This window comes from Capra hircus, chromosome 22 (assembly GCF_001704415.2).
Source record: "Capra hircus breed San Clemente chromosome 22, ASM170441v1, whole genome shotgun sequence".
Taxonomy (NCBI): Eukaryota; Metazoa; Chordata; class Mammalia; order Artiodactyla; family Bovidae; genus Capra; species Capra hircus.
The window spans coordinates 53510100-53713659 of NC_030829.1; the positions used below are offsets into that span (position 1 = coordinate 53510100).

At 48.4% G+C, this 203560-nt stretch overlaps 3 protein-coding genes, 1 non-coding gene and 1 pseudogene across 7 annotated transcripts; 2 read left to right on the forward strand and 3 right to left on the reverse strand.

Moving 5' to 3' along the window:
• SLC6A20 (solute carrier family 6 member 20) lies at window positions 13711-64657 on the forward strand. Of its 2 annotated transcripts, none has more exons than XM_018038324.1 (11): window positions 13711-14011; window positions 27921-28061; window positions 29656-29747; window positions 33459-33686; window positions 38221-38331; window positions 39220-39461; window positions 40621-40783; window positions 55878-56082; window positions 57934-58093; window positions 58697-58862; window positions 61300-64657. In XM_018038324.1, the coding sequence occupies exons 1-11, from the start codon at window positions 13891-13893 to the stop codon at window positions 61447-61449; spliced, it is 1779 nt and encodes a 592-aa protein (XP_017893813.1). In that variant the 5' UTR covers window positions 13711-13890; the 3' UTR covers window positions 61450-64657. The 2 variants fall into 2 exon arrangements, with proteins under 2 accessions (XP_017893813.1, XP_017893814.1); XM_018038325.1 differs by lacking the exon at window positions 13711-14011 and adding an exon at window positions 18768-20917.
• Window positions 42738-44025, reverse strand: LOC108633224 (annotated as a pseudogene). Its single transcript, XR_001917020.1, has one exon. The product of XR_001917020.1 is annotated as a TP53-regulating kinase pseudogene (transcript).
• SACM1L (SAC1 suppressor of actin mutations 1-like (yeast)) lies at window positions 69101-122599 on the reverse strand. 2 transcript variants are annotated; one of them, XM_018038269.1, is made up of 20 exons: window positions 122369-122599; window positions 107348-107445; window positions 104599-104673; window positions 103195-103322; window positions 98196-98345; window positions 97149-97208; window positions 96251-96284; window positions 91465-91566; window positions 89323-89408; window positions 88468-88554; window positions 87908-87976; window positions 85179-85258; window positions 82190-82288; window positions 78379-78517; window positions 76299-76368; window positions 76108-76180; window positions 75300-75393; window positions 75100-75192; window positions 73642-73699; window positions 69101-70962 (listed from the first exon to the last, which is right to left on the reverse strand). In XM_018038269.1, the coding sequence occupies exons 1-20, from the start codon at window positions 122398-122400 to the stop codon at window positions 70826-70828; spliced, it is 1764 nt and encodes a 587-aa protein (XP_017893758.1). In that variant the 5' UTR covers window positions 122401-122599; the 3' UTR covers window positions 69101-70825. The 2 variants fall into 2 exon arrangements, with proteins under 2 accessions (XP_017893758.1, XP_017893759.1); XM_018038270.1 differs by lacking the exons at window positions 103195-103322; window positions 122369-122599 and having other exon boundaries at window positions 107348-107422.
• On the forward strand, window positions 122822-122894 carry TRNAR-ACG. The gene has a single exon. It is a non-coding gene; the product is annotated as a tRNA-Arg (tRNA).
• On the reverse strand, window positions 130011-199376 carry LIMD1 (LIM domains containing 1). The gene is made up of 8 exons (XM_018038296.1): window positions 197243-199376; window positions 166825-166926; window positions 143555-143622; window positions 140353-140415; window positions 134110-134240; window positions 133488-133539; window positions 132460-132528; window positions 130011-130655 (listed from the first exon to the last, which is right to left on the reverse strand). Exons 1-8 carry the CDS (start codon window positions 198633-198635, stop codon window positions 130518-130520), a joined length of 2016 nt encoding a protein of 671 aa, XP_017893785.1. The 5' UTR covers window positions 198636-199376; the 3' UTR covers window positions 130011-130517.

The following is a 203560-nucleotide window of genomic DNA, read 5'->3' on the forward strand; positions in this document are numbered from 1 at the left end:
TTGAGCTATTTCAAATCCTAAAAGATGATGCTGTGAAAGTGCTGGACTCAATATGCCAGCAAATTTGGAAGACTCAGCAGTGGCCACAGGACTGAAAAAATTCAGTTTTCATTCCCATCCCAAAGAAAGGCAATGCCAAAGAATGCTCAAACTGCCACACAGTTGCACTCATCTCACACGCTAGTAAAGTAATGCTCAAAATTCTCCAAGCCAGGGTTCAACAGTATGTGAACCGTGAATTTCCATATGTTCAAGCTGGTTTTAGAAAAGGCAGAGGAACCAGAGATCAAATGTGCCAACATCCGCTGGATCATTGAAAAAGCAAGAGAGTTCAGAAAAACATCGATTTCTGCTTTATTGATTACGCCAGAGCCTTTGACTGTGTGGATCACAACAAACTGGAAAATTCTGAAAGAGATGGGAATACCAGACCACCTGACCTGCCTCTTGAGAAATCTGTATGCAGGTCAGGAAGCAACAGTTAGAACTGGACATGGAACAACAGACTGGTTCCAAATAGGAAAAGGAGTACGTCAAGACTGTATATTGTCACCTTGTTTATTTAACTTATATGCAGAGTACATCATGAGAAATGCTGGGCTGGAGGAAGCACAAGCTGGAATCAAGATTGCCGGGAGAAATATCAATAACCTCAGATATGCAGATGACACCACCCTTATGGCAGAAAGTGAAGAACTAAAGAGCCTCTTGATGAAAGTGAAAGAGAGTGAAAAAGTTGACTTAAAGCTCAACATTCAGAAAACTAAGATCAAGGCATCTGGTCCCATCACTTCATGGCAAATAGATGGGGAAACAGTGACAGACTTTATTTTGGGGGGCTCCAAAATTACTGCAGATGGTGACTGCAACCATGAAGTTAAAAGACGCTTACTCCTTGGAAGGAAGGTTATGACCAACCTCAGTTCAGTTCAGTTCAGTTACTCAGCTGTGTCCGACTCTTTACAGCCCAATGAAACGCAGCATGCCAGGCCTCCCTGTCCATCACCATCTCCCGGAGTTCACTCAGACTTACGTCCATCGAGTCAGTGATGCCATCCAGCCATCTCATCCTCGGTCGTCCCCTTCTTCTCCTGCCCCCAATCCCTCCCAGCATCACAGTCATTTCCAATGAGTCAGCTCTTTTCATGAGGTGGCCAAAGTACTGGAACTTCAGCTTTAGCATCATTCCTTCCAAAGAAATCCCAGAGTTGATCTCCTTCAGAATGGACTGGTTGGATCTCCTTGCAGTCCAAGGGACTCTCAAGAGCCTTCTCCAACACCACAGTTCAAAAGCATCGATTCTTCAGTACTCAGCCTTCTTCACAGTCCAACTGTCACATCCATACATGACCACAGGAAAAACCATAGCCTTGACTAGACATAGATAGCATATTTAAAAGCAGAGACATTACTTTGTCAAGAAAGGTCCGTCTAGTCGAGGCTATCGGTTTTCCAGGAGTCATGTATGGATGTGAGAGTCGGACTGTGAAGAAAGCTGAGTGCTGAAGAATTGATGCTTTTGAACTGTGTTTTTGGAGGAGACTCTTGAGAGTCCCTTGGACTGTAAGGAGATCCAACTAGTCCTGAATATTCATTGGAGGGGCTGATGTTGAAGCTGAAACTCCAATACTTTGGCCACCTGATGCAAAGAACTAACTCATTTGAAAAGACCCTGATGCTGGGAAAGAGTGAAGACAGGAGAAGGGGACGACAGAAGTGAGATGGTTGGATGGCATCACCGACTCGATGGACATGAATTTGAGTAAACTGGAGTTGGTGATGGACAGGGAGGCCTGGCGTGCTGCAGTCCATGGGCTCGCAAAGAGTCAGACAGGACTGAGCGACTGAACTGAACTGAGGAAGTAAGAGAGCCTGGCTCTCTCCAGGCAGCATAGCACCTTGATTAAGTAAGCACGGAAAATATTTCGAGCTCCTCCGGTCCAGGAGGAGACATTTTTGTTGTATATACAACAAAATTATCTTCAGATGTCTTTTTGTTTACTCAGTGTATTTTAGAGAGGAAATTGAAAAGGTGGGAAAAAGCAGGTAGAAGGGGACCATTTACAAGGGGCCCTGGGGACATGGGAAGTGGAAAATGGAATGGAATTTTGAGGGGAGGAGATGTGCAGCCGTGAATAAAATGAGTGTGGAGTGGTAGCAGTAAGGCTCCTCCTTCTACTGGAAAAGGTAGCCGGAGCCAGCTCCCACGTGACTTCTAAAGGGAACATTCACTGGGATCCTGCGTGTGTGCTTTAAAGCTGCATAGAGGATCCTGCTGTGAAACCAGGTTGAAGAATGCAGCAGTGCTCCTGAAACCTTGACAGAGCCCATGGGGGTCTTGCTGAAACATAGGTTGTGACTCGGGAGGCCTGGAGCGGGCCCCAGGAGTCTGCATTCCTCACAGTCTGCCCAGGGGTGCTCCTTCTGGGCCGGTGACCACATTTTGAATATACACAGGCACAAGAAATCCAGTATAACTTGAAATGTTGAGCTTGTGAAACGAAGCATGTGTGTTTTTTGGCAGAGTGAGATTCACAGGGCTTCTCCTGTTATGAAATGAGAGAGCAGGCACAGAACAGCGCAGCAGGACATGGTGAAGCCCCTTAGGGGCCACTAATTGAGGCTGTCGGTGTGCTCTGACCCTGGGAAATATTTTCACAGAGTTCTGTTTGTTTTTCTCCACCAGATTATGCCTTCTAGTGGGTCCTGATTGCTTGTTCCTGGCAAAAAATATTTGAGGTGACGAAATAAGTTTAGCCAAGACCAACACAAAGCACGGAAGGGTTCTTTGCGGCTCTCGGGCTGCTGTTTTCATAGCACTTGGCTGGATCTTCCTCAGGCAGGTGATCAGCTGAGTGGTCGTGGGGAGAAACTGTGCTGTTTCCCAGATAAGCTTGTTTCTCCATCTGTTCCCTCTGACCTGAAAAAGCCTCTTTGTTCCGTCCAGGCCCTTCTAAACAATGCCCACTTGGTGCGCTTTACACACATGAGTTCCTGCAGACAGCGAAGGATCAATGTACAGAAAAGCGTTGCAGGTTATTCAGTTGAAACAGTTGTCCTTTGGAAGTGAGCCTGTGGACAAAAGGACACAGCATATTGATGTGTTATTTTCTCTAACCTTACTCTGGGTCTCACAAAGCCCTGAGTTTGGACCTGAATTAATAGTGAAGTCGCTGGTGTTCAGTCGCTCCATCATGTCCGACTCTGCCACCCCGTGGACTGCAGCGTGCCAGACTTGCCTGTCCTTCACTGTCTCCTGGAACTTGCTCAGACTCCCGTGCATTGAGTTGCTGATGCCATCCAACCATCTCATCCTCTGTCATCCGCTTCCCTTCCTGCCTTCAGCCTTTCCCAGCATCAGGGTCTTTAGTACACACAGAGTAAATTATACAAATTGAGACATTTATATTATGACTTCCCTATCATTTTAGATTAAGTCTTTGCATTCAAGCCTCAGACTTCTCATTCTCTTTTATCTTAAACTGCCATTGAAGTCGTCTGTGTCCCATTAGTTTTTCCCATCTCACAGCAGAAACAACACTGGAAACAGAGCCACAGCCTGCAGCTGCCACCCCAGGCCCAGCTCTGTGCAGTCACCGGACTTCGGTTCTAGCCAGCAGTTCTTCAACATCCTAGGGGCTCTTGGCTTCAGTGTCATATGCCAAATAGTCTCAATTTAGTGGAGAACTTCAGTTCAGTTGCTCAGTCATGTCCGACTCTTTGCGACTCCAGGGACTGCAGCACACCAGGCTTCCGTCTCCATTGCCAACTCCTGGAGCTTGCTCAAACTCATGCCCACTGAGTCAGTGATGCCGTCCAACCATCCCATCCTTTGTTGCCCGTTTCTCCTCCTGGCAGCAGTCTTTTGCAGCATCAGGGTTTTTTCCAGTGAGTCAGTTCTTCACGTCAGGTGGAGATACGTCAAAGTAGTGGAGCTTCAGCCTCAGTCCTTCCAATGAACACCCAAGACTGATATCCTTTAGGATGGACTGGTTGGATCTCCTTGCAGTCCAAGGGACTTCCGGGAGTCTGCTCTAACACCACAGTTGAAAAGCATCAATTCTTCGGCTCTCAGCTTTCTTTATAGTCCAACTCTCACATCCATACATGACTCCTGGAAAAACCATAGCTTTGACTAGATGGACCTTTGTTGGCAAGTCATGTCTGCTTTATAATATGCTGTCTAGGTTGGTCATAGCTTTTCTTCCAAGGAGCAAGTGTCTTTTAATTTCATGTCTGCAATCACCATCTACAGTGATTTTTGAAGCCCAGGAAAATAAAGTCTGTCACTGTTGCCATTGTTTCCCCATCTATTTGCCATGAAGTGATGGGACCAGGTGCTATAATCTTAGTTGCTTGAATGTTGAGTTTTAATCCAGCTTTCTTCACTCTCCTCTTTCACTTTCATCAAGAAGCTCTTGAGTGCCTCTTCACTTTCTGCCATAAGGGTGGTATCATCTGCATATCTGAGGTTACTGATATTTCTCCCAGCCATCTTGATTCCAGCTGTGCTTCATCCAGTCCAGCATTTTGCATGATGTACTCTGCATGTAAGTTGAATAAGCAGAGTGACAATATACAGCCTTGACATACAGATTTCTCAGGAGGCAGGTCAGGTGGTCTGGTATTCCCATCTTTTGAAGAATTTTCCACAGTTTATTGTAATTCACATAGTCAAGGCTTTGGTGTAGTCAGTAAAGCAGAAGTAGTTGTTTTTCTGGAGTTCTGTTGCTGTTTCTATGATCCAGTGGATTTCGGCAATTTTATTTCTGGTTCCTCTACCTTTTCTAAACCCACCTTGGACATCTGGTACAGTCTCCCATTTTACAAATGTAAAATGGAAACGCAGGTTATACACTCATTTTTTCCCAAAGTCTGGCGATAGCAAAAATATAAAAACGCCTAAGTGTATTTACAGTGCTATAATATATATTATGCTTCCCTGGTGGTGCAGAGGTTAAAGCATCTGCCTGCAATGTGGGAGACCTGGGTTCGATCCCTGGGTCGGGAAGATCCCGTGGAGAAGGAAATGGCAACCCACTCCAATATTCTTGCCTGGAGAATCACATGGACGGAGGAGCTTGGTGGGCTACAGTCCTGCCATATAAAAACTAAATTAAACACATTTTCTGCAAGTTATAGGGAGAAAAAAAGGTGTTAAATAACCCCCAACGAAACAGTCGGGCAGATCCTGAATGTAAAACATTCTGCAATTTAACCAGTCAGTTTCGTCTCTTCAGAAAGTCAATGTCATGAAATTTAAAAGTTGGGAAAACTGTCCTAAAATCAACTCTGTTCTTACCAGCTGCATGCAGTCTGTGACCCTAATTAGATCCTGGGGAGCTATGGAAATCATCTGGGCCGAGCCCCTGAAACGTTCACTGTGCATACCATCTCAGGGTCTAAAGTTACTCACCTCTGTAGAACATTCGAATTCTTGGGCTATGCTGTGCTCAGTCACTCAGGTGGGTCCGACTCTGCGACCCCGTGGGCTGTAGCCTTCCAGGCTCCTCTCTCCATGGGATTCTCGAGGCAAGAACACTGGAGTGGGTTGGCATTTCCCTCTCCAGGGGATCTTCCTGACCCAGGGATTGTGTCTTCTGGGTCTCCTGCATTGCAGGCAGATTCTTTACCACTTCACCCACTCTTCTAAATTACATGCTATTCTACTTTTTCAGACCTAAGTTCCATTTTCTAGTTTTTCAAAACCCCCCCAAATTGAACAGTCCTCTGCAGCAAGACCTTTGTCATGGATTAAGGGCTCACCATGATGTTCTGGAGCTTCATCATGAGCCATCCTGATTTATATTTCATTTTTTTTTAATCCTGCATAAGATTGACTGGACTAAATGAATCCATAGTGGAAAGTGCTGAGCTCCTACTACTTCTGTGTCTGGGTCTGTCTCAGTTTCTTTTCTCATTCTAGACTTATAAATAAGCGTATACTACTTTGTTGCCCTGTGTATCTTATCTGTGTGTCTTCTCGTATATTTTTTACCTGTTTCTGTGCAATCTTCCAGAAAATTTCTGACATATCTTTGAGTTCATCAAATCTCTTCAGCTGTGTCTAATCCACTTTTAAACCCATTCACTGGGTTTCTGATTTCACTTATTTTTCATTTCTAAAAGTTCCATTTGGCTCTTAGTTTAATAATCTGTGTCATTTTTCATTCCTTATTCTTTACTTTTTATTTTCTGCTTTATCAGTAATGGAGAGAGGAGTATGGAGATCGCCATCATGACGTGTCCATTTCTCCTTGTTGTTCAGTCTCTCAGTCGTGGCTGACTCTTTGCAGCCCCATGGACTGCAGCACTAGGCGTCCCTGTCCTTCACGCTTTCCCGGAGCTTGCTCAAACCCATGTCCATCGAGTTGGTGATGCCATCCAACCATCTCATCCTCTGTCATCCCCTTCTCCTCCTGCCTTCAGTCTTTCCCAGCATCAGGGTCTTTCCCAGTGAGTCGACTCTTCTCATCACACGGCCAAAGTATTGGAGCTTCAGCTTCAGCATCAGTCCTTTCCATGAATATTCAAGGTTGATTTCCTTTGCTTCTCAGCTGTGGAAGCTATATCTTCCTGGCGATAGATGTTATTTCTATCATTAATAATACTCTTTAAAGTCTATTTTGTCTGGCATGATATAGCTCTCCTTAGCTTTCTTTTAGACAGTGTTTTCCTGCTCTTTTCATCATTTCACTGTCAGTCTTTCCGTGATCTATTTGATTTTCCTCTTGTATATGGCATGTAATGTATGTGTGAATGTTTAAATTCTGGTCTTATAAGTCTCTGTCACCATATACATTACTGATGACATCAGTCATGTCCCCACCAAGTAATCCAACAAGCCTACAATAACTGTAATACCAGAGAGTAATTTAGTATTGAATATTTCCCAGATCATGTGAATCTGAAATTCATTTTAATCCGTTTCCTTTGTATTTCCAAGAATTTATGTAAGCACTAGTTTCATTGCAGCACATGTACTCTTAATTGCAGCACGTAGAATTTAGTTCCCTGACCAGGGCTCGAACCCTGGGCCCTCTGCATTGGGAACCACAGAGTCTTAGCACTGGACCACCAGGGAAGTCCTTCCTGCTTGAATTTAAAAGGACTCCCACCACCCCGTTCTTTTTAGTCTCAGGAATTGGAGAGGGTCAGGAAAGATCAGTTGAGAGTCCTGGTAAAACGCTTACATCTCGAAGGCACAGGGAAAAAGGAATGGGTTCCTCTTCCAAGACCAGCTTCTTCCAGCTGCGAACGCAAAAACCCGCTTGGGAATATCAGCAGAGCCCCATCTTGGCCATTTCATGCTGGTATACTTCAGTTCTCAAATAGCCAGTTCAGTTTAGACAAATCACAGTAATATTTAGTAACACATGTCATTCACTCACCTTCACACTTCCAGACAAACTTACCTGTTCTGAATCAGGCTCAAGACCACATTTAAACTGTCAGTTTCTAAGAGTGTCTCAACCACATTTTCAAGTTACCAAGGACTCTCTAAATGGTCAAAACCAGGGATAGAAAACTTGAACGTGTGTGTCAAGACACTCATGCACACACACACAAGATTAAAACCAAACCAATTCCAAAAGACTTATGTTGGTGCAATGGGATAAAAGCCCACACGCAAGCAATGTCATCCCAGTTTCTTTCCCTTTTACAAAGCGGTTCTAATGGAGAGACGGTGTTACAGTCTAAAGAGCATTGAGGGGTGGTGGTTCTCGAGATCCCAAGGAGTACTGAGGCTAAGCAGTATTACAGTAAAGTACCATTTTCTTCTTTTATGAGAACATAACTGAAGATCTCCCAGTATTGAAAAATACACCCTAGAAAACTCCAAAATGGAATAGAGTTACTGTTTCCCATTATTCTTTCACACGGCTCGTATTAGTAGAAACAGGCAGATCAGTACCCGATGCCTCTCAGAGTCACGGTTCCCTAGCACAGGAATGGAAGATTTCCCAGATGGGGCTGCAGACAAGCCTTGGTCTAACAGTGAGTTTCCCTCTTACCACTCAGGCAATACCTGATGGCCCAAGGACTCCTTGACCCAGAATGGAAAACCCAGTAAAAGCAGTGCTCCACTCAAAACCAGATGACCGAGTCCCATGCCTTCCCCTCCCCAGAAAGGGAAGCTCTAATCAGGGCAACCCAGCAGAGAGGGATAGCCTGGTGTCAGCACTCAGAGGTTGGGCCCCTTGCCAGAGAAATGGTACGCGCCAGGGTCAAAGCCTTGCTCCCATCCCCATGACTCCAGAGCACCTGGGTTAGCAGCGAGTTTGGGGGGTTTGTCCATGAGACAGGGGCACTCAGGCAGCTGCCAGACAGGAGCTACCTGCCACCACCAGCCAGGGGTCAGTGTGCCATAGGCAAGATGCCCACTTGGGACAGCTGTCCTTTCGTGGTTGCCAATATTTTAAGTGAACTTGAGTTCTGCACAACAGCAGGTTGTGGTGAAGGAAAGTATAGCATTTATTTGCAGACCATCAAGCAAGGAAAACAGGGAGCTTAGGCTCAAAAGACCTTAACTCTCTGCATCTTTCAAGAAGGGGTTTCTACAGGCAGCATTTGGGGTGAGGCTGCAAGGTGGAAGACTCCCTTTAGATTGGTTGGGTAAGGTAACTGGTGTTTCAGGAGCCTTAATTATTAGCCTCCTGATTCCAGTCTGAAGTCTGCATGCTTGGAGTCAGCAGAGTCATTGCCCTCCACCTGGGTGGGGGTCTTAGTTTCTGCCTAAAAACTCAGAGATATGCATCACATTGCTACATGTGTCCCCTGAGGGGAGCTAGGGCTGTGTTTTATCACTGGAGTGATTGGTTTTCCTGCTGAACCGTTTGCTTTTCCTTTGTGTGTTCCTTCACTTCCCTAATTAGTAACAGGCTTGAGTCTGCTGTTTGGAATTCAGGGAAAGCCTAGGAGACTAATGCCTTTTTCTCCAGACACGAAGCAGGGGACATGGAGAAACTTCTGTACCCAGGAAGGCCTCACAGGACCCTGCTCGGTTTCACTGTCTCCTCTGCATCACACACACGTCGATGCACACACAAATACACATTTATATACATGTGTACATGCACTCACAAGCATGTATGCAGGCACACATACAAGCACACAAATACACATACATGTGCACAGTTGCCCACACACACACACAGAAGCATGTGTGTGTGCAGCCACACATGCACACCTGCGGGCACACAAATACCTGCACATGCGTGTGTGCACACTCAGCCCTGGGGCAGGGCCTCCCCCAGACTCTTTGGAAGGCCCTCCACCACCTGGGCTGGACCAGTGACCCCAGCAGCTTCAGCATTTCTTCTGCAGGACCTCCTCCTGGTGGCTGCCACATGCCTGTGCATACCGTGTGTGTGTGTGTGCCCCACAGGAGAACCGTGTGTGTGGGGGTGTGTGCCCCACAGGAGAATGAGCAGGCGCCTCAGACAACAGGGGAGGGAGGACCATCAGTTGTGCAGAGGTTTTACCTCAAGTCCCCAAGCCGGCTCCAGGCACACAGTAGCAGGTGGGCAAGAAAGACTTGAATGTCTGCAGAACCTGCAGCATGGGCGACTCGGGGTCTTGGCTGGAATTTACACTGAAGTGCTCGGAGCCCGCAGCAGGCTTCTCATGCACCCACAACCTCACGGAGACTCCGCCGTGCGCCTGGCACTGGGGAGTAAAGGGTGACTGTAAGAACTTCCAGCCACAGCCCAGAGAGGACGTGTATGTATCTTGCAGTTTTCCTGCCGAGGCAGCACAGAAACTGTTAGAAACCAGATATGCACCCGGTCCTGAGGGCAGGGGAGAAGAAGGAATAGATTCTGCCTGGGGATAGAGCTGCTGGTGCTTCTGGAAAAGGGTAATATTCCATCTGGGTCAAGAACAACCGACTGGCTTTTCCCGGGTCAAGAAAGGAGAGCCTTTTCCTGATTGAGGGAGCTGCCCTGAAGTATAAAACCGCACAGCTGTTTCCAGGAGGTGAAAAGTCTAGGCTCTCCTGGAACCTAGGTGAGCAAGGGTCAAATTCCTCAGGGCCCAATTAAAGAGAAAAAAATTCCCAGAGCCTCACAGACCAGGCTGAGGAGTTTGGACTTTTATCTTGTGGGGAACCGAGAGCCACTGATGGGATTAAGTAACAGTGGGGTCACTAGGGTGAGTGCATTACTGAAAGCTGCGTGGCTGTAACTTGTGGGGTAAGAATCTGGAATCCTGGCACGGGGCTGTGACCCACACCCACACAGCTGAGTCAGGGCCACCCTCCCTGGTTCCACCCTCGTCCAGAAATCAGATAAGGCGCACAGGCTGGCTTCTTCGGGGAGTGTGTCCCGCGTGACGTGGCCCAGTGAGACCGGACAGGCCGGTCCATGGGAAGGCTTCTCCCACACTGCCCGTCGCGGCCCCCCAGGAGCATTCAGGGTGGGGCTTAGCTGAGCCGAAAACCCTGCTGCCCGTGGGCCCTGGCCCCTGAGAGCTGAACTGCCCCTGTCGTCCCGCCACACAAGTTGCTTCCCCAGCCCCGGGTCCTTATAGAGAGCTGGGCCAGGGCCTGCGGGCTGGTGAGCACCACCAGGTACATATTCAGGAATTGTGTGTGGGAGCTAATTGCTAAACACAGTCATTATTAAAAACTGAGTGTTAGAAACCAGGTAAGCACCCAGTCTTGAGGGCGAGGGAGAAGAAGGAATAGATTCTAGCGGGGGATAGAGCTGCTGGGGTTTCTGGGTAGCAGTCCATCTGGGTTGAGGAGAATGGACCAGCTAACAGTTTAAATCAAAAGTAGTAAACCCTCAAAGGCCGCTACTTCCTGAATGATTTCCTACACTATTAGCTCTGCTCTCACTGAGGTTGCTTTGTCACTGCGTTTGTGCGGTGGGCATTCAGTTTAATGGTGAGCTCCTGTACTTCTCTCCAAACTCCTCGTTCGGTGACACCACGTTGGTAGCTTGGAATCAGCTGTAGTGGAGACATCTACACCATAGAAATGGTTAGCTGATGTATCAGCGCTCCTCCCGCAGGGAGCTGGTTGTTAAACGCCTGCCAGCCCGCCGCTGCTCTGCTGGCCCCCCATGGAAGCACACCCCACTTCCCAGGCCTGTTCTGTCCTCTCCGAGCGGCCACAGCAGCGCGGTGGGTCTTGTCAGCTTACAGTCTTGTCAGATGGGGTTCAGGAAGGTGTGGGGACCTTACCAGGACTCCTGAGGATTTACTTCGTCCTGTTATGGGGGGTGTCTCCGTGCGCTTCCCACGCCCCGCCCAGGGCCTCACGCCGTGAACAGGCCCCCACGGTGTCGGGCAGTGTGACTGGACGGAGGTGCTGGCTTGATCCCCGGGGTAGGGAATTGAAGAGGGGCCTGGCCTGTGTCAAACCAACAAGTGCCAAGCAGCCTCCTGTTTCAGGTCGTAGGCTGGGCATCTCCCAAAGGTGTCCTGTTCCTGAGCCACCGTATAGCCAGCTTCCCTCTGGGAAAACTCATTTATGAGAATAAGAAAGTGCCAAGTGAATGGCTGGAGACAGCAACTTGCCTTCTTTACCATTCAACAGCAATAAAAGGCCGCCCAATCTGTGTGTCGCCGAGGCTTATTTTGCCACAGATTTTAAGTATCTCATTATGACCCTGGAGTTGAGAGATTTATAAAAATTGAAAAAGAAAAACCAAAGGGGAACATTGAAATTAGCCATTGGTAAATTAGGACTTTATTAAAATTAAGTATCTATTCATTGGTGAGAGAAGAAATCTGTAATAGACAAAACTGACAAAGGGCTGCTTTCCAGAATGTATAAAGAACCATACCCACAAGCCATTTAAAAGTTGGCAGTAGACTTAGCCCTTCAGGAAAGGATATACAAATGACCCCATCAGCCTATGGCAAGGTATGCAATACGGAGCTTAAAAGCCACCGTTAAGGATCACTGCGCACCCACAAGGTGGGGTAGACCTTGGAAAACAGCGTCAAGTGTCAGAGGCACAACCACCGTGTCAACTGGCGCAACCTCTGCAAAGGGTTTGGCAGCGTCTGCTAGAGGTGCCCGTGTGCCCACCTTACAGCCCCGAGTTCACGCGATGAGTGGGTTCACGCACCCAAGGCCTCGTGCTAGATGTCGTTAACACTTGATTCCTCACAGTCACAAGCTGGAAACAACACAGACCCCATCAGCCGTGGTAGACGCACATTCACACCTCGGAATACTAGGTGGCGGGGGTAAAGGACATTGTCCACTGCACGCTGGAATGTGAGTGGGTCCCACTGAGGAAGCCAGGCAGCTCAGCGCATATTGCAGAAGTTCAGTTTTGTAAAGATCGAAGCAGCTGAAACTGAACCACGGGATAGAAACCAGCGGGTGGGTTCCTTGGGCAAGGAGGGCCAGGGGTTAAAAAAAAACAAAACCCCGCTATCTAGAAGATGAAGTCTAGAAGTCAAAATCGTCTCCCTGTTGCGTTGAGAATTTGTTCTGCTTTGGTTTTTGGAGGTCGGAAGGTTGAGGACAGGTAATATGTCTAAGGAGCCCCTACCTTCCTCACGACACCCCGCTTTCTTTTCTGCCACCAGCCGGGGCAAGTCTACCCAGAGACAGGCGCAATGGTGATTTCCCTTTGGCATCACATAAGATTTCCACTAGCAACACTGCTTTTCGTCTCTTTAATTTTACTTATCAAGTATTTTCTTAACTGTAACTATATACCAAGTGGACTGTTCAAAGTATGTAATTATTACTTAGTGTATTACCCATTCATTTATTCAGCCTATAATAATGGCTTCTTTACTGAGCACTTAGTATGTGCCAGATAATAAGCTAAATTGTTAATTCTCACATGAACCCATGGAAAGGGGAATATATTTGTTCACACTATAGATAAGGAAACAGAGGCTCAGAGAGGTTAAATGCCTTGTTCAAGGTCACAGCCAAGTCAGAGGCTTTGAATCAGAACCGAGATTCAAAGCCAGATGGTGCATTATTCCAAAGCACCCCACTTAGTCGTTGCTAGGAACCTCCTTAAACCCAGTCACCTTGAGAGACTAATAGAAACAGGAGGCTTCTTAGGTCCAGACCTCAGGCTAGTGAATCGGAATCTCTGGCCCCAGGAGTAGAATATCCCACAGCGGTTGTCTGGAAGCCTGGCCCGGCCCCATCTCTCCCTACCGAGCCATACTCCTGGCCCTGCACACAGTAGGCACACACAACCTGCCTGTAGACGGAAGCAGATGGCTGCGTGCCTCACTCCCGGTCCGCTGGGGAAGTGGGGGAGCCCCTCACTTTTTCCTGGTCTCTGAACAAATGTAAGCCCCCTCCTCTGGGAAGCCCTCCTTGACCACCCCAGCCTACCCCCCGTAACTGCTGACCCCTTTGCTTTGCCTTAGTTGCCCTCCTTGTGTCTCTCTGTCTTAAATACGGAGTAAGATAAACCACATGGAGTTATCTTTTCTGGGGGTAAAAACTGGTGGAAAATGGGCTCTTTCGTCCAGTCCATTGAAGCAATTCCCTTTACCAGAGTGTCAGCTCCAGGAGGGCTGGGGGATATCTGTCGTTCACAGCCCCATCCCCAGACCAAGAGTAGCACACAGGTGGCCACACTGTAAATGACCCCACCCCCACCCCCGCGGAGCTCGCAGCCGACACACCAGCCCCCACGTGGAACCGGAGGGGCCGCGGCGCCTCCCTGGACGGCGCAATCTCGGGCGCCTTCCCGGCCGCGGCGGCCCGGCGGCGGGGTGGGGCTCGCCGTCACCCATTTACTAGCCTCGCCCCTCCGACGGGCGCGCCGTTAATGAGATTAGAAATTAAAAAGCGGGCGAGAGGCAGAGGCGTGGGGCCATCCCCTGGCCGAGCCGGGCGGTACGGCGCTCCTGGCGGCCGCGCACCCGCCGCGCCGCGCGCCGAGCCCGGGAGCCATGGAGAAAACGCGGCCGCTGTGGGCCACGCCGCTGCAGTTCGTGTTCGCCTGCATCTCGTACGCCGTGGGCCTGGGCAACGTGTGGCGTTTCCCCTACCTGTGCCAGATGCACGGCGGAGGTGAGTGCCGGCGCCCGGGCTGCGCCCCCCCCCCCCCCCGCCAGACCGGCGCGCGCCCCTTCCCAGCCGGGGGCCCGGGGCGCGCTGGGCTTGGTCCCGTGTTGCGTGCCGGGAAACTGAGGCTCAGAGAGCGAAGCGATTTGCCTAGAATCACGGAGCCCGGAACTGGACCTAGGACATCCCAGTCCACAGCTGGAGCCCTTTTCCAGAGCGCCCTCCCGAGCCCTCTGGGGCGGCCAAGCGCCCCCCAGCACCCCCTGCCACCCCGGTCGGCCAGGCTGCGGCGCTTGGAGCAGCAGGAGCCGTCAGGGACACTCTTTTCCTCCCTCCGGAGAAGTGGCGATGATCTGACTGCTAGTGTGTAAACCTTACGTTTAAGTGTAAAAAGTGAGCAGGAAATTGTGTTGTTTAACAGAAACTCGTTATACAACTTTCAGATCCGAAGCATATTCCTGGCAGCATGACTTGAAACTCAGGATAAAATGATCTTGAGCTAGTTGTTTTTGTTTTTTTTTTTTTAACTTTTTAATCACAAGATTAATTTGGGTTTGGAACCGCAGTAGGCAGGAAGGCTAATCACTCTATTTCAGTTTAGTTCGTTTTCTGCCAAATTGTCCTCACATCGCAGGGCACCCAGTGCTTGCACTAGACAGGAGCGCACCCACACAGCCTTCCCCCGCCTTGCAGGGAGCTGGAGACACCTTCTAGGGCCCGCCAAGGGACCTCGGAGGAGGCAAGGTGGCAATAGGGGTTGAAGTCTCAGCACCAAAAAAGTTTGTGAATTATCCCATTTCCAGAACTTTACCTAAGTAAAATAGTTCTGAGAGAAGGCAGACCCCAGAAGGATGGCCTCCGTCTTTAAATAAGAGCAAGACGGAGACTTCCTAAGCCCTCAATTACAGGGGACTGCTTCCCTGAGTTATGGGACCTGCACGCCACGCACGGTGCTCTTGGAAGGCATTAAGATGGTGTTTTCAAAAAAAGTATTTGAGTAGTTTTTCACGTCATGCATTAAACAGAGGGAGGGAAGTCAGATTCGAATCTGTATAAAATAGGTGCTCTTAATTGTGTTTGAAACAATGCAGAAAAAAGGGAATGAGCAAAAACCAGCCAAGAGAAGAAAACGATAGATATCTCCGGGTGGTTTTTGCTGACTTTGTACTGTGTGTGCGTGTGTGGTGTCTTCTATAATCAGCATGAGCTGTTTTTGTTTTTGTTTTTGGTTTTTTTTCACAATAAAGGACAATGAAAGATGTTAGGTCAAAGTATTTACCAAATTTAAGCCATTTAAGAAGAATAAGGCTAAAACACTGCTCCGTCACTCTCACCCCCAACTCCCAGCTCAAAAAAAAGAAAAAAAAACTTGACGAAATGTTGTACAGGTTTTTTAAAATAGTGCATTCTTCATCCTCTGACTCCTTTTACATTTGAAAGGCATATATATTATGTATCGTAATTATGTGAGGTACATGTGTTCTCATATGCTGTAACAGCTTGAGAATTGACTTTTGAAAGAACTGTCAGCATGAGATTCCCACATCATTCTGTATTCAGCGCACCTACCCGCAATACCTTTATCCTGGCTACACGTTTCCCAAACATCAGGTCAGGTGAGCCTTACTGCCGCAGGGCTATTCAATCCCTTGTTTCTAACAACACCATCACCTGAATAGTCTGCAGGTTGACAGCGGTAGGGAGGGGTAGTTCTCAGGTAGAATATAATTAACCCTGGAACAACATGGGGGTGAAGGCACCCATCCTCCGTGCTGTGGAAAATCCCGATATAACTTACAGCTGGCTCTTTGTATCCATATTTCCTCTAGATCCACGGTTCAGCCAAATGGGGATTATATAGTATTATTGGATTTACTATTGAAAAAAAGTGTGCGTATAAGTGGATTCATGCCGTTAAATCAGGGTTGTTTAAGGGTCAACAGTACATATAAGTTGCTGGGGAGATGGTAAGACCTTCAAGACCCAGGAAAAGAAGGAAGAGATCTTGTACCTGGTACAGAGTCCACTTAAGCTGATAGGTGGACAGGTAGATGGATGGCTGATGGTTGAGCAGAGAATGGATACTGGAGAGAGGATGGATTAGGGGGTGGGCGAGTGGACAGATGAATGGATGGATCTAGGGTGGACAGCTGTACTTAGGTGGGTGGCATCCTCTCAGTCATGTGTCTGCAGATCAAGGACTAACTAAAGAGTTTATCCTGTCTCACTGAGCATGTGGCCACCCAACACCTACCCCTGTTCTCACCTCATCTTCCAGCAAACCCTCCAGGTTCTGGAGGGGGCTCTTTGTTTACTGAACACTCACTCTGCCTGCACACCTTGCTCAAGCTACTCGTCCACCTGGACGCTAGCCTGGGCACTCCCAGCACTGGGTCTGAAGGACTGCACTCTGTTCTAGAGTTTCTGTCCCGTCTCTGTGAAGTGGTGGGGTCAAAGGAGGCGCCCAGTGAATGTCTGTTGAATGAAGAAGGCTGATCTGTGAGGAAAAGCTGCCAAGTTTGGGAGGCGGGGGAGTGGGGGGCTTTCGCGAGCCTCTCACTGCCCAGTGATGTCACCTACAGTCAGTGACGTGTGTTTACACTCCCATCCTGTACCTGACCGCTAACCAACCACATCATGAAAAGAGTGGGGTGTCTAACTTCCCTCCGCACAGAGCCCTGGCTTCCACCACCCCTACCCCTCACCCTCCAGCCAACAAAGAGCTTGTTTATAAACCGCAGAGCCAGGCCATGCCCAAACACTCCCCGGAATAAAAAGGATTAGGGTCCCGCTCCTCTCCGTCAGGCTCTGCCCGTGGCCAGGGAGGCTGGTTTCCTGCCTGCTCTGCGGGCCGGGCGGCACGAGGAATGTTAATTCTGAAGATTACAGGCCAGGTGCTTACAGAGCCCGGGCCCAGAGCAGAGGAAAGGCAGCGGAAGGGACTGCTCGCAGTCTGCGCTCGGCGAGGCCAGCAGGCCTTGGCAGCTGTGCCAAAGTCTAAGGCCGTGGTGTTCGGGAAGAAGTCAGGATACAAACGTGTTGCATCCTAATGTGTGGAAAATGAGTGCACCCACGGTTGACTTTTATATAAATTTTCTCTTCCTCGACGGCTCAGCGGGTAAAGAATCTGCCTGCAGAACAGGAGACACAGGATCCACGGGCTCAATCCCTCGGTGGGGAAGACCCCCTGGAGGAGGGCATGGCAAGTCCACTGCAGGACTCTTGCCTGGAGCCCATGGACAGAGGAGCCTGGCGGGCTACAGTCCCTGGGCTCGCAGGGTCGGACGCGACTGCGCGTGCTCAGATCATGGAGGACTAGCCAGTTATGTGGCTGATGGAAAGGCGGCTTATTTTTTCCCCTATATTTTCCCTATATGATATTTACCCCTTACAAGGGGGCAGTTAGGGGACACCTGACTTGGCAGTAGGAGAATGGGACTTTTCCTCAAAGCCCCTCCTGCTCCTCCCTGGTACTTAGACCTTTGCGTCTCAGACTTGCCCACCGAAGCGTCTTGATGAACTACTGGCCCCACCCCTAGAGATTCTGCTATGGAGGCCTGGGGGAGAGGGCAAACTGCTTTTCTGACAAGCTCCTAGGTGATGCTGATGGATGCTGCTGGTCTGTGGACCACACTTTAGAGGAATCCCACCCCACCAGGGCACTAGCTGCTGGGAGCCAGGAGAGGGGCTCCATTCATGCGGTGCTGGCTTTGGAGGGACGAGCAGGACTTAATTCATAGTGTTTGCTGGTGTGCGATGTAAACACACTTGCACGATGGCAGCGTCAGATGGCAAGTGTGGTGTCCAGTGTAGTGTGGGGTTTGAGGAGACATGCAACTCTCGACAGCTGGTGTGAGCGGGCCCCGGCACGCCTGGAGCCACGGCCCTCTGGGCAGCACCCAGCCTGGGACTGAGCCACAGCGGGTCAGTCCATGGATGGACAGGCGGACAGCACGACCACTGCTCCCCTGTCCTGTGGGTGCGTGTGTGTGCGTGTGTGTGTGCGCGTGCGTGTGTGCTCAGCCTCTGGCTCTTGATGTTTCTGCAGTGCTCCTGGATGGAGCAGAATCCTGAGTTTCAGAGGCTGTAAAGTGTCAAGCACAATTTGGCAAGTAAGCTTGAGATGCTGGGTCCCAGGCATCAGGAAATGTGGCCGGGTGGTCCCTTGAGAGAACACATCTGTGGCTCATCCTGGGGATTCTGGATTCAGTCCCAGTAGCAACCAAGCTCTTGGGCTCCTAACACGTGCTGGGCACCTGGAGGGTGGACACAGGGGACTGCACAGAGATGCCAGCAGAGTTAGCTTGGAGTTAGGCTGGGCCCCAAATAGGGAAGAACCTTTGTATTCCAGCACATGTTAATCACTAAAGGGATGTTGCCTTAAGCTTGAATTATACATAATGAGCCATTTCTGGGAACCCTGGCTCCCAGGGTAAGAAGCATCAAGCTAAAATAGCTTTGTTTAGCTCACAGGAAGGACTGTCCAGGTGGCTCAGTGGTAAAAAATCCACCTGCCAATGCAAATCGAGACCCAGGAGACGTGGGTTCGATCCCTGGGTCAGGAAGATCCCCTGGAGGAGGAAATGGCAACCCACTCCAGTAGTCCTGCCTGGAACATCCCCTGGACAGAGGAGCCTGGCGGGCTATGATCCGTGGAGTCGCAAAGAGTCGGGTACAACCTAGCGTCTGAGCACTCACAGCTCAGAAACATCCTGATCAGGCCCACAAGTGAATTGGCTGCATTGCTCTTGCTGCCCCGCCCCGCAACCAGGCTGACCGGAAGCAGGAAATGCTTGGCTTTACTCCCTCCCCCTTACTATGAAAGAGCCTGATTTACTCTGGGCTTTGAGTCCGCTATCTTCTCAGTCCACTAGCTTTCCAACCAGAATCGCTATTCCTTGCCCCCGCAACTCATGTTTCCATTAATTGGCCCGTCATGCAGTCAGCAGTGCAAACTTGGAGTGAGTAACAGAGTTTGCGTGGGGGAGTGTCTGAGTAAGGCCCTAGCAGCCCTCGGGACCGCTTGTCCTGTGCACCTGGGCTTCAGAATTCTTCAAAGCAGTACTGGCTTCTCCAGCGCTTGGCGTTTGGAGCTAGGAATTGATATTTGGGATCCGATGGACTTCATATAGTAAGGTAAATCACTCTGGTGTGTATTTCCTTTGGGTGTGGGGCTTTTCCTTCAAAATAAGGCAAGTTGTCATGTATTCGTAATGGGCTGCCCTGTTGGAGAGAGGAAAGAGCTGCTGGACTTCTGCCTGGCTCGTTCGCCTCTTTGCTTTCTGTTCTTTTGTGCAGATTGATTTTCGGCTACGGTGCATCCTCGTTGCGAGCCTGGGCTCTAGGGCACGTGGGCTCTCCTTGGACCAGGGATGGAACCCGTGTCCCCTGCATCGGCAGGCGGGTTCTTTACCCCAGGACCACCTGCTTCCTTGGATGTTAGCATTTGGATGGGTCGTCTGTATTTTGTCTTGAATTGCGGTCTTTAAAAATGGGAAATGTTTCAACTATCCCTAAAGAAAGCCCTCTGAGCATGTTTTGGATGAGTGATCTGGTTACAGCTGTGAGTGGAAGGTGAGGCCAGTTTACTGTACCCCCGAGTGGCCACGGTACCTGTTAGGATCTCCTCCTCAAGGGGCTCAGGTTGGGGGACCCGGGGGCCCTGTGCGCCAGGTACTGCCACCCTTGCTGTGTCAGTGACGTTGCTTGTGGCCTCATGTGTTGTTGGCATATGTAAAACCCCGAGACCAAACTGGAGGGTTTATTTAGGATTTTCTGATTGTCTTTGGGGTTTTTTGTTTCATTTTGTTTGGTCCTGTTCCTCCACTTACAGCCAAATCAAATTGATGATATTTAAAACACTTAATGATGTCACATGGAGGAGAGTAATAGAAAAGAAAAAAACAAAAACCTCCTCTTATCCCAGGGATAAGAGAAAGGTTCCGCTTGGTTCCTAAAATCACCAAACGGCCCAGCCCAGCATTCAGCCTGGTTGTTTGATACCAAGGCAAAGGCACCCTTTTGTAGTTAGAGACAGTCCACTGCTACGTATGGTCTTAGGGTGGCTCTTCTGTGAGGAATGGGAGGAAATGATGATATTCTCTACATGCAGGCATCTGTGCTATTACATCAGAGAAAATAAGAAAAAGAAGGTAAGGAGAGTGAGGACAGGTCGCTCCAAACCTTAACTCCTCCAGCTGAGCCCAGGACAGCCCCTCCTTCAAGGGATCAACCAGAAAACCCCATGTGAGCACTGGGGCACCGCGGGACCCGGTCTGGTATCACCGTCTAAGACCCGACAGGGCGCCAGTTGGGGCCAGAAGCCACTCCTGGGACAGGGCAGCTTGCCTTACCCCGTCACCTCCTGGGGGCCTCAGTGTCAACCACCTGCTGGCTAGGTTTCTCGGACGAGTTTATTTGGAAGGATCGTGACCCCCTTACAAGGAGGCTCTCCTACACCTGAGCCCACTTGGCAGTATCACAGCTGAACCAAATTGGGTCTCAACGAGGGAGGCCTGCTCTTATTCAAATATCACTTATCAGTACGTCCTAGCCGGGCTTTGAAAAGCGGACCCAAAGCAAAAGAGTCAGAACAAAATTCAAGCAATTCAGCAAAAACCATGTGAAGGCCCTTCTGAATTTTTGGAAAAGATTTATCAGGCCTACAGACACTATACCAATACAGATCCCGAGGCCCCTGAAAATATAAGAACGGTAAACTTGACCTTTTTTTGGCGGGTGTTAGGGAATACCTTACAGCAGGAGAAAGTTGCAAAAATTAGTGCGTTTGTAATGAACCCTTCTCAGTTGGTAGATGCTGCTTCCTAAAAGGGTTCAACAGGGAACAACAGAAGAAAGAAAAGGCAAAATGAAATACCGCTTTTTTGGAAGTGGCACTGGATTCCGTCAAAGGTGAGTAACTCAGAGTTCAAAAGCCTGGGCGCTATACTACGCTCTCCACAAGTTTGCCTCCAGCAGCTCTGCCTGTCCAGTGAAGTAAATGGTCATTTCATTGTAACTGGAGACGTGTCAACCTGTTTGTTTAATTTTGTCTGAGTAAAAAGTCACAGCTAACACGATTTGCCTCACACTTCTGTCGGTGGCTGGGCACTTCTCTACCTCTCATCCGGCCTGGCTCACACGGCTGTATTTGCTGGTTGATCAGCTGGGCTGGAAGGCCCCCCACGTGTTGGCAGCTAGACCCCTTGGCTGTTCTCCGTGTGGCCCCTCATCCCCAGGTGGCCTGTGCATGGTGGCCTCAGGGCTGGGCTCCAAAATGATGAGGCTGGAGCTGGAAGGCATCTTGAGGTCTGGAGGCTCTGCGACCATCATGGTGCCCCCTTCCCCACATTCTAGTGGACAAGCTGAGTCCCAGGGCCCGCCCAGACCCACGAGCGGAAATAGACTCTGCGTCTCTGCAGGAGCGGCCAAGAGCGCGCACGTGTGTGGGGAGGTTAGTCTCCCCCACTTTTGCCCCATTGACATGCAGGGGAGCACGCTGTCCAGTCTCAGGCCTCTGTCAGCCTCTCTCTGATGCCAGGCTTTCCTCATACAGAGCCTGAGTCAGAATTCTTATATAAAAGGAGTTTGAGGAATAGTCCAGTTGGAAGAGGGTTTGGTGAGTGGCCTTGTTCTCAAACTGATCACAAAACAAAATTCTTTTATTGAGATTTTTTTGCATGCAGAAAAATTAGCATATTTTGGTGTACAGTTACATGAATTTCGACCAAAGCAGGCAGCTGTGTTACCAGCACCACAATCATGCCCCGTGTAGTCAGCCCCTCCTCACTCCAGCCAACCCCCGAAGCCACAGCTCTCTTTCCCTATAGTTTTGCCTGTTTCAGAATGTCGTATGAATGGAATCGCACAGTATGTTGCGTCTTTTGAATCTGGTATCTTTCACTTAGCATAATGCTTTTGAGATTCTCCCATGTTGCTGCTTGGGAGAGCTTTTTTTTTTTTAATTTGCTGAGTACCATTTCCTTATGTAGATATACCAGGGTTTATTTATCCATGCACTCACTGAAGGACAGTTAGATTGTTTCTAGTTTATGACAGCTGTGGATACAGACACTGTAAATGTCAGTGTGTAGGTTTTTGTGTGAATGTAAGTCTTTCATTTCTCTGGAGTCAATACCCAGGAGTGGGATTTCTGGGTCATATAGTTCACGTGTGCTGAACTTCAGAAGCAACTGCCAAGCTGCTTTCTAGAGTGGCTGGACCATCTTACAATCCCACTAGTGATGTATGCAATGGCACCCCACTCCAGTACCCTTGCCTGGAAAATCCCATGGGCGAAGGAGCCTGGTGGGCTGCAGTCCATGGGGTCGCTAAGAGTCAGACACGACTGAGCGATGTCACTTTCACTTTTCACTTTGAGGCATTGGAGAATGAAATGGCAACCCACTCCAGTGTTCTTGCCTGGAGAATCCCAGGGACAGGGGAGCCTGGTGGGCTGCCGTCTGTGGGGTCGCACAGAGTCGGACACGACTGAAGCGACTTAGCAGCAGCAGCAGTGATGTATGGGAATTTGCACATCCTCCTCAGCACTTGGTGTCGTCAGCATTTTCTGTTGTAGGCATTCTGTTAAGTGTATGCTGTCATCTCGTGGAAGGTCAGATAATGCATTCTCCTAATGGACACCATTTATGGGTTTTCTTCAGTGAAATGTCTGTTCATTTTTGTACATTTTCGAATGTGGTATTTTCTCATTTCTGAGTTTTTATTAATATCTATTCTGGATATAAAGAAACGTGGATGTCTTTGTCAGATGTGTTTCCCTGATGCTTTCTCCCAGTTCCTAGCTGGTCTGTCTGGTTTCCAGACTTCTTTCATGAAGTGCAGTTTTAAAATGGAGTGCCGGGGTCCAGCCCCGGTGGATCCAGGGTGATTCGAAGGTGGGGACGGAGTCGGCGTCTTTGGAAAAATACATATTTAATCACAGATATAGAGAGATTGGAAATGGATAGTGCAGTAGGAAGATTAGTGGAGAAAAAGAGGCTGAATAACTTGGATTACATGGAATAGCATCCATGCTCCAGATGGGAATTCAGCCAGAAAAACAGGAGCAAGAAAGAAGCGACATGGGGAAATCAGTCTTTCCGGAAACTGATCCGATGTCTTTATTTTGGGGTTAGCTTATATACCTTTTGTTACACATAGGGATGAATACAGAGTCATGCAGGGGTCAGCAGTCCTGACCTTTATCAAAATCAGGTGCTTCACATAAATTTTTTAAAAAAAGGTCTTAGGGATATTACATCATCTTCTGGCCATGAGTGAGACCTGCTGACATTTTATGATCCTTTCTTTCTGATAACCAAAAAACTTATTTTTTCCAAGGGTGTTTTTTCTTAAACCAAGCACCGCCCTCCAAATAAAGTTACATTCCTATAGGGTGAGGGTGCAGTGAGTTACAATCAAGAAAGAAATTTATTTAACCCAAGGTTAACATGATTAGTCTTAAAGGTTAATACTTATTTCTCCTATATGCTTAAAGGTTAATACTTATTTCTCCTATATGTTAGTTATATTCATTATAAGGGTAGGGAACATGGAGATTTAGCAGCAAACATCAGCCCAACAAATGAAAATCCTTTCACCAATGCTCCCCTTAAGATCTATTTAGTCTTAAGATATGATAAAGTTACATTCTTACATAGCAAGGACACAGTGATTTATAACAAAGTACAGTGATCTATTACAAAAGAGAAAATCCATTAGCTCAAAAAGTCTAGTATTGCTAACATCAAAAACTACTGTATTTCCTTTTCTATATTCCAGATACATTGATTAATATATTCCCAAATGCCTAAGGATATGGAGGCCTGGCGGCAATCATTGACTCAACAAGAAGAAAAAGCCCTATGCTAATTAAGACTCTCCAAATACTCCAAAACTCTCTGTGCTGTTTATGGTTTAGAGGTAGTAAACAATCATGTGGCAGGAGTATGGATAATCCTGTCACACAAGCTAGTCTGTCAGCAGAGAGGTTTGACCTGAGACATCCTTGTCCCACCCAGAGCAGGGAATTAGCAGCAATTATTGACACAACAAATGAAAAACCCTTCAGCAATATAATTCCTAACCAACCTACTATACTAATAATTTCTTTTTTTTTTTTATTTATCTTAATAATTTTTTTTTTTATTTTTTTTTTTTTTTTTTTTTTTTTACATGCATTCCAACATGAATCCCCTCCTCCCACAACATCTCTCTGGTCATCCATGACCTGCCCAAGCTGCCCTACGTCAGACATGGACTGCGATTCATTCTTACATGACAGTATACAATTAGAATTCCATTCTCCAATCATCCACCCTCTCCCTCTCTGAGTCAAAGTCCGTTATACAATCTGTGTCTTTTTCCTGTCTTGCATACAGGTCGTCATTGCATTTCCTAAATTCCATATATATATTCTATACTGTAATTCTCTGTATATTCCCCCATCCACAACATGAATATTTGGTCCCTTTTAGTAACAGTTTCCTATAACTAAAACATCTCGTGCCTCTCAGGTTGGGAGGCTGTAAACAATCACATGTGGCCGGACGAACCTGTACAGGTGGGCTAGATAACCTTCAGAGGAGTCCGTAAGCTGAAACACTCCTGTCACGCCCAGGAATTTTTATTGCCTTGGAGCTGCACGTTTACTCCTTCTCTGAGAGAAACGGTTATGGGGGAGAGCCCCCCGTAAAGTCAGAGGTGTAGGTGAGAGCATAAAACAGACTCTGGTTTTGGGGTTAGATGCTCGGGAACAGGGGGTTTCCTGAGGCTTGATCACGCCTTTGCGTATGCCAAGCCTCCTTCCTCATGACTCCCTTTGCCATGGGCGGAGTTCCTCACGCTGGCAGCCCAATATCTTATCAACATTTATCAATATTTTCTTTCACAAAAAGCTTTTCTGATGTTGTATCTAAGAAATCTAGGCCTAACCCAAGGTCAGAAAGACTTTCTCTTGTGTTTATTCTGGAAGTTTTATAGTTTTAGGTTGTCCCTCTGGTCAGTGATCCATCTCAAGGGCCTTTTTTTGGGGGGGTGAGCGGTATATAAACTGTGAGATATGGGTTGAGGTTCACTTTTTCTGCATATGGATGTTCAATTGTTCCAGCATCATTTGTTGAGAAAGTGATTGTAGACCAGATCCACTGGGATTGTGTGTCTGTTGGATGGTTGGGTGGTGGGAGGGGGTAGTAAAACCCACTGAAGGGCAGGGCTGAAGAGCCCTCATATCCCCATCTGGGCACCAGGCCTTGAATTTCCAACCTTCCCACAGGCAGTGGACCATCAGACAGGCCCTGTGAAAGAGAACAACGTTCTGTGGACCTTGCCAGGCCTCCCGTGGTTACTGTTTAACATCTTGGATGAAATGAAGCTTTTCTTACAACCACTGAAGGCTGCTCCAGGCAGGCTGTATCAGCTCAGCCTGTAAGGATGGTGTCTGTTGGGCAGGAGCCCCCCATGGCCTCTCAGACTCCTTGCTGTCGAGAGGAGCCGGGTGAGATGCTGAAGCCAGGCGAGGGCCTGGCAAAGTCCAGGAACAAGGCGGGGGATTCGCTGTCGCCCTGATGTGAGCAGGGAGTTCGGAGCTGGGTATGCAGAGCCCTGCTGGTGTGGGGCCTGCTCTGGTGAGCACACGCTTGCACCTTTCCGAGGTGAGAGGGTCAGGCAGGGGTGGGCGGGGGCTCTGCGTGGCCTTGGTGCCAGCCACCTCCTTCTGGGATTTCTATCCCGAGGAGATAAACGCACGGACCAGGCTTTGCTTGCGATGGCAGAAGACCGGCAGCAGCCTAAGTGCCCAGGGACCGATGAGGAATTGTGGGCATGCTCTTCTAGTGGAATGTCCACGGTGCGGTCTGGAGAGTGCTCATGAGACCTTATCGGGGGAGACACGAGGGCTACAGGACAGCACGTGCATACAGTGGAGGCTTTAAAAAGAAATCTATTTGGCTGTGTTGGGCCTTGGTTGCTGCACGTGGCATCTTGTGTTGCGGGATGCAGAATCTTTTTCTTGTGGCCCACAGGCTTAGTTGCCCTGCGGCATGTGGGAATCCTAGTTTCCTGACCAGGGAGTGAACCCGAGGACTCTGCATTGGAAGGCAGGTTCTTAACCACTGAACCACCAGGCCAGTCCCCAAGGGAGCATTTTTGTGAATATTAGATGTGTCGATGAACATATGGATTCTGTTTATCTTAATCCTTCCAGAGCCAGTTCCTTCTGTAAGCAGCCCTTAATCCCTGCAGCTGTAGGGTCAGGGTTTTCTTTTAATCAGAAGTTCTGCCCTCCTCTCCCAGTGAACGTTTCTTCAGGTCCACTGCCAAGGAGCCAGGAGCTGGGGGAGAGGTGTCTGAGGGCGTGTGGATGAGGAGGAGACGGGACCAACAGCAGAAACAGTGGGGCAGCTGGGCTGGGTGCCCCCAGCAGGCCGCCAGCCTCTTCCCATGTGTCTGCGGGTGGGGGTCCTTTCTTGGCTCTGTTCACTCACCCTGCTCCCCACCATCACCAGGGGTCCTTGTCTGCAGATGGCTTCTTGGGAACCTGTGGTTCACATCACTCTAGTCATAGTGGCAGGCTGCAGTCGCTTAGTCCAGTCTGACTCTGTGTGACCCTGTGGACTGTAGCCCACCGGGCTCCTCTGTCCATGGGATTTCCCAGGCAAGAATTCTAGGGTGGGTTGCCATTTCCTTCTCCAGGGGATCCCCGACCCAGGGATAGAACCTGCATCTCCTGCACTGCAGACGATTCTTTACCGCTGAGCCGCTTGGTAACCTGTTATTAAAGTGAAAATGTAGGCTGAGGGCCACTGTATAAAACAGACATACATACAACAAAAGTGCTCCTTCGAGGGAGGCGGCGGCCTGGGTTCTGTCTATTGGGGAGCCCTTGTCTCCATGCATGCCTATCAAGCCCCGGCCGCGTCTCTGAAGGCATAGGCCCTGCGGAGTACCTGTGGCTCTCGACAAGCATGAGGCCACTGAAATTCTTCTGCTCGGGTGACCGCTCGTGGGCAGGAAGCGGGGCTGCTATTCCCGCATCCTCCACACACTCGGCTCGGGGCCTGGCCCAGAGGAAGTGTTCAGTGAGACACCTGTTTAGGGTGACACCTGCTGTGGGGCACCATGCGGGCCCGTGACAAGCCCACGGGGAGTACGTGGAAGTGGGTGGCTGGCTGGCCGGCCGGATCGAGGGGCGATGTGCAGAACAGTCAACCACTGAGCGGCCCGGGCTCTGACCAGCCATTAGCTGCTTTAGTAGAGACGGACCAGGGGTTTCTGGCAGAGGGGCGGGGGCAGCCGAGGCACTGAAGGCACTCCAGGGTCTTGGGACAGGGGCAGTTTACCACGCAGGATGGAAGTATTTAGAAGCGTTAAGGACTGATGTGGCTGCATGTGGCCCATGGGTGGAACGGTGAGTCAAAAGGATAGAAGGATGGGTGGATGGAAGGACGGATGAGTGCACAGGTGGGAGGGTGGATTCCGGGGAAAAGGGGAAATACAGGAATGGATGGATGGGGCTTCCCTGCCGGGTCTCTGGTAAAGAATCCAATGCAGGAGACGCGGGTTCGATCCCGGGTCCAGGAACATCCCACATGCCACAGGGCAACTAAGCTCCTGTGCCGTGAGTGCTGAACCTGAGCTCTAGAGCCCTGGGAGCCACAGCTATGAAGCCCGCTCACTGCAGCTGCAGAGTAGCCCCCACTCGCTGCAACCAGAGACAGCCCGCACGCAGCGACGAAGACCCAGCACAGCCAGAAGCAAACAGAATGCATTTTAAAACTGTGTTTAAGCATGGATGGATGAACGGAAAGTTAGGAGAAGGAAGCGGCGAGTAGAATGGGGGGGGAGAGGGAGGGTGTGTGTGGGAGCCCCGGGGGGAGCCTCGGGTGACGCCGGCTCCGTCTCTGCCCCCCCGCAGGGAGCTTCCTGGTGCCCTACGTCGTCATGCTGGTCGTGGAGGGCATGCCGCTGCTGTACCTGGAGCTGGCGGTGGGGCAGCGCACGCGCCAGGGCAGCATCGGGGCCTGGAGGGCCGTCAGCCCCTACCTCAGCGGCGTCGGTAAGTGGGCACCCCTCCGTCCCCTCTGGAACAGGGACGTAGGGCTTCCCGGTGACTCCCCAGTGAAGAGTCTGCCTGCCAGCTCAGGAGACGCGGGTTCCATCCCTGGGTGGAAAATACCCGCTGGAGGAGAAAGTGGCAGCCCGCTCGGGTATTCGCCAAGACTCGGACACCACTGAGCGATTTAACTCACGCTACTTGTGGCTTGCCAGTGTTCTTGCCTGAAAAGTCACATGGACAGAGGAGCCTGGCCGGCTACCGTCCAGAGGGTCTCAGAGTCAGGCGTGACTGAACGGCTGCACACACACGAGAAAGAGCTGCCCAAGACAAGAGCTGTGACCCCGTGTCTGGGCCCTTCCACCAGCCGTTGCGGGACCATACAGCGGCTCCTGCTAAGTACTGACGTCTCCCCCCAATCAGCGGGCACCTGCTCCCTGCTAGGCGCTGGCCTGTGTGGGTGTGAGCTCACTAATCATCATCACACCAGAGGGCTTGTGGGGTGCTGTTAATATCTCCGGTGCATGGAAGTAGGGGCCCAGTGAGTAGCAAGAGGGGCCCTGCCTTCCCTCCTGCCTCCTGAGTTACTTTGAGCCGGTGTCTGGGGCGCCCTCGTGGGATCTTCGCCCGCCCAGCGCGGCCCTCGTGTGCCAGGCTCCCCTGGGAGCAGGACGAACTTTGGCCAGCAGTGGCCACGGTCTGTTCTGCTCACCTCTCCCACACCCACACCCACACACACACAGGCAGAAAGGGGAACAGGAAAACACGGGAAAGTTTCAGGAACAGGACGCGTGTGAACTGGCACGTAACTTCATCTCAGGTGCAGAAGTGTGTCCAGAGGCCTCACACATCCAAGTGGAACTGCCCCCTCGTCTTGAACGGCTGTTAATTTTTAACACAGAGGTGTGTGGTTTTACGATCGGCCCGAGCCGTCAATCACAGAGGGCTTCTCCAAGGCAGCGTTTGCGGCCTAATAGGAAAAACACCAGCTGTGGCTGCCAGCCGGGGATGCTGGTGAATGTTTACCAGCCAGCTCTGCCAGGCGGGGTGGGGTACGGGAGACCCGAGGAGAGGTCGCGGAGCGGGGCCCGGGCCCAGAGGAGCGCACTGGCTCTCCAGGCCCCCACGCTCTGCTCCGGGTCCCCCGGCAGCCCGGCTGGTTCCCCGCAGGCCCGGCCGGCGCAGGGCAGCCCCCGTCCCCTCCGCGCCTGACACCGCTCCCAGGCCGGCCCCGCCACCACCGAGCAGGGTGCGGCGCCGGTGACCCCGCTGTAGGCAGGCCGAGGAGCGGGCAGCTGTGGCGTCTGGCGTCGGTGACGCGAGGCCCGAATCCCAGCTCCACCGCTTGGTAGCGGCGGCCTCGGACGGGCGCTGTGTGTTGGCTCCCCGTCTGCGAAGTGGGCCTGAGGTCGCGCTGCACAACGCAGCTGTAGCGCCGCCGGCTTCACGGCCGAGGAGGCGGGGAGGGCAGCAGAGGGCTGACCGACCCTTAGCGCTCGCGGTGCCAGGCCCCACGGCGGCCCTGCCAGGCAGAGCGGGCCCTGCGGCGGGTCCTGGCTCCGCATGCTTCTCAGGGCCCCGCGTCCTGTCTCTGCAGGCGTGGCCAGCGTGGTGGTGTCCTTCTTCCTCTGCACGTACTACAACGTCATCAACGCCTGGGCCTTCTGGTACCTCTTCCACTCCTTCCAGGTGAGCGGCCGCGGGCTGCAGCAGGAGCGGGGGGAGGGGCGCCGGCCTCAAGGGCGCCAGGCACCCGCACCGAGCGGAGGGCTTCTGAGCCGGGGATCCATGCACCCCTGCTGTTGTGTCTGATGTGTGCATACAGTTTCGAGGAGCAGGCCCCCAGATCTCATTGGGCGCTCTCTGGAGCATGTGACCCCCTCCAAAATATTAAGAACCACTTCCTGCTGGGCCCAGGGGAAACTGTGGGGACAGATGGGGATGGGCCCCCCACTGAGTGTGACCACATGGCCCCCCTTCTGCCTCCTGCCTCTCACCACACGTCCTCCTGGGTTTCTGACCCTTGCCACGTCCCTTCTCGTCTCTGCAAAAGTTCTAGAAGAACCACCGTCAACCTATAACACAAAGATGCACATTTGAAACCTGCCTTTCTGATCATAGCCCTAGCTGATGCTCACTGTAGAAAATGAGGAAGGGACTGGGGCTTGTGGCGAAGAGAGGACCCTAATTCCACACCGAGAGGGGGTCTTAGTGTCCAAAGCTTCCCCTCATGGCCTGTGTCCACACCTTTTCCTCACAGTCTGTCCGTCCGCTTCCGGGGCCCCTCCTCATGCAGCCTCCTGCACTTCAGCCTCTTCCCAGACGGGGAAAGATGGGGAGACGGGAGCCTGCTGGGGGGATGCCTGCCCCTTCGCCACTGAGCCAGGCCTTCACGAGCCAGACCCTGTCTCCAAGGTCAGAAGCTATGTGGCCTGGTCGTGGAGTCTGAACTGACCCCAGCTTGCGAGGCCAGTCTCTGGAGCATTTGAGCACACCCTTGAATCTTCAGAGCCCCGAGAGTGAGGGGCTGGCATCTCTTCTCAGAAGGTGCTATGCCCACCTCCAGCGGTAGCTTTCCACTCTGCCACAGCCAGGCCATCTGGCTGGAAAATGCCCTGACAGGACGGACTCTGCCCTGAGCTGACCTGTGCCGCTTCCTCTCCTGGCTCAACCTCGAGTTCCGTGAGGACTGATCGCAGCTGGGCCTGCCCTCCACCTTCTGGGTGGCAGCGGGGCAGCTCCTCTGCTCTCCCGCCTGGGGACCGTTCCCTCCCTCCGTGCTGGGCTGCCACGTGTGGCTGGGCAGGCGGTGCGCCGCGCAATGCCATTCCAACTTCGGCGTTGCCATGCGTGCCGCAGGCATTATATTAGGCATGCTGAAGGCCGCTTTCCCAAAGTGGAAGCACTGTGTGTTCTTGTAACAAATCAAGATGATTTGACCATTTTCCAAAGGCAAAAATTAAGTATATAAAGTAAGGGGGTACCATTTTATAACCCTCAGAAGTGTAAAAGTCAGGGACTCTGGAATCACTCGGCCGTTCATTCCAGCCGTCACAGGTCCCCTCCCATACCCCTCTGCCAGGAGGCCGCCTCCATGGTCCCATAGGAATGACGGTGCCTCCAGCTGCAGACGCTCACTCACACTTGCTCCGGGCCAGCTAGCCCCTTGTGTAATCACGACCACACCCTGTAGTGCTGATGCCCCGGGTTCCAGAGGGGCCTTGCGAAGCTGGAAGGCTGGGCGCAGCAGCCTGGCCATGGGGTCTTTGCTCTGGTCCAACCAAGTCGGGCTTTCCAGCTTTTCCCCGTGGGAGCTCCAGGCTAATAAGCATGTGAATGCAGGGATCTCAGCCTCCTCACCTAGTGATTCAGAGGGGGAGAGGCTGGGTTCTGAGACGTGATCAGTCTAAGTCCTTCCATACTTTAAAGCTTCTCCATGCTGGCTGCGTGCTGGAATCACCTGGGGGAGCTTTTGAAACTCTGAGACCCAGGCCCCACCCAGACCAGTGAAATCTGAGTCACTGCCGATACAGCCTGGGCATCAGAGTTTTTAAAGCCTCCCTTCCTCTCAAACACATACGTGATTAAGTCATGTACGTGTAGCCAGGGTTGGCGACCAGGCTGTGCTGAACAGCAATGAATGGACGCAGTCAGTCTCCCGTAGGCCAGGCGGACCCAAGGGGGCTGTGGTCTGGGCTTCAGGTCCACAGGGACCCCCCCCCACCTGATGGGAGCACAGTCCTGGCTGTCATTCCACCTCGGTTTATTCCACGCGGCCTTTCTCTCCACGAGTCCTCCTGGCTCAGCAGCCCAGCCCGAGGGTCTGTGCAGGGTGCTGGCCCAGAGAATGAAAGTAAAAGCTGCAAGGCCTTCTGAACTGGCCAGGAGATCACACGGCTTCACTCAGTGCCTCCTGTTGGTCAGACCTGGACACAGGTCAGCCCGGGTCACGGGCAGGAGCAGAGGGCGCCACCTCTCAAGGGGAGTTGCTGGTGGTCACCTTTGGAGGCATTTTAGGTCAGCGCTAGAAACCGGCTTGGAGGGATCGTTTTCTGCCAGGGGTCCCAGCAGCACAGGGCCTAAGCACTTTCCAGGTGACAGATGTGGGCTCCAGCTCCTTACCAGCGGAGTGGCCCTGGCCCATCAGGTAATGCTGTTGGGGCTCATTCCTGTTTCTTGTGAAATATAGGGGTTGAACCCGTTGGGGTTAGACTTGCTTCTGTCAGCGGGGAGTTTTTATCTAATGAAATCTGATCCACGTTGGGCTGGTTTTTGGCAGAGCAGAGGTGGGACCCTAGCCCCCCTCCCTCCCCCACCCAGTTCAGCACTTCTCTTTAGCTCTTGGCCTTGGGTTGTGTTCATCATACCGGCACCATTTCAGTTCAGTTCAGTCTCTCAGTCGTGTCCGACTCTTTGCGACCCCGTGAACCGCAGCACTCCAGGCCTCCCTGTCCATCACCAACTCCTGGAGTTCACCCAAACCGCTGCACCATTTAGGCGCTCTGGTTTCTAAGGGAGAGAGAACCCAGCTGGAACTGGCTGATGCAGAAGAATCCCTTACTGGCTCTACCTGCAAAGTCCAGGAGTGGAACTGCTTCGGATGTAGCTTGACTCAGGCTTAACAGGAGTCATCAGTACCTGCTCGTCTGTCTTAGATACAGAAGAAGGCTGTGGTGGGGACAAACCGCAGCCCCCTCGAACACACAATGACTGTTAGGAAATGCCTGTCTCCACCCAGGTAGCGAGGGCAGGACCCAAGTCTTATTCCTGCTGGGACTTGCTAGGGGCTTGCGGAAATAAAGACCACCCAGATGAGAGCAAGCAGAGGCTGTTTATCCAGAGCTTGCTACAACGAGGGAGTCCCATCGCTTGCATTTGACAGAGACTCCAGGGCAGGCAGAGGACTGGGGATTGTGCTGGGTGTGTGATTGGTTAGGGGAGGGTCTCTGGCTTTTTCCTCTTGGTCCTGAGTTGGAGGGAACACAGGTTCAGAAAGCTGCAGTCAGTGACCAAGTCCTGACTGTTCCGAGCTGATGACTGCAGGCGCTGCAGTTTGGGATCCTGGGCTGGAGGCTATAGAGGTTGTGGGTCAGAGTTCATTGGTCATAGACGGTCTGGCCATTGTCCCTTTGATTTGGTCTCTCCCACCCACCGTAGAGCTGAGATATTTTCAGCAAACACCCACGGGATGGCTGGGAGTGTGGGGCCTCTGCCAGAGCCCCACCTGTGCCCGGGGTGGGGGAGAGCCTTTGGCTCCTGGTCTGCCTTCAGGAGCTCCTGCCCTCTGGGGACCAGCGACCTCCTCCAAGAGCCTCCCCTCAGGGCCGCCTCCCGTCCTCCCACCCCAACCTTTGGCCTCCACCCGCACCTCTGAGTGTAGGGTCTCTTCTGACCCCACAGGACCCCCTGCCGTGGTCCGTGTGCCCTCTGAATGGCAACCGCACGGGCTACATCGAGGAGTGTGAGAAGGCCTCGTCCACGCAGTACTTCTGGTACCGGAAGACCCTCAACATCTCGCCGTCCATCCAGGAGAGCGGGGCGGTGCAGTGGGAGCCGGCGCTGTGCCTCGTCCTGGCCTGGCTGGTGGTGTATCTGTGCATCCTGAGGGGCACCGAGTCCACCGGCAAGGTAGGGCTTGGGGGGTGAGTGCCCCGGGCAGCGGCGAGGCCGCCGGCGCTGGGGAGACGGGGTCCTGGAAGTCACAGCCCTGAATCTCAAAATGAGGACTTCCCCATTCCTGGCAAGATGCGCATGTCTGTCCCGGTACCCCGCCCGTACCAGCCAGGGCAGCCAGGCAGCTCGACCTAGTTTTCCTCTCTCTGAAAGCTTGTCACGTCGACATCATCCCCGACACGCGCTGCACTCAGCTGCAGCCGCGCCGCCGGGAGAGCTCCTAGACCTCGGGCCGACCCTCAGAGCTGCCGAGATGGTCTGTGTGGGGTTCCCCTGAGCACTGGGGCTTTCAAAGCTCTCCAGCTGACCTGAGTGAGCAGCTGAGTCTCAGAACCTTTGGTCCATGCTGCGTTCCATGACCTAGAGAGCTGTCAGGCCTGGTTAGAAACCTTGTCTCTTCGGTGTGTCCCTAAGTTTGTGGTCCTGCCGGAGCGGGGATGTTTCTTTGACCCGCTCCGTGTGGAACGTTTTCCTGGAGGGGTTCCCTCACCTCCCGTCTCTCTGCAGCTGCAGCAGATGCTCTGGACGCGCGTGTGCCCCCCTCACGCTCAGTCACGCCTCGCAGTCCCTCCGTCGTGGGTGGGACACGCCCGTTGTTTCAGTCTTCAGTCCTTCCCAGTAGGTCTCGCTGTCCACTCACCTGAGGCTTTCAGAGGTGAAGTCCTGCCCAGGGGCGCCGAGTAGAGAGGGCAGAGCCAGGCAGACCCCGCTTTGCCCCAGAAACTCCCCATCGTTTTTGATCGCACACCTCCTGCTGGCCCATACTTTTCAGGACTTAATCAAGCCCAGCTTTTCCCTTGTGAAGGTCGTACGAGTCCACCTGGCCCCTTGCTCCGGGCCAGCCCGGTTGCCTTCTCCAGCCCCGCCTTGTGTCTCTAACACTGGTTGGTCTGTTTACAGCTGTGTTAGTCTTAGCGTGGCGCAGTCCTCGCTGTAGCCTGTGGCATCTTTCGATGCGGCGTGCGCGCCTCTCTCTGGCTGTGGCCTGCGGTCTCAGGAGGTGTGGTGTGCCGGTTTAGTTGCCCCGCAGCACGTGGGATCCTAGTTCTCCAACCAGGGATCAAACCCCTGCCCCAGAAGGCAGATTCGTGACCACCAGACCACCAGGCTAGTCCCCCCACTGTGTGTTTCTTGAGGCATCAGGACCAGAACTACCCACAGTATTTTAGGTGTCCGGTGACACCCCAGGACCATGTCTAGTAGGTTATCTTTAGGTTTCAGGGCCCTGTGATGGTCAGCATCTTAGTCCCAATAACCCCCATCTCACCACCAAAAAGTTGAGATTCTACAGCAGCTCACTCTGTCCCATCTTGAAGTTTGGAGGGTATTTTATGCTCAGAATAAAGGTTTCACCACTGGCCTCTGCCAAATTATCACCAACATGATCCAGAAGATCCAAGGGCAGTATCTGCAAATGTGGAGACTCAGTGTTCAGTTCAGTCGCTCAGTCGTGTCTGACTTTGCGACCCCATGAACAGCAGCACGCCAGGCCTCCCTGTCCATCACCAACTCCCGGAGTTCACCCAAACCCATGTCCATTGAGTCGGTGATGCCATCCAACCCTCTCATCCTCTGTCGTCCCCTTCTCCTGCCCTCAATCTTTCCCAACATCAGGGTCTTTTCAAATGAGTCAGCTCTTTGCATCAGGTGGCCAAAGTATTGGAGCTTCAGCAATGAGGCCATCCCTTTTCCAGATCACTGAGAAAGTTGCTAAATGAGGACATGTCATGACATGAAAACTTACTGTCTGTTTCCTCGGCTTAAGCCATGCCCCTCTCCATGAAAAAAGTACCCCAACAGCTGTTAGTTTGTGGCGTACAGCAGTGATTCAGTTATGGACATTCTTTTCATATTCTCTTCCATTATGGTTTATTACAGGATATTTAACGCATCCTGGGCTAGACAATAGGACCTTGTTGTTTATCCATTATATATGTATATATCTTATAGTTTGCATCAGCTAATCCCAGACTCCCAGTCCAGCCTTCCCCACCCTCCTTTTTCCTTAGCAACCGCAACTCTGTTCTCTGTTTTATAGACAGGCTCATTTGCATCGTATTTTAGATTCCAGGGATAAGTGATATCACATGGTATTTGCCATTCTGACTTACTTCAGTTAGTATAACTTCTGGGTCCATCCGTGTCGCTGCAAATGGCATGATTTCATTCTCTTTATGGCTGAGTCATAGGCCATTGCTTCCATATATCACGTCGTCTTTATCTCTTCATCTGTTGATGGACATTCAGGCCATTCCCACCTCTTGTCTGTCATGAATGGCGCTGCCGTGAACGTAAGGGTGCATGTATCTTTTTTAATTTTAGTTTTGTCTGAATATATGCCCAGGAGTGGGACTGCTGGGTCATATGGCAACTCCATTTTTAGTTTTCGGAGGCACCTCCATATTGCTTTCTCTAGTGGCTGTACCATCTTACATTCTCAGCAACAGTGTGGGAGGGCTCCCTTTTCTCCACACCCTCTCCAGCATTTGTTATGTGTAGACTTTTTAATGATGGCCATTCTGACCGGTGTGAGGTGACGCCTCATTGTAGTTTTGATTTGTCTAGGACCAGAGACGTTGAACATCTTTTCATGTGCCCATTGTCCATCTGAGTGTCTTGGAAAATGTCTCTTTAGGGCTTCTGCGCATCTTTGGATTGGGTTGTGTTTTTTTGCTGTAGTTGTTACTGAGTCATAGGAGCTCCAATAGCTCTGTTTATGGGGGTGAATTTTGTTAAAGTCTGTGTGCTGTGTGTTGGCCTGCTTTGTTGGACTCTGCTTTCTTCCCTTCCAAGGTTTGTTTTTAGATTATTCACAAATGGTTTTCCCAAGTAGTTTAGGCTGGATCACACATCCAGCAATCCTTCTAGCTTCCCTGACTGGGGAGAGGTGAGCCAGCCTGGCCTCGACCTAAGAGAGCTGCCCAGGAAGCGTGCTGACCTCCAGGGGCAGGTGGGGGCTACCAAGGCCTGGCTCCGTGTGTCCTCTGAGCGTTCCCTGGTTACAGACACTGGTCAACCCTCCCCTGTTGTCTCTTGATTTCCTTCAGCTCACTGGCCAGATGCCCTCTCTTTCCACTTTCCCGTTCCCATCTTGAACCTGGTTTATCTTCATGTAATCTCATGTGGGTGCATTACTCATCTCAAGTTACAATATCCTCACTTAAGAAGCAACATAGAAGACACACCCGACGTCTGCCTGCCATCCCCAGGGTGACAGGGCAGAGTGCCACTCAGGTGTCCTTGGAAATTCATGGGAAGATAGTGCCACACCTCAGTGGGAATGGAGGGCCAGGTGCAGCTGGGCTTGGGTCACCGGCTCTGATTCTCACAGGGGGACCAAACATGAAGGGAACTGGTTTTACTTTAAAAAAAAAAAAAAGAAAGAAAGAAAGAAACAAACCCCAAACAATCCCCTCCTCCAGAGAAAATAACCAAGCAGACAAAAAAACATGCAGAGTGTTTGCAAAGGGGCTGTGGTGCACATACGAGCCGATCTGCAGGAAAGCAAACTCCAGCCCCGTGTGGGCGTCCGTGCACTTGAAGGTCTCTACTGTAAGACTGTGGAAAAGCTGCCCAGCGTTGAGAGGCTTCTTCCAAAGCTACCATGAAAATCAAAGATAAAACATCAGTGAACCCATGACATACATCAGCAGGGAAAGAACTGGTTGACAAAAAAAATCCCCGATAGGCGCCTTTAAAGCCCATGGAAGGCCTCTCTCACCTTCTGAGGTGGCCCACACTCTGTATGTGGGGTGTGCTTCCCTCTAAATAAATCCACTTCGTACCTTAAAAAGAAGAAGCCCATGGAGGCGAGGCCTTTCATAAAAACCACTGCATTGCTATTGTATTTTTCACAGGCACACCAAATGACACTGCTTTCCTTTATACACTCATGGCCAAGCTTGTCTCAGGCCCCAGTCCTGGGGGTACCTGACCTCCCTCCAAGCTCCTGTGTGTGTGTGTTTTTTTTTCCTTTTAGAGGTGATATAAATCCTGTGTGACTGCTTCCTGCTATGCTTGGGCCATGAGGGAAGCTCAGAGATCAGTCTGGCTCAGAATCTGGGTAGCACCTCACCTCTTCTGTGAGCCTCCTTTTCCTCAGGGCGCATCTTCCTGGATTGCCTACATTTTCTTTTTACACAGATATCTCATGATATTCCTATGGGCAGCCTTAAGTCCTTTCTGGAATAAGGTTGAGTTGAAGGGAGGCTGGAGGACAGAGGTTTCCAGGACCTGTTCCCTCTTCTCCACTGAACAGGAGATTTCCTGGGGGTCCCACTCGTGGGCATCCATGTCCACCATCCAGTTCCCCAAACTCAGAACCCGTGTCTGACCAAGAACCACAATACCTTCCCAGCTGTTGGTTGCCCAAACAGCCAAGATGGTGCCATGGCGTTCCGTGGGGATGGCGGGTCTGCCTTCGTTGGGCCTAAGGGCCCTGTAGTCCCTGCTTCTCCAAGGAGCTGACTCTGTACTCTGGTGCCCACAGGTGGTATACTTCACTGCATTGCTGCCCTACTGTGTGCTTATCATCTACCTGGTCAGGGGCCTCACACTCCATGGAGCCACCAATGGCCTGGTGTACATGTTCACTCCCAAGGTATGGGCTGGAGGGGAGGGGCCCCAAGGGTACCCCCATTCATCCCCCCACCTTGCAGGATGGGTGGAAGGGGGAGACCAAGCGGGAGTGGAGCAGTCGTGAACTCAGGGAAGTGGATGTGAGCCTGCCAGGCAGTGAGGGTCGTGGCTTCCATGTCCTCAGCCAGGGAGCCCCCACGCCTGTGGATGCTGGGGCGTGACTCTGTGCTCCACCTTCACGCTCATCCTCACTGCCCCCAACCTCTGCTGCCCCAGTCTCACTCCAAAGCCTCCGCTCCAGCTGCGGACCAAGTTGTTCCCCAGGGGCATCCCTGCAGTCAGCTCACCCTCCTGCTCGCACTTCTAGGCACCCCTTTCCCTATGGGGGTGAATCCACACGGCAGGGCCCCCATGATCCTGTCCCAGGCACCCCACAGCTGATGCTCATTAAGAGGGCCGCTGTTGCCGTTGGGACAGGGCAGTCGTTTAGCAAGTCTGGTCCCTGGGGACAGTGTGGCTGTAGCAGCATTGCCCCTAACGTCAGGCTGGGGCACAAGTCAGCCCCAGGCACCAGTACCTGCATCCCTGGAGGCCCAGACCCGTGCAGTGCCTGGGTCATGGACCAGGGCTTCAATTCCTTTGAGAACTATTTTATCCGATACTGTCTCCTCTGGGTAAGAGGCGGGGGTGGGGGGGTGTGACGTGAGGATGTATTTTATCCTCTGAGAACCTGGCAAGGCCAGGAGTACTGGGTTCGAGCCTCAGGCCTGCCCTGGCTGGCTGTGTGCCGCAGGCCAGTTCCTTCCCCTCTCTGCGCCCCCGTCCCCTGCTGGTCTGAGAGCCTGGGGTTCCCATCTGGGGTTCCCCCACCCTGTCCCCACTGGCTTAACCCCCCAACTGCTCCCCACAGATGGAGCAGCTGGCCAACCCCAAGGCCTGGATCAACGCAGCCACCCAGATCTTCTTCTCGCTCGGCCTGGGGTTCGGCAGCCTCATCGCCTTTGCCAGCTACAACGAACCCTCCAACAACTGCCAGAAGCACGCCATCATCGTGTCCATCATCAACAGCTCCACCTCCATCTTTGCCAGCATCGTCACCTTCTCCATCTATGGCTTCAAGGCCACCTTCAACTACGAGAGCTGCTTGAACAAGTAAGCCTGGGCCACCCGCTGGGCCCCAGCCTCAAGGAGGCCAGTGAGCCTGCAAAGGCCTGAGCTGAAGGGCCTCTGTGAAGAGGCAGAGACCAGAAACCAAGGGGTAGTGTCTTTGCTGACCTCAATCCAGGCTTCAAATCAGAACCACTGCCGTCTGCCTGAGGGGATGAGGGCAGTTTTGCTCACTTAGCACCAATAGGGCATTCAACACGTGAGAAACCAGCATCTTCTGCCCCATCTGCCCCGCCTCAGAAGTAACCAAGAGCTCCCCAGCTGAGCCGTGGAGCTTGCAGAATCTTTCTGGTGCCCCCTTACCCAAAACATAAACACCATCCAGAAGGTATGCTGTCCAGCACAGCAATCCCTAGCCACAAGAGGCTATTTACAAAATTTAAATGTAAATTGAATGAACAGTAGCTAAAATTTTGTTTTGTTGTTGTTGTTCAGTGGCTAAGTCATGTCTGACTTTGCCACCCCATGGCCTGCAGCACACCAGGCTTCCCTGTCCTTCACTGTCTCCCAGAGTTTGCTCAAACTCATGTCCATTGAGTCAGTGATGCCATCCAAACATCTCATCCTCTGTCACCCCCTTCTCCTGCCTTCAATCTTGCCCAGCATCAGGGTCTTTTCTGGTGAGTCAGCTCTTTGCATCAGATGGCCAGAGTATTGGAGCTTCAGCATCAGTCCTTCCAATGAATATTTGGGGTTGATGTCCTTTTAGGATTGACTGGTTTAATCTTTTGCTGTCCAAGGCACTCTCAAGAACCTTCTCCAGCACCACAGTTCAAAAGCATCCATTCTTGATTTAAGATTGGTCTCCATCTCGGTATAAGGTAGTTGAAATCAGCCTCTCAGTGGCTCTAGCCTGATTCAAGTACTCAGTGGCCACACATGACGAATGGGTACGAGATTGGAGAGCACTGATGTAGAACTTGCCCATCATCGCTGGAGGTTCTGACAATGCTGGTCCAGAGGGTAAAACAGCCCACCCAGCAGTGTGGGTCTGGTTCCTTTGATTATCACTGTTTCTGTCTGAGGCTCCTTCAAAGTCATTTACAATCACCCTGTCCTTTAAAAGCTCACCAGTCAGCACATTCCCTAAGTGGGAGAGGGTTTGGCGACAGTGATCTTTGTAATCAGCTGCTGTGCTCTGCAGGGTGATTCTGCTGCTGACCAATTCTTTTGACCTTGAAGATGGCTTTTTGACAGCCAACAACCTGGAGCAAGTGAAAGATTACCTGGCATCTGCCTACCCCAGCAAGTACAGCGAGGTGTTCCCACAAATTAAAAACTGCAGCTTGGAGTCGGAGCTGGAGACGGTAAGCTGCTGGCAAAATCTTGACTTGCTTCACCCACACGCTTCACAGGGGCCTTTACCCCTGCCCATGAGAAAGGGCAAATTGAGGGGTATACACACCCCATGAATATCAGGGAAAACTCTGAATTTTCTTCCCTGCGCCTCTTAGAGGACGAGCGCCGTGCCCACCATTCTCCCGGGTGCTGCACGGGCATCCCAGTCACCACACAGTTCCTTTGGGACCCCTGTGTCCTTTGTTTCTTTAACTTGGCTCTTTTTAAAATTTAAAAATAGAAGAAAGGATGAAGAGTAATTAAACACCCACTTGTCCACCTCTCAGAATGAAAAATTTAAACATTTTGTCAATTTAGGGCTCAGATTTTCTTTTTTATGTAAAAGGAAAGAACATTTTAGGGACAAAGGTAGAATTCTCTGTTACTCTCCCGAGCCCAGAACCTTCGTTTTGACGACTTTATTACCCATATATATCATGAGTAATGTTGTTGTTTTTCTTGGCAGTTTTTAAGTGGAAATAAGTGGTCCTAAGAGAGATCTTTCTCATTCAGCAGTTTATTTGAGATTGCTCTATGGGGATACATATGGACTTCCATTCATTCAGTGTAAGAGTGACATTTTGTTCTATCATAAATATCCCACACTTGATTGAACCTGAGCCACCAGCACTGGAAGCCTAGAGTCCCCACCTGGACCTCCAGAGAATTCTCTATGAACTTCCCTACTGATTTATTTAGGTTTTTCAAAAAACTTCTGCTACAAAAATCACTCTTATATACATTTTACAGAATTAAATGGCTATGCTGGGACCTCTATTTTTAAAAATGTTAAAAAAAATTGAACTCTGCTTGATTTCAAATCTGTTATTATAAACATCACAGTGATTCAGTTACACATTAATTTTTTTATATACTTTTGCGCTTTTATTATAGATTATTGAATACAGTTCCTTGTGCTATAAGTATTACCTTGTTTATCTAATATATCAATAGGTGTGTGTGTGTGTGTATGTATGTATAAGTTTTCCTCTCCAGGTTCTAACTCCCAATTCAACCTTCTTCAGAATCCCCCGCCCAGGCAATCACAAGAATATTCTCAATGTTTGTGGCTTTCTTCTTTCATAGAAAACTTCCTTTTAGTCATATTATTTTGTAAATTATTATTAATATTTTATTTTATAATGAGTAGAGTTGATTTATGCTATTGTGTTTGTTTTGGGTATCCATCAACGTCAAACAGTTATACATAAAAGTATATCTGTTGTTTTTCAGATTCTTTTCCTAATCCATCTTGAGTTTATTTTTGTGTGTGGTGTTAGAAAGTGTTCTAGTTTCATTCTTTTACAAGTGGTTGACCAGTTTTCCCAGTACCACTTGTTAAAGAGATTGTCTTTTCTCCACTGTATATTCTTGCCTCCTTTGTCAAAGATAAGGTGTCCATACGTGCGTGGATTTATCTCTGGGCTTTCTATTTTGTTCCATTGATCTATATTTTTGTCTTTGTGCCAGTACCATACTGTCTTGACGACTGTGGCTTTGTAGAAGAGCCTGAAGTCAGGCAGGTTGATTCCTCCAATTCCATTCTTCTTTCTCAAGATTGCTTTGGCTATTAGATGTTTTTTGTATTTCCATACAAATTGTGAAATTATTTATTCTAGCTCTGTGAAAAATACTGTTGGTAGCTTGATAGGGATTGCATTGAATCTATAGATTGCTTTGGGTAGTATACTCATTTTCACTGTATTGATTCTTCCAATCCATGAACATGGTATATTTCTCCATCTATTAGTGTCCCCTTTGATTTCTTTCACCAGTGTTTTATAGTTTTTTATATATAGGTCTTTAGTTTCTGTTTCTTTTTTTTTTTTTTACCATACTCTCAAAAAGAACTGTATTTTACACCAAAACCTACTATGTACTGTTGTCTATATACACATTTGAAACAAGTTTCATAAAACAATATTAACAATACTACAGATAATGCACTTTATTATTTTCTAATCTCTGATTCCATTTCTTTTTTTAATATGCTGGTTGCATCCCACTGTACTGGTTTCAAAAGGAGTATGTCATGAACACAACAATAAAAAAGGCTGGGTTACAGAGCTGATAAAGATACACTGACACCAACTGAAACGTTGTCCTTGTCTCACCAGAAGCACTGAAATGTGGTTCAGTGTGGTTCACTGGTTCAGTATGTGGTTGAGCGTTTCGTAACGTCAGGCCCTTCAACCTGAGGTGTACACCTTACAACTGCAGAGAAAGCCTGAGATTTATTCTGAATGCCCAGTTCTGCCAGACATATACAGAGTAGGTGAGAATAGCCAATGGCAGGTGATAATGCCTTTCAAGCATGATCACAGCTCTTAAAATTACCCGACCATCTTTATTTAGGTAGAACCTCATACTCATAGCCTTCCTTCAAACGTACTGTGAACAGTTTCCTGCCTGTGGTTGTCGCACGGAGAATTCTTCTAGCCCACCATGGATCTCTTTCTCCCTCTGAGGCGCACCTCATCTAATTTTTTTAACACTGGTTTGGACTTTCTGGAGGAGGTGGAGTAGCTCTTCAGAAAGGCTTCAAACACAGTCTCGGTGTTGGGATGGGTACTGAGGAAGGCCTTCTCCAGCACGTACAGGTCAACTCCCTTGTCTTCCAGAAGTGCTGAAACGAAGCTCAGCCCAAAGTCTATAAGCACAATGTTCAGCTGCTCCAGAGGGGGTTTTAGGAGCATGTTGGATGTGGTGAGATCACCATGAATGAGGTCTTCGTCGTGCATTCGAGCCAAAACCTGCCCGATGGTCCTGGCTAAGCCCAGGAGACTTTGGGAAGATTTTTCAGTCTCCAGAGTGGATTCAATATAATCTCGAACAGTCACTGAGCCTTCGATTTCTTCCATAAATAAGCAGTTGGAAGCATAGTCCACAAAAAAGACAACTGGGGCACATATTCCTGCGCGGCGACAGCGGAGCAACGCCCGGGGCTCCTGCACCGTCCGCCGCCGGCTGAGCCGCGCTTCCAGCGTCGGTCGCCGGTAGCCTTTGGGGAAGCGGTGCTTCACCACGGCCGCGCGACCCTGGAAGCGGCCGCGGAACACGCGCGCCTCCGCGCCCTGCTTCACCAGCTCCAGGCCGCTCAGGAAGCGGCTGCTCTGCTCCCGGGCTGCGGCCAGCGCTTCGGCCGCGGGCGCCAGCTCCTCGTTCAGCTTAGCGGTAGCAGCGCCGGCTGCCGCCATGTTCGCGTTTCCGCGTCGCCGCCCATATATAGGTCTTTAGTTTCTTTAGGTAGATATATTCCTAAGTACTTTATTCTTTGCATTGCAATGGTGAATGGAATTGTTTCCTTAATTTCTCTATTTTCTCATTGTTAGTGTATAGGATGCAAGGGATTTCTGTGTGTTGATTTTATATCCTGCAACTTTACTATATTCGTTGATAAGCTCTCGTAATTTTCTGGTGGAGTCTTTAGGGTTTTCTATGTAGAGGATCATGTCATCTGCAAACAGAGTTTTACTTCTTCTTTTCCAATTTGGATTCCTTTTATTTCTTTTTCTGCTCTGATTGCTGTGGCCAAAACTTCCAGAACTATGTTGAATAGTAGCGGTGAAAGTGGGCACCCTTGTCTTGTTCCTGACTTTAGGGGAAATGCTTTCAATTTTTCACCATTGAGGATAATGTTTGCTGTGGGTTTGTCATATATAGCTTTTATTATGTTGAGGTATGTTCCTTCTATTCCTGCTTTCTGGAGAGTTTTTATCATAAATGGATGTTGAATTTTGTCAAAGGCTTTCTCTGCATCTATTGAGATAATCATATGGCTTTTATTTTTCAATTTGTTAATGTGGCATATTACATTGATTGATTTGTGGATATTGAAGAATCCTTGCATCCCTGGGATAAAGCCCACTTGGTCATGGTGTATGATCTTTTTAATGTGTTGTTGGATTATGATTGTTAGAATTTTGTTAAGGATTTTTGCATCTATGTTCATCAGTGGTATTGGGTTATAGTTTTCTTTTTTTTGTGTGGCATCTTTGTCAGGTTTTGGCATTAGGGTGATGGTGGCCTCACAGAATGAGTTTGGAAGTTTACCTTCCTCTGCAATTTTCTGGAAGAGTTTGAGTAGGATAGGTGTTAGCTCTTCTCTAAATTTTTGGTAGATTTCAGCTGTGAAGCCATCTGGACCTGGGCTTTTGTTTGCTGGAAAATTTCTGATTACAGTTTCAATTTCTGTGCTTGTGATGGGTCTGTTAAGATTTTCTGTTTCTTCCTGGTTCAGTTTTGGAAAGTTGTACTTTTCTAAGAATTTGTCCATTTCTTCCACGTTGTGCATTTTATTGGCATATAGTTGCTGATAGTAATCTCTTATGATCCTTTGTATTTCTGTGTTGTCTGTTGTGATCTCTCCATTTTCATTTCTAATTTTATTGATTTGATTTTTCTCCCTTTGTTTCTTGATGAGTCTGGCTAATGGTTTATCAATTTTATTTATCCTTTCAAAGAACCAGCTTTTGGCTTTGTTGACTTTTGCTATGGTCTCTTTTGTTTCTTTTGCATTTATTTCTGCCCTAATTTTTAAGATTTCTTTCCTTCTACTAACCCTGAGGTTCTCCATTTCTTCCTTTTCTAGTTGCTGTAGGTGTAGAGTTAGGTTATTTATTTGACTTTTTTCTTGTTTCTTGAGGTATGCCTGTATTGCTATGAACTTTCCCCTTAGCACTGCTTTTACAGTGTCCTGCAGGTTTTGGGTTGTTTTGTTTTCATTTTCATTTGTTTCTATGCATATTTTAATTTCTTTTTGATTTCTTCTGTGATTTGTTGGTTATTCAGCAGTGTGTTGTTCAGCCTCTGTATGTTGGAATTTTTAATAGTTTTTCTCCTGTAAATGACATCTAATCTTACTGCATTGTGGTCAGAAAAGATGCTTGGAATGACTTCAGTTTTTTTGAATTTACCAAGGCTAGATTTATGGCCCAGGATGTGATCTGTCCTGGAGAAGGTTCCGTGTGCACTTGAGAAAAAGGTGAAATTCACTGTTTTGGGGTGAAATGTCCTATAGATAGCAATTAGGTCTAACTGGTCTATTGTATCATTTAAAGTTTGTGTTTCCTTGTTAATTTTCTTTTTAGTTGATCTGTCCATAGGTGTGAGTGGGGTATTAAAGTCTCCCACTATTATTGTGTTATTGTTAATTTCCCCTTTTCATACTTGTTCGCATTTATCTTACATATTGCAGTGCTCCTATGTTGGGTGCATATATAATTGTTCTATCTTCTTCTTGGATTGATCCTTTGATCATTATGTAGTGTCCTTTTTGTCTCTTTTCACAGCCTTTATTTTAAAGTCTATTTTATTTGACATGAGTATTGCTACTCCTGCTTTCTTTTGGTCTCCATTTGTGTGGAATATCTTTTTCCAGCCCTTCACTTTCAGTCTGTATGTTTCCCTTGTTTTGAGGTGGGTCTCTTGTACAACATATATAGGGGTCTTGTTTTGCTATCCATTCATCCAGTGTTTGTCTTTTGGTTGGGGCATTCAACCCATTTACATTTAAGGTAATTATTGATAAGTATGATCCCCTTGTCATTTACTTTGTTGTTTTGGGTTCAAGTTTATACACCCTTTCTGTGTTTCCTGTCTAGAGAAGATCCTTAAGCATTTGTTGGAGAGCTGGTTTGGTGGTGCTGAATTCTCTCAGCTTTTGCTTGTCTCTGAAGCTTTTGATTTCTCCTTCATATTTGAATGAGCTCCTTGCTGGGTACAGTAATCTGGGCTGTAGGTTATTTTCTTTCATCACTTTTTAAAGTATGTCTTGCCATTCCCTTCTGGCCTGAAGAGTTTCTGTTGAAAGATCAGCTGTTATCCTTATGGGAATCCCCTTGTGTGGTATTTGTTGTTTTTCCCTTGCTGTTTTTAATATTTGTTCTTTGTGTTAGATCTTCGTTGATTTGATTAATATGTGTCTTGGGTGTTTCATCTTGGGTTTATCCTGTTTGGGAGTTTCTGGGTTTCTTGGACTTGGGCAACTATTTCCTTCCCCATTTTAGGGAAGTTTTCAACTACTATCTCCTCAAGTATTACCTTCTTTTTGTCTTCTTCTTCTGGGACTCCTGTGATTCAAATGTTGGGGCTTTTACCATTGTCCCAGAGGTCTCTGTGGTTGTCCTCATTTCTTTTCATTCGTTTTTCTTTTTTCCTCTCTGCTTCACTTATTTCTACCATTCTATCTTCTACCTCACTAATCCTATCTTCTGCCTCTGTTATTCTACTGTTGGTTCCCTCCAGAGTGTTTTTGATCTCATTTATTGCATTATTCATTATATACTGACTTTTAAAATTTCTTCTAGGTCCTTGTTAAACCTTTCTTGCACCTTCTCAATCCTTGTCTCCAGGCTGTTTATCTGTAACTCCATTTTGTTTTCAAGACTTTGGATCATTTTCACTATCATTATTCTGAATTCTTTACGAGGTAGGTTCCCTATCTCTTCATCTTTTGTTTGGTTTGGTGGGCATTTATCCTGTTCCTTTACCTGCTGAATATTTCTCTGCCTTTTCATCTTGTTTAGATTGCTGTGTTTGGGGTGGCCTTTCTGTATTCTGGCAGTTTGCAGTTCCTCTTTATTGTGGAGGTTCCTCACTGTGGGTGGGGTTGTAAGGGTGGCTTGTCAAGGTTTCCTGGTTAGGGAAGCTTGTGTCGGTGTTCTGGTGGCTAGAGCTGGGTTTCTTCTCTCTGGAGTGCAATGAAGTATCCAGTAGTGAGTTTTGAGATGTCAGTGGGTTTGCTGTGACTTTGGGCAGCCTGTATATTGAAGCTCGGGGATACGTTCCTGTGTTGCTGGAGAATTTGCATGGTATGTCTTACTCTGGAACTTGCTGGCTCTTGAGTGGTGCTTGGTTTCCGTGTAGGTATGGAGGGTTTTGGATGAGCTCTTATCAATTAATGTTCCGTGGAGTCAGGAGTTTTCTGGTATTCTCAGGATTTGGACTTAAGCCTCCTGCCTCTCGATTTGTCTTATTCTTACAGTAACCTCAAGACTTCTCCATCTATACAGCACCGATGATAAAACATCTAGGTTAATGATAAAAAGTTTCTCCACAGTGAGGGACATCCGGAGAGGTTCACAGAGTTACAGGGAGAAGAGAAGAGGGAGGAGGGAGATAGAGGTGACCAGGAGGAGAACAGGTGGAATCAGAAAGGGAGAGAGCAAGTTAGCCAGTAATCAATTCCCTAAGTGTTCTCCACAGCCTGGAACATACAAAGAGCTTCACAGAGTTGGGTAGAGAAGGGGGAGGGAGGAGATAGAGGCAACCTGGTGGAGAAAAAGGAGAGTCAAAAGAGGGAGAGAGCAATCAAGCCAGTAATCACACTCCCAAGTAAAAATGGGTACTGAAGATTGGGTTCTTAAAGGTCAAAAGTGATAACAAATACCAAAAAGCAAAGATTAAAAATCTAGAGGTTAGACTCAAAAATACAATATTAAAAAAACAAAACAAAGTCACAGAAATTATATATATGAAGTTTGCTTTAAAAATAGGGTCTTTTTTTTGACAAGATAATAGATTATAAAAATGAAAATTGAAGGAGTAATAGAGGACTTAAAAATAAAAAAAATTTTAATTTAAGAAATGATAATAGTAAAAATATATCTAAGAATTTCTCTGGAGCTGTTGCGGACAGTGTGGGGTCAGTTCAGTTTCAGGTAGTTCCTTGATCCGGCTTACACTTCTCGAGATCTCTAGGCCCCTTGCAGTGTAGTTGGTGCTAAGTGCAGGGTTTTAAGCTGTTGCACCTGCCCCTTCCAAAGCGGTTCCCTCTGTTTATTTTAGCTTCTCCTGTTTGCTGGTCTCTTCAGTGTTTGATTTCCGCCCTGACACAAGGGGGAGAAGGTGGTCACTTATTTAGGCTCACTTGTTCAGTCGTGCTGTGGGGAGGGAGGAACACTGGGAACAAATATCACTGGCGCATGGGGAGTGCGCGCACTGTCAGCCGCTCTGGGTTTGTCCTGCTCACGGCGTGGGTGCTTTCATGGTCTACACTGCTCAGGCTCTGGGTTGCTCTGCCGGGAACTGTCTGAGGCGGGCCCTGGGTTGCCTGCACTTTCCAGGTCTAAGCCGCTCAGGTTCAGGTTCTCGGGTACTCCACAAAGGCGCAGACTCAGCTGGGCCTGCGTTTTGTGCCCTTCCCAGGTCCGAGCAGCTCAGGTGACCAGGTGCTTGGGGAGCGCAGTCGCCCCCAGGTGGGGGCGGGGGTGTCTTATCGCCTCCCCCACCCCAGCCGCTCAGTTTTCTGGGTGTACAATGGGTGCACCTTCTCAGGTGTGCTGTGTCTCCTGGGGAGCTGACCTCTGCTGCAACCCTACAGGCAGAGGTCAACCATCCAGAATCCCAAGAACTCTCGGTTAGCAGCAGAGCCTGCTTGCAGTTTGGTAGAGGATGCCTCTCTGGGGCCAGGATTGCCCCTTTCCAGCTCTGGATGCTCCCCGCCCTCCGCTTGTCTCCCGCTGAGGATGGGCCGGTCTGCAGCCCGCTAGCTCTCCTCTGGTATTCGCTCAGTCCATTGTTCTGTGAGCGAGCCTGGCAGTGCCTCAGGTTAGGGCTTTTCACAGGACAATTCTTTCTCTCTTTCTGGCTATCCCACAGTTTGGGTTGCTATCTCAAGTTAGTTCCCTCAGATTGCCCTCAGGGCATTCGCAATGCAGCCCACCCTCCCTGTTCAGCCCCCGCTTGCTGGTGGCGGCTGTGAGTTGCTGTTAGGCACGTAATCTGTGGGGTTTAATTATTTATTTTTCCTTCTAGTTATGTTGCATTCTGGGATTCCAAGATTCCCCACAGACCCGCCGGTGAGTGTTTCCTGGTGTTAGGAAACTTCTCCTCTTTTAAGACTCCCTTCCCGGGACAGATCTCCGTCCCTACCTCTTTTGTCTCTCTTTTTATCTTTTATATTTTGTCCTGAAGGACAGATCTCCATCCCTACCTCTTTTGTCTTTTTATCTATTTTGTCCTACCTCTGTTCGAAGACAATGGGCTGCCTTTCTGGGTGCCTGATGTCCTCTGCCAGCGTTCAAATGTTCTTTCGATGAATTTGTCGGGGAGAAAGCGGTCTCCTGGTCCTATTCCTCTGCCGTGTTAGGACCGCCCCCAACCCCCGTATCCATTTTAAAGTTACAACTATAAATGGTGTCATATAATACTTGCAATTATCTGGCAAACTTGACTAGTATGGTCACCTCTGGTCCATCCATGTTGCTGTAGGTAGAGATCTCATTCTTTGACCCAACAGTCCGTCATGTGGGTGGTGCATGTCTTCTTTTGTGTGTATTCTGAAGGTGGACAGATGGGGGGTTCACATGCCTGTTGCAGGTAGATGGGAAAAGGCCAGTGGACTCCGTGTGTGACTTGTCAATGGTTTTCTCTTTGGACAGACAAGCAGGAGGGGCATTGCCGGACCTTCGGGGAGCTGCACCTTTCCTTTCCTAAGGACCTTCTCTACTTCTCTCCATACTGGCTGTGAGAAATTTACCTTTCCACGCATACATTGCACAGGGTCCCTTCTCTCCAGGCCCCCTCCATCATATATTCTGTGTAGTCTCTCTAATGACTGGTGCCAGGGGATACCTCCTTGTAGATTTCATTTTGCATTTCTCTCAGCACTAGAGATGCCTCCCCCGCCACCCAGGGGTTTTAAAAAGCAAAACACAGGTTGAGTGAACTTTCCCCTTTTGAACTTGGTTTGTCGCAGGTTGGTCCATTTTTGAATTTGTCTTTGATTACCTCATGCAGTTTCTTGAGAGCTATGGTGTTTCACAGCCCCTGAAGCCTTTTTGCATGTTAAATACCCAGAAGCACAGGGTTTAAGGCTGTTGCTCCTAGAAACGGCCACAAGGCGGCAGCACTTCTGCGTCAGCTCTCTGGTAACCTAAGTAACCAGAGTCTGGAGAATGTCTTGTTTCTTGCCTGTCAATCAGGTGGAAAGTGCCCTAACAGACACCCAAGGGCTTGTGTCTCATTTCTCCTGGCTCCATGAACTTCTAGACAGATCCCAACACCTGCGCCGGTGGTATGCAACTGAGGGACTGTAAGGAAGGAGGCTAGAGGTACCTATTCACCAGAAGCCATGAAGACTGGGGGGCTTGCTCTCCTTGCCCAGGGAGTCCACCACCCTTTAGCTGTGTGAGACTTGGTTTACCTGTAGGATGGCTCATGGTTTACCTGCAGAATGGCTCGACTGCATTTAGAGATCAGGGTCCCATCCAGAGGAGACCAGGTACTTCAGGTCCAAGGTGGCTTGTATGCTGGCTGCCCCATTCTCCCCTGGTCACTGGGGCCCATGGCTGTCAAAGCAGGGATCCAAGCCCCCTCTGCACTCCAGGAGATGAGCCCAACCAGAATCATTAGGCCTGAGTGAAACAGAGGAGGTGTTTTTACACTGCATTTTTATCTTCTCCTGGAATATGGTCAGTAGGAACTGGATTCACGTTCACATTAACAAGGACCGATTTTTCTTTTGATTCTTTTGTGACGGTGTTTTTAGACTGAGTAGAGTTGTCTGTGCTGCGCAGTAGGGCCTCATTAACTGTCTATTTACATTTGTTTGTATGTAAGCGTGTACCAGTTCAGGCGAACCTCGTGATTTTTCTCTCCAACCTCGCCATCATGCTCCACCGGAAACTCTAAATGTTTTGTCTGAGGGTGGGTGTTTACATTTCCCTGTCAATTAGTTCAGTTCGGTTCATTTCCAGTTTCCACCTAGAAGTGATATCATCAGCTTGGTCTTTCTCTGACTCATCCGAGTTAGTGAGGCCTTCTCCAGGTCCAGGCATACTGTTGTCAATGGTGTGTTGTAGTTTGGTTTTCTGAGTAATAGCCTGTTGTATACATGGGGTCGTCTTTGTATAAGATGTATGTGTACGTCGTCTTTGTTCTACTATCGCTGGACAATAGTTTGCATGCTGTGCCCGTTGTAGGTAGGTGGGAAAAGGCCAAGGGAGGGAGTGTGTGGTCCTCACTGTGGATCTTCTCTTTGAACAGGAAAGTAGGAGTGCTTGGCCAGATGTGCGGAGCTGTAGCTCTCCTTTCTTAACGAGCTTCTTTCCTTCTCTCTATACTGGCTCTGAGCAATTTACCTTTCCACAAACACCTTGCTCAGGGTACCTGTTCTCCAGGCCCTCTCCATCATGTATTGTTTGTAGGATTTTTGATGATTTGTGTCAGAGGTACCTTGTTGTAGATTTCATTTGCATTTCTCTAAGCAATGGAAATGCTGAGCACCTTCTCAGGTGCTTTAAAAAGAAAAACACAGGTTGAGTGAACTTTCTCCCTTTGAAACTGGCATGTGGCAAGCAGACTCTTATGAATTTTTCTTCCATTACCTCCTACAGAACTTCATGAGAGCCGTGGTCTTTCACACCCTCCAAGCTTTTTGCTTATTAAGTACCCAGAAACATAGGTTTTACCTTAGGGTCACAAAGAGTCAGACATAACTGAGTGACTTCACTTTCAACATAGGTTTTAAAGTTGTTGATCCTAGAAACAGCCACTGTCAAACTTGGGATCCAAGCTACCTCAGGGCTCCAAGATATGACCCCAGACCAGACCAGTTAGGCCTGAATGGAAAAGAGGGGGCATTTCTAAAGTGGATTCAAGTTCTGAGTTGAATGGGAACTGGACTCAGATTCAAACGTACATGGAATGACTGTTGTTTGGATTCTTTGGGACATAGTTATTTGCAGAGTGAAGAGAGTTATCTGTGTTCCACTGCAGGGTCTCCTAAATCATCTATGTTAAACATATATACAAATGCATGCATCAGTGTGCAGCTGTGAACTCCGAGCTCGTAATTCCCCTCTCCACCCTCCCCATCTTGCCCCTTTGAACAGTTTGTTTTTCTGAAATTGGCTGTTTCCATCTCCCGGTGTGTTATCTTGTCCGGGTCCATCCAGACACTCGTCAGGCCTGTGCTGTTGGGTTATCTGAGCAGCAGTCCGTTGTTTATATGAGGCCCATCTTCTTTATCCTTTCTTCTGTCGCTGGGCATTCTGGTAGTTTCCATGCCTTGCCTGCTGCAGGCAGATGGGCAAAGGCCAGGGGAGAGCGTGCGTGTGTGTTTTCGAACGATGGTCTCCTCTCCCCACATGCAAGCAGGAGTGGGGCTGCCGGAGCTTTAGGGAGCTGCACCCTCCTTCCCTAAGGGCTTCGTCACTTCTCTGCATACTGTGAGCCACTCAGCTTTCCACAAACACCTTCCTCAGAGTCACTTTTCTCCACACCCTCTCCATCAGATATTCTGTGTCGTCTCTGATGACAGGTGCCAGGAGATACTGGGCATCTTTTCAGGGACCTAAAAAAAAATAACGCAAGTTCACTCTACTTCATCCTTTGACGCTGGCTTGTTGCCAGTTTGTCCCAGTTGACTTTTTATGGGCTCACCTCCTGCAGTAGATTTCTTGGGAGCTGTGGTCACGCACAGCCCCTGGAGCCTTGTGCATATAAAGTAACCAGAAGCATAGCGCTGCAGGCAGCCGTTCATACAGGCGGCCACAAGGCGGCAGCACTTTTTCATCCCCACTCTGGTCTCCCAGGTAACAGAGTCTGGGAGAAAAAGCCTTGTTCCCGAGATGTCAATCAAAAGTCAAGAGTGACGAATAGGCACCCAAGGTGGGTCTCGTTTCTCCTTGCCCCTTGGGAATTCAAGACTGATTCCAAGGCCTGCACCAGTGGCATGCAGTTCAGGAGCTCTAAGAAGCACCTCTGCTCCAGGAGCTCTAAGAAGCAGGGCAAAGCACCTCTGCCCCAGGAGCCATGAAGGCTGGGTGACTTTTCACTCTGCCCTGGGATACACCATCCTTTAGCCATAGGAGGTTTGCTGTACCTGCAGGAAGGCTCATCTGATTGGGTCTCATCCAGGGCTTACCAGGCACTTAAGGTCTGCTGTGGCCTCCATGGAAGGCTGTCACTTTCTCCCCATTTAGGGGAAATCGTGACTTTCTTGAGGAGTCATGGCCACTTCCGGTTCCAGGATATGACCCCATTTCAGACTGTGTATTCCTGAATGGAAAAGAGGAAGTATTTCTAAAGTAATTCACTTTTCCTCATCTCCTAGAGTACGATCAGTTAACAGTGCCCTGCTGAGATCATTAGTAACTGGACTCAGTATCACATATACAAGGACCATATTATCTCTGGATTTTGGGAGACAGTCATTTGTGAGTGAGTACAGTTATCCCTGCACTACAGTAGGCCCTCGTTTACTGTCTATTTAAGATACAGATACATGCATAACATATATATACCCCCCCGCCAAGTACCCGTGAATCCCACCTCCTGCTTTCCCTCTCCACCCTCCACATTAGCCGTGTTAGAAACACTCAGTTTCTTTCCTGAAACTGACTGTTTCCAGCTCCTCGGTGTGTTAGCTCCATTCTGTTAGTGTCCACCTGTAGGTGGTATCGTATGTGCTTGCTCTTTCTCTGTCTGGCCTCTAGCTATGAGATCCTGTCCGGGTCCATCCAGACTCTCGTCAGGCCTGTGCTGTTGGGTTATCTGAGCAGCAGTCCGTTGTTTATATGAGGCCCATCTTCTTTGTCCTTTCTTCTGTCGCTGGGCATTCCGGTAGTTTCCACGCCTTGCCTGCTGCAGGTAGATGGGCAAAGGCCAGTGGAGCGCGTGCATGTGTTTCCAAACGACGGTCTCCTCTCCCTAATGCAAGCAGGAGTGGGGCTGCCGGAGCTTTAGGGAGCTGCACCTTCCTTTCCTAAGGGCCTCGTCACTTCTCTGCATACTGTGAGCCACTCAGCTTTCCACAAACACCTTCCTCAGTCACTTTTCTCCACACCCTCCCCATCAGATACTCTGTGTCGTCTCTCTGATGACAGGTGCCAGGAGATACTCTTGTAGATCTCACCTTCCTTTCTCTAAGCACTGGAGATACTGGGCATCTTTCCAGGGATTTTAAAAAGGAAAGCACAGTTCACTCTTCTTCATGCTTTGGCACAGCCTTGTCGCCAGTTGGCCCTAGTTGATGTTTTCGTCCCTCACGTCCTGCAGTAATTTCTTGGGAGCCTGGTCACTCACAGCCCCTCAAGCCTTGTGCACATTAGGTACGCACAAGGATAGCGTTTCAGGCTGCTGTTCAAGGAGACGGCCACAAGGAGGCAGCACCTCCCCCCAACTCCTCTCACCAGGGCAACCAGAGTCGGGGAGAAAGCCTTGTTCCTGGGATGTCAATTAGGTCGCGAGCTCCCGGATAGACATCGAAGGTGGGCCCCATTTTCTTCTCCCCATGAAGCTCTAGACCAATTCCAAGCCCTGCACCAGTGTTGTGGTTCGCCAGTTCTAAGGAGGAGGGCAAAGCTACCTCTGCTCCAGGAGCCATGAAGACAGGCGGGCTTTCCCGCTCACTCTGCCCCGGGACACAGCATCCTCTGGCTGTGGGAGGCTTGGTGTACCTGCAGGAAGGCTCGTTTGGAAATAGATTGGGTTCCCATCTAGGGGATACTAGGAACTACAGGTCCGCAGTGGCCTCCTTGGAAGGCTGTCACTTCCTGCCTTCCTCAGGTCGGGGTGGGGGGGGGGCGACTCATGACTTTCCACTGAGGAATCCCAGGCACCTCAGGTGCCAGGATATACCCCAGGCTTAATCAGTTAAGCCTGATTTCAAACAGGATGCATTCTTAACCTCTCAGAGGAACTGGACCCACCTTTCAGTATGCCTGCAGTGATTTTCCTCCACCTACTTCCCTATGCTTCTGTGTCCTTAGCTGTGCCTTCACCATCTCAACTCCTAGGTCACCTCCTCAGTCCTGATTAGGAAGCAACAATTATTCCAAGCTGTGAATACTTTATTAGTAGAGAATGATGTAAGTTCTGGCAGAAAAAGCACACTCAGTGTTTGAAGCAGTTAAGAGTCAGGTATGAGGTCTCGACAGGTGACAATTCTCTCTAGCCTGGGTCAAGCTTGGGTGCTGCTGTGTAGATGGAAGATCCAACCTCAAGATGTGGCTTCTCCTTGCCGATTTCAAGGTGCCCCAAGTACCTTAGCAGCAGGGGTCTTGAGGGAGTCCTAACTTCCCTGGGTGTGTACCTGTGTGTTCCTGCCTCGCACAGGCTGTCCAAGGCACTGGCCTGGCTTTCATCGTCTACACGGAGGCCATCAAGAACATGAAGGTGTCGCAGCTGTGGTCCGTGCTCTACTTCTTCATGCTGCTGCTGCTGGGCATTGGGAGCATGCTGGGCAACACGGCCGCCATCCTCACCCCTCTCACGGATAGCAAGGTCATCTCCAGCTACCTGCCCAAGGAGGCCATCTCCGGTGAGTGGGCCAGGCACCCAGGCGGTGGGGCTCGGGGGGCTGAGCAGAGGCGCAGTCCTCAGGATGCACCTGCTCCGGGAGTCCTGCCGCAGCTGTCAGGCGCTCTGGGAATGTAATTCACCCCACGTCTGGTCCTCCACATCATGGGCAAGTCAAGTGGTCACCCCAACCTGCAGCAAAGGCCAGGCTCCCCACCATGGCCCTCCAAGCTCTCCAGGCATTCAGAGAACCTGCTTTTGTCTGTGCTGACCTAAGAATAACAATGACAATTTGTACATTTCTTAAGCACACTCTCATGACCCACCACCGAGTCAAGGTACAGAGCCTTTCTCTCCTGAGCGCCCCTTCCCGCTGGGTCCAGGCGGCACGCCCCGCCCCAGCAGCCGCCTCTGCTCTGAACGCTGCCATGTGAGGTTGCCCCTGCTCTCACACTGCACTTACCCTTTCTGTCTCTTGTCGTCATTCAGACTCAGTCTGTGAAACCCACTCTGGTTCAGTTCAGTTCAGTCGACTCTGCGACCCCATGGACTGCAGCACACCAGGCCTCCCTGTCCATCACCAACTCCTGGAGTTTACTCAAACTCATCTCCATTGAGTCGGTGATGCCATCCAACCATCGAATCCTCTGTCATCCCCTTCTTCCACCTTCAATCTTTCCCAGCATCTGGGTCTTTTCCAATGAATCAGTTCTTCGCATCAGGTGGCCAAAGTATTGGAGTTTCAGCTTCAGTCCTTCCAATAAATATTCAGGACTGATTTCCTTTAAGATGGATTGCTTCAATCTCCTTGCAGTCCAAGGGACTCTCAAAAGTCTTCTCCAATACCACAGTCCAAAAGCATCAATTTTTTGGCACTCAGCTTTCTTTATAGTCCACCTCTCACATCCATACACTCTGTGGCAAGTAGTAATCATCTATCTCTTTTCTATGAAAAGAGCGAACAGCCCACACACGACAACTTATCTGCCCACTCTGCTCTTGGTGGACAAGCATGCCTCTCCACTCCACTCCACCACCCCTGTGCTCCTCTCCAACCCACCGTGTCTGGAGGACCCTGGAACCCCCAAGCCCTGCCTCTGACACCATTCCAGCACATCCACAAGGGCCCTCCAGCCCCAAGCCAACTCTGCTCCTGTCCGCGCCCACTGGCCTCTCTCAGGAGCCAGCACTGTGTGGCTGCAGCTCCCTGCCAGCTCACAGCCCGTTCTCCCCTCAGGACAGCGGGGGAAGGGGGGGGGCTCACGGCGGGTGACAGTGGAGGGGTGAGCGTTAGGATCTGATACTTTTTTTGGGGTGGGGGGAGGGTGTCTGAATTCCATCACCGCTTCTTTCTGTGCTGTGTGATGTTGGGAAAGTTACCCGACATCTCTGAGCTTTGGCTCACCCCACCCTATAAAAGGGGGCTCAACTCCTGCTACCTGACTCATAGCCTTCAGGAGCCGACAGGGGACAAATGCCTAAGGCGCCGTGGGATCTCAGTCAGCGTTTATTTCTCCTCTTCCCCTCTCTTCCGGTCAGATGTCAGTTCTCCACTGGGAGTCCTGCAGCTCAACTCTCCTCCCCTCTAATTCACCTCCCCCAAGCTCGGAGGTTGAGTCGCTGGGATAAACAACATAAGCAGGCCCACAGCCCAGATGAGACCACTTAGACAACAGTGCGCCCAGTTTTACCTTTTACACTGGGTCGGGCGTCCTCTGCCAGAACCCGCCCCCCCCCACCCCCACCCCGCGCCCCTCGCTGTGAACGAGCGTCAGGAAGTCCTGTTGACCAGCCTCCCGCCGCCTTGGCCCCCTGGGAAGCTGGGTGCGCAGGCGCGGCTGCAGGCGGGTAAGCAGGGGTGTTGTGGCCCCAGGTCTGGTGTGCCTCGCCAACTGTGCCATCGGCATGCTGTTCACCATGGAGGCCGGCAGCTACTGGTTCGACATCTTCAACGACTACGCTGCCACCCTGTCCCTGCTGCTCATCGTCCTGGTGGAGACGGTCGCCGTGTGCTACCTGTACGGGCTGAGCAGGTACAGCTGCGCGGGAAATGCACGCACGAAGGCCATGACTCCCAGCACTTTCTCCGTGTGTAGTTTCAACAATCCCGGAGAAGCCTCTCCAGTCTGCTGTAGGACAGACACTGTCAGGCTAGTTTTGAATTCAGGCAAGGGTCAAGTTATGAGAAACAAAGAGAGGGCCCGCAGACACGATGGACATCACAGTGGTGGGCTGCAGGCGCTACGGCTGCTGATAGGCAGGAGGGACGGGGCAGGGCTGCCCTCAGGGCCCCCCGGGGCTGAGGACGGCTTCACGGGCGTCTCACCAGGCCCTCTGTGCCCGCTGGCGCCAGGCGCTGCCCTCCTGTCCACAGCAGTGGCCTCTACCTGGAGGCTGGCACCAGGGGCGTGTCCTCTGATGGCCACTCACCTGTGGGCGGTCGCTTTGCCCCCTTGGTGGCAGCCTGTGCCCTTCTCCCCTCCCCCAGGACCCCTGTCCCTAGGAGAGAGGGCCCCCATGGTCATGTTCAAGCACCAGTGCCCAGCACAGAAGCTTCCTAAGCACAGAGGGCTCCGTGGCCTGGACCGCCTGCCTCCAACAGCACTCCAGACTTTCTCTCCCCGCTCTCCAAACAGATTTGAAAGCGACCTCAAGGCCATGACTGGACACGCCCTGAACTGGTACTGGAAGGCCATGTGGGGCGGTGTGAGCCCGCTGCTCATCATCAGCCTCTTCATCTTCTACCTGAGCGACTACATCATCACGGGGACCCTGCAGTACCAGGCCTGGGACGCCGCCCAGGTAACTGCCACCTCGGGGGTCTCGCTTTCTGAAACCAAGTGCCTCTCCAGAACAGGGGTGGTTATTTGTCACAACGGGGAATCATCATCCAGGTCCTTGCTTTCCTCAGTTTTTGTTGGAGCGTGGTTGCTTGACGATGTTGCATTAGTTTCTGCTGCAGGACAAAGTGAATCAGTCACACACAGATCCTTTTTTTTTGCACTTTCTTCCCATTTAGGTCGCCAGAGCTCTGAGTAGAGCTCCTTTTGCTAAGAGCAGGTTATCATTAGTTATCTATTTATACACCGTATTATATATGTCAATTCCAACCTCCCAATTCATCCCACCCTGCTCTCCTGCTGATACCTCACTGTCGTTCTCATTTCTCTCGTAACTTGTGAAATCAGAGTCTTTGGTGTTTCCGAGTGTGGAATATTTTGTTCTGATTCTGTGAAAATTTCCTCGGTAGACTGACAGCGACTGCAGTGAATCTGTGGACTGCTTGGGGTAGTATAGTCATTTTCACAGTAGAGAGTCTTTCAGTCCAAGAACACGGGAGATCTCTGTTTGTGTCATCTTTGATTTCTTTCATCACGGTTTTAGTTTTCTGAGTATAAGTCTTTTGCCTCCTCAGGCAGGTTTATTCCTAGGTATTCTATTCCTTCTGTTGTGATGGTGAATGGAATTCTTTGTTTCTCTTTCCAGTCTTTTGTTAGTGTACAGGGATGCAAGAGATTTCTGTGCATTAACTTTGTATCCTGCAACTTTAACAAAGTCGCTGATTAGCACCAGTAGTTTTCTGGTGGCTCTTTAGGACTTGCAGATGACATACTATACACAGAGAACAGTGATCGTTTACCTTCTTTTCCAGTTTGTATTTTTTTCCTCTCTGATCACTGTGGCTAGGGCTTCCCAAACTGTACTGAATACACCTACTACAGCACAGCGCAGGGAACTCTGTTCCCTGTTATGTGGCGGCCTGGGTGGGAGGGGAGTCTGGAGAGAATGGATACCTATGTATGTACGGCTGAGCCCCTTTGCTCTCCACCTGAAACTATCACAACACTGTTAACCAGCTTTACTCCAACACAAAAAGTTAAACGTAAGTGTCTCAGAAAAAGTCACAGAGGTATGGATATGAAGGTTCCCACTACTGTTGTAGCAGACACTGTCCTGCTCTCGGCATCAGGGAGTCCATCCCGTCTGTGTGGACGTGGAAGTGGTTCGTGAACTCAGAGCCGAAGTGCTCGCTTTCTGTTCCGTTAGATGTACAAGCTGTTCGGCTAGAACTCTGCAAGCTTATTACCAGTCTTGGACATTTTCTTAATTTCTAATTCCTAACAGAGGGAATTAAAAGTGGGGAACAAAGTCATTAAGGGGGTGTACGCACCGATTTCAGAAGAACAGACTGAACATATACAATATACCCTTTCCCCTGATTATGAGAGAAAGAGGCTGTTATTAAGTCATAGAAATAGTAATTTGAGAGGGCAATTTATTCTGTTTACATGGAGAAGCGAACACTAGTATCTCCATCTACAAATACAAAGCAGGTCTACAAAACAGCACTTCACATGAAGCCCCCAAAACAGGTAATGGGAGGAAACTGGAATAAGCGTGGTGGGAGTGGCCATCCTTGGCCTGCTCCTGATCTTGGCGGAAATGCTTTCAGGGTTTCACCGAGAATGATGTTTGCTGTGGGTTTGTCGTTTATTGCCTTTATGATGTCGGGGAAGGTTCCCTCTTTGACTGCTCTCTGGAGCGTTTTTACTGTGAGTGAGTGCTGAGCTTTGTCAAAGCTTTTTTTTTGCATCTGAGACAGAGAACGTAAAGAGCAACAGAAGCCTGTGGGCTGCTTCCCACAGCCACACTCGGCGTGGTGTTTTGGTTTACACACCGTACGTACTTTGGTTGACAGCAGGCTCCCTCGACTCGAGTGTCCTCTGGTTCCTTGGTGGGAAGGCAGCATTTGTTGGCTTTGGGGCCTCAACTGGTTTGTTATCAATTTCGTATTTAGGGAAACATCACAAATCCTACCGACTAAGTCCATCAACCCTTCTCTTGAGACGAGAGCTGTGTCACTGGACTTAGTAGCTAACAATCCACATGGGGGTGGGTTGAACTCCATAATATTAAATGAAATTGAAAATCCAGCCCTCTGTCATCTCTGGCCACATTTCCAGGGGCCACTTGTGTCTGGGGCGGGGGGGGGGGCGGGGGCGGGCAATCCTACGGGACAGCACTGGGCAAGGGGAGCCCCTGCCCTTCGGTGCCTCTCTTGCTGCCTTTAAACACAAGCCTTTATCATTCCCATGGTCGCTCTTCACAGGGAGCCCCAAACAGCAAGCACGCTGCTTGTGTTCACCGAGGGACACGAGGGCTGGGTCTGCCCCGGGGGTAAGGACACGCGCCTCCTCCCACCGGGGGGCATCTCCTGACACTCGGGCTCTCTCCTCAGGGTCAGCTGGTGACCAAGGACTACCCGCCCCACGCCCTGGCCGTCATCGGGCTGCTCGTCGCCTCCTCCACCATGTGCATCCCGCTCGTGGCCCTGGGCACGCTCATCACACGCCGCCTCAGGCGGGGAGACCCAGCCCCTGTGGCCTGAGAGCCGGGCGCCCCGGGACCGATGCCGGCTGCTCTGTTCCAGCCCCTCACCCAAAGGTGGGCGCATCGGCTGCTGCCAGAAATTCTGACTCTGGACGCTCTCGGCCCGCGGTCTTCTCGCCGATCAGGAAGGTGAGGAGGTGACTCCCTGAGGAGGAGCCCCATCCCGCCCACCAGGCGGCCCTGTGTCCCCGCCGCCTCCCTGCCACCAGAGGCAGGATTCCCATGGCGAGTCTGGAAGGTGGCTGCTTGACGGCAGCAAAGTCCAACAAGCAGGGCGCACTGTGAACTGAAATTTTTATGAAATAAAATTTTAGCAGTTTTTTTTTCTGAAGAAATCTCAGAATGTTAGAGGGCATTCATTTGTAGAGAAGTTGGGAGAAGGAGTTTTCAGTGCCTAAGATGACAGATTTCAATGTCGTCAGTGCAAAGTGAGTTCTATTCTCAGTCACGGTGAGCCTGCAATCAACTGTGTTCCTCCCTGAGAGGACAGGCTGCCCATCAAGAAAGAGGGGCTTTGCTCAGGGCTCACACAGGCGCTCATGATTCCCTCACCTGCGGCCTCTCCACGAACAACCCCAAGCCCCAGTGTCTCAGAGCCCTCACCAGCTGCCAGAGCCACTGCAAGGATGAAAGTGAAGCCAACTTTCCCACAGGTCTAAGGTAATATTTGGACATAACGACCAGCTCTTTATAGGAAAGACGATGATCACAACTTAGTCAGTGTTAATTTACCTGTATGTAAGTCTTCTAAAATGTATAGGAAGACTGGTCTCAAACAGAGCCTCCCTTAAGTGAAGACACCGTATTTATGACACGGCATTAGTCCAGCATGCAAACATCTGCTTTTCACCTGTAACAGTAAGTAGGTCAAGGTCATCCTGACTTGAGAGGGTCCCGTCCTGTCGTAACATTCCTGAATCCCATGATCTCAGTGAAGCACAGGGAGGGTCTCTGGGTCCACTGTACAGACATCTTTAAAGACACTGAAACACTCACCTGGGACATCGGCTGGAGATGGCTTTTCTTTTAAACCTTTATTTCCATGCTGTAAGCTTCCAGTTTCACCTGATGCCCAGTTACAAAAAGACCATTTGGTGGTGTGGGGTAAGCTGGAGAGTCACATGTAAATCAATGAAGTTAGGAGAGACCCTCACCCCATACACAAAAATAAACCCCAAATGACCTAAAGACTTAATATAAGACATGATACCATAAGACTCATAGAAGAGAACATAGGCAAAACATCCTCTTGACATAAACCATACCAATATTTTCTTAGGTTAGTTTCCCAAGCCAATAGAGATAAAAGCAAAAATAAAATAGGGCCTAATCAAACGTATAAGCTGTTGCACAGCAAAAGGAAACCATAAACAACCTATGGACTGGGAGAAAATATTTCCAAATGATGTTACTAACAAGGGCTTAATTTCCAAAATTTACAGATAGCTCACACAACTCAACAATAATAAAGCAACCTAACCCCAAAATGGGCAGAAGACCCAAAGACAACGTACAGATAGCCAATATGCACATGGAAAGATGCTCAACATCAGAAATGATTAGAGAAATGCAAATCAAAACTACAAATTAAAACATCACACTGGTGAGAATGACCATCATTGACAAGTCTACAAACAGCAAATGCTGGAGAGGGTGCAGCAGAAAGGGACCCTCCTACACTCTTGGTGGGAACGCACACTGTTGCAACCACCGTGGGGACCAGTATGGAGGTCCCTCACAAAACCAGAGTTGCCATATCACCCAGCAATCCCACTCCCAGGCCTATGTCCAGACAAAACTAGAATTCACAAGGGCACACGCACCTGTATGTTCTTGGCAGCACTATTCACAACAGCCAAGACCCGGTAACAACCTAAATGTCCATCAGCAGATGAATGGAGAAAGATGTGGTGCGTATATGCAGCGGAAGGTCACGGAGCCATAAAAAAGCACCTAACAATGCCGTTTACGGCAGCAGGGACGGACCGAGAGATGATCATGCTGTGCAAGCCAGAAAGAGAAAGGCAGCTATCGTGCTGCCACTCCTAAGTGGAAGCTAAACCTCGATGCAGATGAACTCATCTACGAAACAGAGACAGACCCAGAGAACCGACTTGTGGTTGCCGAGGGGGAGGGATGGTGGCCAAAGGATGACCTGGGAGTCTGGGAACACTATACAGGATGGACAAACCGCATGGTCCTACCGAAGGGCATGGGAACTGAGTTCTACATCCTGTGATAAACCATAACAGGAAAAAAACACTTGGCTTTAAAATGTATGCATTTACAAACCACATCCTGTCAGTCCTGTGAGTTCTTATCAGAGGGTTCTGCAGTGTCCAGACCCCTCAGCTGTCAGGGCTTGAAGAGTGGACATGCTCGAGAGTAGATACACAACACAGTCTGTTCCCACCACCTGACAGCTCGGCCCCCACCTCAGTCCTCAGTCACGATCCCTACAACAGAGGCCACCCCTCCTGGCGTTGTTGGTCAGCTGGGCGTCTCAGCCCCAAATGCCAGGGTCCTTAGGAGCGTGGACAAACTCTGTCCTCGAGCAGCACCGCACTCACCGCACTTGGACCTCAGGGGTCCCTGCCAGCCCGCCGGGCGCATGTGAGACTCCTGGCGCGCAGCCCACGCCGTGGACCCTGCCACCCTGAGGACCGGTGCCCCAGTGAAGAGAGATGCGGAATGGGCCAGACGCTCAGGCATGTGGACATCAAAAGTGACCTGTACAAGTCTAAGAGCACGTTTGAGCATGCAAAAGTCACTTCTCCGAAATAATTTCTGCTCACAAAAGTCAAATACAGAAGAACCATTCTTCTAGACTAATGTGCTCCAGATGAAAATGTCTCCAGTTTCAGTCAGTTTTATCCTGGTTTCTAAGAACTGCATGAAGAGCAGAACATTTCACAGTCATCCTCTTAAACCATTAGTCCTGTTTCAAAAAAGCCTTTCCTGGCTGTTTTCTAGGGACTGCACCCAAGTAGTCATCTTGGCATCCGTCCACCCTCCTCCAAGAAGCTGGAGAAAGAAGGCATATTCCATCCCTGCACCCTTAGCGGCACCATGACATCAGCACCAGGCAGGGGCTCCGGAGAGCTTTCCACTTAAACTAAGAACACAGCAACTCCTAGTGCTAAAAAAATCAGGTAGGGAGGTATTTGTGTTTTTAGCCACCGTCATAATAAAACCCTAAACAAGTATCTCTCTCGATCTTTTTGGTCATTTATGGGATGAAATCTCTAAACACAAGTTTTTCCCCTCATTATGTAAACATACTACCTAATTTTGGGAAAAAAAGGAAAATAAAGGAACAGAGAACCTGTCTAATCTCTTACGTTTGCTTCCTGACATGCACTGAAGCCACACCAGCGCAGCAGTGTGTGAAGGTCATCACCTGAGAACAGGGTCAGATGGTAACAGGAAGGGCAGCTTCCCAGAGAAAAATCAGGGAAAAAATTCTAATTTGCTGGATTTAAGCAGAATGTGAGCTTTTCTGAATTGCTGCAGAATCTTTCCAATAATTCTGAGAGAGAGGTCCTGGGCAATCTGCCCACCTCAGGATCCCTTGTTGGTTAAGGCCACAAGAACCCACTCAATAGGCCTGGGTGTGACCTCGGAACTGTCCTGAGGGGGAAAAGGTGTGTTACCTACTGTGTTAGATTTTGTTATTAGTTATTGTACATAAAAAATTAATTTATGGCTATTGCATTTTATAGACAGAAAAGCTGGGGAAAAGAACTCACCCAACATTTTCTACCGAACATTCAGGGAAAGAAAGAAAAAGAAAAAGAAAAAGAGTGGTTTAAAAAATCCTTTTGCAAGGCAAAAAGTGCACCTACAAATATGAAATTCTCAGCCAGAACTCTCTGACCAGCCTCTCCATGTCAGCCTCGTGTCCTCTGGCCACTGCCCACCTGTGCAGGGTCCACCTTTCACGGAGCCTGTGAAAACCAGCCCTGAGGAGGTTCTAGGGATAGTTCTGGTCCCTGGACTTGATCGCTGTCAGATTGTAGGAGAGAGAACAATACCAGATAATAAATGATACGATTACAGACTGCAGTCTTTTCTAAAAAGGAAACAAACGAGCCTGGTGATGGTGTGAGCGGGACAGTGCATAATATCCAGTGGCTGAGGAGGAGAAGCGGGGCCTGAATTTTGGAGAATGGACTGTAGTTCCTGGAATTGCTGAAAGGTCCATCCAGGCAGAAGCAATAGCAGTGCACGGGCCCGCACGGAGGAGGAGCAGAAAGGAGGCCTGCAGCTGGCCGAGGAGGACAGTGATGGTGGGTGGGCTTAGGGAGCAGAGGGACCAGGCCAGACGAGGCCTGGTAGCCATGACAATGAGGTCGCGTTTTCTTCAGAGAGCAGCAAAGTCTCACCCGAGGGCCTTACCGTGGGGCCCTGGGTCACCCAGCTGACACTGGAAGATGGCCAGCAGCTGTGGAGAAGGGACCAGAGGGGCTATAGATGGGCTTAGGGGTCCACGTGAGACGCGGTTGGGGTGGACACTGACATGAGGAACTGGTGGGTCTGAGGTGTATTCGGGAGGGGAGAGTTGCCAAGACTTGCTTATGGACAGGGTGCATAGTTGAAGAGAGGGATATAGTGTCACACTTACTGGGTGGATGTTGGTGGCATTTTCTGAGATGGAGAAAGCTGGGCATGGAACCAACCAGTCTACAGAGTATAAACCAAGAGCCCTGGGGAAAAAAAAACCAAAACTGTGCTAGACTGCATTAAGTTTGAGGTGACTGTGCATCGGGGGGAGGAGATGGTAGACAGCTGAACATTAGAATCTAAGCTTTGGGAAGGATCCAATCTAGAGGCGTATTTTTGGGAATCACAGTATGAAGATGCTATTCAACCACGGTTTCTCAAGGGCATCACCGGGGGCAAGTGTGTACGTGGAGAAGAGGGCTTAGGGCAGAAGGCTACAAAAACCCCCGTGTTACAGACACAGCCATGGCTTCCTTTCCATCCTTCTCACAGAAGAGGGGGTCTGTGTGCCTCCCCGAGCATCTGAATGGGCTTCTGAGTGCTCCGACCAGGGAATCTGGTGGAAGGGACGCCCTCTGATGTCAGAGGCTCGACCACACAAGCTTCCACCTGGATTACTGGACCCCTCACTCAGGCCGCCCCAAGGCTGCAGAGCCATGCGGGAGGTGCTGAGCTAACAGAACCAGTGGCACTCACCTTCTGGCCTCCTTTGTGTAGCGCCAGACCAACCTGGACCAGGGAGACCAGCTCCTCTGTCAGCTGAGAGACCCGAGTCAGCGCCCCCTGGGTCACAGGAATCACCCAGCTGAGCTCACACCCAGCTGTGACTCCTGACTCACAACACTGGGAGACTACCTTCCAGCAACAGGAAACCAGAACACAGAGAAAGTATCAATGGGTGAGAGCGTGGAGTAAAGAACCCAGGAGGAGGTGTGCTCCCAAAAGCTCAGACAGAAGGACATCTCCAGGTCTCCTAGACACGACTGACAACCTGTACTTTCTACTTCTCACCTCAGAATCTACACTTAAACCCGACTGTAACAGGAGATCAATTTAGGACATGAAATGTAAGACGATATTTTAACGGATACGGTAGCTCCGCACAGCTAGAAAAATAAATACACAAAAGGCATGCATCATTGAAAATGGTGAGTGAAGAAAGAGGAACGCCTGGGCCTTGGGCTAAAACAAAAAGGAAAGACAAAGTCATGTTCAGAATAATCAGTTAAAGGAAGTGCTAAGAACAAGCAGGCCATCTAACCAGTTCAGCCAGGGCCCGGGCAGTCGTGGCGATAATTACACGTCACAAAACTCGTTACCTGTTCCGCTCCCCGCAGTGAAACCCCATTCATGGCGCCTCTGTATGACATCCAACCCAGAGGATGGGAGCTGGACCTCCAGGAAGACCTTCCGCCTGTAGATTACCTGGGATTCTCAGCAGGTGTGTGTGTGCGTCTGCGTGGTGATCTTAGTGAACTGCCGTGTGGATGAGAATCAAGAAGTGTGAACAGACCAAGTTCAACACTCGAGTGAGGCCCAAATACAAATCTGACGCCACGTTTTTCAACTCCAAGGCCACTGCTCTCATGTGCGCCTTATCCAAAAGCAATTTCACAGGATGCTCTGTAAATAAAAATATCCCACAAACCAACAATTCTGGTGCTGCTGTGTTACACACACCCCTCTCTAAGAGTCAGTTTTCAAACCTCTGACAAGCCCAAGAGTTGAGACAACTGTGACTTTAATCTGATGTCTGCAAATGGCTCTCACCCCAGATCCCTACTGTCAAAAAAAACAAAAACAGCTATGAGTACGTAAGACTCGGGTTACTGCAAAACACCCTCCAGAGAACCCTCTGGCCCACAGACTGAGGAACCGGGGCCCCGAGCTCAGGGCAGAGCCAGGCCACCCTGCAAGAGGCGTCAGAGTGAGGACGCGTTCTCGGCCGTGGAGAAGCCCGACGCCCCTGGCGGTGGAAGGAGCCTGCGGTCCGACAGAGGCAGTGCTGTACCACAGGGTGGGGGAGTCGGCAGGCTCTCTGCTGACTCTCCCAGGAACCAGGCGGGACAAGAAAACTGGACCGCGTGTCAGATCACAGCACACAGTCCCTCCCGGGCTGTGCTCCTCCATCCGGCACCTCAGGTTTGGCCACACGACCTGCTCTGACCAATGAAATGGGAGCAGAAGGGGCTGTCACCTTCAAGCGGAAATGTCTCCCTTTCCTTCCTGCCAGGACAACTGGTCAAGTTCCCATGTGAAGCTGTCCCATCACTGGGCCCCAGAATGCAGACGGCACGTCGCAGAGCTCCAGCAGACCCTTCAAGGATACACAGAAGCAGTGGGAAATAAGCCTTTGTTTTTTTAATGCCCTTGAGATCTGTGGCTCATTTGTTACGTTACCATAACCTGATCTACCTGGACGGACACAGACCCTTTCCTTATTTTACAGGGAGGAAAAAAGACCTAAAAGGTGAAAAGATCAAAATTATGTCAGAAGGACCCCTCCACCCCCACCTTGGAGTTGAGCCATGTGGCCTTACCCAGGCACAAGCAGTGGGAGGAAATGTTTGGTAAATTCAGTACCACTGATATTGCACACTTCACCAAAAGTAACAAGAAAATGAAACGAGAAGTCACAGACTGGAAGATACATATAGTACACATAACCAGCAGAGAATTCCTCTACAAACAAGGATTCCAACAAATCTTTGAGGACAAGCAATCTTACAGAAAATGGTCAGAAGACCCAAAGGCACAGCACAGGAAACACCCGATTCTCACCAGCTCTGAATCACGACCTTGGATTGCTCCCCTCCTTCCAGGCTACGCGACCAGACCTGCAGAGAGGCCCTGCCCTGTACTCGCACCCCGCGTGGTCCCCTCCCGAGTGCGCCGACCCAGTGACTTGTTTCTAGTGCAGAGACTATGGCACATGTGAGATGAGAGGACACTTTGGAGATGAGGTGGAAGAAGACTGTGACTTACGGGCTTTGACGAACCAAACTGCCAAGATGGAGAGGCCTATGTGGCAAAGAACGTAATGTTTTAAAGATAAAAATGACCGTGCACTGCTTTGCATGATTCTTAAAATTCTGAAATAAAAAAGAATATCCCTTTGAAGACAAGGTGCAGGAAGGACACCGACATTAGTAAGAAAAGAATACGCCATTTTATTTTCACTTACAGATGAGACAGTACATGAATTTAGGGATAAAATCTCTGCAGGTTTCTGAAATATTGACACCTCAAGGTCTAACACACCAACATTAGCCCATTCACTGCAAAACAGCCACATTAGCAGTTCAGATTTGGTCTTTGTCATGGTTGTTGAAATAAGTTCTTAATGTGAAATGCCCAGTAGCATCTGACGATACATCACAGTAGACATGAGCCGAGTTTTGATATTTCCTCTTTGGAACAAATGATGCTTATTTACAAGTTAAGAGTAGGCAGTTCTAATTACTTACCCTATTGTGAGTGTTAACGACTGACTTTAAGCTACAGAGGGTTTTCCAGCTATTATTTCCTTTAGAGTTTCTAAAAGCAACAACTCTTATTAATGTTTATAAACGATAATGTTGGAAAAAAAGGTGATATTAAAATCAAGGCGCTTTTTAGAGATATTTAAGGACAACAAAAGGTATTACCATTGGAAAAAAAACTGTACATATTTTCAAGCACAACACAAATATTGCAGCAAGATTTAATTGAACTATTTTAAAATAGTGGCGACTGCACTACCTTAGATACTTTCTAGTTTTTAAACCTCATAATTACAATTTCAATATACAGTTTTCCGACTTATTAATTAGAATTATGCACAGCTTCTAAAGCATATTTTTCAGGTTTATTTATGCACATAAATTAAAGCTGTAAGTTGGTCCTTGATCTGGAGAGCGATAACTACCTGGAAGCACTAAATTTCAGACACACTTATTGATGCCAACAAAAATAATTACAGAATGAAAAGCGCCAACACTGCCGTGCGTGGACAAGCAGCTGCTGCCTCCAAGGGCAACACGGAATTCGGCATGAGACTCGCTCAGGGACCTGCATGTCTCGAAGAAAGACGCTAGGAAAGCACAAGGGCCAGGAGGGAGGAGCTGACCAACCGAGGGTGTTTCCCACGCTGGGGCAATCCCGAAGACCAAGGAGGCTTTGGACCTCTAGCATGAGGAAGACACTTTACATTCGCTGATTTCATCTATACCTTCTAAAAAAGATAGACTATATCTGAACTTCTTTCATCACACTTAAACTGCACAGCTCAAGCTGACTGAACTCGTAAGGCAGCCCAACTAGAACTCGAGAGGAACACCAGACCCTGGTCTCCTCTTTCCTACTATGTAGTCATGGACAGTTTCGTCCACTATCTGATCTATTAGGAGATTTACATGTTATGAACAGACTAGATAGCTTATCATTAAGCTGTTAAGAAAAGTCCAAAGGTATATGGAAAAGTAAGCCTGCTAATTGCAACTGCTTTTACAGTGACAATAAACTGAGCTAGAAAAATAATTTCACTGTTTCAAATGAGGGAAGAAGCTAGATTTTTTAAATATATTACTCATTCTGCAATGGCTGATTAAACTGACGATGTATAGGTTCCTTCCATTCGTGAGCTGAATTCAGGTTACATTTTAATTATAGACTAGCTTCAAATTATAAATATAACTATCCCAATAGTAAAGAGATCATCAAGGCAGTAACACCAGATCAACCCTAAGTCAACACCCCCACACCAAGCACAAGATGTGCTCCTGGATAAACGATTTACAAAGACCTCGGCTGCCGTGGAAAGCGGGTCAGTAAAGACTCCAGTTCTGCATGATGGAATCTTCCAGGCCAAGCCGCTTTCCACAGACACAAATTCAGTCTATCTTTTCTTTTTGGACCAATCTGGGAGCATCAACAAAGTCTTTGCCATTGTAAAGAATAATAAAAAATGTTCCGATGCTTGCGACTCCCCAGAAGAGCACATAGGCCAGTGTTTCTGTCCAGGTGTCACCTGTTGATTTTAAGAAACAAAAAACTGATAAATAACAAGCCATTTTATTGACACCAGTTCCAGCTTTCAGCTGTTTAGCACATCTTGACAGCATTCAAGTTTACAAACACATCCAAAGGAAAAACTTAAGAACCTCTCAGTTAAGGTTTGAACCAGTGGTTCTCTGACTCTGGCTGGCTCGAGAATCTTCTTCAGGGCTGGAAACAGTGTCAGCTGCAAGGCTCATCCCCAGCCTGTGTGCTTTGGCAGGGTTGGAGCAGGGCCCCCGAAGCTGCATTTCTCACAAGTTCCCACATTATGCTGATGCTGCTGGTCAAGGGACCACGTTTGAGAACCACTTGACTACACTTCCCTGGTGACTCAGACATTAAAGAATCCACCTGCAGTGCAGGAGAGCCGGGTTCGATCCCTGGGTCGGGAAGATCCCCCAGAGAAGGGAATGGCAATGCACTCCAGGATTCTTGGGCTTCCCTTGTGGCTCAGCTGGTAAAGAATCTGCCTGCAATGTGGGAGACCTGGGTTCGATTCCTGGGTCAGGAAGATCCTTTGGAGACAGGCAAGGCTACCCAATTCAGTATTCTGGACTGGAGAATTCCATGCACTGTCTAGTCCATGGGGTTGCAAAGAGCTGGACATGACAGAGACTTTCACTAAAAACCAAAGTAGGGGCTAGAAATCAAACACTGTCATATCTGACACCACAAAGATCATTATGTCGCAAGTAACTGACGTCAGAGATTACTATCCACAGCATCCAGTCCGTCTTCACTTGTGCAACAGGCACATTTCTACAGCTGCTCATTCTGACAGCTCTGGGTTTTAAAGCTCTCTCTGGATAAAGAGAAAGGCGGCTCCTCAAAAGTCCACCCTGGGTCGCTCCCCAAAGGGATGGTCCATTTGTCCGGCTGAGTCTCGGTCCTGACATCCCTGTTTTTGCAGATGTTCTACAGGGAAATGTGCGTATATAAAAAGACCAAGATAACTCAACAGTGGAGTAGCTCCCAGAAAAGGCATCCCCTGGGCAGTGTGTTAAACAAAGAAATCAGAGGACCAAGGGCGTGGACTGAGCCATGAGCACCACAGTCCACTGGTCCCTCCTTTTCCTTCCTGCCCCGAATGTGACACAGGCCCCCGTCCTGGCACACAGCGATGCTGCACTCGAGATGCCCTGGCCTGTTTCATACTGTGAGAGTTCTTACATTTTCAAACAGCTGCAAAAACAGTATGCAAGAGAGACCACACGTAGCTTGCAGAATCTAAAATACGTATTGTCTGGCTCTTTCCAGAAAACATACGCTAACCTGTGCCCTAGAGTAACAGGAGGGCAGCTCCTTCCCATGTTGTGACCACCTTCACTGCTGAACACTCAGGGATTACAGAGACGAACAGGTTCCGAGCCGCCCCTGGAGAAGCTGGCAGAATTAGTGTGCGGGGTGAACAGGAGGCCTTAATTCAGGAAACTTTTGCTGAGGGCTTCCTGTATCCAGTATTCTTGCATGGGAAATCCCATGGACAGAGGAGTCTGGTAGGCTACAGTCCATGGGGTCACAAAGAGTTGGGCATGGCTGAGGCAACTTAGCACGCATGCCCTGTATCCTAGGCACAGGAGGTAAGATAGTAAGTAAGACAGGTCTTTGCCTTCAAAAAGCTGCTGATGCGCTCAGAAAGATGAGCAAGTATGCAAAGCATTCCCACTCTGCCAAACTAGAAACACATGCTGGGTGCCGGGACACCATGGAGCAGAGCGCCTCCGAAGATGAAATCCCTCAGTGCTGAGGCTCATAGGAGAGGAGTGCTCTCGAGGGAGCAACACGCCGTGCTGTGGAACCCAGAAAAGGGGAGCTGAGGTCTGTGCAGGGGAGCGCAAAGGGACACTCGATGAGAGGGGAGCCTGTCAGCCCAGCGATTTCAGGACAGAGGCTGAGCCCAGCGGTGCCCTTCAGAGAGGCTGAGGCTGCACCTCCAGGCAAACACCAGCATCACCGACTCATTCTCAGAGCGCTGAATATTACTAAATAAGCAGTTAAGTAACTTAACCCCATTAGTTTAGTGACACAGGAAAACACTAAGAGGAAAAAGAAAAGCAGCAACACTCCTGTTTGTTGGCTCAGGTCCCTAGGCAATGTTTCTGTTTAAATTTAGTAAGTAATGTATTAATCTCTAATAATATTGACTTGCCCAACAATAGGTGGTTTGTTACATAAACTATACATCCATCAACGGAATACTTTGCAGCCATTCAAAATAAAAGACATGGGGAAATATTTATACTACTCAGTGAAAAAAACATTACAAAAAAGTTTATAGGATCTGCCTTTTGAAAAAAAAATACACATCTATAAAGATTAAAACATCAAAATGTTAAAGAGTAATTAGCTGATCTCTGACAGGCAAGGTGAAAACATTTTCTTTTTTGTCTAACTGTATTTTCTGTAATTACTATGTATTACTTTGGTAACGAGAAAAAAAAAGTAAAGAGCTTAAGTGGAAAAAAACACACCATCAAGCTACTGAGTATGCATTTTCCTTCCTGTCACATCTAAGGACGCACCTCACCCGCTCCCTTTGCTCGTCCAGTTTAACAGGGACACACCACGTACTGAGCAGGTGCAAACTGAAGATGCTGTACAGGAAAGTTCAACATTCTAAAAGATGAATGTGAAATCAGTGCAGACTTACCAGCCATCAGCAAACAGATAATGCACATGGAAAAGGCAACAACCATGATAATAGGCAACTGGAAAAGGAAAGAGAGAGAGAAACCATCACGTAAGATGCTAATCAATGGTTGCAAAATCAGCTTCCCTGAAAGACAACAGAACCCGTCTGCTCTAATATACAAACTACCTTTCAGCAAAACATAATTAGAGTTTTGATCATAACTGTCCAAATCTTCAAACAGATTAAAAGAAAGTGGAAGGAGGTCACCCAGATGTGTACTCAGACTCTAGGCCCCCGACTCCAGGACACCCTGCCCGCTGGCGTGAAACCCCAAAGAGGCTCTTGCAAAGTCTGGTGAACGAGTCAAAAACGAGAGACGTGTCAAACACATACATTGATTTCTACATCGCAAGTTTGCCTCCAGCAACCCTTGAACCTCGGGGGGAGCAGAGTCTCCTTGAAACAAGAGAGCCCCACACCTGTTCCGCATCTGTGTTCTCACTTAAACAGCATCTGCAGCTGGACGTCTAGGCGCTTCTGCGTCTAGGCTATGGTAAACGGCGCTGCGATGGATGCCGGGGTGCGTGTCTTTTACAACTGTGGTTTCTCAGGGCATATGCCCAACAGCGGGGCTGCTGGGTCACACGGTGGATGCATTCCTAGTTTTTAAGGACGGCATGCTTTTCTCCATAATGGCTGCAGCTAACATTCCTGCCAACAGTGAAGGAGGGCTCCCTTTCCTCCACATCCTCTCCAGCATTTACTGTTTATAGATTTTTCAAAATGTGGTACATATATACAACGGAGTATTACTCAGCCATAAAAAAAAGAACAAACCTGAGTCAGTTTTAGTGAGGTGGATGAACCCAGAGACTGTTCTACAGAGTGAAGTCAGAAAGAGAAAAACAAATACTATGTATTAACCCATATATGTGGAATCTAGAAAATGGTACTGATGAACCTATCTGCAGGGCAGGAAATACAGGTGGAGAGGAGAGGCATGTGGGTGCCGTCAGGGAGGGAGAGGCTGTGACGAGTGCAGAAGTAGCACCGACGTGCACACATGATCGTGTGCAAAATGGGAGCTGGTGGTGAGCCGCTGGGAGCCACAGGGAGCCCACGGCCCTCTGCGCTGACCTGCAGGCGGCCGGATGCCAGGAGGGGAGGGAGGCACAGCAGAGACGGGCTGTGTGTATAATTATGGCTGCTGCACACTGCTGTACAGCAGAAACCAAGACAACACTGTAAAAATTAACAAAACAACAAAATAAAGGAGCTGCCAAAGACAGTCAAGTTTGAGAGAGGACAACATTCCAAAGTTACCTCATTCTTCTCCCTGACCTGCTCCTTGGGGCAACATAAGTATTTATATTCCATTTAGAACAACACATAATGTTTTATGTCAAGGGGAGTTGGACCATCTGTACCTTCAGTCACAACTCTATTAACAACTTAAAAAACATAAAGGTTTCTTACAGCCAGGAATTTCAGATCTCTTGGAACACTTAAAGGACTATGAGATTCTAATTCATCCACTGAATAGTTCCCAAGAAATAAGTCTATGGAATCCTAGAAGAGAAAAAAAGGAAAATAATAACTCCCAAATTAGGTATGGGGAACAGTACAAAAACACAGCCACCAAATAACCACAAATTAGCATGAGAAAACAAACTTACTTGTCTAAATCCATCAGAAAAGTTGTTCTTGTAATACCGTATTAATGAGTTCCAGCCATCCATTATAAGTCCCAACTGAGTTCTCTTCCCAGTTCTAGTTAAATAAGAGGTTAAGTTTTGAGTTACAGATTTGCATATTAAATTCTCACACTGTTTATAGCCAATAACTACGTGGTAAGGAGATAAGTAAATTATAAAGATTTCTTTTTTAAAATCCTTGAATATATAAAGGAGACATCTCACAAAAGAAACTGTACTGAGTCCAAGAAATCTGCATCCTCTTTCTAAAGCATTATCACAGTAGACACAAAGGAAACATGCTCAGTTCCCCTTGCAAAGATAAGAAACAAGATGAGAAACACACAGCCCAGGCTAAGTGGTATAAAGTGAATAGACTAGAAATCTTATCCTGCTCCCAGGGAATCCATACAGCAGAAAAAGACCCAACCACATCTGTAACAAATTTAAAACGTTCCAACCTCTCACTACCCAGTGTGGTCGTTGAAACCAGCTCCAGCATCACGCAAGCACACAGTCTCAGGCCCCTCCCAGACCTGCTGAATGGGCGTGGGGTGAGTCAGGTGCAAAGTAGGTGGCTGAGAGGAGCTGAGGTGCCCTGGTGCTCAACCCCACTGTGCGCCAGAATCACCCAGGGACGCTAAGAAGCCACCGCTGCCTGGGCCTCATCTCCCCCGAGTCCCAGCTTGACGGCCTGGAGCGAGGCCCGGGCACCAGCGGGCGCTCTTGGGTGAAAGCTGCGCGAGCGATCTGCCATGCACCGGAGCGTGCGGTCCAGCGCGCGGCTTACCTGGTAAAGTCCGTCTTCAAGGCACCGGTTCCCGCGTACTGTTTGGCACAAGCATTTGCATTGTCAGCCCAGGCTGTGGAGGGGCAAAAAGAGGAAAAATCAGTTAATAACCATTAACAACCAATGCTTTAAATCCAAAATGTTTATTTCAACATTTGAATGACCTTGCCTCTGTTCAAGAAATGACCTACCATTTTTGTAAATCTTCTCAAATTCATCTTGTTCTTCAAGCTTTTGTCCCACATGCAAAACTCCTAGTCTCTGGAATAAGAATCATACCCATGTTTACATGTTAACAGATTTCAGCATAGTCTCCACAGAGTCTCATGTGCTTGCGTTTTCCCTGTAACACAGCCCTCTGCTGCTCAGCCCGGCTGCAAAGCCTCTCTCTGGGCTCCCATCCGCCCACAGCCCCTCTCTCCCCTGAGCCCCAGCCCACAGCACCCGCAGCAGGACTGTGTAAACCCAGAGACAGGGGCAGAGGTAAAGGCGGGGAGTATGCAGTCAGCGCTCCCTCCTTCCCTGCCCCCGCCCCCAACCTCCCATCACCTGGACCCTCTGCCCGCCTCACAATGCACCACCCAGACTGCTGACCTCCGCACTTACCCCTAGCCAGGGGCCCTTTGAGAACTAGAGGAATGCTACCCCCTCCCTCCCCACAAACTGCACAGAAGCACAGCCCTCTGCATATCATCTCACAGGACTCCGGGCAGCCCGAGTCTCTCTGCGGACTCCCCTGTGGAGTTCACTGACCACAGACTGGACTCCTACCTTGGCCTTTGTTTCGGACCCGCAACCCTCTTAGAGCCACTGTCCTCACTGCTCGCCTCCGATGGCCTCTCCCTCACTCCCCCAGCACAGGGCCTGCCCACCCCAGTGACTATCCTCACTGCTCGCCTCCGATGGCCTCTCCCTCACTCCCCCAGCACAGGGTGTGCCCACCCCAGTGACCGGCCCTCTCTGGAAGGGGACAGGCACAGCTGGAGGCCCCACGTCAGCGGACCCTGAGGCTGGAGAGGCTCCTGCCCCAAGGCTCTCTGCAGGCTGCTGAGCTTTCATAGGACTGTTTTTAGCATGTAAATTAGTTAAATACAGATTACAGTCCAATAGATTTCTGTTAGCCAGCCTTGGAAGCAACCAGTCTCAATATGGTTTCTGTTGAAAAATATCCTCTGAAGTAAATCCATCAGACTGATGAGGACACATATCACACAAGCTAGAGTACTCAAAGGCGGTGCCCACGCCTTCAGCATGGCCACGCGAGGGCTCGGGGAGGCATTTTACTCCACAATTCTTCCCCGAGTTCCACAGAACTGCCATAAACAAAGATGAATGCTTACAAATTATTTAGGCAGGAAATCATCTTGGATGCATTTTGTTTGCTCCCTACAACAAACACCACTGCGGTCTGGAAATCTAGGCTGTATGTATTTTTAACTCCATATATAAACAAAAGAAAACTATTTATACCTACTCTTTCTCAACAACACAGTCACACTGGTGAAGCAAAGCTGTGTCACCAAGTATTTTCCTGGGTGTTAACATCCCTTGCCAACAGTAAAAGAGATGCAGACAAAACGACCTAGAGGCCCTACTCTGTGCCGCTAGAAAGGAAACCTTCCTAAATAAAAGTAACGCTAGCAAGACTCTTTTATTGTTGCTGGTAAGTATTAGGGGTACACTGGTGCAACCCTCTTGGAAAGCATGCATGCACGCAAAGTCGCTTCAGGCGAGTCAAACTCTTTGCAACCCTATGGACTTCGGCCCGCCAGGCTCCTCTCTCCATGGGATTCTCCAGGCAAGGATACTGGAGTGGGGTGCCATGCTCTCCTCCAGGGGACCTTCCAGACCCAGGGATCAGACCCACGTCTCTTATGTCTCCTGCACTGGCGGGCAGTGCCACCTGGGAAGCCCCTGGGAAAGTGCGGATTCTCTTTAGCCCAGCAGGAGCTAACTCAAAGGAAATAACCCAGGCTAATAATATTATACACAAGTATACGCTCTACAATCTTATTTATAAGCCAAAAATGTAGCAACCGAAATGGCTTAGTGAATTACAGCACAACGGTACAACTCTTAAAAAACTATAATGCTAGAGCAAAACAGCGAACTTTAAAACTGTATACACACACTGACCGTGGTCATGCACAAACTACACCCGTGGACGCCAGGACACAAAACCACAAAGAGCCGTGTTAGGGCACATGGATGTGCTTTATTCCTGGTTTTCAAAAATTGCTTACTTAATAAAAGAAAAAACAGCGCGTGCACCTGAAGCTGGGCCTGAAGTGAACGGCGAGCCAGCAGGCTCTGGATCACGTTGGTTCTGTCCAGACAGTCCATGCAGTTGCTGCGGAACACGCCCTCCTGGTTACTCAGCACCGCGCCGGCTGGGTCTACTAGAAAATAACTAAAACATATTTGTATAAACATTCTCATACCAAAGCCAGCCAAGCGATCTTCCCAACCCAGGGATCGAACCCAGGTCTCCCGCGCTGCAGGCAGATTCTTTCCCAGCTGAGCCACAAGGGAAGCCCAAGAATACTGGGGTGGGTAGCCTACCCCTTCTCCAGGGGATCTTCCCCACCCAGTAATCGAACCAGGGTCTCCTGCATTGCAGGCGGATTCTTCTCTGGGCTATCAGAGAAGCCCTCCCACTAAGGACAGTCCTCCTATAACACAGGTCTATGTCAGAAACATTATTAAAGCCGGTACATTAGCGGACAGACAGGAAATGTACAGTTCAGGTATATTTGATCACCAAAGACCAAGAGGAAGTGTGAACAGAACAGGCAAGACAGACCATCTCAAAACCACCACAGCATCCAGGTCACTTCACCCGACAGACGTGAGGAAGGAGTCGGGAGTACTGCAGCAGATGCCTCGGGCCACACCATGTCTCCCCAAGGCCACAAGGGGGCTTCCTTTGACCTAGCGCAACTATGACCCATTCCTCCGTCCCCTGTGCTGGGTCAGAACTCCCTGAGTTGTTCATCAGAAATGAACATGCTTGACCTTCATTTTTAACCAACAACTCAGAAATAAACTGAATAAGAATCTCTGAAGAAAGGGTTGGATATTGTGCATTAAAAACATTTTAAAACCCCTTCTCCAAATGGCTAATATATGCAAATAGTACACAGTTTATAGGGTATACTAGGGTATTATTTGAAACATCTGTTTTACTTTCCCCCTGAACCACCCAGATGTCTGCACTGGAGCCAAACAGTTACCAGCTCCTGTGGTTCCGTCACTGTTAACAGTATGTTCAGATAATTCTAGGAACCCCCAAATCTGACAACAAATAGTGTAGCAGTGAGGAGCGTAGACTTTGCCAGCAAAGTCTGCTAGCCGTAGTTCCTAGGCAAGTTACTAGCTGTGTAATTTTAAGTAAATAACCTAATTTCTCAGAACCTATATGTTTTCATCCACAAAGTGGAGACAGCAGCACCACCAAGAGGCTGCTCTACAGTTAAATGAGATCATGTATAATGCATATCAAGCGCCTGGCAGAGTGTATGGGACAGAAAATACAATGAATACTAAACAGCATTAAATTAACCACCATTATTCCCTAATATCATAAAGTGAAGGGGAAATACAATAGATTCACCACAGGCTAAAAATCATGACCTTAAAAAACATGGGCTTAAGGGATTTCCCTGGCAGTCCAGTGGTTGACTCCACGTTTCCAATGCAGGGGACACGAGTGAGGTCCCTGGTCAGGGAACTAAGATACCATATGTCAGGACACCAAAAAAAAAAAAAAAAAAGGCTTAAAAGAATGTGTTTAGACTAAAGATATACAAGAGGTTCATTCCAAACCAGTGAGGTTCAATTAGAGTATGTATATAGAGAGTGCATGTGAGTGTTGGCATCCCATTCAGTTCAGTTGCGTCCGACTCTTTGCGACTCCATGAACTGCAGCACGCCAGGCCTCCCTGTCCATCACCAACTCCCGGAGTCCACCCAAACCCATGTCCATCGAGTAGATGATGCCATCCAACCATCTCATCCTCTGTCGTCCCCTTCTCCTCCAGCCCTCAATCTTTCCCAGCATCAGGGTCTTTTCAAATGAGTCAGCTCTTTGCATCAAGTGGCCAAAGTATTGGAGTTTCAGCCTCAACATCAGTCCTTCCAATGAACACCCAGGACTGATCTCCTTTAGGATTGAATTGGATCTCCTTTAGGACTGGATTTCCTTGCAGTCCAAAGAACCCTGAAGAGTCTTCTCCAACACCACAGTTCAAAAGCATCAATTCTTTCACGCTCAGCTTTCTTTATAGTCCAACTCTCACATCCATACATGACCACTGGAAAAACCATAGCCTTGACTAGACAGACCTTTGCTGACAAAGTAATGTCTCTAGTACTTATAAAATAAATACTACATATTTTATAAATATTGCTTCTTAAACTACAGAACATGTCTAAGAGATAAGTATTATTATCTCCACTTTCCAGATGGAGAAATCAAGGCTTAAAGATAACTAACTTGCTCCTGTTCACACGGCTAATAAGAGGCAACCTGAGATTTCAAATACTCTGGGTAGGGTCCCAAAGCCCAGATTCTTTCCACTTTCCCCCAAATCCCTGAGAACAAATGTGCAGAGAGGTCTGAATGTCACAGTTTCGTGAAAGGGGTCTACTATCCCTGTGGAACATGGTGACTGCAACGGACACAGATTTTGGCGTCAATCTCTCCTCCTTTCTTAATGTTTGTGGGGCTGCAATTAATAGGGGAACTCAAGGAAATACTCCCCGACAATGTTTCTCTACACCCCAGTAATGATATAGGTCATCCCCTCTACACTAGCTATGCTCAAAACAAAACCTCATGGGGAAGGGATGGGGGTGGGGGAAAAAAGCAGATTAAACTAACTATAGCTGGGATTACTGGAGAAGGAGATGACAACCCACTCCAGTATTGGCCCAACCCACTCCCATTCCAGTACTCTTGCCTGGAAAATCCCATGGTCGGAGAAGCCTGGTAGACTACAGTTCATGGGGTCACAGAGAGTCAGACTTCACTTTTCTTTCATTACCAATACAGAGACTCTCAAAGATTTTAAAAAACATGAAACAAAAGGTTGTAATTAAAGAGCAGGCAGAGGCAATTCTTGGAGAAGGAAATGGCAACCCACTCCACTATTCTTGCCTGGAGAATCCACTGGACAGAGGAGCCTGGTGGGCCACAGGCCATGAGGCTGCACCGAGCTGGACATGACTGAGTGATTTAACAGCAGCAGCAGGCATTACTTAATATGTATACAGATATTTTTTTCTTAAAGCTGACCAAATGACTATAGGAGAAGCTTTACTATGTTACCATGAAACTAAAATTAACACAGTACATTTGGTTTGCCAGGATTAGAACTACAAAGGCGAAAACAAAACGAGACTAGTTTCCAGATTCCTACTTCTGGCTCTAAAACAGGTAAAAACTGACATGCATAGAGTACAGTCCGTCTATGAAGCCACACAGTAATTAACACCTTAACATAAGTACCATAAAGGTATTTAGACCCTTCAGTCCATTATCCTCCCCTGAAGACTTTAAGAAACAATTTAACAGAAGTAAAGATGTCTTTATACCCAGTGATTCACTAAAGCACCATCTTTCAGGGATGGAAGAGAAAAGGAAATGAACCAGATGCCCAGTGTAAAGAAGAGCATTTAGCTAACTGTGCTGTGGCACAAGGGAACACAGCGAAGCCACTGAATGCTCACATTACAGAGTCTTGGTGGGCCAATGACAGACAGTAATGAAATAGGGAAAAGAACTGAACATAAAACAGCAGCCAACTATCTTTAATTGCGTAAAAGTTTATAAATGTGTAGAAGATAATACATAAAAATATGAAAATACCTAGACTTGGGTCATTTTTGAGAATTTTAAAATACTTAAAAATCACCAAGCCTAATCTTTCAGGAAAAAAAAACAGACTGAAAATGAGAACAGAGCAGTGCTATGAAGCTAATGAACTCTATGCGTAGGTCTGCTAGCTAGCGCATGACATCTGTGATTAACGCATGCATCTATCTCACCCCTCAGTTTCCACAGAGAAACAGCAGAACTTACCTTAATTCATCTTGCATTTCTGCTACCTGATCCAATAAAATACTCAGCCGATCCCACCTCATATTTTTACATTCCTTATGGAAGTCAAAGGCAATGTACCTAACAAAACAAAAGATATTCAGAAAGTGACTAAAAATTAATCATTTTTTCTTTAATACTACCTTCATAAGCTGATCCTACTCTCTAAATACATTTCACCTAGGAACATACATTTACTCTGGGTTTACCACTATACACACACACACACAGAGGCATGCACAGATACGCTGACCTTCTCATGCGCATATCTAGTGAAGGAAAAAAAATACACACTTGTATCTTTACATGTTTTTCTACAGGCCCTAAGATAGGCGTCAACAAGCCCAGCAAAAGGCTAGAGACGTGAGCTCAGGCACAGCAATGAGGCATGTTAATATAAAGTAGCCTTGTCCAACTGAGTTATCTACTGTGTATTTATTCTCTGCCCCAGGTGCCAAGAATAGGGCCCCTTTCTGATTTTCCAATCAATTAAGATATTCCAAATGGTCAAACTCGATTCAGGCCAAGGAGGGCTGGACTGTGTTGGGTACTTGAGGCTGTGAGAAGAACAGAAACAGGATGGCCCCTACTCCAGTTGTTACTTGTTCATCCTGCCAAAATATTCACTTTATCAATATCCACATATCACACACGCAAGTGGTAGAGAAAACTTTCTGGTCTGTCAATCAGTAATGGGTTGTTTTCAGTTATCTGATATTTAAGAGGCATAAATCTCAAAGCTGGAACACATCTATCAGTGAGGGTGTCCTCCTAGGAACTTGAAAATGCTGCCCCTTGAGAGGGAGGAGAAAATCATTAACCAACTCCCAAAAGTCAAGAGAGGAAGAAGAATGCAAAGCACCTGGGCACCAGGGTACCTGAAGATTCTCACACAAGCCACCTTCACCCAACTTCCTATTCCAGCATCAAGTCAAGTCATGGAGGAGAAGGACCAGAAGGACACTACACTCTCCCCAACAGAGCAAAATTCAGACTAGGCGCCTGCTCTCGTGTGACCTCCTGGCTCCAACGGCTGAAGGGACAGCAAACACCAATATAGGATGTGCTTCCAGCAGGTCAAGAGAGAGGTTCTATCACCTTAGCGGTTATCTCAGGGCATAAGAGGGGCCTTAGCCACTAGCATAAAAACAGGTTAGCCAACTGTGGGGCCTCGTCGTTGCTGAGTCACACCAGACTCTTTTGCGACCCCATGGACTGCAGCCCGCCAGGCTTCTCTGTCCATAGGATTCTCCAGACTAGAGTGGGCTACCGTTTCCTTCTACAGAGGGACCTTCCACATTAGCGTAAAAGCAGAAGCTAGCCAACTGGGAGCTAACCTCTGTTAGATGCCAAAGCAGACTTCGGGCAGACTCAGAGTGGGGGAAGCACTTTCAAAGGCAGCTGCGTTAAAACTGGTGGCATCGTATTTATTTTTGGAGAGCTCTGATCATGGCCATAGACTCGTCTGAAGAATTTAAGTGGCTCATTAGCACCTAAATGCATTTGGATTCTTTGGCTTACATCATTCTAAAATTATGTTTGTGTCTCAGAATATGTCTCACATCATTTCGGTAACAATAGCTTTAGGGTTTCACTTCTTGGCAGGAGCCTTCCGAGTGCACTGGAACACCAAGGGCACAACTTTAGACTGACATATGCCTCAAGTTCTCAAAGTTAGCTTCTGCTGCAAACTCACCTACAGAAACCCTCAGAAACACAGAAAAGGTCTTAACCAGGGGTGTAACCCAGCAACCAGGAGATAAACTTTTGCTAGAATATATGATACATGCTGGACTTTAAACCCAGAGATTCTGATTTTTCAGGTCTTAGATATATTCTGAGTAATTCCTCTGAAAATTTAAGGCACATCTTGGATAGGAATCACTTCTCTGATTCACTCAAAGTGTGTTTGGGCAGGTTCCACTGTGAGAAGGCAGAAATGTGCATGGAGCAAGGGTCTGAAGAATTTGCTAGAGTTTTTGAGTTGGATAAAACAAACTTAATTTCTTCCCCAAAGGTTCATTAGGTCCTAATTTTGTTTCTTTTAAAATTTTCTATAGCTTAAAAGAAATGGTCCCCAAATAACCCAGTACCATTTCTTTGAAAGTCTTCCCCAATGCCTGTGACCACTTCTTACCAGAGTACACCTTCATCTCCTGGCCCAGATTCTGGATGCAGGACGCTCCAAATGGGCTGACTTTTCACCCTGCACATGTCCACAGGGCAACTACTACTGTTTTAGGATCCCTCTCTTTTCTGACAGAGCTTCAGAGAATTTCTAACCATTGTCTGGTGACTGACAGGAGAGACAAGCTGCTGCTCCAGACGAGGCCACCACACAAGAGTAAGCTGCTCCAGTTTGTGTGGGGTCAGGACCAGGCAGAGGCGAGTAACTTAAAGACCCAATGGCTGTGGCAACACAAAGCCTCAAGGTGAGGATTTTAACCAAAATTCAAATGTAAACTCAACTGTTAAATTATTCTGTACAAATGAGCTTATTTAGAAGTAGGGTCATGGATGTAGAAAACAAACTTAGGGCCACCAGGGATGTGGGCTGCAGGGGATAAACTGGTAGACCAGGACTGATATACACACACTGCAATACATAAAGAGACGGAACTAACAAGAAACCGCTGTGTAGCACAGGGAACCAAGGAACTCTATTCAGGATTCTGTAATGGCCTATATGGGAAAAGAATCTTAAAAAAAAAAAAAAAGAGTGGATATATGTATATTTCACCCTGCCATATACCTGACACTAACACAACACTGTAAATCAACTATACTCCCAGTAAAAATTAAAAAAGAAGTTATCCTGCAACATGAATTAAGTCTGAGAAAATTTCAAGCAAACAAAATCACGCTTTAGAAACAACAAAGTGAAATAAGTCTAGAGAGATCCATGTACTTGCATGCACATGAAGTGCACACCTAACCTGAAAAGCCCAACAGCAGATTTCTAGTGAGGTACCTGATCATCCCGTTCCCCAAGGAAGACACCATCGTTGCAAACGCCTGTTCAAGTGGCTTCTCTGAGCCCTTCTGATTCACCTGTAAAAAATTAAAACCACCATAGCTTTAAGTTTAATTAAAAGGAGACAGTGACATCAGCAAAATGGCAGACTGTTAAGCTTTAAGCTCTTGTACCCTCACAGAAACATCGGAGAAAAGAGATGCTGTCTAAACCAAATTTGTAGGAACTCTGGAAAACAATCAAAGGTTTTTAGCAACCAAGGAGAGGTCCAATCAAGATAAAGCCATCTTCAAACCTGGAGGACAATTTTGTAGCATTCTTCTTGCCCTTGCCTTAGCCTTTCTCCAGTGCAGTGACAATCTTAGCTTAAGCAGCAGCCACAGTTCTCAGTCCCTCTCCTCTAACTGGAGGGAGCAGACGAGAACTTATTTGCAAACTATTGCGTATGTTCTGTTCGGATCTGAAGGAGTGACTCCGCGGTCTCTGTCCTGCATAAATGTGAACAGAGGCAGGGAAAGTGGTAAACGCTGCTCATTTAAGCTGCAAGAGGACTACAGACCAACAGATGCCTAGGGCAAGACAGTTCAGGTGGTGACAGTGAAAAGACCATCCAAAGCCTGCAGAAGCAGCTGGGGTGTTAATGATAACTCTTTGGGAAATTAGGATATTAAACAGCCACATTCACGGAGGGTTTTAGAAAGCCATGTGCATACCCAAGCAAGACGCACACTCTGAGAAATCCTACAAAGACCTTAAGGCTTCACCTCAAGCTAATCTCTAGGTTCAGAGCAAGCCTAACTACATACGTGAAGGACTGCTCCACCAAAGAACCAGTCAGCAGAAATCGGGAGATGGGTTTGTTCTCTTTTTTGGTTTTTCCTTTGTCTACTTCAGGTCCTGATACTCAAGGAAATTTCTATCACACTGTTAAGCTGAACACAAGCAAGCTCAAAGAATAGAGACTTTAGTGAGCATACACAAGGAACAGTCTGTAAAAATAGTTTGGAAAAGTCTCAAAACAGATGGATTACTATAGCATTCAACAATCAAAACAAAAACAAAACAGGAAACCCCAAGGAAAGAAGAATCTGACTTCCTGAGTTACGGTATTATGTACATCCAATGCCCTGTTTTCAGCAACAAAATCATAAGGTATACAAAAAAAAAAAGGAAGACAAGGCTTAATGAAAAAGGGTAAACTGATAGAAATCATCTCTATAGAAGCCTTATTTATAAAGAACTTTCAAAATAACTGTCCTAAATATGCTCAGAGCTAAATGAAAGCACGGACAAAGAAGTAAAGGAAATCAGGGAAACAGTATATGAAAAAAAACAGAGAATATCAAAGAAACAGAAATTATTCTAAGGAACCACACAGTAAGCCTGGAGTTGAGAAAGCACAAGAGGGAGACTAAAAATTCACTAAAGGAGTTCAACAGCACCTTTGAGCAGGAAGAAAAAAGAATCAGGAAACTTGAAGACAGAACAAATGAAATAATCAAGTTGAAGACAAAAGAATCAGAAAACTGAACAGAGTCTAGGGGACTTGGGACACCACCGAGCACAAAATATATTCACTATAGGAGTCCTGGAATAAGGAGAGAAAAGGCCAGAGAGGTTATAAAGAGAAAATGGCAAAACAACTTCCCGAATTTGATGAAATATAGAGATCTTCAAATTCAAGAGGTATCCAATCTCCAGATAGAAAGAAATTCACATCAGACATTATAATCGAACTACTTAAAGACAAAGAGAGATCTTGAAAGCAGTAAGAGAAAGGACTTGTCACATACAGTGATTCTGAGTAGAATTATATGCCAATTTCTCTTCAGAAACCTTAGAGGCCAGACGGCCACGAGATGGCATATTTATAGGAAAAAAAGGACTGTCAACCAAGAATTCTATGTCTGGCAAAACTGTAATTCAAAAATGAGAAATTAATAAGATATTCTTAGTTTTAAAAAAGCTGAACGAATTGGTAGCTCAGCTGGTAAAGATTCTGCCTGCAATGAAGAAAACCCTGGTTTGACTCCTGGGTCAGGAAGATCCCCTGGAGAAAGGACCGGCTATCCACTCCAGTATTCTTGGGCTTCCTTGGTGGCTCAGACAGTAAAGAATCAGCCTGCAATGCGGGAGACCTGGGTTCGATCCCTGGGTTGGGAAGATCCCCTGGAAGAAGGCACAGCAACCCACTCTAGTAATCTTGCTAGGAGAATCCCCCACGAACAGAGAAGCCTGGCGGGCTACAGTCCATGGGGTCGCAAAGAGCTGGACATGACTGAGCAACAAAGCACAGCACGGCACAGATCTGCCCTAACAGAAACACTACAGAGTCCTCAGCTTAAAACGGAAAGACACTACAAAGTAAGTCAGAGCCAGGTAAAGAAAAACAGCCTGCTCAAGACAAGCAAGACACAAAGGGATAAACACTGCACAGCGTGACTTAGACGAGGCACTTAGAACAGGCACGAGACAGAGACAGAAGCAGAACAGAGTTACCAGGGATTGAGGTGAGAGGGATAACAGAAGGTGACTATTTAAGGGAGACTGAGTTTTTGTCTGGCACGATGAAAACTTCCGGAAATGGAGAGTGGTGATGGTTGTGCAACACTAACTTAAGGCCACTGAACTGCACACTTAAAAATAATTACCAAGGTTAAACTTTGTCATGTTAAAAAAAATATGCTAAGGTTTTGTGCCCCAAGAAATGGAAGAAAGACACATACCAGATTGATTATGACTTGTTTTCCATAAATAATTATTTGTGAATCAAAATGCCTTTGGAAACCGTCCATCTAGAAAGAGGGGGAAAAATAGTTACACTTTACCAGATTACAAGACTATTTCCAGGATGTTTAAAAGGATCTCCTTAAACGTCCTATCTCTATATTCAAGAAAATGACATTAAGCTGTCTTCTAGATATTCTAAATACCATTTAGTAAGTAGTAATTATAGGCCATTCTACTCTGAGCTATAATATTACTATTTTATTTCTGAGCTTAATCTCAAATAGAATACACTAAATATTTTAAACAGCATAAGGTTGCAAATTTTACTGAGATCTCTAAAATCAAAATTTACTGTAACATTCAATTTGTTTTTCCACATTTTAATATGCCATCTATACAGTCTCTTGGTTTAGAGGTCCACTCTGTGCCAGAACCAAGGAGAAAGGCCTCAAAGACATTGAAGCCTGACTTATGAGGAATACATGCTCTATATGCAAATTATAATTCCAATAAGCTTCTATTCATAGTCAATGAAAATAGCATGGAAGATACACACATGATTTGCTACTTTGTTGATCAGTGGCAATGGTTTGTACTTGAGGTTTGGTCTTTGAGACCAGTAAAGTGGTATTGATCCTCGAGTCTACAAAAAAAGAGAAGATATGTAAAAAGAAACATATACACACACACACTTGTTTTTCTCAGCTTTCTGCCAGGCGTATGTAAGTATCAATGACTGAAAAATAGAAAAATAAACATATGACCTGCTAACTATGAAATAAATTCATGCTTACCTGCTCCTAAATTCGTATTTTGTGGGGAAACATTTAGAAAGGACTTTTTCTGATTTTACATACATGTACTTGTGGACAGTTGGGCTTCTCCTAAATTCTAAAATAAATCAATTTATCTGCAAGTAAAAATTACCAAGTTATGTCTGCTATATAATTTGGCATTATAATAAAATGAAAAAATAGCTTTATTCATTCTCAAAAGAATATCTTTATCAACTTAAAAATATTTTTAGCCATTAATGCTCTCGACCAACAAGTGACCCATTGCTCAGGTACTATGTCACAATGACGCGCACGGCAGGTCGGGTCAGGCACAAGCCAGTTGCTTGTCCTATCGTTACGGCCCTGTAGCAGTCTGGCGGGTTAAGCACACCCCGGCACCGCCTAACCTATCCTCTTCTGCAGGGATTTAATTCAAGGGCCGGAAACAGAGGAAGCTGAGTGCCGGCCAGCTTAACGGAATATCCTTATTCTGGGTGAACTCTGTCCACATCATAGACTGCGATATTACTTTAAAAAGGAGAGAAAAGGAGAAAAACGTCAACAATATAACGGGAAATCACAATCCAAGCTGAAAAGCCTGACTGGCTGGCTGCCTCACAGACACGGTCACTTGCCTGCACAAATGAAGCCTTGCTCCCATTGTAGTGCACAATCTGCTCTGTCTCTACAAAGTTAGCTGCATGGCCTTCGGAATCAATACCTGAATTGAAAAAAATAACTATATTTATTACGTAAGAAAACACACGAAACTCGCTAATTCACTCTTAACTTGAAGAGAATTAAGTCAGTTCAAATTAGTGGAAAAGTACTTTCAAAACTAAATTTCAAACAAATGCAGAGTACGCCATCAGAAAGCTAACAGATGCTTGCTCATTTACATGGGCTTAAAGGCAGTATTAAGGACCTATTAATAAATAAATGATGTTGACTGCTATTTACTATATCAATTATTTATATATACACAATTTCTCCAAAACAGTGTTTCTCGAACTTTGTACATCTTTTAAAGAAAAAACAAGTTCTTAAAAACCTCTGAGAGTATATTATGACATAGATTCCAGTTTGAAAAACACCATTTTGGAAGTTAAACCATTAAACACAGTATTAAATGCAAATGTGGGCCATTTTGTTAATAGTTTTTGTTATAATGATGCAAGTAGCCCAGGAGATGCTGATAACTTTAACCATCAAAATGAAAGCACAAAAAACTGTATATAATCCTACAATTTCTAGAACTCCATGCATATACTAAAAAAAACTAATTTGAAAAGCACTGCTCTTATTTAGCCTTGATTTAGTTAGTTCTTTCACATGTTTGAAGCATTACCTTACTGTCTTGTTTATATTATCTATTTTAACTAAGGAAAGTTAGCTAAAAATAAGCAAAGGCAACTTTCAATTAGTGCCCAACTCAAATTATCAGGAAAAAAAAAAAAAGTAGATTTTTACCCATCTCAAATATTTAAGATCCTTTCTATCTGACATATGTCTAAAACACTTAACACTGAGGTGTAACATATAATATCACTGTTTTTGTTAACATATTTACCAGAAGGGGAAAAAAATTATGAGTCAAATCAACAATAAAATGCCTTTTCAACACCTTCTAAAACCACTTGTTGAAGCATGGGCTATACTTGGTCCTGCCTAGAATTTTCATTAAGGATAATATGTAGTTATTTTAAAAACTGAGACTAAGAGTTAAGAGTGTGTAAGAGAAAGTTAAGAGTTATGTGTGAGAGAGAGGATCTTTAAGATGGGATTTGCAATATATATTTAGTTTAAAAATACCCAAGGTACAAGAAAATGTACACAGTATACAACCACTGCCTACAAAAGGAGAACACACCTGCAATAACATAGAAATTATCTGGAAGATAAGAAACTAACAACAGATCAGCTGGTCAGGGGTAAGATGCAGCAGATACAGTCAGAAAGGCGAAATACTTTTTAATTGCCTATCTTTTTATATTTCTTGACTGCATTGCAAATTTAAAGCTTTTAAGTAAAAAATATGACTCCATCCAAGACAATCCAGATATAAAGGCATTGCTAACTTTAATCCTGATTCTATAACCGTGGTCAGTTAACTCACTAAATGTCTTTCTTCCTCTGCTATGCTAAAGATTAATGAAATGACTTTTACAACCTCCTAGCCCAAAACTTTCATGATTTACCATAGAGTAAATCCACAGTTTTATTCTGATATATTTTGGCTTAAAAAAATAGATTGAAGGAAACTTCTCTCATAATGACAGTAACTTTTAACACAGATTTTAATACCCTGGTTTAAGCAAATTAGCATGTTGCTAGAACAAAGTCTAGAGAATCAATGCTCGAATGTAAATCTTAAAAGGCTGAAGGCACAAAGTCAAATGTCTAGCTTTATACATGCAAAGAAACCAAGAGCAATAAAAGAAAAATACTTTCCGATATGGGTTTAGGTTACTGAAAAGTATAGTGATTTCAGTTATGCTTTCAGACATTCAGCAAATTACACGATCGGCTCATCTTAAAGTATTAAGCAGCAGTCGACAGTGTCTATGAACAATGCAATGAATGTCACCGCAGTAGCTGGAGCAAAGCACAGAAGACCTACCTAATTATCATAATGGAGCAGGAGATAAACATTAGCGAGGCTATCAAATGATAACGAAAACAAATGCAAAAGGTTACACTCAGGTCACCATGAGCCAAACGCTAATTAGAGACAGATATAACCCAGTACCAAATCACACTGACAAAATTCATCTCACCTCTCACATAATAGCGCACACCAGCTCTGAAACAACTCCTCCTCGAGATGAGAATCCAATCAAAGTATTTTCCATTAATAGAACATGAGTGCATGGTAATAACTCAACTACATTAAGAAAAATACAACATGTGGAGAAATCATATGTATTATTTTCAGATGAAATTTGAATCTCTCTACCCTAGTTAGAATGACTCTGTCTCTAAAAGGGAAAAAAAGCAGAGAATATGCAAATCTTTGTTTCTTCATGAATATTCACAAGCCTTTACTTCTGATTGTGAAGTTCTGTCAAGTCAGTAACCCTATGATGACGTACAGTCAGTGTGTTTCAGTGGTTCATCAGAATGTCTCTATTTACATAATATGACCTCCATTCCCTGACAGTCTCAACCACTTTGTGAAAGTAAAGAATACTAACCACATCACAAAAAAATCATCTTTGAGTCAAAAACATATACATTTAAAAATAGATTAACCTTCAAATAAGAAATGGAAAAAAGACTAGGCTACTGAAGTTCATATTATATATATTATATACATAATTACAAATAACAGTTGGTACGCATATGAAGATTTACAGGTCAAATTGTAAATTAAAGATTATTCAGAAGCAGATGATAATTAAAAATTATCTCCTCCTTCCTCTGTGTTTGGCCATGGTTATTTTACATATATATAACATTTTTCTTAATATAGTTTGATTCATCCATTATAAAGCATAGTATTATAATAAAGTATCTATAAACCTACTTTCAACTTCCAAACAGTATCAAAACCCTGAATCTAACCATGTGCTCCTCGATCCCATCCAACTGTCTACTTGCCCACAAGGCTTGTGGAGACCAGTCTTCTGCCTTTTAAGTGTAGTCCCTGATAGCTCATTTGGTAAAGAATCTGCCTGCAATGCAGGAGACCCCGGTTCAATTCCTGGGTCGGGATGATCCGCTGGACAAGGAAGAGGCTACCCACTCCAGCATTCTTGGGCCTCCCCTGTGGCTCAGCTGGTAGAGAATCCACCCGCAATGTAGGAGACCTGGGTTGGATCCCTGGGTTGGGAAGATGCCCCAGAGAAGGGAAAGGCCACCCACTCCAGTATTCTGGCCTGGAGAATTCCATGGGCTGCGTATAGTCCACAGGGTCCCAAAGAGTCAGACACGACTGAGTGCCTTTCACTTTTTCATACGGAACCGTGACTTAAAAACACACAGCTTGCTTCATAAGAACAGCACAACATTCTTAATGTACCCCCAAGTCCTTGTTTATCCCCCAGTAAGTACCTAACAGTCATCATTACTGCCTGAAGCAGCAGCTCGGTCCTCTTCGGTGTCGTGTGAAATCTGAAAGGACCGTATCACAAAAGCCCTAATTGCGCAGATGGAACCTGCAGCTCCGAGTGGGTTCTAACACTGATGCTGCGGACATTCTTGAAAAACCTCCTGGTATAAACATGTTGGGTATCCAGAGGGGAAGGCCTAGTCAATTCATAAGGAAATGCTAAATAATTTTCAAAACAGCAGTACTGAATGACATGAGCAATATTAACTTTTTTCTTAGCAATATGAATTTCTAATGATTCATCCTTCTCCATCACCTGGTATCATCAGCTTTAATGACTCATCTTGAGCTCCCAATTCACAATCCTTTAAAAGCACAGTGCTAAAGAAGACTTCAAAGCAGTATTTACGCATTCATTTGCTCAAGTTATCTCTTTGGAGCAGGGCAGAAAGATGAATCAGACAGGAGCCTCCCTGACAGAACTGAGTAAAGCATGGAATATGTCTGACTTTTATGAATCATTTTCTTCTGATTACAAGATGAATATCCTTCCAGAAAGCACTGGAAGGAACAAGAGAAAAATAAAAAGTCACGCAGAAGCCCATCATCACGACACAGCTTTTAAAATGTCGATGTGTTTACTTCTCATCTTGTATCAGTTAGTGACTCCCAGGGCCATGCGCTCCCACGTGGGATGCCCACCTCACATGTTGTCCTCAGCTTCTGACCACTGCTCACAGCTAACAGCACTGCTTTCATTTCACTGTGAAAGTAGCCACCACCACATGCTCCCACCACATCTACGCGCCCACCGGCCTCCACGCCCACCCAGCTGCTTCCTTGCTACCACGGCGGCTGAGCTGGACAGTCTAGCGGACGAGCTGTCCTTGCCAGGCCTGTGACCTGTGCACGGGGCCCCAGCCCCTCACACACTCAAGGACACTACGCCAGCAGCGACGCTGTTCTCGCCTTCTCCACAACCTGGCTTCCGGGATTTGGTGAGAGCCCCCACTGGGGAGGGGAGTGAGGGAGCAGGAGCGAACCTCCCTCCCTAATGGTCATTTTAAACGACCAGCAGCATGTCAGCTGATCCAGCCCTCTGCTTGGACACCTGGTACGCCTCTGCTTTGGGACACAGCTCTCACTTGGCTGGTTCTCCTCTTCCTTAGTGGCCTTTGCTGGTTGGTCTTCATTTCCCCAACTTTAAATCTTAGAGCCACTCTGTGCGACTCATCCTTCCATCAGCCACTCCGACGCCCCGCTTCAAAGACCCTCCGTCCTCAGCGGGGCTAACAGTCTGCGGCTCTAGCACGGACTATCTAGAATCCCCTTAAGTCAGGCTTCTCTCCTTCTTCACACCTTTTCCTTTCCTATTGCCTTTCTCCCCCTGATGCTCTCACCCATAGCTTTGAATGCCATCTGCACCCTGAGGTCTCTCAAACATATGTCTCCAGTGTGGACTTCCCGCCTAAATTCCACTTCCACTAACCCATGTTTTCTTGCCACCTCTACTTTGATATCCACAGACATTGCAAGCTTAATGTGTCCAAAGAAAGGCCTGAATGCTCTCGCCTCCCTCCCACCTCAGCTCTGACCCCTCAGTACATGGCTTCCTTCCACTTACTCTGGCCAAAAACCTTAAGATGCATACTAAACCCTCTGCCCTTCCCCGTGTAATACAATTTGTCAGAAACTCCTTTTAGCTCTATCTTCAAAACTTATCTGGAACCCGACCACTGCTGATCACCATCACCTCCCACCCGGGTTACGACAACTGCTCCTAACTCTGCCTTGCATCCCCCTGGTCCCCTTGGGCTTATTCTCTGCACCAGGGTCCGAGTGGCCCTGTCCGACCATGCCAATTCTCTGCCCAGATCCCGAGCGCTCCTCCTGACAGTTAGGCCAAGCTGCTGAGGGCCTGCAGGATGTGGGCCCAGATGCATCTTGGAACCCAGCTCCTGCCTGCCCTGTCCACTCTCTGCCCCAGTCATGCTCCCGCCACGGGCCCTCTGTCCTTGCTGGTCTCTAAGTACACAGAACGTCTGACGACAGTTCTCAAAAGTCAACAGTAAACAAAGAACAATGTAGGGACCCCTGGCGGCTCAGGGGTAAAGACTCCCCCGGCCAATGCACAAGACACAGGTCTGACTCCTGGCCTGGGAAGATCCCACATGCAGTGGAGTAACTGAGCCTGTGTGCCACAAGTACTGAGCCCGTGCTCCAGAGTCCAGGAGCCGTGACTACTGAAGCCCGCACGCCCTACAGCCTGCGCTCTGCAGAGAGAGAAGCCAACGTGATGAGAAGCCCAGGCACCGCAGCGAGGAGCAGCCCCCACGCGCTACAAGCAGAGAAGAGCCTGCACGCAGCAAGGAGACCACCACAGCCAGAAACAACGAGCTACATTCAAACATGTTTAAAAAGCCAATGTTAAGCTTCAGATTTAAAGCTAAATGGATAATCTGTTTATATAATCTCATTTACCATTATTTGCCCATTTACAATCTCATTTTGGAATTAAAAAACAGACAGACAAACAAGTGGCCCAGATCCTTCAAGTGCTACTGAAATAGAACATTTGCTACTACTTTACCCTTAGGAGAACTTGAGAGAGCTTCAGGGAAAAAGCAAAACAAAACCAGAATAAACAAGTGCTTTTATCCTGACATTTCCTGATTTCTATTTCCTCACAACTGTACAAAATCTTTTCCTGCATTACTATTTTCTGCTTTTAAGTATAATAGGCATGATAATTTAAGGAAATCATATTAACACAATGAACAAATAAATCACAGACTGCTGTGTTAGCTCACAAGCTTCTTTGGCAGTACCTGAGAGACCCCCTCAGTTTCTAGCAGAGCCCTGGTCTCAGGTGCTCAGCAGCACGCTGTGCGGACCCTTTAACAGCTAGCTCAGTCTGTTCCCCTATTTTTATTAATACAGTGATGTCTCTGATAAAGATGTTTTTGAAAATGAACTTACGATTAGATAACCATTACTCACTCTGTACTAGTACCGTACCTTCTCCGCAAGCATCACTCTTTGTAAAAACATCTATGTTTCATTTTTTCTGGGGCTATTTCAAATGACAAATATAAGTTTCAACTGTAATTCTCCTCTCCAAGTTGCTGGTCACCCTAGTTCCTGAGTCTTTCTTAATTACTAAGAAAAATGTTCACGAGTCAGGCTAAAATTATTCTTGTTGAATTGAGAAAGTCTTAAAAAGCCAAAACACAGTGGACATATTTCTTCTTTTAACCCACTAGCCCCAGAATTCTGGGAGAGAGAGAACATGATTCAGTCTAAAGAGTTCATTCTATTTGGAAAAAAAAAAAAAAAAAGGTCATTTACAACCAGTATTCTCAGATTTTGTCAATAGGTTTGATTTTATCAAAAGCAGTATCTACTAATTCTAAAATACTCTCATGTAACAGTTGAGACTGTCTTTAAATCTGCCTTATAGTAATATTTAAACAAAGACTGCCACAAAACTGAAGAGTAATACGTAAGGATACAGCCATGTAATACCGGAAGTGCAAACCGATGGACCTGAAATGAAGATAATGTTTAGGAATAAATATACTTTAATAATAAAAAGAAGCACTATATAAAAAATATTTAAAGATGGGGAGGTAATACAGGAACACAGCAAAGCAGCAAACTTCTGGGCAACGTAATTTTAATGACAGTTTTCTACTGTCACACTGCCTTTGCAATTTAAAGAGTTTACGTATTTGCTGGAATCATTTGGGCTTGAGCATTCACAGATATTGGAACACTAACAAGACTGCACAAAGGGCCAGAGTGTTTATCGCTCTTTGTCAGTCTTGGCCTACAACAACTGCACTCCTCCAGGGAGTTCAATCTACTTTTCCCATAAAAGCAAAGCAAACGTCAAAAAATGAAGCCCTCAGGCAAATCTATTTACCTAGATTCCATACATTACGCTTCTGGAGTGGGCCTCCTTGTCTATACCTCATTTGTGTAAACCAGGAACAGAGGGAGGTGACATCTATGCATGTCTATCCTGGGTGACTGAAGGGAGTCAGGGTCCCTTACAGACGCAAATGCAGAGCTTCCCACTTGCCTGGGGAATTAGCTATGGCCCGATTTCAACACTGTTCATTTTCCAAGACGTATTCTCTCTCTCTTCCTTATGGAAAGCAATGTTATTTTTACTCAGATATTTTTTCCTTATTTAAGGCTTCCACAGAAGAGCAAAGTAAAATAACTAGGCTTCTTCGACCTAGAATGATGTGAGAGGGTAGATCTAATCGAAGTCCACAAGTTTATAAACAGCTAAATCAGATTTCTTTGCCAAAATCCTTAGTGATTAACTAGCCGTTATGTAACATGTATTCAATTACAACCTGCATGGTGACAAATAAGCTGGTTTAATTTAGTGTACATTACCTCTGGCTGAGCAGAAAGTTCTCGGAGAAGATGACCATTCCATACAAACCGCTGATCTGCCTGAGAGAGAAGTTTTAAAATCAGCGTGGGCTCAGCCATGTCCCATTCTTTGCAACCTCATGAACTGCAGTATGCCTCTGTCCTCCTGCAGACTCCTCTGTCCTCCACTGTCTCCTGGAATTTGCTCAAATTCACATCCACTGAGTTAGTGATGCTATCTAACCATCTCATCCTTTGTTGCCTCCTTCTCCTTATACCTAAGACTACATACAATTTTACCAGAGTAGACTATTATAGTCTTTAGTAAGTTAGTCAACTAAAATATTGATTCAGGTTGAACTGTATAAAATTATCACTTTTATGGGTCAAAAATGGTCAATCAGTGGCAATTTCATATAGTCTAAGCCAATAGATAACTGACTGCAACTTTATAAATGCTATCTGCCCCCCTAAACATATCTATTTTTGTTAACAACAACAAAAAAATCAAGGCAGTAATTATCTAGGTTCTTGAACAGCAGAAATTTCATGTTAAGATCATCTGAGGTCTAGTTTTAAAGATATGCTTAATTAAAAAAGAGAAGGTGGGGGAGGGGGAAATCACAAAAAAATCCACACTAAACAAAAGCATATTTTCCAAGTTAACAATACTTTTCTTGTTGTAAAAGCTATAAATGACACCACTACAAAAAGAAGTTCATCTCTTAGAATATTAATTTTACAAGCACAATGGTGTTGCTAATGTTCTGTTATACCACAGACCACTGAGAGCTAGGAAATGACCAACATGTGTGTTCAAGTTAGATTTCTGAAAATGCACAGATGCAGTTCCCAATCGTGTCTGTGAAACATACAGATTCTGGGATCTTGAATCTGGAAGTGTGATGTCTACTTGAAACATGGTATGTTTTCAAAGCCCCATACATGATCCTGATACAGCCAGGACTGAGAAAAATCAGTATATATTTTTTGGATAAAATAGAGGCATGCTCCTAAAAATTAAAAAAATAAATCAAAATTTAAAAAAAAACAGAAGATTAAGCTTACCCTTTCCAAGAGACTCATTTCCTGGAATTCTGGACTAGTGTTGGAGAGCCGCTGCAAAGTATGGGTCAAATCATATGTTGTTGAAAAGTAAAACCCATCCATACTCAACACATGGTTCATCATTGCTAGGAAAGTCTTATTATCTTGTAACTGCAAAGAAAGCAGAGAACACAGTCTATCTTATCCCTGAAAAGGAATCAGTATGATCACAGGGTCAAAGTAAAAACCTTTAAGTCAAGCCCTGTTAACTGCCATCAGCACAAAGACTGGACGAGGGGGATGCTCACTTCCCTCGGACCTGGGACAGTTCCTGTCACATGGACAGCGCTCAGGAGCACAGGGTATTACAGAAACTGGGAGGCAGACCTCCTTGCCATTAGCATCCTTCACAATTTTTGCTCTAAAGGGCAGAAGAGGTAGTTTAATCAAACACCACCACCTTAAGTTATGACCTACTGAGTCTCAGATACTTTATACAGATTCTCTTGTCATGTTCTCAGAAACTCCTTGCGAGGTTAGCATAATTATCCTCATTTGACAGAAGAAAAAAATTCTTTTAAAAAAATAAAGCAAAAATGGAAAAGTCTAGGAGAGAATACAGTGGTCAAGGTGGTAATGAAGGAAGACCCTGAACTCACCTCCTCCCACAGGCACCAAAATTACAACAATCCACACAGCAACTGTCTATGAAAGCAAGCTGAAGCCTGGTAGGACAGGTTTTTCACAGCTAAAGATATTAAGACAGAACCATGAGATGGGTAAGAGAGGTGAAGACCTGGTATAGTCAAGACCCACACCCTCAAGCAAGTGATTCACAAATGGGAGGATTATCACGACTACTGAGGTTTTTCCCAGTGAGCAAGGGGTCTGAGCCCTACGTCAGCTCTTGAGGTCAACGATCTTGTACCAGCAAGACAAGCTCCCAGAAATGTCTGGATTTGAAGGCCAGAGGCCAGCAGGGCTTGTGTACAGGAGAGCAGGACCGCTGCAGGCAACAGACTCCCCTCCTAAAGGCCTGCAGAGACTCTCACGCGCTCCAAGGCCTAGCATGGGGGCACCTGAAAGGAGCCAGGGCCAGACCCACTTAGTGATCTCAGCAGGCCTCCTGGACAGGCAGAAGGCAGCTGGGACTGCCACTGTGGATGGAGACACTGGCAGCAACCACCTTAGGGAGCTCGTTCTACCAGAAGGACAGTAGCGCTAGCAAGGGCCATTCTGGACCTCCTTAACGCCTGTTAGTGCGGGTGGCCGGGGGGGGGGGGGGGGCGGCTTCTGCGCCCACCAGCTGGCTGGCAACAGCACCCGGACACCCCAGGGCAGACAAGAGAAAGGAACAATGAAACCAAGACCTGATCCTTTGAAAGGGAAAACAAAATTGACGAATCAAGGGGAAAAGGGAGAGGACCTAACTAAAGTCAGAAGCGAAAGAGGACAAATTACAGCGGACACCGCAGAGACACAAAGCACAGAAGAGCTTACTACAAGCAACCGCCCGCCAGCGAAACAGACAACCGAGGAGACGGACACACTTCTAGGAACGACCTCCCAAGACGAGCCAGGGAGAAATAGAAAATGTGAACAGATTTATTACCAGCAATGACACTGAATCAGTAATTTAAAAACCACCAAAGTCCAGGATCAGACAACTTCACCGGTGAATTAAACCAGTGAACGCCTCTCTGAAACTATTTCAAAAAACTGAAGAGGAAGGAATGCCGAACTCATGCCAAAAGGCCAAACTCATGCCAAAAGGCCAGTATCACCCTGATACTCACATCAGATCAAGTTATCACACAAACTCACAATCATAGGCTAGCATCACTGATGAACACAAGGCAAAATCCTCAACAAAATACTAGCAAACCAAATTCAGCAATACATTAAAAAGATCTCATGCCATGATCAAATGGTACTGAGCCCAAGGATGGGAGGACAGTTCAATACCCACCAATCAAACAATATACTACATTAACTGAAGAATAAAAATCGTATGATCATCAACAGGTGCAGAAAAGGCATTGTACAAAATCTATTATGCATCTGTGATAAGACCTCTCGACAAAGCACGTGTGCTGCGCTTGGCCGCTCAGTCGTGTCCGACTCTTTGCGACCCCAGGGACTGTAGCCACCAGGCTCCTCTGGCCGTGGGATTCTCCAGGCAAGAATACTGGAGAGGGTTGCCAAGCCCTCCTCCAGGGGATCTTCCCAACCCAGAGATCAAACCCAGGTGTCCTGCATTGCAGGTGGATTCTTTCCCATCTGAGCCACCAAGGAAGCTCATGAATACTGGAGTGGGTAGCCTACCCCTTCTCCAGAGGATCTTCCCAACCCAGGAATCAAATCAGGGTCTCTCAGATTGCAGACAGATTCTCTACCAGCTGAGCTACCAGGGAAGCCCATGAAGGGAGCATACCTTATTAATGAAGACCATATATGATAAACCTATAGCCAGTATCAAGTTCAACTGGGAAAATCTGAAAGCATTTCTTCTAAGTTAAGGAACAAGACAAGGATGCCTATTCTTACCACCTTTACTCAACATATCAGATGTCCTAGCCAACTTGGTGGACATGAGTTTGAGCAAGCTCCGGGAGTTGGTGATGGACAGGGTAGCCTGGCATGCTGCAGTCCATGGGGTTGCAAAGAGTTGGACACGACTGAGAGACTGAACTGAACTGAGCTATAGCAATTAGACGAAAGAAATCAAAGAAATTTAACCTGAAAAGGAAGAACTAAAATTGTTACTGCTTGCAAATGACATGATACTACGCATAGAAAACCCTAAAGGAAAGATGCCACCAAAAAAACTAGTAAAAGTCGGGATATAAAATTAATATATTGAAGTCCATCGCATTTTGATACAGTAACAATGAACTAACTGGGAATAGACATTAAAGAGAAAATCCCATGTACATCTGCATGAAAAGAATAAAATACCCAGGAAAAAAATTTAACCAAGATGGGAAGAAAACGTGTCACTGGAAAACTATAAGACAACGATGAAAGAAATTAAAGATGACACAGACTCACAGAGAACAAACTGATGGTTACCAGTGAGGAGTGCAGGTAAGAAGGATGAGCCAAGTAGGGAAGGGAGACTAAGAGATACAAACTCCCAACTATAAAATAAGCAAGTCATGGGGATAAACTGTACAGTATAGAGAGTACAGTCAATGATACTTTGTATGGTGACAGATGGTAAGGAGATTTATTGTGGTGATCATTTTATAATGCATAAAAATACTGAATTACCATGTTGTATACTTGAAACAAATACTGGAAACCAACTATACTTCAATAGGAAAGAAAGGAAGATTCAGTAAAAGTAATATTTCTACTTATTTTCTGATAATCATTTTAGCTGGCTTTCACAATGAATACTGAGACTGACATTTGTTTTTATCCTTGTTCTAAAAAGTAATTTTTAATGTCTGGTAATACTTAATGTTTAACAAATGATTAACATTTAATCTACACATTACAAATCTACAGACTACGAAATGTTTATTTTGGCCTCAACATTGTTTTGAAAAATGGAAGATACAAATACGCAATTAGTTACACAGCCTGACAACAAACTAGAGCAATCAAGAAGAAACTGTTCACTATTATGGGGCTATTAAATGTAAACATCTTCACTGCCTTAAACGATCATGTCTCACAGAGGATGATATATTAATATACTGACTGATATACAAGTAGGAGAAAAAATAGATTTTAAGTTTAAATAAATTTTTAATTTTAACTTGCTATTGTGTTCAACTCTTTTGCAACCCTATGGACTATAGCCTGCCAGGATCCTCTGTCCGTGGGATTTTGCAGACAAGAATACTGCAGTGGGCCGCCATTTCCTTCTCCAGGGCATCTTCCTGACCAAGGGATCGAACCCATGTCTCCTGCGTTGGCAGGTGGATTCTTTACCAGTGAGCCAACAGGGAAGGCCATTCTACAGCTTTACTTAGTCAATAAGACAATAGTGTTAGGACTAATTTTTTAAAATGTCTATTACAGGTTAAGATACACGTTTCAGAATAGTTAGCTTTCTTTTAAAAACAAACTTTTTGTAATTCTGGGAATAAAAATACAATGTAAAAATTTTTTAAAGCAAATACTATAATGTACATTTAGAAAACAAATACTCCATAGATATAAATCTCTAGACATAATGTTGATTTAACGTAGTTTTCAAAAAATAGAAGAGTTAATACCATTCAACTAAGTTTTTAAAAATACTTCAAGCAAAAATAGGTTTGTTTGAATAAAAATACAGGCAGTCTTTGTTTTGCACAATAGGGCTGGACCATGCAAATGACCAGGCTATCCTTCTCAATAATCTTAACCTATGTTAATAATCAATAGGAAAAATTACAACTGTTGCATGACAGATTTTTAAAAACTCAAAAACATTAAAATACTCTCCTACTGTATTATAAATAGAAAAATGAAAACATAGTAAAACTAACATTATTTAGTACACTATAATTTAAAACATCAAGAATTTGAAGTATTTTATTTCTTGTCAAAACTGTATCAAGAGTAGCCTGAACAGTGCCTGTGCCGCTCCCACCATGCAACTTATGAGCCATCTGCTCTGTGCCCCGGTGGACTATCACACAGCTAGGCTGGAACCAGTTTCTAACTCTTAAATACGGACTTAAATCTATGTGTTGAGTACATGGGCATTTTCAGTTTGTTCTTTTCTCTTTTATGAAATTTCATATTTTAAGAATTGAGTCAGTTAAAAAAAAAAAGCAACAACCCAAGAGCAATAAAATATACGAAGGGCTATATAATCTCTCCCTGATCAGGGAACTGGATCCCACATGCCGCCACTAAGAATATGCCTGCCGCAACTAGAGATCCCTCACACTTCAACTAAGATAGCCAGATAAATACATTGTTTTAACTCCACCAAACATTCTGTGTTCCACCTCCCTTCCCTACCCATGCCGCGGGACTTCTTTGGGTTTTGCAATTAGTAAGCGCTTCCAGTCCTTACCTGAATATCAGTTAAGTGCAACATCGTCTTCTTATAAGAAAGGACATCAAAATCTGTTGCTTTCCAGATTACATGATTGAAAAATTCACCTATTTTTTTCTTCTTGGTAATGACAATTAGATAATTACCTGCAAAAAGCAAAGCCAAACTTAGGTAAATAGAAACAAGGCAACCAGAAAGCCAGGAGTGGCAGTCCTTTAAACTCCAGAGGGGGGAGCGTGCTAAATAAAGGACAAGTACGTTTTTAAGGCAATCTTATAATTTATGAATAGAGAGACAAGCATATTATTTAAAAGTATTTTTTTGAAAGGTCAAATTTTTTCTCAAAAAGGTAAAAGCAAAAGCTTTTGGTAACCAGAGTCGTGATCCTAGCAGATAGAAAATAAGAGACAGAAAACACCTCTCTCTCTTTCCCCGCTAAGTGTGCCCTAAGCATACACACCTCTGCTCACGCATTTCCCAATGTGTGGCTTAAAGCATGACAGGTCATGAGATCTGGCCAATGCAGGACAGTGTCCCATCTACATCCCCCACGTCGGCCCGTTATTCCACATGGTAGAGAGACGTGCTTGGTAGCATAACTAACTGGTTACCGTGATGCTCCAAAGACGAGCGGTCAGGAAGCAAGAAGCCATCAAAGCACCATGTATAACACACCGACCCTGATCTTGGCCACCTCCTCTCCCTCCCACAAATAAGCCAGGGAACGCCTTTACCACCACATTTATTCTTCAGATCTGTTTGGGGCTCTAACCAAAAGTGCCCTCTCTGGAAGTTTTCCTAGGTATAGCTCTCTACTAGAACTTGTCACACTGTACTATAGTAACTTACCATTTAAATGCCTCTCTCACTTGACTGTAAACTGCAGGACAAAAGGGACCTGCATCTTTTATAACAGCATTCAGCATTTTATAGATATAACAGCATTCAGTTACATTCAGCATATAACTGTATGCCTGAAACAATAGGAACTTTTTAAAAGTATGAAATAAAATTTAAATTCGAAAAATCACTCTTCTAATAACTAGAACCAGGTAACATTCTCTAACATGCTCTATGTCATAATCAACCCCAGTAAGGAGCTGAAGGTATAGAATACTCTGGTTCATCAATGCATTAAAATTTTTGTGTAAATACTCTTAAAATTTATGAAAAATCTCTAGCAGACTAGAGATTTCAACTCCAGTTGAATAAAACCAAAATCAAAACTTTAAAAAAAAAGAACCTCAGCCTTATAAATGTAACCACTTACTACTAGGGGTATATTACTTTTAGAAATTAAGTACCAATACCTAAACTACAGATTCACTGCTTCAAGTAAGATATAAAGTGTGCCTTCATCTTTATACTCTGATAGGGTCGATTTAATTACCGTTTGCCCCCACTTTAGCTCATTTTTCTTACCTGCCACCAGATGGATTGTGCCCAGTATACCAAATATTGGTCTCGTGACTGCTGAAGGAGGAATATCTTTCTTGACTTTAAAGAAAAAAGTAAAGGAAAAAAGAAAATTCATTGACAAAAAGCTCAGCAACAGAAAGAGAAATTTAGTTTCATTTCAATGGTTACTTCAACTAAATCAATGGGCAGGCTTTGTTCTAAGAAAGCGATATTCCTTCATTAACGCTAGACCTCCATTTTGGCAGAATATACAACAAAGATGTCCATGTCACATCACAAAGGTCTCTGCCTGGTCTAGAATATGGTGCCAAAAGTAGCATGCTTCAGCAACCTCACTATGTAAAGTATGGATTATTTCCAACGGCAATTTTCAAATAACTTATTCAGCCTCTTGTCAGAAACCGAATCTATCCCTTTAAGAGAATTAGAAAGTAAATGGAGGTTGAGACGAGATTTTAATTTCAACATGCAACAAATGGAATGTAAAACAGGACTCCGGTGTTCCTGTCTAAGAATGTGGGAAGTGGGGGCAAAGAGCCAAGAGGGGAAGGAGGGAGGAGAAGCCTCCTCTTGGTGCCTAAGAGCTGACGCAAGCACCCAGGGAGGCCACATCATCAGCTGGGATTTATCAGCAATGCCCTCATGAACGAACAGAACCTTAGATGCAAGGTTCGTTTCACAACTGTTAAACTTTAAGCCAGTGAGCTACACAAAACATATTTTGTAGAACTCTCGTTTAGGGAATAATGGCAGAAAGGAGGGAAAGTAGGGTCTCCCAGTCAAAGAAGAGTGTTTCGCTACATCCATAGTAACTCTGCTTCCTGAGTCACAATGCACAGTGGGAGAGTAGAGGCTCTGAGAAGGCCTACGTGAGAAAAGCTGCTCCATGGTTTCACTCAAAGTTTCCCAAGTTTACATGGCTATAAACTGTTTCTTTCAGTCACATTGCAATTAGCATCCATTCTGAAACACTGCTGTCTTGTTTCTTTACGGCACTCCTGTAATTCTAAACTTTACTTTTCTCTCAATAATTCAATTTACTTAGTAATGCTATGCCATAACTAACCACCATGAAAAATGGGAACACCAGTGCAGTAAAAAGCTCAGAGGACACTCCGAACACGTTGAGATAATGATAAACCTAAACGCACTACTGATAGAGCTGTTCAGCCATAATAACCAGGGTGCGGCAGCAAGGGGAGTAAAAGCGTCAGGCACTCAGTCAAGTCCGACTCTCTGCGGCCCCACAGACTACAGCCCACGCTCCTCCGTCCGTGGAATCCTCCAAGCAAGAATACTAGGGTGGGTAGTCATTCCCTTCTCCAGGGGAATCTTCCTGACCTAAGGATTGAACCCAGGTCTCCTGCACGGCAGGCAAATGCTTTACCATCTGAGCCACCGGGGTGATAATTCCTAGGACCATGATAATTTTTCATGGAAGAAAAAAGAAAAAAAACCTCCTCTTTCTGTGGCAATGGTCTGCATTCCCAGTGGTAAAAGGAAACTGGCAGAGAAACTGGGATCAACAGGCTCTCATCATCACTGGCTTAAGGTCAGCATCTCTTCATGTGTCTACCGATGACCACTAACATCTTTACATCCACACTGTCCAAGACCTTTAGCTTTGTCCACTCAAATGGGTCAGCAATCTCTGCTTACAAATAAAACGTCACTGACAGGTCAAAAGAGTAATTGAAAATACATCTACACTGAAGCTTTTATAAGACACTAGGTTGTATCAATGTGGTATAAAGAAGTTTGGGGGCTAAAGTTTAGAAGTAAACTAACAGTGTGATAAAAGCAGTCAGCCATTCTGAGAGAGCAGCCACCAAGCAAGTCACAGGAAAGGCCACATCACCAAACTAAAACAGCCGTCACTCCATTTGGTCAAACGAAGTTATATACAGTACTTAACGAGAACAAGCAGATACTCAAGAAAACAGACTTAGTCCTAACTTTCTTACACTTTCGTATCCTATGCAAAATATCTTCATGTTTCACTTTATCCATTCCGAGGATAGTTACTATTTACTGAATGCCTACCCTATGGTCACCCAAATACTGTGCTTCAGAAAAAAATAAGAGAGTTCTGTCTAGAGGTGAATTTTTAAATAAGTGACATACGACCTTCTAAATGTGATTCTCACATGGCACATTGATTTGTCACTGAAATTATTTCACATTAATCTAGTCAGAAATCAGTGTTCCACACAATTTAACAACAAGTTGTTTTTCACACCCCAGAGAAGCAAAACCAAAATACAGATAGATTAGATAAAGGTTAGGAAAACCATTCTGCCTAAAACATAAGTTTTAGTGATATATATATAATTTTTCATTTATTAAATTATCCTCATAGTCATGAATATTTTCCAGATCAAAGTGGTTGTTAAAATTCCACACTTTATGCTAAAACAACTTTCTCACATTCTAATACTTTAAATAGTTAGAGTTATAGTTAATAGTTAGAGTTAGAGAGGAACATTAACATCAACAAAATCAATCCTGTTCTAGTACCGTTGAGAAAACAAATAAATAAATAAGTTTAAAAATCCTTATGAACAGTAAAATGCTAAAAATTTCAAGAAAAAGCATAAAATCAAGGCACAAAAATCAAATGAGGTAGTAAGAATTAAATTTTTTCTAAGGCGCTCAGAGATCCACACACCAACACAGACCTCGTCAGTTTAACTGCTACTCCAACTGAGATGTAACGTCTTTCAGGACGCTTATAACCCTGGCCGTGACGTACCTGAGAGCGTAACTTCTGTGGACACGCGGTCAATGATAAGTACATCATCTGCTCCGTCATCACAAGCTTCCACATAAAATTTTTCAGGGGTGATGTGCCTAAGAAGAAGTTCAAAACCATAAACAACTGAAGGAAATAACATGAACACTTCCCCAAAACCTACTGCAACAATGTAGTTCAACTTGGCATCATTTCCCCAGCCTTTGAACAGATAAAGCTGTTATGCGGTTCGTATGTGTTCACTGCCACTCTTCTGACTTACTTTAAGGCTGATACGGTTCTAATCTGCTCTGGCAGCGCTGTGACTCACAGAAGACAATCACACCAGAATCTAACTCGAGTCAGCAGCCGCAGAGGGAATGCCGCACAGCAGTCAGGAGCACGGCCTGCGGGACCAGACTCACTGGTGCTGTGTGAACCTGGGCACGCTCCTTATGCTCTCTGTTCTTCAGTTCCCTTTCCACAAAATAAGGTACCACCAGACTCGTGAAATAGCACTGCTGTGAGGATGCAAAGAGCTAACCATTGAGAGACTCTCAGAACACTTGATACACAGTAACCAAGACGTGTTAGCCAAAAATACTAAGAAATGCATTTCTAGGAAATCGCTTAAAATAAACTTTAACATTTTGGCATTTTGTTAGAATGCCACCTATAATGTTCTTGGGAGGAAGAAAGACACTCTGCAAAATAAAAAATAGGGTAAAATCAGGGTTGGGAAAGAGTACTCAAAATGTATGCAACTTTTTAATATGAATTCAACAAAAATGAAGTTGGATCTTCAAGAGAGAAACTGGGTAACTTCAGCAAGCAACTGAGCATGGTTCAGGAAATAACCATCAACAAAAAACAACAGTGAAAATCAAGATTTGCATGCACTAAAACAATGGAGATTGAGGCTGTCGTTAAGGTGGTGTGTGTATTAATCACGTCCGACTCTTTGCGACCCCATGGACTGTAGCCTGCCAGCCTCCTTTGCCCATGGGATCTTCAAGCAAGAATACTGGAGTGGGTTGCCATTTCCTTCTCCATGGGATTTTCCCAATCCAGGGATTGAACCTGTATCTCTTGTGTCTCCTGCACTGGCACCTGGGAAGCCCACTGGGTTTATTATAATATTATTAAGACAGATAATAATAAACTATGGCCTCAAAAAGTTGGGAGTATAAAATGAAGAAGGGCAAAGGTTAACAGAGTTTTGCCAAGAAAACACATTGGTCATAGCAAACACCCTTTTCCAACAACACAAGAGAAGACTACATACACATGGACATCACCAGATGTAATTAGCCCCAACTTTGCTCATTACTCTTGAGAGTCCCTTGGACTGCAAGGAGATCCAGCCAGTCCAATCTAAAGGAGATCAGTCCTGGGTGTTCTTTGGAAGGAATGATGCTAAAGCTGAAACTCCAGGACTTTGGCCACCTCATGCAAAGAGTTGACTCACTGGAAAAGACTGATGCTGGGAGGGACTGGGGGCAGGAGAAGGGGACGACAGAGGATGAGATGGCTGGATGGCGTCACCGACTTGATGGACATTATTTTGGGTGAACTCCAGGAGTTGGTGATGGACAGGGAGGCCTGGCGTGATGCAATTCATGGGGTCGCAAAGAGTCGGACACGACTGAGCGGCTGAACTGAATTGTGTAATGTGGGCCAAGTTAGGAGTGTTACCTCATGCCAGGCCTTGTTAGGTACTAGAGGTACAAAGTCTCCGGATCACAGAGCTTACATGGCAACGGGAAAGACAATACACATGCAAGTGATTCCGTGATTTCAGATGGTGATCTGAACTACAAGGAAAATAAAGGGGCCTCCAGTGCAAGAAGGTAGAGTAGAGGGACACGCGTTCATCTCATCCTGCGAGAACACCAAAATTACAACCATCTGTGAACAATCATCAACAGAAGGATGCTGGAACCTATCAAAAATGATACTCCATGACCAAAGACAGAGGAAAAACCACAGCAAGACAGCAGGAGGGGCACAATCACGATAAAGTCAAATCCCATACCCGCTGGGTGGGCGACCTACAAACTGGAGAACAATACCAAAGAAGTTTCCCCACTGCTGTGAAGGCTCAGAACCCCATGTCAGGCTTTCCGGCCTGGGGAACCAACGGAGGGACTGGGAGTCCCCGGGGAATGCGACCTTGAGGCCAGCAGGATTTGATTACAAGACTTCCCAAGACTGGGAAGGACTTCACACAGGACTTCCATGCTGCTGCTGCTGCTAAGTCACTTCAGCCATGTCCGACTCTGTGACCCCAGAGACGGCAGCCCACCAGGCTCCCCCGTCCCTGGGATTCTCCAGGCAGGAACACTGGAGTGGGTTGCCATTTCCTTCTCCAATGCTTGAAAGTGAAAAGTGAAAGTGAGGTCGCTCAGTCACGTCCAACTCTTAGCAACCCCATGGACTGTGGACTGCAGCCTTCCAGGCTCCTCCATCCATGGGAATTTTCCAGGCAAGAGTACTGGAGTGGGGTGCCATCACCTTTTCCTCAGGAGGATGCTCGAACCCACCAAAAAACAGATATCCCACGTCCAAAGACAAAGAAGCAGCTGCAGCAAAGACGGGAGGAGGGGCGCAATCACAATCAAATCAAATCCCATACCCATCACGTGGGTGACCCAAAACTGGAGAAGAAGACCAAAGAAGTTCTCCCACTGCTGTGAGGGTTCGGAATCCGCAGGGCTTCCCAGTCCGGAGATCTGACAAAGGGACTAGGAATCCCCAGGGGATCTGGCCGTGAAGGTCAGCGGGACCTGATCACAGGACTTCCACAGGACGGGGGGAAACAGAGCCTCCAGCCTTGCAGGCACAAACAAAACCCTGGGCACACCAAGACCCAGAGCAAAGGAGCGGTGTGCCCACAGGAGTCTGAACTGAGGCCACCTGCTAGTGTTGGAGGGTCTCCTGTGGGGGCGGGTCCGCAGGGGATCCCCACAGGACGGGGCACAGCAGCAGCAGGCCCGGAAGGGCCCCTTGGTGTAAGCCCTCTTGGAGGTCACCATCAACCCTGCCACAGAGCCTGCAGAAGCCAGGGCTGGGTCACCTCAGGCCAAACAACTACCAGGGAGGGAGTGCGACTCCACCCCTCAGCAGACAACTGGATGAAAGCTTTACTGCGCAAGGCCCTGCCCTCCAGAGCAAGACCCAGTGTTTCCCACGACCAGTCCCTCCCATCTGGAATCTTACACAAGCCTCTTAGCTTCCTCCATCAGGGGGCAAACAGAAGAAGCAAGAAGTGGCTTCTTGCCACAGTGGCTGAAAGAAAAACCGTATTACATAAAGTTAATCAGGATGAAAAGCAAAGTTATGTCCCTGAGGAAGGGACAATATAAAACCCCCAAAAAACAACTAAATGAAGTAAAGATAGGAAACCTTTCAGAAAAAGATTTCAGAGTAAGGATAGGGAAGATGATCCAGGATCTAGGAAAAACAATGAAGAAGTTTCAAGAAATGTTTACCAAAGACATACAAGAACTAAAGAACAAGCAAACAGAGGTGAATAATAAATACACTGGACGGAGTCAATAGCAGAAGACTTGAGGCAGAAGGACAGATAAATGGCCTGGAGGCCAGAATGGTGGAAATCACTGCCACAGAAGAGAATACAGAGAAAGGAAAGAAAAGAAATGAAGACAGCCTCAGAGACCTCTAGAACAAGATCAAACGCACCAACATTAGCACTACAGCGGTCCCAGAAGGAGAAGAAAGAGAGAAAGGATCTGAGCAGAGAGAGTCCCAGACAGGATAAACCCAAGGAGGAACACACTGAGACACATAGTAATGAAACTGAGAAAGATTAAAGACAGAGATAAAATATTAAAAGCAACAAGGGGAAAATAACATATGGCACCATATGTTTAAAGTGATGAAAGGAAGGACTCTACAACCAAGAATACTCTACCCAGCAAGACTCTCCTTCAGAGTGGACGGAGAAATGAAAAGCTTTCCAGACAAGCCAAAGTGAAGAGAATCCAGCACCACCAATCCAGCTTCACAACAAATGCTATAGGAACTTCTCTAGGCAGGAAATAGAAGAGAAGGAAAAGACCTAAAGAAAACAAACCCCAAACAATTAAAAAATGGTAATAAGATCTTACACATCGATAATCACCTTAAATGTAAATGTATTAAATGCACCAACCAAAAGACTGACTGGGTGGATTAAAACATGCACGTACGCACTTTCACTTACCACACTCTGCTCGACCCTCCAATAGTATATAATTATTTTATATTGTTTAATTATGTTACCATTATGGCTCGCAACCGTAATTAACTTTTGTTTTTTTTTGTCTGGCTATTGACTGTGAACACTGACATACATCTTTCACTACTGGGATTATGTAACTATTACTCACTTAATACCACTGCAGCATGACTGGTCAACAGAAAAATAACAACTCTGTATCACCAAAACTACAACTTAATAGAAAACACTGTAGTCACTTTTCAAAATCCAGGTGCGTATCAGAATTATCTTGAAATGTTTTGAAGAATACAAATGCCCAGGTATTTACACTTGTTTGACTTACTATGAACAGAATGCTAGATTTCCAATTTAAAAAACAGATACATAACAAGCAACAAAAGTTGACATACAGCACAGGGAACTATAGTTGATATCTTGTTACAACCTATACTGGAAAATGATTTCAAAAATAGTCTGTGTGTAACTGACTCACTTTGCTGCACAATGGCAACACTGTAAGCCAACGATACTTCAATGGAATATATATATTAAGGAAAAAAAAGAGCTGCAGAATAGGAGAGCACAGAAAGGAAGAACGGGGAGAGGAAGAAAGAGAGGGGTACAGTCCAGGACCCTCGACACCCGCTGAGCGGGAACTTCAGGACAGCAGGCAAGAAAAAAAGAAACCTATCAAAGAAATAATGCACAAAGAAACCTCAAACCAAAGGACAAGTTTCCAGATGTGAAAGGGCCACCAAATAAACATGCACAGCGCACACGTGCACACACACACACACACACACGGGCACATTCAGGGTAAAATTTCAAAATACCGTACAGACACAACCCTAAAGTTTCCAGGGGAAAAAAAAACAGCCGAGAAAGTAAGAGAAAGAAGTACTGAAATATTCAACAGTCAAACTACTGGATTACTCAACAGCAACATATTCTGGACTATTTAACAGCAAGGTCTTCAATTCTAAAGGATAATAAAGTCCTAGCTGAGAATTCCATACTTAGCCACAGTATCATATAAATGTACCTGAGGACAAAATGGAAACATTTGCAGAGGTGCAACATCTGAAAAGATACTTCTCTTTCACTCTTTCTGAGAAAGAAGGAAAAGCTCTTTCATCAAAATGGAGTAAATCGACAGTCAGAATCCAGAGCAGGAGAGAGGTAAAAGACATTGTCGTGATGATGGTGAAGTGACGGTCCAGGACAACAGCTTACACAACAGGCCTAAGGAACAGCCAGTCAGATTAAAGCAGAGAGGACAGGGCTCCCAAGGCGAGACTCAGAGCAGGAAACGAATCGACAGCTACCTGACTTATCTGAGAAGTTTTATCACTGTCCCAGAGACTGAAGATTTATTAGCAATAAGAACACACAGAAAAGCCAAGCAAATAAAATACAAGCAGTTTTTTAAAAAAACTTATTTTGCACTGGGGTCTAGCCCATTAACAACCAACGTTGCGGTGGTTTCAGGTGAACAGCCGTACACAGACTTGTATCCACTCTGCCCCAAACCCCTCTCCCATCCAGGATGCCACATCACATCGAGCAGAGTTCCACGAGCCGTGCAGTGCGTCTGTTAGTCATCCATTTTAAACACAGCAGTGTGTACATGCCCATCAAAAAAGGCACTTTCTAATTTAAGGAAAAACAAAGCTCTTTTATAAGCAAATATAATAACATACTGTTGATGTCCTCTGAGTCAATCATATGCAACCATAATAATGTGAGCACTGCGTCTCTTAAAATTACCACATTGAGAGGAGTGAAAGAGAGGTACAAAAACTAAATTCCCATTTTTTGAAGCAGAAAGTCATCATGTGACTAAAACTGAAAAAAAATCAGGAAATGGCACTGCAAGCGTGTCGTTCACAGGCGCAGAGCAAAGCACCGGAGGAAACTGCCTACAAACGTGAAAGCAGGTCTCTGGGACAGCGGGGCTTGGGAGTGCGAAGAGTGCTCTTTACAATAGCGTTGTTCGTTTCAAACCGCTCCCTTGTATTAGATGACAGTGAGAATTAACTTTTAAAAGGTATTAAAAGAACAAAAACAAACATAAGAGTAACTGTGGATCAAGCTAAGAAAAGAGTTCCATCTAGCCCAAGGGCTCTCTGGGAGCTTTGCTGAATCTAAGTTACTACTGGGCTGCCAGCAGGCTGCGCTGATCGATGTTATTGAAAACAGTTTATAAATTGGAAAAATGAAGATACGAACAGTGACTGCTACCTAATCAACATTTCTAAGAAGAGTAATTACAAGTAACAGCCCAGAAGCCAACTAATCTTAACAGCAAGTATCATTCCAACTCGTTTCTTGTTTAGCCCCGCGGTCCTGTCAGACTCTTTTCGATCCCATGGACTATAAGCCGCCAGGCTCCTCTGTCCACGGGATTTCCCGGGCAAGAATACTGGAGTGGGCTGCCACTGCCTGCTCCAGGGGATCTTCCCGACCCAGCGATGGAACCCACTTCTCTCATGTCTCCTGCACTGGAAGGCGGGCTCTTTCCCACTAGCGCTACCTGGGGAGCTCTGCGGCAGTTACAGGGTACCCAGTAAGAGGAGAGAGAGGAACTGGGTTTTCTCTGATTAGAAGCTCTACAAACCATCACTAAAGCCAAGTTCTGCCTGGAGTTTTTCCAAAATCAACCAGTCAACACGCTACACCAAGTTCTCAACGGATTAAGTACACAGAAACTAAGAACACTCAATGAAGAACAAATATAGGCAAGGGACTTCCCTTGTGGTCCAGTGGTGAAGACTCCCTGTTCCCAATGCAGGGGCATGGATTCCAGCCCTGGTTTGAGGAACTTAAGATCTCACATGAGCCTCTCTGTGGCCAAAAAAACAAAAAAAATCCTAAGATAAAAATAAAGATTGATTCTCTGGTTTGCACATGTGTATGTGTATGTGTGTGTGTGTGTGTGGGTGTGTGTGTGTATAGGCAAAATTTTCTTCCTGTTGCAAAAGGAAAAGCATGTGTGTGTGTGTGTATAGGCAAAATTTTCTTCCTGTTGCAAAAGGAAAAGTATGTGTGTGTGTGTGTGTAGGCAAAATTTTCTTCCTGTTGCAAAAGGAAAAGTATGTGTGTGTGTGTGTGTGTGTATAGGCAAAATTTTCTTCCTGTTGCAAAAGGAAAAGTGTGTGTGTGTGTGTGTGTGTGTATAGGCAAAATCTTCTTCCTGTTGCAAAAGGAAACATAATGGCCTTCAACTGATGTGATGTTTTTTTCAAATTACTTATCTTACAAGATAGATTTCAGAAGTTAAAGAAATTCCCTGTGAGAAGATTATTTGATCATTAACTAAGCTGCTGATATCAAATCTCTAAGTTCAGAGTAATATCACATACTAAAATAAACTGGTGAAGTCATAAGAATCCACGAGGTGTTAACAGTTCTAACTCAACAGGAATACTACCTGCTGTCTTTCAAGACAGCGGACTTGACATCAACCCAGAGTTCTGGCCTCTGTTAAGATGACACTTAGTTTTTGGAAGACACATCAAAGTAGGCCCAAGCTTGAACTCTCTCTTCTTGATCCCAGAGACCATGGACTTCAAAGCCCATTAGGTTTTAAAAATAAAGGGCTGTTAGGTCCATGGAGATATGTAGCCAAGATGGCAAAAGTAGGAAGATCGTGAGCTCGCCTCCTCCCACAGGTACACCCACGTCACATTTACAGAGCGACTACCGATGAGGCAAAGGGAAAGACCAGCAGGAGAGATCCTCTGTAACTACAGACACAGAGAAGGAACCACAACAAGACCGGCAGGAGGGAGGAGACGCAGGGTAGGCAAGATCCATACCCCCGGGCAGGTGCCCCCCCAAAAGGGAGGATACCTCAACTGCAGAGGCTCTCCCCAAGGCGCGAGGGCCCCAGCCCCACGTGGAGTGGGCGCTCCAGCTGGGTGCTCCTCCACTGAGAAGACCAGTCCCTACAGCGTTTCACTTCGAAGGCCAGTGGGCCTTACTTTCAGGAGAGCCAGAGGGCTGTGGGAAACAGATTCCACTCTTAAAGGGCGCACACAGACTCTCCCATGCTCCAGGACAGAAGCAATCATTTGAAAGGAGCCTGGGTCAGACTCACCTGCTGACCCCAGAGGGAGAAGGATGGTGGCAGACATCTCTCCCTCTATCACAAGGTCGCTGGCACTGGCACCTGCCACTCTGGAATCCTCTTAGCTTATCAGCACAAGGACCTCGCCCCACTAGCTGCCTAGCCTGGCCTGACTCCACAAGCGTCAGTACTGGGACACCTCAGGCCAAGCAACTGGCCAGGCAGAGACACAGCCCACCTACCCACCAGCAGACATGCTGTCTTAAGACCCGAGTCCACAGCTGCCCCACGACCCAGCCCTGTACACCAAAGGGCACAGGATCAGCCCTAGACACCAGGGTCCCGGGACTAGCCCCAGGATCCCCAGGACCCTGCAGCCAGAGGCCCTGGGACCCAGCTCCACCCACCAGTGGCTGGCACCACCCCTGGGGGCCCCTAGGTCCCAGCCCCACAGTCCAGTGGGCAGACAACAGCCCCCGGACCACTGCAGCCCTACAGCCTGCCATATCAGAACCCAGCAGCACATTCTGAGATCAAGCTCTGCCCACCAGCAGGGCAACTCCGGCTCTGGGCCACCGTGCGCTCTGCAGCCAGTGGACACGGCCAGGAAAATCACCTGCATCCACGAGTAGTTAAGGGATACGCAAAACAAAAAGATACAAAGCATGATGTCAAATGAGTAAACACGTGGGGCTGGGGGCGGGGAGGAGAGCAGTGAAAGCGCAGGGTGGTTACAGTGCTTTTCACTTAAGAGAGCAGCAGCTTAAAATAATGATAGAGACTTCTATATATAAACCTTGCAGTAACCACAAACCAAAATTCTATAACAGATACACACGTGCGTGCGCGCACGCACACAGACACACACAGGACTTCTTCCAAGTGCACAGGGAACATTCTCCAGGACAGTGTGTTGGGAAAACTGTGGACAGCTACGTGTAAAAGCACTAAAGCGTTCCCTCACACCGTGCACAAGGGTGAATTCAAAGCGGATTAGAGATTTCAATGCAAGCTCTGAAGACATAAATTTCTAGAAGAAAACATAGGCACAATGCTTTCTGACATCCATCTCAGTAATTTTTTTTTTGATATGTCTCCGCAGGCAAAGGAAACAAAATCAAAAATAACAAATGTAACTACATCAAATTAAAAAGCTTTCGCACAGTGAAGGGAACAATGAACAAGAGGCAGCCTCCTGAATGGGAGAAGTTATATGCAAATGATATATATGACATACAGAACTCTAACAGCGCAAGAGGAAAAAGACGAGCGACCTGGTTAAAGAACGGGCAGAGGATCTGAACAGACATCCTTCCAAGCAGACATTCAGATGGCCAACATTCACATGAAGAGGCGCCCCGCATCACTACTCACGAAGGAAATGCCAATCAAAACCACAAGGAGACGCCGTCTCTCACTTGGCAGCTGGCTGTTATCAAACAGACAACAAAGAACAAGTATTGGCAAGAATGTGGAGAAAATGGAACCCTTGTGCCCTGGTGATAAATCAGCGCTGCTGCTGCTGCTGCTAAGTCACTTCAGTCGTGTCCGACTCTGTGCAACCCCATAGATGGCAGCCCACCAGGCTCCCCCGTCCCTGGGATTCTCCAGGCAAGAACACTGGAGTGAGTGGCCATTTCCTTCTCCAATGGGTGACAGTGAAAACTGAAAGTGAAGTGGCTCAGTCGTGTCTGACTCAGCGGCCCCAAGGACTGCAGCCCACCAGGCTCCTCCGCCCATGGGATTCTCCAGGCAAGAGTACTGGAGTGGGGTGCCATTGCCTTCTCCGATAAATTAGTGCAGTCACTATGAAAAAGAGAAGGGAGCTTCCTCAAAAAATTAAAAACAGAACTACCATATGATCCAGCAATTCCATTCCTGGGTATTTAACTGAAGAAAACAAAAACGGTAACTAGAAAAAATAAATGCATTCCTACATTCAATGCAACATTATTTACAAAAGCCAAGATATGGAAACAATCCAAGTGCTCGTCAATAGAGAAATGGATAAAGATGATGTGTTTTTTATATAAATATACACACACACACACACACACACACTGGAATATTACTCAGCCGTAACAAAACAATGAAATCTTGCCATTGTTAACAACCAATGAACTAAAAGGGTATCACGGTGAGTGAAATGAGTCAGAACGAGAAAAGCAAAATCTGTATGACTTCAACTGTATGTAGACTCTAAAAGACAAAGCAAAGGCACAAACCTAAAGGAACAGAAGCGGAATCACAGATGCAGAGACCGGGGTGCTGGGGCGGTGGGGGACGTGCAAGATTGGAGGGAGGGAGAGGGAGGAAAGGAATACATGAGGGAGATTAACAGGTACAAACTTCTAGTTAGAAAATAAATGAGTCAAGGGTATGAAGTGTACCATGCGGGAAATACAGTCAATAGTTATTAATATCTTTGTATGATGAAATAGCACAACCAGATTTATACTCTATGAAAAGCACAAAAATACCAAATCATTATGTTGCGTACCAGAAACTAACATAGTGTTGTAGGTCAATTATACTTCAGAAACAAACTCATAAAAAAGAGATCAGATTTGTGGTCATCGGAGGCCAGGCAGGGGGAGGCAGAAGTGGATGCAGGCAGTCAGGAAGAGAGGTGTAAGATCTGAATGCTCACTGTGCTGGACAGACTTCGGACACCGTCATCACACTAGCCCAGCCTACGTCTGTTCTCAGGGCTCCAGCGCCTCTGCCCTGGTTGACCTCACAGCTATGACAATTTTTTGAAAAAGAAAGGCCACTTCTTAACTGAGGACACAGCGTTTCTCTAGATATAAGCTGCAGCCTGATTCACTTTCCAGGTTTCCTGCCTTACACATTTTTCACCTGACACTGCAAACGGAAGAAACACCTTTCAGTGTTTCCAATAATGGACTTCTGTTGTCAACTGTCTTGTAATTTCAAATTTGTCACTGTTTGACATCAAGCTTACATAAATGATTTAAATGAAACAGGATACTCAGAACTGCCTGGATGTTAGTTATATAAATTTCAGATTCCAAACAAATCAATATTGTTCTCTACATGTTCAAATTAAAATTGAACATGCCCGTTATTTTCAATCGTAAGTGACTCATCTCCATACCACCCCAGGACTAAGATGAGAGCAAACTGATGGTAAGAGAAGATAAGGTCGTGTGTAGTGAGCAGCGCCATCGGAATGGAAAGGTCGGTGGGCTCTGCGCCTGCTGCGCCCCACGGCCAGTGCTGCCACCGCCGGGCTGCGTGACCCACCTGCGGGGCCAAGGGCAGTGACCTCCCTGTCTGCCACACTCACAGAGAACACACATCAGCCTAGCTTCACAGAGGCACTGGAAAGATGGCACCATGCAAGGAGTGCCTGAAGGTGCTGCTGCTACACCATACACTCCAGATTACCCCGCACTGGGATCTTTCTCAAGTGCTACTGCTACTTTCTACACTAGACAGTTCTTTTCATTTCCGCAGGTGCTCCACTGAGGACCTGCCACGCACCAGGCTTTGTGCTGGGTACTGAGGAGGACTAGGGAAGAAATCAACACTAAGATGTTTCTATTACGTTCTACATCCTCGTAACCCGGCTGGAGAAACAAAGTATACATGATGATTTCATCGTTTCCAGACGGGGAGAGAGCGCTACAAACAGCGCTATGATCCGGCACTCTAACTTTCAGCCTCCTGTCCAGGGGATCCTAAGCACACTGTTAATGAATCCTAAGAGACAGAACGGGCAAACCCATATGGACATCTGGGCTCTAGTGCCTGTGAGTAAACTGTTACAGGAGCTCAGTGAAGAGACAGATATGGGCGGAAAGCTTCACAGAGGAGAGGAGTTATCTGTCACGCATGCTGGTTTTGTCTCCATTCTGTCAATCCTTGTAATAATGATACTGTGAAGTAGAAGCCTCCCCGTTTTACAGATTAAATCCCATCTCAGAGAGAGTAAGGGTCAGGACACAAAGCGGCAAGGGAGTATTAAGTCTGCTGTGACTAAAACAGCTTGCACTCTCTCAGCTCTACCACAAATGTGATCAGCATGTAAAGAAGGGAGAGAGGAAGAAGCCCTTCTGGATACGAACATCTAAAAAAGACCCACCTGGAAGTAACAAGAGGGTGGCCAAGTCTGGCGAAATGAGAAACAAAAGGCATCGAGCAGTTATGGGAAGTAAGGTTACGGGACAGACTGTGAACAGGCAAGAATACAGGCAGCTAAGAAATGTGGACTTAATCCTATGGGTCAGTAAAATGGAACTGGAGACTGAGCAGGAGAGGACGAAATGCAGGCATTAGGAAGGTGAACGTCATATGACAGAGATGGGCTGGAAAAAATGTACGGCATAACAAAGGACAAATTTTTAAAATCCCAAGCACTTCACTACTTAAACAGAGGCACCCCACTCCAGTACTCTTGCCTGGAAAATCCCATGGGCAGAGGAGCCTGGTGGGCTGCAGTCCATGGGGTTGCAGAGAGTCGGACACGACTGAGCAACTCCTTTCACTTTTCATTTTCATGCACTGGAGAAGGAGATGGCAACCCACTCCAGTGTTCTTGCCTGGAGAATCCCAGGGACGGGGGAGCCTGGTGGGCTGCCATCTACGGGGTCGCACAGAGTCGGACACGACTGAAGTAACTTAGTAGCAGTCACTATTTAAATAAAGCCAGTAACAACACTTCCATTATAAAATAATCATACCATCTCTTGCACAAATCTCTTAAAACACATCTCTAGGCACTTTAGAAAATGACCATTGCATCCCACTAATTCTTATGTGGGTCAGAAATTGCTTCTACCTCCAGTGCATCAACAAAACACAACAACAACACAACCCCTCCGGTCACAGAGGCCTCAGAGCACAAGGGCAAAACAGAAGAGATAAGAGCAGGCTCCAACACACACGCTCCTTGACAAAGAAAAACGAAGTTGTAGAAAAGCTGTATCTTTCCAAACAATAGTTGTATCTTCATTCACAGAAGCACTCAGAACTATTTTTTCAGGCAGAAAAAGTTAACTGACAAACTGGAGCATGACTTTCATATAACTCCAGATTTGCTTTTTCACCCAAGCAAATTTCTAGTTTCCACTTCTCACGAAAATCAACACAAAAGCATCAGGCTCACCCTGTAAGTGCCCATTTTCCTTTCTCTTCTATGTACACGGTTCGCCCTGCCCCACCTTTTTAAGCGGGGACTGCATTCAGTGCCTCCTAGGCAGTTATCACTCTTAACTCTCAAGTTCTACATCCCATTCAACCTTGGCCACAGGAAAATTCGACCGCGTTTCATAACCTAATGCTGAGCTGCATTCAAGCCAAGGCTCCAAACTGCTTCAACACAATTGACACCTAGTGCAGGATCCCATTAAACCCTTCAGTGACTGTCAGGTAGACAACAGCAACCTAATTAGCCAGGAAGGCCCACGTGACACGAGTCTGGCCAGTACCACAGTCAAAGACAGCTCCCTTGACTCATTTAACCAACAAGGATCACCTTGCAAAGGAGAACCAGGAGAGAAGGCGCACAGCTGGGGGTTTCCAAGGGAATTAGAGTCAAGAGATGTGGCAAGGTGGGGGGCCGGGAGCGGCTGAGGAAAATGTAATTGTCTTTTACGCAAAACGTGGACATGACCTCACTTTCAATTCTGCAGCCTTAACCTTTATCTTAAGCTTCCAGAAAGTTAAGTGCACTTGAGATTCTGTGAGCATAAGAAGTGTCCAAACCACATCTTGCTGTCCTCCTTTCCCTGTAGAGGAAATGTGATATCTCTGCCTAAGTCCCAAGATATTTTAACTTATTTAAGGACATATAAGCTTCTCGAAAATTACATCTGCTTCTGCTGCCCAAGACATTCTGAGGTACCAATCACTGGATTTTCAGTCTAGAGGTAAAACATTAAAACACAAAGTGGGTAGAACAAAGTTATTCACAGACAAGCAAAGTGCAAGGGCTGATGGTAACCCTAAGGTAAGTACACATTACTGCTTTTTAATCCAGGACAAACCTCAAACCCTACAAACACCTAATTCACAACTCTTAACAACCAGAGCCTATTTTCTCAAAGCCTCGAGAGCTTGGCTTTACCGACAACTCGATCTGCAGAGCCAAAAATTCTCGACAGAAGCCCCTGGCTGTCAACATGGACTTAGGAATCTGCTTTATGCTTGGGCGACGTAACATTTAGAGCCAAGAAGACTTTTTTAGGACCTTGAGAGTACTGACTTGTACTTTTAAAATTTTCCTGCAGCCTAAAGACTGGTCGGTAAGACTTCAACGGCCAGCTAGACCAGGTTTATCCACTTGTGTGTGTGCCTTTAAAATGCTGCCACGGGCCCATGAAACAAGAAAAAAAACTTTTTCTCTACTAAGCAATAAGGATAAATATAGACGCCACCTCTGCAAAAAAAAAAATTAAATGGGAAGGAGGGCGCCCGGAGGGCTGCATGCTAACGCCAAGCCCGGCGAGCAGCTCTGCGCCCCCGCCGCGGGCGCTGAGGCGGAGTCCAGCGGAGAGAGGCTGGTGGGACTGTGGCTCCCGGGCCTGTGGCGACTCCGACAGGGCCCCAGGGGCGGCCGCGCCCGGCCAGGAAGGCGGGCAGCGCGCGGGGGTCCCACACCCGGCCCGCCGCCCCGGGCGGGGACTCAGGAAGCCTCCCCGCGGCCGGCGGCCGACACCTGCCCCCCACCGCACCCCGCTGCCCTGCAGGCCCCCTCGGGCAACGGCCCCGGGCCCGCGGAACTCACAGCTTCAGCCGCTCGTAGGTCGTGGCCGCCATCCTGCACCACAGCCTCCCTCCTCGGTTTCCGACCGCGCCGCCCCGCGCCGCCACCTCGGCTCCGGCGATACCGGTCACCCTCCTCCAGCGGCCGCAGGTCCCAGCCTCTTCCCACCGCCCCGCCCCGCCAGGCTGAGAGAGGAAACGGGACGCGGCGGCGGACAAACTTAGTGCGCGGGCACCGAGCGCCACGGGCGCACATTCCGACGCGATGCCGTGGGAGGGCGAGGAAGAGCGCGGTGACGTAGCGGCTGAGGATTGGCTGAGCGCGTGGGCTGGGGAGAGGCGGAGCCTTGGGAGCTTGCAGACCCGAGCCACGCAGCGCCCGGCGCAGCGGCGGAAATGCCGCGCTAGTGTCGTATAGCCTGTCGTTAGGTGCGTAAGGCGTGATCTGCCCTCCAATGCAGGTCTAATTTGTACAGGGCCAGTGGCGCAATGGATAACGCGTCTGACTACGGATCAGAAGATTCTAGGTTCGACTCCTGGCTGGCTCGAGGTGTACTTTTTGTCGTGTCTGGGCTTGATGTTAACAGGGTGTCCGTAGCAAGGACTCTGGTGAGAAGGGTAAATGTCTCGAATCTTAAGGCTTGTTGTGTTGCTGTTCATTCGCTAAATCTTGTCCGACTCTTGACGACCCTATGGACTGTAGCAGGCCGGTCTCCCTTGTCCTCCGCTATCTCCTGGAGTTTGTTCAAATTTATCTCCATCGAGTCAGTGATGCTATCTCATCACTGCCCCCTTGTCCTTTTGCCTTCAGTCTTTCCCAACATCAGAGTCTTTTCCATTGAGGCGGCTATTCGCATCAGGTGGCCAGAGTATTGCAACTCCACCATCAGTCCTTCCAGTGGATATTCGGGGTTGATTTCCTTAAGCCTGTCCGAAATGTCATCTGTTGAGCTGGGTTTGGAACCCGGAGTTGTCTCAGGTGGTTTGTAAATTGCAAAGTGCCCTAATTAATGATGCGCAAGAGGAGACTCTGTAAACGGGGTACATTTAAGAAAACACAACTAGGATGGTGGTAGTTGGGGGTTGGGAGTGTGCTGTGGTCGGAGGTTAGCTAGCGGATGCCACAACTGCGCACTTAAGGCAGGGGTTCTGGCCCTATTTCCAGTGGAGCAGAAACCCCCGCGGCGTCGCGAAGAGCCGCGCAGTCCGTTTCCCGGGATCCGGCGAGCTCTAAACTGCAGCGGAGGCGGGAACGCTGCAGTGCGACTGTGCGCGGACTGGGGGTCCGCAAAGTGCTCGGGGTCTGCAGCTCTGTTCTTTCAGAGGGTGTTTTTACATTACCAAGACCCCAAAGAATCTAATATATTACAGCTCCTTTTATTCGTGCCTGAGTGGAAGACCTAAGAAGGACCGTAGGTCTGTGTTGGAAAGGAGAGTGAAACCTGAAACGTAACATCTGACACCGTCTATTCACTAATCATTCAATCGATCAGTTAAACTCTCCATTACGTTTTTTCCTCCTGAAGAAATTACAAGACATTTGTAAAATACAAAAAAGTACTGGGAATTAAAAAAAAATCCAAATTCCCATCACGAGATCATTACTATTAACGTCACAATTCCTCATTACAATCAGCGTCATAATTTTTTCTTATGGACTTCTTCCATACTTTTTAATATAAATAAACCTATACACATATTTTTTCCAAATCTTCAATTGAAGGATAATTGCTTTACAGAATTTTGTTGTTTTCTGTCAAACCTCAAGTATTTTTTCCAAATTAGAGACTGACAAATGTCTTTGTGTTCTCATTTTGTTCCCTTAGCTTTCGTCTGAGATTTATGGTCATTAAATATTCCTTGAAGATAGCCCGTGAAAAAACTATATATTTCAAATATTAACCTCTTTGTTGGGAATTTGAATCATCAGTTTAATACTTAAAAAAATAATGCTGTGTTGAATTATTTCTGATATGTATTAAAAATTTTTAGATGTTGAACGATCAGACAGACATTTTTAAGGTCCATTTCATGGATGTTTTTAATAATTTGGTACATATTTTCACATTGCATGCCAAAAAACTAGATACACATTTCCATCAACAGCATCAGTTTCCTTGAATGCTAATGAGTATTATAAATTTCATTATTTTTTGCAATTTTCATAATTGACAACTGGAACTTCCTTTTGCTTATATTTATTACTTGATGTATATATTTTATCTTGATATAGGTACTAATTTTCTTAATAGATTTTTGAACTTTTAAATATATTAAGGACTTTAATTCTTTAGCTGTCAAACACATTGCAACGTTTTTAGTTTTTTTACATTTCCTTTTCCTTATATTTTTGAACCTCCAGTAATTTTCACTTTTATATACTCAATAATTACCTTATGAGTTTTTCTTTTCAAATTGTTTTGTTTGTATTGCTTTTTCCCATGTACTTTGATCCATTTGTAATTTATTTTGTTGATTGTCCCCATGGAAAGATCTAGTAAGTCTTCAAACCTGTAACTTGAGCAGCAGTGGCTTCCCTGGTAGCTCAGACGGTGAAGAATTCGCCTGCAATTCGAGAGATCTGGGTTCAGTCCCTCGGTTGGGAAGATCCCCTGGAGAAGGAACAGCTACCCACTCCAATATTCTTGCCTGGAGAATTCCACGGACAGAGGAGACTGGAAGGCTACTTTCACTTTCTTTCAAGAGCTCTGTCTGCTACTTGAACTGTGTGTATGTATGTGTGCTGTGCTCAGTCGTGTTTGACTCTTTGTGACCCCCTGGAATGTAGCCCACCAGGCTCCTCTGTCCATGGAATATTCCAGGCAAGAATACTGGAGTGGGTAGCCATTTCCTCCTCTGGGGGATCTTCCTGACCCAGGGATCGAACCTGGCAGGCAGGTTCCTTACCACTGAGCCACCCAGGAAAGCCCTTACTTGCACTAATTCAGTCAATTTCACAATAGTCCTATAAGTTAAGTTCCGTTGTTGTAGCCATTTTTACAGATGAGGGAACAAAATTTGATTACATTCATTGAGCAATTAGGTGGTGGAGCCTGAATTAGATCTTGAATCCAGGCTTTTGATCCCAAAGGTGCTCTGCCCAAGGGCTTCCTGTGCACCAGAGGGTTGGCCACAGGAAGAGACTCAGGGTCATTCCCTCTCTGGTCATGGATGGCCATCACATGTGCTCCTCTCCCCTTCTTCCATGCTAGAGCATCCAGGAGACCTCATCTCTAGTCCTGGGCACACCCCAGCCCAGACGTCTTCCCCAGCTCCATCTTCATCCCTTGTAGCCTCAGCTGCAGAAAAACAGTAGCCTACGTCTGAAAAGTCAGAATAGCCGCTCTCGTTGCTTGCCCCTTCCTCTTGCCAAGACCTACCTCCCTGCACATGGCTGCCTTAAATCTACAGGGTCACTCACCTCTGGGATTCACTATCCTGTGATAAACCATAATGCCAAAGAAAAAAAAATCCAGAGCTCTGAAAGACCAAATCCTGTTACCAAAAAGCACCATCTACTTATTACTCCGCACACAGAAAAGAAGATCCAAGACACATCATTATGGTGGAGATCACTTTAATAGTCTACAAATTAAGGCAGTTTTATCATGAGATTTTGAATAGTTTTACCGTAACAGTAAACATTTTGAATAATTTTATCATAATCTTGAATAATTTTATAGTAACAATATTCTGAATAATTTTATAGTAACAGTAAAATTATGAATAAATTTTACAGTAACAATATTTTGAATCAAAGTAAAAAAAGAGACACAGGGAGGGGACAGTGATTTCTCTGCCAAGTGAACTCTTCATCCGCCCGATGGAAATTTCCCACATCTGTCCAGTTCTGGCTCAGAGCAAATGACAGCTGACACATCTTCCTCATCTTTTTCCTATAGCTTTTAAAAGCTGTTAGTACTTCAGATAGTAACTGGGAAATCAGGACTCATTCCTGGCACAAAGGAGAAGACAAAGCACGTGGTTTCCTGGCCGACAGTTTGAATAGGTGCAGCAGACAGCAGCAGTTTGGGGTCAAGTCTCGCACACATTCTTTGCAAGAGCACCAGCAGCCATCATAGCCCTCATAAACTCCCACACTTGTAGGAAAACGGCACACAAACATGGCCTGCAAAGAAGTGTGAATTCCAGATCATTCTCTCAAATTCTAACATTATTCTTTTTCATCGTGGGTGACTCGAGCCCAGGGAACCAAGCCAATGGCAGGACCTGAAAGCGATCGGAACTCCTTGATGACATCAGTGGCCGCCCAGGACTCAGAAGAACTTCAGTGGACTCGGGCTGAAAGCGGTTTTCACTCGAGCGCTATAACCACGGAGACACAGTCCTGCCGCCACATGCAGACAATGACCCAACAGGACTCAATGCCCTTCCTTATAAAAAATGAACAAATCACTTCCTACGGAGCCACGGATGGGAGGATAACAGCAGAGAGAATCCTGATACTACAGGCCCAACTGGCTTTGCTCAGGGCACCCAGGCAGTCTTTGAAGGATCCTAGCTGGGGTGGAAAAATTGACAAGAAAAACCTAAGGGGGAAAGTGAAGCAAGGGAGAAGGTTGGAGGCTGGCTCTGGGGTGTGGAATCAGCCATAATTCTTGTTTTATCTAAAGTCCAAGCGCAAAATAGGGCTGTTTGCTCCACCTTTTAAAACAAACTCATTCATCCTGGTCTAGGAAGCGCTTGTGTGTTCTGTGTGTGTGCACGCTAAGTTGCTTCAGTTGTGTCACTGCAATACTACAGACTGTCGCCCACCAGGCTCTTCTGTCCATAGGATTCTCCAGGTAAGAATGCTGGAGTGGGTTGCCATGTCCTCCTCCAGGGGATCTTCCCGACCCAGGGATGGAACCCGGGTCTCCTGTGGCTCCTGCATTTGGCAGGCGGATGCTGCACCACGAGCGCCACCGGGAAAGCCCATGTTCTTTCTACACACCTCTAAATAACCACCCGTTACCACTTGATTTGGTTAATAATTTATAGAAAGTTTAAACTGCCTCGTAAGTGTGCATGTATTCATGGCTTTTGTGCAAGGGCCTGAGGAGGAGACTGAACTGGCACAAGATTCCTACCCAGTACCCTCTCCAGGAGAACCTGATAATAAGAGAAGCTGCTGCTCAGATTTCTAGAATGTCTAGAAATTCTGTCATTGTTCTTCTTCAATTTGTATGAAATATTTGCTGAGATACTGAAATTGCCTCAATCAAGGCCACTTTAAAAATTTCATTTAAAAAATCAATCACCGGTTTTTAAACTATAGTTGATCTTCGAGAAGCCCTAGGGTTAATCCTCATATAACTTACAGTCAGCCATCTGTAACCATGGTCCCTCTGCACTGTGGATTCAACCAACCACAGATTGTGGAGTACCAACTGCAGTATTTGACTACTGAAAAATAGCCACATATCAGTGGACACAGGCAGTTCAAACCTGTGTTGTTCAAAGGTCAACTGTTACCCAATTTGCAAACCAATCCTCTGCTTCTGACGTGGCTCTAAGGCAGTTTTCTTGCCTCTGCTTGACTTGAAAGTGGAAAGGCGTGTCACCAAGGCCAGAAGTCAACCTAGGTTGGCCGAGAACGGTTAAGACACACTGACTGGCTCCATCTGTCCACCAGCCTCACCGAGGCTGAGCTGGATGATATACTGGGAAGGGAGGGGTGAGCCCAGGGTTCACTTCCCCAGCCCCCCTATACTCACAGGATTTTAAGAGGCTCGGCCTGTGAAAAGGAACCAATGGAAGCAAACGTCACAGCCTGGACTGAAGTGACATCTGGCCAAAGTATCCAACAGAAATGGAAAAGACAAGCCACGGTGCCAATTCTGTGCTGCTCACAGGCAACTGCCACCGAATGAGCCAAAACATGGCTTAGAAGTAGAGCAGGGCCAGTGAATAGCCTATGAGTCCCTTGTGCCTTTGGGGTCCACGGACACCCTCCGAGGTCCCAGCCACCAAGTCCCTGACTCTGGGTGTGAGGAGGCAGAGAGCAGACGGCGGCCGCTGTGTTCCCGGCCGGGCTGGCAGCAGTGAGACGGCCCCCGCCTTCCTGCAGCAAGGCCCAGGGCTCCTCCCCGTGGGCTGAGAGGGTGAGTGCCAGCCAACCTTTTACTTCCTCTTTTTTCTCACTGAAATACCAGAGGGTACTGACCTCTGGCCTTGGGCGTGTGGCACACGGGGCAGGCTTTGGCCTTGAGATCCTGCCACCTTGGGGGAACCAGGAGGATGAAATGAATGCAGCAATCGCACCCAGTATCAATCAGATCTGTTCCCAGCCGACCTTTAGTTACAATTTCAGTGTACTGACCCACTGGGCTGACCTGGGCAAAGCCAGAGATTCCTAACATACACCAGCTAAGCCAGTGTGATGGACAAGTCCTTCCTTAACCTGAAGCTCTCTTCTGTGAGGTATTTTTGTGTGTGTGTGGGAGACTGAAAGTAGAGGGAAACAACTTTTTGAAAAAGAAGAAAAAAAAAAAAAAACAGACAAAAGCAGTGTACCTTATACTGGTTTCTTCAGATGTAATGCCTGGACCAAGAACTAGGCAAGAGAGAAACCTGTGAACTGAATATAATAACTTATGCTGATTCTCTCTCCCAGGCTGGCTTTGAGATCTCACACACACAAAGTCTCCTCGTTTATAAGGGGCTAGGTCTCAGTACATGTGGACACCCTCTCCCAAAGCCCATGTTGAATAAGCAAAACACAAGAGGATCCCCGCAGAAGATCCTGAGACCTGCCTTTGCAAGAGCAACTCTGAAGTTCCCGACTCTCGAGAGCTCCAGAGGGAAAAAGGGCAAACAGGGGGGCAAAAGAGGCCTGGCGCCCGCGCTGCGTTCTCACCCCAAAGCCCACTTCTTCCACAGAACAGGGTCAACCTCCGCCAGGGCCCCCGGCTGCCTTTAAAGGCATGAGGATCTACGGGGCACCACAATGCTATCTGGGTACGAGGAGGAAATTCCGTCTCATTTCAAATCTTGCTTCTGTTTTAACCAAGTGAATGCCTCCTAAGATGCAGAGCACATGTGAGAACTTCCCTTTTGCAAGGATGCAATTAAGATTTGCAGCCATTCTACAGAAGTGAAGCTCTGGAGTGGAGGGAAGTCTTAAATTACGGGTGTGGGGGTGTGTGTGTGTGTGTGTGTGTGTGTGTGTGTGTGTGTGTGTGTGTGTGTGTGTGTGTGTGTGTGTGTGTGTGTGTGGTGTGTGTGTGTGTGTGTGTGTGTGTGTGTGTGTGTGTGTGTGTGTGTGTGTGTGTGTGTGTGTGTGTGTGTGTGTGTGTAGGGGTGTTTGTGGGGGGAGGGGTGTGTGTGTGTAGGGGTGTTTGTGGGGGGAGGGGTGTGTGTGTGTGTAGGGGTGTTTGTGGGGGGGAGGGGTGTGTGTGTGTAGGGGTGTTTGTGGGGGGGAGGGGTGTGTGTGTGTGTGTGTAGGGGTGTTTGTGGGGGGGAGGGGTGTGTGTGTGTGGTTGGGAGGGGGTGTTTGTTGGGGGAGGGGGTGTTTGTGGGGAGGAGGGTTATGTGTGTGTGTTTGGGGGTGTGTGTGTGTTTGGAGGGGTGTGTTTGTGTTTGGGAGGGGGTGTGTGTCTATGTGTGTTTCGGAGGGGGGTGTGTCTGTGTGTTTGGGAGGTGTTGTGTGTGTATGGGGGGGGTTGTATGTCTGTGTGTGTTGGGGGGGTGTCTGTGTGTTTGGGAGGGGGTGTGTGTCTGTGTGTGTGTGTTTGGGAGGCGGTGTTTGGGTGCAGGTATTTCCCAAAGTGGAGGGAAAGGGCTGAACACACTGGCAGCTGAACTCTCTTCAGAGCATACGCTGAGTACAAGTCTTTCCCTCTGAAGCATGAGCTCCTCCCAGAAGGACAGGAGGGTTCATTCAGTCACCTTAATGAGATCTGTCACATGCCACGCGCTTGCTGAGGCGTCTTCCTGAGTTGGCTGATGAGGGTGCGGCAGCAGAGAAAGGCACTTGGAAAATACACAGCCCCAGCCCGGCAGGGATCCCCTCCCTGGTTAAAGGAAAGGAGCCCCCTGCACGCACTCAAGAAATCCCCTGCCTCCCCCAGCCCCAATCCCACCCCGGGTGTGACTGGAATGAACTGGCGGACTTCTCAGGGTGCAGCCCCGGCTCCTCGTCTGGCCGTGAGGTCTGCAGGAGGCTCTAGCTAGAAGTGGTGCTGGCGAAGGGCTGTGGGCGAGGGGCCCTTCTCCAGCCTCTTGACGTGGCAGGAGTGGCAGAACAGGTGGTCCTCCAGGGGGTAGCATCGGTGACCGTCTTCATCATTGAGCTCCAGGCCGCAGTCCTGGAGTGAGGCAAAAACACGCAGTGGTGGAAAAACAAAAAGCAGACTGTGAGAGGTCCTGTATGGCTTCTGATTTCAGTACCTTTGGGCCGTGAAAGTCTGGCACCTTATCTTACGACCCTGGATGTGTTCCAGTGTCTCCTGGTTTATAGTCTGTGGGAACTTGAATTTGAATCCTGCTGTTGTGTGAAAATTGTATAAACCTTATGTTGAATTGGGTCATAGTGCTTTTCAGATCTACTCTATTTTTCTACTTTTCTGTCTATTCATTGTTAATTTTTGAGCGTTTGATACTGAAATTCCAACTAAAAATTCTTGATTTATCTACTTAAAAGTTGTAATATATAGTGGAACTATATGTAACTTTGATCTATATTTTCCATGTCTCCTGCAAATGTCTTGTCATACTTTCATAATTAAAATAAATAAACAGGACTTCCCTGGTGGCTCAGATGGTAAAGTGTCTGTCTACAGTGTGAGAGACCCGGGTTCAATCCCTGGGTTGGGAAGATCCCCTGGAGAAGGAAATGGCAATCCACTCCAGTATACTGCCTGGAAAATCCCATGGACAGAGGAGCCTGGAGGGCTACAGTCCATGGGGTCGCAAAGAGTCGGACACGACTGAGCGACTTCACTTCACAGATTGCAGGAGTGACAGGAAGGCGACACACAGACCCCGACACCAGCAGAGGGCGCTGCCTCACTCTGGGCAGAAAACGCCAGCGCAGAGACGCAGCTCCAGCCTGCCCAGGGAGGGCCTGCAGTGTGCTGCTCAACACCTGAACCACTGGCTGCAGGAAGCTCCCCAGCAGTTGCAACGGTGCTGCTCGGAAATGAGATGTCATGGTAGTGCCAACACGCACCAGATTTCCAAAACTTAGGACGGGAAAAGGATACATAATAGCTCAGGAAGAATCCTTTATCTAGACTGCGCTTCCATCAGTCACACGTTGGATGTATCAGTTCAGTTCAGTCGCTCAGTTGTGTCCGACTCTTTGAGACTTGAATAAAGGCACAGTCCAGCCAGTATCTCAACGTTTTTCTCCAGCACCTGGGGTACCACTGACAGTGACTCCCACCTATTTCTTCATTGCTGGCAGCGGAGTCAAGCTGTATGACCCCCACACTTGGTGTTCTCCCTACCCACAGCATCACAAAATAAATCACCCCTTCTGTGGGTGAGTCCACTTAATTCTGGCTGAAACTCCATGGGCACTTTCATCATTTGAGTCCTTCACAACCCCCGGCTCCCCTGACAGTGACAGGGCACCGGTGACTCCTTCAGCCTGGGGAGTGGCAGCAGAGAAGGGACCAACTGGGTTCGCCTGGCCTCACACCAACCAGGGACATGCCTGTTTCCACGTGTGGGATGGCAGCAGGGTGGGGAGGGCTTCTTCATGATTTTCAGGGCTCAGTTGAAGAAAGGGGCTCCTGGCAGACGGAACAGCCCACAAGCTGAAGGAAGGGAGTCTTCCCCCAAATGACACACCTGCCTGACAATCTGGCCCCCCAAAAGGATCTGAAACCCACACTTCCCACCACCCTCTCCCTCAACTCTGCAGCTTCAGGACTCAGTGGTTACAAAGGTGGAGAAAATAGTAAAAAGACTGTTATACCCAAACATCTGCATCTTTTGCAACCTCCGCCCCCCACTACCACCAAATCAGGCTTTACCCCGCTTCTTCCATCAGCTCTGGGACACAGTTCCTGGCCCGCATCTTGCCCTCGTCAACCCAGGATGCTTCCTTCTCAGACTTCTACGATGCATTCTGAGGGCCTTCTAGGGCAGGAAGGGGCTGCCTACCTCACAGTGGTAACACTCCACGTGGTAGTCTCTGTCCATGGATACGACGCGGATGGTCTCATCTGAACCCTAGACCGAAAGAGAGCAAGAGCCTGAGGCTAGCTGGGGCCATCGGGCTCTGCTGCCGGGGGCTGGGGGAGTGGCCTTAGGAGAAGAGCAGGAATCAGCCGTGGATACTAACGGCGGCAGGAAAAAGGACACAATTAGGCGATGAGGGGAAGTGAGAGGGATGTAGGTCTACCATCTGGAATGCTGGAGTCAACAGTGAAAAGACCACCTATGTGGTTTTGTTCATCTCTCACCGTCTAACCTGGGAGCTAGTATCGAGTCAAAGAATACTTTGCAGGGACTTCCCCACACGTCCACTGCAGGGGACATGGGTTCGATCCCTGGTTGGGGAACGAAGATCTCACATGCTGTGTGGTACGGCAAAAAAAAAGGATAAAAATTTTTTTAAAGCAATTGACCCAATTATAGGGACAGGTAGGGTATAAGAAGGGCACCAGGCTCGGGAAGGCAGCTAATGAGAAAGAGGCTTCTCGGTGTGGACACCACTGTCTCAGAGCTGAGATTTTAGAAGAATTTTTAAACAGGTGTAAGAACAGGGCTTCCCGGGTAGCTCAGCTGAGAAAGAAACCACCTGCAATGCGGGAGACCCTGGCTCGATTCCTGGGTCAGGAAGTTCCCATGGAGAAGAGACAGGCTACCCGCTCCAGCATTCTTGGTGGACCCACATCAGCTTCCCTGGCGGCTCAAGCGGTAAAGAACCTGCCTGCAATGCCGGAGATCTGGGTTCGATCCCTGGGTTGGAAAGATCCCCTGGGGAAGGGCATGGCAACCCAATCCAGTATTCTGGCCTGGAGAAACCCCATGGGCAGAGGAGCCTGGCGGGATACAGCCCATGGGGTTTCGAAGAGTTGGACGCGACGAAGCACAGCATAGCATAAGAACGAGACGCAGATCTTGTAAATGACCCAGGGAGATATGCCTTGGAAAACGCCAGGAGCAGAGCTGAGAAAGCATCTTACCTCAGGAGGAAGGATGGGAAGGCCGCAGGCTGCACACTTGGGGGCCAATACCCTGTGGGGAGAAGCAGAGGGCAGCTGGCTCTCCCCACCTCCCGCCCGTCACCCGTCACATGAACCCCTTTATGAAGACGGGCCTGTCACACTCTTGGGACTATTGCTTTGGGCTTGTTCCCCAGTGGTAATAAGCGCATGTGGCCCCCTCACTCCACTGGGGGTGGAGACTGAACTGTCTGTTTAGCCCCCTCACGGTGCCTGGTGAAGCCTCAGGCAAACTGGGGCTGTGGAGGCCAGCCCTGAATCAGTGCCTGTTGAAGTCTGGTAAGGCTGGAGCCACAGAGCTTGGCAGACTCCTCTAGCGGCCTAGCCAGGAATCCAATTATAGGTTTTTTTGGCCCTGTTTTCCCTATAAACATAACTCTTTAACCAGTTCCTGTCCGCATCAGCATCCACTGATCCAGAGACCCGGTCTGCACCCCTCCAAACCACTGCACGCTGGCTGCACTGTGGACAGCGGTGCAAACAGCCTGCAGACACGCCTCCTCGGGTTCCCCACCCTGCACTCTGCAGGGCTGCAGCCAGCGTGGCTGGCACGAGCGGCTCTTCCCACGCCGTCCCTCCTTACTTGTGGTAATCCCGGACACAGTAGATCTTGTTCTCTGAGTCCACGGTGAAGGGCACCCCGTCCAAACACTCATTACAGATGACACAGCGGAAGCAGCCGGGGTGGTAGGACTTCCCCAGGGCCTGCAGGATCTGGGGGTGCAAAAGCAAGAGGCCAGGACTCAGCAGGGATGATAGGGAAGGAAGGGAGAGACACATCAGACCAAGGGACCATATGGGAAACTGTCACCCTCAAACCAGTCCATCCTAAAGGAAATCAACCCTGAATACTCATTAGAAGGACTGATGCTGAAGCCGAAGCTCCAATACTTTGGCCACCTGATGGGAAGCACTGACTCACTGGAAAAGACCCTGATGCTGGGAAAGATAGAAGGCAAAAGGAGAAGGTGGTGGCAAAGGACGAGATGGTTAGATAGCATCCCCGATTCAATGGACATAAATTTAAGCAAACACCAGGAGACAGAGGAGGACAGAGGAGGCTGGTGTGCTGCAGTCCATGGGGTTGAAAAGAGTAGGATACGACTTAGCAGCTGAACAACACTCTCATCCCAGTTTCACTTGGACCGAATCGAAAGATAATGACAGACTTCCCTGGCAGTCCAGTGGTTAAGACTTCACTTTCCAATGCAAGGGGTGTGGGTTCAATCCCTGGCTGGGGAGCTAGGATCCCACATGCCTTCAGGCCAGAAAACCAAAACACAAAACATAAAATGGAAGCCATATTGCAACAAATTGCATAAAGACTTAAAAATGGTCCACATCAAAACAATTCTTAAAAAAAAAAAAAAAAAGATGATGAGGCAGGAAAGGCTAACCGAGTTACAGGCATAAACAGGAAAAAACCAAACAGGATCCTTCGCCAGCACTTATAAATCTCCAGGAGGGAGGGTTCTCTATCAAAAATCATGATTCTCTGTACGAAATGATGCAAAGCAAGGCCATGAAAAGACCCACCCCAGATTTGGAAAGCAGCAAATACACGGAAACTCGAAAGTTAACTCTATAAGGAAACAGCAGAGCTCAGAAAAAAACCTCTTAACTTCTCCTTCCCGGGTGTCCCTTCTAAGCAGCTTAGTCTCTGCAGCCGTTATAATCCAGAAGCCGTGACTCTTATCTCAAATCCAAGTGTAAGTAAAGTGAAAGTGAAGTCGTGTCCGACTCTTTGCGACCCCATGGACTGTAGCCTACTAGGCTCCTCTGTCCATGGGATTCTCCAGGCAAGAACACTGGAGTGGGTTGCCATTTCCTTCTCCAGGGGATCTTCCTGACCCAGGGATCGAACCCAGGTCTCCCGCATTGCAGGCAGATGCTTTACCATCTGAACCACCAGAGAAGACTAAGTATAAGTAAAGCCTCTCTGTTACTGCTGCTTTTAAATACAGCCAGGAGAAAGCCCCAGGCACCTTCTTCCTCTAAGCATCATTTGATCTGGATGTGGTTGATACCTGGAACTGTTAAGAGTCCATCCTGAAACCAGGACAGAGCCTAGACGCGGAAGGTGGGAGAGAAATGAACATCCTCAGTGATGGAGGTGAGTCACCAAATTAACTCTCCACCAAACTGCCTACCCACCCGGCCCCCAGCCTCTTACGTGAGATAAAACATTTTTCCTATTAAGTTCAGTGGTTCTCAAAGTTTTGCTCTGGACCTGCAACATCAGCATCTTTTGGGAACTTAATTAAAATGCACTTTCTTGGGCCCTGCCCCAGCAATGGGTGTTTTAATATAGTGGTTCTGACACAGGTGAAAGTTTGGTAACCACCAGCTTCTCAAACTTGAGCTGAGTTTCTGTGATTTGCAGCTTCAAGCACCTCCAATAATTCAGCAGCAGATTCGTCTCTGGGATTACCTGCACCATGACACTCCAACACAACCACGGAATCAGCGCCCGCGAGCTGGAACCAAAATGCCCGCTGGCGAGGAACCTACAAAGTAGTCATGCGCAGTCCCAAGTAGGACCACACAGAAAGCCTCCCACCAGGCAGAAGAAGGGGACTTGGAACTAAACAGAACCTCGGCAGAGGGTCATGAGTTCCGTGGGAAAGCTGTGCTGCGTCCTGGCTCCTTCCAGTGCCCGACGCTGGCTGCAGAGGCCAACGCCAGGCCTCGCAGCTTGCAGTCCAAGGGGCACCAGGAGGACATAGTGCTAGTCCAGCTCTCCTCGAAAAGCTCAGCTTTCAAGCTTCCTCATTCCCTCTGGGATTTCATTAGCCTCCCAGGCTCCTTAAACTGCCAAAGTAGGAAGAACAAGCAGTCAGGCTTCAAAGACTCCTTGGCAATCTGGACCTTGGAACGCATTTTGTCCCAGACTAACGCTGTTGTGGCAGAAACAGACCCTTAAATTAATTTAACCCACACTGTGCCAGAAGGCAATGGCACCCTACTCCAATACTCTTGCCTGGAAAATCCCATGGATGGAGAAGCCTGGTAGGCTGCAGTCCATGGGGTCGCTAAGAGTCGGACATGACTGAGCACCTTCACTTTCACTTTTCACTTTCATGCATTGGAGAAGGAAATGGCAACCCACTCCAGTGCTCTTGCCTGGAGAATCCCAGGGACGGGGGAGCCTGGTGGGCTGCCGTCTGTGGGGTCGCACAGAGTCGGACACGACTGAAGCGACTTAGCAGCAGTGCCAGAAGTACGGTAGGGTAATGATACCACTTTGCTGCACTCTGACCAGCTATAATAATTTTTTTTTTCAGGTGGAAAATGCCCATTTCCAACCTCCAAGCCCAGAGTATTTCCCTCAATGAACAAAGATAAAGCAGAGACAGACAATTTACATCACGAGCTGGACAACTGAAGTGTAACTGAAGGAATCTTTCTCTATATTGTTGTGATTCTTAGTGGCAGTTATGAGTTCTGTTGTCAAAACTAAGTGTCACTATCAGACAGACATTGGCTGGAAGCTTTCAGGTCTGAGAGCAGACCTGTAAGAATCCAGGGGTGACTTGGCTTTATCCCACGAGGTAGAGAAGGTCTCCAAACTCAGTCCCTTCCCTTCCTGTACGCACAGGCTGCTCCTTATGCCTTTCAGCCGGCAGTGGCTTTGTGACTTTCTTTGATCAACAGAATGAGGAAGGCGGACTTCCCTGGCAGTTCAGTGGTTAAGACTCCAAGCTATCAATTCCGGGGGCACGAGTTTGATCCCTGGTCAAGGAACTAAGATCCCATGTGTCCCTCAGCATAGCCAAAAAAAAAAGAATGAGAAAGAAATGATATTCTGAGTTTTTTTTTTAATTTATTTATTCTGAGATTTTTTTAAGTCAATGATGAAAGAAAACTGGTAGCTTCCACTTCCTCTCTCTTGTTGAAAGGAAGTCCAGGCTAGACTACTGGGTAAGATTAGTGGCCACAGGGAGAGAAGCCTGGAGGGTGAGAGGTCACCTTGTGTACCAGCTGAACACAGCTGAGTAAGTGACCCCATTCATTGCCACATGGAGCAGAAAAACTGCCCTGTTGAGCTCTGACCTAATTCCTCACCCATGGAATCATGATCAATAATGATCATGCAGCAATAGCTAAGGGCTTCCCAGGAGGCTCGGTGGTAAAGAATCTACCTGCCAATGCAGGGGATGTGGGTTCGATCCCCTGGGTGGGAAGATCCCCTGCAGTTGGAAATGGCTACCCACTCCAGCATCCTAGCCTGGAAAATCCCATGGACAGAGGAACCTGGCGGCCTACAGCCCACGGGGTGGCAGAGAGTCAGACATAACTTAGCAACACAGCGCACACACAGCTATAGGTAAATGAAACACCCTGAGACCCAGAGAACGCTTGGTGTATTGACAGATAAGAACAGGGCACAGGCACGTCATAAGTTTGGACACCGTTGGCCTCATGTATGGTAGGTTTGTCGGAAGGGCTCTGAAGTCAAGGGCAAAATCTGCTAGAGAAAAGGAGCCCTGTGGAGTCGGGCAGGGACCTGGGGAAGGTGGGACTGGGGCAGGCTCCACCTGCCTCCTCCAGGGGGGGTGGCTGGAGGGCCGTGTTCCCAGGGAGGCCTCAGCCGCTTACGGGGACACTGCTCACGGGGCCACGCTGTGCTGTGCTGCGTCAGAGCCCGGAGTGCAGCGGGCTCTCCTCCGCTCTGGTTCTGTTTTCTACATGTCAGCATAAAACCAGCTTATGTCCATCAGAGACATGCCCACGAGCGTTCATGGCAGCTCAGGCATAAATGGCCCCGAACTGGAAACACCCACATCCCCATCTGCAGGGGAATAGATAAATAAACGGTGCTCTATCCACACAGTGAAATTCTACTTAGCGATGAGAAGAAATGAACTTACAACACGCGGAACAACATGGATGAATCCCCAAAACATTTTCTAAGTGAGAAAAGGCAGATCAGAGGAGTCTGTACTGTAAGATTCCACAGTATGGAGTTCCAGGACCAGTGAAACAAGTCTGGGCCACAGGGGTCAGAACGGTGGGTGTCTTCACGGGAGAGGATCCTTCTGGACATGGGGAATGTTCTAGATCTTGATCTGTGTGGTGTTGACACATGGGTATAGTGGTAAAGAACCGGCCTGACAGCGCAGAAGATGCAGGAGACGGGGGTTATTAGATCCCTGGGTGGGGAAGATCCCCTGGAGAGAGAAACGGCACCCGACTCCAGTATTCTTGCCTGGGAAAGCCCGTGGACAGAGGAGCCTGGTGGGCTACAGTCCATGGGGTTGCAAAGACACAAATGAGCGAGTAAGCACACAGACACACACACATTCATTCAGCTGTGCACATAAGGCGTGCGCCCTCTGGGTTGTTTCTCAATAAAAAAATTGGTTCAGTTCAGTTCAGTTCAGTCGCTCAGTCATGTCCGACTCTTTGCAACCCCATGAATCACAGCACGCCAGGCCTCCCTATCCATCACCAACTCCCAGAGTTCACCCAAACTCACATCCATCGAGTTGGTGATGCCATCCAGCCATCTCATCCTCTGTCGTCCCCTTCTCCTCCTGCCCCCAATCCCTCTCAGCATCAGAGTCTTTTCCAATGAGTCAACTCTTCGCATTAGGTGGTCAAAGTATTGGAGTTTCAGCTTTAGCATCAGTCCTTCCAATGACACCCAGGACTGTTCTTTAGAATGGACTGGTTGGATCTCCTTGCAGTCCAAGGGACTCTCAAGAGTCTTCTCCAACACCACAGTTCAAAAGCATCAATTCTTCGGTGCTCAGCTTAAGAAAAAAAAATACAACTAGCAATTCCCTTTGCCAGAATAGAATTAATGGCTCAGCTTAGAGAGGGATTTAACTCTTGCAATGAAAAGAATGGGATATAATGATTCTCTCTGACCAACATATGAAAGAAATCTGACAGGGCCGATGTCCGTGCTGGACAATTTGATCCCTAGACAGAATAAGAACGCTGTATTCATAAACCTCACAACCTGAGGAGGCCAGGAAGGAAGACCTGTCCCCACTAAGGACAAGCTCAGAGAGCCATGCCTGAGCAAGGAATGGAGTGGATAAAACCCGCTCCCTGTTCTGCTATCTCAGAACTAACAATGGGGCCCCAACCCTCGTCTTAGGAACTGATTAAGCTGGGAAGAACATGGGGGGAAAGCAACTGTTTATCTCACTTTCTGTAGCCGATTCCAAAGTGGCTAAGATTTCTCCATGAAAACACTATCCGTTTGACATCTCACCTGGGATGCCGCAAAGATCAGAGAAAATCAGAGAAAGGCCAGCATGACATGAACAGCCCAGAGGAGGAGAGCACCCTCAGAAATGACCCTGTATGGAAGGCATGGTGAAGGATGCTAATTCCAGTAAAAGCCAAATGTGGGGCTACCACAGCAAGCAAGCTGCATGGGGTCTTCTTCAAATAAAACCAGCCATAGGGTTTGGACCTGGTGGTCCAATAGGTAAGACCTGCCTCCCAGTGCAGGGGACACGGGTTCGGTCCCTGGTCTGGGGAAGACTCCACGTGTTACGGGACACCTAAGCCCAGAAGCCGCAGCTACTGAAGGCCGTGTACCCAGAACCCTGCTCTGAAACAAAAGAAGCCACTGCGGTGAGAAGGCCACTCACCGCAACCAGACAGAGGCCCCACTTGCCGCAGCCAGAGAGAAGCCCGCACAGAGATGGAGACCCAGCAGAGCCGTGAATAGATGCAGAGAAACCCAGCCATGATCACAAAGCAAGGTAGGAAACACTGCTTCCAATTATTAATTTATTTTTTTCTGCCAATGCCTTCCCCGCCCACCACATGATCAATATTACCTTGTTCACCTGACCCTACTCACCATGTCCATGATCAGATGTCCACAGAGAAAGCACCTGTCAGCGGACTGCTGGAAACCAGAGTACTGCAGAGAGAAGAGAAAAGAAAGTTCAGCCCAGGCAGGGCAGAGGGATCTAGCTACTTCCCCGCCAGCCTCGAGGACCACGAAGAACGTCTTAGAGAGACGTGTCACTCTATGCAGGAATCTCTCACGTCTCTGTGGACAACAGTGTGGTGAATTACAGAATACCCTCCGCCACAAGAGCCATTACAAACACTGATACCGCTCATCTCTCAACAGCTGCACCCGGGCATCCATGACCGGCCAGGCTCTGCATAAGAGGCTGTGCAGAGAGCTAGCAGCCTCTAACCCAGCAGTCCTCAAGACTCATTCCCTGGCATCACCTGAGAACTTGTCAGAGTGCAAATTCTTAGGCTCCATCCCTAACCTACTGAATTGGACAATTGGAAACTAGGGGCAGGGGATGAGGGGCAGTGCCAATCTGGGTTTTTGCAAGCCCTCCAGGGAATTCTGATGCATGCTCAAGTTTGCCCTAAATTTGCAAAACAATTCTGCAAGGTATATATTACACTGTTTCTCAAATGGAGACAAAGCAAAGCTCAGAGAGGTAAAGTTACTTTCTCACGGTCACATAGCCTATCGGGGGTGAGGATGGGATTCAAATTCAAGTCTGGGTCTGGTTAAAAAGCCAGCGCCTTGATGGAAGCATACGTACTACCACAGGTAAAATAGATAGCCAATGGAAATTTGCTGTATGACTCAGGGAACTCAAACTGGGGTTCTGTAACAACTTAGAGGGGTGGGAAAGGGTGGGAGGTGGGAGCGAGGTTCAAGAGAGAGGGGACATATGTACACCTATAACTAATTCATGTCGACGTATGGCAGAGATCAAACCAATATTGTAAAGCAATTATCCATCAATTAAAAATAAATAATTTTTTTAAAAAGCCAATGCCTTTTACAATCAGCTTCAAAGAAACTGGATAAATATGATTTACCTTATCTTACCAAAACACATATACACACACACACAGAGCTGGAATCTGGAAAGAAATGAGGAACTCACCTCAAAAAACAGACTAAATACTACACTCTGGAGGATACTAGAAGCTTAGATATTGCAAACACAATTTAACAAGGGACAGGTAATAGAAAGGAAAGTGGGAAAGCAAAGGGAAATTTTCTGGAGCCCGACACCACATAGTGCAGGGGTTTGCTGCCCGGCACTTCCTGATTCTAGGGGTAACAGTTCTCTATTTCTTAACTTTATTTATTTCTACTTTTGGCTGTGCTGGGTCTTCCTTTCCGCGTGTGGGCTTTCTCTCGCTGCAGCAAGCGGGGGCTCCTCTCTAGTTGTGCTGCATGGGCTTCTCATTGCGGTGACTTCTCTTGCTGTGAAGCATGGGCTCTAGGCACATGGGCATCAGCAGTTGAGGCGCACGGGCTTAGCAGTTGTAGCTCCCAGGCCCCAGAGCACTGGCTTGGCTGTGGTGCACAGGCTGATCTGCCCTGGGGCATGTGGGATCCTCCCGGACCAGAGAAGGTCTTTATTTCTGCTTGAGATCCAGCCTTGCTTTGCCACTGGTGGTCCCATGGTTTCTGTGGGGCTGGCCCCCCACGCTAGGTTCCGAGGCGCGGACCTGGTCAGTCAGAGCCTTGCATGCCTCCAGCACCCATCACTTTGCCCAGGCATGGGCAGATGACCCACCCAGAGCCCATGAGACTCTAGGAGCAGGACAGGCACTCAGCCCAGCAGATTTGAAGCTGGGAGACAGTCAGCTCTGGTATGGCACCACCATCTGACTATCACATACACAGCACCAGCGACTAAAGTGAACACGTGGGAGGAAATGACCCCCCCCGAGGGCATGCAGGAATCAGCTTCCTTGGGTTTGCCTGCCCGTTACTGGCAAACATGAGTCATCATGAGTCAACCCACACGTCCATGAAGAAGCCGGTCATCCTACTGACCAGGCTTGGCTCCTTGCCTGGCGCTGTGTTAGGGTCTAAAGATGAGAAGGTGAAACACCGTGTTCCTCCCTCCCTAGGAACTTTCAGTCAGGTCAGGGGAGACTTGTAAATGGACAGGCAGTGTGCTAACCGCTGGCCAGAAAAGGCCAAGGGCAGCAGTACAGAGGAGGAGACCCACTTTGAGGCCAGGGAACATGCAGGCTGTCAGAGGATCTGGGCAAACAAAGAGGGAAGGCATTCCGGGCAGCGGACACAACGCGGGCTCCAGCACACAGGGTGGGACATGGGCCGCAGAGAACCCCAAGCCCCACAGTGAGTGGGACGAAAGGCTGCGAGGGAGGCTGCCCGGAGCGCAGGGAGCCTCCGCGCATGAGCCGAGCCCTGGCGCCCAGCCTGGGCGACGAGGCCGCGCAGCAGGGTGCAGGCGGTGGGGCCACAGGGGCCCGAGGGCGACGCGGTGGCACTGATGCCTGGCCGCGCTCTAGGAGGGAGAGGAAGGAGGCGGGGTGCAGGAGGAACATAGGGCCCTGGTCTCAGAGACGAGGTCCCAGGCAAGGCGGTTTTTTGGCTTCAAGTGACTCTCAAGGGAGTGGGAGGGCTGGGGGGCCAACCCTGGGCCTGCCCGGTGGGCAGGGAGACCGTGAGCAGCTGGCCTCAGAGGTGCCCACAGGGCTGGAGTTCAGCTCTGGGACAAACTGGCGCATGGATGGACTTTTCAGCGATGGGAGAGGCAGAATGAGACATAAGGGGGGCGTGGACCCCAGAGAGAGAGCTGGGTGCAGGGGCTTCCCAGGGAGCTTGGTGGTAAGGAGCCTCCTTGTCCATGTAGGAGGTGCGGATTCCATCCCTGATCCAGGAAGACCCCACATGCTGCGGGGCAGCTAAGCCTGGGGGCCACAACTACTGAAGCCCGCATTCCGAGAGCCTGTGCTCCTCAACAAGAGAAGCCAGCGCAATGAGAAGCAGGAAGACCCAGTGCAGCCATAAATAAATAAAATTTATAAAAAAAAAGAGCTGGGTGAGATGGGCAAGGCACAGGAAGTCAGGCTGAGTGACCGTGAAGTCCCTGAAAAGCACAGGCTTGTCATTTGCCTGGAAACGTGGGCCACTCGCCTGCTGCTGCAAAAGAAATGACTGGACCCCTTTTTCCAGCGACACGGCCTCCGGGGGCGCTGGGGGCGCCACAGAGTTAAACCACCTTCTGCCAGGCCTGCTTGGGTGACAGACTCACCAGGAAGTCTTCCTCGCAGAATACTTTGCCGTTGACGAAATAAAAGGCTTTTCCTCTCAGCTTCCGGCCTAAGGAGAAAGCACAAAGGCAGGGTGAGAAGAAAATATTCACAGGCGCTGGAAAAGGAGACAAGAAGGGCGAAATCTTGTAAAGCAGAAATAACCAAGCAGAGAACAATGCCAACTGTTAGCAACAGTTTCTGGTTTCTGGAAGGTGACGTGGCCCTCGGTAACAGGCAGACTCGGGCCAGAAGACAGGGCCTCTGTTACGGTGCCACCTGGCAGGCTGACTGGGGAATCCTCCTGTACCTACTCCTGCTACCTCCTCTCTGCTGAGAAAGAAGCCACTGAGACTCTGGGTGAGAAGACGCAGCGGCACCCACATGTAGGGGGAGCAGGCTGCAGTCTCCTGTGACGCTGCTGTTTCCCACAGGACTGGGGACCCTCACCTCTGAGATGTTCTCCAGGGCATGCTGGAGACAACCGGTCAGGAAAGTCCTATAAACTGGTCAGCTCTTATTTTGCTTACTTTCACATCTTTTCTCATCTGAACGACAGAAAACACACGCTGAAAAGATGACGAATGTTCCTGTTTTCTCTTGATCTCAATGGGGTGGGCGGGAGTGGGAAAAATTCAAGACACCCTGACTGCTCAGATGTAACTTTAGTTTCCAGAGAGCTAGGATGCTGACAAGAAGTGTACTATTTATCAACTCCTTAGATCCCTTTTGGAAAAAAAAAAACCAAAAACACCTGTTCAAGGTAAGTGGGAACATCTTGGTGGGGGACCTTGAAGCAGCAACCCCAGGTCTAAGAATATTTCCAGGGCCACGCACAGAACATACCCGACAGACTCCATGGAAGCTTCAGAAACTGAATAATTTCTAAACACTAGTGGAATCAAGACCCTTAGGCCTAGTTCACCTGAAAGCAAAATCACCAATGCCAAAAACACTAACAGTGCTCGAGACACCCAGAGATCCCCCCGTACACAATGGGTGTCCTCGCCTGTGACATCCCAGAGCAGGCAAACAGTACAAGGTAACTGGGGAGACGGTGCTAATGAGGACAGTGCTAATGAGCTCAGAGAGGACTCTGAAACATCAACGCAGGGGAATCACCACAAAAGGGGAAATAAATCCAACTACAAAAGCAAACCTCCAGACACACTAAAGACCTCAGACTTTCTGTGAAACACAAAAGCTACTGTGTTAGAAAATACAGGCGACTGTCTTTGACTTTGGCGAGGTAAGGATTTCCATCCAGTGACCTTCCACTAGTAATGGGCTTCCCTAGTAGCTCAGTTGGTAAAGAATCTGCTCGGTTCGATTCCTGGCTTGGGAAGATCCCCTGAAGAAGGGATAGGCTACCCACTCCGATGTTCTTGGGCTTTTCTGCTGGCTCAGCTGGTAAAGAATCCACCTGCAATGTGGGAGACCTGGGTTTGATCCCTGGGTTGGGAAGATCCCCTGGAGAAGGGAACGGCTACTCCACTCCAGTATTCTGGCCTGGAGAATCCCATGGACTGTATACTCCATGGGGTCGCAGAGAGTCGGACACAACTGAACGACTTTCACTTTCATAGTCAGCTCCTCAGGAAGGCCCTGACCCTCTCCTGGCCTCATCAGACCCTTTGTGTGCTGTTAGCTGCTGACAGATTCGCTGTTATCTCACTGTTGCCCAAACCCTCTGATTGGTTCCTGTAGAACAGTTTAATGCTCGGAGCATGTGCTACATTCCCTCAGGATATAACTGTAATTTTAACTCAGCCTTGGGTTAAGCGGGCTCGGTAATCATCTCAGTTCAGTTCAGTTCAGTCGCTCAGTCGTGTTCGACTCTTTTCAACCCCATGGATTGCAGCACACCAGGCCTCCCTGTCCAACACCAACTCCCAGAGTCCACCCAAACCCATGTCCATTGAGTCGGTGATGCATCCAACCATCTCATCCTCTGTCGTCCCCTTCTCCTCTGGCCCTCAATCTTTCCCAGCATCAGGGTCTTTTCAAATGAGTCAGCTCTTCGCATCAAGTGGCCAAGGTATTGGAGTTTCAGCTTCAACATCAGTCTCTCCAATGAACCCCCAGGACTGATCTCCTTCAGGATGGACTGGGTGGACCTCCTTGCAGTCCAAGGGACTCTCAAGAGTCTTCAACACCACAGTTCAAAAGCATCAATTATTCAGGGCTCAGCTTTCTTTATAGTCCAACTCCCACATCCATACATGACCACTGGAAAAACCGTAGCCTTGACTAGACGGACCTTTGTTGGCAAAGTAATGTCTCTGCTTTTTAATAGGCTGTCTAAGTTGACCATAACTTTCCTTCCAAGGAGCAAGCATCTTTTAATTTCATGGCTGCAATCACCATCTACAGTGATTTTGGAGCCCAGAAAGATAGTCAGCCAATGTGTCCACTGTTTCCCCATCTATTTGCCATGAAGTGATGGGACTGGATGCTATGATCTTAGTTTTCTGAATGTTGAACTTTAAGCCAACTTTTTCACTCTCCTCTTGCACTTTCATCAAGAGGCTCTTTAGCTCTTCACTTTCCGCCATAAGGGTGGTATCATCTGCATATCTGAGGTTATTGATATTTCTCCTGGCAATCTTGATTTGTGCTTCTTCCAGCCCAGCGTTTCTCAGGATGTACTCTGCATAAAAGTTAAATAAGCAGGGTGACAATATACAGCCTTGATGTACTCCTTTTCCTATTTGGAACCAGTCTGTTGTTCCATGTCCAGTTCTAACTGTTGCTTCCTGACCTGCATATAGGTTTCTCAAGAGGCAGGTCAGGTGGTCTGGTATTCCCATCTCTCTCAGAATTTTCCACAGTTTATTGTGATCCACACAGTCAAAGGCTTTGGTGTAGTCAAGAAAGCAGAAATACATGTTTTTCTGGAACTCTCTTGCTTTTTCGATGATCCAGAGGATGTTGGCAATTTGATCTCTAGTTCCTCTGCCTTTTCTAAAACCAGCTTGAACATCTGGAAGTTCACAGTTCACGTATTGCTGAAGCCTGGCTTGGAGAATTTTGAGCACTACTTTACTAGCGTGTGAATGAGTGCAATTGTGCGGTAGTTTGAGTATTCTTTGGCATTGCCTTTCTTTGGGATTGGAATGAAAACTAACCTTTTCCAGTTCTGTGGTAATCATCTAACCGAGGGCAATAAGTTGAATAGAAGGAAAGCAAGTCAGGGATGAGAAGATGGCTACAACGCAGCATTAGTATCTAAAACGCATAAAGAACATCAATAATCCTTAGAAAAAGGCAAGTATGTGTGTGTTTGTATACCTAGATAGGGATAAACATGCAAAAATAAATGTATGCTCATACATACATGTAAACCGAATGTCAACCGTCACCTCTGAGTAAAGGCAATGGTGATTTTTGTTAGTTTTCTCCCCTCCTGTAATCACTGCGTATATCACTTTTATTGCCTGAACAACAAACTTTAATGGACTGAGAGAGCGTGAAGGGCAATAGAGCGTATGTTAGAAGTCCTTAGCTCTCCAAACTTTCCTTCTGTCCTCCCCTCCGAGTTGTTCTAGGAGGTTCTCATTATAGAACCTTCACAAGCACTTCCCAACTAAGTGAAGTCGCTCACTCGTGTCTGACTCTTTGCGACCCCATGGACTGTAGCCTTCCAGGCTCCTCTGTCCATGGGATTTTCCAGGCAATATACTGGAGTGGAAGGCCATTTCCTTCTCCAGGGGATCTTCCCAACCCAGGGACTGACCAGGTCTCTCACACTGCAGACAGACACTTTACCATCTGAGCCACCAGGGAAGTCCTTCCCAACAAAACTAGACTAAAAGAACAAGTACCCACAGCTCAATGATGTCAGGGTCCCTGTAACAGAACCCTCTGACATCCCTAGAAGTTTAATTTAATAATGCTACTGACTTACTATTCTTCCCCTCCATGAAAAGATTCCGGAGGACTCAGAGTTTCAGAAAGGAAAGTGAGAACTAACAAGAGTATCTTTTCCACCTTGTGCCCCGTCCAGGCTCAGGGTGAGCACTAATGCGCTGCTTCCCTACAGCCAAGGCGACAAGCACACAAAGAGCCCACCGTTAAGAGGAGCTGCCCAGACATTCAGGAGAACAGTCCCCCGCCACACACACCATCTGGCTGCAAGTCTGCGGCGCGCCCTTGCTCTGCTCTGGGGTGTCCCAACCAGGACGAACCGGTGCGGACGACAGCCAAGGAAGCGAGGCTGCAGCTGCTAAGGAGCCACTAGAGGGAGCCAGGAGGTGGCCTGGAAACGCACAGGACTTCCCAGAGAGGGAGAAAGCTTCTGAGCCAAGGTGTGGCGAACACCCAGCTCTTCTCTTGGAATGGGATCCGGGACGTTCTAAGGAATCTAGGCAGGAATTAGCTTTTTTATTTAATAGAGGGGGCAGATCACCTCTCTTCCAAAAATCACAGAAGAAAAGGATCACACACGCCAAACTCAAACCCTGTAGCATTCTAAGAAAGATAAATGAAAGCTTTTTCACATATGATAACAAAGATTTTTTAAAACAATCACATTTGTTTGTGATGGCTGTCACTGCGTATTTCCGTAAGCTACAGAGAAGACTGGTAATATGATAAGCTCACCCTGGAGAGGAAACTCTTGAATTATTTATCTCTGACTCAGTGGGGCTGTCTGGGACTTAGCTTAGGGAATGAATCAGAAATATGAATAAATGTTTACTTGGATCCAAACTGGCAGCCTTAGAGGAAATGATCACATAAAGCAGAGTACATTTAAATGTAACATGTAGCCATTTAAAATACCCTTCAAATAAGTGTTTCAGTGGTATGAGAAAATGCTTTACTAGAGGAGAATACTCAAATTACGTTAGTAAGGGAAAAACGCAAGCTAGATTGCCCATGCATTTACGGCACAATTCCATTTTGGTAACCTATGCCCACACACACACCATTGATGCTAAAGAAAAAGAAAAAGGAAGACTGCATACTGAAACGAATAGGTTTTAGCACTGGTTGATAGTACTACAGGAAAATTTCACTTTCTATTTTATATTTTTCTTTCCAAAACTTATCTAATGTTATATAGCACTGACAGGCTTATTCAAAGGAAATTTCACTTACCACTTTATGCTTTTCAATAGTTACAAAATTTTTCTATTATTAAATACAGTAGAAGATGGTCTGAGAAATTTCACCTTCTGCTTCACACATTTTAAATTTTTCTAGAATCATGTATTCATAATCTGAGAAACAATACTGTCTTCTTAATTTTCAAATAAAACTCATGTAATAATGTGAAAAGTTAAAAAAAAAAAAGGAAGATTCAATTACGTAATGAAGAAATCTAAAGAAAAAAGACTGGAAAGGAAAGCTGTCCAAGAATGATAGTGTCTCTCGGTAGACATACATGGTATCTGAATGACTGTGGAGGGTGAGGCAGGAGGTCACTAGTGGTTTGCTTCTTTATACCCTCCTAAACCTCCCAAAACTTAATAATAAGCAGGTGTCAGTTTGATGATCATTCTAAAAAGTGCCCAGCTGGCCAGACAAATCCTCTCCCTGCCAGGTCCCAGAGCTGAGGAGTCCCATGTCCAGACGCCAGAGGCGGGGGCAGCAGGCAAAGGCTGCATCTCAGAGGCAGGGGCAGCAGGCAAAGGCTGCATCTCTGTTTCCTTTATTACCAAAAATATATAAAGAAACAAGGACTTCCCCCACAGACCCAAGAAGGTGGGGCCTTCCTCTGCTTTGAAGGACTCAAACTCTAGTTTTCACGAAAGTTTTAAAAGATCCACTCCCCCCCCAACCCCGAGTTTAGAAACTGACTTCCACACCCATAGTTAGTTTGCATTTTGTCAAAGTGAGAGAAAGCAACTAACATCTGTTGATGGCCTCCTGTTGTTTCAAGCACCGTATTTAGAAGTTTCATACACTAAAAAAAGTTTTTAAAGTGTCTGAATACACTGCCACACACGTTATTACATCATTAGCCCCCTGCTGTTCCCACCTTCCATGTTCCTTTCAGAGACATTTCCCAAACCACTCCCTGCCTCCTACTCCAGGATGCACTCAGTGGGGAAAGAATTCACCAAAGAATCAGGCAGAAACAGGACCCATCACGTGTCGACATTACGGAGCCGTGTGGGGATGCAGGAACTGGGGATCACTGGACACGACAGCCAGTGATCTGTGGCCAGCAGTCTGGGCTTCCTCTTCTCTTTCATAAAGACGCCATGTGTTGTTGTCAACTCGCTCTGGCGTGCCTGACTCTTTGCGACCCCATGGACTGCAGCCCACCAGGCTCCTCTGTCCGTGGGATTTCCCAGGAAAGAATACTGGAGTGGGTTGCCACTTCCTTCTCCAGGGGATCTCCCAAGCCAGGGATCAAACCCACATCTCCTGCACTGGCAGGCGGATTCCTTACCACTGAGCCACCAGGGAATCCCTAAAGACACCATGGAAAGTGAGTGTTAGTTGCTCAATTATGTCCAGCTCTTTGTGACCCCATGGACTGTAGCCTGCTGGGTTCCTCTGTGTATGGAATTCTCCAGGCGAGAATACTGGAGTGGGTAGCCATTTCCGTCTCCAGGGGATCTTCCCGACCCAGGGACTGAACCCAGGTCTCCTGCATTGCAGGGGGATTCTTTACCATCTGGGCCACCAGGGTACTTACAGGTCAAACAATATCATCTCCACTTCATACATTAGGAAGGCTCAGCGAGGCTCGCCCAGGTAATAAATGGGCAGGCTGGAAGCCAGGCTGTCTGACGCTGACGTGTGCGCTTGTTCCATTGCACCGTGAGCCCACCTGCACAGTTTAACACTTGCTGAGTACACACCGCCATGTGGAATCCAGTCTCTCTCTCCCTACTAGGGAATGGGGAAGGGCGTTTCCATTTTTTAAAGTTCTTTCTATGTACTGGGCATTTTACCTACCCTGTATCCCTTTAACTGTCTTGACAGTTCTGTAAAAATCCCTTGTGATGGCACCCATGTGGGATATAACTTGACGGTGACAACCCCCATCTTTTCCCTAGGCATACTGAAGGAAGGTAAGGCCACGCAGAAAACAGCAAGCAAACTCATCTTGAAAAGCAGGGAGGCAGAAATAAGGTATTCTCCAAGCTGAATCACTCTAGATCTAGCCAATGAAACAGACACCGATGAACTGGGAAATTCCTGGAATCACAGCCCCTGTCCTTAAAGTTCCAGGCAAGTGCAGGACCCCGAACCATCCTCACTGACAAATAAGCTAGAGCAGCCGAGCACCACCAGGTGGCGCCAGACCACAGCCAAGACGGGACAGGCAGGCCACACAGCAGGGCTGAGAACTCCAGGCTGGTGGGCGTTGGAGGTTAGCTGGGGTCTTCTCATTAAACCTGGCAATATTATGACCCCAGACTTTAAGCAGTTTAACTCCACTTATGGCACTGTATGCAGTTTCACTGAGTCTTCATGTTGCAGATGAGGAAACAAAAAGCTAAAGGGGTCAAGAAAATTTGGCTGTCTGGCCAAGGCCAAGTACAAGAGCTGGGGTTTGAACCCAGGCCTCACAAGAAACCCACTCCAGGATTCTTGCCTGGGAAATCCCATGGCCAGAGGAGCCTGGTGGGCTACAGTCCATGGGGTCGCAAAGAGTCGGACACAACTGAGGGACTACACAACTCACTGGTGCCAGGTGAACACCCTTTCCATCGCACTGTACTATCCCTTTGCCCTGGAACAGGCTGTGGGAGGGGAAGACGGTGGACGTCTAGACCTTCCCAATGATACTTCTTCCCCATGTGACTCCCCTGAGTGGTGGTGACAAGCCGCAGTCCTCACACTTCCGATGGTGGCACGTATTTGGAGCCAGCAGAGCCGTGCCAGAGCTCACACAGACCGGAAGATAAAGCAGAACGGCCAAGGCGTGAACACGAGGAAACAGGCCTGCGGTTCTCAGACTTCAGCGTGCTTCAGGCCACCTGTCAGGTGTGCTAACACACAAGGTTTCTAGGGCCCCTCCTCAGAGATTCTGACTCAGTAGTTCCGGGAGGGGCCTGAGGATCCGCCTGTCGGACGACTTCTCAGGTGCTGCTGACCGTGCCGGTCCGGGACCACACTTGGAGAACCACTGACTTGGGCTGCGCCTCGGGCCTGTCTCTGAACCAGCATCTCCACTTGAAGAGGCTCATCTCGGTCCAACAAAAGTGCTAAGCCCTGGACCGGGACTTCCCTGGTGGTCCAGGGGTTGAGAATCCACCTGCCAACGCAGGGCATGTGAGTTCCATCTCTGGTCCGGGAACTAAGATCTCACACGTCACGGTGCGGCTAAACCCGTGTGCCACAGCTACTGAGCCCGCTTGCCCCAGAGCCTGCCCCGCCCTAGAGAAGCCACCGGAACAAGAAGCCCGCACACTACAGCTAGAGAGTAGCCACCGAGCACCGAGCATTGCAACTAGGGGAGGTCCGAGCAGCAACGAAGAGCCTGTGAGCTGCAGGTGAGACCCAGCGCAGCAAAAACTAAGGACCCAGGCCATTCCTGTAACAATCAGCATCAAACACAAAGCTGTTGAGAAGGAAGAAGGTGTGTCGGGTTGCATCTTTAGTTTCAGAATCATCCTGCTTCAAGCAGAGGAAGCCCCTGAAACGGGAAACAGCTGGTGATATGCACACGAAAAATATTCCAAATGAAGAGTTTTTCCAGAGCTATGGAATATAGTAGTCAAAGTCGCTCTTTATTTTCCGATCACAACAATAGCTCATAAAATATTGACTAATACACGTACACACTCAGCAAGAATCCACTCCAAAAAGCCACTTCCCATAGATGCAGTGAATGAATATTTTATATACGTCTACAGGGGCATCTTCAGATGAAAAATGTGGATAAAGTCAGTGTAGTTTAGTGAAGGAAAGAGCAGCTGAGGACGACACGAGAGAGGTCAGCCACTTAGTGTGACAAATAAAACTAAACTTGCAATACTCACCATTCTTCCTGATTTCTAGAAATAGAAACAGCTCATCTATTCTGGAAAACTAATTGGCCCTTAGCGTTAAGGCCTTACCGCAAATTTGTTTCCAAAATATCTCCCTTAAAAGTAACAATGCAAAGATTTCCCGACAATGAAGATACTTGCTGAGAGATGTAAAAACCAGCAGTCCTTCAGATATGTTTTTATTGTACTGTTCCAGCTGGTAACTTCTACCTGCGCCATCCACAGTGGCTACCAGCCCATGTGTGGCCATTGATGTGTAATTCTCGATTATTCAAAATAACATAAAAAAATTCAGTTCAAGGGCTTCCCGAGTGACAACAGTAAAGAATCCTCCTGCCAATGCTGGGGACGTGGGTTCGATCCCTGATGCGGGAAGATCCCACGTGCCGCAGGGCAGCTAAGCCCGTGGGCCACCACTGACGCCTGTGCACCCTGGAGCCCGTGCTCCACAGCAAGAGAAGCCGCTGCAATGAGAAACCCACACATCACGAGAGAGCAGCCCCGATCGGCGTAACTGGAGAAGAGCCGTGCACCAGTGAAGACCCGCACAATGAAATAAACAAATCCTTTCTTAAATTCAGTTCAGGAGGAGGAAATGGCAACCCACTCCAGTATTCTTGCCTGGGAAATCCCATCGACAGGGGAGCTCGGCGGGCTACAGTCCATGGGGTCGCAAAACAGTCGGACACGACTCGACGACCAAACGAGAACAGCGTTTCAGTGCATAATAAAATAAAATGTCTGCTCAAAAAAAAAAAAAAAAAAATGAGTTTAAGCTTCCTCAAGCAGGGTCTGGGGAAGGAGCGGCAGGCATCACGTCAGGCTTCGAGGGTGGACGAGGAACATAAGGCATTCCAGCACAATCAGGAGGAGGAGCAGAAGAAACTCGAGGAGCTAAAAGCAAAGGGCAAAGGCCCCAGGGAAAGGCCGCTCGGCCACCTGTGGAATTAAGAAATCCGGCAAAGAGGAAGCTATTCCTTGTGCAGAGGCAATGATGAGCCTTCGTTCCATTCCTGTGTAAACATCTGGATTCACTGCCGTAACAGCTGTTGCCACATATAGCTAGAATTAAATGTTGTCTTGGAACCTACTGTACATTTAAGAATAAACTTTTGTAAAAAAAAAAATCAGTTCAAGTATTTGAACAAGTACATTTCAAGTCCCCGGAGGCCAGTTGTGACCAGGGCAGCTATGGAACAGCTGTGTCATTCACAGAGGCCTACCTGATCTACTTCTGCTTTCCCAGAACAGGTGAACTGTTAGAAGACATTGCTAGTAACAAAGCAACAGAAAGAAGCCAAGCACACTGGCTGGGTTCCGATGAACAGTCCACCTGGATTCCATAGGCTCACGCCGGCCCAGTGGGACGAACATCAGAGCAGCAGAAGTGGGAAAGCGCTCAGGCTGGGGTCCTCGGCTTCTGCTTCCCAGCAGTGAGAGGCTGGCCGGTCACCTACACCCCTGGGTCCCTGCATAGAAGGTATCATGGAGAGGACAAGGTTAGGGATGACAGAGGGCCCAGCACAGCACCAGTGCATACTAAGCATGTGCCGTACGTCACTGCTGCCAGGACCCCATCGAACACCTTCAAGGAAAAAAATCCCCTCCACCTCCGTCTCCCTCTTTGTCCAAAACCTCCAGATCACTGCTGCTTTCTCAGTTTTTCTGTGAGCAAGGGCCAAGTCTCGGGGGTTTTTCTTTCATTTCCATCTGCCAGACTTATTTTCTCATAAAATACAATAACGTGGGGAAATGAAAACATATGAAACCCAAGCCCCAATTGGCTTTGTCAGGCTGTTATGAAAGTGTTCAATGTCTGTTGAAGTGTTAGGAAAAGCCTCATGTCTGTGCTTCTGCCTACTGGCCAGCACTGGTCGAGGACCACACTCTTGAGCAGCCCACTCCACACTCCAATCCTGTTCTAAACCGCCGCTCTGGAGTCCTTTTTTTTTTGTTTTTTTTCCTTACAGTTTTACAAATCCATTCTCTTCTTGTTTTCCACGTCCGTTCTCCCAGACCATCATCATCTGGGTCAGGGAAGAGAACGCTGCACAGAAAAAAAAAATCCCGGAGCTTCGCAGAGGGTCTCCTTGGAGGATTTAGCAGAGCACAGATCAGCACAGACATGTGAGGAAAATAACCACAGCTGGGGCCGAAAGACAGCCAGAAGCATGAGAGAGAACAGTGCCTGACGTTCACAAGGGCCGGAAACGGTCTGGTCCCAGCAGACAGACGGGAGGATGCATAATAATCCAGGCGATGCTGAGTAAGGCTGTGCCCTGTGTTGGAAGGGATAGTTAACCCTAGACTGAGGTCTGCTGTATAAAGAAAGCTGAGCGCTGAAGAATTGATGCTTTTGAACTGCAGTATTGGAGAAGACTCTTGAGAGTCCCTTGGACTGCAAGGAGATCCAACCAGTCCATCCCAAAGGAGATCAGTCCTGGGTATTCATTGGAAGGACTGATGCTGAAGCTCCAATACTTTGGCCACCTGATGTGAAGAACTGACTCATTTGAAAAGCCCCTGATGCTAGGAAAGATTGAAAACAAGAGGAGAAAGGGATGACAGAGGATGAGATGGCTGGATGGCGTCACTGACTCAATGGACATAAGTCTGAGCAAGGTCTGGGAGTTGGTGATGGACAGGGAGGCCTGGGGTGCTGCAGTCCATGGGGTCGCAAAGAGTCAGACACGACTGAGTGACTGAACTGAACTGAGGTCTGCTATAAACTCACTTAGCAAATCATAAAAACCACCCTGGAAAGGATCACTGTTTCCAAGTAACTTATCTGCACCCCAGAAGATTTAACTGCTCAAGAAGATTTAATAGAATGTAAAAACACCCAGGACTCAATAAGGTATGGTTCACAATGAGTGGCTTCCAGTCAAAGATGATCCGGTAGGCAAAGAAGCAAGAAAACACATCCCATAATGAAGAAAATAATCCATCTGCGGAAATCAACCCAGGTCTGACACAGACATTAGAATTAGCAAAGGACAAGCTACTGTTGTTCTACTCCATGCAACAGTAAATAACTTTGCCCCCAAAGTTAACCAGCGACCCAGAAGATATCAAGAGGCCCAGACTGACCTGCTAGAGATGAAAAGGATGTCAGAGATGAAAGAGACACTGAATGGGATTAAACACAGATTGCACATTGCAAGAAATAAAATCTATGACATTAAAGGCACAGCAACTGTCCGAAATGCAACAGAGAGGAAAAGAATTTGAGTTATGAAAGGGCCGTGAAGTGAGCCGTGGGACAACTTCAAGGTGCCAAAACAGGAATTCCTCAGCAGCCTGGCAGTTAGGACGCGGCGCTTTCATTGCCGAGAGTGTTGATTCAACCCCTGGTGTGGAACTAAGACTGCAAGCTAGAGTGTAGAGGGAGAAAAAAAAAAAAAAAAATATATATATATATATGCGCCAAACCAAGGGATCACTGAATCCCTGAAGTGGAGGCTCCAGGGGAGAATGGCAGAAAATCTGAAGAAATGATGGCCAAAAATACTCCAGATTCGATGAAGATTTAAAGCCACAGACCCAAAAAGTTCAGCAAATCTCAAGCAAAGGAAGCATGAAAAGTACACCAGGGACATCATGATCAAAGTTCTCAAAATCAATGATGGAGAGAAAACCTTAATCAAAGGAAAAAGACGTTACATACGAAAAGACAAAGATAAAGATCGCATTGGATTTCTCGTTGAAAACAAGACAAGCACGAAGACAGCGAAACAACATCTTTAAAGACAAAATAAAAAGCTGTCGACCTAGAATTATACACCCAGCAAATATATATATATATTTCTATTTATATATTTTAGGACAATTTATATCTTTTATAACCATTATAAAAGGCGGTATATCTTTTACAATATTATATCTTTTAAACCAGTGTGAAGTAAGAATGAATTAAGACATTCAAAAGCCGAAAGAATTCTTTACAGGCAGATCAGCACTACCAAAAAAAAAAAAAAAGTTAGTCTTTCCAGGACAAAGAAAATGGAACCAGATGAAAACCTGGATCTAAACAAAGGAATGAAGAGGACCAGAAACAGTAACTGATCTCTTTCTTATTAGTTAAATCTCTTTAAAAGATAATTGATTAGCGCAATGGAATAAAATTGAAAGACCATAAGTGAACCCTAACATTTAGCATCAATTAATTTTTGATGAATATCCCAAGACAATCCAATTGATAAAGAGTGGTCTCTTCAACAGATGGTGCCGGGAAAACTGGCTGTCCACAGGCAAAAGAACGGATTTGAACTTCTGCCTCACACCACATGCAAAAATGAACTCAAAATGGATCAGAGTTCAACCTAACAACTAAAACTATAGAACTCTTAAGAAAATATGGGCATGAATCTTTGTGACCTTTGACAGGGCTACGTTTACTTAGATAAAGCACCAAAACCACAAGAAACAAAAGAAAACAGAGATAAATTGGATGACATCAAAATTAAGAACTTTCGTGCTGCAAATAATAATATCAAGAAAGAGAAACAACGGTACACAGATTAAGAGAGAATATTGGCAAATTATACCTGATAGATGTATATGAAAAACATATAAAGAACTATTAAAGTGTAACAATAGAAAGACAAATAACCCAACTAAAAATGGGTAAAGGGTCTGAATAGATTTTTTCCAAATAAGACATACAAACAAGGCCATGAGAAAAATGCTCCACATTACTGGTCATCAGGGAAATGCAAATCAAAACCACACTGAGATTCAGCTTCACACTCACTAGGATGGTCAGACTCATTCAGATAATCACAGGTGCTGGCAGGAAACGTGGAGACATTGGAACATTCAGACACTGCTGGTGGGAATGTGAAGGTGTCGCCACTTTGCAAAACGGTTCCTCAAAAAGCTAAACGTGGAGTTGCCATATGACCCACCAATGCCACTCCTAGGTGTCTATCCTAGAGAACTGAAAAAAAATATGTCCACGCAAGAACATGCACAGGGATCCTCACAGCGGCAAACGGCCAAAAAGTGGAAAGGAGTATCCACTGACCGATGAATGAATAAAATGCAGTCCATCTGTACAATGGGCTATTGTTCAGCCATGAAGAGTGATGAAGTTCTGATACACCCTACAGCGTAGTTGACTCTGGCTAATATGATGCTAAGTATTAATAAAAGAAGCTAGTTACAAAAGACCATATACCTATGAATCCATTGGTATGGAACATCCAGAATAGGCAACGCTATAGAGGAGAGGTTGCTTCAGGCTAGAGGATGGGGGATGGGGAGCAGGGTAATGGGTAACTGCCACCTTTATGCCCCCCGATATTTCCTCAGGGCCAACTGTGCTCTGCCTTACGGTAAAGGTGCCAGATAGAGGGAAAAATCAAGATCAGTTAAACACTGTCCCCATTCTCCCAAAACTAACCTCAGAGGGGGAGGCACAGGCCCTGAAGCAGTTTCAACCTAATCATATTTCCTCACACCCCAACACAGGTATGGTGTTCCTGAGATGGATCCGAGACCTGTACCCGAGGGGCCACAGCAGAGACCGCAGTGGAGGACACCGCTCAGAGAGCGACGAGCACCTGTTGGGATGAAGCGGGAGGCACAGGGGTAGGAACGGGGTGGGTGACGTTCAGTGCAGCCAGAGGCTCCCAGGGACACGGGGTGGAGGAGACGGTGGCAAGAGAGCGGACGAGAAAGGGGCTGGAAGTACGTGGAGGAATCTCAGCGTCAAGTAAAGGAATCAGACTATGATGTTATGAGAAGAAGTGGCTGAGGTCTCGGAGCTGGGGAGTGGTGCTGTGCTCAGAGGCCAGCTGTGTGGATGGGGCTGCGCAGGGCAGCCGACAGGACCTGAGGCGGTTAGGAGGAACAGAGAGGGTCTTCCCCCCGTGGTGGACTCAGACAACCAAACCCCCCAGTGGTGGCCAGGAACTGGATCTGCCAGACTCCCAGGCTGGCCGGTGCCCCAGCGGTGCCTTGAAAACCCAACCACAGGATCCACGCCTGCCCCCCGTGGTCAGGGTTCTCTTCCGCTTTAAACCTTAACTGGCAGGAAGGTCACGCTGGCTTTGAAACATCAGGTCAACAGACTCGTATGCGGCAGATGCTTCAGAAGACCACAGGGCGATGAGGAAGGAGCATCAGACGTACTTCTAACTGGGAGAAACAGAACATAAAAGCAAGCACCGTGATGACCTCTGAGCGCTTGAAATGCGGCTAGCGTGACTGAGGAATTAAAACTTTTATTTCATCTTAATTAGTGCAGTTTCCATTTAAACAGCCACACGCAGCTACTGACTACCATATTGGACACTGCCAGTCTCGACTTCCTAAACCACGGTTCACTTATCAGTAAGAAACGATCTGTAAGTTTATTGTCTTTAGCACTTTATACATCACAAAGGCAATATAGCCACATTGTGAAAAAAAAAATACATGTGGGAGAAGAAAATCACCCATAACCCCCAAAACAAAACAAATAATGTCAGTTCTGGAGAATCCTGCAGGCAGAGCAGCCTGGCAGACTATGGTCCACAGGGTCGCAAAGAGTCGGACCCGGCTGAAGCGGCTTGGCGCGCATGCACGCTCACACGGGCGGCATCTTTGCCAGGGTTGTCACCCCAGTACTATCATTAGGCCAAAATCTGGGTGCCCAGTGGCCCGGTCAAGTCGACACATAAAATGAACCGTCACAGGGCCAGGGTGGGAGACGGAAGTGTAGAAGACGATGTGAGAGATGGACCATCTGAGCGAGGGGAGATGCTCTCAGCAGGATGAGATCACCAAGAAGGCCCGAGCCGTGACTGATGGAAGCACAAAGCTCAGCCTCCTGTGAAAGCTCTCACTCCCTAAATCCGGGCGTCTGGCACACGTGTTAGTTAGCATGCAGTGAGCCCCGCTGCGTGTCAGGGCACCCTCCACTCTGCGTTTAGAGTTGAGGAGACCCTGGGTCCCACCAGGGGTCCCCTTTGGTCTGGTTATACTGAGGGGATGGGTACAGATTTCCACCCTCACCATGCGTGTGCAAGTATCAGGTGCTTGGAATGCGGATGTGGCAATCAACGACACAGGTCGCACAGGAGTCACCCTCACACCATGGCTTAGAAGTCCCAGGCTCCTCCCGTGTCCCAGGCACAAAGAAGCTGACGCCTTCCCGCTGTCAGGGATGTCATGGCCTCGGATGGCAGCAACACAGTCCGCGCTGGGAAGCCAACTCTGCTCCCAATTCTGCTGCGTGCGGCAGAAGGGGATTTGCTGGAGAGGGACACGTGACCCTGTGACCACGCGCCAAGTAAAATCCTCTCCTCTGACCCGCGCAGCCCTTGGCTCAGCTCCGTCTATTCTGGTGGTTTCCTGATTCTGCCCTCGCCCGCTGGCTCCCTTTGTTATCTGCCCACTCTCCCTTTCTCACATTCTTGTCTTCAGCTTTTCCCCGAGATCCAGCTGACTCATTCAGCTCACACGCCAATGCTGAACTATCGGGAATGACTCAGCAGCTCAGAAAACTCAGGGATCAAAGGGCCTAAGGAGGAACAGCCCTCTAATGAAAGCCCTTAATCCGTTTCTCTCCTATGGGTACATCACACCCGCTACCGAATTCTGACTCCCCTATTCCAAGTACCAGGCCGCTCTTCTGCATTCACACATCGAAAATATCCCCGAACCCAATCTTTGCTGTCACATAGCACCCAGGCAGAACTGAACCTGAGACGTCACGGCAAGATCCCGTGTCTCTCTAAGCAAAGCTCATTAGATACAGTGGCTGCGAGCAAGGGCTGTGGGTCCACACGGTCCTGGTTTCCAGTGTCAACCAGGCTATATTTAACATCGATATAACCAACCAGAAGGAAACTCAACTTTCCAAGCCTCTGCTCATCTGTGAAATGAGAGTAATAACAATGCTGAACTCTCTCAGGTTGATACGCCAATTCAATGAGCTGGTGGAGGGCTCGGGGCACGGTCAGGCCAGCATAAGTTAGAAAGCTTACCTGTGAATTACTTATAAATACTGAGATGACTCCTAAGAAAGCAGGCCTGCCATGAATTAAAGGGAGACCTCCCTAATTCAGGCTAGACTATTTCAGAGTCTGGACATCTCCAAAAGCTGGGTTGCTGAGGCGGCATATACAAAGTCAACGAAACATCACTTTGCCAACAAAGGTCCATATAGTCAAAGCTATGATTTTTCCAAGAGTCACGTGCAGATGTGAGAGTTGGACCATAAAGAAGGCTAAGCGCTGAAGAATTGATACTTTTCAACTGTGGTGCTAGAGAAAACGCTTGAGAGTCCCTTGGACAGCAAGGAGATCAAAACCGTCAATCCTAAAGGAAATCAACCCTGAATATTCATTGGAAGGACTGATGCTGAAGCTGAAACTCCAATACTTTGGCCATCTGATTCAAAGAGCTGACTCATTAGAAAAGACCCTGATGCTGGGAAACATTAAGGGCAGGAGGAGAAGGGGTCTACAGAGGCTGAGATGGTTAGATAGCATCACTGACTCAACGGATATGAGTTTGAGCAAACTCTGGGAGATAGTGAAGGACAGGAAAGCCTGGCATGCTGCAGTCCATGGGGTTGCAAAGAGTCGGATATGACTAACAGAAACGAAACACCCTCCAAGGACCCTCTGGTACTTTAGCTGTGACCTTCCTGGTGGATAAATCATCAGTCACTGATTTATTCACTAAGAACCTCTGTCCCACAAATCTGGGCTTATTTCTAGTTGTTTCATTTACTCAAAGGGATGGATTGGCATTTCTGGTGTTCTCAGGGCCGACTCTAACTCTATAGAGAGAGTTCCCCAGATGTTTAGTCGACTAGTCATGTCTGAATCTTTGCGATTCAGGCTCCGCCAGGCTCCTCTGTCCATGGGGATTCTCCAGGCAAGCATACTGGAGTGGGTTTCCATTCCCTTCTCCAGCGGCTCTACCCGACCCAGGGTCGAACGCTGGTCTCCGGCACTGGAAGGCAGATTTCACCACCTGGGAAGCCCCTTTTTCCAGGTGGGGTCTAAATAAAGGTGTGAGATCTCACCAAACAAGCCCTCCACTGCCTTTAACAAGCATGGATGTTTGGGTTTGGGCAGGTGGGATGGGCAGTGGCATACACTCCTAGTTTTGCTGTGTGCCTTCCCTCAGGTACGGTTGGCAGATCACAGTGCCCGCGTCCCTCCAGGAACACCAGCATCACAGTCACCTGCTCCGGCCGCGACCTGCACACCTCAGCCCTGTCCCGGGAGGGGCCCCATCCGCCCTCCTCCGGGCTCAGGCCCACGCTGGGCATACTGGCCTCGGCACTGCCTGCCCCCAAGACCAGGGCAGCCTCATGGTCCATGGGCTTCCGGACAGGAGCATCTCTTATCTAGTCCGTTATTTTCTGATCCACGCAGCTGAAAAATAGTAGGGGCTGTGACCCAGGAAATCGGTTTCACCCATGATTCCAGGGTGGAATTTATTTAGTTTTTACAAGACGAACAAAAGCTTACTTTCTGGATCTAAAACAGCCTGGTGTGAGGACACAGAGTCTGGACTTCTCTCTGCCTCATAGTTTCTTCTGGAAGGTGCCAAGGAGACTTTACTTGACTCCACAAGCCCAGCAAACTTTTTCTTCCTTCTTGTTCAGCCTCTCTCGAGCCCCAGACAGGCGCCAGCTTCTCCTCAGACCGGCCACTTGACACAAGGTATCCAGACACGCGGCATGTGGCTGCTGGCCAAGGGCGTGCCCTCCCCTCACCCAACTGTGCCCACAGCTCCTGTAGAGCCTCCAGCTGGGGGCACGGCCGCCTTGGGTGGGCAGAGCCCATTGCGGGAGAGAGAGACCCACTGCACACATCTCCATGGCAACCAAACATACCCACCGCTGGAGGAGCCCTTGAGAAAGAACTTTAACAAACCACATAAACGCCCACGCATCATGGCCTGAATGCTTGCTTCTGGGAACCAGCTCCAAGGAAGCAACTCACTAGAGGGAGAAAAACACAGGCACAAAGACACTTGCTGGAGCCGTGTGTAATGTGCGCATGTGTGGCTGACTCGCTGTGCTATACAGCACAAACTAACACAATACTACAAAGCGACGCTACTCCAATAAAAATTGAACCAACAAGAAACCCCAGACACGCCCTGTGCCGTCAAACTGTCGAACGGCTCCGCCGACAGCCATGTAACTATTAAAATTATTAAAAATGAAACAACTTATTTTAAAGCCAGTAAAACGACCACTAACGTAATGAATGTAACCGTGTAACTAACAACATTATCACTGTTATTACAAAGATGACAGACATGGGTGAATGTATGCCACAACATTAAATCAAAAGGGATACAATATCGGTGTACAAGAGGACAACTCTAAAAAATGCATATTCAGTTCAGTTCAGTCGCTCAGTCGTGTCCGACTCTTTGCGACCCCATGAATCGCAGCACGCCAGGCCTCCCTGTCCATCACCAACTCCCGGAGTTCACTCAGACTCACGTCCATCAAGTTGGTGATACCATCCAGCCATCTCATCCTCTGTTGTCCCCTTCTCCTCCTGCCCCCGATCCCTCCCAGCATCAGAGTCTTTTCCAATGAGTCAACTCTTCGCATATAAAAGTGGACAAAATCCAGAAGGGAAAATGTGAGTGAAAATACCTGTTCTAGAATGACAACAAGATGGGTTTCTGTCTTTGAAACTTTTTGTGGCTGTGATATTGTTCCCACAACTAAAAATGAACTAGACATTGTTGCCTGTTGGCAGATGGGGAACTGCCACCATCCAGAGGCAAGAGGTTTGTCTGGGCGTGTAGACACCTTGGGATCGGAAAGGGGCTACGGACCACGTGTCCAGTCAGCTTGTCCAGGACTGGCTGCTGAGCACCCCAGAGCTCACACGGCAGCCATCGGTCCTTTCGTCTCAGTGTCCTCCTTTCCGGGGTGTGCGAGAGGGATAGAGGCACCTCTGACAGGCCCTTTCTGTTGCTCACAAAGGGAATAAATTGTCTGAACCTAGAAACAGCTCATTTTCTCTCTAATGGTCAAATCCATCAGGCCTCAGCCTTGCCTTGTAAGTGCGTGAGAGCTCAACAAGACGCCAGGTTATGTTTCGATAAAGTATCAACAAGACCGAAGAAGCGAGTGTGAGAGAGTGCAGGTGTGTGCACGCATGTGTGTGTACACAACGGTGTTTCAAGCCAGATTATTTTCACAAACGAAATGAGGAAACAGAAAAACATACACACACATATGGAAAAAAAAACACTCATCACATACACTTTAACCAACCAAACAAATGTTCCAGGCTAACCTAATCTAGATTTGGAAGCCATGGATTCAGCTCAAACGCTCGGTTTTCAGCCTCGAGAGAGGCCCTTCCCCTCTCTGACCCCATTTTTCTCTTCCACCAACAAAGTCGGGGACGGAGCGGATGAGCCTGGCCCTTACTGTGCCGTGTCCACACACCAAGGCTCACTGAAACACACTCGAAGACCCGCAGAGCCAGGATGCGGGGCAGCCTGGCACCACCTTCCGCTGAAAGCATTCACCGGCAGCAGCAAGTTAACTGAACAAAGGTAGGCCACCGCTGGCGTCCAAGAGAAGCTGCTCAGGCACGTGCCTGGGTCTCCAACCACCCCTGCAAGTGGGGAGGAAGCTGCGTGTTTACCCACAACAGGAGTGCCACCACACTCTGTCCTGAGGCCTGGTTTGCTGGCACCGGAACTGCAGAGACAGTGGTTCATGGTTTATGTGAGAAGGCAGGGTGTGCCTAGTTCGTGCCTTCCTGCTCAGGGAACAAGGAAGGCTTCCTGGGGGAGGAGGCACTGGAGCGGGTGCTAAAGGCGGGACTAAATTTAAATGTGTGCAGTGAGTGGGGAGAGGGGTTTCCAGGGAGCGAATGTGGAAGAGAGAAGTTCAGTCAGACTGTAATAAGAAAGTAGGAGGCAATAAAACAGAGACCAGACCACAAGGGCCTTAAATGCTAGAGCAAGCACAATCCCAAAGCAGCTGTCGTCTTAAGTGTGTGTATCCGCCGTAATTTCAAAATAAACTGATTAAGGAACTGCCAGCTAGTCAAGCGGCCACTGGTGGAACCAACGGACTCAACAATAGCCCTTTGCCCCCAAGGACTTTCTAGTTCAAATGGTAATTGCTGGAGGTATAAAAACAGCCTCTGCTCAATAGTTATTTTCCCTTTTCCTGGAAGATAGAGCAAATAATCAAGAAACAGTTGCAGGAGCCGAGAGCCTGAGATCATTTTTAAAAGAAGGCATGATCACAACTCTACAAATAAGACAACAACACAGGTCAGATATTTTATTTAATTCATCAATTAATGAGAGACCAGTAAGATGTGATTGCCCTCCCAGGTGGCTCAGTGGTAAAGAATGTGCCTGCCAGCGCAGGAGATGTAGAGATGTGGGTTCAATCCCTGGGTTGGGAAGATCCCCACTCTAACATTCTTGCCTGGAACATTCCATGGACAGAGGAGCCTGGTGGGCTACAGTCCATGGGGTCTCGAAGAGTCAGACGTGACTCCGTGAGCACGCACACACACAATAAGGTGTTATACCTGGGAGACAGCAAAGAACCTTCTAGATGCTGGCCATCAGAAATGCTGAACTAAATTGCTTACCAGATGCCAAAACTGGTCATTCTCCACCAGACACAGTTTGCAGTGCTGTGGACAAGAACCACAGGCTTTGCCATCAAGATTTTACAACTTAAGGCTCAAAGGCAAGGAAAGGTCCAGAGACCCAGGGAATCTGATAACCAGGAAAGCCCTATATTCCCACTGCGGATGCTAGGAGATGTGTAATCCATCCCAAGGGAAGTGAAGCGAAAGTCGCTCAGTCGTGTCCGACTCTTTGCGACCCTATGGGCTATACAGTCCATGGAATTCTCCAGGCCAGAATACTGGAGGGGATAGCCTTTCCTTTTCCCAGGGGATCGTCCCAACCCAGGGATCACACCCAGGTCTCCTGCGTTGCAGCCACATTCTTTACCAGCTGAGCTGCCAAGGAAGCCCAATCCATCTGAAAGTCTTCCACAATTTTCCCTACAAAGGTGAATAATGATCAAGGTGGAAACCCTTAGGCATGTGTTTTATGGGAAACCTAAGTGAGGATGAAGCCTGAGGTTGGGAACCAGGCATACACCTGTGTCATCAAGACATGGCAGGCCCATGCCAACCCAGGGAACCTCAGACTGGGAGCCCCGAGGCCCTCAAGGGCTGTGCCACAAATCAGGTAGCAAAGACCCTCCCATTTCTGGAGGCTCCTAAAATGAGGAGCCTGGCACGAATCCCAGGTGCTCAGTCTGGCCATGCCCGGGAGTCACCTGAGGAGCTAATAAATCTCTCATGCCCCACTCTAGAAACCCAGACCTAGAGCTTCCGATTGTGCTGGTCAGGGAGAGGCCACCGCACCTCCCTGGCTTTTAAAATCTCTCCACCTCCCCAACACCACCCTGATGAGTCTAATGAAAAGTCAGGACTAAGGACCACCAGGCCAGACGATAAGACCCCTTTGTCTTGGACACTTAGGGCTTTGTTGTGATGTTCTCTTTCAACTGATGGCTGTCAGCCTCAGTGCAAAACTGGAGGATGTCAGTGGGACATTTTTCAAAAACGCTCCTCAAAATTAATCTTTGCTGGATACCATGAAACAAGCAGAATTCATGACTTGGTCAGACTTGGCAAACAGCCTTCAATGTGCTACAATCTTCCACTATGTTTGCCATTCATTCAAGGAGCAGGCTGCTGAGCTGAGCACAGGCCTGGTCTCCTGATTTGATGTTTTAGGCATAACATCCACAAAGCAGTACAAAGATACCCACAGGTGTTGCTAAGAGGCACCCACACGTGTGTGGCATGCATTCACACAGGCATTCACACGCACACACTCACACTGTTCACTCAAACAGCAGCCTCCAGACGAAAGATCAGGGCCAAAGAGCTAAGAAGGGGCCCCGCTTCACACTGGAGTAACTGATGAGTCACCCTTTTGGTTGGCTGGTCCCCACAGTGGGGGAGATAAATGACAAGAGGGCAGACAACGGTGAATCTCAGCGCTCTCCTCCAAGACCTCTGATGTTATTAGGGATCGCTCAGCTACACCAGAGTGGGCGCCAGGCAGTGCCTGGTACTCTGATGGGCCTTGAGCTAATAGTACAAACCCCTCTTCTAGAGGACACTGTCCTGCCTTCCCGCAGGACCACGCAGGGACGTGGGCCAAGTGTCTCCTGGAAGGATGCTCTTCCGTCTCCTCCCTTCCTCAGTCCTCCTGTTCCTCACCCTGGGCCCCCGCTACCCCTACACACACACACACACACACACACACACACACACACTTACTGCAGGCCGCACAGGTGAAGCATGCGTCGTGGTAGAGGTTCCCCATGGCCTGGCAGGCCTGGCCGGCCCCAAACACCCCCTTGCTGCATTTCACACAGGCTCCTGCAAGGGAAAGAACACAGCAGTAAGTGGGGAGAGAAACACTGTAATGTGAGTCAATAAAAATCAACGGACAAAAGCAAGATACCCAGCCCTCCCCACAACCAGCCCATCCCTGAATCCCGAGGGTCACTCCTCTAGAATGTGTGTGTGTCTCTCTCTTGCTCTCTCCCTCCATCAGTCTCTCAACTCTCAGTCCTTTCCGCTGCAGGAAACAGCCCTGGGCTTGTGTCCACACTCCCTCCACACCAGTGTGTTAATGCTCAGAAAACCTCCACTTCTTGCTTCTTCCTTGTCCAAAGCTTTCAAAGGCTCTCACCAGGGACTTCCCTGGTGGCCCAGTGGCTAAAAGTCCTCACTCCCAATGCAGGGGAGTGAGGGTCCCTGGGTTCAGTCCCTGGTCAGGGAACTAGATCCCAATGCATCAACTAAGACCTGGTGCAGCCAAACAAATGAGTATTAAATTTAAAAAGGCTCCCACCGTTACAAGACAGCATCCAAACGCTGCACCATGATTAACACAGGCCAGATATGCCGGCTAAGTGAAAGCTGCTCGGTCGTGTCGGACTCTCTGCGACCCCATGGCTCCTCTGTCCATGGAATTCTCCAGGCCAGAATACAGGAGTGGGTAGACTTTCCCTTCTCCATGGGATCTTCCCAACCCAGGATCGAATCCAGGTCTCCCGCACTGCAGGCAGATTCTTTACCAGCTGAGCCACAACGGACGCCCAAGAATGCCAGAGCTGGTAGCCTATCCTTTCTCCAGTGAATCTTTCCAACTCAGGAATCGAACCGGGGTCTCCTGCATTGCAGGCGGATTCTTTACCAACTAAGCCCAATATGCAGGCTGGCCAACTTCAAATTATTTCCTTTAAGTCTCAATGGTAACTACTAACGGGGACTTACTAACCTCACTTTTTACAAACAGCGATCAGGCCCCCAAGCCCCAGGCCCGTCAGACAGCGCGCCCAGTGCTCCTTCCTGCCCCCACCCTGGCCCCTGGGTCTCAGCTCCAGGCTCCCCCGCCTGCGCCCCACGCCCACCCTCTGCTCCCTTTATGTGGTCCCTTACGTGGGTCAATCCACATACAGGGGGGTGTTGGCATCTCCCTCCCAAAGAACTCCCTCATTATAGTCAAATGAAAAAAAATTACTATTACGTAAATAATGCATGAATTTTAAAAAAAGATTCAGGAAAGAAATACACCAAAATTATAAAATTATGACTCATTTCACCACTTTGCATCTTCTGTATTAGAAAAAAAAAATCTTACATTGCTTTACAGCCGAAAAAAGTCTAGTCTCAGAAGGTATTTTGTATCTGGTTTTTGATCTTGGCCATGCTGAGAGGCTTGTGGGATCTTAGTTCCTTGACCAGGGATTGAACCCAGGCCACGGCACTAAAAGTACCGAGTCCTAACCACTGGACTGCCAGAGAATTCCCCTGGATCTGTTTAAATGTATTGTACAGTGTTACAATTTTTGAGAAACTGATTATATACTTATATACAATTTTTATATAAAATACAAATAAACATATGTAATTTTTCCAAAATTTAAATGTATATTAAAAGGTCCTCTAGGCTTCCCTCGTGGCTCAGCGGTAAAGAATCGGCCTGCCAATACAGGCCGGGTTCGATCTGTGGTCCAAGGAGATCCCACATGCCAGGGGGGCACCTAAGCGAATGAGTCCCAACTACTGACCCTCTGCTGCAGAGCCCGAGAGCCACAGCTCGTGAAGCCTGTGCGCCTTAGAGCCTGTGCTCCTCAACAGGGACGCTACCGCAATTAGAAGCCCACAGACCGCACCTCGAGCAAGACCGCTCGGCGACGAAGACCTGCCATAGCCAAAAACCAGGAACAGCTTCCCTAGCAGCCAGCAGGGCAACCAGGGGCTCAGCCAGCCTTCCCTGGCTCTATCCAATCTGCCAGGCTGCTCTCGGGCTGCATACTCACAGCCACATTCTGCCTACAGGGCCAAAAGTCCTGTGTTTCAAAGTTCTTATCATTCCAAGCTGATAAACGACTTCACCTTCAAAGGAAGTACAAGCTGACACAGCCTTCATGAAATGAAGCGCACCCGCTCCAACCCCACCCGGCCCACAGAGAACACAGAAGCCCAGGACCCGCACGCCACTTCACCGTCACTCCCTTAGGAAGCAGGTGCGGCCGTCCGTAAGGACGGTCCTGTGTCAGCTGAGAAACCGGCTCCCGAGAGACTTCGCTGTGCACAGCTCTAGGGATCACAAGTGGTGGTTATTCGCCGTGCTTCTGTCAACGTTTTATTATGAAAACTTTCCAGCATGGAAAGAAAAATGGAGAAGAGCCCCATGTGCCCATGACCCCAGTTCTACAATGGATAGTACTTCGCTGCCCGCCCCTCAGTCAACCCTGCCATCCAATTCGTGATGCATTTCACAGTAAGACGCAGAGAGCAGTCCGCTTCATCCCAAACACTTCAGTCTGAATATCATTAATAAGAGTTCATAGTTTGCTTACAGTTATCCTTTTCAAGATTAAATTCAAACAGTGAAATGCATAAGCTGTAAGTCTATCACCCTATGAGTTTTGACAAGTAGCCTATGTAATGTAAACCCCAAATAAGATACAGAACGTTTCCAACACCCCAGCAAGTTCCCCAAGGTGCTACCCTTCCATCTTCTCTTACTGGCTATGAAATCGCCTGTGTGTGTGTGTGTGTGCGTGTGTGTGAGTGTGCGTGCAGGATGAAACCACTGGACAGCTGGTATTTCTTTACCTCACCAACAGCATGATAAAATTGAAAACTCCAAAGAACTCAGAGGCAGCAGCGTGTATTTTTGTCTGATTATTTCATATACAACGTAGGCTGCTCAAGTAAGTCAAGAACTACATCTATTCTGGAACTTCCTTGGTGGCCCAGGGGCTAAGACTCCACACTCCTAATGCAAGGGGCCCGGGTTCAACCCTTGGTCAGGGAACTAGATCCCACATGCTGCGACTAAATAGCCCACATGCACAGTCAAGACCCAACACAGCCAAGTAAATAAAAGAAGTACATCCATCCTGGGCAAACTGCATCCCTCTGCTGGCACATTCAGAGCTGCCTCCAACGAGCAAGAAAGAATGACAAGGTACACACTACTGTATATAAAATAGGTAACAAGGATTTACCACACAGCCCAGGGAAGTGCACTCAGTATCTTATAACAACCTACAATGGAAAATAATTTGAAAAAGAATATATACAGTGGCTCAGCTGGTAGAGAATCTGCCTGCAATGCGGGAGACCTGGGTTCAATCCCTGGGTTGGGAAGATCCCCTGGAGAAGGGAAAGGCTACCTGCTCCAGTACTCTGGCCTGGAGAATTCCATGGACTGTATATAGTCTCTGGCGTCACAAAGAGTAGGACACGACTGAGCGACTTTCACTATATTATACATACATATAAAATCCAAACTGCTTTGCTGCACATCTGAAACTAACACAATGTTATAAATGAACAACACTTCAGTAAAAAATAAATAAAAATGTTTAAAAAGTAAAATAAAACAAAACCTCCAACAACAACAAAAAAAAGATGGGGCCACGTCTTAGCTCTGACCCTGGAAGTGTTCAATGAAGAACCGCTGAGTTGAATCGATTTCCGTGCAGCTCCACGCACGGCCCGTGCCGCCTGCCCTCTGCTCTGGCCCTCACCCGTTGCACCTGGGGCACCCACATCCCCTTGAGTGCCTTTTACAGAGATTCAGTCTTACCATCTCTGAGCACCTGCAGTCCCTCACAAGGTACACTCGTGTGCCCTCAACAAACATACATCAAAATAGAAATGGACGGCATGGCCCTCCGCTGACCACTTCCGGGGCCACTGTATAAACACAGTGATGGGGGGAGAACTTTCTCTTGGATGGCAATTACTGGACCACGGTGAGGTATCAAGAATACTATCTGGTGATTCTGGGGTAGATTTTCAGATCACCCGTCCCAAGTGCCCTGGAAGTAGACTCTAAATCTTTACAAAGAGCAACAAAGGCTGGTTTGTCCGGCAGCAACCAAAGCCGGCTCAAAGCAGCCCGGAAGGAACGTCAAAGCAACCTGAGTGTGGTTCTGCTCACGGACTCAGAACCTCCCCACGCTCCACATCCCTTCTTCCCTCTTCATCACCATGGTCTCCGTGCTTAAGCCCCACAGAGATGCTGGATGCAAAGCGCAGAGGAGCACTGAGACTCAACAGCGTGCTCAGACTTCCACCCGGCCGCGTGGTGAGCGCGGGGCCCCTGAAGACCATGAGGAGAGGCGGGATACACCTCCTGAGTCAGAGGGATGGAGCTGACTCAGGATACCGTGAACTCAGCTGCTCCGGGCTTGGGGGACAAAATCAGAGCACCTCTCGCTCCTACTCATAGAGTGGCCAGACGGCAGCGTCTTCCAGTGGACACTGACAACTGCCCGGGCCCCCCTGGGCTTCCTGCTCCGTTATCTCTCCACATCAGGCCTTCCTCTGCTCCTGCAGCCCATGGGGAGACACTCTCTCTGGCTTCCTCTTGGTCCGCGGGCTGGGACCTACTGACTTCAGCCTCCCCCTCACTCTCTCTCCTTCCTTGGGGCTGCCGACATCCTTTCTCACCACTCGGAGCACCACGCACAGATACAAAGCAAGGAAGGAAGCCACTTGTGTTCTAAACACTCAGTCACGGATGGAGGAGGTCCCCCGAGGAGCCAAGGAGGTAGGAAAGCGTTTCACCCCTGCGGCTTGCGCTGAATGGATAGCAGAGCACTTCACGGGCAGGAAACAGACTCAGTCTTCCTTTGGCATGAGGGAAAAAAATACTGAAGTAAATTTCATATTCTACGAAATAATGTTCCTACCAGACCCCAGGCTGGGCTTGTTCGTTCAGTGAATGTAGAGTGTGCGCCCCTTTCTCAAACCCAAGTTCCATAAAGGTGCTGTGATGAAGGTCACGCTGCTGGCAGGTTTGAGAGATGGATCTGAGCCCAAGTTCTAACTCAAAGGTACCGTTATCCCCATCTGGTTGGCAGTCATGTGGCTATTCCTGCCACACACGTGGAGTCCCTCTCCCCAAAGGGGGCTCCTTCATCACCACCGCCCCCCCACTGCCCAACACACAACCTGTTCAGGGGTTCAGACTCAAGGGAAGCTCCGCCCCAGATCTCCCACTGGCCATCCGGGCCACCTCCCATTCTGGCCCATCCTATACACCCAAGGCCATCTTCCTGCCCAGAGCCTCCATCCCAAGGCCTCCCGCCCCCCGCCCCAGTGCAGAGCCCCTCTGTTCCTCCTGCCCTTCTGCCGGGGACACTGCAGCTAAAGGATTTACCCACCAGTGCTTCTCCACCATTCATTCGGAGCCAGGCTCTCTGCAGACGCTGGCAGCAGGATGGTGAGCAAGCTGACTCTGGCCCTGCCCTCGGGGGATGGTCATCCAGGGAGCTCGGAAACCAGAATCCGCCCATGCTGATGGGTGAGCTGACCAACATCAACCCAAGTCTCGTGCTGTGAGCTCACTAAGGGGCCAGCGCTGAGCAGAGGCTCGCATTTGTGAAATAACAATACATACAGCGCAATTTCTGCCCTCAGCTCCCCAGTTTGATCTCGGTTCCAGACATGGAGCCCTTAAATCTCTCAGAACGTCCTGGGCAAAATAAGCATCCTTGGTTCTACTGAGGAGGTTCTGGGTGGGCTCCTGGTTGGGTGCTGGTCACCAGAAAGACCAAGCCAGGCTTCCAAGTTTGGAATTTTCAACTCTACCCCTCCATCTTCCAGGGAGGGGAGAGGGGCTGGAAAATGAGTTAATCAATCATGGCTTTGTGACGAAGCCTCCTCAACGGGCAGGGTTCAGAGCGCTTTGAGATTGGGGAATACATATATCTGCCAGGAGAGGGACATACCCTGACTCCCCGGGGCAGAAGCCCCTCTACTCAGGGCCTTTCCCTATGTATCTCTTCATCCAACTGTTTGACTATATTTCTTATCATACCCTTTATAATAAACTGGCAAATATGTTTCGCTGAGTTCTGTGAGCAATTAAAGCCAATTATCAAACCCAAGGAGGGGGGTGGTGGGAACTCCGATTTGTAGCTGGCCTCTGGGAAGCACAGGTGACAAATTGGGAGGGGATAGTCTTGTTAGGGCTGAGTCCTTACCCAGTGAGGGCTGTGCTAACCCCGACTAGCATCAGACTGAACTGAACTGTAGGACACCCGACTGGTGCTGGAGAATTGGTTGACGTGGGGAAAACCATATATCTGATGTCAGAAGCATAAGCACTAGTATAGAGGCAAAACAGAAGTGAGGTTTGTTTGTTTTTTCCCCCAAAACAAGACTCAATGAGGGGTTGAGTCACTGAGCCACTGTCGGCGCAGTGGTCAAGAATCCTCTGCAGGGGACATAGGTTCATTCCCTGATCCGGGCAGGTCCCATAGGCTATGGAGCAATTAAGCCCATGCCCAACAACTACTGAACCTGTGTCCCAGAGAGAGCCCATGCTCCTCAACACGGGAAGGCCCAGCGCCAGGGCTGGAGAGTAGTCCCCGCTCACCAGACTGGAGAAAAGCCCAGCCAGCGACGGACACTTCTCTTTGCAGCGGCCCCTCCTGTTGCAGAGCCCAGGCTCTAGGCACACGGGCTTCCGGAGTCGCGGGAAGCGGGCTCAGTATTTGCCATGTGCAGGCTCGAGGGCTGCACCAGGCAGGCTAAGTAGGTATGGTGCAGAGGCTTAGTTGCCCTGTGACATATGGGATCTTCCCAAACCAGGCATCGAACCTGTGTCCCGTGCACTGGCAGGCGGACTCTCATCTGCTATACCCCCAGGGAAGTCTTCACAGCTTTATTTAACTCAAGGAGTCTCCCAGCTTGCCTCACTTGCTTCCCATCCCTCAAGGATTGTTGTCCATCCTTGCCTGATATCCAGTATCTTGGAGACTAACTCAAGCTGTTCTAACTCTCGTGGTGTACAATAGCAGCTTTCAAATGGCTTGGAGGGGGAAAAACGTTTCTCAAAAAAAGTATCAGTGGAGCCGCGAGTATATATAACAGACGAAAGGGAAACCATGATCGTTGAGGTGGGACAGAGCCTCCTGGAACATCTCGGGCCCCTGAGACAGTTCCAGGAAGATTATCTGAGCAGCAGTCACGCAGCATAACTGATCGAGTGCAGACACCACCCAGCCTAGCCTAGGCAGCATTCCACGTGAAGTAAGTGATCTTGAACTGACGTTAAATGATCTCCTGCACACCCAGAGCCAAAAAACAAATAGGGTTTAGGGCCCCAGCATGTTCCCCCGTGGCTTGCAAAGGCAGGATTTACAAACCAGGAGGCTGGCAAAGCAGTCTGAGTGTGAGGTTTTGGCTCCAGCAGAATTCCTGCTTCCTTCCTGCAGACAGCCGGACAGCTGGGCTGAGGACCCTGCAGCCATCCTTCAACTGACACACAGCCAACCTGGGTGACAACCGAGTCGGCACCTTTCGTTGTTAGCACGAGGTCTGAAATAAAAAGATGCCGTCGGGCCAGCTGATGGGACTGGCCTGGCAAACCATTCCCTCCGGCTCACACCTGGCCTTGTCCAGGTGACTGCTCCCCTCCCACTGAGGATGGGAGGCCTCTGGAAGGCGGGGGCATCATTCTTAGCTCCATCCAGGTGCTGTGAGTCACATGACATCACACAGCCACGGACCACATATTGCACTGAAGAGAGGTTGAGGGCAGGTGCAGGGCACGCAGTCTGGTTAGGAGTGGTTGGGGGAGCAGATTTGAATGAGTGAGTCTGCATGCAAGTTGAACAAGGCCTTTTCTCAGCAGAAGGTTGCAGCCTATGGACCTGGAGGTCAATAGGTTCTGGAAGAGGTGCCAAGCATTTGGGGCAGAACCAGACGAATGGCCCCAGCAACAGACTTCTACCAGTCACCACATAAGCTCATGGAAAAGTCCCCCAAGGCAGTGGGAGCTGGGCTCCTGCCTCCCAGGCAGACGGCCGCTTCTCAAGTCTGGCTGCAGGTATCAGAGTGGACGGCCACCCCTCCACCTCCAGACTCAGGTTCCAGTCTGGGGACGGGACCACAAGGACTCAGCTGACTCGAAGGTGCGGCCAAGGCGGAGAAGCCCGGATGCGGAGGACACACCCAACCCCACACTCCCTGGCCCCTGGGCCTCCCCTGCCTGCCCTCTCTCCCACACACCCTGTAGCGCCCAGGTCAAGGGATGAAATTCTCACCAGGCCGCAAAGGAAGTATTTAAGGCCATTCGGGGTTACAGGGTCATTGCACTCTCGAAGCTACTCAGAACCAACGATGGCTTCACCTCGCTGCAGTGGGAAAGGGAGTGTCTCGCGGTTTCCCAACCACTGCCCTAAGCTCGAGCTTGCTTCGCCAGAGTACCAGCAGGCGTGCTTCTGCTCCGGGGCAAGCCCATCCCCTGGCCTGAACCGTTCCCTGCCCTCCACTCTCTGGAGGAAAAAAAGTTCAGGGTATCTCCGAGCAAACCCTGCACCTGACTCCCCCAGAGCCCACGGGGCACCCTGAGCCGTGGCTTCTGGGCTTGCCCACCGACATCCTCCCCGTTCCAGAGCCCAGGTGTCTTTCTCAACTCTAACCTGAAACAGAAACAGCCGGTCAGCGTAGGAAACGGTGTTTCACCTTGTTGCTGCTGTTCAGTCGCTAAGTCGTGTCCAACTCTTTGTGACCCCACGGCCTGCAGCACGCCAAGCCTCCCTGTCCCTCAGTATCTCCCGGAGTTTGGCAAGTTCATGTTCATCGAGTCGGTGACGCCATCCACCCTGTCAGGAGCCAAATGCAAGGTGGATGCCACTCCTCACTGTCTCGGGGGCAGAGATGAAAATCAATGGTAAAAACAATGATAAGAGTGTCACGGAGGGTGGAGAGAAAGGGGCATCCTCACTCACCATTAGTGCAAGCATAAACGTGGGGGGCCTTTCTGGAGGGCCATGGGGCACCATGTATTAAATACAAGCCTGAATAACTTCCAGATGTTCAAGCTGGTGTTAGAAAAGGCACAGGAATCAGAGATCAAATTGTCAACATCTGCTGGATCATCGAAAAGCAAGAGAGTTCCAGAAAAACATCTATTTCTGCTTTATTGACTATGCTAAAACCTTTGACTATGTGGATCACAATAAACCATGGAAAATTCTGAAACAGATGGGAATACCACACCACCTAACCTGCCTCTTGGGAAATCTGTATGAAGGTCAGGAAGCAACAGTTAGAACTGGACACGGAACAACAGACTGGTTCCAAATAGGAAAAGGAGTACGTCAAAGCTGTACATTGTCACCCTGCTTATTTAACTTTTATGCAGAGTACATCATGAGAAACGCTAGGCTGGAAGAAGCACAAACTGGAATCAAGATTGCTGGGAGAAATATCAATAACCTCAGATATGCAGATGACACCACCCTTACGGCAGAAAGTGAAGAGGAACTAAAAAGCCTCTTGATGAAAGTGAAAGAGGAGAGTGAAAAAGTTGGCTTAAAGCTCAACATTCAGAAAACGAAGATCGTGGCATCTGGTCCCATCACTTCATGGGAAATAGATGGGGAAACAGTGGAAACAGTGTCAGACTTTATTTTTTTGGGCCCCCAAATCACTGCAGATGGTGACTGCAGCCATGAAATTAAAAGACGCTTACTCCTTGGAAGGAAAGTTATGACCAACCTAGACAGCATATTCAAAAGCAGAGACATTACTTTGCCAACAAAGGTCCATCTAGTCAAGGCTATGGTTTTTCCAGTGGTTATGTATGGATGTGAGAGTTGGACTGTGAAGAAAGCTGAGCACCGAAGAATTGATGCTTTTGAACTGTGGTGTTGGAGAAGACTCTTGAGAGTCCCTTGGACTGCAAGGAGATCCAGCCAGTAATCAGTCCTGGGTGTTCTTTCGAAGGACTGATGCTGAAGCTGAAACTCCAATACTTTGGCCACCTAATGTGAAGAGTTGACTCATCTGAAAAGACCCTGATGCTGGGAGGGACTGGGGCAAGGAGGAGAAGGGGACGACAGAGGATGAGGTGGCTGGATGGCATCACCGACTCGATGGACGTGAGTTTGAGTGAACTCTGGGAGTTGGTGATGGACAGGGAGGCTTGGCGTGCTGCGATTCAAGGAGTCGCAAAGAGTCAGACACGACTGACTGAACTGAACTGAATAATCTCACGCCACTGGACCAAGAATTTAACAAAGTTAAAAAAAGAAAAAAAGATGCTGCCCAAAATGGATATGCAGAGACAATAAGTAGATGACTTGGGGACAGGGGGCCAGGGAGAATCTGCTAAGTAGCGGGCTTTCTTCTGGGGAGGGATGAAGGTGTTCTAAATTAGATATGGTGATGGTTGTACAACTCAGTGAATATACTAAAGGCTGCTGAATTGTACACAATCAAAGGATCGGATTTATGGCATGTGAATTATATCTCAGGAAAGCTGTCATAAAAAAACAAAAATAGTCATCAAAGTAGTATTAAAATACTTCAGTATGGATAATTGAAAACAATTTAAGTACCCAAATGAAGAGGGAAAGTTAAATACTGCTGCTGCTGCTGCTAAGTCGCTTCAGTCGTGTCTGACTCTGTGCGACCCCATAGACGGCAGCCCACCAGGCTCCCCCGTCCCTGGGATTCTCCAGGCAAGAGCACTGGAGTAGGTTGCCATTTCCTTCTCCAATATATGAAAGTGAAAAGTGAAAGTGAAGTCGCTCAATCGTGTCCGACTCTTAGCGACCCCATGGACTGCAGCCCACCAGGCTTCTCCATCCATGGGATTTTCCAGGCAAGAGTACTACATAACTTTAAAAAATCATATTCTACAGCACTGCCATCCAACAGAACTTTTTCTGTGATAAGAAAATGTTCTGTTCTACATTGTCCACGATGACAGCACACGTGATTGTTGAGCCCTTGAAATGCAGCCAGTACACCTAAGTATGGGCTTTCCAGGTGACGCTAGTAGGTACAGTATCCGCCTGTCACTGCAGGAAACGCAAGAGACGTGGGTTCGGTCCCTGGGTCGGGAAGGTCCCCTTGAGTAGGAAATTGCACCCTATTCCTGGGAAATCCCTTGGACAGAGGAGCCTGGCGGGCTACTGTCTATGGCATCGCGAAAGAGTCGGATACCACTTAGCGACGAAACAACAGCAACAACTGGGTGACGATCCATTTCTATTATTTGTTCTGAAGACAGATTCTCAAGGTAGCTCACTTTTAACATCACTCTTCCTTGTGAGAAGGCTCAAAATTGGGCCTGTCTCCCAGGATCTTTGCACAAACATAAACTACTGGAACAAATGTCAACCTCCAGCAGAAGCCATTTCGAAGGCAGAGTGGCATGGCACTTACATTACTGCTCCCTTCCCTGTCAGATTATTCCACACAACCCTCTCCTGACATGGTTCCATGTCCCACCAGCATCTCAGCATCCCCAGCCTGCCCCCACCTGCTCTTCTCCTGGATTAGTTTCTTGCCTTCGGCCTCCAAATCCTTTGATTTTTCACATGAGGCTCAGTTGTGTTTTCACCTCCTTCCCATCTCAGCTCAAACAAGGCTTATCAGATAAACTACTGGTTGGCCAGTTAAGTGTGAATTTTAAATAAACAGTGAGTAATTTGTTAGTATAAGCGTATCACGTGCAAACTGGATTTTTAGGTAAGTGAATAACTGTGTAGCATAAGTAGCTCGGGCTTCTCAAGTGGCGCTAGTGGTAAAGAACCTGCCTGCCAATGCAGAACAGATGGGGGTTCGATCCCTGGGTCAGGAAGATGCCCTGCAAGAGGGCACGGTAACCCACTTCAGGATTCTTGCCTGGAGAATCCCATGGAGAGAGGAGCCTGGTGGGCTACAGTCCATGGGGTCGCAGAGTCGGACATGACTGAAGTGACTTAGCACGCACGCGCTTAAGTATAACATGCATGAAGAAAACCCCACAGAGCATTAAGTTTACAGCTTGATTTTTCACAAAATAAGCACTCCTGTGTAAACACCATTCAGATCAGGAAGTGGAGAGCTCCAGAATCAGGGTCCACTGCTGCTGAGCCTGAGGATGGCCCAGCACCCCTCCCCACCCCCTACCCCGCGGTGGATCTGAAAAGCGTGAGTTTGGGCATAAACCCCGGGTTCAAATCTCACCTTGGGCTCAGGCGTGATTTCCTCACATGCCAAATGAATTTTAATAGCATGCACATTTCATGGGATAACTCTGAGGATCACCTGAGATCATGTAAGTGCCTGAAATTGCTCCTGGAACACGGGAGGTGTCCAGGGAAAGTCCATTTCCTTCCCTCCTTTCCCAGGGAAGGTGTTTTTCCTTCCTAGTCTCCTCCAGGCCTGAGACTGAGAATTAAAATGTATATTAGCCGCTCTCCTGATAGTCGCCCACGCTCCAAACACCTCACAAAACTCCTGAGTCCTTCTGGGCAGGGGGTGCAGATCTGAGCTCCCTCCGTTCCCCACTGTGTTCTAACTGCACTGGGTGGGGCAGGGGCAACTGCTCCTGCCCAGGACATGCAGCTGCTCAACGGACATTTGCTGGTTGCATGAATAAGTGAATGAATGAATGGACAAAGCCACACTCCCCCGGCTCCTCTCCTGCCCACAGGGCTCCATGCATTTGAGGGGACCGCCGTGACACAGAGAGGCTCTGAGATGAGTGACCCCGGGTAGGCTTAGCCAGGAAAGAATTTGCCAGCAATGCGGGAGACATGGGTTCTGTCCCTGGGTTGGGAAGATACCCTGGGGAAGGGAATGGCTACCCACTCCAGTATTCTGGCCTGGAGAATTCCATGGACAGAGGAGCCTGGCGGGCTATAGCCCATGGGGTCGCAAAGAGTCAGACACGACTGAACGACTAACATATACACACACACAGCCATGAGAATTCTCATACAAAGGTCTGATGCCAGAGGCACGGCTCAACCATGTGCAACCAGAAAGGAACGGGAATAAAAGTCCTTTTTTCCAAGGAAGAAATCAAGTCTTGAACTTGCCTTAGAAATAACAAAGCTGATTTTAGAGATGGTAAGATCCACATTCACCCCAGATGAGAAAAGGGTGTGATGGAGAAGAACAACGAGACAAATGAAAGATGCCGGTAGAACTGTGATGCTGAGGGGACACCTCTGTCTCTGCAGTTCCCAAACGGAGTCCTCCCATCCCATCCTCCCTCTCCCTCCCCTGGGGAGAGAGGAGCAGAGAGCTGGGCTGGAAGAGTCTCCAGCTTCAGGACTGGTGGGAGAGAAACCCCAGCAAAAGATTTCCCTTTAGAACAAAGAGGAAGTCTGGAAGCAGGCTTTGATGGGTTCTGTGGCTGAGCCAGTGAGCCATCTTGGACCAGTTACTTCATTGCTCAGTTTTCCCATCTTCAAAACGGGGAAGTAGTCCTGGGCGTGCTGCAGGGCTGCGGGGAGCCTGAGAAGCGGCATGGGTGAAACCCCTGCAAGTCACTCCTTCCTAAACAGTCTGAGCCATGCGTGGGAACGGTGGTTTCAAAACGGAGGTCACTTGTAGGCTCGACTGAGAATGTAACACATTCCCCTTTTTGAGAAAAGACAAAACCACTGCTTTTAAAGACTATCCCATTTAGAATCTGCAGATCAGATGAGCTACCTGTGAGGCATGGAACAGACGTGAGTTTCCTGGGCGACTAAGAACCAAGACATCTTTCTGGGAGGGGCCTGAACAACTAAGCCAGCCAGAGAGAGGAGCCTGGAATGGTGATGTCCATTACGCACGGACCGGCAGAGGGGAGGAAGTGGAGGAGAGAAGGTTGGCTGGATGACGGCTCCAATTCTGAGAGTGTGGAATGGGGAAGAGGGGAAGGGGGAGTCTGAGGCCAGCAGTGATAGGACCTGGTCGTTTGAACAGGCCAGTTGGGTCAACTCTAGGAAGACGGGAGCTCAAACAGAAGACTTCCTAACGATCAGAACTGGCTGACTTGAGACTGAGCTCCCTGGACTGCTGGGTGACATGCAGGAGAGAAGAGGGGTGTTCTGCTGCATGGAGTTGGTGGGGGGCGGCAGGGGGAGAGGCTCCAGGCTCTCAGTTCTGATTTTTTAATAACTTGCATGAAGTTAGACTGGCTGCTCACCCTGCAGAAAAATCAAGCCGGCAGCTGGAATGACAGAGTCCCCCAGAAGTTCCAGAAATCAAACAGAAGTGCCGCTTCCAACGAGCGACAGAAATGTAAAGTGCCTCTGCACTCTGGCTCTGTGACATCCCGGGAGACCCCCTCAACCACTATAATTCTAGCCAAAATCTAAATATCTATGCATTTAAAACAGTCTGTCTTGGAAAAAAAAAAGCTGTCTGTCTTGGGACTTCCCTGGGTGATCCGATGGTTACAACTCTGTGCTCCAAATGCAGGGGACCCAGGTTCAATCCCTGGTCAGGAAACTGGATCCCACATGCTGCAACTAAAGATCCTGCACGTGGTAACGAAGATCCCGGTGCAGCTAAATGAATAAATAAATACTTAAACAATAATAACAGGTTAAAAATAATAACAATAAAATCGTCTGTTTTAAGCAGACTGATTGTCTGCTAATCAGACTAATAGTCATTATCCCTATGTAAAATGATGGACGCCTTTAATTGGCTTGGTCAAAAAGTTCATTCAGGTTTTTCCATAAGATGTTACAGAAAAACCCGAACAAAGTTTTTGGTCAACGTCAATATTATTATTTTTGTCTATTATGTTCTGACTTTTCTACAGTTAGTTGTGTTTGTTTAAATGGTTTTAAAATGACAAAAACCAAAGAGGAAAGCTGCTGGAAAAAAAAAAAATCAAACCCTTAAGACGGCATAGTAACTACCAAAAAAAGGGATGGAAATCTCTTGCAAAGATATTGCAACAGAAGAAATTGGAAGGGTATCAGCCAAGTGACACCAGCTTGCAGAGCAGGTGGTTTAGAAAGCGACAAGCAGAACAGAGCCCAAAGAAATTCCAGAGACAGGTCAAGTTGATGGCCGTAGAACTGGTGCAGCCACTATGGAAAACAGCACAGAGGTTGCACCAAACACTAAAAACGGAACTACCACACCACCCAGCAATTCCAATTCCGGGCAAACATCTGAAGAAAATGAAAATACCAATTCAAGAAGACTCTGGAGAGTCCCTTGGATTGCTAGGACATCAAACCAGTCAATCCTAAAGGAAATCGGCCCTGAATATTGCGCCAGTCCTTTGGCCACCCGATGTGAAGAACTGACTCCCTGGAAAAGACCCCAATGCTGGGAAAGACAGGGGGCAGGAGGAGAAGGGGGCGACAGAGGATGAGGCGGCTGGATGGTGTCATGGACTCAATGGACAATGAGTTTGAGCAAAGGCTGGGAGATAGTGAGGCACAGGGAAGCCTGGCGTGTTGCAGTCCGTGGGGTCACAAAGAGTCAGACTCGGCGGAGCGACTGAACAACAAACAATTTAACAAGATACACACATCTCAGTGCTCACAGAAGCACTATTTACAATAGCCAAGATTCGGAAGCAGATTAAGCATCCATCAACAGGTGAATGGATTTAAGAAGATGTAACCCCCCAACACACAATGGAATACTACTCTGCCATTATGAAGAACAAAATTCTGCCATTTACAGCAACATGGATGGGCCTAGAGAATATGCTACTTGGTGAAACAAATCCAACAGAGAAAGACAAATATTGTGTGATGTCATTTATACAGTAATACAATACAAGTGAATACATATGGAAAACAGGAACAGTCTCACAGACACGGAAAACAACCCTGCGGTTACCAAAGGGAAGAGGAAAAGGAAGAGGGACAAATAGGGGGTATGGGCCTAACAGATGTCAACTACTACACACACACAAAGAAACAGATAAGCCACAAGCGTGCACTGCAGACAACAGGGAGTGATAGCCATCACCCGGTAATAATTTATAACAGTATAATCCGCAAAAGTTGAGTCATCATGTTGTATTCCTTAAACCAGGAGAATCTTGTAAATCAACTATGCTTCAATTAAAGATATTTGCACACATATACACACACTGCATAGGAGGGGCTCGCACACTGCTGGCAGGAATGCTACGGCGCACAGCCACGTTGGGAAGCTTTCTGGCAGCTGCTGGAAAAGTTGAACGCACTCCTACCATATGATCCAGCATTTCCACTCCTAGATATGTGCCCCAGAGAAATGAGCGCATACGTCCACAAAACTGATCACAGCAGACGTATTCATCATGGCCCTACACTGAAAGAACCCACAGTTCCTTCAAAGGGAAACACAAAAACGTGTATTCACACCACGGGGTATTACTAGGCAGTATAAGAGGGCCGACCGCTGACACAGGCAGCCACAGGAATTAATTTCAGACATCGTCTGGGTGAAGTAAGGCAGACAAAAGAAAGCTACAGTAGATTCTCACTATTCACGAGGCACTCACGCGCCTTGAAGTCACCACAAACACCAAACTGTTCTGCTGTTGTGCAGTTGCTAAGCTGGGTCCAACTCTTTGCAACCCCATGGACTGTAGCCCGCCAGGCCCCTCTGTCCATGGGATTTCCCAGGCAAGAATACTTGGGCATTCTTTTTTGGGGGGTTGCCATGTCCTTCTCCAGGGGATCGTCTCGAGCCAGGGATTGAACTCACATCACCTGCGTTGGCAGGTAGATTCTTTGAGCCACTGAGCCACCAGGGAAGCCGAAATTGTGAATAGCAAATCACTGCTCCCAGAGGAAACACAAGGTTAGGCTCCTGTGAGCCTCTGGGCACAGGAAAGTCAGCGTTCTATTTGGGGTTCATACCCACCACTCTGCTTCAGGACTCCAGAGCTCTACCTGGCCAAGCAAGACAGGAAACCATCCAGAGACGCACGCAGGTTCCATGCCGTCCCACCGAAATCCCCTTTTCGGCAAAATGTGGTCACACTTCAGGTTTGCCCTGGGGAACAGGACCTCTCCTGGCTTACAGACTAGCCCACCCACCACGAGCCATGTCACCCAAGTCCTTGCTCAATAAGCTCACCCTTCTGCTCAGATCGGTGGTCAGGGTCTGACAGACATCAGCACGGGGTGTCACAGCTACCACCGGGCACAAGCGACAGGAAAAAACTGTCCGCAGCATCTGCTGCGTATCAGCCTGCTGGCATCATACCCGAAACACTTCCATTTTTCACTCTGAGGGCATAACACGATAAATCCACTCCACGATTCATTCGTTCAACAAATACTTTACGCGTAACTTCTATAGACCAGGCCCGGGGTTTTGTATTTTGAATCTTGTCACTAAATCGATGTTTGGTTCGATTTCCTCACTGTCCTATTTCTTTTTAAAAAATTATATATTTATTTATTTGGCTGCCTTGAGTCTTGGTTGCAGCACGTGGGAGCTTTCCTTATGGAATGAGGGCTCTGTTGCCCCGAGGCGTGTAGGATCTCAGCTTCCAGACCAGGGGAGACGGGTTCTTAACCACTGGACCACGTGGGAAGTCCTTTCCTTATTTCTGAAGAGCTGGTTTATCACAGAGCTCCGATTTTGTTTCCCAAAAGAAAGCAGTTCTGAGTTCATGTGCGCGGCTGATGATGACCAAGCACTTCTAGGGGGACAAGGGCATTTCGCCGTCACCTCTGCTGGGACGTGATCTCACGGAGGGACGTGGCGGGTCAACCAGGAGAAGTGCCTGTCATCACCAGCCACTGGCCTGCTGCCCGGGGCGCGTCTGTTGTTTATCACACCCTCCCCACTCCGGCTTCTGTGCTCTGTGGCTGGGCTCTCTGCAGGCCAGCGAGGGACCCACTTCCATCCAACTGATGCCCATACGCCTCCCATCTAGTGTCTGGGTCCCACCGCCAACACAACATCACCCCTAGAGCCAGGTGTTTCCTCCCAGCCAACAGCCCTGAACCCAAAACCAGCTCTGGAGGCTTAGGAGCACAGAAGAGGAATCAGAACTATAAGGAGCCCAGGCCCTCCAGTCCCCGTCAGCCAAGTGGAGCAGGGTGTCCAAGCTGGCACAGAAGGCCCGCATCTTGCCGCCAGCATGTTCCACATGACTATAGCTGTCAGCAAACGCGCTGGGGCCCAGCCCTGAAATCCGCCTCTCTCTACATTCACCACCTGACTGCACCAGCAGGAAGCAACGCGAACCAAGGACAGGGAGAGGGGGACAGAACAGGAGATGCTCCGGCAGATGGGAAACCTGACCTCCTCCCCGGGGCCAGCCCTGCTTGTCCTATGAGCAAACACGGCTACAACTTGGCTCCACTCTGCTGAAAGGAAACCATAAACCCGGCTCACCAGGAGGTTCGGCTGAACAGGGAAGCCGCTGTCAGGCTCCCAGGCAGCAAAAGGCCACTCTGCTACTGTCTTCTGAAGCTGAGGTGACTGTCACATGCAGCCAGGCCCAGGGCTGCTGTGATGGGTGCACCTTGGCTCAGGGCTGCATTTTAAGATGGGGACCCTGTTTACAAGGTCCTGAAAGACCTGAGTCACTAGACCTCCCAGGACCAGCTACAGAACTCACGTCCCCTCCTCGTGAATGACAGCATCGCGGAAGGCTTCCAGAACCTTCTATATGTTCCAAAGACATGTGTCGGGGGGAAGGACTCCTGACTAACTTCCAGTGACCGGGAGTAACCAGACCACGCTCCCCTGGGACACTCGGAGACGAATCACAGAACAGAACAGATGAGGGGAGAGCTCGGCCAAGTCTAAACTCGCGGCTCTCGAAATGTAAAAATAACCTGGCTCTAAAGTATTCCCTCAGAAACACTCAGGCAGAGAGCCTCCGGCCTTCCAACATGACCCTGAGGTTCTCCGTCCAGCTGGTTTCCCTGGGAGGGGACAGATGAGAAACAAAGCCTGACACAGATCTAAGTATTTGCTGGCAGGCACAACCCTGCAGCTGACACGCCTTGGAAATTTTGGAGGCCTGTTTTCATTTAGGGTACGGTTTCTGTTCGGTTTGCCAAACGGGCTGAGCGTAGCTTCGTCCGACGTTTGGGTTTAAACATCTAGACACACGGCCTGGGGTTGATACTGACCCTGAGACCAAGACACCCTGGCTGCTGGCACACCCCCATCCTTGTGCACAACACTTGGGGGTGTCACAGGGCACTACCGATGGCATGGCCCGCTCGCCCTAACGCACACTCTTTTGGGAACAGAAGTCCGGGGCCTGACAGGTTACGGGCACTCAAGACTCCTGAGCAGCCCACTTATGTATTAACACCCCTGAGCCTTCATGGTCGCGTCGCCACCCAGCAGGGAGGGCCTGATAGGAGCCCCTGGCTCCTGGCCTGAAGACGAACCAGAGGGCACACTGGCTGCAAGAGGGGGATGCACCCCTCAAGCCACCCCAGGCATCCCGCCGCCGTGGCCTGCCTTCCTCATCACTCCACCTGCGAAGGGCGAGACCTCAGGCCTGACCTCCTCGTGGCCACGATGCCCCCCTGAGGTCCCTCCGTCAGAAAGCCACTGTGCTCCCAGGAGCCGGGGGCCAGTGCAGCACGCAGGTCATCAGGATCCCGGGCTTAGCAAGCCTCCTTAATAGACACCTTGGGCAGGCTAATTCACTTCCGTGTACCTCAGCCTCCCCGTCCATGAAACGAGGATCATAAGATAGGCTTGTTGGAAGGATTAAACACGTTAATGCGTGTGAGATGATTAGCGAAGTGCCTGACACAGAGCAACTTGCTCAATAAATTTTAGCAAAACTACCTCAGAGCCACAGCCCAGGTAAACATCCTTTCCTTTTCCCCCTCCACAGCCTAAGTGAAGCCCCTCCATTCCTGCAACAGACATCCACCCAGGCCCCACGAGGGGCCTGAAGGGCCAGGCCCCGAGGCCACTACTCCCGGCCCCGTGCTAAGCCTGAGACCTAGAAACGCTGAGACCCAGACACACAAGAGCCCTTCAAAGTGTCCTGGGATGTGCCAGCAAAAGCAAGTTCACTGAGTCCCGTGGCTAGGCCCCCTGCTGTCACCCACGCTAGGGATCCCAAGTTTAATTAGACTGAGAGGGCCTCCCAGGTGGCTCAGTGGTAAAGAATCCACCTGCCAATGCAGGAGACATGGGTTCGATCCCCGATCCAGGAGGATCCCACATGCCGCGGAGCAACCAAGCCCGTGCACCACAACTTCTGAGCCTCTGCTCTAGAGCCCGGGAGCCTCACCTCCTGAGCCCACCCGCTGCAACAGCTGAAGGCCATGCGCCCTATAGTCCATGCTCCACGACAGGAGAAGCCAGAGCCCGTGCTCTGAAACTAGAGAGTGGCCCCCACTGGCTGCAGCTAGAGAGAAGCCCACGCAGCAGGGAAGACCCAGCAGGGCCAAAAACAAATGAAATCAGAATTAGACCAGAGCCTCAAGGCTCCCGGGGTGGGTGACCCCTCTAATGCCACTCTCGCCCCATGTGTGGCTGTTTCCTAAAGGACATCTTCAAGTCCTTCCTAAACTCCCTTTCATCAGACACACCCTGCCGAGCAAACCGGTTTCTAGCTCAGTAAACGCTTCTACATCTGGTCAAAGGGCCAAGAGCCATGACCCATCCTGCATCACATGAGCTCTGGCCACTACTGGGGATGAGAAACTTTCTGCAGAAAATCTGAACACTGATTATTCTAAGGACAGAAGGCAAGTCAGGGATCTGTGGTTCTTGTTTTAGTTGAATGTATTTTCTGGCATGCCTGAAGTAAAAAATGATTACTGCTTACCACTGAAAATACAACTGTAACTAAACAAAACAAGTTGTTTTTTAATTCTGTAGAGGCCTGGAAGGGGGATGAGAGGCTTGGCGGGTCAGCCCTCTGCCTTTCCAGGCTCTTGCCACCGTGGATAACGCTGAGGCCCGGGCCCTTGCTACTTGACCAGCCAAGATCCAGGAATCCAACTGGACCCACGGCTACAGGACTTCGGGTCAGGAAGGGCCCTCAGAGGTGCCCCGGGGCTCAGTACTGGAAGAGCAGGCGGCCCCACGTCACACCTGGAGAGGCTGGTAGCCTGGGACCCAGAACAGCTGGTTGCCTCCCTCCCAGATGCCTGCCTTTCTTCCACAGTCTCTCCTCCCGAGGGGGAGCCAAAAATCAAGAGATGTGAAGGAATGTTAGGAAACCTCTGGCAGGAACAGCCACATCGGGCCAATTTGATGTTCTGGGTTATGAATCAAAAGAGCAGGAGAATAAGATGGAAAAAACAAGACATGCTTTCCTGGTCACAAAGGAACAGAGCAGAAACATTTCACGGCGGGAGGAGCTCGATGAGGCAGCCGCTGTGGGAAACCGCTGTCAGGACAGACCAGGGCTGCAGCTGCAGAGTCGCTCCCCATGCTTCCGAGAGGGGGTCGCTGGGGGCCGCGCCATGCTGGCCGGAGGCATGGGCTGGGGAACAGCAAGAGCAGAAGTCCTGGGGTGAGAAGGAACACTGCAAGTTCAGGACCAGCCATGAAGTCGGTGCGACAGGAGCTGGTCATCATGGTGGGGCTGCAGGGGACACCCTGAGTTTGGACCTGAGGCCGGGGTGACAGAACAGCGGCTGTCACTCCAAGTGCGAGGACTTGAGTCTGACCCTGCAGCGTCCTTCCAAGCCCAGAGCTAAGAGCACGGCGGGGACCGGACATGTGTACCTTGCTGACAAGTGAAGTCAGTGAACAGACGACTCACTCTGAATGAACTCTGGGGGCTGTTCATAATCCCTCCACCCCAAAATCTCAGAAGAGAAATCCTACAGAGAGAGGCAGGGGTAGGAACAGGGCTAAAGTGTACGATGAACCGTCTATCTGTCTGGTCCGCAACACAGAGGACCCAAACAGTATCGGAGCCCTGACCGCTGGCCACGAGGGAGCAGCCGCTGTTTCAGAGCGAGCTGGACAGTCCCACTGACGGCACCCACTCCTTGCTGTCTGAGCCTTGGCTGTGCCCTGATCAGCCCTGTGCTCTCCTTCCATCCCAAACCTGCCGTGATAGGTTTTGTAAATCATCTCAGGGTTGTAGGGAGCTTCCTAGGTGACCCTAGTGGTAAAGAACCTGCCTGCCAATGCAGGAGATGAAAGAGACTCGAGCGATCCCCAGGTTGGGAAGATCCCCTGGAGGAGGACACAGCAACCCACTCCAGTACTCTTGTCTGGAGAATGTCATGGACAGAGGAGCCTGGTGGGCTACAGTCCATAGGGTTGCAAAGAGTCGGACACGAGTGAAGCGACTTAGCAAGCACGCGCAGGTTTTAAAAGTTACTTTAAACCACACAATTGCTCAGAACCTCATATTTGCAGTCAGAAGCCACAATTATGCGTGGAGAGGTGCTCACTGTGGGGGCCACATGGGCGGGGCTTCTTGGGCGCTGGTCCTGTCTTGTGCTTTGATCTGAGTTCTAGGCGTGTTCACCTCGTGGGCATCTGAAATATGTGTGTTTTGTTCTTGTTGATGCTGTTATTTATTTGCTTAGTCGTGCCGACCTCTTTGCGACCCCATGGATTGAAGCCCGCCAGGCTCCTCTCTGTCCCTGGGATTATTCAGGTGAGGATACTGGAGTGGGTTGCCATGCCCTCCTCCAGGGGATCTTTCTGACCCAGGGACTGAGCCACAACTCTTGCGTCTCCTACGTTGGCAGGGGATTCTTTACCACTGACCCACCTGGGAAGCCAATATGTATATACTATACATCGACTTCTTTAAAAAAGTGTAAAATACATACACTCCTGGTTTTGAGGGGAAGACTACCTAGCCTACAAAAAAAAAAGATCCACGTATGCTATGCCATTTTTAAACGGCTAGGAGTCCCCACGTCTTAGGGTGTGCACCTGCTGGGCTAGACAGGCAGAATTGGACTCTTGAGTGTCATTTACAAAAGTTACCAAAGGATCAAAAATTCACTGCCATGGCTACGGAAGCCTGGATTCAGTAGGTCCAAATGAGCATACCATATTTCCTAGAGGAATGTGGGCAGAAGTTCCCACACTTGGACAGGCCCGATGGTTAATGATCTTCTGTCCCCTTCTGCTACTTCAGCGTTTGGTTTACTGCAATGCCTGATGTCTGGGGGGCGGGGGGTGAGTGGGGCCTCTGGGGTGCACAGAGGCCACTTCCTACAACCTGGAGGGACGCCCCTTCTACAGGATTGGCCCGTGTTGTTTTCTTTTATATGACAATCACTGAAAAATCACTCTCAATTGTTCATTCAAGGCTGGACTTAAACCGCATATCTCAAGCAACTGTTGCTAATAAAGTCAGATAAATAAGCTCAAGTCGTGTCCGACTCTTTGCGACCCCATGGACTGTAGCCCACCAGACTCCTCTGTCTATGGAATTCTCCAGGCAGGAATACTGGAGTGGGTTGCCATTTCCTTCTCCAGGGGATCTTCCCAACCCAGAGATAGAACCCACGTCTCCTGCATTGGAAGGAAGGTTCTTTACCAGCTGAGCCACCAGGGAAGCCTGGAAGTCAGATGAGACTTAAAAAGGTCATTAAGACAACTTGTAGCTGGATGTTGAAGAGACGCTCAGATGGGAGGGAGCAGGGAGGACGTGTGTGGGGTCCTTGTCTGGACTGCTTACTTCACCTCCTGAGCTGCTAGTAAAACAAAATCGGGTGTGACAGGCCCCCAGGCCCCTGCAGGGCTGGGCCATCCCCGGGAGGAGTCACACCTCTCCTCAGGCTCCCGGGCCAAGGCGGGTCTGCTGTTAACAGTTTTCCGAGCTCACACACTGCTGCAGGAATGTCCACCCAAGACAGGAAGACTGGAGACGCAGCCAGGCGTGCAGGTGGGCAAGTGTCCATCCGTCCACCTGCTGGGTGACAGACACCCTGGAACCAGCTTCCTCTTGCCCTGCCACCCCGCTCGCTGGCACCTAACAGAGTGTGGCTCTCATGGGTGGCACCAGCAGTGCCCGGTCCCCCACAGCGGCGGGGGGAGACCTGGGGGGGTGGCGCTGCAGGTCCAGAGTCCTGACCCTGGAAAGGGCGGGGAGCCCACTGAGGCCTCCGCAGCAGCTGAGCGGAGACTGAATCTGGAGGGGCTCGCAGAGAATACCACCTCAGCCCAGGAACGCCACCCAATTCTCCATTCAGGGGGTCAGGGCCCCAGCTGGTGTGGTAGCTGGGGCTCCGACCGCAGTGTGGCCCTGAACCCTTCACGGCCTGGGTCTCTCAACTGCAAGCGGAGGAGAACGGAGTCTGGCTATGAAGGTTAAATACAGGCGCTCAACAGACATCACAAGATTAAAACCACAGCCAAGGTCAGCGAGAGCGGGGTCTTATCTGCCCTGGACAGGGGATGTGGCGGGGTGCCCAGATCGCCCCTCACTGAAGGAGCCTGGCACGGTGGCTGGGGGTGCAGGAGGGCAGTCCTCAGCTATCAACCCCTTCGGGCACGGCCCCAGCTACACAGAGGCACCTTGTCGGTCATGCCCACCCGGAGAGGTCCAAGGAGGGGGTGTGTGAAGGCCAGGCCGTCTCACCCCAATTCTGGGCAGCTATGAAGGGCTTTTCCAGCCCCAGAGCACCCTGGGGTCGGCCTAGGCTGGTCAGGCCCACAGCGCAGCCGGGGCGTCCCCTTTGCCCACTCCTGCGTCCCCCCTCCCTCCACACACATGTTCCCAGCAGTGTCCCCTAGGCCGCCCCCTGCACACTAGACTCTGCCTTGGAGTCAGCTTCCCTGGTCACCCCACCGGAGACGGGTGCTTCATCTGTGTCCTTTCCCCTTAGAAGGGGAGGAGAGGCCCAGTGTGCGGAGGACAGATGGCCACTGAGGAGGAAAAGGCGAGAGAGAGTAAACAAAAGGCGCGAGGGCCTCTCCACGCGCTCTGCAACGAACCCACTGGCGTGAGAACAACCCACAGCGGCATCTTCCTAGCGCAAGGCCCGGGACCAGGAACCCGAGGGCGTCCTCTCAGCAGCATCAGCTCTCCTCGAGGGAGAAACACGCAAAGCGGCCGCAGAGGAACGCGGCGGAAGGACCGGGGGCAGCAATGCCTCCCTGGGACCAAAGTGTCCCAAACCCACGAGACTGGACCATGAAAAGTGCCAGAAGGGTCCTCAGTGATGAGCTGATCAATAACCAGGCACTGAGGTGTCTTCAGACCCAAGGGTCCCCGAAGGTGGTCTTGGGGATTCACAAAGTCTTCCCACAAGGTCATGTCCAGGAAGGGGTCCAGGTAACCAGCCCAAACGTCAACTCTGCTTTGCTTCTGGCTAGAATTACATTGACTCTAACGGGGACCATTGCATTTCCCTGAATCTCTCTGGCAAGAGCCCTGTATCAATAGACAATCTTTCTGTTGTTCAGTCGCTAAGTTATGTCTGACTCCTTGCGACCCCATGGACTGCAACACACCAGGCGCCCCGTCCCTCACTCTCTCCCAGAGTTGGTTCTAACTCATGTTATTTAGAAGTGAAATTTCACCTTTATTTAGTGTTGGACAGACAGAAATCTTTCAGATAACACCAGATCTAGAGACAGGAAGGGCATCTGCTGACGTGAGCCCCTCAACAGGCCGAGCTCCTCATGCTATGGAGAAGGGGAGAGGCCCGGAAGGGACTAGGGCGTGATCAAGGTCCCACAGCAGGGCTGGGCCACGCCCCTACGGCCAGGTGCTGGCAGGAGGCGTGTCCTCCTCGGCCACGTGGCCGGTTCCATTAGAGCAGCTGGAAGCTCAGCTACCAAAGCTCTCCTATATGATGGGCCCTGGGGTCCCCCACAAGCTCAGCGGAGGGCGACTAGACAACACTTGAAGGGCACAAATGTAGTCCAGCCCCCCCGGAGTTTGTCCCAGGCTAGGCTTGCAACTTGCAGCTGGCCTGAAGTCCACATGACTGCGTACGTGACCAGAGCACACGCAGAGAGGGTGACACAGAGTCAGCGCAACACGTGCTGATGTGGAACAGCTGCCAAGACGCGCTGTTTGGAGGGAAAGGCAGAGAGCAGGTGGACAGCAGGCCTGGCTGCGACCCACACGCACGTACTCACACACCAGGATGCTCGGCTACAAACGGGTGGGCAGGAGACTAGCGCTTCACTCCATCTGTTTTTCTGTCTTTGGACTTCTACGTGTGACTGTAATGCTTAGTGAAAAAATAAATTAGATATGATTCCCTCCATAATTCATATAGCGGTAGAGCAGGTAAGATCAGAGGGCTAGAACCCAGATTGGTCACTGCCAGGAGCTGGGAGAGATGAGGGATTGAGAAGCAACTGAGTTATGGGTGTGGGTTTCCTCTGAGGGTGATGAACAAACGCTTTGGAACTAGACAGGGGTGGTGTTTGCACAACATGCCACTGCCTGCTTTTTAAATTAATTAAAGAGATCGATTTCATATTATAGGAAGTTTTTCTTGATTAAAGGAAAAAAAAACATAAAAGTAAATAAATATAGCAGGCTTTCGCGTCTGTGCTTGGGAGGCAGCTGGGCAATGCTGATTAGAAGAGTGGGAAGCGGGGCTTCTCTGGTGGTCCAGTAGTTAAGAACTCGGCTTGCAACGCAGGGCACGCAGGTTCGATCCCTGGTGGGGGAACTAAGATCCCAAATGCCACAGAACAGCTAAGCCCTTGCGCTGCAACTGCTGAAGCCTGTGCACTCCATGGCCCGCGAGCCACAACTAGAGAGTCCACGCGTCGAACGGAAGACCCAACCCCCCCTCAACGACACAACAAAGATTCCTGGTGCTGTAACTGAGGCCTGATGCAGCCAAATAAATAAATATATTTAAAAGAAGAAAGAAAACAAATTTCTTTTTTAAAAAGTATGTGAAAATAGCACATTAAAATAAATAAATAAATAATAATAAAGAGGAATGGGCAGGGAGGCCCAACTGTGGGGCTCAGACCTCACCTGCACCCAGTAGGCCCTGTGAGACGTGGGATCGGTCATCTAACCTCTCTGAGCTTCAGTTTCCAGGCTGGTGAAATGGGCTTCCTTCCTAAGCTCACATGAATAAAGTAAATAGGCCCCAAGGGCCTCTGCTCCTGCCGTCTGCCCTGCTGAGCATGCCCTTTCCCAGAGCAGACTCGAGGGTCACCCCCTTGCCTCCTTCAAGCCTAGCTCCAAGCCACCTTCTTGTTGGGATTTCCCCTGATCACTGGCTTGAAAACCAGATACCTCCCTGGTTCGACTCCCTGCCCTGAGGCTCCATCCTCTCCACTTTCTGTTTCTCTCCCTCAAACCGGCTTATTTATTTTGTTCATCTCCTGCCTCCCTCTCCTGCACCACCTGCTCTGGAGAAGTAGGGGTTTCTGTCTGCCCCGTTCATTACGTACCTCAAGGCAGGTGCTCAATAAATACGGGATGGATGAATGGATAGCGTCAGCTAATAGTTCTGCTATGATCTGGTGTGTAAACTTGCCTCCCTCCCAAAATAAAACTGTTGTTTGTTGTTTAATGATCTTGAAATTAAAAATTCAAGACAAATACTATATTTCACATATATGTGTAATCTAAAAAAAACACCAACACACACAAACAGACACAAAAAACATAAACAGAGGTATACCTACAGAGAACAAACAGGTGGTTGCCTGAGGGGAGGGAGGGTGGGGAGGAAAGAAATAGCTGAAGGAGGGTATCAGGTACAAAGTTTCAGTTGCAAAATAAGCCAGTCATGGATATGAAATGTACAGCGTGGGGAATATAGTCAATAACAATGGAATACCTTCATATAGTGACATATTGTAAGTAGACTGACTTGTGATGGTCAGAAATGTACAGAAATACTTAATCATTACGTTGCATAATAGGAAATAACAGTGATGTAGGTCAGTTATACTTCAAACTCAGAAGAAGAGATCGGATTTGTGGCTACCATCAGGGTGTGTGCTCCTTTGGGCTTCCCCAGTGGTTTAGACGGTGAATGAATGAGTGAAGGCATGAGTCCACCTGCAACGGATTTGATCCGTGGGTTCGATCCCTGGGTTGGGAAGATCCCCTGGACAAGGGAATACCTACCCACTCCAGTATTCTAGCCTGGAGGATTCCATGGTCAGAGAAGCCTGGCACGCTACAGTCCATGGGATTGCAAAGAGTCGGACACGACTGAGCGGCTTTCACTTCACTTCAGTGGTAGGTGGAAGAGGAGAGGGGGAATGGGACAAGAAAGCAGTCAAAGGCATAAACTTCCTAAGGATATAATGTACAACATGATAAACATAACTAACATTGCTATATGCTGCATATGAAAGGTAACAGGAAATCCAGAGTTCTCATCACAACGAAAAAGTGATTTTTTGAGAAGAGATGAGATGTTGGATGTTCACTAACCTTATTGTTATCACCACTTTATGATGCATGTAAATCAAATCACTACATAAATCAAGTCTTTATGCTGAGGCTCTCCTGCTGGCTCAGTGGTAAAGAATCCTCCTTCCAACGCAAGGAACAAGGGTTCGATCCCTGGTCGGGAAAGACCCCGCATGCCACGGCGGTGTGGGGGACAACTGAGCCCGTGCGTCACAACTGCTGAGCCCACGCTCTCAAGCCTGTGCTCCTCAACAAGAGTTGCCCCAGCTCACCACACCTAGAAAGAACGCCCAAAAGCAGCAATGAAGACCCAGCAGTGCTAAAAATAAATTTGCTTTAAAATTAAAAACCTTTTTAAAAAGCAAAAACTTAGAAATCTTTTAAAAGACTACTACGCTGTGCATCTTATACAATACTGTGTCAATTACATCTCAATAAAACTGGAAAAAAGAAATAACAGTTTAAACTAAAAAAAAAAAAAAAAAAAGCCCACAGTATTTCCAGAGAAAAGTATTATTCCCAAGGAGGGGGATTTGCAAAAGAGAAGAGATGGTTCACAGTGAGAGGGTGTTCACAGTGAGAGGCCGCTGCACGCTCTAAACCATAAACGGCGAGTAAACAGCCACCCTGACCTCTGACTGCCCAGGGTGGTGTGAGCGCTGCTCCTGCGAGGCTCTCATGAGAAGCAAGAACACAGTGCCCATTCCTCAGACACGTCCCTCCAAGCACCTCGGGACAGGATCATTCATTCATGCAGGATGGGGCAGACAGACAGCAGCAAGCCAGTCACCCTCCCTATGCAGGGCCTTCCCTGCCCCCCGCCAAAAGCCTTCATATGGGGAAACAGTGACTTCAACTACGCACAGTTCAAAAATGAAAAACTAAAATAAAATATTGATACCATGCATAAAATAAAATGAGAAACTACTGTACACCTCAGAGAACTCGACTCCATGCTGTGTGGCGATCTAAATGGGAAGGCGATCCAAGCAAGAGGCGCACATGCAGCCGATTCTCTCTGCGGAACAGTGGACACTAACACAGCATCGTAAAGCAATGATACTCCAATCACAAGTAATTTAAAAAAATAAATAAAACTCAGGCTCTCTAACAATAGGCTGTCTTTCTAGTTAGCGCTTCTGTGAAATGGCTACATCGTTACTCAACAGGATGCTGTCTCTGCTTTTCTGCTGCCTCCAAACTCTGCGGGGAGGCAAAAATAAAAGCTGAAGCCAGCAGTCTCCAAGAGTTTGTGGCTTTAAAAAGAGAATAAAACAAAACCTGCAAGAGGGAGTAAAACCAACAAGGGGCATCTTCCATTCTCTTAGGAGCCACGACTGTGGGTATAACCTGGCTGCTGGCTAGTAGTCAGGGTTGGGGTGCTGAGTTGGAAGGTGCCTAATGCACGGGTCTCCAATTTCCCAGAACGTCAGGACCGGAGCTGGCTTGTGAAAACTGCCAATTGCTGGGCCCCACGCCAGAGTTTCTGATGCAGTAGGTTTGGGGTGGGGCCTGAGAATTTGCATTTTTAACTAGTTCCCAGGCAAAAGGACGCTGCAGGTTCAGACTACACTTTTGAGAATGACTGCTCTAGAACAAAGCCTTCCAGGTCAGAGTTTCATCTCCCTCCGCTGAACACAGAATGTGCAGGCTGACACACGTGTACACAGGGAGCCGCAGAGAGCCCGCACCCAACCACTGGTCCTCTAATAGCCAGGCTCCCCTGGCACAGCCAACAACTGACGGAATGAACCCTCAGGGGTCCATGGGCCTCCTAAGAAGCCCATGCAGGTCCCGCCTGAGCCAGTCACTGCAACAGGTTCTAAGTCACTCCCGAAACCCTTGAAATCCAAAGTCACAGATTTCCCTTTTTGCAGGGAGCAGTCACGAGCAATCCCGCCCTTCGCATATGAGTAACCACCAGTAGCAAGATCCGCTTTCTGCCTAGTGATGATCTCAAGCCTCTTTTCAAGTTTCAGAAGAAGCAGCTGAAAGAGGAAATTAAAAAAAAAAAAAGGCCCACTCAAGGAGAGCGACAGCACCCCTGGTGGGGGAAGGGGGGGCGCTTCCCCTTTAACGCCCAAATGCAGGGACCCTGTCACCCGCTGTGGGCAACCACGCCAGCCTCTCACTACTCACCAAAGTAATCGGCCTTCGGGTGAGCATCCATCTCCCGCTCCAGACGCTGGGTGAGGGCTTCTAACTTCAATTCGGCGGCCGTGGGTCCAAGCTCAGGGCCCGGGATGAGCGTCTGGCAGGGTAGCCTCACTCTGGGGGAACTCGGCGTCTCTGGGAGCACAGGCCCCAGGCTACCATCAGAGGCCCAGCCGGAGGCACCTTCTTTACAAGGTAACTCGGGCAGGGTGGACATCACTGGATGGACAAGGCTGTTGGGGCTGAGCTTGGGAATAACACCAGGATCTGCACAGCCAGGCTTGGGACCCAGCCCAGGGACGGCACCCGCCTGCATATGGTCCATGCTGGCTGGCGAGGATGAAGGGGCAGAGCTAGAAAGGTAAGATTTGGGCCCATCTTGGAACCAGGGTTGAGGGTCCACAGTGGGTTTGGGCATCGTGCCTGAAACCTCACTCCCTACAACCGAGTTTGTTCTGGGAAGAGACTCTTGACTGGGCCGGTTCAGGACCAGAGGCGCTGAGAAAGAAGGGGTCCTGGGCTGAGCAGACCTCGGGAGGGCCCCATTCTCTGGGCCAGGGGAAGGGAGGCCAGGGCTCACTCGCTGGGAGGAGGCGGTGGTCCAGACCCCCACTGGCTTCTCGCTGTTGCCTCCTCCAAGCCCACCATCCAGGCCACCCTGCAAAGACCTGCCGGAGCCTGCAGAGAGCTGCTGGTGGTACAGGTGAGGATCCCTGGAGGGCTTAGACAGCAGAGGGTCGCTCCCTGGGGTCCCAGACCACCCACTCCCTACACCCAGCCTGATGCCAGGGGACACGCCCGGGTCGTCGGCCCACTTGGGGCCTGACAAGGACAGGTTGTCATAATAGTCTCCGTGGGTGAGGCAGGAGGGATCCTCACAGGGGCCCGGCCGATGGAAAGCAGACATCTCAGAGTTCACCATGCTCTCCTTGGACCCACAGTCTTGGCTGACTTGCCTCGAACCCCGGACGTACAGCTTGGCCCTCTGCTCCTGGGGTGGGTACGAGGGCTGCCCAGGCGCCACGGTGGTGGCCGTCCCAGGGGCCACGGTTGAGGCAGCGAGAGGGGGCTTGGCAGCACCGTCCGCGGAGAGCTTGCTGCCCCCACCAGCTTCCCGGTGGGCCAGTGGGCCCAGGCGTCCCCCACCGTTAACGGGACCCCGGCTCGCCCTGGGCAGGGTCTCCTCCTGTAGGAGCTGCTGCTGCTGCAGGTGGATTTTAGCCATCTTGGTAGCAAACACCCTGCGTGTTTCCTCAAACTCTGGGTTGTTGCCTGCACCCTTGTCCACTCGGAAGAGTCCATCTTTGGAGGCCTCGTACATGTTCAGGTCCTCAATGAACTTACTGGCCTCCAGGCCCAAGTCATCGTACTTATCCATGTTGCTCACCAGGCCTAGCCTAGTTGAGTGCGTGGAGGTGGGGCAGTGGGGGTCCTGACAGAGGGCGGACACTCAAGTCCAGCCCAGGACAGGTACAGCCTTCCACCTGCCCACCATGGGCGTCATGACCCAGGGCCTTAGAGTCCAGCGGATGCTGAGGCCTCAAAGTCACTTGGGCCAAATTTGCTTCCAATTCCCCTTCCCCTCGGAGGTGTCCGCGTGGGGGCCGCTGGTGGCGCTTGGCTGTCCGAGCTGGCTGTGAGTTCTTTTCTCCGTTTCAAATCATAAAACGTAAAAGAAATACGGAAGAAAAAAAAATCACATCCTCCTTAAGCAGCCAAACTCAAGACACCCACAAGAAGGCAGCAGCCGCTGGACAGGAGGGAAAGTTGCTCAGAGCAGAGAGCAGAGGGCCCAGGACCGGCCGGGCCGGAGCGGAGGCGCGGCGGCGGGAGGCGCGAGCACGTACCGGGCGCTCGGTCCTCCGCGGCTTCCCCTGGTGGCGCGGAGCTGCGATCGTGGCCGGCGCGGGGACGGATCGGGGATCGGGATCCGGGGCACACGGGCCAGCCGGGCCCCGGCGGGAAGTTCACGGCAGCCGGGCGGTTGGTCTATTGTCCGATGGCGGCGGTGGCTGGGCGCGCGCGAGCCGGAGGGCGGCGGGACGCGGAAGTGAGTGCGCCGGACGCCGTGCCTGCCGCTCGGTCGCCGGCCGGGCACGTCGCGGGCCTGCGAGGAGGCGGAGGCGGAGGCGGCGGCCGAGGGGCGGAGGCGCGGGAGAGGGGCGGGGTCGGCGCGCGCGGCGGCGGGCGCCCCGGGGCAGGCCGGAGCCCGGCCGGGCTGGGGAACCTGGAGGTGTGGCCCGCGCGCCTCTTCCAGCTCTTGAGTGTGGGGCCGCCCCCGGAGAAGTCCGGCCCGCCTCCGGTCCCTGGGCAGAGCGGGGCGGAGGCCACTCCACGGGGATCGCTGGCAGGCGACCTGGACGGCTTGCGTGGACCGGAGACGTGCCGCTTGAACTTTGCGGGAGTCCCGAGGTCGCGCGCTCCTCGTCCCACTGTGCCTCAGTTTCCCGAGTGGAAAGTGAACCCCTTGTGCCGACAAGGTGCAGGATTGGCGACCCACGGAGTCACCTGAGGTCAGACTCAAGTCCTCTTGGACAGGTAGGGAGACTGAGGCATAGAGGGAAAAGGATCCAAGATGCCATCATGACTAGCGAAGCGTGCATGGGTGCCCAGGTCCTCTGAAAGGGGGTTAAAAGGCACGTTGTTGCCCGGAGCGAGCGTCCTAAGTCCCTCTGTTCAGCCATAAAATCACGTGCCCTGCTGGCTCATTATTCATGATCCCCCAAGTAGATCCGCACAACGCTGGGGGTGCCAGGCCTGCTTCCTGGGGACCCTAGCAAGGCCCACCACTCCCTGCATTACCTCCTAGGTGACCCTGGAGAGGTTTCATTTCCCAGAGAGCAGACATCGTGATCCTAAGGCCGATACCAGACAGGTCAGTTCCCTGGTTAAACCCTCCCTGCTTACCAAGGACTTGGATTGAACCGACCCCACAACGGCCTTCCTGCCCTGGCAGGGTCTGCCTCCCCGCGGCAGGTCTGACTGGGGAGTCTTCCCTGCCACTAGTTGCAGAAGCTTCTTGGTGTCTGCCCAGAGCTGGCCCTTGAACTTCTCCATGGCTCATCTTACCATCTCTGCCAAAATAACCATCTCTAGAACCCTTCTTTTTCGGCATCCTCTTTATTTCCTCATCGTTCTGATCGCTATTTATATTTATCTGTTTACATGTGGTTTTTTGGTGGTTGGTTGGTTTTCCACCCCATTAGACCATATCTGTATGCCCAATATCTATACGTCACAGTACCTAATGGTTGAATAAGTGAATTAGTGAATCTATTTGCCAGCGTTGTGACAAGGAACAAATAAAGCAATACACATGACAGTGCTTTGTACTCTGTAAATCCAAAATGTGGTTCAGGAGCAGGTAGACAACCTCAGACATGCAGATGACGTCATGCTAAGGGCAGAAAGCGAAGAGGAACTAAAGAGCCTCTTGATGAAGGTGAAAGAGGAGAGTGAAAAGGCAAGCTTAAAATACAACATTCAAAAAATGAAGATCATGGCATCTGCTCCCATTACTTCATGGCAAATAGATGGGAAAACAATGGAAACAGTGGGAGATTTTATTTTCTTGGGCTCCAAAATCACTGCAGATGGTGACTGCAGCCATGAGATTAAAAGATGCCTGCTCCTTGGAAGAAAAGCTATGACAAACCTAGACAGTGTATTACAAAGCAGAGACAATCACTTTGATGCCAAAGTTCATATAGTCGAAGGTATGGTTTTTCCAGTAGTCATGGACAGATGTGAGAGCTGGACCACAAAGAAGGCTAAGCGCCAAAGAATTGATGCCTTCGAATTGTGATGTTGGAGAAGACTCTTGAGAGTCCCTTGGACAGCAAGATCAAACCAGTCAAACCTGAAGGAAATCATTCCTGAATATTCATTGTAAGGACTGATGCTGAAGCTGAAGCTCTAATATTTTGGCCACTTGATGCGAAGCACCAACTCATTGGAAAAGACGTTGGGAAAGATTGTGGACAGGAGAAGGGGGCGACAGAGGATGAGATGGTTGGATGGCATCATTGACTCAATGGACATGAATTTGAGCAGACTCTGGGAGATGGCGGCAGACAGAGAAGCCTGGTGTGCTGCAGTCCATGCGGTTGCAAAGAGTTGGACATGACTGAGCGACTGAACTGAACTGGTAGGAGGTACACAGTTAGCTGAGAGTGACCCGGGGATACGGCTGCAGGGAACTGGCTGTTTAGGGCAGTGAAAGCGTGAATGGGCTGAAGAAGAATTCATGATGGAAGCATGAAGCCTCCCCCTGTTCTCCCCACCCCCACCTCCACTCCCACCCGAGATCCTGGCCCTGAACTGCAAGGAGGCCAGCCAGCCCAGGGCACGTGTCTCTCCAGTCGAGGTTCCGTTGCACAGATGTGGGTGTGGAGTTGGGTCTAACCAGGGCTGCCTTTTGCCAAGTGAGCGCAATGTAACTAGAGGGACAAGAGAGTCACTGTCTCTTCTGCCTAGAACTGCTCCACAGATATGCCTCTGACTCCCTCCTTTACAGCCCTCAGGTCTCCACTCAACGGTCACTTCCCTGGGAAGTCTGCCTGCCCCGTCTCCATCCCCAACCCCACCTGCCCCCACAGTGACCAGCTGTCTCCTCACCAGAATGCAAACATCACGAGGCCCCAGATCTCTGCCCATTTTGTTCATCACAGTAGCCCAGGAAACCAAAACACTGCCTGGTGTGGGGTAGGGCCCCCAAATGCTTGATAAATGAATGCCTGAGTCACATCAGAAGAGGAAGTACAGGTGTCACCATCCACAGAGAGAAAGAATTACTTGGACTTCGAATTCCCTGGTGGTCCAGTGGTTAAGAATCCGCCTGCCAAGGCAGAGGACGCGGGTTTGATCCCTGGTCCAGGAAACCCCACATGCCACGGGGCAGCTAAGCCTGTGCTTCACAATAAGGGAGGCCCCCGCAGTGAGAAGCTCATGCCCCGCAACTAGAGAAAAGCCCGCGTGCAGCAACGGAGATCCAGCACAGCCAAAAGTAAATCAGTAAAACCATTAAAATAAATGAATAAATAAGCTATAAAGACATGTCCATAGTAATTAAATTAACAACATGGAAATAATTCATTGGACTTAACAATGACCCAGATTCAGAGAAGCAGTTCGGAGAAGAATACAGAGGAGACCGTATTCTTCCTCTTGTAACTCTGTGTGTCACTACAAACCTTCTGAAGATCTTGTTTGATCACCTCGTACCAGATATTTGATCTGCCTCGGAGACCATATATCTTGCCAGGCAAGAGTATGACTACATAGAATTGTACATGTGTGTGTCTGAACGTATACAGGAATGTATTGGACTGAGAATATCTGTTTGCATGCCTACATATATGTTTTTATATAAGCGTGTATAAAGAATCATTGACCAAGCGGCATTTGAAAAACCCTCGTCCAACAGACTAGAGGCAGTAAACGGTGCTCAGCCAGCCAATGAATTACCGGGGGGCCCAGGAGGCAAAGGGCCCCGTCCTTGGACGGAGCCCTGCTTATTTTGCAGTTAACTGAAAGGGCCTTTCTGTCCCTTTTGCTGGGCTACAGGGAATGTCCCAGCACACAATGCGGTGAGTGTCCTAAAGCTGGAGGGCTACTTCAGGGAGAGCTCTGAAAAGAATCTTTGTATTTCAGCCAGGCAGATGGATGAAGAACTAAGAACCCAGGTTCCTCTGGGCTCTTTGCATCCCACGGATGCCTCAAGCAGGCCAGGAAACCCTGGCCCTTCCAAAGCTGTTTCCTGAACCTTAGCCTTTGTCTCTGGTCCCAAGTTTCTCTGCGGAACTGTCCCATGAATGGAGAGAAGCAGCTTCGATGAAGGCCCTTTCCTGGCACTCCTAACGGGCCTGTGTCTCATGACTGCCTGCCCTGGAAAGCTGCCCAGGCCAGCCCCGATATGAGGACCGTGATCTTGCCCTGTGTGTGCTACCGACGCCCGCTCTTGACCAGCCTCAGCCCCACACCCCGGCCTGCCGCTGCACAGGAAGGCCCAGCTGCAGGCATGTGCCTGGCCACAGGGCCCCACCTGGCTCCCCACAAGGCTCCCCACACACCCACGAGGGAGGGAGGCTGCCCCCTGGCCCGGGCCCAAGCCCTCCCGGGCCATCTGCTCAGAGTGCAGTGAAATATGTTTAGCAGAACACAGTGAACTGGAGTGCTGATTTTTGAATCAGCACCAGTTTTCTGCTTACTCCTTTTTTGTGTGTGGTTGTTAAATAAGTAACACAAGGATACAGCTTCAAGTTCAAAAGGTGCAAAAGAGCACACGTGGTGAAAGGAGTCTCT

Excerpts from the sequence above, each read along its gene's own strand:
- LIMD1 (XM_018038296.1), bottom strand. The coding sequence starts at position 198,635 with ATGGATAAGTACGATGACTTGGGCCTGGAGGCCAGTAAGTTCATTGAG. Across the intron at positions 134,241-140,352 it reads GACATCTGATCATGGACATG|ATCCTGCAGGCCCTGGGGAA; the intron begins GTGAGTAGGGTC and ends TTGCACCCCCAG. Across the intron at positions 130,656-132,459 it reads TGGAGTGTTACCACTGTGAG|GACTGCGGCCTGGAGCTCAA; the intron begins GTAGGCAGCCCC and ends GCCTCACTCCAG.
- SACM1L (XM_018038269.1), bottom strand. The coding sequence starts at position 122,400 with ATGGCGGCCACGACCTACGAGCGGCTGAAGCT. Across the intron at positions 97,209-98,195 it reads AAATGAGTCTCTTGGAAAGG|GCAGATCAGCGGTTTGTATG; the intron begins GTAAGCTTAATC and ends CTTCTCTCTCAG. Across the intron at positions 75,193-75,299 it reads TTTCTGATGGATTTAGACAA|GATTCCATAGACTTATTTCT; the intron begins GTAAGTTTGTTT and ends TTTCTCTTCTAG.
- SLC6A20 (XM_018038324.1), top strand. The coding sequence starts at position 13,891 with ATGGAGAAAACGCGGCCGCTGTGGGCCACGCCGCTGCAGTTCGTGTTC. Across the intron at positions 29,748-33,458 it reads ACCTCTTCCACTCCTTCCAG|GACCCCCTGCCGTGGTCCGT; the intron begins GTGAGCGGCCGC and ends CTGACCCCACAG. Across the intron at positions 58,863-61,299 it reads AGGCCTGGGACGCCGCCCAG|GGTCAGCTGGTGACCAAGGA; the intron begins GTAACTGCCACC and ends CTCTCTCCTCAG.